The sequence below is a fragment of the Chionomys nivalis genome, chromosome 15, assembly GCF_950005125.1.
Source record: "Chionomys nivalis chromosome 15, mChiNiv1.1, whole genome shotgun sequence".
NCBI lineage: Eukaryota > Metazoa > Chordata > Mammalia > Rodentia > Cricetidae > Chionomys > Chionomys nivalis.
This window is the reverse complement of record NC_080100.1, coordinates 60672851-60961208: the sequence shown is the minus strand read 5'-3', so window position 1 is coordinate 60961208 and position 288358 is coordinate 60672851. Positions and strand designations below refer to the sequence as shown.

The 288358-nt window shown below is 38.3% G+C and overlaps 2 protein-coding genes and 1 long non-coding RNA gene across 14 annotated transcripts; 1 reads left to right on the top strand and 2 right to left on the bottom strand.

The window, feature by feature from the left end:
- Positions 1–49626: 49626 nt before the first annotated feature.
- Positions 49627–112139, bottom strand: LOC130887532 (uncharacterized). Its single transcript, XR_009058376.1, has 6 exons — positions 112035–112139; positions 59312–59383; positions 57532–57581; positions 54521–54676; positions 53257–53384; positions 49627–49893 (listed from the first exon to the last, which is right to left on the bottom strand). It is a non-coding gene; the product is annotated as an uncharacterized LOC130887532 (long non-coding RNA).
- Positions 112140–112721: 582 nt separating this feature from the next.
- Positions 112722–282818, top strand: Mef2c (myocyte enhancer factor 2C). 12 transcript variants are annotated; one of them, XM_057790162.1, is made up of 12 exons: positions 112722–112922; positions 129239–129334; positions 187843–188038; positions 205126–205329; positions 240070–240213; positions 240274–240411; positions 248046–248232; positions 250364–250411; positions 267730–267902; positions 270248–270377; positions 270955–271090; positions 278020–282818. In XM_057790162.1, exons 3-12 carry the CDS (start codon positions 187985–187987, stop codon positions 278339–278341), a joined length of 1536 nt encoding a protein of 511 aa, XP_057646145.1. In that variant the 5' UTR covers positions 112722–112922; positions 129239–129334; positions 187843–187984; the 3' UTR covers positions 278342–282818. The 12 variants fall into 12 exon arrangements, with proteins under 12 accessions (XP_057646145.1, XP_057646141.1, XP_057646144.1 ...); XM_057790153.1 differs by lacking the exon at positions 240274–240411 and adding an exon at positions 269335–269358 and having other exon boundaries at positions 112726–112922; positions 187846–188038; XM_057790151.1 differs by lacking the exon at positions 240274–240411 and adding an exon at positions 269335–269358 and having other exon boundaries at positions 112726–112922.
- On the bottom strand, positions 132781–156665 carry LOC130887213 (uncharacterized). Its single transcript, XM_057789514.1, has 4 exons — positions 156546–156665; positions 155117–155237; positions 133613–134029; positions 132781–133052 (listed from the first exon to the last, which is right to left on the bottom strand). The coding sequence occupies exons 1-4, from the start codon at positions 156663–156665 to the stop codon at positions 132898–132900; spliced, it is 813 nt and encodes a 270-aa protein (XP_057645497.1). The 3' UTR covers positions 132781–132897.
- Positions 282819–288358: the final 5540 nt, after the last annotated feature.

Here is a 288358-nt window from a genome sequence, read left to right as displayed (position 1 = left end):
TATACGGTAGCCAGGAGCTAGATAATTTATCATAAAAGGAATCTCACTTACACTCTAATCCCTGTTCTCTTAACATTGCAGCCAACTCTATTCACAATTGCCAGTTTTCCAAGCTTTGATTTACTGACTAGTGATGCTTTATATTTTACAGTCAAAACAAAACTTATAAACACAATAAATACTAATATCTGTGTCCATTTGCTTCAAAGTACTTGCCAAATAATTTGCTCTTCTAAATTGTTTTCTCTAGACAAACATAATTTTCAAAGATTTCCTAGGACTTTTCATTCCTACTACAAATGGAAATAAAAACAATAGCAACATTGTTTATTAACCACCCTAAGTATTTGTTGAGAAGAAACCGACTTACCCCCGAAGAACCAGCAGCTGTGTAATCAGCTATGAATGGGGAGGGTAAATACATCTCTAAATCGTGAGATAAAGCAGAAAATATCTCAAAGAAATCTTTTAAAGGGAAAAATTTCAACTGTGTCTTAGCAGTTGGTATCCTACTGTTCTTCCTGTCTTAAAGCTGGGAAAAACTAGAACACACCTTGGATAAGGCAGCATCTAGGGCTGAGCATCTGTGGCTATCACTGCACTATACTCTATCATCCATTCCTTTCCAGCGAAAGTGAGGCCTTCAATACTGTCCTCTCTAAGAAGCTGCACTTGACCACTTTCATCCTTCCCAAATGACTGTGATGCTTGTATTCTTCTCCCTACTTCAAATCCACACACAACTGGGTTGAAATCGCATGGTTACCATTCATATCCAGATTGACTGGGAACTCTGCGACAGAAAAGGCCTCCCTATTGCCAGCCGAGTCCAGCATATGATGGTGTTCCACTTTCCAAGGCTGTTAATGGAATAACAAAATCATCCTGGAGGGAAGTTTGACCCAGCAATACATTTGCTTGTGGGAAAGGATGGAGAACTAGTATTATTTTAAACCACAGAAAATTAATTCACAAGTCAAGAATTGTTCAGTTTCTATCTTACCGCCAACTTTATAAATACTTTTAAACATTATGTTCATTTTAGGTTTTTCACAAGTTAAAATGAACATTTTGGAGCCAAATACAGATAAATAAATAGAGTTAAGATAAAATTTCAGATGAAAAGCTCAGAGAGACAAGACTATTTAGCCCAAAGCAGATATGTAAACTATTACATGAATTGTGATCTCTTAGGACATGCCAAATTGCTGCTCATTCCTTGGAGATACAGACCCATGGGCCATTGTCAAATTGTACGGCCCCGGAAGTAACAGCTTCCTTACCTAGCATTCACAAAATGTGGGAGTCTGTCTACAGGTCCACTAAGCAGACCATTTTTCAAGAGATTAGGGCTTTAGTTCTGCCTTCCAGGCAACCAGCTTTTTAGAGATGATCAAATTATAGCATTGTGGTCAAGCTGATTTTATCATCAACTTTTCTCAAATAACAAATGCATTTCTCTGAAGGCGCAAGTCATAAACAATCCCACACCAGTTTGGAATTGTGATTAATAGGGTGGTATTTATTTAAAGGGGAATAAACTTACAGATCACCGTCCCAGACAACAGCCCTCTGCGCACGCAATTAGGAAGAAGTCTAGTGCTGGAACCGGAGCAGGAAGTAAAGAGAGCGAGGAGGGAAGTAGCCGCTTTTTTTTAAAGGGAAAGAGACCACGCCCCAATGGGCTAGTATCTCGGCAGCTATTGGTTGGAGGAGCGGAAGGACCTCCCGCAACATTTCTCTTTCACCCAAAGTTTCTTACCTGAAATACACTGTCTTTTTTTTTTTTTTTTTTTGATAGAAAGATACTTTTCTGGTTAAAAAAAGAAAGAAAGAAAAAGAAAAGGTAAGAAACAAAATTGTTCCTTTCCCCCTTCAGATTGTCCTTATGATGACAGAAAGACTAAGTCCCCAACAGCTAATACCAGAAGTCACACTCTTGACTGTCAAATGCATCCTCAGCATGCCCAGAATGACTAGCAGGAAGATGTACAGGAGGATGTGATATTTCTCGGACACTTTCTCTATTGATCTTAATGCCGTAAAGTACAGGGGTACAAGCAGAGGATGCTTCCAGCAAAGTCTACCAAAGATGCCAGCCCAGCAGGGTTGTACTGGCCCCTCACCCCTAGAAGCAGATGGAATGAACAACGCTGAGCTCTGAACCAGAGATAAAGTTTGAGAATGCTGTCCCTGTGACTCCTAATTTTAGCTAAAAATAGCAGAGGTAGGTATTTGACACCTAGGCTTCACCTGGGAGGCTTTCGCTAATCATTCATAGCCCCCGGAGTGCCTTTTTTCCAAATAGAATTGGTCACTGACATGTGCATGTACTCTTAATAGCAAAATAAAAATATTCCCTGCCTGAAGCGTTATAATAAAGTTGTCTTTTTGCATTTGATTGTCTCAGAGCATTTAATCAATTGACATAATGCCTGGGATAGCTCAAAAGGGGCCACCTTATATTGCAACATATAATTGCAATAGTCAATAACTTAATAATGGTATTTTAATATCACCTTTACTTATTTTGTACAGATTTTTCTATTTAATTATTTTTTTGTGTTGCATGCTCAGTGAAGATTCAAGGATAAAAGTCTAGGTACTTAAAGCTTGTGTCAATTAAAAAAATCTAGCCCTACAGATAATATTAAAGTTGAAAAATTGAACTAAATAAAAAAAAAAAACTGTACTTCCACTTCAGAGTTTCCTACCACAACCTACTTTCAGGTATCTAAGATCTTTCATGAAACTCTCATCTAAGTTTAAATTTAAATGACAAGTTGAAGTATGCTTATTATAATCGGAAACAGACACATACTCAAAACTCAAAGTCTATTGGCTCCCTTTCCTTTTCTAACTCAGGAAACAATCTATTATCAGTTGTTTTCAAATCTATGAAAACATCGATCAAAATTTAACCATATAGAGTATTTTGTCTTTTCCAGTTATAAAGCATAGGTTGACCTCCACATGAAAGAAATCATATGTGATGTATGTGGATGTGTGTTCAGATGGCCATTTGGAGAGGAGGAAGTAGACATGCATATGCAATTAAAGTTATTAAACTGACACAAATAGTTACTAGCTCCACCCAGAAATAAAATCAACCTTGTTTGGCTCCTTGGCTCTCCAGTCTGGGTCTAGGCAGGGTCTTGCTTCCCTGTCTTTATCTTTGCAGTTAACAGCAGGAGGCTGACGGCCCTATCTCAGTTTTGACAGCAGCCAGCCTTTTACTGACAGTGTAAGGGTTGTCTCAGGCAGACAACGGGAAGGAGATAACTGTTAAAAGAGCTTAATTCCAAACATGGAAATGAATTAGCTAAACTGCTTTGACAATGATTTTCCCAGATAACAAACAGTATGAAGAGAGGCATTCCATAGTATAAAGGTTTATGTAGCAAGTTCATTCACTTAACCTCTCTTTCATACGTTGTGACTGATGGACTATTTTTTAAAAATACTGTCTTCATCTTATTGTGAATTGGTTGTATTTCAAATATGTGAGAACATACCAGACAGGATTCCTCCACCCAAGCACCACAAACTATTATTATAAATAAGGGCTGACTTGGAGAATATGCATTCCACACTACTTTTCCCACTAAGTTATGAACTATGTGAACACGTGCATTCACATGAAAATTCTTTGCTGAACGTAAGTACACTCACAAGGCCACCGCTTCTTTCTCATTTATGTAGGCAGAGAATCTATTTAAGCAAGACCTAAATTCTATGTACCGTTCAGGGTGTATCTGAATGGCACACCCTCTCTACAGAAAGTGGGCCACTCAACCAGGCATCCTAGTATTTTGACACAGTCCCTGACAAGTAGAAGGTTCCATGCTACAGGATACACTTCTTTTGAAAATGCCATCCAAGGTATAAATTGATTTTCTGTCTGTCTCACATGCAGCTGCTACTCTGAACTACATTTCTATCCTATTAGAAGTGCCCCATTCCACTGTCACATAGACACAGATAAAATGATGGAATTGACATATGTGTAGAATGTTAAGTCTCAGTGGTTCATTCATTTATTCAACGACTTTGCACAAATCACTATTCTAGAATATGGGAATGCTAGTGAAGAGGATGACAAAGATTCCACTCTTCCTGAATTAATTGCTAGTAGAAAAAGATAATAAACAAATAATAAGAATGAGGATTTTAGAGAGTGTATTTTGAAAATAATGAAATGAAGCAATAGAAAATGATATTAACAGACTTTTTGGCTTGAACAGCCAATGAAAATTTTTCCGATGCTATATTTTATTAAATCATATGTAATAAACCTGAGAGAAAATATCCACAATTTAGAGAAAAGACCCCAGTTCTTTTCTTCTCCTTCTTTTTTAATATTTAAGCAAGTACCCAAAAGTCTTCTGCTTTTTAAGGTGGAATTGGTAACCTATTGGGACATTTTCAGTATCTGTTAAAAGGTTCACACTGGCTCAACTTGATAACCTTTTCCATTATGATATTTATATCATGACTACACCCTACTACATCCACCTTTCTAAATATGAAGACTCTAAATCAATGGCTTTCAGCTCTCTGCATAGAAGTCACCAAAAATTCCTTGCAGAAAATATCCCTATAATTTCAGTTCACTCTGGAGTTGAGAGGAGAAAGTGGGCATTGCCATTTCCTCAAGTTATTTGAATGTTAACGTTGAGGAATTGTTCTACAAGTGGAGAAAAGGTTAATTATGAGGAAAGTCTTGCAGGCTCAATTCATGGCCAGCTAGAGAGAGGGCAAGAGGGCAGAGACTGTTCCTAAGTTGTAAAGAGCAATTGTTTCTAGATGGTCCCCTCTCTTATATAAAGTGACCTGTATAAACAAAGACAAAGAAGAGAAACAAGCAAACGGTAAACTCAAAGATGATTGATTCTTAATAATTAAGCAAAAAGATATGTGTATCAGGAGTTAGAAATTCTACAGTATTAATATCAAGCAGATGCAGATTGAAAGTGATATGCAGGTTTGTAATGTTCATGGTGACCTCTCTTTTTCAAGTTATACAGTAGAAATCACACTCTCTTGGAGTTAGATACTACCCTACTGACTTCAGGAGATATTAAATGGCACAGCTCCACCCCCACATGAAATTAGGCAAAGCTGATGGAGGAGGGTGTCTGAGGTTAGAATCACTGTCTTGCCCAAGTTTTTACTTGCACTGTCCATAACTAATGTCTTTAACTTTCTACCTGTGCTGCACTAAATTTCAGACAATAAAATGTGTTCAGGCTGTTCTAAGTCTTGCACTGAACTACATGGTGACCGGTATTTGGAAGGACAAAGACTAAATTAAAACTTGAGTCAGGTACACATCAGTAAACAAAATACCTGCAAGTGAGCGTCTTCACTCCAGGGCTTTCTCATTGTCTGGTACCAAGCTCCCATTTATTTCTCTAAACTCAATTCTATCTAATTTTCAAGGTCTTATTCTTTCTCTTTTATCCACTCCACTAACCTTGTAGGGTATGAAATTTTGCTATCAAAGACACATGCTATTTTTCTAATTGCTTTATATTTCATGTGACTGAAGTTTTAGGCCCCTGAGAAAAAGTACTTAACAGCCTATCTTCTGCTATCCCCTAGTAAGCTCCTAGTAATTAGGCTAGGGTTTGAAGCACACACATACTTGGAAAATAAGCAATAAATGGAACTGATTTCCAAAATATCTTCGTGCTGAGAGGTATAGGATTAGAGTTTTATTTAAATCATGGGTTCCCCAATAGAAGCAGAAGAAAAACCTGAAGCCTCAGCAGCCATAACTGGACTTCTAAAGATGAGCACAGAAAGATAACTATTGCATAATCTTTATTAGATGTGAAACCTAAGAAGTAAAATTCATAAAATCAGAAGATAGACTAGTAGTTGTCAGGCAATTAAAAACTGCTATGAGAAGGAGAATCGGTTTTCTCTAGGAATGAGTGTGTGTGTGTGTGTGTGTGTGTGTGTGTGTGTGTGTGTGTTTTGCAGACTGGTGTGGTCCGCCTACTACAATATTGGCTGTTTCCCAATAGAAAAGCCAAGAATCTGGTGTTATTCAGTCCACCGGGCTGAATGGCTCAGGTGGTTTCAATATACCATGGAATCCTGAAAAAGTAAATTCTAACCAGCAAAAGAGTGCCTCAGCATCAGGATAGATGAACTTGCCAGCAAGAGAAAGGACAAGCAAGCCAAAAAGCAAGTTTCCTTCTTCCATGTCCTTTTATGAAGGCTGCCAGCAGAAGGTGTTGCTCAGATTAGGGTAAGTCTTCTAAACTAAAGTGATTCAATCAAGAAAAATCCCACACAGGTGTGCCCACATGCCTGGGTTTTAGTTGATACCAGATGTTTTCAAGTGGGCAATCATGATTAAGATAATACATAGACACATATATACATATGTATTATATACTTGTATTATATACAAATATGTACATTAGTCATGTATGAAATATTTAAATAAAATTTTAAATTAAAAAATAAAACAAAATTAATTTTTAAAAAAAAGAGATGAAGGAGAAGGTCTGGATTTCAGTTTCTTCTAGAATCAACTTCTGGTGACATAACCACAGCTCACTAGATCTAAACTCCTCAAACTCCAACTGCCTCATAATTTTACCACAGGTCGGGAAACACAACTTCAAGTCAGCACGCACTTTAGGAGAACATTTCAAATCCAAATTCTTGGACTTGCTGATACTTTCTCTTTGTGACAACCTAAGGAAGTCAGTAAAGAAAAAGTTGATCAACACTGATTTGATTCTCAACACTTATAAACAAATAGCCATGAAAGACAGGGACAGAAGAGAAACTGATATGAGAGAAGAAAGCTTCAAGCGCCGCTGCTCTATGGGACTGCAGCACACTTCACTGAGCCACCACACTGGGCGCTTTGCGTCTAGCACAGTGGACGAGAGGTCAACACTGCATTCAGTTTTCAGCACCAAGAACCTAACAAATGAATGAATAAGACGACACTCAAGGACAGCTCTGCCATGCACAGCAGTCCCTCCGAGAGCCAGCCCATGAGCTTCTCCTGCTTGTCATGTCAAGGCAGCTTCAAAATTATGGAACCTTCCCATCCTTGCTGCATAGGCCTGCTGGCATTGGTTCAGCTATTTGGAACCCAGGCCGTTCCCTTTCAAGCCGGACCTCCTCTGTTCAGTCTCCAGTTCATACCTCCAAACAGGCTGCTACCCTTCTGCTACACATTTCTCCCAACCAATTACGACGATCTTAAATGACACATTTTTCCATGAAGCCTTTTCAAACTCTTCAAACTGTTAAATTTCCACATTTAGTTTTCCATTTTATTTCATTATTCCTTTCCTCCAGCAACTGTAGATCTACCTAGATGTTTTGTTTCTTCTGCTTGTTATCAACTAGGAGGTTTCAGCTCTTTTCCTTACATGGCCTTCAGTCATTTTCCTACAGTGGATATTTGTTATTTAAAGGCTGGTTTCATCAATAGAGACATGGTTGCTAATGTTTACACACTGCACATTTTTGTCTTGATTCAGACAAGACACTCTTAATGAAAAGGAGGAGCATCAAGAGTCAGAGATCAATGAACCTACATGCATTATGGCAATCATATATTTCTGTTTAACTCATCTCTCGTAGTAGGTTTTGTTTGCAAAGCTAATAAACATAAGCAACAGAGCATTAAAATGGGAGACATGGGTCATTCTCCTTCATCGAGTTCAAACTCACGTGTAAAGTATGTACAGTTCTGCAAAAGTGGCCAACAGCCCGGATCTCATGGAATCTAGATTGAAACATGTCAATGCTGTTAGTCACAGTATTGCCTACTTCTGACAGTGCCTTCTAACTGTGATAATAAACTCTCGACTGCTGGGAGAACATGTGTCACATGTTCTGGGAATCATGTAGATACATGTTAAACTCTGCTTCAATACCTGCACCTTAGTTTTTTCATTTGATGTCCCTCTCCCCCTGTTAGCCCTAGACCCACAGTAACTGATCACCCTTTGTGTTCACGGAGGCCATGGTCTTCAGATAGTGAGCCCTCTGGGGTTCCTGGTTTATGGAAGTCCTCAATAGGGTTCCTTTCTGTTTGACTATGAAACCCTGGCTCAGAATTTCTTCTCAACTTCCCACCTTAAACGAGCACTGGTACCACTGTGTTAAAAACATCTTCGTTATTTATTCTTTGTTTATCAGTGCCTAAGATTTGTCACATAGTGTACACTATGAATTAGCCAATTGAACTAGTCAGTTGTGGGTTTGTGATAAAAAAAAAAAAAGAAGATGAAGAAAAAAAAATCCAGGCTAGAGAGTACTAGGGACTGAGGGCCAGGGACATACATACTCATTTTTAAATTTTGTAAGGGACTTTTAGTGACTAAGAAAACTTTTTGAGTAAGTATCCATGAAACACAAAGCTGGTTTTGGTGTCAAATCCCTCTCTCCTAAAAGCAAGAACAAACTAATTCAAGCTCTGCCTGAGAAGGCATAATGGAGCCTCCGGCCTGTCTTTTTCTTAAATTTGCAGTCATCTATCAGAGAAAACTATTAAACAGATTAATAAGTGTTATAGCCCTCTAGTAAAAATCGTGTTACAGAAAATAAATTTTTATCATTAATATACTAGTATCACTCACCTTCTAAAACCTGGTTCAGAACAATTCCCCCTTAGATATTTCGGTACTGAAATGTGAAAACATATCATTTCTAACACCAATAAACTCAAGCAGAAATATAATGGTTTTTTAATTTTCCTTTCCCATTTTTCCTTTTGGATTATAGATTATGGAATATTTTATGCAGCAGTTGGTGACAAAATATATTTCTTATTAATGTGTAATATTTGCTACATTAATAATTTTATGTCATTAATTATTGATGCAAACTTAATTGTGCCCCATGTCCTTTTTCCTTGCAGCTCAATAAAAACTATATATTTCTTTAATTAGGCTTCACTTGAAAACTGGAAAACAATATAGAAGTGGCGTTTGCTAGTTCACCTATATAGAGCCCAGAAAGAAATGAAATTAGTGTCTTGAATGTGATTTAGCAAGGAAGCATTGAGACGTTCAGTTCAGTTCACAAACTGTGGCATTTTCAAAATTAACCTCACCCAGAGGCCAGGAACATGAAGACCACCAAAACCCAGTACTGTGGTAGGAGAAGCTTTTCTCCCTCCTGATCTGCAGAGATATTCCATTGATCTCAACAGAGACAGAAGGAGAAAACTGGAGTTAGCTACAAGGCTAGAACAGCAGCTTCTCTCTTTACACTCTGTTTCACTAGACAAGCAACTCAGCCTTTCCTGCTTGATTTCAATATGCTGTTGTGTTCCACTGAAAATCTCTGGGAATGTTGTAGGCACTTTTTGTCTGTTTCTAAATGTTCTGCTACAGAAAATGGTGTATTTGAAAGAAAATAGCATCTGTTAAGCATCTAGCCCAGGTTAAATGATGTGTTTCTAATCATTTTTTCTCCCTATTTTAAGATGTCAAGATGATGAAAAAAAAACACACTGGGCTTGAGAGATGAAGAACCCTCTGAGCTCCATCTTTGATTTTCTACCATTGACAGAGAAAATAACAACAACAACAACAAAAGGCTTTCCCAATACAAAAATAGCAGGGCAGAACAAACATCAATGCGTACAGTGTCAGGCCAGTCCCAGGTCTGTGTTAAAGATGTGTGCCACACCCACACGACCTTCCCACCCAACCATGCTGCCACCTAAGAACATCAACTTTATAAGACAGATCTCAAATGAATAAACAAGATGGAAAAGTTGGGTTTGTGTGAATTTTGTTCTTTTTAAATGGTTGTTTTAAATTTTCTTAAAACAGTACAAAGCAAAACTACAGTTGTAAATGACCTGTACTATTAGTCTGATATTTCTGTAGCGAATATAAACATAACTAAAATACATAGTTCTATTTTACCGCATTTCAACCATGCAACAACTTCTGTTAGATCTATTTTAAAAGTACCATGGATTTAATCTGAAAGGGTGAAAGTTCTTAAACATGATTTCCTTTAGGAAAAGTTTCTGAGCACAGTTTTTTTTTTTGCTTTCTAAAAATTATTCTTAAAGTTATATATATTCTTAGAATATTGAAAATGGAGACCAAAAAAGTAAAATAAATCACCATAACACCATAATAAGAACAATCACTATAAATAGTTATACATTTCCATCCAGGATTTAGTGTTTTATTTGTATCTTGTGATATTTAAATCATACAATAGACACAATTCTCCATAAGTCACTACATATGACTTGCTGTTAAATATGTTTAAATGGCTATATGCCATGTCACTGAAATTTTGTACTAGTTTACTAAATCAATGTGATTTAAGTTTTGTACTTGAAAGTAAATCTAAATGTTACAAAACACATTTTTTGCATAAAAACTTTATCTGTTAAATTTTAGCTATAGACTTTAAAAATATAATGTGCTGCTATTTATCCACATATCCAAGTCATGGCTATCAAATATCAAGTCACTTTTTGTCAAGAAAATGTTACATATTGGCACTGTAGACTATCAATCTCCCCAGGTGTTAATGTATCCTTTCAATGAAGTTCACGTTTGTAGCTTTTACATTATCATATGAAAAGAGTCAAAAGTCTTTTCAATGCTAATTGTAAAAACTTGATATCCACTCAGTTGATTCTTCACTTACTAGATTTTTATTCCTGATTAGTTTTTTATGAACGTGATAGATCTTATTTTGGAGGAAATGGTCTGTGAGCGATAAGGCATGCATGAGAGTTGGTCCCATACATGAGAGTTAGTCCCATACAATCCAATGCAAGTTTTGGTTCACAGAGATGTTCTGTGCAATGATTTCTCTTCTCAAGACTGTCGTAATTTAATAGAAAGATCCAAGACAACTACACCATCTCTATCTGTGATGAAAATAAGGATACAAACAAAAAAAAGAACATTAGATGAAATTTATAACACTGATTATCAAAACCGTGGTACATACTGAGAAATTCTTATGTTATTTCATACACATAAAAATCGGATAAGATGAAGGAAACCTTGGAGGAAAGACAGGAATTCACTTGCCTTCTGGATAAATAACAGATGAAGCACTATAGTCCAGTGTCACACATACACTTGAAATTGTGTGTATATGTGTACACATGCATGCATGCATAACAGAATAAGAACATTTTGTCTAATATTTTCCCTATTAGCTTCACATAAAGCCTTATTTTTACAACTTTTCAGCTGCTACTTTTAACTTTGCTGATTCTCTATTGTGTACTTGTTATTCAAAATCCTTACCTGGAGCTCTCCAAAGAAGTTGCCTGCCAGTGCGCCACAAAAGGATTGTCCCATCTCCACTCCCCCAGTGCTGGGATCACAAGCATGCTCCAGACCCACTTTTTTAAAAGACTAGCTGTGAAAAACACAATCACTTTACCAACTGAGGCTCCCTAGACTGTTTTTTTCTTTGACTTTACAACTTCTCTGTCCAAAGGCAAACAATGATCGTTGCAGATTTTAATGCCAAGAGCTAAGTATCTTGCAACAATTTACTATCTAACAATTGCCTTTCTCTGGGGTTCGAACCCAAGTTAGTCTGTCCCAGGTATATAGGCAGACATTTTTGTCATACCAGCCAGCTCCCAAATAACCACACAAAAAATTTATTATTCATTATAAATGTTTGGTCAATAGCTTACGTTTATTAACTAGCTCTTACATTTTAAATTAACCTGTTTCTATTTCTTCACTTGCTGCCATGTGGCTCCTGGCTTGTTACCTCATTTTGAACTGTGCTGCTTCCTTTGTGTCCAGACTGTGGCTGGCAACTCCTGAGACTCTACCTTTCTTCCCAACACTTTTCTAGTCCAGGTTTTCCACCCAGTCTCTTCCTGTCCAGCTATAGGTCACTCAGCACTTTTTCAGATAGCAATCCATATTTACAGTGTACAAAGCTTATTCCACAGTACCCAGCTCTTACCTTGAGTTCTAACAAGGGCTACAAAGCACATTCCCTATTCTAGGAGTCCCTTTTAACTCACTAGTTAACAGGAGAGTCTAATTCCTGTGGTTTCATAAGGAGACCCTTAGAAGCATATTCAGCTTCCAAAAATTATCATCTAGGCCTTATCTTGTGGTCCTTACCATACACATTCTCATCACACAGCAGTTTGCTTTTTCCAGGCAATCGGTCTATCAAGAGAATTATTCCTATTGCTTCCAATATCTCTACATCTGTTGGGAGCCCACCCGACTAGGGTGGATTCATTCACATTTACCTCCCTCTCCATCACATCAGTGTGAGGCAATTAGAGACTTGCAAAGTGCAACACACATTACAATAGTTTCCATCATCATACTCACTGTTCCTATCCACATCATAGAGAGGTGATGGTACACAGAGGATGGGAATCTTGCAGCTCTCCCAGGATCCTGCCTACCGTAGTTGCTTTCCTCAGGCTTCCACTAAGATATTGGGTTCCTCTGAAAACAAGAGACTGAATAGACTCCCTTTCCTAACTGACTTTCAATTTCTACAAATGCTTTGACCTCTTGGTGCTGTCTTACATATGATCTGATTGGTCCGGTGTTATCTACATGCAATGCCTGGCAGAGTTTTAAAGTGTCGGTGTAGGGGCCATTTTCCTGTCACTTGATAAGTATAATAAATACTTGTCACAAATGAAACTTGCACAAAAGCCGACTGTGTGATGTCAATAACAGGCAGAGTTTTTGTAGCAGTAATGTAAGTTGATTTTTGAAATCTTAAATTTATTGTTAGTACATGCTATTCAGAGGGTCTTAACTCTTGGTATATATAGAAAACTCAAACTTCAAAGCATTTTAGAAAAATGACGGGCATCTGAAAGTCCTACTTTTTATTCCAGTGAAAATACCTTTTACCAAGAAGTCAAAATTTCCCACAAACTGTAAAAGGACTAAAGAAAATAAAGGCAATGAAAGTGTTATTATTCTCAGTAAGACACCCATAAGCCTGTTGATTTAGGAAAATCTTTGAGCCTTTACCCTCGCAGTTGCAAGGAAGGTTCAGTTCTCACAGTGCAAAGAAAAGCTCTGAAGAGTTGTCTGGGGCTTCTTCTCAGTTTGTTTCCTTCTCTGCCATGGAACTTATTTCATATGACATTTTTATACTCTTCCTAAGGATATAACAAATATTTAGGTCTGGAGAAGAAAACCACCCATAAGAATTCAAATTTAATTTTATCTTCAGAAAAACATCCCAATCAATAAAATCAGTGATTTCCTAGGTCCTTTTTAAAAATGAATAAAAACTAAAACTAGCTAGTTTTGCTGTCTCATTGGCTGCTTGAATGCTGATGAGTGAGGTGCTGACAATTTAGAGAGCAGTTGCTTACTTTATGTCTTACAAATTATAGTACAATATTTTGTGATATAGAGAAGAACCGCTGAACAACAACACTATTTTCCTCTTTACAGTAGCAGTAGCTAGGGCACTATTCTCCTCTTTAGAGTAACAGTTAAAACAATCAGCTCACTTGATGCACGGGAGCCATTTCTCCAAGCACTTCCTCTTCAATAAACCTTCAATCAGATAAATGATGAGTTTATTTTTAAGAGAAAATTTTCACACTTCCAAAACTATCACTGATGAACCTCTTGTTTATAATTTAGAAATTGTTTGTGTAACTGGTCAGTTGAAAATTGACTAGCTTATGCTTTTGTATCACATTGATTTACTAAATCAATTACATCAAATAACAGTATTTCACCCTGCTTTCTTTTCTGCGCAGTGTGCTGTTTGAAACCTATAGAGAAATGTTTTTGTAGATATGACTTGCAACACTGAGAGCCTACAAGGTTATAAAAATTATAATTTAACCTGAATTCTTGATGAGGAAACCAATCCTTCTTCTACATGCTTGTTGTGCCACAGACATGCCCAAATATCTGAGTGTCTTATGAATAACTTTATCTTTTGGTTAAAGGGAATAAATAGACTTTTCCAGTAGTATCTTCGATCCACAGAAAAACAAACCTGTGATGGGAAGCAAAGTTGTCAGTTAGGAACTTCAACAACCTTTTACTTCATTCGCTTTTGCCCATTGGCTATCACTTCCAAAATGTCAGAGCATGAGAGCAAAGCTAGGGTAAGGTGCTTGGGGAAGAACAGTACTTTAATTTTGCATACTTTCCACTTTATTCAAACTCATGTAGATGCCACAGTTCAACTCTATAATTACAATATGAACATTCAAATCTTCCCAGCATTTGTTCCCACCAGATAATTTATGAAATATTAATTTCTCTAATTAATTTTTGCCTCTTGTCTCACCTGCTTCTCAATAGTTTTCAACACAGTTGTTTCTAGAAGCTTCATTTCTTGGGCCCTAAAGAAAGAAGGTAGGTGTTTAGACAAAACACCAGGAGCCCAGAATTTGTAACCCTGGAAATGGGGCAGTTTTTCAGTATTTTCTCCATCAGTTTTCAGAAGGCTGGATTATTCAACTGCATTTAATCAGAGGGACTGAAAATAATAAAGTCAACAAAGGAGTGCTGGGAGCTTTCTGTAAGACAGTCCTGCCATTTGCTTCTCAGAGTGTCCCAGAATGCAAAGGTAAGTGCTACCACAAAAGCTTCCTGAAAAATCCAGGACTTCCAAATCATCGTTTAAATACAACAGCTCCCATCTGGAGTGATTTATCCAAATTTCCCTGATATTCATGATACCCATTTTCACAATTATGGATCCTAGATCAGTCAACAACTCTTGAACAAGGCCTATTTTTAATGTGTATTATCCTTTTTCTTTTTAGAGTATTGTTTAATCAGTGGTGAGTCTCAGGCAAGAAACCTTTCGGTAATAAAATATATAATGTGGCCCACTGACAAATATAAGACCCTACAATAGCACAATAAACTAATTTTGAAGTTGATCCTTAATATTGGTTCATATACCTTCAAGGTCTTCTTTACTATAACACTTTGATGAATGAGAATAAACAGGAAAAAATTGTACTGTTGTAGCATAAATTCTAATTGGTCTTAATAATACAAGCCCAGAGTCGGATATTACAGAATGAAAGCTGAAGTATCAGAGAAACAGTGCAGCCAGCCACTAGAAAGCCTCTATTAATGCTCAGAAGGGTCGATCCTATCCTCAGACTGTCTCCTCAGACTTTGTCCTCTGACTGCAGTGGTGATCCTCAGACTGCAGCTGTCTCCACCAAACCTCAGACTGAACTGAGTTCCTGTCTCCTGTCTTGTTGTTCCCTCTCTTCCCAGCCATATTATTCCTGTCTCCACCTCAGTAGTGCTGGATTAAAGGCATGGGAACCCAAGTGCTAGGATCACCTTTGTGTGAGCTCTGTTTCTCTTCTAGAAAGACTCAGTATTGTGTAGTCCAGGATGGCCTTGAACTAACAGAGATCCCTCTGTCTCCTAAGTCCTGGAATTAAAGGTGTGTGCCACCACTCCCTGGCCTCTAATGGCTTAGCTCTGCACTCTGATCTTTAGGCAAGCTTTATTTGTTAAAAGAAAAACAAAATATCACTGCATACTGTGTTAGTGAGCTTAGCTATTGGACATTAGGCCCTATGACTGAGAGCATGCAGGATGCTTCTCTAGGTTAAATTTGATATCTCTAAGTGGGAGAGATTTTATTTGTTATTTATAATAACACTTGCATGTGTTTGTACATGTGCATACATATATACAGTTTCCAAGTAATTCAAAGTGCTTTAGAAACCTTAAGATCATATTTACAATATGACAACCAATGTTTTTACTAAGTATGAATTATTACATGTGATAAAATGGTGATGGGAGAAGAAACCTTTTCCACTGGAAGGCTGGGTGTGACCCTCTTTGCCTCATTATCAGGGAGCTTCCAAGCTCAACTTCTTTCCCAACATGAATAAGTCAAATGGTTCTAACTAGGGCTGAATTTGAGTATGTTGGCACGACAGGAAACTTCAAGATTTTCTAGAACATCTGACTCATTGTATAGCCAGGGAGAATGAAATCCAAAAAAGGGAATCATATTCCTTGCCCAAGTTACACATTAATTAGTGACAAAATTCTGAGTCATCCCAGTTCTTCTTTTGTCCAGTGTAACATTCCTTTCATAAGACAGAAGACTGGCCATTTCCTAAAATATAAATAAAATACTGCAGTTCTAAGAATGCTTACTAGAACCTAAACAATGAATCTTTGAGAAATCAGGACTCAATTCTATTACAATATTTTTGCTTGTTCTTGGTGGTTCTCTTATCACCAAGTATATATATATATATATATATATATATATATATATATATATATATATATTACAAACTTTCCACAACAAATCTGAGAGTATGTGCATTAAATATTCAAATTTTAAATAGTCAAGGAACATGGTTTTGATTTTATGTGTTTGCTCTGAGACAGTGTCTTCCTATGTCTTCCAGGCTGGCCTGGTATTCAAGACAATCCTCCTGCTATGGCATCTTGCCATTGTAATTACAAGCATATACCACATGCTCAGACTTGAAGGTGGTCTTTATAAATTAGAATTTAATCTCAGATTTATAATCAGAAATATCCAGATCATTTCATTTCATTCCCCAATTTTGGAGAGGAGAAAGAGTCTCTAAGATGGTAAAATGACCCATTCAATGCCAATTATCACGTGGTAAAGACTGGAGCACGGATATTTCCTGTTTACTGCTATTTCGTGACATTAGGAGTATCATCGTAAATTATATCTAGGCAATAGAAAAGTGAAGTTACTTAGGACAGTGTGCCTATGAGAGGCCCTTGAAATAAGATAATGGCATTAGTGAGATCTGTCGTCAAAGGCATCAATTTCTTCATCTACACCCCTTTCATTGTCCTCCATTTTGGCTCTATCAAAGTATACTATTAGGAAAGACTAATTTTGCAATTTTTACTTAATTATCATCTTCTGTAGCATACTATTTGCTTATATTAGTATCAGTTCCATCAGTTTAGATGCGAAACTGTGAAGGCTGCTTCTGGATTGAATTACATGGTCACACCTGCATCGTTCAAAGACTCAAGGCCACACTGAGAAGTACTTTTCTTAAAACACTTCAAATTGAGGGATATGTGGAGGTATGCAGGAAATAGAATTTGCATCATGCATGTAGTCTCATATTAATTTAGTCAAACATCTGTGAGGACTTGGATTGAATACCCATTATTGCAAAGAATAGTAAATAGGTAGAGAGGTAAATAGATAGATGGATGGATGCAGAGATAGAGATAGATAGATAGATAGATAGATAGATAGATAGATAGATAGATAGATCCTAAATGGATGGATAGATAGATGATAGATAGATAGATAGATAGATAGATAGATAGATAGATAGATAGATAGATAGATAGATAGACAGACAGACAACATAGGGACAAAGAGGAGAGAAGTGGAAAGAAGGTAGAAGGTGAGATCATGGAGTGATCCCAGTACAATGGAATTATAAGGGAGCCATTGCACAGGCCCTACTGTGAAGGACCTGATGACTTAAGTTAGCCATTGTTACATCCTATTTCTTCAGAATACACCGTATATGCCTGCAGTGTGTGGTGTCAGTCTCAACTGCTTGACCAGTGAAACAGCTGGTGGTGCTTGCCCTCAGATATCTGTGGTCAGTTTCAGTCAGTTATTGTTACTAATTTATATCAAAATTTCATTCTTAGAAAACATAAGCACTTACTCATTAGGAGAAAGAGTTGTACTTCAAGACTTTTAAGGTGGGAATATATTACACTTAGAGAGAAAATATATTTCAAAAGAAAATCTTCAAAAGTTGATAATACATTTCACTTTTAACATCTTCAGTAATTTGTTTTTGTTGTTTTGTTTCGTTGTTTGAGACAGTCTTGCTGTGCAGCTCTGACTAACCTATACCTCTCTATATATACCAAACTGGCATTGAACTCACGATCTACATGCTTCTCCTTCCCAAGTGCTGGCACTGAAGGCATGTGACAGTATACCCAGTTTCAGTAACTTATTTTAGTAAAAGCTTCCTATCAATGTCACATGGGAAATTTATTTAGTATCCAAAAAAATAGAATTGTAGTATTTCTTTTTCAGTAAATTTAGAAAGATTCTGCTGCAGCTCCAAATGAAAATATTTGACTACAACTTAGTTTCCCTTTCATTCTATATCATAACACCTATGAGCCAAAAAAAAATCCTTATTTTCTTAATTATTTCAAACCTCACAAAGCAGACAGATTAAGATTGGAAGTACTTCATAGCAACCCCACACCAGTTTTCTTCAGGAGTGGGCTACCCAGGCACTGTCTGTTGTTGTACTCTTTTAAATATGCCAGCCGAGGTAGAAGAACCTAAGCCTCGTGTTAAAATCCACATCTGCTTATGCTAGAATGAAAACCCATCTGAGAAGCAATGAAGCACGTGGAGAGGGTCTAATTAAATCCCCATGCCATTTCCTTTAAAACTGTCAAATTGAAATTGTAATCGTGTATTCATTCACCCCCAATGGTGTAGTGGTAATTTTAGAAGTGGGAATATTTAAGCAATGAGACCCAACAGTGTGTATTTTGCTTGGATATCAACATTGGTGAATATTTCTTGGGTATTCAGCCAGTAGTCTGGAAAGAAACCTCTCCTAAATAGCAAACCACAAAACCTTTTCCAAGTATACACCCACACTAATAAAAAACACAGAATTCTGTGTAGAGAATAAGAATTCAAAGTAAATGTATTTATTAAGCAATAACAAAATAAACCTAAACTAATAAAAATATAGCAAGGGTTTGGCACATTAAGTTAAAGTGGCAATACATACAACAAATCAAAACTCAAACTGAAGATTTCCAGCATTGCAGTCATACTAGCACATCAAAATCTTATTCTGTCTGCTGTCCTTTGTCATCTAATTTTGTTCTTGCTCTCAACTAAATAGCTCTCAACTAAAACCTGAGTACATATAGGAGGAGTATTGCTGTGTTCACTGATATTGTACCTTTTGCCTTATTTAGAGGGTGACAAACGCTTAAAAATTGGAATATGAATTGAAATAGTAGTATCTCCTTTACATTAACAAAAACTCATAATACTCAGACATGTAATTGTCTTAAGCTCTCTTAAATAACAAGTAATAGACAACAGCCATCAAATGATGCATGAATTCACTGGCTGTATTTAGTCACACCCTAACTTTAGAGACAAGCAATGTTCTAGTTTTTAAGAGAAACTCTTTATCTTCTTACTTCTGAGATACAGTATAGCTTACATAACCTAAAGCCAAAGGCAAAATATACTCCTGCTGAAATTGGAAAGCATCTCCCCTTACTACACTTTTTAACCGAAGGACTGAATAGAATCAAGACTATAAGGACAGCGTGGTGGCATTCCAAGCACTTATGTGTAAAAATGTCATGCTTTTATTTGCCTCCTGTCACTTTAAACAGTCCTACCCCACCCTCTTCTATAGGAATAGGAGTCTGTCTGTTCTACAGATATGGCCCAGGCAGAAAAGGTTATTGCATTTGAGCATCAACAGAGAACAATACACACAGGGAGCAGGCTTTGAGCCACTGCCCGCCCATCTCTATGCGGTGCCCACTCCACACAAGTGCCTCTCAACAAGCTCTCCTCGGGCAAACTAGGCCATCCTTCAAGGTCACCATGTGAAAATGCAGCGACAACAAAGACAACTTAGGGAAGTTCCATTGTCCTGTATATCCAGGGTGACCTTCAGGGGAGAATCGAGAAAAGTAAAGTTGACAATGAAAAAAGTAAAACTAAATATCACTTCTCTGTAAAGTTGTATAGAAAATGGAGTAGACTAAGGGTTCATACAAACCAAGGGAGTAACTAGACAACATGAGGGTACATTTCCCAGATTCATCTCTGCTTTGTTTACCTCTGTTCCTCTTTGGTGGTTGGGGATAGGAGTTGGGATGTGGGCAATCAGGAGAATGAAAGCAGTCCAGCAGTTCACTACTTTCACTAAATTAATGTTTCCTCTCTCATCCCTCGTGATACATGAAGACCAGTCATACCAGGAGAGGAAAGACACGATAGTGAGTCACACATTACATTCCGTACCCTACTCTCTAGCAACATCCCCATAAAGAGTGGCAGAATTTAAATACAGGATAATGAAATGTGAAACTCATGAATCATCAGTAAGAACTGAAAACCACTGAAATACTAGGAGACTCCATAAACTGCATCTCTCCACAATAAATAATCAGACTCCAACACAGGAAAACACATATACAAAGTTATAAGAAAGTTCCAATGTTAAACTCTGGTGAAAGGTAAAAAGATGAAGAAAGCGTAAATATTATGGGATGTTTTAAGCTAAGGTCAAATTATAAAGAATTAGTCTCTGGGTACCTATGTGCCCTGATTCTATTTTCTTCTTCTATTTAGTGAAGCAATTGTTTTAATAGGCACATACTCCCATTCTCCCAGGTCAATTGATAAATTTCTAAAATCTTGCAAAAACTTGTACAAACTTGTACGTTTTTGTCCATGCTCATTGAAATAACTGCAGAATTATCCAGTATTTATTAGTGATGCCAAACACATGAACCAAAATTAAAATAATGATTATCTTACAGCTTTATTTCCAAAAGATATCTGAATTTCACAGATGTGAAAGTGTTATCCCTCAAACAAGCACCAACTTAGTGTGTGCTTTTATTTTTATTTTCTGTTTTGTAGTGTTATGCTCTAAGCCAAGGGCTGCTAGACATGTGCTTGCTGCTGAACAACCAACCCTCCCATGTTAATTTTTTAAAGACCCCCCTAAGAAGATTATGGGATCATCTTCTGTTTTTATCATTGTTTAACATATTTTTTCATTTTTGCATATAATATCCTAACACCTACAGTAAAAGAGGTGTGTCTTCATTAAAATAAATGAGTTGGTTACCCCCAAACTGAAGAGGCAGCGACTTTATAACACTCAGATGATTCATTCTTGCATATATATACTGAACTAGGACATTTGTAAGGATGAAGTATTATTACCAGCCTAAAATGGGTACTTCTGCTATAATATAAGCAAGTCAATATTGGAAAATATCTATTTCATTGGTCTTTGTCCAGATAAGAGAAATATAAAAGATACACTGTTCTAGGTATTTCAGATAACACCTTACTTATCTTGATAGAAGAATGAAGCAAAAACTTGTTAAAAATGGCCACTGTTTCAATTAGGGATGTGGTATCCTGAGATACTTGTTATTTGCTTCCTTTCCTTTCTATTTGTGGAAAAATCCCTTTCTAATCCTATTGGTGTTCATATAGCGAAATAAAATGATGGCTTTCTCATCAGCACTGTGACAGGTAGAACAATGGCTTAAATAAGGGCTAATGATCCAAACTATCCTAGTTTACACATTGCTGAGAAATGTATGTAAGGTGTTCTGTTCACTGTGGGTTTTGTCATACCTGTGGTACCTCTACCACAGGCATGCTGAGATCTCAAAGGTGGGCTAATATGAAAAACAGTGTCTGTTGGAATCAGGTAAAACAAGGCTAGAAAATTAGCCTAACAGTAGATTTATCCTCCATGGAATTCAAATGGTATGTTTAAGAGGGAGCTGTGATAGCTGCTTCATTCTGTGCTGCTGTTTATTTGCAAGAGGGACAGAGCTGTTTGAGGGAGCCCAGGCTCAGTAGCAGGCAGGACTGGCAGAGGAACTGGAGGTGAGCCTCCACCAGCAGTGGTCTGGGGTTTGCGATGGAAAGAACACACTACAGTGAGAGACAGCTACAGTTCGGCTTCTTCACACACGAACCTGTCCATGTGCATAACAGTTTCAGGATGCAAAACGCTAGTGCTAAATCCCTGTTCTGATGTAGAGGTGTCTCACATTTCTCTTCCAGTTTTAGTTCCTACAGGCTTTAACCTGCACAGACATGTGCCTACAAAGCACAGGTTTGCAATAACTAATGTGAGATAAAGCTAAAGAACTCAAAACCTACCTCTCAGTGTTATTTATCCCATGCATGAACATACACAAATATACAACTACAGTCATGTACTTTTTATTAATCCACTACCAATGATTTTTCTCCAATTTAGGCTTTTTATTGATAGAAATTTAATGCTATCAAGTCTTAAAATATGACAAATCAGCAATACAGTGGTTTATGCCTATAATTCCAGCACTTTGGAGCATGAGGCAGAAAAAAAATCTGCAATCCAAGTCCAGCTTGGTCTACACAGTTAGTTCCAAGTCCCTATGAGCTGTAAGTGGGACACTTTCTCAAAATCATGGCAAATAATAGCTCATACTAAAACAATATGAATTTTATTATTTCTGATCTTTGGCATTAAGTATACTATCTTAAATGCATTAAATGAATAATCTCACTGAAAGGATTGATGAACTTTTATCATAGATTGTGAAAGTTAGTGAGAAAATAGAATTATGGAATAACGCAAGAGAATATACATATTTTCAAATCTGACTTCTCTAATTTTAAGCTCTTTAGCTCTTGATTTAGGAAATGCAAACTCTGAACTTCTCCAGTGGTAATGTTTCTTAAACATGAATATAGAAAGAATTGTGTATATTTCCCATTGTTTCATCTACTCGGGAAACAGATGGAAGGAACAATGATGCTGACTGTCAGAGGACTGAGGGATATACAGTGTGCATGACATCTGTGTCCCTGAGGACTCTGACACAAATTCACTTTCATGTACTTGTGCTCCCTATTTCTTTAAATGCTTTCTGCTTAAAACAAAAGTATGTACCAGATTTCAAGAAAAAGAAAAAAACATAAGTCCTTGCTCTCAGAAGGAACAGCAGTTTAGGGGCTAGCCTCCAAGCAGGAAAGCATGCAAACAAGCATGCTTTCTTAACTGCCTAATTTTTCAAAAATTATATATAAGTATTTCATAAACCTTCCAAAAATATAAGTCTTCATTATTATTAAAGAGTTAACAAAGTGAAAAATAGCAGGATTTGAAAGTCAACAGATAAAAGAAAAAGATCAGCATTCTTAAGTTCCAATCGTTGACATAAAATGTTTAAGGTATTAATCCTCCGGAAAACTATTTGGATACCAGAAGGATGTCCTAGAATCTTACACGCACTGACACAAAGGCTACACATGAGACGGGAGTGCCACTGCCCACTCCACCAGCTGCCTTGCCACCTTTGCCCTTTTGTGTAATTGCGTTTATTTCAAAACATACAGATACTTCCACGACTCTCATTTAGTATTCATATTAGTGCTTTTCTAATTGGTGAAAGAAAATACCAGACAAGGAATGGCTTAGGAGAGGAATGGTTTGCTTTGTCTGACAGTTCCAGGAAACATCCTTTCATGGTGAGAAAACTGTGGTATCAGGACCTTGAGTCAAATGGGAACATTGCTGCCACAGTCAGGAAGCAAGTGGTGCATTCTGATACATAGCTTATTTTCTCCTTTGATTTCAGTCCAGAATACAAAGTCTTTGATACCACCCAAAGTGAAGACAGTCTCACTACCTCAACTAAAATTGTCCACGGGTCTCTCCCAGGCACACACAGGGACATTCCTCATAGACATACACAAAGGTTTGTGTGCTGGATTCTAGACCTGTCAAGAATACATGATATATTAGATATTACCATGTCTGATTAAATGATAATCAAATTACAAAGTTTGCTACCCCCAAGTAAAAAGCTGTGTTGAAAGAATGTAAGAGTTTCTGACATACTAAAATTTGGTACGAGAGTATGAGAACAGAATTATTAATGATACATTAAAATTATCACATCTCAAGGGTAGGAGAGATACAATCACTTTTTTCATTTTATCTTTTGTATGAGATAACAATAGTCAAATGTTACTCTGTAACCTGAGACCTGAAATATTTCAAATCCTTACAATGGTAATGAACATTTCTTGAAGGGTCTATGCCAGACCCACTTGTAAACATATGCTGTCCGCAGCAACTAAGAAAAAAACAGTCTCAAGGAATTAAAGAAAGATTGCTGCCAACACTTGCTTCTCCCTGGTGTCATCTTAAAAATCACAGATTCAGACCTTTAACTGATGTGTCCTGATGTACTTAAAGAAACTAAAAATATTTAAAAATCCACTGCCATGTGAATTAAGCGAAGCACACTTATTTGATAAGTTATTGTGGTGGTTTGAAAGAAAATGACCCCAAAGGGAGTGATGCTTTAGGTGTGGCTCTTTTGGAGGAAATGTGTCACAGTGGGGGTGGGCTTTGAGGCCTCTTCTGACAGTCAGTCAACTTCCTGTTGCCTGAAAGATGTAGGGCACTCAGCTCTTCCTCCAGCACTGAATCTCCCTGCTTGCCGCCATGCTCCCCGCCATGAGGATAAACGGACTGAACCTCTGAAACTCTGAGTGCCTCCTCAATTAAAAACTTTATTTTATAAGAATTGTCATGGTCATGATGTCTCTTCACAGCAATTAAAAGCCCTACGTGAGCCGGGCGGTGGTGGCGCACGCCTTTAATCCCAGCACTCGGGAGGCAGAGGTAGGCGGATCTCTGTGAGTTCGAGACCAGCCTGGTCTACAAGAGCTAGTTCCAGGACAGGCTCCAAAGCCACAGAGAAACCCTGTCTCGAGAAACCAAAAAAAAAAAAAAAAAAAAAAAAAAAAAAAAAAAAAAAAAAAAAAAAAAAAAAGCCCTACCTGAGATAGATATATACACACATTTAATTATCTTAACTTGCTTGGAGAATTGAAATTAAAATCTTCATCTCTTACAGTAGATTTTCCTCCTAAAAATGGAGACTCTAGGCTGATAAGATGGCTCAGTAGATGAAGGACAATACCAGAAAGAACAACTGCAGATATTTTCCTCAAGATTATTACATAAAAATACATTTTCTGTTTTAACATTGATATGAGCATAAGATTTAGAGATTTTTTTTGTTTTTGTTTTTGTTTTTCGAGACAGGGTTTCTCTGTAGCTTTGGAGCCTGTCCTGGAACTAGCTCTTGTAGACCAGGCTGGTCTCGAACTCACAGAGATCCGCCTGCCTCTGCCTCCCGAGTGCTGGGATTAAAGGCGTGCGCCACCATCGCCCGGCTTTAAAGAGATTTTTTAAAGTTAGCATTGAAAAAGATTTTAAAAAATAAAGTTAGCATAGAACTTCAGACCCACTCAACAAGAAAATCAAGCTTGGTACTAGAAACTTGGGGATCTGGTAGTCAAATCCCCAGGACTAGTGAAGTCCTTGGAGGAAAACTCACAACCAGCTCTTTACTAAACCAACATAATCCCCAACGATACTCTAAGTATGTGTCCTTATTCCCAAAGATAAGCTGAACAAATCAACAGGCATTCCAAACTGAAAGGGAGGCGGTCCGCGAGGAACTATGGGCCTCTAAGGAGTGCTGAGAGTGGGAGAAGCAGCTTTCCTCCGGGAAGAGCACACCAACTGGGTATCCAACACTAAACATCAGTCCGAAAACAAGTAACATACAGGCTGAGAAGGTTGTACGTATGGATTTAGAAATACATATGTATGAACATATATATGTGTGTGTGTGTGTATGTGTGTGTGTATAACAACAGTTAATAAAAAAGAAGTCATGAATTTGAAAAAGAGGAAGTAGGGTATATGGGAGGGTTCAGAGAAAAGAAAGGGAGGGTACATAATACAATTATATTATAATCTCAAAATATTAAAAAAAACTTTTTAAGTATTTTATTGTTTGTATTGAGCTATGTATTTTCTCTGCTCCCCTCTCTTCCTCCTCCCTCTCCTTCTACCCTCTCCCAAGGTCCCCATGCTCACAATTTACTCAAGAGATCTTGTCTTTTTCTACTTCCCATGTAGATTAGATCCATGTGAGTCTTTCTTAGTGTCCTCGTTGTTGTCTAGGTTCTCTGGGATTGTGACTGTAGGCTTATTTTTCTTTGCATTATGTCTGAAAGCCACTTATGAGAGAGTACATGTGATATTTGTCTTTCTTGATCTGGGTTACCTCACTCAATATGATGTTTTTTAATTCCATCCATTTGCCCACAAATTTCAAGATGTCATTATTTTTTTCTGCTGCGTAGTACTCCATTGTGTAAATGTACTACATTTTCTTAATCCATTTTTCGGCGCGGGGGGGGCATTTAGTTGTTTCTATGTCTGGCTATGACAAACAATGCTGCTATGAACATAGCTGAGCACATGTCCTTCTGGTATGATTTAGCATCCTTTGGGTATATACCCAAAAGTGGTGTGGCTGGGTCTTAAGGAAAGTTGTTTTCTAATTATCTGAGAAATCACCATACTGTCATCCAAAGGAGCTCTACTAGTTTGCACTCCCACCAGCAATGAAGGAGTGTTCCCTTTACCCTTAAGCATATGTTGTCTCATATACGGAATACACACACACACACACGCACACGCACACACACACACACACACACATATCCCAGTGTCCTAGACATTGTGACATTCTTTAAGAAAAGTTTCTATGATAATCACCGCAGCAGGAAAACAGACCTAGCCCGGGCAACTTAATGAACATAATGGTAGCCTGTCACAAAATCAAAAGATAAAAAGGTTAAAGCAAACTGGGGGTGTGGATCACTTACCTTACATACATAAGACCTTAGGTTCTATCTCCACTACTATGAATGAAAATAAAAAGCTTTATTTTCACAAAATTTTAGTTGTTTATATATACTAAAAGCACCCTATTTCAAATGTACTGACTAAACATATGTAATGTATCAGAACAAGTATCCAGATCGTGACAAGCTCTATTCCTGATACATCAGTGTCATTTTCAAATGTAAATTAAGTACCAGTTAAAATCAAATCAGTAGAGTATAATTTATTAAGCTTTTGCTGCATTAATGCAGCTTCCAAAGGTGACTTCCTATCAGTGAGTTGGTTAGTCCCTAGAAGAATCTGACTCATTATATTCAGTTAAGACTGCTTCAAAACTTAAACACCAAAAGCTAATGCTGACCTCATGGGAGATTGAGACCTCCTGAATTTAATTATATTTGAAATCTACAGAAATCAAAGTAACTCATTCCCCATTGGTGCTAATGCAGGTAACTGTATTAAAAGTTATATGGCCTTTAACTCTCCTGGTTTGCAAACATGCATATGGCAGAATCATACGGAGAGTTTATTTTGCTCTGGGATTCTTGTCCCATTATGACACTATCCAATATGTTATGGCAATTGTAATACCTTGTAGACCGGTGGAAAATACATCTAAAAATAACTGTAGCATTTCTGAGCCAAAGCAGAGGTAATTGATGTTTCCTAGAAAAATGATCCCACCTGGCTTTGTAGAAGATCTGTGTGAGCGTTTCAGTGCCGGTGGACCCCGAGCAGAGCTCTGTCCTCGGTATCATGGCAATTCTCTGAAGCCCCAAAGCAAAGTTCATACAGTTTCTGTAGAATGCTCCGCTTGAAACTCAGATTACACTATTTAAGTGGCCTGTGGAGTTCTCTATTAAAGGCTCCCTGCTGCTCAGGCATTTTCCCCATTATAATGCATTGCTGTAGATACAACATTGTGGATGCTCTGTCATTTATCTAATGCAGCTCAAAAGGTTTCCATCACTGTGGAAGCTTCTAAATTATGTCATTACAAACATCCTTACTACTGAAAGGCTGCTTGTTTAGCAAAGACATTATGTGGCATATCAGCACTAAAGTACTTGTTCTGTATTTCAAGTTCATCCATAATATAGGTGCTGAACAGAGAAGCATTAGATATTTTACAAATATAAGCAGTTTTGTCAGCAAGTTCGTTTGTGAATGCACATTTGTAAGCTTAAGTGCACTGCCATGCTCCAGCTTACACCCTTCTGAAGGCAGATCTTTAAATATTAGTGAAGAGGGGGTCTCATTACTCAGCTTCTCCATTTCCCTTACCCGAAATTGGCGATCAGCCACTAGGATGTTTGTCCCTGTATGTGACCTGTAACGAAGGCATTTGAAGCAATTCAAGCAAGGCAAATTTCAGAAGAGACTAAAGCGTACGTCCTATGCTTACATTGCTTGAAGATTTTTTTTTTCCAGCTCTCCTCTGAAAACAGGGTTATGGCATGTGCTGAAGCTGAAGATGGCTTGAGAGAAAGTTGCTTCCCAGGCGGTTTCCTCTCCTTCGTCATAGCTGAGCGCCCCTACCTACTGTTCTTTGAAAAGTGTATTCATTGCTAGGGCTTTAGAACAAGAGAGGCCTGGGTTCAGAACTGGCCTCAACGTTGTGTCTTATAAGCTCTTCGATAAACTGTCTGACAAAAACTGCTCATCAGTTTTCCCGTGTCTATGGCATATTAATCTTTGTGGTTTAAGATGATAGCTTTTTGAACTAGAGAATGCATATGTTTTAGCCATATTCTGCAAGGAAGGAAATCAACACTCAATAAACTTGGGATATTGGTGCTATCTTAAACAGAACTATAACAGAATCATAGACTCCATGACCTCTGGCTTCTGACTGCCAGCTAGCTATTTCTATTCCAATATTCAGGATTGTCAGCATGCTTTGTTTTTGTTGAGAATTCTAACCTTACTAATATAAAGAGTTATTTTCATTTTTAACCCAAACATATCTTTATTTAATCCAGGCATGTGAAGAGGAAAAATATGTCAAACAGTTCATCAGGTCAAATATACCTGACATTTGTTATTTTGAAACTTTGTCCCTAGTTCTCCCAAATTGTTTCTACTTTTCTCCAATTCTTCTTACATTTTATTTCTGAGCTGAAGAGATGTGCCTCCGGTTCATCTCTAGGATTGCAGGAGTACCTTGGAGTAAGTACAGGATGATGAATGCCCTCCGTAAGTACAACCCTTGGGTCCTCTAATGTAGTCTAGGAAATGTTGTGAATGACATATACTTACCACATTTTTCTCTGTAAATAATTTGATGATCTAAAAATTATAGAACTTACAGTGAAATATATGTCTACGAATTATTTATAAAATTTTAAATGCCGATTGTATTCACTTCAATCATAATATGTCATAAGGTCCCAAATAGACTAAGGTCCCAAAAAGCCAGTGTATAAGTTATGTTTCTCTCTTCACTCACACATCTCAATAGAAACAAAATACAGAAATCAGTCAAGTACTGTGGTGGTTCTAATTACTCATTAATATTTAGAAAAAGCACCAAGAATATTAACACTTAATAGATATTTGTTATATGAATAAATGGATGCTTCCTTTGACTAAACTACATCTCTTCACTTTCCTGTATTCTTACACCCTGTCTTCCATCTACACAGTGACTATTAGTATGAATTCCCATCTAACGCCAATGAAGCCACTTTTATTTTTTTTTTTGAAGGTTTTTTTTTCCCATTCAAAAATTTACACTTCCTCTCCTCCTCCCACTCCCCTCCCGCTCCCCCACTCACTTCCTCCCTCTCCCCCCTCCTTAAGAAAGGGCAGGGAACCCTGCCCTGTAGGAAGTCCAAGGCCCTCCCCACTACATCAAGGCCTAGGAAGCTTTGCATCCAAATAGACTAGGGTCCCAAAAGGCCAGTACATGCAGTAGAAACAAGTCCCAGTGCCATTATCAATGGCTTCTCAGTCAGCCCCCATTGTCAGCCACATTCAGAGAGTCCAGTTTGATCACATCCTTCATCAGTCCCTGTCTAGCTAGATTTGGTGAGCTCCCATTAGAAGAGGCATACTGTCTCACTAGGTGGACCAACCCCTCACGATCCAGACTTCCTTATTCATCTTCTCCTTCCTTCTGCTCTTCAACTGAACCTTGGGAGCTCAGTCCGTTGATGAAGCCACTTTTATACTATATTGTTCTTTCTCAACTGAATTATAAGAGTCATGCCTAGTGAAGGCACTATTTTCCCCCTCTAATGCCTGTACCATTTGTCATATCCTCAAATTATTCCTGTTGCCATACAATAGTGCTTTAATATCTATCAATATTAAAAAAAAACTTGATCCCATCGATTCCTCCAACTTAATCTCCATTTCTCTAGCTTCTCCTTTTTCAACAAAAAAGAAATTTTTTTATAAAATGCATTTTGATTGCTTTCCTTTCCCCAACTTGTCACAGATTCCCCCATTTCTGTAGCAACCCAACTTTATGTTTTTTTTATCTCTTGTGTCTCTTTTTTTCCTAACTTAATTTTTTGATTTTTTGTGGATTTCACATCATGCATCTTGATCTCAATCATCCTTCTGTCCATTCCCATCTGCCCTCTGCCCTTTCAACCATTGCCCAAGACAAAAGGAAATAAGAATTAAAAGAAAAGTAAAAACACAAATTTCTCATCGGGGAAGTTATAGAATGCCATGCAAGTCACACAGTACATGCTTCCTATACATCTTTATTGGTAAATGTTCATTGAAATGAGGTTTTGTCTGGTTTAAAGCATCTGCTTTCTGCTACACAATCAATACTTGGCCCTCACTGGGACTCCTCTTGGATATTCAGTTGGTGTCCTGTGTTATAAAGATCCTGAAACTTTGAATCTATAGCATCAACTCCTTCACATGTTCCAACAGCTCATAGATGAGGTGGATGTTGGGGTGGGCCAATGCATACCCAGGACCTGGGCCTGGGTGGTAGCTGGGTTAGTCAGCCTGATAGCTCTCCCTTATCCTCAACACCAAGGTGAGCTCTCCAGCAATTCTCAGGATTGTTCACCATATACAGCAAGAAGCAAAGGGCAGGCCAGTTCTCCTGCTTTCAGAAGGCCTGATCACCCACACCTCCACCAGGACTGTTGGGCCAAAATCAGGGCCTGTACCTCGAGGCCTATAGGACAGAACTATCCTGGCTCGAGTACCTCGAGGCCTGTAGGACAGAAAAAAGCCTGGCTCGAGGTTGACTGAGAATAAAACACAGAAACTAGGTAGACGCCCTCCAGCCAGAGGGTTTGGCTGCCTCTCATTGGACGGAGGGACCCCCACATCACACCATGTCACTTAAGCTATATAAGCTGACGCTCACAGTAATAAACTGAGTTCCGGCATGACTTGATTCCCTATCTCATCTGATTGTCCTGCCTCATGGGGCTGTGGAATGGGCGGATAGCGCACTCACCTTTCCCTGGGGAATAAGAAGGCCTAGCAACTGACTAGGTGAATACAGAGGCTCAAGAAGCTTGGCAATCGGAGGCTCAAAGAAGCCAACACAGGGTCAGCTCTACTAGGTTGCAAAGAGAGGTGCTGTGGCCACTCTGCCATTTCGCTCTCTTTTTGAAAGACAAACAAATGAAGTTTTAAAAAGAAAGAAAACAGGCCGGGCGGTGGTGGCGCACGCCTTTAATCCCAGCACTTGGGAGGCAGAGGCAGGCGCATCTCTGTGAGTTCGAGACCAGCCTGGTCTACAGAGCTAGTTCCAGGACAGGCTCCAAAACCACAGAGAAACCCTGTCTCGAAAAACAAAACAAAACAAAACAAAAAAAAGAAAGAAAACAAAGAACATACACATACATACCTCACAAAAATAGAAATAAAAATATGCAAAAGACAAATACAATAAAAAAGAAGAAATCAAAAGTCTACAAAATAGCATTAAGTTCATTTTGTGTTGGCTAAATATTTCCCAAATACATGCAGCAAAACTCATGCTACTTAATAAATTGAATGAAAGAAATTAATGATGTGATCACAGTCTGAAATCATTCATTCCGGTGTTAAAACAGCACACTTCCTTCCTTTTGTCTTCCATCTTTCCTTTTTTCTTTCTGTCTCATGAAGATTTTCTAAAGTACAAAGTCAACCAAAAATCACCAGACTCTCTACCACGCAACAATAAATGAAAAAAGTATTCTATTTTTGGAAATAATAAAAAAAAAAAAAACCCTGCAGTTTTCATGGAAACAAAAAAGAAAAAAAAAAAAGATCCAGCTCAGAGTTCCAGCAATCCGTTATTTTATATGGCCACCCTGGAATTATTATTTTTTCCAGGTTCTTTTTGTTTCATTAGAGCATATTTCCTTCTTAAAACATAAGTTTCATTTAAGATGAACTTAATTATTATTTAAAGGACTGTTCAAACGCCATTTCAGATTGCACCTGTTTCCTCCCTTCCAAGGATCCCGCTTAGATGTGAGCTGACACAATTGTGGATGTTCATTCGCTAATGGGTATTTTCTGCACTCTGTTGTAGTTTTTTACATGGTAAGAAACAGAGACTTCATGCAGATGTACTCAGTTACCACTTGAGACCCATATTTTACCTTCTCTCATTTGCTTTTCAAATTGATTATAATTTTATTATTTCATACCAAACTAATTTTTTGCCTTAAATACAAGTTTTTCTCACCAACTTGTACTCTGAAATATGTGAGCTCTAATAAAAACAGAGTGCATTTGACCTACCAGGTTATTACCTGGATTTGGTTCTAGATGAAGGCTTTCTTTTTGGCTTGTCCATAGTTCACACCTCATTGGATAGGCATCTTACCTTCTTTTGTAAAGGAAGGATGAAGAAAGGGAGGGAGGGATGGGGAAGGGAGAAAGAAAGAAGGAAAGAAGGAGGGAGGAAAGGCCTTTTCGTACAATTTTTAATTTATTAATTAAATTATTTCAATTATTTTACATTTTTTAATTTATTAATTAAATTATTTCAATTATTTTACATCCCAATAACAGCTTTCCTCCCCCCTCCTCCCCTTTTCTTCTTTCACTTCCCTTCTGCCCTCTTCCCAATCCACCCTTCCTCCACCTCTGTTTAGAAAAGTGCAGGTCTTCCATTGGTGCCAACAAATCATGGCATAACAAGTTGAGGTAGGACTAAGCTCCTCTCCTTGTATTAAGTTTGGGCAAGGCAATCCAGCACTAGGAACAAATTTGCAAAAGCTAGTCAAAGCATTAGAACAGGTCCCGCTTCCACTCCCAGGAGTCTCAGAAGTAGACCAAGACAGACAGCCACCAGGCATATACTGTGGGCCTAGGTTGGTCCCATGAAGTCTCCCTAGCCTTTGGCCCAAGTCTGTGACCTTGCATGAACAGGCCAGTGCTTCTGTGGGTTCCCTTGTAATGACTTGGAGTCCCCGGCTCATAAAATCCTTCCTCCCTTTCCTCAATGGGATTCCCCCAGCTCAGCCCAGTGCTAGGCTGTGAATCTCTATTTCTGTTTTCATCAGTTACTGGACAAACGCTCTCCAATGACAATTGGACTAGTTATCAATCTGAGTACAAGAGATAGCCAGTTCAGGTTGCCTATTAACTATTGCTAGGAGTCTTAGCTGGGGTCACCCTTGTAGATTCCTTGGCGTTTCCCTTTCATCAGGTTACTACCTGACCCTGAAAGTCCCCCCATCGTGAAATCTCTTTCATTACTCCCCTCTCCATCCTCCCCTCAACCTGATCCCTCACCTGCCCCCAGCCTCCCAGGAGTTCTCGTCTGTTTCCTCTTCTCAGGAAAACCCATGCATCACCCTTGAACCTTCCTTGTTACATATCCTCACTGGGGCTGTGGATTGTAGCTTGATTATTCTTTTCTTTACAGCTAATATCCATTTATGAGTGAGTACATATCCTGTTTGTCTTCCTGGGTCTGGGTTACCTCTCTCAGGAATATTATTTTCTAACTCCTTCCACTGGCCTTCAAATTTCCTGATGTCATTGTTTTTAGCAGCTGTGTAATATTCCATTCTGTTTTCTTTATCTATTCTTCAGTGAGGGGGGGCATCTAGGTTGTGTGCAGGTTCCAAATATATTTTATTTACTGTTAGTTTTAACAATGGAAGATATATTTGGTTTTTGTTAAATTTCACTTTACAATTAATTTAAAGAATTATTGAAATTTTAGAATTTAGAAAATTTACCATTGCATAAAGGTTGAAAAATTTTTAAAAAGCCAAGAGTATTTCAAAGAAATATTCACCCAACTTAGATATTGACAAGACATTTACAAATACAGAAAATTTGTGAAAATGTACACTGTACTGTACTAAGACTACTCAAATGGAAAAGATATTATTTGCATTAGTTGCAATATGAGTAAAAACTAGAGTACTCATAACCTATACTGAAAAACCTAAGGGAAGATCATTATGCTTCTGGAAAAAGACAAGGTAGGCAAGAACTCCACACTAAACTTATAACTGACTTAGCCAATTTTGTGTTTCAAAACGAATTGAACTAACATTGGGACACTTTAAAGCAAAATATAAAGAAAGACAGAATTGAGAAATCTTCATGTAGATGAGGTAATTTTTCAAAACATTTATTGTCGTAATATTTTATTTGTATTTTAATACATAAAGCTGACCTGAAGATCAGAGAGTAAAACAGCCCCACTGGTCAGCCTTACAGACCAGGCAGTGGTGATACACACCTTTAACCCCAGTAGCCACCTATTTTGTCATAGAAATGGGACGGTAGTGGTGTGCACTTGAATCCCAGTCATAAAGATGAATGTAAGATGGGAGGAGACAGCTCTTAGTCTCATTCTGAAGATTCCTGAAGGCAGGATCACCATATCAGACTGAGGTAGAAGTGAGAGACAGTGGCTGGCTGTTTTGCTTTTCTGACCTTCAGGTTGAACTCCAATATCTGTCTCTGAGTTTTTATTAATTGTGTTATAATTTATAGTGATTGGAGATACTCTAAATTATTATTATTTGAAGGACAGTTCAAATGTCATTTCAAACCACACCAGTTTCCTTTTCCAGGGCAATAGTTAGAACTAATGCTAAGGGGGCTGTTCTTCTAAAACTGTCTTTTCTTTCACAACCCACAACTTTATGTCTCTAAGCAGTTCTGACTTGTTTATTATCTCAGGCTCTCCTGGAACTCTCTTTGTAGACCATACTGGCCTCAAACACACAGAGATCCGCCTACCTTTGCCTCTCGAGTACTGGGATTAAAGGTGTATGTCACCATGCCTAACTGACCCTTGATTTTTAATGAGTGAAATTATCCTGTATTCAAAAATGGAACATTTAGATGATGTTGTCATCTCCCTCAACTTTAAGAGAGACTTTAAAAGCATTTCTCATGAGGTTTGATTATTATTCTATAATGTATGGAAGAGAGATGAGCAAAGGACTTCGTCCATCCTCGAACATATCTGTCAAAGTCTTCTTCTTGGGAGCTTTCCTCCCATTGACAATCCAACAGAAGCCTATGTGTTCATAGACCTAATGGGAACCTATTACAAAGGGCCTGGCTCTAGGGTTCTTCGTAAATGACTTTTTTATCTGCTTCAGGGGATGGTTACACGAGCACTAAGACAATAAAGACTGTGCTGAAGAAGCTGAAGAACCCCACTACAACAAACCCTCAGAAGGGAGAATGGTGGCTCTGATGAGAGAATATCAAATGGAGGTCCAGAAGTGACCCATTTGTCTGATCTATGCACACAAGCCAGCACATGTCACAAGCCCACCTTCCCCTCTTTCTGCTCTCCTTCTTCACCAAAGGTTACTGGAACATTCTGGGGAGATGACTCAGCCAGATTGTTGTAGTCAAATTTTTCTGTGGGCCACCGGCTCACAAAACCGACACAAGGACTTGTTACTAATAATGAAAGCTTGGCCTTTGGCTTTAGCTTGTTTTTAACTAGCTCTTATAACTTGAAATATAGCCTCTGTAGGCAGAGGCTGCTTGTTCATTTCCCAGCCTCCCAGATCCAAATAATGACACAGAAAGTATATTAACTATAACACTGCTTGGCCTATTAGACTTCTTATTAACTAACGCTTACATCTTTAAATAATCCATAATTCTTGTTTGTGTTAGCCATGTAGTTTGGTACCTTCTGTCAGTGAAGCATTCTCATTTTGCTTCCTTTGCATCTTGGTGACAACTACAGACTGAGATTTTCCTCTTCCCAGAATTCTCCTATTCTTTCTATACTTATAGCCACCCCACCTATACTTCCTGCCTAGCTACTGGCCAATTAGCATTTTATTAAACCAGTACAAGTAACAAAACTTTACAGGGTACAAGACCATTGTCCCACAGCATTAACCCATTTATTATGCTCTATCTTGTGGCAGTACCTCCCTTACATCTTACACCTCATGTTTCTTCTCCTTGTATCCTCGAATCTTCCCTGTGCCTCCTGCTTCCTCCCTCTCCCAGAAGTCCCACCTATACCTCCTGCCTAGCTATTGGCCATTCGGCTTTTTATTATTCTAATCACAGCAATATTATCTTCACACAGTGTACAAACATCCCACAACAGTTGATAAAGTGCCTGCAACACAAGCATCATGACCTGAGTTTATATTCTCAGAATATGTGTAAAAGTTGGCTATGGAAGCATGCATCTGGAGCTCTAACACTAGAGAACAGAGAAAGGAGGATTGCTGGGTCTCCTTAAATAGTCAGACCAGGCGAATCAAAGATCTCTGGGCACAGTGAAAAATGTTGTGCCAAAAGTAAGTAAAAATAAATAAATAAATAAATAAATAAATAAATAAATACTAAGAGAGCAAACAAAACAGACATCTAATGCATCTAATGTCAACCTGGCACCACCACATGCATGTTCATTCAAGCATATTCACATCAATGTGTATTTTCACCACACACACACACAGAGCTGTAGTTTGAGAGGTTCAAGGACATTCTTTTCATCTGCATCAGGACCAACATGAGGCTGATAAATGCTAACTTGGTAACAAATTAGGACTACTGGGTACTGCATGGGCACTAGTCACATTTGATGACTGAAATAGAATTATATAAGTGCTTAGAATATCATCCAAAAAGTGAATACTGGAGAATTCACTTAAAATTTCTACTCAAGATAGACAAAGATCTAATCCACAAGGAGGGCCTGAGTTTATTATGCTCTAGTTTGTCAAAAAAATAGTTGTGTATGATATTTTACACAACAAGAATGGGATGAGGATACACATTTATTTTATAAAATTTTTATTACTGTGGAGGAAACAAAAACTTTTCCTGCACACTTGAGTCAGAGGGAAACACTGGGTCATTTATCTTGAAGATAAAGCCTTGAGTAAACGTTCGTGTTTCATCATCTATGTACATATTATTTACATGAAAATACATGTCAAATAGCATAAAGAAACTTGAACAATAAATATTTTACAGATAAAATAAATAACTGTTTTTGCAGATAGAAAGTGCAAATAATAATGACTGCTTTGACTTACAGAAAATTCAGACCATATATGTGTATGTAAATTTTAAATAACAAATATGTATGTAGCAGCAATTAATGAAAAAAGAGGTTATAAAGTTGAAAAAGAGCAAAGTGAGGTATATAAGAGTATCTGAATGAAGGAAATGGAAAGGAAAATGATGTAATTATAATATTAAAAAGTAAAAAAAAATTATTAAGTAAGAATTTTCAGTCAATCTCCAAAAAGATTACCTGTATCTTTTTATTTCTCATTCAATCATTTTTAAAAGAATGAAGACTTAGATTTTCTCATATTTTTTATTTCCCCTGAATAAGATAAAATAGGAAACACTTAAGTTACTTTTTCTGCAACACCATCCACAAGAACCACAAACGCTGAAACATGAAATACAAAGTGCTTTAAAACACCAGGTGTAAGGTAGCTGGGGCCTGGGTGCGTACGAGGCCTTGATGGTCTACAGTCACACATGCACTGTTTAAATTTTCACCCTGGAGGTGATGAGGAAGAACTTCAGAAATTTTAGGAACTGAGAGTCTTGATCAGATTGATGTTTCAGGAAAATCATTTAGGCTAAAGTTCAAAGGAGTTGGGAGAATCAGGTACTGGGCCGTTGTAGTTAAAGGTGAGATAAAGAACCGTGGAAATGAATCTGCTTGGAAAAGGAAATGGTGGGGTCAGTTTGGGCCAAGTTGAAATCGCTCTGAAAAATTGACAAAAACACACTTCTTACTTAAATGGTTATAAATCTTTTCCTCCTAGGCCTTGGAAAACCCACTACATTTTTTTCTTTAAGTTGCATATTCTCACCGTATGGTCACAGAAATAATAAATAACCAGCAGTAACCTAAGCTATTCCTACCCCCAGATTCTGTGTAGCTTTTCATTATAAACCTACCTAATAGTGCTGGTTCTATGCATGAACTATCCACAGAGTAAAATTTACTTTTAAAATTTCATTTGCTTTTGATTTAGCCTTGAGTGCCAAAAAACGGAAATATACTACTGTAGAATATTTACAAAATATACACATATGTATGTATATACATGCATACAAACACACACACGTGTCATCCTTCATCAGAAAAAGACATTTATTTCAGTAGATGTTGACTAACACAGAAACATGCAATTGATAAGGATGCAGAAACCAAGACACTTCAGAAAGCTCATCTGTATGAGACATCTATACATACCTCACCACCTATGGCTCAGGAATCATGGTGAACAAGGGGGCAGAAAGACTGTACTAGTCATAGCTGGTGATGACTGCAAGGAAACTGGGTTCTGGACACAGCTAGGCAGTTGCACGGTGTGTTCACAGTGGTTGTGATGGAAGCACAAGACCAGCCTGAATTCCAGAAGGGGTGTGAGAATGAAGTCCACCCTTGGCTAAGGAGCAGAGGATTACTGCTGGGAAAGACAGAGTCTAGCTTTTAAAAGTGTGGCTCCTGTTGGGTAGACCACTCTCCAGTGAAGGTCATGCATCCCAGAGAATAGGCAACATAAACTACAATGATGGAATTTTTAAAATTGGACACATACTTTGGTGGGTAGGGAAGAGGATGGAATAGGAGAAATACGTTCAAAATGCATAGTTAAAAATCTCAAACAACTAATAAAAATAAATTTTAGAAAGCAAAGCAATAATTGAGAGGAAAACAAAACTGTTTTAACAAATACTCCAATTGTCTGCTTCCTGGGCAATTTGGCGCAGAAGACACTAAGAAAGCCACGCCTGCCCTTCTCCAGGGCTGTATGTTCATTGGCCAGCATCCCTCAGAGCAAGGTAGGACAAGAGCAACAGGAGCTGATCTGCTATGGTGAGTGCCCTGAGACTCACTATGGTCCATGGTGTTTTTTTGGTCTGCTAATCTTAGGAAAATTCACACATAACTACCGGGTTTCGAAAATGATGTTATGAAGTCCTTTGTCATTCTCTCTTAGAGAAAAAATACTTTTCTATTTTCAGTATACTTATCCTGTTAGTAATATGTCACAGCATTATACTTCATGTTTCTGCAAACTGAAAGGAAGATTCAAGCTATTAACAGAATTGCTTTACTATAACTCAAACAACAAAGTAATGAATATCTTTTCTCTTCACACATTAAAGAAATGTCACATTTAAATGTTGTATATGTATGTACTATGTACATATGTGTGACCATATATGTATAACTATGTAGAGGCCAAAGATCAATGTCAAGTGTTCTCCCCATTTTTGGGGGAGGTGAGGAACAAGGTCTGCCAGTGAATCTGGAGCTCACTAACTCAGTTAGACTACCTAGACAACAAGTCCCTGGGCCCTGGGATCCTTCTGACTCTTCAGCAACACTGTGACTACAGACAGATATTGCCGCTCCTCGCTTTATTATGAGTACTGGATATTTGACAAATATTTGCAAGCTATTTTTCCAACTGTCCAACTTCCCAGCTCCTTCTTTCTCCATTTCAGAAATGAAGACCAGAAGCTTGAAAGATGTCTCAGTGGTTAAAAGCCCTGACTGCTCTTCCAGAGGACCATGGTTCAATTCCTAGCACCTGCATAGTGGCTGAAACTGCCTGCAATTCTAGGCACAGAGATCTGGTGTTCTCTTCTAGTATCTGCAGGCAATGCGTGCACATGGTGCCCAGACATACATTGAGACAGACACTCGCGCATGCATAAAGTAATTATAAATAAAATCTCAAAAATTTAGATGGCTAAAATACACAAATTGATATGAGTGCCAGACATTCCAAATAAGGGACTAAATAACCAAGAAAGCATACTGGGCTTTTATTCAATAATGAAAATCCAAACTTCTTTAATATACTTATTTATTTAAATGGGCATAAAATTGCAGTAAATTTTAAAACTTTAAATGTTTAAAATATGATGAACTCCAAAGCTTGTGATTTCAGAAAAAGGAAATATTTCATTAAGCTTTGATTTATCAAGGAAATTTGAAGTGAGAAAATTTTATAAACCTAACTTCTCAGAATATTAAGAATTAGCTAAGAAAAACAAGCTTTTATTTTCAATGTTTTCTCCATTTTTATATACATTATACTAAAATTAAAAATCATCTTTGGTGACTTTACTTAGTGAACCATAAAAGTGATGAGTTTGCATGTATTGCTTTAGGTTCAAAACCCCCAAATGCAAATGTTCTTTCTGTCCTCATAAAATCCTTCCTATGAAGAAGTCAAGATAGGACAAGGCAAGAAATGGAATTCTTTCTTTAGAATCAAATAAAACAAAACTGGTTTCTTAGTAAAGTTGGGATTTCTGGTCTTTCACACAGCTGTCCTGCTGCTGGATGTCTGGCTGCTGTCAACCACCCACCTGGTGCCCACTCCACCTGCCTAGTCATGGGCATCTCTCTGGTGTTGCTCAAGTCTTGTTTAATATTTCACTGACATCCTGTTATTATGATCTTTGAAGCAAACATTATTACTACTCATATGGTCTATGTGTGGTAGTACAAAAATGATTTAAGCACTAGGTATGTTTTTAAAAAGCAATACATCCACATCATAAAGCCAAAAACATTAGGAGAAAAATGCAAAAATTAAAATTATAAATTTCGGAGAATTTCGCAAGAGCCTCACACCATTTCTGTATTTTGAAAAGAATGTAAGAAACAAAACAAAGACTTGTGCAAATAAACAATAATAAAGGAATAGTAAATCAAAAAAGAACAATGTTTTGAAAGTCTGCTTCATATATAGCTACAGCAGAGACTAGAAGTATAAGTGACACCACATGGTTTCTTAAAACAATTAGGGTTCTTGCTGTAATGGTGATGCATGAACCATCACAGTCAGGGAGACTCTCAGAATGTCTTTGAATGCATCAAGCCTTCAGAGAAACCATTGCCACATTCACTTGTGACAATTTTTAGTCCATCAGTGTTGAGTATCATATAGTACCATTTCCTTGAACAGATTGCCTCACAGCTTGGGGGGGGGGGGGGATTGATTACAACTTACTAGTAGAGTCAATCTGAAATGCAGATAAATTTATTACAGGTCATAACAGCAGGTTTGAGAGTAGAACCTCCTCCTAACCTGTTCTGGGTTTTATTTAGCTACATCATACTAGTTCAAATGTAGTTAGCCAATAAATAGGAAAGGGGCCATCACAGCATTGTAAAGCTAGGCATTGTCTTTTGGGCATGGGCTTTAGCTGTTTTATTTGAAACTCTGAGAAGGATTTGTTTGCTATAAGACTTGTAGCAGAGATGGTTCCTTGCCTCCATGATTTTTTGTTTAGTAGCAGAGATGGTTCCTTGCCTCCATGATTTTTTGTTTAGTCTTTCTGCCTTGCCAGCAGAAACCAATTTAGTATAGAGTTTCAATGTGTTGGACTTAAAACTGTGTTTCTCAGCCTCCTTAAATCGTGATCAGCCAATGACTGTAGTCTACCAATGAAATGTAAGCAGCCACAGTTGGCATAGGGGCATCTAGCATGTACATTGGCCACTTCCTTCTCCTTATTCATTCTGCCTACTTCAGACACGATTTACTCAGAATTCCACCCGTTACTGTGAGCAGAAATAGAGAAGACCCTGAGGCATGGAGTGGCATTTAGTAAATATCATATCAGCCTAGAACATCATGCTTTCCTTGCTTGGTGGATTCTAGTTGCAACCCTTCCTGAAATACTTTGATACTGAAGCAAACAACTAATGATTCATTTAATTTCTCCCACAGTTCAAAAGTAGAACAACAATGTGCAAAGGAGAATTTCTGATTCACCAGTTGTAACATAATTTGAATCGTCGACTCGTGATTGCAAAAAGATTCCAAATTCTGGATGTGACCGTAGAACCAATGCTTTTGCTTGATTTGTAAAAAGTACATGCTTTGGAAATTCCTGTTTGAAAAAAAATCTTTGTAACATCAGTTTCAGTCACTACACAAAGTGGAAATGGTGTAGGACTACACGATTCTGATTATAAGTTAAGTCTGAAAGAAACAATTTATTTTTCTAAGGATAGCATCTATTTTAATAGCAAACACCATAAAATTTTGTTTTCATGTTAATTAAATATATAAATCATATGCAAACCGAGCACTAAGCAAACCTTGATGATCCTCTAGCCCAGGATCTCCTGTTACAATAGGATTGACAAAGAAAAGGCAGGAGGAGTTAAGAGGGTTCAGGATTCCTTCCTAAATTATACAGCTTCACAGAGAAGAGAAGAACAGGCTTTGTAGCATTTGCTTTGCTTCTCCCTTTATAGTTACCTCAAGACTGCCTTGTCTAGGATACATTCCTTCTCCCCATTTAACCTACCAAACCTGAGAGGTATGAGCCAAGACTCAGCTACAGACTCATCCAGAAAACTGCCCTGACTTGGCCTTGCTCTCAGCACTCCCATCCTTGGCACAGTGAGGACCTGCTCTCCTTCCCTGTATCCACACTGTAAGAACCAGCCCCTCACTCCTAAACTAGATGTGATGGCAGTTTGTGATTGTCAAAGGGACTCTAACAAGATTGAACTACAATCCAGAAATGAAGAGTGAATCCACTTTTAGTCTGGAACTTTGAGGCAGAAAGACACACAAGTTCTGGATCTTGAGAAAGGATAACACATCCCTTTAATCCAGATTTTGAAGTGGGAAGACACACCTTCGATTTGTGCTAAACTTTCTTTTTTTTTATTAATTAATTTATTTAATTATTAAAGATTTCTGCCTCTTCCCCGCCACCACCTCCCATTCCCTCCCCCTCCCCCAATCAAGTCTTCCTTCCTCCTCAGCCCAAAGAGCAAGCAGGTTTCTCTGCCCTGTGGGAGGTCCAAGGACCACCCACCTTCATCCAGGTCTATTAAGGTGAGCATCCAAACTACCTGGGCTCCCACAAAGCCATTACGTGCAATAGGATCAAGAACCCATTGCCATTGTTCTTCAGTTCTCAGTAGTCCTCATAGTCCATTATGTTCAGCAAGACCGGTTTTGTCCCATGCTTTTTCAGACCCCGGCCAGCTGGCCTTGGTGAGTTCCCGATAGAACATCCCCATTGCCTCAGTGTGTGGGTGCACCCCTCGCGGTCCTGAGTTCCTTGCTCGTGCTCACTCTCCTTCTGCTCCTCCTTTGGATCGTGAGACTTCAGTCCAGTGCTCCAATGTTGGTCTCTGTCTCTGTCTTCTTTCATCGCCTGATGAAGGTTAATATTCAGGGGGATGCTTATATGTTTTTCTTTGGGTTCACCTTCTTATTTAGCTTCTCTAGAATCACGAATTATAGTCTCAATGTCCTTTATTTATGGCTAGAAACCAAATATGAGTGAGTACATCCCATGTTCCTCTTTTTGGGTCTGGCTTAACTCACTCAGGATAGTGTTTTCAATTTCCGTCCATTTGTATGCAAAATTCAAGAAGTCATTGTTTTTTACTGCTGAGTAGTACTCTAATATGTATATATTCCATACTTTCTTCATCCATTCTTCCATTGAAGGATATCTAGGTTGTTTCCAGGTTCTGGCTATTACAAACAATGCTGCTATGAACATAGTTGAGCATATACTTTTGTTGTATGTTTGGGCATCTCTTGGGTACATTCCCAATAGTGGTATTGCTGGGTCGAGAGGTAGGTTGAACCCGACTTTCCTGAGAAACCGCCACACTGCTTTCCAAAGTGGTTGCACAAGTTTGCATTCCCACCAGCAATGGATGAGAGTGCCCCTTTCTCCACAACCTCTCCAGCAGAGGCTATCATTGGTGTTTTTGATTTTAGCCATTCTGACCGGTGTAAGATGGTATCTTAATGTTGTCTTGATTTGCATTTCCCTGATTGCTAAGGAAGTTGAGCACGATCTTAAGTGTCTTTTGGCCATTTGAACTTCTTCTGTTGAAAAGTCTCTGTTCAGCTCAGTGCCCCATTTTATAATTGGATTGATTAACCTTTTACGGTCTAATTTCTTGAGTTCTTTGTATATTTTGGATATCAGACCTTTGTCAGTTGCGGGGTTGGTGAAGATCTTCTCCCAGTCAGTGGGTTGCCTTTCTGTCTTAGTGACAGTGTCCTTTGCTTTACAGAAGCTTCTCAGTCTCAGGAGGTCCCATTTATTCAATGATGTCCTTAGTGTTTGTGCTGCTGGGGTTATACGTAGGAAGTGTTCTCCTGTGCCCATGTGTTGTAGAGTACTTCCCACTTTCTCTTCTATCAGGTTCAGTGTGTTTGGACTGATATTGAGGTCTTTAATCCATTTGGACTTGAGTTTTGTGCATGGTGATAGATATGGATCTATTTTCATTCTTCTACAGATTGACTTCCAGTTTTGCCAGCACAGTTTGTTGAAGATGCTCTCTTTTTTCCATTGTATACTTTTAGCTCCTTTATCGAAAATCAGGTGTTCATAGGTTTGTGGGCTAAAGTCGGGGTCTTCTATTCTATTCCATTGGTCGACTTCTCTGTTTTTATGCCAGTACCAAGCCGTTTTCAGTACTGTAGCTCTGTAATAGAGTTTGAAGTCAGGGATGGTAATGCCTCCAGACGATCCTTTATTGTATAAGATTGTTTTGGCTATCCTGGGTTTTTTGTTTTTCCATATAAAGTTGATTATTGTCTTCTCCAGATCTGTGAAGAATTTTGATGGGATTTTGATGGGGATTGCGTTGAATCTATAGATTGCTTTTGGTAGAATTGCCATTTTTACTATGTTGATCCTCCCAATCCAAGAGCAAGGGAGGTCCTTCCATTTTCTGGTGTCCTCTTCAATTTCTTTCTTCAAAGACTTAAAGTTCTTGCCAAATAGATCTTTCACTTCCTTGGTCAGAGTTACCCCAAGGTATTTTATGCTTTTTGTGGCTATCGTGAAAGGTGATGCTTCTCTGATTTCCCTCTCTGCTTCCTTATCCTTAGTGTATAGGAAGGCAACTGATTTTTTGGAGTTGATTTTCTAACCTGCCACATTACCAAAGGTGTTTATCAGCTGTAGGAGTTCTTTGGTAGAGTTTTTGGGGTCGCTTATGTATACTATCATATCATCTACAAATAATGAAAGCTTAACTTCGTCCTTTCCAATATGGATCCCCTTGATCCCCTTATGTTGTCTTATTGCTATTGCTAGAACTTCAAGCACTATATTGAAGAGGTATGGAGAGAGTGGACATCCTTGTCGTGTTCCTGATTTTAGTGGGATGGCTTTGAGTTTTTATCCATTTAATTTAATGTTAGCTGTCGGCTTGCTGTAAATAGCTTTTATTATATTTAGGTATGACCCTTGTATCCCTAATCTCTCCAAGACCTTTATCATAAAGGAGTGTTGAATTTTGTCGAATGCTTTTTCAGCATCTAATGAAATGATCATATGGTTTTTTTCTTTCAGTTTATTTATATGGTTGATGACATTGATAGATTTGCGTATGTTGAACCAGCCCTGCATCTCTGGAATGAAGCCTACTTGATCATAATGGATAACTTTTCTAATGTGTTCTTGGATTCGGTTTGCCAGTATTTTATTGAGAATTTTTGTGTCGATGTTCATGAGTGAGATACGCCTGTAATTCTCTTTCTTGGTTGGGTCTTTGTGTGGTTTTGGTATCAGGGTAACTGTAGCTTCATAAAAGGAATTTGGCAATGACTCTTCTGTTTCTATATTGTGAAATACATTAAGAAGTATAGGTATTAGCTCTTCTTGGAAGTTTTGGTAGAATTCTGCATTGAAACCATCTGGTCCTGGGCTTTTTTTGGAAGGGAGATTTTTGATAACTGTTTCTAATTCTTCGCGACTAACAGGTCTATTTAGATCGTTCACCTGGTCTTGGTTTAGGTTTGGTATATGGTACTTATCTAAAAAAGTGTCCATTTCTTTTGCATTTTCCAGTTTTGTGGCATACAGGCTTTTGTAGTAAGATCTAATGATTCTCTGAATTTCCTCTGTGTCTGTGGTTATGTCCCCCTTTTCATTTCTGATCTTATTTATTTGCGTGTTCTCTCCCTGTCGTTTAATTAGTTTGGATAGGGTTTGTCAATCTTGTTGATTTTCTCCAAGAACCAACTTTTTGTTTCATTGATTCTTTGGACTGTTTTCTGTGTTTCTATTTTGTTGATTTCTGCCCTCAGTTTGATTATTTCCAGTCTTCTACTCCTCCTGGGCGCGTCTGCTTCTTTTTTTTCTAGAGCTTTCAGGTGTGCTGTTAAGTCCCCAATGTATGCTTTCTCCGTTTTCTTTAAGTGGGCACTTAGTGCCATGAACTTTCCTCTTAGCACTGCTTTCATCGTGTCCCATAGGTTTGAGTATGTTGTCTCTTTGTTTTCATTAAATTCAAGGAAGACTTTAATTTCTTTCTTAATTTCTTCCTTGACCGAGGTGTGGTTCAGTAGTTCACTGTTCAGTTTCCATGAGTTTGTCAGCTTTCTGGGGGTAGCATTGTTGGTGCCTTCTAACTTTAATCCGTGGTGATCTGATAAGACACAGGTGGACACTGATATTTTTTTGTATCTGTGGAGGTTTCCTTTGTTTCCAAGTATGTGGTCAATTTTTGAGAAGGTTCCATGAGCTGCAGAGAAGAAGGTGTATTCTTTCCTATTTGGGTGGAGTGTTCTATAGATGTCTGTTAAGTCCATTTGATTCATTACCTCCAACAATTCTCTTAATTCTCTATTAGTTTTCTGTCTGATTGACCTGTCCATTGGTGAGAGAGGTGTGTTGAAGTCTCCTACTACTAGTGTGTGTGATTTGATGTCTGCCTTGAGTTTTAGCAATAATTCTTTTACATAAGTGGGTGCTTTTATATTAGGGGCATAGATATTCAGGATTGAGACTTCATCCTGCTGAATCGTTCCTGTTATGAGTATAAAGTGTCCCTGTCGATCTCTTCTGATTGATTTTAGTTTGAAGTCAGTTTTGTTAGAAATTAGTATGGCCACACCTGCTTTTTTCTTAGGACCATTTGCTTGAAAAACCTTTTCCCAACCCTTTACTCTGAGTAGATGCCTGTCTTTGTGGTTGAGATGAGTTTCTTGCAAACAGCAGACTGTTGGATCCTGTTTTCGTATCCAATCTCTTAGCCTGTGCCTTTTTATTGGTGAATTGAGACCATTAATATTAAGTGATATTAATGACCAGTGGTTGTTAACTCCGGTTATTCTTACTGCTTTTGGTAGAAGAGTTTGTGTGTCTCCCTTCTTTGAGTTGTGCTGTTGAAGGGTCGCTAGATGCCTGGGTTATTATAGGCAGTGTTGGCAATGTTGGATTCCTTGGGTTGTGATTTTCCTTCTATTACTTTCTGTAGGGCTGGATTTGTGGCAACGTATTGTTTAAATTTGTTCTTATCCTGGAATGTCTTGTTTTCTCCATTGATAGTGAACGATAGCTTGGCTGGGTATAGTAGTTTGGGTTTGCATCCATGGTCTCTTAGTTTCTGTAGTACCTCTATCCAGGACCTTCTGGCTTTCATGGTTTCCATAGAGAAGTCAGGTGTAAGTCTGATCGGTTTACCTTTATAAGTTACTTGGCCTTTTTCCTTTGCAGCTCTTAATATTCTTTCTTTAATCCATATATTTTGTGTTTTGATTATTATATGGCGAGGGGACTTTTTTTTTTTGATCCAGTCTGTTTGGTGTTCTGTATGCTTCTTGAATATTCAAAGGAATATCTTTCTTTATGTTGGGGAAGTTTTCTTCCATAATTTTGTTAAAAATGTTTTCTGGACCTTTGAGCTGTGCCTCTTCTCCTTCTTCTATCCCTATTATTCTTAGGTTTGGTCTTTTTATTGTGTCCCATATTTCCTGAATGTTTTGTGATGAGAATTTGTTGGTTTTGGTGTTTTCTTTGATCAGTCCGTTTATTTTCTCTATGGTGTCTTCAGAATCTGAGATTCTTTCTTCTATCTCTTGTATTCTATTGATTATGCTTGTTTCTGTAGTCTCTGCTCGTTGACCTATATTTGCCATATCCAGCTGGTCCTCAGTTTGTGTTTTCTTCCTTGCTTCCATTTCAGTTTTCAATTCTTGGACTGTTTCCATTACCTGTTTGATCGTTTTTTCTTGGCTTCCCAGGGTATCATTTACGTATTTACTCATTTCTTCAAACTTTTTGTTATACTTCTCATCCATTTCTATGAGGGCGTTTTTTACATGTTGTTTAAGGGACTCTATTGCTTTCAAAAAGTCAGTTTTTTCTTCTTCTCCGGTGTTAGGGTGTTCAAGACCTTGTGTTGTAAGATCATTGGGTTCTGGTGTTTTCATGTTGTTTTTCAGATTCTTGGGTGAATTCTTGCCTTGGCGTCTGCCCATCTCCTCTTACCGATGCTATCTATTGGGTTTGATTTAATTGTAGCGGGGCAATTTGCTCTCAGTGAGGGCTTCACTGTTTCTTGCCCGCACTATCCTGCATCCAGTGCCTCCGCCGCCCAGGCCTGCCTGCCGGTACCTCCGCCGCCCAGAACTGTCTGTGCGCCAGTGCTTCCGCCGCCTAGGCCTGCCTGCCGGTGCCTCCGCCACCCGGGCCTGCCTGCCGGTGCCACCGCCACCCGGGCCTGACTGCCGGTGCCTCCGCCACCCGGGCCTGCCTGTGCGCCAGTGCTTCCGCCGCCTAGGCCTGCCTGCCGGTGCCTCCGCCACCCGGGCCTGACTGCCGGTGCCTCCGCCACCCGGGCCTGCCTGCACGCCGGTGCCTCCGCCGCCCGGACTTGCCTGCGTGCCGGTGCCTCCGCCGCCCGGGCCTGCCTGCGCGCCGGTACTTCCACCACCTAGGCGTACCTGCTGGTGCCTCCACCACCAGGGCCTGCCTGCCGGTGCCTCCGCCACCCGGAACTGTCTGTGCGCCGGTGCTTCCGCCGCCTAGGCCTGCCTGCCGATGCCTCCGCCACCTGGGCCTGACTGCCGGTGCCTCCGCCACCCGGGCCTGCCTGCGCGCCAGTGCTTCCGCCGCCTAGGCCTGCCTGCCGGTGCCTCCGCCACCCGGGCCTGACTGCCGGTGCCTCCGCCGCCTGGGCCTGCCTGCGCGCCGGTACTTCCACCGCCTAGGCGTGCCTGCTGGTGCCTCCACCACCAGGGCCTGCCTGCCGGTGCCTCCGCCACCCGGAACTGCCTGCGCGCCGGTGCTTCCACCGCCTCTGTCCTAAACTTTCTATTGGAGGCCTATATAAGGATATGGAAGAAGGAGGATTTTGTTATTTGCCTGCTAACCCTCACCTTGCTAGCACATCTCTTCCTTTCCTGGCACTGGAGCCTACTTCTTTGGGATTCCAGCATATACTGAAGACATACTGATACACCCAGCCTTGTGGGACGAAGCAGGTACCACACTCTTGGGCTTTCTGTTCACAGGTAGCCATTGTTGGATGAGTAGAACTAAAACCTGAAAGTCATTCCAATAAATTCCCTTTTAATTTATACATAGAGAGAGTCATTCCATGATTTCTATGACTAGAGAACCCTAATAGTGCAGACAAGGGGAAGGGTCACTGTGCAATGCAAGATCTTAAAAAATATACTTGCCTGACACTTACTGATCAGAACCTACACACCAACAAACCTTGGTACACCATGTACAGAACTTGAGTCTGGGATTTTAGTTAGTTCTCTACTGTATTTTGAACCCTCTTCCTGAAGTCAAATGCGATTAAAGTAATCTCACACTAGCTCAGAATTGAGTATAATGAAGGGGTTCTTTATTTAGGGAAACTCACAGATCACAGCCCTCAGCACAAATGGGGACCAGAAACGGAATCCAACATCCAGGTGTGAGAGTGAAGAAAGAGAACAATCACCCAGGTGCACACTTTTTTGGTATCCAAGGCCATGCCTAACCTGGTCCAACCTCTCAAAGGCCTTGACTCAAGGAGGTTCCCCAACATCCTCCTACTGATTTTGTCAAGCAGATTCTCATAATCTTGGGCCAACTAGATCCAAATGCCATGAAAAGAGTCGTGAACCCTAGAAAAAAATGAATAACCCATTTTAAGGTGCAGTAGAACATTTAAAGGACATGATTTTATCATTTCGAAGGGGACAAAGTTTCAGGTCTAAGGAGCACATAAGGGCAGCTAAGCATGCAGAGTGACCTGGGTCATATCATTCATACAAATCTCTGGTTGCTTAGGATTGATTTCCTGGCACATTGCGCTAGATATGGATTTTGAAATTAATAGGTTAATCTATGATTAAGAAAGGAGGGTATAACAATGGAAACAGCAGTGATGCAACCACGGAAACAAACCATTGTAAGGTTGCCCAGAGCCGAGAGATAGAAACATCAATGTCCCATTGGTATTCTTTAGCATACTAATGTTCTTTTCAAGATCAACTACCATTTGGCAATTTTGGTTTTAGATAATTCTAAATGGAAGATTTCTAATATTTCCCCTACTTCTTCTTCTAAATGACTTCTTTTCCATTCATCATCTTTTAAAGGGTTCTATAAATAGATTTTATGGTAAAATACAGTTTTCTTTGCATAATAACATAAATTTGAGGTCTTATATAAAAGATCCTACAGTGTGAAATATTAGAAAATAACTTAAGGAAATAATTGATACAGTCATTTTAATTTCCACCTTGTTATCTCTGACCTAGTTTTCCTGGAGTTCTTATGGAGCCTGATTCTCTAATTTACAGGAGAATGTTAGATTTAGAATGGATGTAAGACTATGTTGATACCTTCTCTCTTTTGCTAAATTGACAATATTTCTTTAAAAACAAATCAAACTAGCCAAACTCATTGTGGATGTGGTTTTCTTAACAGCAAGTATATATTAAATTAGCTTTAATAAAGAAGAAAAGCAGTTTTTCCTATAATTATGATTTCCTATAGAGTATTTATATCATAGAAGACAGGAGCAAAAGCTGTCTTAAGTTCCACTACACTGCTACTGCACCCAATTGAAGCAAATGAAGCAGAAGTTACTGTGCAGAGCAGAAGCAAGTCTGAGCTCTTTTAGATAGTGCATGAAGGGATTTGTACCCTGATTTTCTCTTTCCTATAGTAAACTTTGATCGCAAACTCTTCCCTAAAGTCCAGTCACTGTGAGTCACTTCAAGTAACCAAGACATGACACAGCATTCATGTGTGATGAAAAGTGTCCCGGTTGCATAGATCCCATTTGTAAGATATAAAGGTCTGAGTGAAAGCAATTATGAATTGTAAAGTGGTTACAATTTACATGTATTCAGAATATTTTCATGGACAATGGTGAGCATAATTTAAAAAATGATGATGGCCAAACCTAAAGACAGAAAACAAGTTTCTACAAGACACTCATATGCAGGGGCATCCTGGCACAATGCACATGTGCCCATGACATAATTCCAGTGCAAAGTCTCTCGGTGGAGCAGTTAGACCAGACCCCTCAGATGACAGCATTGAGTCAGAGATGAAAAACCACTTCTCCAGAGTGAGTAAATATTCATTCTGATCTTCAATGTTACATTCATTTATGAGGTGTCTGCATATACATACCCCAGAGACTTATACATAAAGTAAAATAGCAAAGCCACTTTCGAAGTTAAACACTTAGAAAAATTATTTAGAAATTAAGGCAGACCTTCAGAAAACTGCACCACATGTGCTCACAAAGGCTGTCTTATGAAACACACTGCATGAAATTTCAGTATTCTTCTTTGGTTGCAATTGTTAGATTTCTGGCTTGCCAATTGTCTTTTCTTAACATTGCTGCTAAGAAATTATTCAACATTGTTATTAAATTCACCTCTAGCCTTATATTTCTACTTACCTTGGTCTTCATTCTGACCACGTGGTATCTTTATAAATATGGCAAAATCATTTTTGTTCCTTTTGTGATATAGGATTTCCCTCTATATGTTGTAGTTGCCATTAATGAATAAAGAAAACTGGCTTGGCCTGATGGGGTAGAACAGAGCTAGGTGGGGAAAACTAAACTGAATGCTGGGAGAAGGAAGGCAGAGTCAGAGGAGAAGCCATGTAGCCCCACCAAAGAAGCACAGAACTTTATCTGGTAAACCACAGCCACATGGCGATACACGGATAACTAGAAATGGGTTAAATTAAGATGTAAGAGTTAGCCAATAAGAAGCTAGAGCTAATGGGCCAGGAAGTGATTTAAATTATATAGTTTCTATGTGGTTATTTCAGGACTGGGTGCCAGGCGGCTGGGAAACAAACAAGCAAGCCTCCTTACTACAGTTTTGTTGTATTTCTTGTGTGAAACATTTGACTATGATAGACAAGTTGGTGGAAGAGTAGACTATAGGTATGAAGAAAAAAGACCAAGTCAACCCTGTGCCCTGGACCTGGGAAGATGCACTTACTAGTCTTTACTGTCCACTTGATACTATCAAGAGTTGCTGGGAAGGGGAAATCTAAATTGAGCAATTATTCAGGTCAAATTAGCCTGTGGCCATGTCTGTGGGGAATTGTCTTGATTGCCAGTTGATGTGACAGCCCACTGTGGGTGGTGTCACTTGTGAACTGCTTGATTTGGATTGTTTAATTAGGTGGTTGAGCAAAAACACATTAGAATGCAGCGCTTCTCCATAGTTCCTTTCCAAGCTTCTTACTCTGACTTCCCTCAATAATGAATTGACCTGAGAGTTGAAAGACGAAACAAATTCTTTGCTTCCTAAGTTGTTTGGGTCATTGTGTTTATCACAGTGCCAAAAAGCAAATTAGAACAGGGCACAATGAGATATATCCTAAGATTTTATTAGTTCCTAGCTTTTTAAAAATCTCACTTTGGAAAAAAAAATCACTTTGGATATGTCTGTCCTTAACCTCTCTGAGCCTCAATTTCATCTAAAAGGGGAGAATATAAACATATACATAGCTGAAGAAATGGTCAATCAGACAATGTTAGACTCTTAGTACTATTTCTGTCAATGCATAAATTCTGTGTTGATGTTGTAGGACAAACATAAAAGCATGCATATATGTGTGTATGTATATAATGCAAATATATACACGTGTTCTCCAACAAGCACACACATACACACACACACCTGTTTTCTTTTTATTTTTCTAGTATCGATACCTCATTCAGAAAGTCTCTATTAAAATTTCCAAAGCACTTCTATGTGAGAAGAGTTAGAAAACTCACCTGTTTTTCACAGAAAATGCTACTTTACTTTTTGTCACAATTATCACACGCAAAATACAATGGAAATATATCTAGGAACTGAATCATTTCACAAAGGCAATTTGGGTAATCTATGTATTTAATAGAAGCCCAAGAGGAATTTCTCCCTATGAGTTCCCCAGCCACCCTTGGTGATTTACGTTGCCTGTCTGTTACAATAATCGTCGCCAGGGTACACAGTACTCACCAATGACCTATTGCAGACAGTTAATCAAGAGCAGAGAGACCAGCTTTCACAGTACAAGTAGTTACTTGTTCTCAACTTTTTAAAGTTCATATTTCAGTCTTACTGTCATTTCTTTCCGCTTGCCGGTGCTTTTATGAAGGGTAAAGCAGAACAGAAAGAAAACCAGAGTCATTAACTGCTTGAAAGTTTAATGCGCTACCAAACCAGAATTAGATGTGATAATGAAATTTCCACTGCTGAAAGCAGACTCTGCTAGCTGATGTATGTAGTGAGAAGGTGGTCTCATAACCAATGAATGAAGAAAATACTTAATTTTTTTTCTATTTCTCATTCAAGTTTTTGTCTACAAAAGACAAACATGAAGTTAAACTTCAGTTAGACTACTTTAAAAAGAATATGTAGTAAAATTTCGTGTTCCTTTTAGAAAAGACATTGCAAATATATAGATGTCAGTCAAATCCCTTTCCATCTAGAGGCATTCTGGAGCAACAGATACGGTTTAACACTTCACATTTGTATGCTTTATTCATTTCTCCGGAGGGAGCATTCCAAAATCACCAGTGTCCCTTCAGCAAGGCCTAACATGGCCCTAAATTCAGCATTCATGGAATATCTAAATAAAATTCTGAATGTTCTAACTACAGATGGTTCCAAAATTTAATGGCTGAATTTACAATTTCCCAGCTTCGCCATGGAAGTTTCTTTTGAGCTTTAGCTCTCTCCTTCAGGCTGTGAGGTATGAAGTATGATACTCCTCGTAAATGCCAGACAGCAGCAGCAAAACTGCCCTCTTAGTCAGCCATGTGCCTATGGGTGCAAAGAGCCTCTACTCTACAAAGCACTGTTGCTAAGTAGGGTAGGATGTTCAGCGGGTTAGTATAGTAAATACATTTTCAACTAATTGTCAACTAACAAAACATACCAACCACTGTATTGGGACAAAATCCCATCTTAAATCAAGGAATATCACTACTTCAACTTCTGTCTCTAGGCTTAATATTTATGGTCAGATGAATCATGCACTCATCTCCAAACACAATACAATCTTGCCTGTCTTTGCATATGTCACTTTCTCACCCTGAAGTTCTGGAGCAGAGCTGCTTCTACTTGCTTCCTGCCTCTAGGTAGCAACTGTGTCTTTCCTCCCACCACTTCCACTCAGGGACCTGTTATAGATCACCATCTGGTGAAATTATATTCATTTTCAATTCAGTTAACCTACCCCTCTCGAGAAAAGTTTCCTTCTTGCCCACCCCAAACTGACCTGATCTCTTTCTCCTCTCCATGCAACAGTCACATTGATTTACATCGTTTATATCGATTCTCTTCATCTGTTGCACATAGTAGGAGTTCATTCATTGTGTGATCAGTGACTTTGGGTGATACTGCAGTTTTATTTACCCCCAGTCTCTTCCTTGTCCTGTGAAGATAAATTTCTTGTCATCAAAGGGAGGGGTGGAAGGTGAATGCGTATTAATCTTTATAACATTTCATTATCTAATAGGCTCATTGCACGTAATGTAGGCTTGATAAATACTTCTTGAATTACATGACTAAACTGGGTCAGTCAGCCTCAGCTAGAAGTACTTCAGTGTTTTAGATTTATCAGGAGCAATGCTAGTGATCCAAAACGCTATTGTCTTTGCTGAATCATAACTGAATTTATACCACACTACATTTTGGAATGTACCACCTTTTGAGTTAAATAAAAACAATAATCTTTTTGTATGTTACATTTTGCATTCTCTTGGCTTCTTTCAGACATAAGGGCATCTCTGTAAGGTGTTGACCTAAATTTCTGCTGACCTAATTTCCTTGTTGCAAAAGGATTTCGGTGCAGCCAGTCCCCACTGCGGAAAGGTTTTGTTCTACATCACTGTCAAATTTCAATGACAAATGGAATGAACTTTGTTAGTCCTTTTGAGATTTCAGAATAGCTCAGGACATTCCCCTTTAATATCTAAGAGGATATCAGTGATTTGTCCGTCTGGCTACAGAGTGTAAAGGGGCCTCCCTAGTTCCCATACACTTACTCTAAGCTGTCCGGCATGTCCCATGGAAGCAGTAGACAATACCTGCAAACATTTTTACTGTGTAGTAGCAGGGAAAGTTGCCAGTGAAATGGAGATGAATACAAGTGGAAAAATGGATGTATTGGGTTCTTGAGTCAGATTTACATGTGTTTTCAGCACTAATGGACTCTGCTTTGGTACTGGTCAAGTGTCTTTTGAAACAAACAGAAAATAACCGCTGTTAGAATCACATATTTGCATTTAGTCTTAAGATGGGATATATTGATTTCAAGGTTGAGAATTTTCACAGATTTCAGTGATATGATGAGAGTGCCTCCAACTCTTTAAACTCTCTAGAGTCCTCTTATTTCTGATCACAAATTACAGCTCAACAATGGTATTCCAGTGTTTCCACTGTAGTCAAGTCTCTTGAAAGACACTGGGCAGTCAGAGATATGATCAGCAGAGTGCAGAGGAGGCCAAAAAAAGAAAAAAACAGCTGTCCCAGCAACTTAGACTAAACTTAAGTTGTAATATAAAATAATTCAAAAAGGGAGAATAAAGCTGGCAAGGAAAAGTAACAGCTAGTCTCAAGAGAGAAAAGATATACTAAAATCAGCTGCAGGTGAGGAGTTATTTTTAATAAGAACAATATTAGACAAAATTAATAAAGAAAAAAATGGTAAAAATCAAAACCCATTGAATATCTTTTTGAAAAGTACCCTGGATATTAAAAAAAAAAAAAAAGTAAAAGACACACCTTTTACTCTTTAGTAATCAGTTTATGTGGGGGAAAAAAAGCCAAATAAGTGTCCTTCATCACCAAGAATCTATTGGGGACAGATACCGATCCAAGTGTTAGCAAAAGTAGTGACTCAAACTGGCAAACCCATTGCCAATGCATTGCTGCACAATGACTAGGTGAAATTATGGTCAGAGGAACTGATAATCTAGAATTGAGTACTTTACAGTAACTAGTGTGCTGATTTAAACCAAAAACAGAGAGGAAGATAGAGTGTAAGACCAGAAGGGGAAAAGGTGGAAGAAGACAGGGCGAAAGGAAGAGGAACATCAGGGGAAGAGGACAGAATATGTGAGAGACAGTGCACCCCATGGCTGGTTCTTCAGCTATGGTGTTGATATGATTATCTACTACAAAGGAGACAGTCCCTACATAGTATTTGCCAGAATCTCTAAAGATGTTTATTATTAAGAGAAATCCACAGGGTTTCCTCACAAAATCAGTGGTCATAGTCATTCCAAACAATTTGTTTGAAAGAAGGAATATTTCTGTGACAGCAGCAAGGGTAACCTCCTATGAAGCAAGATTTGAGAAGCTACTGCCTCCCCCCAAAAGTCTCAGTACACAATAGCCTAGAAGGGTTTACATGCATGCTAGAGATTTTGTTTGTGTCTCTCAAATCTCTTTGTTATCCCCTAATTAAGGAGCCTGTGCAACCTCCATCTTGATTTGTCCAGGAGACAGTAAAACTTTCAAGATCCAAGTCAACTGATAACTGAAAATGTGTATCCAAAGTCCGCGAAGAAGTTGAAAGTCATTTCTTCCGATGAGAACTAGTTTTCCATGATCATCTATTGCAGAAACTATTTGAAGAACAAATAGCCTTTGGCTGCCGGGCTTTATTGACTCAGTGCTGTCACCTGACAGCACCACCAAACACCTGCTGCTCCCGGGTCTCTTGGTCAAACGCAGGAAAAGGAGAGCAACTTCTAAAACCCATTTTTACTTTATCAGGAACAAAGATGACAACTGAAGCAAAAGTCAGGTCAAATCTAGCTTTTCATAAAGTTGGCTGAGCCTGTTTCTGTTCAGGCACACTCCTTGTTGAACCTTCGCTTTCAGAAGCCGCAATAGATTGAACAATCGGGGTGTTCTAAAAAGCCATCATTCCCACAAGGATTTGTGAAGTGCTCAATGTCTAGCATATGGGTGTTCTGAATAAAAGGACGTTGCCAGGAGTTTTGAGATCAGAGATTCACAATTAATTCTGACTGCTTGGATCAATAAAGATTGTTTTCCTTTGAAACAGAGCACCTATAAAGTTATATAATTTGAGGTATAGGAAAATCATTGCTGAACAAGCAAAGAGGGCTTAGCTGCCCACAGAATCCATTTGGTAATAATTTCAGCATGAAAAGTAAGACCATTATTTTGATGGGACAAATGCATTTGAAAGCCATGAAAGATTATATCAGTGAAAAAAATCTATTTGAATAAAATATATTCTCAGCGCAAACTTACTCAGGTGTAGTACTATTCACAGCATAAGTGCAGCTCATGGGCGTTCTTTCCTGAAGGAAAAGCACATGTGAGAACTCAGGTTATTTTGTCTAGCACAGCTGCTACTTGTTCTGCAGAAGCAGGCATGCGGCTGATGACAAGGTAGAATGGAACATGACACCTCCGTTGGCAACCAGCCAAGGATACAGAATGTTTTAGCCGGTCTGTGGCATGTGATCCATTTCTTAATTGTTGATAACATATAATTAGGACAATCTTAGCCGAGTTTAATGAATGCAGTAAGTTAAACTGCAGTGCTTGAGTATACTTGGATAGACGTTGTTAGTCTTGGAGCATGGAACTGCAGAGCAACATTTTATAAACAGTACAAAATGGAATCTTCCCTTTACAAACTATCAGCCTGGAATTATGGCCAACATCCTAACCCGCAGTATAAATTCTGTGCACTGTATAAATGTCAACTGATACTCATGGCCAATGCGCCCAAAATAAATTTTCCCTTTGAAGATTTCAAAGGTAAGATTTATGTGAAGAAATTGGGCACATATTTAAAAATGACAGACTACAGGCTCTGCTAATCAGTTATCAACCTGATTTATTCTGACAGCTTCTCTCTCAGATGATAGAGTTCAGTTTGTGGACTACATTGTTTTGTTGTATTTTGAATGCAATTATTTCCTTGAAAATAATTTATTGATTATTGCGTTTTCATTAAAATTACTTCTGTGAACTTCTTTTCCACACTCATATTACTTAGCATTACTCTGTTCAATGCTGTCATTATAAAGGATACTAACATCTTTATGTAGGCCCTAAGTAAATTCAACTAAAATTTTCACATTTCTTACAGAAGATTAATTTTTTTGAGGGGGAAATCCTATCAATCTATGAAATAACACAAGAAATTTTAAAAACGGAGAAATGCATTTTGCCTTTAATCTAAAAATAATAAAGCAAATGCTTGCTGAAAGGTAAGTCATGTTTGTTCGCAGCACACACACTTTCCCTAATGTTTTTTCTTTTTTGTCTTTAAATTTGTTCTAATGTTAAAAGAATCAATTTTTAGTTTCAGTCATCCCAAAGGAGTTGTCTTGAGTGGAGCTCTTATAGGGAAATTCTAATGAAGAATCAGCTCACAGTACCGTTACTATGGTGCTCACATATCTGAATAAAATTCTAGTGGAAACAAAATTCCAAAGCACTAAATTTAGAGGTATTTCGTTTCCTAGTAAGAGGCGTAAAAATAGCATTACTAGATACAATTTAAATTCCGAGAGGGAGATATTTATTCCTGCATGATGTTCAAATGTGTACATTTTACCAAGCCAGTTTCTTTCCACCGTCCTAGAGACAAATTAGAAATCATGCTACCTAAGTCCAGCCTCGCCTTTGAAGGACAGTGCCTAAGAATGGAGACCTTCATTTTCCCTTTAGTGATGGTTTCATGCAGGAATATTAACGATGAAAGCATGGCTGTTGGAAGCTATACTTTTATGTACTAAGAAAATGTTGCCATAATATGTATTTATGGTTGGGCACTAAGTTGTTTATTCTGTCTCAGAGACAGGGAAAGACAGAGAGCATCATTGATATCCTGATATGGTGATTAGAAATCTCAGTATAAACTCTATTTTTATTAAAAACATTAATATTTAGTATTCACAAATCAACACAATTCTATTTTCCAAAAGTAAGAGTAGTAAAAAGTTTCAGGAATTATTACAAAGTATATTTCTGAAATTAAAATTACTCCCTCACATTGAATATAATTTAAATATACCTCTGTCCACTGTTCAAAATGATGCCCAGTTCCTCACTTCTGGTCTACTTTCCAGAAGCATTGTCTCAGAGTCTGCGGGAAGAAGGAAGTTTTAAAATTCTATTTCAATTTTCACTTCATTTAGTGTTTTCTGTGATTAAGAAAAAAACAGAAAAGTCTACAATAGCTTTTCATATTTTATCACATCTGATTTCTAAGTTTTTAAGCAGAAAGAGAAAATTTTAACTTTCACAAAACATGACTAAAAACTTAATCACCTCTTAATTTTCTATGAATGGGTGATACGATGTAAATACTGAAGGTGGGGACCAAGGAGGCTTGCTGTTTTCTATACATTGCCTTCAAGTTTATAATCCATTCTTGCGTATGTAAAATTCGAGAGCACACTAAAGAGAAAGGTTTGTGAGCATGGTGTGTGACGCTGAGAGCAAGGGGGTGGCTGTTCTCTGTGTCCTACAAACTGTCCTTAGTGGAACAGTTCTGAAAGCAGCCATTGCTCCAGCCTCGAAACCCGAACATGCATTTTTCACTAGCGTGATGACATGTGCCCATGATTTCAGAGACTATTTTAGGGAGTGCGGTCATTATGTGCACTCCTTTTTATCATGAATTTTAGACTTGGGAGAAATGTCGGCTCAAAATTTAAAAAGAACGGCAAGACTTTGTGAGAGCTGGAGATGATACTACAGTGTTCGAGTGAGCGACCCGCTTTAAACCGAGGTCTAACTCAGTACTTCCAATTATCCATTTGCACCATGAACGCAATATTCTTTCACACAGTGAAAATACAGAGTTTTGTCAAATTTTGCATTATTTTCTACACATGTTTCCCATTTTAAAATAGTTTGATTTCATTTCTATTTGAAAAGACCTGTTACAGATTCTGAAATCTAATTGGAAAAGAAATATAAAGGAGAAAATTTCATTTTGCTAACACATAAAACAGGAACACCATAGCATTCATAAAATAAAATTTACTAATCCTTTTTTTTTTCTTTGACAACATACTTAGGTGACATGGTTTTTTTTTTAAAAAAAAATGACATTTTAAACTGTGGAGGAACACTGTGCTATAGACTTCACCTTTGTTCATCATGTATTGACAAAAGAAGTGTTTTATGATTTTGTCTGTAATTATTTTTCCCTTTTTACAGTCTTTATACTAAATATATTCTACTAGTTTGTATTCATTTTTAGTTCACAGCAAACCCTACCTCCACCATTGCTACTTGCTAGACCAAGTGCATTAGAAATGATTCTCATATTAACTTCACCAGGAAATACAGTTCCATCAGCCACACATTAACAGGCTTTGACCTATACAGGAAATGTATTTTGTGGATACTAAGACAATGTATCTCAAAACACCCCCTAAATCACATTTCTTTTAAGGGTGACCCAGAAATCTTACTGCCCCAGATCAGGAAAATATAAGCATTTCACTCAAATGGGAGAGTACACAAATTTGCTAAATGCTTCTAGAATCTGCATGAAAGTATAAAAATTTACCCTGAAAACTTAACTATTTGTCCCTCATTATGAAAGCAGTGTTCCTTCTACCTATGAGCTCCCTAGGGCATGTGATTGTTCTAACATGATGGGAGGGCTACGTACAGAGACAGGGGAGCCTTGCCGCTGTGAGACCGCATCTCGGTTTCCCTTGCACAAGGAGAGTTTCACTCTCCTTTGTTTTTGAGTGAAAAAGGCTCAAATTCAACTTTGACACCTGAATCCAGAAGGAAATTGGCCAGAGCTCAAGAGTACTCATCTAGTAACAGTGGATCTTCTAGACTCCTCTTGGTTTCAATGTGCATAGGTATCAACAAGGAGTTCCCATTTCACCCCACTCTCAAACCCAAGGATAGTCAAGGAGGCAGCAGTGTTGAGACTTGGCAAAGGAAGGGCCTCTGTAGGAAAGACCCAATCTGGGCTTCCTCCAAGAAGTTACAGTGAAATAAAGCAGAGAACGAGCTCTTGTAAACCCAAGTCAAGCCAATTTGCTGGCGAGCAGACCAAGCCAAGATAAGCGGTCCCCACATCATCTGTAGTACCTGCAAGCCCAAGAGACAAGAGACCTCATCATGGAACTGAGAGGATCCGTAAAACCCAGGACCCAATAATGCCAGCTCTTCCCTACCACTCTTAAGGCTGTAAAAGCAGCAGACACTAACTTGAAGGAGAGCCCAGAAGTGGACAGAAGGCTGAAAAATCTGGGAGACGAAGCATGTTTTCCTAAACAGACAGCATTACCTAAAAGGATGGCTTTAATTATTGGATTGGAATGAATTTGAAAATGCACAGGACTCTAAATTTATAAGAGAACCAGAATAGTTATAGACAAAATAATCGAACTGTTTTCCAGGGACATCCAAGTTGTTGTGTTCATGAAATCAATGTTCTGTAACCAACACAATGAATAAAGTTTCTGCAGTGGAAATGCCCGTCTCCCAAGTATATCTTACTCACCTACAACACCACTGCATGGCATTTGGCTACAAATAGGAGGAGCTTTTGTGATTCATCTTCTCTGTATGTGATGACTATGCTAACTAACAGGCCAAATGGTCAACTTTCTTTTTTGCTTTTCCACACATGTATGAAGTAGAATTATAATGTCATACTGTTATTAACACACAAATAGTGGTTTCCTAATGACATTTTATACATATATATTATTGTACTTTTCTCATGTTCATCTCTTCCATTGCCTTTTCTACTCTTTCTTAGGATGGTTGTGTGTGTGTGTGTGTGTTTGTGTGTGTGTGTGTGGTGCTGTGGATGGAACCCAGGATTCTGTATATACCAAGCAAGCACTATATCATCAAGTCACCCCCCAGTCCTAAGAATGTCACAAACATTATTTTTAATTAAAGAAAGACCCTGACATAGGGCAAAGCCTCTAACTTTACACCTGAAAGTGATTCCAATAAGGAAGACTGATCTCATCTTATGTAAAACAATAATCTGATTGCCTGGCATTCTGAGCTCTAAGAAGAAAACTAAGTTTCTGTGGGGTTAACTAAATAGTCGTGGATTACATATCTAACAAACAGCAATGGCAGAGTTCGAACACACTTTCTCCTGTCTCTCATCACTGCTCTAATTAGATTCAATTGATTGACTAACTGAAAGTAATTAATTACAAGCAGCTACAGCCTGTGTCACCAAAGTATGTTCTTCCCTGCAGTACCATGAGACCCATTTTGATATATTATATTGTCCTCATTATCTACTATAAGCAAACAAACAGAGGAAATGATAAAGGGAGAAAGGGGTTACCTAGTACACATGAATTATATGTATTTCTGAGTTAAGATTTTTCTCTAAGAGAAAAGTTTGAGCAGATTGCTTAGGACTTTAGGGGTATAAAAGATCCTTAGTGGCTACCACATATATGCAAAACATGGACAAAATCCATAGCAAACAGGTGTAGGTTGTTCACTACCATTTTGTGACTTTGATGGAAGCTCTGAAAGGTGGAGGAGGGAGAGAACACGAATCAAGCCTCCATTTCTGACGTAAGCTACCTGTACACTTACCACCTGCCACTCAAGAGGCATTGCCACATCTGCTAAGCCAGCTTGTGTTATATTTTCTCTTATTTGCAAGCAAAATATATGAACTGATATATGGGAGCATACAGAAAGCAAGAGCAGGAGCCGTTCACACTCACATGTTTCAGTCGTAGTGCAAAGTCATTGAAATGGTGTTGGTATTTAAATTGTTTAAGGTTAAAAATACATGAGACCTTTTGGATCTCAGAAATACCAAATCCAACCTGCAAGGAGTAGATTCTGAGGTCTCGGTCACACACAATAGCCGATGGCTTTTCAATGGTTGGAGGAGACACCATCACCCACCCTCTTGTCCTGTACATCTTAGTGTGACAGTGGCTAGCCCATCTGCTTTACAAGTGTCAGCACCAGAAAACTGGGTGAAGAAATCAGTCCAGAAGGGAATCTGTAAGTGGAACATGCTCTGAACAGGTCTCCTGTGCTCAAGAGGAAAGGGGGAGTTTTCTACCCACACATTGGACTTTCTGTTTCTGTTTTGTATCCTGTACCCCATCTTAGCCCCCCTTCTCCACTGAAAGGCAATGGGAAAAATAGATTTCACTAAAGCACAAGATAGAAAGGCCTACAGTGCAGTTCTGGAAGACAGCCAGTTCCCCAGCATTGATGTGGTCTCACTTAACTCCTCTGGGGTGGACGCATGTCGAGGCTTAGTGACAGCAAGCTATTGCAGCAGCTGGCATACAGGGAACTGAACTGGAGTCACTGCAAGAAGGGTGGGCAGAAGAAACACTCCAGAAAATGCTGAAGCATGATTTCAAGCAATGCCGCACTGTTTGGGAATGTGGGAAACCACAGGGGTAAACAGACCAAGCTGGCATGCAGCAGGCAACAGAAAGGCAGGACATTTTTAATGTGACCTAACAGAAAAACCAGATCAAAGATCTGGAGGAGTTAGCATGAAACGCCTCTTCTACAATATTGATTTATTCTGTGAACAGCTCTTTGGTGCATACCTACTATGTGTCATATTCTGAAGCTGGAATCCAAAGAAGAAGGTATAATTCTGTCCTTGATGCACACACACACACACAAACCCAATGCCATCAGACACAGATGTCCAAAATATAGATAATTGTACTTTTTTTTCTACATCACAGTGTGTTTATTTGAAGTCCTCATTCACGTAATAGCAGAAATAAGCCCTTCTTTTAGCCTACTTTCCAATAGGTTGCCTATAACTTCCAAGGACTTAAAGTACCAGGGGTCTGGACTAGATGAGTGGAGAAGGAACTCTGGCCTCTACATCAATATCCTGCCAACACTCTGCACCCCTTGTTTACTCATCCCCATGGGTCCTTCTTTGTGGTGAAGTGGGATTCTCCGAGTCCTGTGCTCCCACAGCTGGTATCAGAATCTCACTCTTCTCTCTCTCACCATTCCCGGCATCACTTGGACTCAGGGTTGAGCAGCTGCCAGCATCTGTATTATCTTCTTTTTTGGCCATCTAGCATTTTCTGTACTAATGACATTTTATCAAACCTAGATTGAGGAGGGTAAGATGGAAATACCACTTTATTTTTTCAAATCCATTTTCACACTTCTGGTCTTGAGTTGTCAAAAAGTAGTCATCTATTTCCTGTCATTGTCTTCTTTGTTGCCATGCCTTGAATTGGTCCAGCTTCCTGAATTCAGAGAAAGAGCAGTGGTTATGGGAAACAGAGGCACAAAAATGTCAGTTCACGTCTCCGGAGACCACTTCACTGTGTAAACTGTGTTCATCTTTGCAAAGGGAAGAAAATCTCCTTAAATAGGTATCATAGGTTGAAAGCAGGTAGACGTTCATCAAAATAAGACAGTAAAAGGGGTTCAAAGGTCTGAGAGAGGCTTTGCTATAAAACATTAACTTAGCAGCCTTTCATATCATAAGGTAGCATAAAACAATACAACAGCATAGAATGTCACAGAATGTGAAGGTTCAATGCCATTTATGTAATGATGTGTCCACAGGTAGACAAACTAAATGATGTTCTATTTATATAGATATAAGACGTTTTTATTGAAAGTAGATTCCCCTCTCATGCAATAAATCCTGATCACAATTTCCTCTCCCTCCATCCCTCCCAGCTCTCCTCCCACCTCCCAACTCAATCAGATCTACTCCTCCTCTGTTTCTTCTTCAGAAAATAAGAAGACCCCCAAGAGTGAACGGCCAAGCAGAAAGAAGATATATACAAAGGAACAAGACAAAAGTCCTCATATTGAGGGTGGACAAGGCAAATCAATAGGAGAAGTATTTCAAGATCAGATAAAATGAGTCAAGAGATACACAAGCTCCTACTCTTAAGAAGTCCCACAAAAACACCAAGCTAACAGTCATAAAGTATGTGCAGAGGACCTATTTAAATTCTGTATTATTTCTCTCATGCTTAAAGTTAAGGACACTGAATGATTAAGGAAAACATAGTCCCAAAACAAAAGTCAGGTACAAAATGACAAATACTCTTCTGTTATACTTTAGCAAGCGTCTATTTGAGTACAAACTTCCATTACAACAATTGAGTGATCATTGTGTGTGAAAGGGTCCCCCAGCAACACTTCTCCCAGCTCAGAATTTAAGTTTCAATGTCTCAAAACTGATTTTAAAATCTTTTTGTCAAAGCATGTGGAGTCACAACAGGCAGACAGTGTTTGCCATTCATGAGTGTTAGATTTCTCGCAGCAGTTTGCCTTGCAAGTTCTGCTGCACAGGTGAGGCTTCCTTTGCCCCTTTAACCATTATGTAGTCAGTCTATGTGCACCAGAGAAGAAAATCCCAAAGACACACATCACTCTTCCCAACTTGCATTCAGAATTCTGAAGTTGAGCATGCTCAGTGGATCTGACAGGGATTGCTACTGAGGCCTTGACTCTAAATAAATAGTTTAAAATAAAAAGTTGTATAAATATCAGGCTGTGCCAAGGATGCGGTTTGAGAGGGAGTGCTATAAACACAAAGTAAATTAAAAGGGATCTGCTTTTGTGGGGTAGAGGGCTACTTAGACTGGTTATTATAGAGAAAATTGTGTTGCGTGGTGCGACAGCACGTACCCATGTGGCTAACCTACAACTGGTAGAAGAAACAAATCCCACCCATACCTAGGACTGGTGCCACGGCCAGACCACAATTCCTGTGGGGATGAACTTAATTTGCTGAAAATGAAGGCCAGGCTCTGTTGCAGCTCATTAGCTGGTCACAGACACACTGCAAGAGAAGAAAGTGGAATTTGGTCGATGTTCCAACTTCTACATGTGCTGTGAATAAAACAGACTATTGTTTTTTTGATAAAGAAGTATTGTTTTGAATGTGCAGATTGGCTAAGTGAAGCCAGAAGAATTTTTTGGCCAAATATAGTCTCTTGCTCACTCCTAAAAATCCTAGCTTTCAAATTAGGAGCTGAAGTCATTGAAAAAAAAAAGTTTACATTCCTGCAGCCTGCTGCAGCAAAGCCAAACAAATGTTTGGCTTAAAGTTCACTTACATCGCTTTCATGAGCCTTTTCTTTAGTGTGGAAGTCTGAAAAATACCATTTCTTTTTATCAAGGCATTTAATGTCCCGCACTCATGAGTGAATGAGTGTGTGTGTGTGTGTGTGTCTGTGTGTGTGTGTGCACTTGTACTCATCAACAATATTACAGGGTCAGTGTAGTAGTGTAAACCACGTGGGTCATACTTGAATTTAAAGAAAACCATGACTTTATAGCTTCTGGCATAATTTAGGTCACAGTCACAAACTGTGATTTTTTTTTTTTTAAGCATCATTAACCACTGAATGGACAAGGAGTATGTTATTTTCAAGAAGTTTCTTTGGTGCCAGTTCAGGCAATAAAAACCTATAGATGCGGTCAAACTAGGAGGGTAGTTTAGTACTCAGTTGGTTTTTCGAAACCATAAAAATGACATGATCTTCAACATTGAATTCATCACTAACTGGATAATATGGAATGGGAGCGTCGGTTTGCTCTAGGAAAACATCTTGATGGCCGGTTCCTGTACAGTCCATCAGATTAGTGTTTTATCACTGGTATGTTCTTCTCATGATACCCTTTATAGGTTACCCAAATTTTTCTATATACAAGTCATTTTACTATTCATATTAAACAAACTCTCTGTCAAGAAGCAGAAATAAAATAGCTCAAATCTATTGTTTTATCTTTTATAACTCTTTAAACAGTGACAACATATGCTCAGATCTAAGGAAAGGGCATGAAGGGAGCATTGTGCACATAATTCTCATAGCCTACTCTTTGCTCTCCACGGGTCCTGGGAACAGGTTCCGGTACTTTGTTTGCAGAAGCACTTTGCAATTTTTCCAAATGCAAAGCTTTGAAAGAAAACTAAAGATGTCACATGATCAAACTGTAGAATCACGAGCCACTGAAGCTCTCCTTAGATCAGTTCTAGTTCCTTTCTCACTTTATTTTTGTTAATTGTTTTTATTGAGCTATATATTTTTCTCTGCTCCCCTCGCTTCCTCACCCCTCCCCTTCTACTCTCTTCCATGATCCCCATGCTCACAATTTACTCAAGAGATCTTGTCCTTTTCTACTTCCCATGTAGATTAATCCATGTATGTCTCTCTTAGGGTCCTCATTGTTGTCTAGGTTCTCTAGGATTCTGAACTGTAGGCTGATTTTTCTTTGTTCTATGTCTAAAAGCCAATTATGAGTGAGTACATGTGATATTTGTCTCTCTGGGTCTGGGTTACCTCAATGATGTTTTCTAGATTCACCCATTTGTCCTTAATTTTCCCACTGTGTAGTACTCCGTTGTGTAAGTGTACCACATTTTCCTTATCCACTCTTCAGTCGAGGAATATTTAGGTTGTTTCCAGGTTCTTGCTATGACAGCTAATGCTGCTATGAACATAGATAGTTGAGCACATGTCTTTATGGTATGATTGAGCATCTTCTGGGTATATACCCAAAAGTGGTATTCCTGGGTCTTCAGGTAGGTTGTTTTCTAATTTTCTGAGAAATCACCATACTGATATCCAAAAGAGCTGTACCAGCTTGTACTCCCACCAGCAATGCACGAGTGTTTTTTTTTTTTTTAACCCCACTTCCTCTCCATGGTAAGTTGTCCTCAGTGTTTTTTATCTTTGCCATTCTTACAGGTGTAATATGGAATCTCAGAGTTGTTTTGATTTGCATTTCTCTGATGGCTAAGCATGTTGAGCATTTCCTTAAATGTCTTTCACCCATTTTAGATTCATCTGTTGAGAGTTCTCTGTTTAGGTCTGTACTCCAATTATTTACTGGATTATTTGTTTTCTTGATGACCAATTTCTTGAGTTCTTTGTTTATTTTGGAGATCAGTCCTCTCTCTGATATGGGGTTGGTGAAGATAATTACCCATTCTGTAAGCACTGTTTTGTCTTGTTGATGGAGTCCTTTGCTTTACAGAAGCTTTTCAGTTTTAGGGGCTTCCATTTATTAATTGTTTCTCTCAGTGTCTGTGCTACTGGGGTTATATTTAGGAAGTGATTTCCTGTGTGTGTGTTCAAGTGTACTTCTGACTCTCTCTTCTATGAGGTACAGTGTAGTTGGGTTTATGTTGAGGTCTTTGATCCACTTGGACTTGAATTTTGTGCATGGCAGTAGATATGAATCTATTTTCATTCTACATGTTGATAACCAGTTATGCCAGCACTATTTGTTGAAGATGCTTCCTTTTTTCCATTTTGTATTTTTTACTTCTTTGTCAAAAATCAGGTACTCATAGGTGTGTGGATTAATATCCGGGTCTTCAATTTGGTTCCATTCTACCTCCTGTCTGTTTTTATGTCAATACCAGGCTGTTTCAGTCCTGTCGCTCTGTAATAGAGTTTGATGTCAGGAATTTTGATGCCTCTAGAAGTTCCTTCATTGTACAGGATTGTTTTGGCTATCCTGGATTTTCTGCTTTTCCATATGAAGTTGAGTTTTGTTCTTTCGAAATCTGTGAAGAATTTTGCTGGGATTTTGATGGGCATTGCATTGAATCTGTAAATTGCTTTTGGTAAGATTGTCATTTTTACTATTTTAGTTCTAACTACCCAAGTTCATGAAAGAGCTTCCCATATTCTGTTTTTTTTTTCAATTTTTTTTCTTCAAAGTTCTTTTCATACAGGTCTTCCACTTATTTACTCCAAGATATTTTGTGTTATTTATGGCTATTGTGAAGGGTTATAGTTATCTGATTTCTTTCTCAGCCCATTTATCATCTGTATAAAGAAGGGATATGGACTTTTTAAATTAATCTTGAATCTTGTATCCTGCTACATTACTGAAGGTGTTTATGAGTTATAGAAATTCCTTGGTAGAATTTTGGGAGGTCACTTATGTAAACTATCATATTATCAGCAAATAATGAGAGTTTGACTTCTTTTCTGATTTGTATCCCTTTGATCTCTTTTTGGTATCTTATCGCTCTAGCTATATTGAATAGATATGGAGAGATTGGACAACCTTGTCTTGTTCCTGATTTCAGTGGGATTGCTTAAGTTACTCTTCATTTAGTTTGATGTAGGCTGTTGGCTTGATGTATATTGCCTTTATTATGTTTAGGTATGTTCCTTGTATCCCTGCTCTCTCCAAGACCTTTAAATGAAGGGATGTTGTGTTTTGTAAAAGATTTTTCAGCATCTAATGAAATGATCATATAGCATTTTGTTTTCCAGTTTGTTTATATGGTGGATTACAGTGACAGATTTTTTTTTTTTTTTTTTTTTTTTTTTTTTTTTTTTTTTTTTTTTTTTTTTTTTGGTTTTTCGAGACAGGGTTTCTCTGTGGCTTTGGAGCCTGTCCTGGAACTAGCTCTTGTAGACCAGGCTGGTCTCGAACTCACAGAGATCCGCCTGCCTCTGCCTCCCAAGTGCTGGGATTAAAGGCGTGCGCCACCACCGCCCGGCAGTGACAGATTTTTGTATATTGTATCTTGAGCCATCTCTGCATCTCTGGGATGAAGCCAACTTGATCGTGATGAATGATTTTTCTGATGTGTTCTTGAATTCAATTTGCCAATATTTATTATTTTTGCATCAATGTTCAAGAGTGAGATTGGTCTGTAATCCTCTTAATAGAGGACAGTTGTCATGTGAAAAGTATAAAATGAACCATATATCATAACATTATTTATATAGTAACTTCTATCAATGAAACATCAAAATCCTGATTTTAAGTCTATCTAAAAAGCCTGTAAACTCTCTCTTTAGAAGCTATGCTTTTATGTTTAATTATTTTAATAAAATTTTACCTATATTATGTTATTATTATCATAGTGACTATAATAGCAATGTGTGTTTAATTTTGTGCTTATTGTCTACTTTTCATGTATTGTCCCTTATGTAAATCCTTGCGCAGTTGGTGTTTAAATATATTGCAAACTACCAACAATAATTTTTGTTTATATATTAAAAACCTCGTAGGATTAAGTCTAGAAAGGCCATAGACTGTATGGCATAAAGAAATAAGGAAGGTCATCTTTTAAAGGAATGGCTAAACACAGCTATGAATTCTAAACACAGAACCACTGTTTTAGTGATCTATACTCAGACATGAATTTTCAATATAAGTATTTTGTAGGCCTGTATTTCTTTTTTTTAATTAATTAATTAATTTAATTATTAAAGATTTCTGCCTCTTCCCCGCCACTACCTCCCATTCCCCCCCTCCCCCAATCAAGTCTTCCTCCCTCCTCAGCCCAAAGAGCAAGCAGGTTTCCCTGCCCTGTGGGAGGTCCAAGGACCACCCACCTTCATCCAGGTCTATTAAGGTGAGCATCCAAACTACCTAGGCTCCCACAAAGCCATTACGTGCAATAGGATCAAGAACCCATTGCCATTGTTCTTCAGTTCTCAGTAGTCCTCATTGTCCATTATGTTCAGCGAGACCGGTTTTGTCCCATGCTTTTTCAGACCCCGGCCAGCTGGCCTTGGTGAGTTCCCGATAGAACATCCCCATTGCCTCAGTGTGTGGGTACACCCCTCGCGGTCCTGAGTTCCTTGCTCGTGCTCTCTCTCCTTCTGCTCCTCCTTTGGATCGTGAGACTTCAGTCCAGTGCTCCAATGTTGGTCTCTGTCTCTGTCTTCTTTCATCGCCTGATGAAGGTTAATATTCAGGAGGATGCTTATATGTTTTTCTTTGGGTTCACCTTCTTATTTAGCTTCTCTAGAATCACGAATTATAGTCTCAATGTCCTTTATTTATGGCTAGAAACCAAATATGAGTGAGTACATCCCATGTTCCTCTTTTTGGGTCTGGCTTACCTCACTCAGGATAGTGTTTTCAATTTCCGTCCATTTGTATGCAAAATTCAAGAAGTCATTGTTTTTTACTGCTGAGTAGTACTCTAATATGTATATATTCCATACTTTCTTCATCCATTCTTCCATTGAAGGGCATCTAGGTTGTTTCCAGGTTCTGGCTATTACAAACAATGCTGCTATGAACATAGTTGAGCATATACTTTTGTTGTATGTTAGGGCATCTCTTGGGTATATTCCCGAGAGTGGTATTGCTGGGTCGAGAGGTAGGTTGAACCCGACTTTCCTGAGAAACCGCCACACTGCTTTCCAAAGTGGTTGCACAATGTATTTCATAGGAGATATTTGCAGCCAGGTTCTCTGACCCTGCTTAGTTTCCAAGGGCAGCTGCTACCTGCCAGACCACCTGTGACTACCTAACAAAAGGCTCAGGATGGACTGTTCCTTCTGTTTGTTATTATGTAGGCTGCCTGGGAAGAGGTGTGGATTGCAAGCTGGTGACTGAGTCGCAGGTATGACAGTACCCCAGAAAGAGGTTGATGAGTTTCCAGCTTGGTTTACCTGGGGGAATAAAGAGTGTTTGGATAAACTCGGTGATCTTCAGGAATGAATGAAGCCTGAGATGCCCTTCCAATATTGCTGTATGAACTGTGTCTCATTATTTCTCACACCTCTATATCGATCCAGTTAGGAAAAGGTAGTTTTTATGTTGGGGATTCTAACCCCGGCAGTATTTGTTGGATACATTAACTAATAAAGAGATTTAGTTTAAACAATTCTGCTAGTTCCTAAGATGTGTCTGTTCCTATCTCTACAAAGATAAATTTTAGAAGGTAAATCAACCTTTTCTACAATGATATTTCTGTGGATATCCACTGCTGTCTCATGTCTGTATATCATGACATTACTGTGGATATTCACTGCTGTCTCGTGTCTGTATACCATGACATTACTGTGGATATTCACTGCTGTCTCGTGTCTGTGTACCATGACATTACTGTGGATATCCACTGCTGTCTCATGTCTGTATATGATGGCATTACTGTGGATATCCACTGCCATGTCACATGTCTGTATATGATGGCATTGGGAGTTCAGCCCAGTGTTTTGCTGTGGATCTGTGCATCATTAAACTTTATTTTACAAAGGTCAAATAACTTCCACGTAGACTTGCTATTTTTCATTTTTCCTTTATAACTAAAATACACTTAGCTCCTTCAGGTAACAGTAAACAAAAGTTTATTTCTTCTAGTATAAGTTATTATACACTATTATAGGGGAATCAGAAAAAAACATCAGCCTTACAACAAACTCCCTAAACATTAAATATTACTCAAAGAATGGGAGATTGTTTGGACTACTAAATTATGACAAACAGCTTTTCCTATTGCATCTCAGAATGCTTCTGCCTTTGTTATGGCTTCAACATCTACTTACTGAATGTTAAAATATAAAAATAATAAAAAAATTTCAGTACTATGTATGTTGTCTTATACATTAAATAATCTAAAAGAAGTGCCCACTCACATGCATACATGGTGATCCACCAATAAAAGTAACAGGAATTTGAGTGTGAAGCATTTCAAATAATCTACAGTATGAATCTCTAGTTGCTGTTGACGTCAATTCTAAAAAAAAAAAAAAAAAAAGAAAGAAAAAGGAGAGAGTTGCAATCTTGTCCCAGCCGTTATGAAGACCTGAGCAGGCTCTTGCCCTTGGTACTTTCACCCAGGATAGACAGCCTTTCATAACAGAAACACCCTAAAGGTTTCAAACAAAAAATGCAAAGGTTAAGGAGAAACATATAGATGTGACAGAGAAACATTAGCCCTACGTAGTCCTCAGATGAGGAAATGTACAGGCATCACTTCACTGGCTTCCCGAGCATGCTCACTCCGGTGAAACACTCGTCTTAGTATCCTAAGGAGCAACTCAGAAGGAAGTGTGGTGGAAATTTCCAAAATACATAGAGTCTGTTTGGCCAAAAACAGTGAAGACAGGCTTCTATATTTAATGACAGGGCCTGGGCTGCCGGCCTTCTGTGATCACTGGCTCTGTGTGGTAGACTCTGGTGACTATGGTGGTGTAACTCACCCAGCCAGTGAAGCACTCCTTCCCTTCAGTGCTGTTTATTCTTAGCTTATGCACACAAAGAGGGAAGAAAGTTGTCAACAACACATCCAGTTTATACACTGAAAGCTGCTAGGAGCCGGGGGACTTAAGTGAACCAAGAAGCCCTTATAGCCTGAGAGTCTTCCTTCATTCATTCACTACACAAATATTGACTTGGACCTACTGTGTGCCAGGCATGACAACAGAAGAGGTTAGCTGGGGAAACAAGTAGAAGAAGCCACAGAAGACAGGAAAGAGGGGAGAACACTTTGTTTTGTATTAATTTAACAAGAGTGCTCATTCATATTAAATATGTTCCTTTCTAATTTAACCCATAATAATCTGAGGGACATTATTCAACCTGAAATTCACATAGGCGCTTAAAAATACATGTATATCCGTTCTTTTAAAATATATTTTAAAAGAACATAGAACTCTATAAGCATATCTAAGGCAGAAAATTATGCATAACAAGGCAATACGTTGTTTGTGAAAATAAAGATAAATTACAGATTATAAAGCCATTTCTTTGTTCATTTTACAGTTGGGAATCAAACAGATTAAAGCGAGTATTGTAGAAGCACTGAATTGGTAATAGCTTTGAGATAACTGTTTGGGAGAACTGGAAGGAAATGGAAGACAAGTGTTTTCATCTGGAATTCCGTGAAGTTACAGATCACAGCATTTCTTGCAAAATGAATCCCTGTCCATAGGAGGTGGGATTTAGGAGCTCCGGCCCATGGCAGGGTGTTTTAATATCACTCTGCGAATTGGGACAACAGAAATAGCACTTGATCAGAAAGCGTTTCCAAGTCATGATTTCTCGAAGTCGCCTCACTTATCACTATGTCCGAATATTTTTCTCCAGTCCGTTAAAAAGCAGGTTCTGCCTTTATGCAGCTTTCAAAGATTCCGAAGGTTCACTCCCAATGTCAGACTACAATAAAACTCAGTGTAATGTGAACCACTCTATGATATTGCCTTTCCTTATTGCCTTTCAGTAACACCATTCTAAATGCAATAAAGGAGAAGTCGCTCTGAATGGGACAGAGAGAGAAATAAGGATCGTCCTCTGAGTTGAAAAGTCACAAACTGTAATGGCTTCGAGGAGAATTTCCTATATTGATGCCTGGTTATGCGTGTTTCGACAACTGAGTAGCCTAAAACGCATACAGGATTGCCTATTTCAAGTCATGATGGTTTGTATTCGGCATGCATTCCACAATGGGCAATAAAGCAGTGCCCTAGCCAGCTGCAAGTGCATCGGTGTGAGAGGGCAAACCCCAGGCTGAAATGTGGTTGTAGGAAAGGAGACATAACAGACCTGTAAAAGCGAGACTCCTTTTTGATATGGAGCCTGACTCTCAACAACAGGTCAGAGCTATTCAGGGGGCTGTAAACCTAGGAATGTTCGGAGATGCCAGTTGAGGTCCAAATGATCTCAAGCAGTTTATATGCAATCTTGGCCCCAAACAGCCTGCAGCTCCCTGTGTACACACTCATAGGTAAGTTTTTTGCCTGGAAAACAGGAAGGAATACATGATGCAACCTAGGTTTTTACGGTACCTTTCATGGACTCATGCAGGAGCTTGCAGTGGTAGCACTGGGTTTTTGGATGACGGTAGGAGCATTCTAAACATAAAAGATCTAAACTGTTCTGAGCATTTCGATGGTGACTTTACATATGGTCATCTGTTTATTTTAAGATGAAAAGAAGGACCGCCAGACAATCCAGCCTATAAATACCACTGTCCCTAGTCATTATTTTAAGTGTTTCCTTCACCCACAAAGAAAAAAAGAAAAGAGAAGAGTAAAGGAGCTCTAAGATTTCAAGGGTAATTATATTTTGAAGTAGCATCTAAAGAATATGAATGATTCCTGTTCAGGTCACATCTTGGGTAGTTTTCGTGCCAAATTCCCACTAATGATCCCTTTGCCTAGGACCTAAAATAAACCCCTCTTTCTCCCGAAAGGAAAATAACAAAACTCTCAGTGCTTGCAGGGAAATGATGCCTTGCAACATGAATGAGTCATGCCAGCCACTGCAGCAAAGGATGCCTTCTTTGAAAACATGATGTCTTCCATTGAGGGAACCACCTCCCTGACATCTGATGGAGAGCACAGAGCAGGACTTCATGTCGTGCACGAGACAAGGTCCAAAGAAGTTCTGTTTAATGTAAATGCTTGGATGTAATTCAGTTGCATGTGAAGTTAGACCTATTGATAGACCCATAAGGGAGAAAAATTGTTTGAAACATTTGTAATCTCACTTATGAGTTCCACGAGCTTTTCATTTTTTGTTTTTTTTATTTCATTTGTGCAAAATAGAAAATCTGATTCCTATGACTTATTCAAAGCATATATTCTAAAATACAGTGTTTGAATTCTATGTCGCCTACAGTGGCCTTTAATATTGAGCAGTCACACTGACTGAGCCAACTCTTTAACTGCTTAGCAATTATTCTTTGTTAGAGATTTATTTCATAATGAATTTTCATAAATAAAAATGTTATTGTTTAGAATCTGTCTTATTAGCCGATTTATAGATAATATACCTGCTTAGCACTTTATTTTCTACATTCTGTTGCAGTTGCTAAATTGTTAAGAACTACAAGGTTGAGAATTCTATGATCTCTACAAGCAAAGTACTCAAGTTCAATAGTTAATTTCTTAAACTGAATCTTTCCTATTATAAAAACATAGCAAAAATATCCACTTTTAAATATATACTTTATATCAGTGAAATTTACTGTAATTATAAAATTATTTAGCTATAAATTTTACACTTTACTGAAATTCTAATGTTCTCAATGTTTTTAGCGATTTCACAGTTATTAGAAAAAGAAAGTGACTCTTGCATGAAAGCAAAGGAAGAACATAGAGGTACATATACTGTTATTTAAAATCAAGACTCTGGTCTACTTAGTTCTAGGAAGTATATTTTTGGAAGAATTTAAGAAATGAATATAATCATCTTTAAAATTTTATAAATACAATAGAGGCAAAGGGAAGAGAATTTACATATGATGCCACATGCTGAGACAAATATAATTAAATCTTAAACTCCTGCCGCAATGAGAAAGCAGTGTGCTACATGGTTATCTGGGTGGGATCGACACCTCTGATTGAGGCGACCACACCACCAGCCTCAAAGATAAGCCGTCACTTCAGTACCACCATTCTAATGAGACACAGGAGCCGAAGTCCCAAGACAGTTTCTAAGAAAGAAATGCAGATAGCAGCTGAAGCATTTAGGGCCGAAAGCAGCATGCAAAAACGCTGATGATGAAGTTACCTACTTTTGAGGAATAAAGAAATTAGAAAACTATGCTATCAAATTTAGTATATTTATGTATTTGGTGGCGTCTGACATTACAAGCAAGTGGAAGTCGGAGGGGAACTTGAGGGAACTGACTCTTCATCCTACAGGTCCAGAGAGAGAACTCAGCCTGTCAGGCTTGGAGACTAAGACCTTTATCCATAGAATCATCTTGCAAGTATCAGTGTGTCTTTAAAATTTTTAAGTAACTATTTTAACTGATACACAGTAAAATAAATGTATCGTATTTATTGGTAGCCCTGTGTGATTTGATACATATATGCTTTATATAATGTTTCAGTCAGGTTAGATGTATTTATTTTGTTAAACATTGTTCATCTCTTACCCTGAAAACACACAACACTCTTTCTCCTAGTTCTTTAAGTGAGTGCACAGTGCATTGGAATCTGTGGTCATCCTACCGTATGGCAACATTAGAAACTCTTAATCCCTCTAGGAATCATCTAGAACCCTTTGAACACCCTCATCCTAGTCTCATCTATCTCTCCTCTGCCACACTCTCTGGTACCCACCACTGTGACTTCCATACACACAATATTTTAAATTCAATGGGTGAGTGAGATCATGCCATATTTGTATTCCTGAGCCTGTCTTATCACTTATGTAATAGTTTTTATCCCTACTTCTGTCATTCGGTATGTGACAGAACAGTATTTCACTGTGTATGTGTATAATTGCTGATTTTATTCTTCTGCAAGTTCCTTGTCAGTTTTCTCAGAAACAATTAATGAAGGCTATCCTTTCGCTACTGTGTTCTTGGCATCTTTGTAAGAAATCAGTGGTCTATATGGATTCAGTTTTAGGCTTTCTCTGTTTCCCATTGCTATGTGTGTCTATTTTTATGTCAGGTTTCATGTTTCTTGATTACAGTTTTGTAGTGTTAAGTGAAATCAAGTATAATGCCACTTGCATGTTCATTGTTGTTGTTGTTCAAGATTACTTTGACTGTTAGGGATTTTTTTCTTTGATCTATACAAATTTAAGTTTTTATGTCTCTGAATAATGTCACTGCTATTTTAACAGAGACTGCAATGAATCTGTAGATTAATTTGAGTAATTTAAACATTCTAATAATATTGATTCTTGCAATTCAAGAACACAGAGACAATTGCAAATTTTATTTTAAAGACTTTTTAAATTAGAATGTGTAGGTGGTGAACATGCATACAAGTTCCCATGGAGGTCAAAAGAAGATGTCCAATCTACTGGTTGTGAACGATCCAGCACAGATCCTGGGAACCAAACTTAGATCTCCCACAAGAAAAACGGTCCTTTAACCACTGAGTCACCTTTTTAGCTCTCATTCTACGTTTTAACTTTTTTTTAATTTCTTTCATTTGTGTATAATATTTCTCATTCTAGACAACTTTCACCTTGCGCTTCTCAGATGATGCATTTAGTTTGTTAACATTTTGTTGAAGGCTTTTGCTTCTATGTTCATCAGTGATATTGCCAATGATTCCCTTTCCTGCTACACCTTTGCTTTGATATTAGGATTTTGTAAATATCATAGAATGCATTAGATACCTTTGTCTCTTTTTAATCTGGATTACAGGGATTGAAATTCTAGTTAGAAGAATATGGGCATGATAGCACAAGGAAGGAGGGTAATGATTTCACCTTTGATCCTACATCGCAATTTCTGCGTCAGCATCAGCTTTACTGTGAGACCCTATCTCAAAAAAATAACAAAAACTCTACAAGAAAACAATTGAGCAATAATGTTAGGTATGATCAGAGTAACATAGACTCTAGACTGAATTATTTTCAGCTACACTGCATATAAGTTAGAACAAAAATCCATTCTGATTGACAAGTAGAGAGCTATCTCTAAGCCTATAACAGTCCCAGGCACCATCCCTCCGTAATCCCTTCAAATGCTCCTTTCCCAACCTTGTGCTTTCCTCAAACATTTGCCCAAGTTAGTGCTGCTAAATTCCTAAGTGACCTGTGGATCTCAGGGACCATTTTCTGTGCATTGCCTTGTCTTCTCGGGTGTTCAGCAAAATGTGACCGTTACATTCTTCCATGCCTTTCATCTTCTATCCCCTCAGCTTAAAGACCTCACCTCCCTTCAGTTAGTCGTTGTTGCTGTGTGCTGTGTGACCACAGGATTCAAAATCTTTGTTCTCACCCCTCCTGAACGACTGTAATTCCTTTGTGTATAATATTCCATGTCTTTAAATCCACTGCTTTTATGCATTTGATTTTTCTGAGTTAGTTTTTGGTTTTGTTGCTGTCAAACATTTTTAGAGGTGAAGATTTCAAGTTTTTCAAATGGTTTAAGAAGAGTTGGTATCAGTCACACCTTCGACATCGAGTGTAAGACTGCAATAAATCCACATGCTCTGGACTCTGTCTTGATGGGAATGATATTTTTTTCTGATTATAAACAAACTCATTGTTGATCTTTTTATCACTTTAAAATTTAAATTATCTCTACTCAAAAACAAATTAATCATAAAACCGGGTTTTAGACATTCTTGTAATTTTGATAATGAACTTTAGAGCATCAAGTGCTGGCTTTTGAAAATATGTTTTCTACATTTTGCTGCCATTTCTAATCAATACCTTCACACCTTGCTTTATCGAGCCTGCTTGGCCATGTTTAAAGCTGTAACAGTGTAGCATGCTATATCTGAAGCAGATGCTTCCATGTGTTGTGCAGCCATTTCTTCCAATGTAAACAATTTCTTCATGGGGGAAGTAAAGAAGCTCATACGAATCAAAACACAAATAATGCTACAAGTCTGATGGAGCAAGTTACAAGGTTATAGGATACCCCCCTCCAAGGTTGCAAAAGTAGTAAAAGATGATCAAGGAAATGAGCCTTTCTGAACCTGCCTTCAGCTTTCCAGGGAGCATTGGGGGATACCCGTCTTATAAACCATCACTTTTGCTAGGCTGAGCTTTTCATGGCTTAACTGCCCTTGAGTCATCTATGTTCCTCCTGTCTGTAACCCCTCACCTCTGCTCCTGTAAGTAACCCTAGGAAATTCATTGGATCATTACATTAGACTTAGTGGAGTAATTTCCTTAGTCATCAATATCCCTACATGAAATGAGTAGACATTTGCTTGTGCCTTCGCATGAAGTCACAGAGCACAATTGCTACCTCAACAAACACAGACAGAACTAATGATGATTTGTGGAAGAGTGGTTGTAAGTCCCAGGCAACGGATGCTAAGACAAGGAACCGAGGCTGATCAGCATGAAATGGCAATATTTGTGTGGTGACCTTTCCCTATGTCTGCTTGATGCATGATCCTTATAATGGATAAGGTGACATATCACCATCACCAACTACTGACAGTAGTTGGTCTTCAGTGAAATCCAAGTTATCCAGCGTCTTCTACTTTGCATGGGGTGACATACCTCTTAGGCAAATACGGTTCACCATAACATACAGAAATGTCTACAAAACCACAGAAGAACTAGAGAATTTGTTGCAGTCTCTTAAGAAAGTGCATATGTGACAGGACTGTACGCAGGGCTTGGCATCAGCTACATACCTTTGTTGAGGTCAATGAGAGAGGCAACTGAGGCTTGACCATTTCTCCAGAAATAACGGACCCATTTATGGAAGAATGACAAAGACAAGAAGAAACCATGAAGGTACTGTCTACTGTCTTAGCCCCTGATTTCACAGGAACAGTCAGGAAAGATGAGGATGAGATGGAGGTGGAGTCTTGCTTTCTTACTGTTGACAGGATGTAAGGAAAGAATGCAAATTACAGCTACACTAGTAGGTCCTTCCTAGGATACAAAAATCTGGAACCCACGGGAAAGGGGAAAGAAGGAGATAGACATGATAGACAGGTCCAGCCTCAGTGCAGAATAAAGGAGATTCTGTGACTCGTCATGTAGATAGGAGCCTTAGTAATGGCTAAGAATACAAAAACTGATAACAGTGAGTAGATAATCTGTATCCAAAGTGCTTGAATTGAGGACATGTTTTAAACAGGTAATGAAAAGACATCTCACAGACCAGCTTGTGATGTGGTCTGGGACCTGGGAGTCTTTGAGATCAGTCTGGGTTCTGTGAAAGAAGAGATACTAATCACAAAACTGCTCCTCCTTTCTTGAGATAAAAATCTATAATACAAGAAAAACCAGTCTCTGATGTACTGTCTCACATGAGCCACTAAGGATGCATAATCCTCACCAGCTGAGTTTCCCATGAATATCAGGGACAAGAAGACAACAGAGAAGGAGAGGCTTTACTGGAGAGACTGAGCATGAGAGATGGTATGAAATCCCCAGTTTGCTGGAGTAGATATCCTATTCTATTTGGATGCACGCCTTCCTAAGCCTGGATGGAAGGGGGAGGGCTTTGGACTTCCCACAGGGCAGGGTACCCTGTCCTCTCTTAGGACTGGAGGGGGAGGAGGAGGGTGAGTGGGGGAGAAGGAGGGAAGTGGGAGGAAGGAAGGAAGTGGAAATTTTGATTCTTATTATTTATAAAGTAATAAAAAAATCTATCTTCACAAGAGACTAAGAGGTTGATGGAACAGGAACCATGAGAAGGGTGTCATGTCTTAGTGACTTTAATAAACCTCTGGTAAGCATGATCTATGTGAAATAGGAGAGGCTCTGTCACACCTGAATAACTCTGAATGGCATACAATGTTGTATGTTCATAAAGGGCAAAAAACATCCAGAGAGGATGAGAAAATGACAGAACAGAAAATGGGATCTGTCCGAGTCACTGCAAAGCAATGTGGCAAGACTTGTGTTGAACTAAAGGTCCTAGGGGAAGTCATCTGCTATGCTAATAAGTTTCTAGAAGACTCTAGAAGTGTCTGAACAATGGTCATGGAAAACATGAATGATAAACAGTACAGGTGAAGAAGCTTCAGCTTCATCTGAGAGCACAGTCATTCCCTCGAGGATGTGCTCTCCATTTCTCTCCTGCAAGAAGCTGTATTTGAGGTAGAAGTTGTACACATTGACTAAAGGCCTGTAAGTAGTCAAAAATGACTTCCAGAAAGACAAGAGCTATAGTGTTGACCAGAGCCTGTCAGAACTATCAATGGCTACAATATGCTAGAACAGGTTCTTCCTCCCCTGAGGCCAACCCAGGCCAAGCAACACAAGCTCCATCAACCTGAGAGCAGCAGCAACCCAGGCTAACGCTGGATGATTTCCCCAAAAAATGAACATGGATTATGAAAGACTACCTATTACAACATCTCCCATCCATGTTGACATCCCCAGCATTACTCTTGATGAGACAGTTCAAACAAATTATAGGATCTTTTCATGCTGTATTGGACCTTGTTATTTCCTCTTGGAGTATCCCTTCGGCCATCCAAGACAAACAGATACTTGCTGGCAGAGGACAGTAGTGAACTTCAACAGATCCTACCACTCTCTGTCAAAAGGTTTCTTTATACAATGTTGTCTGTTGAGTGTTTTAGAGCATATGGAAGAACAATTAGGTTTAAAGGAAGGCACTCTGTGCATATGAACCATGAGGTGGTTGGTTGAAAATCCCAATAGCAGAGGTGAGCTCTCCCAGTATGACTTGTTAAACAGTGAGAACACTGAGGTCTCCCAATAATCAGGCTACTGTCATTGCTGTTTGTAGCATGCCTGGAGTAGACAGTAAAGTCTCTTTTGCTGAAGAAACAATGTTCTTTGGTTACAGAACATGGAGAAATTAAAGTGGGCCTGCATTGGAAGCTTCCTCCCTACTTTTGTGATGACAGACATTACCATGAAGGCTGCTAAAGGATTATTTCCTCCACCAGTCCCGCTCATATATGGAACTGTGTGTATTATGATGCAAACACGATGGGCAAAATGTGTTCACAGTCGCACCATGGGTGCTATAGGTGCATCCAGCTACTTTTTTTAGCTGACTTTAGAACAAACTACACAGGAGTTAACTCATATCTAATACTATGAGCCAGGACAAAAATCAGTGACTTGGATACACCCCAGTGGACCGGCCACCTATGTTATTTTGTCAAATGGGATTGTATGGTGTGACCATCACATTATCTTCTAAAAATTTTTTATGACCATGCATTTCTCTGTTGTTAGTCTTGGCCAGTCTTAAAAGCATACTTCTTTTTTCAAAGGGTAGTATTATCACAGAGATTCATACAATGGCCACACTCGCAATAAAAAGTGGCTATTGCTGTGGCATAGTGGTTCAATGCTTAGATACTCAGTCACAGAAGGAAGAAAATAATTAAACTTCTGTACCACCCCCTTCAAGGATCCAAAAAATTTTCAGGATACCCAAAGAATATAAGAGTAGGAGGAAAAGGTGGGATGTTATGCAATTATTCCCCTCAAATTAAAGTCTTCCTGGAGGGAGACTCATAAGACTCAGGAAGTACTAGAAACCTACAAGGCTCAGGGAACTCACTATACTTTTAGGGTTCAGAAAATTGCAAGATTTGCTGCATCCTTCTCTAAGCCTATGAACACAATGAACATTAACTGGGAAGAAAGATATTCCCTCGCCAGCTAAGCTTCCTGCAACTTGTACAGGGATCCTCAGGATTGAGGTTCTGTTGGTCATCACCATGTTGAGGCAAATTTCCCAGTGACAAAACTGCCTTAGAGTCACCTAGCTCTTAAAAACAAATTTTGGCCTGTAACCAGGACCCAACCAGAGTGAATAGATGTGTGTTCACACCTCCTCAAGAAAGTCATACTGCATCATTGAAAACGTAAGGCACCTAAAACCCTAAACAGCAGCTATAAGAATGTCAGATAGTTCACAAATAATGAAAGTAATATTTAGCTGCCACAGAGTTTCAAATGTGGTACTCTAGCCAGGATTCTTGTGACAGCCCTGTCAGAGGAAATGACTAGATGGTCAAGATGGCCATTGGAACTAAAAAGAACAACAGAGTTCCATTAGGATGGATCAGTCTTTAATTGCCTACATCATAGAGTTGTTAAATGATAATAAATAATACTTAGAGAAAGGCACCATTACTTTCCAAAGCAACATTCACGATGCAACTTTCTGGGAAAGGGAGACGAGAAGGTGGGAAGTGTGCCTTCCCCAATGAACATACGCATTTTACTAATTAAGCAGTATGCTGTGATTTTATCTAAGCAACAAGGAATGTCCATAAAAGTACCTAAACCATACTGTAAGAGCTTGATCTAAAGCAAAAACATGGATTAGAATAGTAAACTACCACTAAATGGGAGTAGTAATAATAGTGTTTTAAAATCTGTAGTCATCAAAACTATACCACACCAGCTAAAGCCTCCGGAATCATTCTCACCGGGGTGGCAGAACCGATATGGAAGCATGCATTTCACACTGAAGGCTTCTGCTTGTGAAAGATTATGACAATCCAAGACAAATCATGGAAGTCACAACACAGCGTTTCTTAAAGGGAAAGTCATTTGTCAGATGGGGAAAGTTTGTCCATGTTATTCATAAAAATTGTGTAACTTCTGTGACAGTTTTGGATACTCTCCTAAACTTCTAAAGCTATTGATATTGTGGAGATTCCACAGAGCAGGTATGATTGGTACTTACCTCAAAGGTACAGTTAAATTAGCTAGAACCAAATTTAAAAATACCACAAACAAGTTAATCCTCACTTAAAATAATGTTTTTTTTCTAGAATTCTAGAATCATTAACTATTTTCTTATTTTTATTTAATTTTCTACAAGTCTTGTAACTACAAATTTAAGCAATTTTTGATCTTCAGGTAATAAGTAAATAAATAACTTTTTGTTGTAACTATATGTAAAACAAAAAAAAGGAGTTGAGCATGCACCCAAGGAAGAAGGGTCTACTTACCATTATTGACACTATGCGCTTTCACCGTCTACATTTCATGGTAGTTTGGGTTCTTTCTTGGCTTCCACATACGGTCTCAATGTTTGAGACAGTGGCTAGTTGCCATGTGAGGGTTCAATATTTCCTAACGTATTCTTCATTTCCCCTTCCATCTTCAGTTTTTAAATAAAACGGTGATATGTGGTATTTTACTTCTTTGTGAGTTGTGATACACTTGAATTAGCCCTCCTTTATGAAGTGTGATGTACTAAGCAATGATGATGACTCCCAAACTGAACTTCACATGAAAGCAAACACACTATGTAAAGTAAATGAAGCTTGGAAGGACTCTTGAATGTCAATGATATAAATGGAAAGTATTTTGATTACAAACATATTCCTTAGCATACCTAGCAGGAGAGTCGGCTGAAAATGAGACTCTTGCTAACAAGCCAAACCTAGGTCAGACTTATTACAAATAGACTCATCTCCTTCAGCAAATATTTATGTCGTATCTATCAGAAGCCAGATACATACAAAGTCCAAGGAATCCGAAATGACTAAGATAGACTCTCTATATGGTCTCTTGATCCTGGTTGGGAAACAAACTTATTCTCAAGTACTATATCGTGTGATAGCATGTACATAAATACACAGAATCAGAACGACTTTATTTGACTTCTGGGGGCTATCTTAGAAGATGCCAGCTGGATGTCTATGGGTAAGAGTAAGTACTTGTTACTGGGGGACATAACCCTGAAATGCTTTCCTGTCACAGAACATTCCAGCTATGAGCAAAGTATGGCTAATATCTGATAATTCATCATTGCTGGGTTCTGAAAGTGTCAAAGAGTATGAAATATATAGTGTGTAAAACAAAGTATGAAGCAAAGAGATAGTGTGTAAAGTTTGTGTCACGTAAAGAAACTAGACCACATCTTTTAGGGACATCATGCTATTGTGAATTATTCCTGGCAACCTGGTAGAAATATTAAAATATACAAATTTTAGGGGTTTAAAGCTATTTATTATCCTCACTTCTCTTCCAAGTGCTTATATAGTAACATCTCGAGAAACATAGAGTGGCAATGAACCTGAAATCAAAGGGGGATTGGGTACTGTAGATAGCTATGTCCATGTATTCATATGGGGACATAATCAGTATTAGTCCCAAACCTGACCAGCATTTTGCAAAACACACAAACAACATAAAAACCAGACAACTAGTGAAATAGTTCTTGATTCTCTAAAAATATTAACTAAAAAGAATTTCATTTTCTCATCTCAGAACAAAAAGAACGCTTTCACGTAAGAATTTACATTGTACTGATAACATCCCCTTTGTCTCATGAAAGTCTTAGTATTGTGAGAAACTCCAAAAGCAGATGAGAAGACTTTATACCATCTAGTAAATCTATTCACTAACAAAGTGGAGTATTCTGGCAATGAAGGATATGGCACAATGAGAAACACTATTTTTTGAACTATTTCCAAGGTAATATTTTTGATATTCAAAAATCTCCATGAAGGACACCTGAAGTATCCTTATTTCTAAATAGTAACTGTGTTAGGGAATGAATTCAAAATGTTTATTGAAGAATTTAGTTGTTATGAGCATACACTGAGAGACAGGAATTTCTTTAAAATTAAATATATAAATAATGGTTTGTTTTTCTTACACTTTTGTGTATCAGTGACGTACATCATGAAACAAAGACTGGAGATACTGAGAGAGGGTCTGGGCTTCAGGCTAACTTTGCATTCAGTAACTGAAAACAAAGCCAATATCAAGAAAAAAATTAAGGCCAAAGTTCATAAATTTTTGTATTATCAAAAATCACCTTATGCTCAATATTTTTCCAGTACAAAAGTCTTGTCTATGTGGCCTTAATGACATGTCACAAAATGAAAATTTAAAGAAGTTACTGAAATAAAATTAGTAGCAAAAATTAGAGATCAGCTGTGTTTTTCCTGCCTGTGGATTGTACTACCAATGTACATTTTGCTTTTCAAGTTTACTTTAAGTCTTTCTTTTTAGAAGCTATTCATTTTTAAAAACCAGTTGCTTAATCAGAAGACCTGAACACTACATGTGAAATCTCTCCTTTCTTCTTGACTAATATAGAAAAATAAAAAAGCTAGCTGTTGCGAATATTCCACAAGGATTTTTGCTTCCTAAAGGGATGGTTGACAGTGGGAACAGACAGGTGCTAAAGGTTATCACAATTATGTTGACTCTCACTTTATTTCCATTAGCTTCTTTTTGTTATCTTACCAATTATGCATTGTTACCTTGACCCATTTTTAGATGTCTCAATGGATCTGAAAGGCGGTAATTTGGGACCTAAAATTTGAGCTTTCAATTGCTATATTTTTAGTACAACCATAAGGTGTGCACAGGAAATTGCGAATATGGATTAGACAACACAGAGCTGTTCTGTGAGAGCACGAAATAATTCCATTCACAACTCCTTTCATTCTGATGATTCCAAGGCTAATGTCTTTAAATAATTGCTTGCTCACAGCCATTGGATTAATTTTTCATGAGTGGGTTTTCAAACTGTGTCCCTCTCCTAGGTATTAGAGTGAAAATATTTAAAATTAGGTATGCTGACTTGACAGTATAAATGTGCACTTTTATTATAATTCACAGTAACAAAGGCTTCAGACATTGTACATGGTATTCTAATTCCTATGAGAAATATTTGAAATTCAGGAATCATGAACTATGCCTGAGTTCTTGGAAACTATGTGTCTGCTTTGGAGGCTGTTGGCTCCGGTGAATGGAAAAAAGTGCCACGAGAATTTCAACCAACATGAAGCAACTGTTCTCAAGAATGTGGCTTAAGATTTTCAAAGACAAGCCAGACAGTTAATGCATGCAGCTGTACTAGAAGGTGACCAAGAGTGAGAAGGGATGCATCAAATTACAAATGCTTTACCATGAGGCAGGTTCAGCTTCTTGGGAGTAACTTGACTTCTTTATTTTTATCTGAACAGTGCTCATATTTCAAAAGAAACACAGTAGAATACAGACAGAGAATAAATTTTCTAAATAAGCAGTGGCAAATAAAATGGTAGACACGCCACTGTCCAAATTCAAAGAAATTAGAGATTATCAAAGTTACCTTGACAACAAGAAATACCTAAACCCTGCATGTTCTTTTGAAGATAGCACATATGACAATTTTAAATCACACTAAAATTCAACTATAAAATTCTTCCAGAATAAATTAGCTTCCAAAAATCAAACATTTTCAGAGAGCCTATAAAAAAAGATAAGTGTGAAATGTAGGCCTTCTGTGGAATCACCAAGATCTCTTAGCTCTTTATTCTTCTTTCTAAAAAGTTTCTCTTGTGAAATATAATTTAGAGAGTGAGCAGGAAATAAATTTAGGGTGGGCCAAAAAGTATGAGACCCAGAGCTCCGGCGACAACTTCAAAAATATAGTTGTTCAGCTTCAACCTATCTCCTCTTGGTGAGCAGATTTCGTCCTTTTCATAAGGAAGTGAGTTTTGACTAATAGCATTGTGAATTACTTACACAAATTAAATATGCTGCTTCTATAGGAAACTTTAGGTCAGCAGCAGATGTTGGTGAATTCCTACAGAAATGCATGCCCAGAGAATGTGTTTTTTTTTTTTTTAAATGGCAGAAATCTGCTAGCTATTCCTGCCTTATCTACAACAGCTGAGCAATCTCTCAGTGCCGTGCGGAGACGGGAAACTTGGCTCAGATAGAGCGTGGACAAGCTTGCCTTAATCACATTGCTCTTTTACATGTGCAGAAGGACATCAACATTGACAGTACAGAGGAAAGCAGCCATTTGCTGAAAACAACTGTCAACGTTGTCAAGATTTTGGAAGCTCTTATGATGTGATTTGTATGACAAATCTTGTGGCATTTTGTTTGTCTGCAACAGTAGTGAATTTCCATGTATCTGGGAAGGAAGGGAGTCTGTTCAGAAGTGGAGTGGCTTCCTTTCACAGGCTGCACTGAAGGGAAACAGTTATTAATTTCAAACTGACACATTTCAACCAGAACTAGAATTTTTTTTCAAGCGAAAATTCATTTCATACACCACACAAGTGTGTGCCCCCACCTTTTGGCTCAGAGCTTGAAAAATTACACTCATCTTTCAATTTTCCTTTGCTTTTTAAATTTCAAAGCCGTTACTGTAGAAATATTAATATTTCTCGAGATGAATCTGTAGTAGTACTGAGTAGGGTTCTTGGTGGTAGTAGCGGGTTCAATCATTTCCTCAAGAATCAGCTTGCATTTCCAGAAAGTTGGCTTTAGAAAGCTATTCCTAAGCTACTGCACATGGGCAATGTTATTGAGCATGTTTCTTTCAAAGGGAAACACAGATATTCTTGACCATGGCTTTTTCATTGTGTCCTTACTTCCAGCAGATGTTGGGTACTTCTCTCACACAGCTGTTCTTTAATGTGTTCTGCCCTAAGTCCTCAGCCAAGGTCTTCCCTTTATGGGTGGAGTCATCCTGGACATGTTTGCATTGTGGACCACAAATACTCCCCCTCTGTGCTTATGACAAAGTGTCTTTGCATGCTTGACACTAGACAGGAACTCAACTAAGAAAATCTCAGGTTCTCATCCACACTAACTGTAGTTCAAATGAGAAGACTTCCGCCTTCATGCTTCTCCCATGCATATCTAGTGAGAGAACTCTGGCTATGGACTTCAATCCTCAGTTCCATATAACACATAGAACCACCTTTGTAAAAACTATTATTAGTATTTGGTGGGGATTTGATGTTTTATTAATGGAATTGGGCATGAGAAATAAAATTGATATAGACCCTTACGACGGAAGTTCAAACACTTTGCTTCAAACTTTGTAGTACCCAGATCTCCCTTTGTTCTTTTTATGCATTTGTTTTCTGGGAAATAATGACTGACATGCTCAGTGTAGTTACAGAAATAAAATGCAAACTCTAAATGCAAAACACGAAAGTCATTTTAATTTTCCTGTTAACCATGTTAAGAAGCAAATGCAAGCAGATGAAATTAATTTCAGCAAAGTATTTTATTTAAACCAACATATCCATAATGTAATTAGTATTAAAATTTAGTAATGACATGTTTTGCATCCCTTTTTATTTACATTTTATCTTTGAAAACTGGTGTAGTTTTCACACTGACAGCACATCTCAAATATGACTAGGAACATTTCCAGCACTCAATAGCCCAGTGTGGACCGAGACTGAACATTAGAGTACTAGGAATCATAACTCCAAGACACTTTGTCTACATGGAAGACTTGTTTTCCCTAATACAAGCATTTAAACGGTTTCTGTCCCTTTGGAACTGCAGCTTGTATCACATGGAAAAACACATTTAGAATTTGTTTGAAGCAGGATGTTCTCTGAAGTTTAAACTTTTTGTTCCTAGTTCCCCTTCTCCAAAATTCCTATACTTTCCATGTGTCTTAAAAGATGAAAGTCGTCAAAGATTGTTAGAACTATGTATAGCAAAGCATGATGTATTTAATGACTTAAAAAAACTATTGTAAAGTCAGATGGTTGATGCCCATTTTTAACCCCAGTACTCCGGAGGCAGAGGCAGATGGATCTCTGAGTTCAAGGCTGGCCTGCTCAGTGAGTTCGGACTAAGCCAGGGCTGCACAGAGAAACCCTTTAAAAAAGCTGTGGAGTGCTTACAGTCTTTTCTTTTTCTGCATGGTAATTTACCTTCATAAATTCTACGCAGGATATCAACAGCTTGCCTTTTCTTTGCTAGTCTGTTTCTGAAGAAACTCAGTTTCTGTAGTTGATTAGCACAAGACTAATGTATACTTGTGTTTAAAAGATACATAGAAATGAAAAAGCAAGCTCTCTGTACCATGATTTAAACATTTGGCTTATTTATAAAAATAGCCAAAGCTGGTAACACATGTATGTGGTCTAACTTTCAGAAGGTATATTTCCAGCACAATTTTAAATGTGCTCATGGGGGTAGGTGGATCTCAACTGGAAAATAATCTTGTGAACACAACTGCCTAAGCCTCTTTTCATCCCCAATTTTTCCTAAAATGAATTTTTTGCTAATACTTTCAGCAAATTACTTACTAATGGGTAGAAAATTCTAACTCTACGGGCATGTTTCTTCAAACTGGAAATCCTCTTTTCCATAGAATGATTTTTACTGCCTTATTTTCTTTTTGATTTTTCTTAGCCGCCCCTTTTCTTTCCATCTTGTCCTTGCTCTTGCCCCCTCCACCTCTTAACCAAAGAAGCTTTCAACCTAAGCTGATCTGCCTACTCCTTCCATCTGCCTGCCTTTTCTCCCATATTCTCCTTGTAGTCACTGTATGGCTGTCAGTGATTGTGGCAAAACAACTCTTCTATATACCTGAAACTTACACAATTTACACTTTACATATAATTAATACTGACATAATTTAAAAGAAATGATAAAATGCATGCAAAATACATTGCCATAAAGTATCTCGCAAATTAATCCAACCGAATCTAGATGTGCCCAAATCACTATCTTCGCAAAACAGCAATCTATTTGAAAAGAATCCAAAATGTCATGGGGTTTTTTAAATGCTTTTGAATACAATCTTAATCACCATTTCCAGTGGTGTGTCTACATCCCAGCTGCAGAGCAGCTGATTAGAACATCAATACCAATTGATTTTCTAACTCGCACTTGCAATGTCTATTGTATCTCATTGCTCGCTGTACACTATTGGTATTTAGCCAAAGCTAAGAGCAAAAGAGACTTTGTGTACAGAACATATGAGTGCCTGAGAGTTTCCTCATTCCCATGAGAACATAGGAATCAGGTACTCAATGTCAGATTAAATGGTTTCTTACGCTTAATGTGTTTGGTGGCCACAGTCTCAAATAATTCTCATGTCCAGAGCCAGGGTTACTCAGCTGTATAATAACTTCTAAAGTCTCTCCTTCAGAAGGGGTGCAGGATTCATGGCTTTAATTTTGCCTCTGGTAATGTGAATGTATACTCCGTATATGACTGAGCAAGCATTCATCCTCAGCTCCCACTCTAATGAAATTCTAATTGTTTCGAAAGTTTAGGAAGGATAAAATGGTTAATCTCCATGATGACAAAAGGAAGCCAGGAAAATAAAGTGACACACTTGAATGAACTGTGAGGAAATAAAGTGCACAACATGCGATAATGCCATGACTCCGTGTTATTGCGCATTTCTGGGCTGAAAAGATACGGCTTGATGGGTAATTTGTCATGCTGTGCAATAGAGAACAACAGTAAAGAGACTTCAGACAGAAGAAAATTACACAAATAGTAGGGTGGAAAGGTATAATTGAAGATGGCAAAAGATTGAAAGAAAGACATTTAAAATTACTGTACTGACCTACTAAATGCACTTGGGCGTGGAATCCTGGCCTCACAAGAAGAGGCATTAAATGACTGCGGGCTGTGACACCACTGCGGAGTAATGCCAATCTCCTGAGTTTACCGAGAAGAAAAACACCACGCACAGCCTGATGGAGCAGCCTCAACCTGCTTTCTTAAAGAGAGCTGCCTGGGATTCTGGTGAACTATGCTAGGGAAAGGGTCCTAAACAAGCCTGCTTGTTTCTTTAAATTACAAGTACAGCCTAGTATTTTGAGAATTTAACTAACTCCTTAATCTTTCTTAAGTCAATCAATTTCCACCCTATAGAACTGTAAGAACAGTGTAGTGATATTTTTAACAATAAGTCCATGCAAAGAAAATTTCTTCTCACATCAGTTTAAGATTCATTAAAGGCTGAAGGACTCTAGGGAGAAATATAATATTGTGCCTCTACTGGATAGGTTTATGTCAACTTGATACAAGCTAGACTTATCTGAAAAGAAAAAACCCCAATTGTGAAAATGCCTCCATAAAATCTGGTTGTAGGGCATTTTCTTAATTAATGATTGATGGGAAAGGGCCCATGGTAGGAAGTACCATCCCTGGGTTGGCAGTCCTGGGTTCTATAAGAAAGCAGACTGAGCAAACCATGGGGGGCAAGCCAGTAAGCAGCACTTCTACATGACCTCTGCATCAGCTCCTGGCTCAAGATTCCTGTTGAATTCTTGTTCTGGCTTCCTTCAATGGTGGAGTACAATCCAGTAGTGTGAGCCAAATAAACCCTTTTCTCCTAAACTTCCTTTTTGGTCATGGTGCTTCATTGCAGCATTTGAAACCCTAAGACAATGTCAAACAAATTCAACACAGGCCTAAGTAGCAGCCCCACCTCTCTGTGTACTTATTAATCATGCATGAATCCAGAAGGTTCCTAAACTTCACAAAGCTCAAGTCCCCTTTTTGATAAATAGAGACCAGATACTTTCTTAAGATTTGTTCACAGCCCAGCTGTTCACCTACAAGTAACGGACTCTCTGAAGTGCTTCTCCATGTACTGATGGAGGTGGGTCTTGTATTAATCTGTTGTTTTTATTGGTTAATTAATAAATAAACTGCCTAGGCCCATTTGATAGGCCAACCCTTAGGTGGGTGGAGTAAACAGAACGGAATGCTGGGAGAAAGAAGCCGAGTCAGGAGTCGCCATGATTTTTTCACTCCAGACAGACGCAGGTTAAGATCTTTCCTGGTAAGCCAGCTCATGGTGCTACACAGAATATTAGAAATGGGTTAGATCAATATGTAAGAGCTAGCCAATAAGAGGCTGGAACTAATGGGCTAGGCAGTGTTTAAAAGAATACAGTTTCCATGTAATTATTTTGGGTAAAGCCATTGGGTGCCAGGGACGCAGCCCTGCCGCTCTTATTACAACAATGCACGGTATTTCCTTCTTTACAGGACTTTGAAAACGGGACACATCTCAAATGAGCATGCTTCACACTGGTTCAAATCACCAATCTACCTTGTTCCCGTAAATTGAATGTGTGTGTGTGTGTGTGTGTGTGTGTGCTTGCATGCACACACACCTTCTGGCTATCTCTATATTTCACTAGAACCACAAAATTCCTTGACTTTCAAATTATTGTGAAGATCTTTCCACTCCTTGCCAAACAAAAAAAAAAAAAAAAAACAAAGCAAAACAACAAAACCTGAATCATCCTCACAAGTTAAAAGCTAGCTATGATCACAACAAAGAACTTGTTACACTAATAGGACATCTTAAAAATACTTATTATTGTGTGAATGATATGTGTATGTATATTTATGTATATGTAGATACTATGACATGTGTCAAAAGAAAACTTTTGAGCATCAGTTATCTCCTTCAGCTGTAGACCATGAAAGCATTATATTATCACAGTTGCTGAATAAATGCTTCTACATGATAAACCTTCTTGCCAGTCCAGAATACAACTTCTTAGAAAAAGGGAACTGCCAGGTAGTAATGGTGGTGCCTTTAATCCCAGCACTCAGAAGGCAGACACAGGCAGATTTCTGTGAGTTTGAGGTCAACCTGGTCTATAAGAGCTAGTTCCAGGACAGATTCCAAAGCTACAGAGAAACCCTCTCTGGGAAACAAGAAAGAAAGAAAGAAAGAAAGAAAGAAAGAAAGAAAGAAAGAAAGAAAGAAAGAAAGAAAGAAAGACAGGAAAGAAGGAAGGAAGGAAGGAAGAAAAAGAAAAAGAAGAAAGAAAGAAAGAAAGAAAGAAAGAAAGAAAGAAAGAAAGAAAGAAAGAAAGAAAGAAAGAAAGACAGGAAAGAAGGAAGGAAGGAAGGAAGAAAAAGAAAAAGAAGAAAGAAAGAAAGAAAGAAAGAAAGAAAGAAAGAAAGAAAGAAAGAAAGAAAGAAAGAAAGAAACTGCAGGGCTAGAGAGAATGCTCAATGATTAAGAGCACTGGCTCGTCCCCTAAAGGACACAGGTTCATTTCCCAGCACCCACATGGAAGCTCACAAATGTCTGTAACTCCAAGATCTTACACCTCACACAGACATACATATAGTCAAAACACCAATGCACATAAAATAAAAATAAATAAATTTTTAAAAAGGAAATCAAGGGGGGAACTGCTTCCCTTGGTGATGACAATGCATTGAAATTGAAATGGCATCATCGTTTGCAATTCTTATTAGTAGCACAATGTCTGCATTATCCCATAATTTCTCCTAAAGAAGTAAAAAGCAAAAGGTTATCTTTGTGATGTTGAATAAATCACTCAAAAATATCTTTCAGTAGAAAGTGTTTCAGTCTTACTACAGGTAGTGTTTTATTTATTTGTTTACTTATTTATTTATTTATTTTTTGGTTTTTTGAGACAGGGTTTCTCTGTGGTTTTGGAGCCTGTCCTGGAACTACCTCTTGTAGACCAGGCTGGTCTCGAACTCACAGAGATCCGCCTGCCTCTGCCTCCCAAGTGCTGGGATTAAAGGCGTGCACCACCACCGCCCGGCTACAGGTAGTGTTTTAAAAGAGTCATAAGAAATAGTTATAAAAAAAGATTTTCTTTTTTATTTAAAAAAAAAGAAAACAAATTATCTTTTTTCATTTTACACACCAATCCCAATTCCCACTCCCTTCTCTCCTCCCATTCCCTCCATCCCCCACATCCACTCCTCAGAAAGTGTAAGCCACATTGCTTTGGGGAAGGTACAAAACCTGCCCTACTGTAGCTAGGCTGAGCAAGGTATCCATCCAAAGAAAATAGGTTCTAAAAAAGCCAGTACAAGCAGTAGGAACAAATCCTGGTGGTGCTGCCAGTAGCCCAGGAGGCTTCCACAACCATACAACTATCACCCACATTCATAGGGCACAGTTTGGTCCTCTGCTGGTTTTTTCCCTGTCGAGCTGGAGCTGGTGAGATCCCATTATCTCAGGCAGACTGTGTCAGTGGGTGTCCCCATCATGGTCTTGACCTCTTTGGTCATATTCTCACTCCTCCCACTCTTCAACTGGACGTTGGGAGCTCAGCCCAGTGCTCCACTGCATGTCTCTGCATCTGTTTCCATCCGTTGCTAGGTGAAGGTTACATGGTCACATTAAAAATGGGGCACAGAATGAAACAGAGAACTCTCAACAGAAGAATCTCAAATGATCGAAAGACACTTAAGGAAATGTTCAACATCCCTAGACATCAGGGAACTGCAAATCAAAATGATTCTGAGAGACCATCTTACACCAATAAGAATGGCTAAGATCAAAAACACCAATGACAGCTTATGCTGGAGAAGATGAGGAGTAAGGGGAACACTCCTTCATTGCTGGTGGGAGTGCAAACTTGTTCAACCACTCTGGAAATCAGTATAGTGGTTTCTCAGAAAATTGGGACTCAACTTACCTCAGGACCCAGCAGTACCACTGTTGGGCATATACCCAAAGAATGTTCAATCATACTACATAGACATTTGTTTAACTATGTTCACAGCCACATTATTTGTAATAGCCAGAACCTCAAAACAACCTCAATCAAAGAATGGAGAAAGAAATTGTGATACATTTATACAATGGAGGACTATTCAGTGGTAAAAACACAATGAGAGCATGAAATTTGCATGCAAATGGATGGAACATCAAAAAAAAAAAATCCTGAGTGAGATAACCCAGACCCAGAAAGATGAACATGGTATGCACTCACTCGTAAGTGGATACTAGCTGTAAAACAAATGATAACAAGCCCCTTGTCCACAACCCTAGAGAACCCTAAGAAAAACATATATAGATCCACCTGAGAAGGCAACATAGACAAGATCTCCTGACAAAATTGTGAGCATGGGGGTGAGGGAGAAGGTAGAATGGAAGTAGAAAAGAAATGGAGAAGGCCATAGGGGAGGAGAACTTGAGGGAACAGGATGGTTGAGATGAAGGAAGGACAGAGAGGGAGAGCAAGGAAAGAGATATTTTGATTGAGGGAGCCATTATGGGGTTAGCAAGAAACCTGATACTAGAGAGATCCCCAGGAATCCACAAGGATAACCTCAGATAAGACCCTAGGCAATAGTAGAGAGGGTGCCCGATGAGATGATTTTTAACATGAAACTGAATTTTACAACTTCATCAAAGTTGGATATGCTAAAAATGAAATCTTACTAAAACCATTATGTTTAGATACTACTACAAAGACTACATTAAATTAAGAGATATCAGCTTTGTAATGGCAAATAAATTCTAAAAATGTTTAGAAACAACACAAGGCAGATTCTTAGAAACATCTGCACAGGTGTTAGAGAGTTTTCAAGGCACACTGGACAACTGTTTTGTACCAGGAAGGATCTCAAAGTCACAGAACTGGAGATTAAATTGCATCTTAAGATAGCAATATATTTTCTCACATTATTATATTCCTTCTCTAAGTAAATGTTTCAAATTCCCAATATTCTTCAAATGTCATATCTGCAACATTGACAGTAGTGAATATTGGGTACTATATACGATGTTCTCCAAAAATGTATCTTAATTATTTCTTTTCTTTTATTACTAATATTGGTAAAAAAAAAACTACTGGCTATTCAATTAAAATTTTCAAAGATCATTCATCCCAAAGAGATATTAGAATGTAGCATTAATTGAAGCTTTCTGAGTATGATATTGATCCTCTAAAGAACATGGACAGCAAAGATTAAGTCCTTCCCAACACATACAAACATAGTCATCTAATAAGTAGAATTATTGGTGATATTCAGTGTCTCTTCATGCTCTGGGGATTGTATAGTACATGAAAACCCGTAATTATTCTTGAAAAATTATATTCAAAATAGTTGATCAGATCTGAGTCAAAAACTCTGATATGAAAGTTAAAGATCCCCTAAGACTGTTTCATTGACCTCCTTTTAATGACTATTTATAAGAAGTATAATCAGAATCGCAGACTTAAATTCATTCCTTTAAACCAGGCCTAAATATGGATAACTATTAAAATAATCAATCACTCATGCACTTATAAATTTGATTAACTTATATTAACTATCTAATTATGTTCCAAAATAAAAGAGAATTAAAGAGACATGGGCTCTCACAGGGTCTGCTGGAGACTGATGTGAAATAGAATTAAAAAGAATCAAGAGAGATGAGAGTGGAGATGTCAAAGTGCAGAGAAGAATGCAAATAGAGAAAGGATCTGTTATGTCTCCAAGGGGAGATGGGTAAGCTGTGACCTGGAAATGAGTCAGGCAGGGCTTTTATGCAAGTGCGCTCTTGTTCCATGTTTCTGAGCAAGACACTCACTCCCTACAAGAATTTTCTTTTCCTCCCTGCACTACTACCAAACTCATAAATGCATGCAAGATCCATCTCCTATCTCCTGCAGTATCTTGTTCTCTTGGGCTACTAAAGCCCTCAAAGATTTTATGAAGCTTCTGGGAAAGTACTCTGCCTCTTCAAGGAAATCTTGAGACATGCCCCTTTCACTCAAGAGATACTTCCCTTCTAACCATCAATGAAGTTGAGCCACAAGAACAAGCAACGGGAGGAAAACTAAGCCACACTTCAACCTTGGCTTCTCTCTTACCTGTACTCTCAATGGAGTGAGCTAGCAGACTTCCTTCTAGCCAGAACCATCTGACCTTGTGTTTTTTGCTACTTGTAGATGAGAACACAGTGACTATTAAAATATTATTCATAGAAACACTGTGTCTTTTTTTCTACCACTCCAACACACTATATAGCACACAATAGTTAAAAATGTTTCATGAATAAATGAACAACACAATTCAAAAAAATATTTAGCAACAAAAGCATCAACTTTATACCTGTGCAAAACTGAAAGTGAATTCAGTTTTAATCAAGAATTTTGGAAGGTATTTAAAAACAGTATTTACAAAGTGTGTGTGTGTGTTTACAAATTTTCATGCATAAGCTCTATAAAGTTGATCAGTAGGGTAGGATTTAAGACCATATACTCTGCATCTTACATGTAACATTATTTGAGACATTTATTTCTGTTTTCTCAACATTGAGCATCAATTGCAGATAAAGTAGACATCTGTGGGTCTAATAGCCTGATTCCTCTGTACACCAGGGCAACTCCAGATATTGTCATCCATGCCCAGACCAACAGCATGCCATCACCCTGCTTTTATATAATTTTCCTAGAAACAAATACACCAGTAATTGTAGACTGTTTCTGTCAAGGCACATTTGTACCTCTGAAGAGCCCTGGCTACAGAGCTTATCAATGACTTAGAATTTAAGATGATGTTTTGCATCCCACTTGTAATGGAGTAACACCTCAATTACAGTAAGCATCTATATTTAAAAATGCTTCTACTTCCAAAGTTCATCAGTATGTGTTACAAATAATACATGGTTTATCACAAAGTTGAAAAAAAAACCTGGATTCTTTATCCTCTACCTTAAACACAGAATAAAACTAAACTCTGTAAACAAATAAAAAATGTGTCTCTCTATGAATGTTCCCATTTCAAGCAATTGTAAGCTGTTTTGATTACCTGGTTTTGTAAATAAGGTTTTCCAGAATCACCTTTATTACCAAACAGAAATGCATTCCATTGCATACCTCAACAGAGTTGCTTGTGCGTCCTTAATACCTTTCCAAGTGGTTGTACAGAGTCAGCACCCTATACATTACAAAAGAACGGATGTATGCACTATGAGCTTCTTATAATAGAATGAACCTTCATAATCAGACCATTTCTTAATTTTGCTTACATTTTATGCAGCTTCATTAATACTACATTGTCAGACAAAGACAAAGGTGAACACGAGACATGAGACCTGAGTAAAGAAAAAAAATAATAGGAAAAAAACCAATGTAGTCATCCAAGGATCAAGTGCTGAACTTGTGAAAAAAAATTAAACAAAACAGCTCCCATTTTATTAAATAATTGTGTTCGTGAAGGGATGTCTGAAGTGCTCTGCGGGGCTAATTAGGACAGATCAATGTACACTTACCTCTCCTGAAGGCTGAAAGGTGTGTAGTGACTATGTATCATTAAAAATTTACTTGACCATGGGCATCAAATGTCCATGAGAGAATGACCCTGGCAAGGCACTCTAAGCTTCCATTTGACTCATGTCATCCTCAATGCATCAAAACTGCCACAACATCATTACTCTCACACAGCAGCTGATGTGCTATCTATATTTGAGAGGGTGGTATCAATTAGCTATATTATCTATGAAACCATACTTGCAATTACTACCACTTCACAATTTATCATTAACACATTTGGCAGATTTTTTTTACAAAGTAACATTTATTTAAAGGTTAATCAAAATTCTTAGAACAGCATTTATTATAATGTGATTTTTGATAATTGACTAAATCAGAGGCTCTTAAAAACACCTTTGCCTCAGTCCTGCTCAGTATACACCACATTGGCATTTGGGGAGAAGAAATACATATTAGGAATGTTCCTTTCAGACCTCGTCATGGAAGATCATATATTAATGTAATCAGGTGATACATTTACATGCTCATTAGTAATCCATCATTAGTCCAAATGCTCACTATTAGGAATAAACATACAACGACTTATTCAGAATACCCAGAAATAGTATTTCTTATTTAAACATTCAGAAGAAGCTGACTGAAATAAGTGCACACCTTGAATTTGAACTTTCAAGGCATATCACTAAAGTCAATCAGTTATGTCAGCACATTCTACAGTAATAATCTCAATTATAAAACTCCTGCCCCCCAACGCAGGAAATGGGTGTATCTTCAATATTTAAATCGTTCTAAATCACTGTAGCTGCAAAAATTCCTGACGAATCGTGTATTTAAATTGTATGCTTTAATACAGAGAATGCCACTAAAGCACATTAGTTATGCTTTATGCTGTTTAATCTTATGTCAAAATCTGTTCTAGCATGCTAAGGTAATATAACTACAATTAATCAATCAAGGAAATAAATAAAATATTTCAAATGTCAAATAACATAACTTCTACAAAACAGGAAACTACTACCTACACATTTACTCTAAATAAACTTACTGGTCATCATTATAAAAGAAAAGCAACTTAAGAATTAATTGTTACTAAGTCTTTTCCCATTAAATAAGATTATGACTATTTTTCATTGGTCTTCATGTGTTTGGATGGGCCTTTCTAACTTGGGAGTCACACTTCTTTTTTTAGCCTGTGCCCAATACCATGACTTAATTCTCAGACATGCTCAGTGTGTTGAATGAGGAAAGTCAAATAATTCAAACATCCATGTGCAACTAGACTCCTTGTGATGGATTTTAGCATCAATGACACAAGTCACACATTTATGGTAAACTAACTAAACATGCTTTCTTGGTATTAAACAAAATGGTAGCACTATCAATTCTAGAGTCAATTGAGACTAAGCAATACGTATTTATAGATATGTTTTCATGTGTTCCTCCAGAAGATTACAATTTTTTCACGTTTTTACAGTTTGTTAGATAAAGTTTGGGATTGAAATCAGAGAGTCTGATATTAAGTCTTCTCAGAACTAGTGAATTTTGCATACAAATGGACGGAAATTGAAAACACTATCCTGAGTGAGGTAAGCCAGACTCAAAAAGAGGAACATGGGATGTACTCACTCATATTTGGTTTCTAGCCATAAATAAAGGACATTGAGACTATAATTCGTGACTCTAGAGAAGCTAAATAAGAAGGTGAACCCAAAGAAAAACATATAAGCATCCCCCTGAATATTAACCTTCATCAGGCGATGAAAGAAGACAGAGACAGAGACCAACATTGGAGCACTGGACTGAAGTCTCACGATCCAAAGGAGGAGCAGAAGGAGAGTGAGCACGAGCAAGGAACTCAGGACGGCGAGGGGTGCACCCACACACTGAGGCAATGGGGATGATCTATCGGGAACTCACCAAGGCCAGCTGGCCAGGGACTGAAAAAGCATGGGACAAAACCGGTCTCGCTGAACATAATGGACAATGAGGACTACTGAGAACTGAAGAACAATGGCAATGGGTTCTTGATCATATTGCACGTAATGGCTTTGTGGGGGCCCAGGTAGTTTGGATGCTCACCTTAATAGACCTGGATGGAGGTGGGTGGTCCTTGGACCTCCCACAGGGCAGAGAAACCTGCTTGCTCTTTGGGCTGAGGAGGAAGGAAGACTTGATTGGGGGAGGGGGAGGGAATGGGAGGTGGTGGCGGGGAAGAGGCAGAAATCTTTAATAATTAAATTAATTAATCAATAAAAAAAATCAGCAAGAAAAAAAAAAGAAAACTGAAAAAAAAAAAAGACTTCATAAACACCAACTGGATATCACATACTGTGTTGGCATTTTAAAAAAAATGACAATAGAAAAACACATGTTCTTGATTTCCAGATCTAAACTAGAGGCAAAGACAGAGCCATCTTGATTTAATGAACATTGCTGACTATAGTCTACTCCAATCCCTCTGAAAGGCAAGTATGGCCAGGAGGTACTGGCCCTCAGCAAGGACCTAAAAGTAACAAGTGCTTGTAGTCAAGCAGCCAGTCATGACTATCATGAAAGCTCCCAAATCTCTTCCATTGGAACCTCAAGGGGAAAGTTGCCAAGGTCATGAGGAATCTCACAGATAATATATATCGGTGCATTTACTAGTGGTGAGGGTTCAAAAGTTTCTGGAATAAGTTGCTTGTTTTCTGGAAAATGATTATTTGTTTTCATCAAATTACCTTTGAGTATAAAAAAATGTAAATTAATGGCCACCAGTATAAGGAATAAGGAAAACAGTTGCTCTTATAGCTCCTGGTAGCAATAATAGTTAAAGATTGTCATCACTGAAAGTATCCTGAGGATGTTACAGCAAACGGAATTGCCTACTCCCCTCCCCACCATCTGCCATACCGTCCAAGACCACCCCACCCTGCCATACAGTCAGCCTAGACCACCTGTGTCTACTGAACATTGAAAATGTCACTAGTTCTGCTACAAATGTAAAATACAAGAAAGGGCTTCAAATTCTCACTGAAATACTTGTGAAAATGTTAACAAATTTATTTTACCTTTTAATCTAATAATATTTTCATATATTGGATGGAAAACACATTAAATTATTTTACCCATGTCTTTTTGCATTACACTGCAGATATTAGAATTTTTTTAATTAGAGTTGTGGCTCACATTGTATTTCTATTAAACAATGATAACCTGAAGGCACTATTAAGGAGAATAATATTTTAGTATATCCTTGTAGAAAGTAATGATAATATTCAGAAAGAATGTTGATGTTTTAATATGACTCTGTGATAAACAATTTTATGTTTATGATGCTCCAAAGTCAGGAAAAGCCGAAACACAGCTCTTGGGCAACTGGGCTCTGTTAGCACACACCGGTAGGTCTATAAGGGGTATCACTGCCTACGTCACCTTTCCTCTGACTGGCATAAATTGTCATCCTAAAGTTCAGACAATTCAGCTCACCTCAACTGCTAGGCTTTGTGGAGGGTCTTGGCTTCCTGATTCCATTTTATCTTATTTTCATCACTTGATTTGTCTCTCTGTTTTCATAGTTCTATTGTTTAAATTGTAAAGCTAAAGGGATTGGCGAACTATAAGTTAGTGAGTGAAAAGATTAGTTAGACTTTTCCATGATTCAACTACTGAGTCATTCTGTAGACCATGCTGGCCTTGAACTCAAAGAGATTTGCCCACTTCCAAGTGCTGGAATTAAAGATGTGCACCACCAACCCCTGGCTAGAACTGTGTTTTAATGGATGTTACTTCATAAAGTACAAATTAATAAAATTTTAAAAGATAAACTTGTGTACAATAGGTCATCATGTTAAAAAATAAAAAAAAGTCTCCAGTTCCTATTAAATCTTAAATATTTTAACAACCTTTTAAAACTTCTTCCAGATCCTTCCAGCTCATCAGAGGCCTCCTCCATCTGAATAGTGAACTAAGTAGCAACTTCACAATGCAGATTTAAATCATTTTGAATTGGTTACTAAACTGATGAGAGTGAAGCTCAGAGGCAAAAACATCTATGCATGTGTTATAATCTCCTATCTGGGAGATTCGTGCCAGGCTAAATGCTCGAAAAAGATCTCCCCAGTCAGCTGACCAACCACACAGTAGAACAGGCTCACACACCATTCATTCTCAACCCACAGTAGCTGTAACGTGGAGAAGGGAGGATGAGTTCCAAAAGAAAATAAATTTTAACGTTGTCAGCCTGCACATTACAAGCACAAGTATACATGGTTTTGTGAAACCTAGAAAGAGCCTAATAAAACTCAGAGGCAACAAAGTGAGTTGTTACGGTGTGACAAGAGCATGAATTCATATTGCTCTTTTCCATTGCTTGCCACTAACACCAACAAAACCCAAATCAAGATCTCCTACAACGGTCAGAAATAATATGATTTGTATTGAGTTCCTGAAAAGAAAAGAAAAACTTATAACTAAGGAAAACTCAAAATATGTGACATTCTGTCCTCCAATTAAATTCAGCTGCAGTACAAATGACAACGTTATGTCCAAACCCATGGCATGTATGTGTTCATCTCTGTGCACAAAGGCCATTGCTAAGCAGGAGAGAGCAAAGCTTTGGCTGGTTCATACTAGGGGTAGAATAGGACCTAAATGAGCAAGACTTCTGTGTGTAACCCCTGACTCACTGATATGTGAAACTGGACTGGATCTTTGTACTTGCATTTGATCGTGTCGTGAGAACACAAGCTTCCAGTTAGCTTTCCATGCACTTTCTTATGACTCCATGTGCCTTGGGAGGCTGAAGTATTCTGGGCACGTAGAATTAGGGCTTGTGTTGGGAAAGTAGAGTTAGTGTAGTCAATGTATTCTGGTGCTGAGACTACAGCTCTCTTGGTTAGAAGCACAGCCTAGTGGGAAATTTGAAGTGACAAAAGTGCTTATATACTTGGAAATTGTGTGTGTGTGTGTGTGTGTGCGTATGCATGTGTGTGTGCTCCTGTGTGTGGGGGGGTATGTGCACGTGTGCATATGTGCATGCATGTGTGTGCACCTGCGTGTGTGCACCTGCATGTGTGTGCACCTGCGTGTGTGCGTCTGTGTGTGTGCACGCACATGTGCATGTGTGTATGCATGTGTGTGTGAGTGTGTGTGTGCGTGAGTGCATGCATGTGTGTGTATATCTGTGTGTGCTTGTGTGTCAGTTCGTGGAAAAGAGGCCACGAATTTAAAAAAGAGCAAGAAGGGGTAAATGGGAGGGTTTGGAGAAAGTAAAGGGAAGGGAGGAGTGATGTGATTATATTATAATCTGCAAAATAAACAACTTTATAATTAAAAAGAGCAGAGGTAGAATCTTTCTACATGGAGATAGGATATTTGTTCAAACTTGGGTATGTGCTATTTCCTGGAGGTTCCTGTATGGGAAGCTTTATCTCTAGTGTGATAATTTTGAAAGAACTTTAAAAATATAGGCCTGGGACACTCTAAGATCACAGGGACTACAACATTCTGTGTGGATTAATATGGTTTGTTACGGAGCATCTGAGGTCAGTTATCAGTTAATACCCAAGAGAGCCTTGCTATGAAAGAGTGAGCCAATTTCTTACTGCTTTCTGGCCTCCTGCCTCCATACATGCACTTCTTCATGTAATGGTTTTATTTCTACCTCTTTGTCCCATTGCCAAGATGCCAGACGCTCACTGTCGTAATCCTTTGCCCACCAAAATCATGCCCCAGATAAGCATCATTATAAGGTCTGTAGCAGTAGGTATTTTGTTATTGCTACACAAAACAAAGACAGTAGTCTTTACACGTATTCTATCCACTACTTCTTAGCTATTATTGGGGGGCATCATGATTGTCAGTGCAGTTCTATCTGTCAAAAATTATAATTTTTGATAGATGATTATTCCATACAATTAAAATTTTTAGAACACAAAACAAATGTGTACCTTAGTCTGGGTTCCCAAAATTAGTATCTTGCAAATATTCAGATCAGAACTTGAAACTGGTTTAAACCAATAAGCAAACTCAGCCTTCTCCAATTGTACATCCTCCTATTTGTACTGGCGTATATATGCGGAGCTCTGTGTAATTTGATCACATGCCTAGTTCCGAGCAACAGCTGGCCTAATCCAAACACTTAAATGAATCATTACTTCAAATTTCCTAACTCTATCTACCACTAATTCTACCCCATTACCTCCCTTCTTCCAAATGACCACTAGTGTCCTCCATCCCTATAAGTATGTTACTCCACAGCCATTGTACTACATTAAAACATGTTAGCTTGAATACATATTAAGTTGAAGTAATACTGTGAATTTTTGATGTATTTATATCAATGATTAATAAGAAGGGTTAGAGGTGTGGCTCAGGGGTACTAAGCTTGACAGACATTTGTGAGGACCCAGGTTTCATCTGAACATTGCAAAGATAAAGCTGTAAAAGCACATGAATTCCAGCTATTTCCTTTAAATACACCTAAACTAAGTTTCATGCCAACTGCAAAAGGCTCCCCATCACTTCAAAAATATCATTTTCAGGGGCCATTTCCATGACAAATAATTACAACTTCGTGGATTGTTAACTGATTATGGGTTTGGTAAGAGGGAATGTTCAACGTAACCATGTCAAATTTTATCATTTGGAGTATCACAGGAGCTTTCAAAAACGTTTTCCTTCAAAGACACGAGAAAACTCAGACAAAACCAAAGATGACTCAACTGTAACATCTACCCCCAATGGACTGACTGTCCAGAAGGACATTTTGAGACACTGGCCACCATCATAGGACATCGAGAGTAGTTCATTATACACAGAACGGGTTTTTAAAAGGTGGGGGAACAAAATAAATATTCACTTTTTTCTAGAAATTAAATCTTCAAGAAAAGCCTTTTTATCTTCCTGGAAAAATTCCTTCTAATAAACTAAGTAGAAACAGAAAGAATTATATCAGTATTTTGCAAACCTTATGGGATATGTGTATAGAAGTAGTGAATATTAACATCTGACATCACAAAGTCATATGAGATGTATGTATGAAAATGTCATGATTAAAATCAATTTGTATAATTAATAAGTGCTAATAGAAATTACAAAAAAGGAATCCATATCTTTCCTACTCTGCCCCAATTTAATATGATCAAGTTTTCAGCATATTAATTACCACTGAAAGATACAGCAGAAAACAAGGAGCTTCTTCAACAACTTCACAGAAATACATCAGCATGAAATACTCAACAGCATCAAACAATGCTCTTTTCTCAGCAAATAAAAAAAGTAAATATATACCTATAGACTAAAGTAAAACAGGCAAACCAGCCAATCATATGATATAGACCGTATTTGAGTTCTGTTTTAAAAGGTAGAGAAATATTTTTTAAAAAATCATAGCAAAAATAAATGTGAAACACAGTGTAACATATTTGAGAATAACAAAGACACAATGGCTTTTTAGATATAACCAACTTTTTAGATATGGTTAATTTTATAGTTAGAAGGTATTAATCATTAAAAGGTTGCCTACCAAATTATTAACAGATGAAAATATCTTATATTTGAGATCAGCTTCCAAACAGCTTACGGTGACTATGGACTACTAAACAGAGAATAATGAAACAAAATGTGAGCTGGTAGTTGATGAAGATAGATGATGTATCTTACTCAAGGTCGCTACGCCAATCCCTCTAATTGGTAGTGTTCTTGGGATTGTTGTAGCAAAAGGCTAAAGTTATTTCTGTGTAAATCAATACATGATAAATTGAGAAGGCCTTTGAAGAATCAGAAGTCATAAGTGCATACTTTTCTGAATGAACCAGTTCTTTCAGACATTTTTATATAAAATTTTACTAAATATTGAATATGGATTCCCTTAAAAGAAGCCACTCTTTCTCCACACAGAACGACTGGTGGGTAAGATTAGGCCTTCTTGTGAGAAAACAGATTAATTAGAAAAGTAGGTGGGGCCAATAAAAGACACAGACATGTAAAAAGATAATTTTAAAAACTGTGTCTACAAATATGGTTGCGAGGTGTCTTTATTTTCTATAAGGCCTGATTTATGAGAAATCTAATAGAGAATATGCATGCTATTAAACAGTGTCCTTGAAATATTATTTGTATAATTCAATTTTCCATTCTTTTTTTTCTTTTAACATTTATTATAAGTATTTTCATTAACTTTTATTCATTTTGCTCTTGTTTGCAATAGAACAATCACTAATATATATGGGAATAAAATAATCACTAATATTTATGGGAATAAAATGATTTCTCTTAAAATATCATAGTCTCTGCAGAAAAATCCTTTCTTCTTGAGAATATAATATACTATAACCCCCTTGCTTTTCTCCCTCCAAACTGTCCCATGTGTACTTATTAGCTCACTTTAAGTTCATGATCGTTTTCATTAATTGCTGTTATATGCATATATATATATAAGCTAAACATATGTATTTCTAAATATAATCATTAAGTTTTATAATATATCTTTAATGTTTGTTTTTAGAACTGACCCCTAGGTACTAGATAACCATTCAGTCTACTCTTCCCTGAGAAAGACTATTTCTTTCACTCTCAGTGTTCCTTAGTTGCCTATAGTTCTTAGTGTAGGGTTTTGACATCATGGTGTTTTCCCCCACTCTATTTACTTCATCATGTGTAATATTGAAATATGTGTTCAGCACATGCTGAGGTAAACGTGTTGGTGAGACTTTATGGGTGTAGATTCTGACATTAGAAAACTGTGTTCTCATAGTAAGCTACCTGATCCCCTGCCTCATACAATCTTTCTAGTTCCTCTTCCACAATACTCCCCAAAGCCTAGGTGTAGGGATTGTACTGTAGATATTAGCTGTGACTGAGTTCAACAGTTTTACAATTTGATTTTTTCTAGTTTGCTCTAGTGGTCTCTATGTATGGCAAAAATAAGGTTTTTGATGAGAAGTGGGAGATATATGTATCTGTAGATAAAAAGACAAATGTTTAGAATATAGTGAGGGATTATGATTATCTTGTTTTAGTAAAGTAGTGGTTTGTAGGTTTTTCTTCATTATCCAAGACTTAATCAGCTCTGCTTAGTTTCAAGTTAAATAAGCTACTTACCACTAAACCACATCCCTAAGTACCATTGGACTTTTCTTCTTTGTTATATTAATGCAATTTCTCTTAGTTTACCTTATAAGAAATTTAACTCACTATTGAATCAAATACCAATATGTCATCAGCTTGAATTAAAATTCTGCTGCTAAATACAAAATAAATTTCAGGTATGATGCTGAAACCACGAGTTAGCATTGACCTTAATTTCTTCTACATGAAGAATGTATTTCTTGGTATCAGAAGCATCATTCAGGCTTTCAAAGTAGTGAATCAACCAAGAGCATTCCCCAATCATCATAATTATGAACCACTTGACTAGAATGACATGATAATTCCAAGGGTACATTAGTATACCTTGGTTGAAACCAACAAATCTCTAGTTAAACTCAAGGCCTACTCAATAAGAGGAAATTTATGTTTGGTACTTGAAAGCTACGAAACTAAGCAGAGTCAATTTTCCATTCTTGATAGTTTTTTGGTATTACCCTCACTTTCAACTCACACATTTTAGTTTGAGTATTGAGCTAGGGAGAAAGATCTTTGGAAATATTCACAAATGTTTTGGGGTAGGGGAAGTGACTTAATGAATAGAATGCTTGTGCAGCAAAAATGAGGTCCAAAGTTTGGATCCCTGGAACGTACTTAAATGTCAGGATGCAAGGCAGCCCCACTGTCATCTAGAGGCAGAAATAAGACTCCTGGCACACTGTTGACCCAGACTTGTCATAACTGACCATCTTCATTTGCCAATTGTCCAGCCTCAGGAAGTGAAGTGGAAAAAGTCAAGGAAGACAAAGTCAAGGCTTTGGATCCCCACAAACATGCGCACATATCATATATTGTATTACTTACAATATCATATTGTATATCATATAATATCATATATTGTATCACTTTCACTATATGCCCAAAAGGCCATGGAGATTTAAACCTTGATGCATGGTTTGAGAGCAGAATCAGCTATGGAGGAGCTAGGCGGTCAGTATCTTTGTAGACTGGTTACATATATCAAATTCTTTGTACGGGATGTATTGCAGAAATTGTAACTGAACTTCTCCAAATATTTATCACCGTAGCTAGAACGTTTATTAGAGTATCTTTCTGGTATAATAGTGTTCATAACGGTCACTTTAAAATCTGCTACCCAGGCTTAAAAGGATTATTACAATGCCTTTCCATCAACAATATTAAAAACATTCATCTGTGGTAAATGTTATAAAGAAGTTTCACTGTAGTGCTGATCTAAATGCTTAAGTAAATGGAAGAAATAGTGTTATACGACAGACTACCAAAGATTTAAAATCTTTGCAAAGGGGTATTTCTTTAATCAATCACCTGATAATATTTCTTAAAGTTCAATTAAATAAATTTCAGAGTACATTTCTCTGTTACTCATTAATGGTTTTTCTTATGGTTTCTGGTAGTTGGCAATGCATTTCATGTGACATGAACTAGAACTGTACTGTCCAATATGATAGCTGCTAGTCATGTGGACTCTGCAATTGCAATAAAATACATGCAAAATTTGCTTCCTCTGTTCCATAGCCAGAAGTCACCGATGGTCACAGTATTAAAAGTGAAGATACAAAGGATTTGAAGCATTGCTGAAATTTCTATTGAACAGCATTAGTTCACATTAGCGAGATCACTGCCGATGGACAGAAACTGTGAAATGTGGGCTATCTTTCTCTAAGTCTCCTTGACATTAATATAGAAGTCTAGGAACACATACGTTAAAACTGCATGCATACCATCTTAATGTCAGGGCCTTTTCTCTTCTCTGTCTGTGAATGAATCTCAAAACATTCCTTCTTTTCTAGAAAATGAAACATTCCCTCTCCTCAGCCAGTCTTCAATGGTTTGTTCACCACAATGATCTAGGCTAACTTTTTCTGCCTCACACTTTATACAAGCTTATTCTGCAGCTAGAATTTCTGTTTCAGACATCAACACTTCTGACCTCAGACTTTGCACTTGTGAATTTTTTTTCACTAGAACAAAAAACTAACATCAAAGTTATTTCATAGGTTCAAAATTCTTTAGGTTTCTTCAAAATTCCAGCAACTTCATTATGCTAACATAACTGTTTTCGTTTCTTAATTCAGAAAGGTGAATTTTGTTACATTTAAAAAGATAAAAATATAAAAATGTATAAAGAGTATATTTTGATATAATTTCATGATAAACTGAACACCACCATGAAAATAGTGTGGAAAACTCAACCGTAAGAGCTAAAATGGGTGCATTTAAATGGAACTCCTGAAAGCCTTGAATAAAAAATAGCATATCTGTATTTGAAGAATTACATACAGTCGATCTATAAGATAACAGATTCTATAATTACATTTTATTTTAAATTCTAAGTATTTTCATGAAAATTGTAATGTATAATATTATATATAATTATATATACATAAATATAACTAAAATATCAGAGTATAGTTGTATAGTTATGTCATATTAAAAACAATATTATTTTAAAAACAGATAGTACTCGTTTTAATTTTGGTGGCTATTTTAAATATAGATACCCACAATTTTTAAGAGACTGAAACCCATACAAAGAAATGGTTAGTAGAAGTTTCATCTTCTTTTCAGGTATTTTAGTAATGACTCTTTCTCCAGACTAACAATGTGCTTATTATTGGGGAAATAAATTTCCCCATTAGATTTCACAGCCCTTAAGAAATTAGCACACTACATTATCGACAGACATATTTGCAAAGAAAGAGAGGACGGTGGGGGCACTGGAGGAAAAGGAAGGAGAGAGGCAAGGAGGAGGGAACGAGGGAGGGACGGTAGAGAAGGGAAATAGAGACATACTAACTTTTCAACATTTCTCCAAATAGGTAGCTGTTTCTTAGAAATTGAGCTTACTTTCAAGATTCTTTGGTGGAGTTAAATACATAACCTCATTTTGTTCACTTGCTCATTTCTCAACCAAGACTGAAGCCAAATAAACAGCATTCACCAGCAAAACACTGCTGCAAACTTTCTTCATTTTGAAAATTTAAGAATGTTTCACTCCACTTTGGTAACTGCTCCTGACACAAGGCCTTTGAAACATGGCTTAACAAACGCTAACGGGTCATGGAGAAGTTGGCAATGCAGCTCATTAAGATTCTGAGGAGCTGTGTTGTACGTCAGAATGAGAACTGATGGAGAGGTTGGGGCTAAACACATAATTTTATGAAATATGAGGAAACATAAGGGGTTTGTTATGACGCACAGAACAATCAAGGACCTGTTTCTTTTTAGCAAGCTCCTAAAAAGTCCTACCCGTATAATTATTAAATAAAAACACTCACTTATTCAGTACTCAGCTAGCTTTTAAACTCTGAATAAGAGAAGTACACAGTGAGAGAGGTACTTAGATGGTTTCCTTGGATACTGGATGATGCCATTCAGGTCTATGTTTTATCTGAAAGTGGTGCCCTGCAGAGAAATGAGGCTTGTTGAGTGGCTGTTTATACATAGTAAGTAAATAGGAACCTTGTTTATTTTACAAAGCATTTTTTATTTTGACCCAGATTTTTTTTTTATCATCACACCCAAGCCTTGTAAACAGCAATAAGGGTAAAACAGATACTTTGCCCAACTCCCGTTAAGGGCACTAAATAAATCATGATTGTCAAAGTGGAAGCTCCGAAGGGTTTGTCCAAACATGCTCCTCCTTAGCGTGCTTCCTACAGCTGGACTGTTATGTTTGTGCCAAATAAATCTGTGAGCACTGCCTGTCTTTTCCTTACAGCGGGATTTACTCTAAGCCCTGAGACAGAAATGAGTCTAGAAATTTACCTTCCAACAAACGATAAATGTCCTTACCTTAACTAATCAGGAAAGAACTGCAGCCATAGTGAACTTCACACATGAAGGGTGTCTATAGGCATGAGTTTCCATTCGAAGTGGTATGGTGACATCCTTGGTTCTCAGTCCTTTAACTGCCATGACCATTTATCTAGCTTGACTCCAAGTCTCCTGGGGCCGCTTGCTTTCTAACTCGGGAGGGTGACTAATCCTGCCTATGTGATAAGTTCGAACCTTCTAATATTTCTTTGGACTGAAGAGAGAAAATGACCTGTGGTAAAGAACGGCAACTATAGTGCTTAGCACAGCTTAATAACCTGAAGTGAAGTAAGCGTGTGCTATGTTTCCATTAAAACCTTTCCAGCCACAATTAATTGAACAAAACCTTGTCTTGTTCCAAGATTATTCTTGGAAATGTAATTTTAAAGCCTGTGTGAAATGAGGAAAGTTAATTTTTTGTATACCATATGAAAGCAATTTCATTTTTTAGGAATGATTTTGGATAGACTTCCGATTGGATATTTTCCACTGGAACTAACAGTGTAGAAGGTTGCGGTGGGGGAGCGCAGTTCTGTGTTCTTTTGCCAGCACTGACAAAGGTCTGGTTGTCAATGATACCTTTACAGCTAAATTTACCCCAGAGTGACATGAACAGGTGCACTTGGGCCTGCCAGACACTTGTGCAGAGGGATCACGCATCTCACCGCTTGACGATCAAGGGGGCAAAGCCTCCGTCTTCATAGAAAAGGAGAGGAGGCAAACACAGCCCAAACTGGGGGGTTTCTCTTCAAAGCCAGCTGGTCTGGCTTTATTCTACAGGAATTTTTTTACCTGCCAGAGTTTGGACAACAAAGCCCTCAGCAGGTGCTGAAGGGCACAACTTCCTGGGGAAGCAGAACGGCACTGGTGAGTTTTGATTGCCAAAATATAATTTTTTTAATCTCTAAAAGTTGGTTCTGTTATCTTAGAGGAGACACTGCTAAGGTACCTGTGTTCACAAAGCTGATGAGAGCTGTGCAGTCAGACCCAACTACCTGACTGTAGGTTTGCTTGGTGCACATAAACAGCTTTTAACATTTGATGATTTTTGAAATTATAAAATGATAATTTGTAAAAGAATAATTTATAGTTTCAATATTTCTCTCTGATTACTATTCTGAATGTGTGAAGACAGCGAGTACATCACACATGCTACGTGAGGCTACACCATAAGCAATTTAGTTTCGCTTTAATCTACTTCTCATAATCTTCTTTGAATAAAATGTAAGTTTTCAAAAAATTTTCCATAATCAAATTGTGAAATGGTACATGTTCTTCTCAAAAACTCCCATGTGTTATTATTTAAATGTGTGCATATCATAGGAATATGATTGGAATATAGAGCTAGTTTTATTTAATATGCAGTAAAATCAACTAAGTGAACAGAAAAATTAATAATTAAAAGGAACAACATTTTTCATTATTTTAGAAGGCTTTTTATAAGAATAAAATCTTTAGGATCAAGAGAATAATAAAGAGAGTTTTACATCATTTATTTCCAAAATTAGAACATTTATATATTTTGGTATTTTTTTATTTTGTGAATTCAAAAGTTGGGTAAAAATATTTTTTCAGAACAGGATTTTAATTAATGCAAAAGAAGGAAAAATGAGACCACATGTTAGGACATATTTTTAAAAAGTGATTCTATTTCAAGGACTCATTCTTTTAACTATGCTTCACAGCATTTCTCTACAAATTGTTGTATTATAGCAAATTGAAAACATTTATTTAAGCAAGGAAGGAGCTCAAAGCTAGGGACTATACATAGCAAACATATGAAACCATTTTAATAAGTAAATTCCATATTCACAAGCAACATGGGCTAATGAATGTAAAAGACACAACAGCATACATTGATCAAGAATGCTATAAATTATTATGCATTAAAATCAATTTTCTGGGCTGTGGGGGGTAGGATTGGTACTTAAGAAGAGAAAAGCTTCTACAAATATAAATTACTAAGACTATGAAGTAAATGTTTTATTCTGATGGTGCCACAAATAATTTCCAATCTACATGTTTAATACATATTTGTAAAGTGGGAAAAATATAAAATCTGGCTTTTGTTAATGATTATCTTATCTAAAACATTTTTAAATCAAATGTGGTTTGGACATGATATAAACTTATAAATACGTTTTAAACAGGCATGGTTTCCCTTTAAAAATATGAAAAATAGTTTTAAATTACCAAAAAAAATGGTCTATATAACCAAAAAAACCAAATACTTAAAAAAAATAGACTCACCTAAAAACATTTCTTGAATACATATTTTTTTAGAAATTAAAACCCAAGTTTACTTTAATTATCAAGTATTGCATATGGATTGTTCTTCTGGTTATCGCAGCATATTTTTATTTAGGTGGACAGTGTTTTGTGAGCTGCTGCCACAGGGGCTTTGTCATAGTTTGTTGCTGATTCTGACACAGGACTCACCAAATCCATTAAATTTTTAAAAATCTTCCCAGCCTCTTAAAGGAGACATGTGAAAAGAGGTCATTTTCCTGGTTTGTTAAATGCTATGTCCTTAAAGAACCAAAGCACTTGATTTTGAAGGTGGAAACTATTACAACTCATAAACCACGTAGGTCTGCTTCAGAATTACACTTAATAAGTTTTCGTGTGCATTGCAATTGGATAAATTTACCCCATTGGCATTAACAAACACTCAAACAGGAATAAAGAAACAAAAACTTCTTGCCAAACTACTGTTTATGACTTTCTATGGGTAGTTCAAGCTATTTGAAAAAAAAAAATGTTAGATAGAGTCTGACTATCCAAAAATCTAAAACTTATCATTTCCATTGTGTCAGGAATTCAAGCTTTGAAAATTCCATGTTTTCTTTGAATTATCAGGAGCCATACATCCCTATTACCATGCAGTGATATGTGTGTCCTTCCTAACAAATCTTCAACACTAGGTCACAAAAAAAAAAAAAAAAAAAAAAAAAAAAAAAACTTGCTAACTGTTTTCATCTATCTGAATCAGTTCCTTTAGCAAACCTTAGCGACAAATTTTGGATTAAAATGGCAGTGACATAGGGCAGTGACACATACCTGCCCTATGCAGGGATTCCTTGAAATACATCTTCATAGTGTAAAGGTAATTCTTTCAGTGGTGGAAAATTCATCATTCACCTGTTTGAGTGGCTACTCAAAAGGCTTTTAGTTCATTTTCTGTATTTATGAGAAAGATACTGATTCTTCCAGTAATTAACAATAATTAGTAAACTGCATGGTGACCGACCATCTATTTAAGTAAGAGTTTACTTGTAAGTATTTAAAGAAACAAAAAATATGTTGGCAGCTTTATACGTATCTCCTCATTGACCAGACAACTGACCTACAGCTGTCATTTGTCCGTGGGCCAGATGTAACTCAATAAAGATAAAAATGGCATATTACTCATCCCTGTTGATAATACCTGGTGCCAGGAAGTTTGCAAATCCGAATACCTGGACTACAGACAGGACAAATAAAAGAGGATCACCCCTCTGCCTAGCAGTCTGCTTCCATCACAGGTTTATTTTCAATTCCTTCTTACTTTCCTAATTTCTCTTCATGTCTATACATGTTTCACGTGTGGAGAGAGTTCATTTCCTTCAAGGAACTTTCAGAGGTGTGTACACACCAATCGAAACACTAAGCACTCAGGCAATGCAATCCCTCTATCAAAGATAGGTGTCTCTCTTTAAATCACATTCCTTTTGAGCTCAAGAAGTTCATAAAAGTCACAAAAGGAAGACTTTGAAGCTCCAATTTCTCATTTTAAAGAAATTCCATAAAATAATAGAATTGAAACTAACTCAGTCTCAGTGTGAGTAAACGAACACAAATTTGGACTTGTCTCTCAGTTCCATGTTCAGTTTTCTCTGACTTCAAAAATGTGGACAATCAAATTACCAAACAAAAAGAATCACATGGGAAAGTTGCGTGAGTATAGCTACTTTCTAAGCCTTTTTCAGTAAGTAGAAATATCTATACAGGAATGTGTGTGTATATATATATATATATATATATATATATATATATATATATATATATATCCAAAGTATAGTACAATATGCTGTAAAAGCATTAAGAACATTAACGCATTGAAACATGCCCATTTTGAGCTCTTTTAGGATCTTTTCATCATTCAAATGGATTCGCAAACTAGAAATACCAATGTATTTGAAATAACAGAATTTTTAAAAGCACAATCATAGGCTTTAGAAAATTAATATAGAAATCAAAAGTTTAGTCTGGTCTTTCTGAAAGACTGGAGAAGAATTAAAAATACTAAATATACCATAATATAAGCATATGTATAGTACACAATGCAGTATACTAAAAAACTGACTCAACAGTTAACTAACATGTGTGTGTGAGTGCTAATTAACAAACCATAGTGTAGATCAATGGCTTCATCATCGCAATCTCCGAGGTCATACTATTCAATAACATCTTATTAATGTAAGTATTTGACATCAAGTTAAATAGTATCGATTATATCAACTACTATTGATATATTTGTTGATAATCCCGTACAAGAAACTGGCCCAATCAAGATTTAAAAATCTAAATTTTCAAACAAATATTCATTTTCTGCCCTCTAGAAAGGAAATCATTTAAGTTAAACAATACTTTCTGATTTTAAGGAATGTATCTTATCCTTGAACTGTAAACCAGTATTCACAGGTAGGAAGTGGAGCTTTGACATATAGACAGACAAATTACAAAAACAAAATTGGGGTGAAATGTAAAATATAGATATAAGATATGGATAAAAATGGTGGCTACTATTTCTCTTCAAAGGATTGTTTTAGAGTAATCAATAGTTCTGTGACAAATGGTGCCATTTAAACTAAATTTTATATCTTTATAAATTATATATATATATATAAATTTTTAAATGTTATTTGCTTGTTTTATTACGTTAATCAACAGATCATTTGACAATATGCAATAACAGCATACAAATCAATTGCAAAAAAAATTATTCTGCAAACATCCATTTGAAGCTACTGTTGAAAACCGGGGTATCGAAAGAAAATACACAAAATTGCATCTTTTATCTCAAAGCAGTTTTTACGGAAGTGAATTGTCCCTTGTCTGCTTCGAAAGGATAACAAGTATTTCTCTCTAGAGCCTGATGAATATGGTTCAAAGAACACCAGGACGGAAGTGCAAGATCAGAGTCCTCGACTCTGTTTCACTGCTATGTACTTTTGTGACTGAAAAGAAGTCACTTAATCTCTGTGACACAACTAAATGGATTAGGGCTTTAGGGTTAGTTACACACAAACCCCAAGGAAAGAACTTACAGCTAACCAGGAGAGTATTCTCTAGGCTTCACGGGAGGTGTCCCAAAAGGACTATGGGCCATTGTGGAAATCTTAGCTACAGTGGCATGTCCTGTCTTCTCCATGTAAGTACTCCTAATAAAGGAAATCCCAGACCAGCATTGAGCTGCGACGTTAAAGGGCAAAATGAAATCATTCTGCAGAGCATATTACTGAGTAAAGCACCTACGAGGGTGCCCTTTTTACATAACGTGACAGTTCACATCCTCAACATCACATTACTACATGGAGCTCTGAACTTCAGTGTGTATGCTCACAGCTAAATTGGATGGAAATCCAATGGATATTTAATATTTTCAGTTTCATGAAATAGAAGGAACAATTTAAATTAAAAAATATTTATGATACATAAATGCCGTAAGTGAACATATGCTTGTTTTGTAAGACAAAAACAAAGAAAAAGATATTGCAGCAAGAAACAGGGGCATCAAAGAAGTCCCATTCTGAAGTACTAAAGATGTCTGAACTTATGAGAAACTAATGGCACAGTTAGATATGGAGGGAGGTTGGAGAGATTAATGGCAGCCATACGTATGGAGGAAGATTGATGACCCACCTGTTGCAGAAGTTGGTGATGTTCTGAAGGTCTTTTGTGGTTTCTGGACAGGCAGAGTTAATTACTTAGTCATAAGAGAGTCTGAAAGTCGTTTTACTGAGAGACCCTGTGTACTAAAGTCACTGGAAACAAGTGTTCATCTTATTTTTAGGAAAAAAGAAACTGACAGTAGCCAACACCTGTGTGCTGCTCATGAGTAATGTTAAATATCCCTAAATTAGATGCCCACTTCACATTTTTTGAGGGCCCCGTTTTCCATTCAAGAAAAGATTAGGGTTTTCATTCGGTTATACTAAAAAATAGAGTGAACCCTAAATAAATTGGATCTCCATTTGATACCAAGAGGTCAGCCTTGAAAACATGCATACAAGTCACATCATACAGATGTGGGACAGGTGATATTTAGAAAGGTGATGTGTGTGTGTGCACGCATATGTGCACGTGTGTGTGTTCATGTGTGCATGCTGCACATGTGTGTGTACATATGCATGCAACAATAATTAAAGAAAAAGAGGCTATGAATTTGAGAAAGGGATCCATGGGAAGGCTGGTGGGAGAAAAAGAAGAGGGGAAATGAAGTGATTATGTTTCAGAAAATAGCAACTAGATACTTAGATCCACACATTTGTAAATACATAGGTCCACACATTTGTAGATACATAGGTCCACACATTTGTAGATACATAGATCCACACATTTGTAGATACATAGGTCCACACATTTGTAGATACATAGATAGAAAGAAAGAAAATGAGGTTCCTGTGCTGCTTCATTGGCTTCTTGGTGAGCAGTTTACAGCAAGCATTGTATGTGTAGGATGTCTTTTTACTTGTTTACAGTTTGAACCAAACTGGGTGTTTTGAGGCAGGCTCTTGCTAAGCAGTCCTGACTGGCCTCAAACTCCAAGTAATACTCTTGGCTCAGCCTTCCAAATGCTTGGATTATAGGCAAATCCCATCATACCTGATTTTTTGAGGAGACTTTTAAAATGAAGATTCCTGAACTAGACACAACAGTTCCCAGGTACAAACCCAGCACCCTGGAGGCTGAGACAGACCTCTGTCAGTGTACGAGGGCACTCTGCTCTACAGCAAGTTCCAGCCCAGCCAGGGCTACACAATGAGACTCTGTCTCAAGTTTTGTGCTTTTAAAAGGGAAGGGAGGAAGGAAGGAAGGAAAGAAGGAAGGAAGGAAGGAAGGAAGGAAGGAAGGAAGGAAGGAAGGAAGGAAGGAAGGAAGGAAGGAAGGAAGGAAGGAAGGAAGGAAGATTAAGTAAATTCTAAAAGGCAGTTTCCTGAGAGAGTGGACTCATGGACTATGATTGGTTCAGATAGTCAAATTTCAACCCTTGCTGATTCTGAGGCCCTTGAACAAAACTGTCATCTGAGCTGGTCATTATCCTCTTAACCTTCTCTAATGCAATGTTAGTTCTCATGTTCCAAAGCAGCAAGAAAATCATGCATGGTGATCCCATGTACTTAGAGGCCAACAGGAACAAATGGCTATAGCTACAAACATAACTTTTGTTTTTTAATCATTGTCTAATAAGTTAAGCATATAGTGCTTAAGTAGTTGACTCACCTTTTTTATTTGAATTGGCAAATGATAACTGTCCCCCAAGTTAGCAAAGCCTTGGTCTTACTCACGATCCTAAATAATACAGAATTAAGTATGACCAAGTGACTTCTGCTGATTCTTCAAGAAAGTTCTTTTGGGAAAATAGGGTAGACAGTGATTACTCTAAGTATACATCCACTAACCATAAGCATATTCAGTTAATCATTGCTGATCTGGAGAAACTACAGGCTTAATTTTCCTCTGGGTGAGCTGTTTTATAGCCCTAGGCTACACAGACCCGACTCTCACAGCTATGGGAAATTGAGTTAGGAGTGGATGGATGGTGAATATAAATCTTTCGCAGACAATAGTTTCACAAGCATGGTTTTTGTTCATTGCGAATCATCAGTATAGTTATGAATAACAAAAATAATCATATAATTTATATGATTTATGTGTAAAATTTTTATTTATAACTTTTAAGCTCTTTGTAATGGCAATTTATTCTGTGGTGATTTTTGAAATAATGAAAAAAATTGCTAGTAGTAGTATCCCACAGTTCTAAAAGAAACATCTGATTTTACACAGAAAAAAAAATGATTAGCTGTTAACATGAGAACAACTTTATTGTATAGACAACTGAAAAGGGATCTGCAACAGAAAATGAAGGATGGAGTAAGAAGGATCAAAGGGAGGAAGTGGGAGAGGGTGGAAAGAGAAGAAAAGGTAGAAAATATGGAAATTATCAGTTGACCATCTATTGCTAAAGACATCAAAAGGAACAAGAAAGTTGCAAAAAGTTTCTCATGTAGTACTCAGAAACTTTTTCTTCAAACATCCCCTTGCTTTTCTGAAATTCTTCAGAAAGATGAGTATTGCTATTGCTACAAAACCCATTCATATGACATAGCTCTCTGTAGTTACAGGTGTGTGAGCATACAAGGTTGCAAAGTATATGTTCTTGCTTCCTCTTCTGATATAGAAAGATATTTGTAATTTTTATAGAGGAGATAGGGAAAAGGTAGCACAAACTTTGTCCTCTGATCCCAAAATACTCCCAAACACCATGTTCTTCATTCAAGAAGAAATACATACTATCTTATAGAGGATTCTTAAAATCCCTCCAAGACATTACTGAGCAAATTATAATTTTACTTCTGGTAGCTTTTAATATATAGGAATGCACATGAAGTAAGCTGAATGATAACATAGACGCTAAGGCACAAGAGGCACGAATATTTGTTCAATTGGTGTCAAACTCATACGCCAAGATAAAATGAGGCCAAAGCAACAGGTAGGGGAATTTGCAGAATATGGGGGGAAACCCTTGAATTTTCAAAGAACTGACAAAGAACTCATCTTCCAACCCAACATTTTCAGAAGCAATAAAATTTCTTCAAGTCAGAGCCAGCCTTCCCATGCACTTTCCCTTACTTCTGTGTGTACAATTAAGTGGCTGGCAGTGGGTGGAACTTGAGGCATACAGAAAGCTTGCCCTAAAAACACCTCTAGAAACACAGCAGGAAACTTATGGACTCTGCTAGAGACTCGTTTACATTAAAAAGGAAAAAAAAATAACGAAACATTTTTTTTTCCTCTTAAAAGTTTAAAAATATTCACTTAAAGAGGTAGTACACATCGAGGGGATGTCGTGGATAAGGCGGGGAAGCAGCAGACTCTCATAAAAGGCAATCTGTGAGAATTCTGGGGCTTAAGGGGATGCTGCAGGATGAAAGGACCTTGTAAGTCACATCAGTAGAAGGCCGAGAGGAAATAGAGGCACTCATGGAGGAGCTGTTATTGATTTTCAAATTGCTGCTGGTGAGCCAAGGTGAAAGAAGGGCAAGTGGAAGGTAGATGAAGGGAAGGACGTTAGGGGAAGACAAGTCTCAGTGGCACCGCAAAGCTGCCTGCACACAGGTGAGATCCCTGACTCCTAGAGAGACCAAAGCATAGACTGATGAACAGTCACTCATCCTATGTACTTAGGCTCAGACTCATAAGTTTAAATGTTAATAAACAATAAGCAATTTACAAGATTTCTGAGATAACCAAAGTATATAATCATGGATCCTTACTCTAGACAAATACCATCACTTCCAAATATCTAATAAAATCCAGTATGAATACAAATGAAAACTCTCTGTGAAAATTAATTCCTCCAGAACACTGACAAATATACTCCAGAAAGTATAAAGTATCTTGGTATAATACATGTTAATTTTCCTCAACATAGTAGCATAGATATGATTTACTTTACATATTTAATTATAAAATAACTTTTTTGAAGTATGAAATGAGAGAAAAGAATACCTGCTTTAAAATACCATTAAGTAACTGATAGCAATGTGCTTTTCAGGGACTTGTGGAACAGGATCGTTTGAAACAAATAAAAAAGTGTGTACTTTGCTGAGGATTTCCTATAGGCTAGGCAGAAGTATAACTTCATATCCTTCTCTCAGCTAACTGACTGTTGGGGGTCCTGCCCTCTTTTCGGGACCCTGTGATCTAATCCACAGTCTTACCTTTCTCTGCCTTTGGCACACGTCCTATAATATGCAATCATTAACCAGCAGCACCGACCTGTAAACACTTTCAGACTTTGCCGGTGCCCCACATCAAAGCTTTGTCCCCAAAGGCTGTGCATTTCTATCAGGAATGTGCATGAAGCTATAATTTTCTAACTGTAGTTAATGTCTGTTTATTGTCCAAATATCAAATATTTCAGGTTTAATAATCAAATCTTAGTTTCCACCTTGTTTACTACCTATGGTTTGGATTTACTACTTTTTGATTTTTATTTCTGTGTTTGTTTACTTTTACATCCCAACCGTAGTTTCCCTTCCTACCTCTCTTCCTAGTCCCCCCCCCGACACACCTCCCTTCTTCCTCCCCCATCCACTCCTCCTCTGTTTCTCTTCAGAAAAGGGTAGGCTTCCCGTGGATATCAACTCGTCATGTCATATCAAGTCACAGTAAATCTAGGCACATGGTCTCCTATCAAGGCTGGGTGAGGAAATAAGGTAGGAGGAAAGGGTCGCAATCTCAGGTAACAGAGACAGAGATAGCCCCTGTTCTCACTGATAGAATCCCCACACACATCTGTAACATATGTGCCTAGGTCATGGCCCTGCAGGCTCCCTGGTTGTCAGTTCAGTTTCTGTGAGCCCCAGTGAGCCCGGGTTATTTGATTCTGTGGGTTTTCTTTGGATTTACCTTTAACAAAAAATGTCCAGACTTAACAATAAAGACTCCCCAACACCGAGATGCTTCTTAGAATTACTAAGCAAATATCCAAGGCAACATCTAATAGCATCGAGCAAAAACATCTGTGAGGGGCCAGTGCCCTGGCATAACCTCTGTGAAGTAGGTAACCGGCAAGTAAACATAATTTACTGAAATTTATTCCAGTTGTATGATTTTATCACTCCCTGCTGAGTCCAACTATAAAGGTGTATCAAAGCTAAGAACAGAGTTTTGGGAATGAATTAAGTCTGATGTTGTGTCCTTTGATGTTTGTGGGCTATCTGGACAGACAAAGTCATCTGAGCTTTCGTTTTTAATATCTATAAAATGGAGATAATAACAAAAGCCCTTTAAGAAGCTGTTGCTTGGATAAAAGGAATAATGTTCATAAAATAATTACTACAAATTTAAAATTAGCAAGTGACCATGAAATATGAAATACTTTGAACATGCTTATTTGTATATATATTCTAAGAATGCTGATATTTTGCATATATCACAAGTATTACACTTAGGTTATAAATACAATTGATTTTAAAAAGTAAAACATAAATTTAGCAAAGTAATAAGCAATCACGTTCATTTGTTTGGGTCTTTGGCTCAATGACTAATCCAACAAGCAGACTACTTTTAACCACTGGTTTAAGTTTTATTTTCTTTATTTTGTTTCTATTTTAGTTTTCATTATCACCCTATTCTAAATAATTTAGAAAATTTTCACCCCACACAAGGTGAATTTTCTTTCTTTTTGGAAAGTAAGAATATTAGCATAATTATAGATGTACTTATTTTAAATCTTTATAGAATTATCATATATTGAAAACATATTTTTGTATATTTCTTTCCATCTTAACAAATAATTTTAATCTGCTTAACTTAAATTTTTAGACTATAAATAAAGTATTTTAAAATAATGTAAGCTTTCCTTTAAATAGAACAACAATGATTGGAAATTACTTAGAAAGACAGAGTACACTATATTTTATCACCACCATTCCCACCTCTCTAGATCCTTTGTGTGATCTTAAGAAGTAATGTTACGATGAACACCACATACAAAGTCTTTAAGTTCCTGAGCTTGTTTATCTATATAAATATTGTCCATTCCAGACTTTACCAAAAGTCCAAAGTGAGTATGGCTTCTGTTTTTTCATGTTCCATTGCCCCATCATGCAGTAGTAACATCTACCACACATGCAACAGAACACTGACTCTAGGTCCCTCTTGAACAGAATGCTCGATCAAACATTCCATGAGTTCCCCTTTCCCAGGAGGCCTGAGCCCAGCCCAGTTGCCATAGATGGCCATCGGACATTTGGAATGACATCAGGAGACAATCTGAGCAGGCACTGCCCTAAAGAATTCTGCGAGCAGGAGACTGGGGATATCAATGTCTTCTTGGCCGACAACTGCATTCCAAAGGTCAGCTGAGGTGACGAGAGGATGGACTTGGAGTGTCCAGTGCCTTTTCAGCAGCCAGGCAGCGACTAAGCAGAAAGCAGTCCACATGAGGGCTAAAAGTAGCCTAGAGACCACACACCTGTGAAAAAGTCAACGTGACCCAGTAAAACAGAATTTTATGTCTAAAGAGATTTCCACTTCTTCAGAGGTAAAATTCAAGACCTGTTCTTATCCTGAATCAATCCTCTTGTCTCTGATGACCTACTTCTTTCTCTATGACAGCCACAGTGGGGGTGAATAGGGAATTTAGTCCTGCGGAAGAAGGAATTGTTCACACTGAATTGCACAATTTGTTTCTCATTCCTGGTGCTTATTGCATGGAGGATTCTCATTTCTAGCAGCAATATATGGAGAATATCACATTAAACTCAAAATTTATGTATAAGCAAGCTCAAAATGTGATCAATTCCCCTATGGTACTGGCAGTTGGCTTGGGGCTATACTCTCCTCGGGATCTCACCATCTATAGGGAGGCTGAGGCCTTCTGCTTCTTCTACAAAAAACTGAGATATTTCTTGTAGGGCCTTGGATTTCGAGTAGCATGAGAAGAATTCTTTCAAACATGAGCAAATGGTAAATAGACAAGAGAAACAGATGATGACTCGACTGCGGATCAATCCAACATTCAAAAGAATTATTATTGTAAAATTAGTTCCCATTTGTGAATATGCTGATGCAAACAAAAAAAAAACCACTTTTATTAAGGGTTAATTACCATTAGTGGGCAGGATTAATATCAAAACTAATCTCAACTAACAGTAAAAAATGTAGAGAGCAAGTGCAGCAGAATAAGTCATCTCACAACTTACCCAAGCACCAAGTGATGCTCAGCCTAAAATGCCGTAGCACCTGCTGCTCATTTTCTCACCCTACGTAGCAATACTTGTGATTTCATTCTGTTTATGGCATTAACATTTCTGAGCAAATCCTATCTTGTGAAATCAGTGAATTCAATTTCTTATCAAATTTGAGGAAGATTATACTTTGTTAGCAAGTCTCACCTCAGATAACATCTTTTTCTTGGACTTTAATATTCCTTCTTATCTCTTATTCTAAAAGTATAATGCTAGTTCTTCATAAGTTTTAAGTACAAGTAGGCAGAGTGTTAAATCCCAATTGCTCTCTTTGAAAAAGCATCATGTGCTTGTTTGATAATATCAGTAATATGGTTTAAGTTTGGGAGACAATATTATTCCTCATGCAGCTCATTCTGTATTAAATGGAATTTTCTAAGGGATGAATGCTCAGAAGCATTCTCTCTTGTAAAAGGATAATTCTGCTTAAAATCTGTCAAGACACCTTTGTGTATAGTCAGTTTGCCGGGCCAAGCCAGACACGGTGTACTAGCCAGTAGCAAGATTCCTGGGCTCTATCAGAGACTTAAGCGTCTTTCTAAATTTACAGATATGGATCACTTGGTTAGCCTCTCTGTTGTTGACTTGCCCTTCCTTACTGAGAAACAACAAAACGACGTATGCGTTAGGTGTTTCCCAGAATCTTTCTCAACATAAAAGACATTAAAATTCAGACTTGAGCCGGGTGGTGGTGGCGCACACCTTTAATCCCAGCACTTGGGAGGCAGAGGCAGGCGGACCTCTGTGAGTTCGAGACCAGCCTGGTCTACAAGAGCTAGTTCCAGGACAGGCTCCAAAACCACAGAGAAACCCTGTCTCAAAAAACAAAAAACAACAACAAAAAAAAAATCAGACTTGAAAACTATTTTTGCACAACTATGTAATAGAAATGCAGAATGTCTTAAAATCTGGCTAGTATCAAACACAAAATATTTTGTTTTGTTTGTTTGTTTTTGAGACAGGATTTCTCTGTGTGGCCCTAGCTGTTCTGGAACTCCCTCCGTAAACCAGGTTGGCCTCGAGCTCAGAGATTTGCCTGTCTCTGCCTCCCAGGTGCGGGGATTAAATGCATGCACTACCACCGTCCAGCAAACGGAACGTTTTTAAAGCCTGTAGTCTAGTCAAAAACTTTACTGCAGTACTCTCAGCATGACTCCGTGTAGTAGTGGTGAACATAAATATATCCCTACCTCAAAGTTTCCAGTGAGCATGTGGGCCTATCAAGCAGTTAAAATGTGGATAATGTTGAGTTTTCATTAACTTGAAAAGCCACACGTGTCTAGCAGCTACCCTATTCAGAGCAGTCCTCGAGAAGGGGACACACACGTTTACACTTTAGAGGTATACAGACAGTGAGCTACGAAGTTTTTGATGTGCTCTTCCTACCACACTTACAGCACCCTAGACAGACAAAGAACATCACCAGAATCTCCATTTCCCAACGGTTGTTTTGACAGAACATCCCAACACCGATTCCAAGTGGTAACACATGAAAGTTGTGCAAGGAAAAGGAAGTTTTCTTGTTTGCGTTTACTGTTCATTTTCTTTAGCATCCCACTTCTCTCTCTACTTAGTGAGCTTTACTATGCCAAGAAACGGGTAGCTTAACCACTGAAGTTAGTGGTTGGCTTTTAGTTTTTGTTTTGTTTTGTTATACTTTTGTAGATCCTGAGTGCTTAGGGTTTAAATCCAATTCTGGACCCTGATCCTTTCTTATTGGTCTATTAGATTTGTTAAAAAAAAAAAAAAAAAAAAAAAAAAAATCCGGTACGCTATAGGACAGGGAGGTTGGACCTGCCCAAAGCCCCTATTTCTCTCCCAGGATTGCAAAATGCTTGATGTGCATCGAGTAACCAGAAACGCCGACCTTGTGCCAGCACTTTGTGCTCTTTGTGGGTGGTGGGCTCCTTTTGCTGAGCCCCGGTGACTGTGGAGATCGGACAGAGCTCATCTCCAGCTCCTTGGAAGAAATATTCTTGGGATACTAAAATTCAGACCAGCAGAGAAACTCCACCAGCGCCGCCACCGCACGTTTCCAAAGCACACCCACTGTCTTGGCGCCCTCCTCCATTCCTCGGAGCCCATCAAACCCCATCTTTATCAGCAAGCCACCGGTCTCTTTCCTCCTAGCCGAGACAACTCCTCTCAGCCGAACGCAGACCGGCACACCCCTTCCTGTCCAGGGCACAGACAGCACGCCCAACCCCCTGTGCAGCCAGGCCCAGCAGGTCCCTCGGAGGGCCCGGCCTCCTACGCCCAGTCCGTGGCGCACTCACGTGGCACACTCGAGCACCCCCACCCCCACCATCACACACACACACACACACACACACACACACACACACACACACACACTAGCAGCCTGGCTGCTCTGGAAACTCGCGGGGCAAAGAGTCCCCACCCCCTCAGCTCCATCGGCCACGAGAAAAGTGGGTGGGAGGAAGTAGCGACCGGCGGGGAAAGAGCGGATAGGAGCGAAAGCCAAGTCGGAGGGGAGGACCAAGCGGTAACTGGGTGGTGTTGCGGCTGTTGCGCCTCTCCAGTCCGCCCAGCCAGCGAGTCCGTTTTCAATACAAATCAGCCAGAGGGATTGCTGCTCCCTGCAATCAATAACTCAGCCGAGTGAGCTGCTGAAACCAGAGGCGTCCCTGTCTGCTCTTTAAGGGGCCCTGCGGCAGACTGAATCCCAGCCCTCTGCTTCCCAAACAAAGAACTGGGTACCAAAATGCCGGGCGAAATTTTTAACCCCAAACTTTCACTGCATCCTCTATTAAGGATCTCGTAAAATCAAAGAGCACAGACCTAGTGAAAACTCTAGAAGAAACGGTTAAAAGGGGAAGTGTGTATACCCACTCCTTAAATTTCAGGTCTCTTGTGATATTTCAAGAAATGGAGTAGAACCAGTGTTTCAATAAGCATCTAACAATGGCGAGAGTAAACGTAAAGTCCCATTAAATTTAGCTCTCTCTGTGGATTCTTTCGGATGAGCCACATACTTAGAAGCAAATTACCTAGCAAGCCTTATTTGGACTTACTGATAGAAGAAATGTATCTCACTTTGTAGAGAGAGTTCGGGTGTTTGTTTGTCTGCGTATCTTTCAGATTTTGTTTCATGAAGTGTAGAGTGGCGAGGTCCTGGGAGATATGTGTATCATGAACCCCACTTAATATACATTACAGTCGAACAGAGCTGAGAGAGAGCGACTAGCCAGAGAACTTGGCACTGTCTGAGAACCGGAACGAGTTGAGATTTAGGCATAGTGGGCCTGGGTTTGAAGGCCGCAAATTCAATGAGCACAGCCCTCAAACAAATCCTGGCCGAATTCTTCATTTCTCTGGCTGACTCCGACATGATATGATCAAAATAAACCATGTGATGGCAACCCAGAAGAATAGTTTTCTAAATGACTCCTCACTGTACGCTCAGATACATGGGAAAAGGCCCTTGTGATCTGCTTTGTCATAGTTGGTCCTTTGGGGGGACTGCTCCTGTTCTGAAGCCAAGGAAAGAATCATTGGTATACCACAGTCATGGAAAGCTAGTCTGAGACAGAGTACCATATAGCTAAACATAGCTTGGAAGAATAAGGTATTGTTGCTGTAGAATTCATGCACAGACCTGAACCCACATCAGTAATCTCAAAGCATTTGACATGGCCCTTGAAGCAACACCTAGAATGAGCCTTTTCACCAACTTAGATGTTATTACAAGTATCTCCCAGTTTGACAGATTTTGTTATCATGAGAAATGGTGGGTTTTTATTTTACTTTTGTTCTTGTGATTCTTCATCAGATATAAAATCAAAGGTACAGACATGAAGATAAATATAGGCTCACTGTCTATGAGAAGAGGCATATAACAAACCCTTGTCTGATAAACCAGATCCTACGTGACCCTCAGTGCACATACTGTATGGTCTGCTTGGGTAAAGCTGTCCTAAAGAATTTGTAAAATTTAGAAGTTTGCCATCATTTTATTTTAAAAAATTATGGGCAGTATCACAGTGGATCATTTAAATTCTTTTCTAGCAAATTATTTGAGTTTAAAATAATAAGTTTCATTACTTTAGAAGTTTTTAAACCATACCTACTACCTGAATCTACTTTAATGTCAGCTTTAAAGAAAATGACTTTTTTTTTCTATACTTATACGTTTTTAAGGTGCCAAAAAAGAGTTGAAAACTGTGAAGTAACCTCTAAGGAGATGAAGCGGAGCATGGACGGCAAATGGCTGTGGCAGTAAAGAAGGTGTAGGTGGTGAGTGGTCACGTTTATCTTTTACCACAAACTTTTCATAAAAGTAAAAGCACCAGTTTCTGAATGTTAAAGTATTTAAAATATTGGCACACGTGGCAGTGATGCAGTTGACCAGTCTTGTCCTCAGAGTATCAGCATGCTGCCTAAGGCATGTCAGCATCCGAGGCCCACCGTTGCAAGTCTCTAGTACAACTAGTCTGTCTCCTGGCAGTTACACACACCATCATAGGACAACTACAAAGAGGTTAAAATATGTTTTGTGTTGTAGAATTTAAATCTTACCATGCTTCTCTGATTTTTCTAAACTTTCATGTTCAATTATATTTGTGTTGAAAGTATTCTGGCTGAAGAACAAATACTGTACACTTGAATAATCTTAAGGGGTAGATTAATCTATATCCTTTCTTCATCTCAGGGTAGGTTGCTGTGGCAACCGCCCCAGCTCACTTTAAAATAATTTTTTAAAGCTCACTTCAAGAGCTACACCCAGCGTGGGCCAGGCTTAAAAGCAGGCAGACCCAGTGCACAGGGCTCTCGTAGAGTGAGTGCTGCTTTAATGTAGGGAAGCAGAAGAAAAGAGGGTGGAGTAAGATGGCACAAACCAGGAATAGGAATGTTAGCTTTTTCTAGAGCTGAAACAATCGCCATGCTCTATGTAACTTTAGTTGTTTAAATGTATTGTTAAATAAGTCCTTGGAGAGGTAGCTAATGTGTATTTATATTTAATATAAAGCACTTATAATAATTAATGTGAGAAATATTGATGATTATACACACACACAGAGAGAGAGAGAGAGAGAGAGAGAGAGGGTTTAACAGCACACCAATCCCAGTCATCATGTCACTGTTTTTTCTTAAAGGAAAGTTGCCTTTTATTAACTAGACAAATCCCTATATTCATCCTGATATAAATGACATAATATATATAATATAATTTTTTTTTGTTTTTCAAGCACAGAACTAAATTGGAGAGCACGTATAACCACACAAACAGAAGTCTAGAAAAGATTTATCTTTTAGTAAGACAGTTTTTGTATTTTCTTGTTGGATATCAAACCATAAGCAAAGACCTGGTGCGTGCTGGGAATGTTAGTGTCCTGCCACTGAGACACAGCACCGACACAAATTTTGAAATTGGATTAAAAGAATTCTGAGTCTCCCAGTACCTAGACCAACCTACTTCCTATACAAGAAAATATTCTGATCCTCCCCAAATCCCATTAGGGAACAGGAAACTCCAGTTTGAGTAAATTTATGTAAATAAATAAGGCAAGCCGGGCGATGGTGGCGCACGCCTTTAATCCCAGCACTCGGGAGGCAGAGGCAGGCGGATCTCTGTGAGTTCGAGACCAGCCTGGTCTACAGAGCTAGTTCCAGGACAGGCTCCAAAGCCACAGAGAAACCCTGTCTCGAAAAACCAATATATATATATATATATATATATATATATATATATATATATATAGAGCAAGTCTGAGGTGATTTAAAGACAAATACACTCTGGATCAACCACCTCATGGATTACCACTAACTGATTTTAAAGCTCAGGTAACCATCTACTGCTTATTTTCATGCAACTTCTTCCCTTCCCCTTGAGTTACACAGGCTTCTGGGAAGGTACCTAATGCTAGTATTAACATAGGTCACACATAATTAAGAAGCTAAATATACTGAGAGGGGAAATCTTATATTCCAGCCCTAAAGTTTGAAACCTTCCAGCCCTAAAGTTTCAAATCATCCTCGCTTCAGCTTAGCGTTTTTTGAGTGTTTACCCTATTGTTGATAAATATGAATTTGTTATAATATTTATTATTAAATAACTCTTTGACATGTAAAAGGGTCAAATAAAAGTTTCATTTTGAAGGAAAATAAATCTAAAACTGAAATAGACTGTGATAAGTAGAAATATCCTCTATAATGAACTATAATAGCATAATTGAAATTCATGTATTGAGTGTATCTACTTTGTTCTGTAACATAGGCCATTTCAGTTCATTACATTAATTTAAAGTACTACAGCAGTACATTCCCATGGTCCTTCATATGGTTTGTTCAGTGAGGATCTCTGGAAACCTCAGAAATGATCTAAATTTTCATTTACATCACCCTGTCTAGATCCGCCTCAGGATTGAGCATCCTTAAACATCAGAGGCTGTACCTTTAAAGAGGCTTTGCCATACTCATGATAGTCACACACTTGCTATATGAATGGCAAGCACAGTAGAGTATAGGTACTAATTTGCAAAAACAACAAACAAAAAGCCACTATGTTCCACTTTGTGACAGTTTGTCATGCTTTCCTGGGATAAAAGTAACTCTACTAATTAATAGTCACACTGTAAGGAGCCATACACTTGAAGATAGTTCAGATGTAGCTTAACTTTCAAGTGTAGCCTTTGGGGGTGTCTAGATGTTGAAGCCCACTCTTATAGAGAAGCCAGGGGCTTCAAACAGCCTGCACAGTGAGATGGGAGGCCTTTTGAGCCCACATTGTCCTCCTGCAGTTAAAACAGTCCTCAGCAGGCCTGCAGAAGAACTTACCAGGAAATGCAGCCTCCTAGGGTTAAACACACAGTGTTGAAAGGACGGTTTTTTGAGAGGAGGGTTTTTGGTTGTTCCTTTTTGTTTTGTTTTGTGAGGTTTTTTTTTTTTTTTTAGAAAATACCTTTAGTTAGCTAGCTATTTCACCGTGCTACCGTTGTATATCTTGTATTTTCTGTGTTATGGTCCTCTGTGAGCTTTCTCTTCCTCCAGTCAAAATATTAAAAAAAATTAATTTGTTTTGAATGTTTAAAAAATCGACCCTACCCCGGCATGCAATCTTGTCTTGTTTGTTTGTTTGCTTTGGTGTGTGTGTGTGTGTGTGTGTGGTACCAGTTGGTACATTTCATCTTTAGTTTTTTGAGTGTAGTGTAGTTGACTAGGGTAGGGACGAACCCAATTCCTTCTTTCCTAAGTATCAGTTGTTTGTTAACCTATGTTTTCGCTATGGAAAAATATCGAGCAGTCTTAACCCTTAACATAAGTATTCTTATCAGTCTCTGTTGCTACTTCCTGTGCAGCTGAAACTCTTCAGGATAAGTGAAGTCATCCGCTATCAGCCAGGGTAGCCTAATGCGTTTGGGAAGTTGGTTTGGTTTACATGTTAATGACCTGGATAAAGTCCAGTTAGGTGTGGAGGAGACGCTTGAGGGAAGTAGAGGGGGTTGTCCGAGGAATCTGTCCCCCTCGGTAAATATGTTCAGACTGATTCGAAAGTTCATGGCCTTGCGATAAAGTCGAGATTTTAAATACTTGTAATTATTTTATTACTAATATCGGAGAATCCTTTCGGCTCACTTTCTAGCCTACCTCTCGAGGTCTCAAGACCAAAAGCTTTGTACAGTCTGGGAGGGCAGGAAGCGCACACTGGGATCGAGACTAGCAGACATCCTGGATCGTGGCTTTTACGCGTGAGTAACCGAGGCGCGCGCGGACCGGAGCAAGAATGAAGTGGCTACCGCGAATCCAAAGCGGGGAGGGGGGAGTCACTAGAGCAGCTCTTAGGGTCGCGCTCCTATTGGTCAGAGGGAAGATCCCGACTTCAGAAGGACTTTCCTGCTGGCTGGCTCGCAGTCTCCCGGGGGAGCAAGCGCGCGGCGGTCGAGCGTCCCCTCCAAGCGTCCTCCGCAGCGTCGGGGACAGAGGCAGGGAGCCGCCGCTCCCCGTGTTGTCTTCCCTTTCATGCAATAAAGAATTGTCATTAGGTTTGCGTATGGCATGTGCCATTACCCCACCGTAAAACTAAAATTAGCAAAATGTCAGGAATGGAAAGATTGATTCACCAAGATGCAATTATCATTTAAAAGTGCTTGATTGAGGTACTGATGTTCAGTGATTTATTCTGCATACCATATACATAATTAAAGTAGTGTAGTGGAGTAATTTATCAATCTAGTTGAGACTGGAGGGGTGAGGAGGGAGCTGCAGTATGTTTGTTTTATTAAAATGCTGCGAGGTCTAGTCCCGCCCCCCTTTTGCAAGAGTGAAACTGATGATTTCCCCAGCTCGCGAGGAGAGGCAACGGTTTGGGCTCGTAGGGATAGAGAAACGGAAAGGAAAAGGCAGCGCAGGCAGAGGCAAGAATAAAATGAAATGGGGGGGGGGGGTGCGCACTGGCGCGTACGTGCTGCTTAGAACCCCAGCCCGTGTGCTCGGTGTTGCTTGCCACCCCCGCGTCCCCTCCCAGTATCCTTACATCCCCCCCACACTCCCTACCCCCCCCGCCCGCTCTTTTACGCGACGTTTCTAAGCCTGTGTGCTGCTCTCCTTTTTCCATTCGTCTTCTGTCACTTCCTTCCTGGATGCAGTTTTCTGGACGAGTCTGGCTACTTTTAATCCCACCGGCCACAGAGAGCCACTTTCTCCTCCTCCTCCTTCTTCGCTTCCTCCACCTTCCTCCTCCTCTTTCTCCTCCTTCTCTTCCAGCGGCTTCAGTGCGCGCGCGAATGCGCGATCCCGTGCGCGCCTCCCCCTCGCCCCCCCCTCCGCGCGCATACACGCACACTTCGTCTCCAGCTCTCTGCTCGCTCGGCTCGCAGTCACAGACACTTGAGCACACGCGTACACCCAGACATCTTCGGGCTGCTATTGGATTGACTTTGAAGGTTCTGTGTGGGTCGCCGTGCCTGCAGCTTTGAATCAGGTGGAGAAGCACTGCAAGGCTGGATGAAGTAAAGATTATCGTTATTTTTTTTCTCTTTCTCTCTTCCTCTTTTAAGAAAGGAAAATATTCCAAGGACTAATCTGGTCGAGTCTTCCTTCATGTAAGTACCTCTGACATTTCTCGAAAAGAATAGAAATAGCCTGGGCATTGTCTCTGAAATCTGCACCAGCCTCCTCCAGGCAGTGGGTCTATCCCAACTCTGTTTTGGAAGGCTTAAGTTGAGGCTTGTTGTGCATTCTTTTCTTTAGATTCTATGATTTCCTTGTGTGGCTGAAAGTAACTTTTTAGATAGTAGTATCTGTTTGTCATCCGTTATTGAAATCACATCTGACTCGTTCCTGTCAAATCAGTTTGTTTAAAGTTTCATGAAGTTAGTTCACGTCATTAGTATGCTCGATAGGATGGAGAACGTGGAGCCTGGTGGATTTTAGAATTTCACAGACTGTTCTGTGACCTTGAAGTAGATGTCTTAAAATTTAGCAGTTAGTTCTCTGTGGAAAGATATTCCTGTGAGTTGCCCCCAAGATTGATTTTCCCTGAGTTGGGATTCTGAGCCACTAGTTCTCGGGATGGCTTTAAGCTCCAGCAGGGCTGCCTGCCAGAGGCCACCTTTGTGCATCCTCTTGCCTCACCAAAGTGCTGGCTTGAGAAAGCTTAATTGGTGGGGACCAGAAGCAGTGCCCTGGCCATGGTAGTCTATGCATTTCACAGTTCGTGTTTGGATTTCAGCATGTGCACTGTTGTTTAGATCAAGGGAAATACTAAGCTATTTAAAAACAAACAGGACTAAGTCCCTTAGCTTGCCTTCTGTTTGGACTTCGGATGAAAGTTACCAAACTAAGTGACAAAGTTAGCCATAAAGGAAGTCTACGGAGATGGGCACATTGTTTATTGTATGATTATGTATTATGCAAGTGTTTGAGTTCAATGCTAATGTTGTTTCCTCTCCAGAGTAAGGCCACTAATTCTTAAGGGAAATTTCCTACCTGAACCATTTTGTACTATTCTAGATGCTACAGTCATTCTTTGCGGAAAGCCTTTCCCTCACATTTTTGAAACGGATGTCCTATAAAAAATACTTTGTATGTTAATGCTGATCCTGTAAGTAGAATCAGGCTCTCTGCCGGTTCTGTAACTGGTCCTCGGTGGAGAATTCATTGCTTTGACACAAAGTGTGTTTTACTATTGTTAATCTGATAGTGACTCTAACAGTAACTGTTTAAGGAAATACTTGATGACTGCACACGTTTTCTATGCGCTGTAAAGAAAACTCTAGTTGCGGTTCCATGCCAGTCCAAAAGAGTGAACAGGCTCTCTGTCGGTGGCACCTTGCAATGAAATTGTGGTTACAAAGTAAAGATATTTATGTGGGGATTAATAATTCCCCTCCCTGGAGACTTGCTAGGACATGAAATGTGGCCACCTGTGAGCCAAGCTTAACCTTGTAGTTATACCAATTTTAGCCTTAAGTGGCTCAGCAATTTTCAATTTACAGCTAAACTATCTCATTTAATTTTTAAAATAATGTCAGTTTGGACTAGTTTTAAAAAGCAGTTCAGTATGGATCAGTATGGCACAAGTGGAGTTTTGTGCCCCTATTGATTCAATTATAGAAAATACAGGCAACAAACCTCATTATCGTCCTCTAGTATAAGGATGGGATTAATCATTAAGTTTAGAAGTAGTCCCAAAGCAAGTGCATGCTAGGTAAAATGAGATGTCCCTATGTCCTATCTTAGGAAAAAATTCCTTAAGTCAAGGAGTTTTCTACTACTTGAAGAATAAGATGTTTAATCATGAATCAGATTCCAATCTTGATTCTAAAAGTATTCATCAAAACATACTTTACACATAATTTTTTTGTTTAAAATTTGATTTCCCAGTCAAGTAAAAGGGCCAATAGCTGGAAGTTATCTTTGCTTCATGCTGTGTTGAACTTTATTTTTTTAAAAATTGCTGTTCTTATTAATATGATTTACACAGCTTTGGAATGTGTTGCGCAGTTTTCATATGCCTTATTAAATACAGTATTTTACTTCATTCATTAATTACGCTATTTACATCTTGGTTGTGGTGCATGTGAATGTATCAGAGGATAATGCTAAGGTATGCCATTTATTTCATCTCAATGTTTTTTGATATTTGTTGATGTAACAAATGGCCATATCATAATAAGAAACAACTTTAAAGTTAATCATGGGCCTTAACTTTCCGGGGCACAGACACTAAATAACCAGAGGAAACCACTCACAAAGACTTGTTGTAACTTGTCTCATTTTTTCTTTATAAACAGGCTTATTTTACAAAATTTTGGGGAATTTATTCATCCCTATAAGAAAGTAACTAATGATTCCTGAAAATTGATTCCTGAAAAACAGTATATTCTATAGATTTCAAATACCTTTTCAGTTTTCTCCTTGGCCTTCACCTTACTCAATGAATAAGCTGAATGGCATACAATTATGTATTTCTAATAAATTATTCATTGTATATAAATTTCTTTAATAGAGAACTATTCTATATCACTCTTTGGTAAAGGTTAGCATTATCTTTTAAAACTTTCTTTTGTTTATTTCTGTGTATTTTGTGGTTTTTATTTCCCAACTTTATGCAATATATTTTAGCCTATGAAATCTCAGAGAGTGATAGAAATGGGGAAACAGCTTTACAGTAATAACTGTACTACATAACAAAAAATAGTTATTAAGCAGAGAACCAAGGTTTTCACGGCATGATTCAAAGCAACGTGGAGAAATTTAACGTGCAGTTAAGGTTCGCAAAGTGGACTGCAAAAGGATTACTAATTAATTTTTAACTTTTTAAATAGCTTCTTTTAAGAAAATGCTTCTCTAATGAATGTCTAGCTTAGAACAGCATTCTTTTACACACGTAGACTAATGGTTTGAACCAAATGAGAGGCTTTCGTTTCTGTCTCTGATGCTTAGCCAGTATGCTACATGGAGAAGAAGAGCTGACTCTGACCTCATTCTCAGTACTATACCTAGATCCCATGGACTCATTCAGGGAAGCTTAACTCTTTGCTGAGATCTGTTACCTTCGAGAAATCCAATCAGATTACAGAGGCGAGTTACAAAACCGAAGCATCAACAGGGTCCACCTTACAAAAGGCAGATTACACAGTTCACGTGCTATTCTTATAGGGCAGAGATAAAAGCCGATTGCTGAGGAACGGCGAGACCCTCTGATTCCAGAGGATTGCTAGATAAGTATGCCACAGCCCTGTTGCTTCGTCGTTATAAAGAGCAATTCCAACAGTGGAAAATTCGGTTTTTAAGTAATAGGCTTTCAATAGTGCAGGAAAAGAAAGTACGTTCCTTTGCGTGCTTTCTTGTTGCTTAAATTTTAATTTCCATCAATTCTCTATGAACAGGCATCAAGTAGTCTTGGTTGTGTGAAGGTTACCATAAAGCTTAAATGCATTAGGCTATTTCAGAAGAATTGTGTAGAATGTAAAGCAGAATTGGCTAGAAACAAAACACCCTCATGGTACTGAACAATTGATCAGAAAATGCATAATTGTCAATATCCAATATGTTTGCTGTTCGGTTGCCAAGTATAATCTTAATCAAAATGAATAGTTATGTAGTTATGAACCAATACATCCAAAATGTTTCTCTATGGGTGTTTATTGGTGAAATAATTTATATGTTATAAATGTCTATTTTATAAATGTTATATAAACATCATTCTTTATGACAAAATATAATGGTTTGAGACTTTGTTAGCATATAATTTTGTTTTACCTGTAGCATCTTTAGAACTCAAACTTCATACACATCCAACACTTCAGTAATTTCTTCTTTCTTCTAAAATTGAAGTCCTTTTACCCTTCTGATGCCTCCTAGTGTTTCACACAATAAAACACTAATGAGTCATCTATAAGTGTAAACATTGTGTTTTCATTGCCTACATATTCCGTGATACATAAAATTAATATTTATGTGTTTAATTTTCTGTGCATTACTATAATAAGATCGGATGCTGTAGTGAATGAGATGTTTCATCTCTGGACTTGTGACACATATTGGTTTACTTTGACTTTAACAACATTCTGCTAAGTGTAATAAGTTTATGCCTTCAGTTACAAGTCATGAAACCTTTCCTTATATTCACTATTATTGCACATGAAAAAAATAGTAGGCCTCCCATTTTGTGGACGTGAAAATTATATAGCTGAGTTCATCATCAAAAAGCCGATAAAAGGATGGTAAAAGAATTCATCATTTCATTTAAGCAAAAACTCCCTCAAGAGATCCCAACTTTTGTGAGCTCCATGTATTCACATGTGAATTTTTATGTGAATGCTGCATCGGAAAGATTTTTAAAAATAAGAGTAAAGATTAGTACACAAACTTCCACAAATGTGGAGTATTGTTTCTCTTAAAACAGCAATAGGAAAACCTGATCAGGGAATAAATGGCTCTGTGTGATGGAAGGGAGGCTAATTTGGACATAATTTCTCATGGCTCACAAAGTGCTTTCATGAGATAGACAGTAGTGGACATCAACTTCAGAGCAAGTTTTCCATCCTTAGAATCAGAGCAAAGACTAGCAATATTCTTGCATAACTGTGACTTCTGGCAACTCTGATTCTACCTAAGACAACTGTATTTGAATTTTTGATTTTTTTTTCCTTTAATACGGTTAAGAAAGGGGACATTCCCCTTATAGTTCTAAATTCAAGTTCAAAAGCTTGTAGCATCTGTGGGCCTGCTCCTTAGCTGTCACAGTGCGTGTGTACACACCATATTCACTAATACTGTTTGGAGAACCAAAGTGTAAATGCTAGATCTGAGTTTAGTTAATTCTGTTACACACACACACACACACACGAGAGAGAGAGAGAGAGAGAGAGAGAGAGAGAGAGAGAGAGAGAGAGAGAGAGAGAGAGAGAGAAGGAGGAGGTGGGAAAGGGAGGGGGAGTTCTGCTTTAAAAATACACAGAATATTAGCAAATTTTGCTTATGGATTATTTTGTTTTAGTTAGTGATACAGTGTTATTACAATTCTTTGCTTGTTGGAAAATGTTCAAAGAATGTAAGGGGGTGTGCTCCTTTCATTTAGGGAAGCAAACATCTAGGAAGGGGTGGGCCTTTCCCACAGGAGCCGTATTGCTTCCCCTGGAGAATTGAAGTGAACATGCGGTATGTAAGAGAATGGCGCGTGAGAAATGGAATGATTTGTTCTAGTTAGTGAGCAAAGGAAACCATCAAGATTCTTCTCCCCTGAAAACCAGCTCCTGTTGCTGGTTTAATGTCCAGTGCTTCAGCGTAGAGGACCATGAAACAACAAAACTGACATTTCCAGTGTTCATGCTCACAACTCTGAAGTATACTTAGATAATTTTGACAATTATCATATTGTGTGCAGTACGAAGACATAAAGATAAAGGGTGCTGAGACAGATATTCCCAAGCCCCACTGGGAGAGTATACAGATAGCACCAGTGTGTCCATATTCTTTTTGTCTGTTAAGAAACATAATGTTCATGACAAATAATACCGTAGTAAAATGTAAGAATATTGAAAGATAATATGACATAATATTATTTTACACTTACTTGCTCTCACTGCGCAAAAAGGGCCCATTCATACTGAGGAAGGAATTTATGCTCCCTGATATATAAGTCTACAGTTTAGATTAATTGGCAAAACAAGTGACATTTGCTGTCACTGTTATATATCTGCTATACATTGCTGTTTTATTCCAGAAATCCAATCTCAGGCTTTATTTTATTTTTAAAATACAACCATTGTAAACAAAATTCAGAGTACACATGAATATATTTTTTGAGGCCATTGTACAGGAAATCAGCGATATAACAAGTAATAAATGCAATAAACTTATTTTAAAGAAAATCTGTAGGAATCAGTACTCTTTAATAATGTACACATTTGAGAGACTTTATTAATTCTTAATGCAGAAAATTTGAAATGAATGAAGCAGTGGTGTTCATCCTGCCTACTGAATGACAGTGCGAGTCTCCAGTGATGATTTAAATAAAGTCCCTTTAACTTGTTTTAGTGACTGAAGGAAGCGACCTTTGAAGCAGTCCCTAGTGGGAGCCTTCTTTCCCCAGATTGCATCCTGAGCATCACGGATTGTCTTCCTGCATCCTGTGATAGATAACATACATACGAAGACGTTGCACTTTGTTTTAGGATATTGTGGGCTTCTAGCATGTTGAATTTTAAGTGTTAGGCATGACCCTTTGTTAGAGGATGTGAAGTGCTTAAAAGAAACAAGTCTAAAACTACATTTAAAAAAAAAATCTGTAGCATTTTCAGCAAGTTAAAATGGTAACAATAGAAAGCATCCATTCCCCAAACCCTAAATGTTGGTACCTTTGCCTTAAACATGCTTAGTTTTTATGAAATTAGACAATATATTTGTTAATATAAGTAACTAGGAGAAAATAAGGAAATTTTCCTGGTAGGTAATAAACTTGACTTCCATTTCTTATCTCCTAATTAATTGTTGACCTTGTGTAAGGTATATAACAAACTATTTCTATTCTAGAAAGCAGATGTTATTTTTTAATGCAACAAGACGGATTGGGATCTCTTAATAATAATTTTAAAGGTGTGGTTATTTAGCTGAAATATTCAGTGGAACATTTTATTTTTAGAAATCATGGTCACACAAGGAAGGCTTTATAGGACCGACTACCTAATTGCAGTCAAAGATCTCTTTAATGAATGAACACACACAGAAGAACACATATTTTAAGAATATAATGGCCCTATATTTCTTTAAATTGCCACACTTTTTATATCAGAACAAAACATACGTGTCTAAGCAGATGTTTTAAGTTATATCCATCGTGTAGGTGAGTCTGTAAATGTACAGTTTGACTTAAATGCCTTTGTGGGAAGGTAGTTTGAGGAGTTTAAAAAGGAAAAAAAATGGAAGCCTCCAGTTACTATAGTTTCAGCTCTTTCTTTTTTAAAAACAGTAATTACACTCAGGATAAAGAAAGGGAAATAAACTCTCTTTTAATTCTTTTTAACATCCACACAGTTCCTGAGGTAGAGCTGGTATATTTTTGTTCTTGTGTGTGCAGGGCAGGTACTGGCAACCAGGCTAAAAATTGAAAAGTTTCTGGCTGCAGACCAGATACAGTGCACAGCACCACACCATACGCTCCCCTCCTCTGTCTCAGAGTGATTTCAGTCCTAAGTCATGTCCTTTTCCTCCAGCATAGGCTGACGGCAGAGGGCCTCCTTCCTGAGCAGTGGCTCTGGGAAAGGACACGCGCAAGGTTTCCCTTCTTCAACTTGCAAACTCTGCCTCTTAAAATCACTACAATGTGAACTGCAATGTGGATTCAGTATGTTTCCTTTTTGTTCGCATATAGCAGTTTAGAATGCATAAAACAATAAGTGTGCGTTAGAAAATGGGACTGCTTCCTTACTCCCTGCTTATGTAGTGTTTGCAGGCCTGATCAGATACCTGTGGGAGTTTTTGTTGTTGTACAAGAAAAAATATGTTTCTTTTCAGTGAAGCTTATGCCTGAGATTACTGACAGGCCAGATCATTTTGTGATTCAAACTAACATCAAAGACTTTATTTCTGCTCATGTCAGGAAATAGCAATGCTCTACCACAATATGAGATGTTGCTGTGATTTTTATTGATAACCATTAACATTTTTAATAATGATTAGATCAAAATACAGAGTACAAGAGGGAACATATGTGTAGGTAATTTTACTAATATCATGTTAAGTAAGTTGATTTCTAAATATCTGTGTTTCTGATCCTTACCCTTGAAACTGGTCTGAAAACTCTATTTCTCTTTGGCACATAAAGTAACAAATGTTTAAAAGTAGCTTTTAATTGCTAGTTACACTTTGAACACTTACCAATGGGTTTCTTTTCTTTAAATCCTATTAAAAATAATTTCTAGCTGCCAGAGTAGTGAATTCTCACTTGTGAGAGGTGGGGTCTGATTATTGCCAGCACACCTTTCTAAAACAAGCCTTCACCTTTGGAAATATTAAATGGGACCCTTCAGGAAAAAGTGGTGCCACATAATAGATATTTGTTCCACTTTTATTTTTAAACTAAATTATTGCTTTCACAATGTTCTAACAGGGTATAAATCTTAATTTAGTCAGTAACAAACTAAACCAATTATTAATTTTCTAAATAACATTGACTGACCATTCCAATAAAGAACTATAACTTTATGTTCCTTTAAAAATAGATAAATCGGATTATTTTCATTTTAGTTAAATATCAAGATCAACTGTTTTTCTGTCAATATCAATACATACACGTTTTAAACAAAGTGTTAAAAGATTTATGTAATACATCTTTTCAGAAAACCAAGAAGAATCTGATGAGAATATCTGTGGGCCAAGCCCTCTAACAAAAGAGAAAAAAGGTTGAACTTTGATGCATATATTATAACTATAAACAGGAGTAAAAATGATATTTATTGTGTTAAGAATTAGACATCCCATTGAAAATTGTGTGAACCTTTCACTTTGATTTAAGTTAAAATATAATAGGAGATTTCTTTGTTTTCTTAGGATAGTCCAAAATGGTATGAAAGTTTAAATCACCTCCCCTGATACACATTGTCTACCCACTGTCAAGTTTCCAGTATGGAGATTTTAAAGTATACTATCTTGCAAACTATTCTTGATTTCAACACCTTAACCTCTTTAGAGTTGCTTCTATCAGGTAGTCTGGTCAACCATTTTAGAGATTTTAAGCTATATTAACCAAGAACTTCTTCAAGGTGCCTGATTTCCATCCGTATTTGAGGAGACTTCCTAAGCCGGTGGTCTTTTTGTAAAGGTTTCTGTGATCAAGGACACAAAATCTACATTGTAATCCTCTTCCCTTCTTTGTTAACTGTTTAAGTTAACAAAGGAAATTAGTTAACACCTGAAACAATTCTACAGTTCTTTCATTTGTTACAATTCTTACATTTGCTAAATTGAAATGTATAAATCCAGATCTAATTCCATCTGTATTATTCTCCTTCACTAAGCGAAAGTAGCAAGCCTGGCTGTTTGAAATAGCCAAAGTGTGCAGGATTTGACTTACCGGATTTATTGGAAGCCCGATAAGCTTGTATAGGTTAGTGGTTAAGGAAATCATTACCTACATTTTTCTCTCACACTTGTACTTTTCTCTCTTTTTATGAACTAAGAACAATTTCCATAGAGATGTGCATAGATTTCCAAGGGCCTGCCTAAGTTTCTCAGTTCCTAGGGCTGGTTGCTTGTGGCTCATTGATCCAAACAGACCGACAATGTCTCTTGATCTGGCCAGAGTGAGAGAGAGCACTGGGAGCCATCTACTTCTTTTATCTAATAACTTAAACAGTCTTAAGAATTCCTCGCTTAACCCTTTTTTCCCTTTTTTAAATATTTATTATTTTTTGGACCCTGTCTGATCATCCTTATCGGAAAAATCAATCTTTTGGTATTGTGGAAGCCCGTGCACTTTGAACTTGCTTTGACTACCCATGTGTGACTGTAAAATAGATTCAGGTGTTAATTTATTTCCTTACACTTGAAGCACTGGTGTGGTTCATACACTGGTGTGGTTCAACACAGGACAATATTATGTTACAAAAGAGTTCCGTGTACTGAGTTTGAAAAAGTAAGGACTATAAGATAGTATCTCTGTCAGAAACTACTGTGGTTTTAAAGTCAGTGGACAGCATGTTCACAACAACAATGAACACTTTCTTGAGCTCTCAGAAGAGGCTACATTTATGTATAAGCTAAAACAATTTAACTGCTTCTGTGAGACTCTATGAAGCCTTTGGTCAGAGCTCAGGTGTGTGTGCATGTGTGCACACATGTGTTTATGAAGTAGAGAGTGGAGGTGAACGAGAGCAGATTAATCAGAGGCACGAAGCATGAGAGGAATGATGATGAATCCAAAAGAAAGAGAAAATCATTTAAGCAAACACAAAGCGTTTAAAGAACCTATTGCAATGCTTATTTGCTGTTCCGTAATTACACACATGCGCCATTACATACATTGTGTGCCTATAAAGTGTGGAGCATGATGATGTAGAGCAACAGCCCCAACTGGGTTCAAAATCTGTCTGGCAGTTCACTGGCTGTAGTTTAAAGCGGTTATCTAACCTCCAGAAAACCCCAGGTCAGCATCTGTAAAATGGGAGCGATTACACACAGCTCATGAAGGGTCTTTGAAGGCCCTGTGCATAGAAACATTATGCAAACATATAATGAATGCCCAGTAATTTTTAAATTGCTGCAGTATGACTCTATTTTAACAATTTTATATCTGACTAATGAGGATCTCTCAGAAATGTTTGAATGAATAGGTTTTGTTGTTGTTGTTGTTGTTTGCTTTTTACTTTTTTTTTCCACCAACATCTTTAGATCATTGAGTTACTGTCAGGTCAAATGTTTTGTCTGAACTCTATGTTGGGTCAACTTTAATGACTACTAAATAAAATATACCTCTTCCTCCAGGAAAACCAGAATCTTCACAGATCAGATATTATTTTCAGAACGTAAAATGGGACCACAGGAATAAAAGTAACTTCATCCTTGACTGATATAGGGCATTTATTGCAAGTTTTGACTTTAGATAGATTATTGTTTAACAGTACTGGTTTCGATAGGATTTCAATCCAGAAAAAGTGGCTGATGCACAGAGTTGAAGGTGCTCTAAGAATTTTGTAGTTTTCCGTTTGTTTAAGCCAGCACTTGCCTTTAGGACTCTATCAGCATTTGTTTACCTTGCTTTATAATTTGGCTGTGTGTGGTAATAGAATTCTTTACGAAGAATAAACGAGTAGTATTGAAGTCATCTTTATGTTCTTTCCCAAGCATGCTTACAGATAGTATTTATCATATAGAACCTGGTGAATAAATGTTTACTCATAAAGATGAAATGTACTTTTATTTGACTGGTTAAAGATAAGTAAATACATTTCTACTATTATTATTTCCTTGAGTGACTATTAATTCTTAATACAGTTTACCTACTTTAAGACAATTAACAAATGAACTTAATTTAGGTATTTTGACTCATGTGAGAAGAAATATAAAGCACAGAAAATGCAGAATTTTACCAAGGACTTTAGCATTTGACATATAAAAGTCACATTTAGGAAATTTTGATAAATCTCCGAATATTTCTGGTGCAAGAAACTGCTTGCCCTCTTTTGTTGTTTTAGTATTCACTTATTTTCTCAAAAACATCGTATTTTGATAGTAGGTACTGTTGACAAAGCCTTCCCAGTATATATAGCCAAAGGAGTTACGTCTGCTTGAAACAGTTCTCCCGCTTTTGAATAATGACCCTCTGGTGTGCACCTTGCATTTCAGCTTTCTTTCCTAACCTTGTTTTAATGCCTGGATAAAAGAGTGCTCAGCGCAAGGAAGACTTGCAGAGTGGACTTCCCTGTGGTAAAACAGCATGGACAGCTCCCAACACTGCAATCAAGGACGCTTCTAAAAGCTTTAATTTAAAAATAATAATAATAATAATAAGTCTGCATGAAGATGATGGAGCCCTCTAAGGCATATGGGCTTAGAGAATTATTCCCATCTGCAACCCCCTCCCCCTGCTTAGTAGCCCTTTCCAGGGTTATGATTACTGGAAAATGGCTGTTAATCACCAGGATTTTTTTTTGACTGCAGCTGCTTCAGTCAGACTCCTAATCTATTAAACAACTTTGTCTCCAGTTTAAAATTTGCATTGTATACTGTATAGAATAAATTTTCATTGTAATCAGAGCATCCAAGAGAACTTCCAGATATGATTTATTGCTAGCGATGCGTTTGTTTGTGTGTATGGAGTTCTCTTCTGCCATTGAGCCAACTGTTCAAACAATACTGGGGTTGATCAGCGTAAGATGGAATATTACAGCACCACTTACAATAGTCACATTTACTGAATATTTGAGTGCAGGCATCCTTGGCACTTGACAGTATAATACGCACACAATTTAAAAACTTAACTCAGATATTAAAATTTTCACTTGAACCTGAAAGGCTTTTTGAAGTTCAATGTTCCTATAACAAACCACTATGTGTCTTTCGTAACCCTTGTGCTTATTACATTTAACATAATTTTAATAAGTAATCCAATGCCAGAGTCAATATTTAGTACTACGAAAGGACGAAATGGCACTAATTTATAAAGGATCCTTTTTAAAGCACATTTGTACATGTAAAATTGACAGGCTACAAGAAGTGGTTGGACGATGTTCATCATGTTGGAAAGAATGTTTCAATTAAAGTTGAGCACTTTCTCTTCCAGGTCTTTTTTTCTCCATTTTTTATTTGCTGTGCCAAGGTATCCATGTGCGTTTCTCCACTGTCATCTGGCTGGCTCCCAGCAGATGCACACAATCTGTCCCCCTGTCACACACAGGGCTCGCTTTATGAGAAGAATGTGTCAGAACATGCCACTAGAGTCACTTTTGCAGGGTTTTTTAAAGAGTAACTGAGAATATATGCATTGCCCTAGTTTTATTGTACTCATCCAGTAAGATTTCTAAGAAACTTTTAGACTAGACTAAAGGCTTTCTTCCAGACATTTTTTTAAACAAATATTTACTTTCTATTAAAAAGAAAATCTTAGAAGTCCACAAATATCTTTAATGATTAAATGTAAGAGGAGATATTAATAGGAATGTTTCAAATAAACCAAAGATGATTTTGGCAAAATTATCAAATTTCCAATTATGTTATTTCCTGCATAACTAAATACAAATCTACTCACATACTAGACTTGGGTCTACAATTCTAATAAGTAATAGGTTTGTTTAAATTATTCTTTGATAGAATAATAAAGAGACAGTAATAAATACCAACTGTTTAATCTAACAGATAACATCATTAAATTAATCTCAAGTAGTTAAACTATCAGATAAATTCCCAACTTTAGAGAGACTCATCTTGCAAAGACCATTGTGATATTTTGTTTTATCTACGCTCACATTTTAAATATATAATAAGCAATCTTTTTCTGAGTACAACTCTTGTTCATTAAGGATTTTTACCTTCATCCTTTATAAAAGAATTTCAGATTTATGTAGTCTTTATCAAAAATAATTTCTCTACTTTCATATAAATTCTTAAAACTTGAGTAATGGGCATTGTGTACATTCCTAAATTAATGAACTTAATTATATAAAAGGGTTTTAAGTGTATATGCTACATATACATTCATATGCAAATAATTTCTAGACATATTTACATTTTTAAAGAGTTTGCAATACTAAGTATATTTCATAATTAAACACTCAATGTAGCTTGAATGCTAACTTTAAGTTATTAAAATAATATCTGACTTGAGTAACAACTCTAATCTGAGGGAAATCAAACTTTAAAATTTACATGACCTAAAAGTACAGATTAAAACTGTATAAAGGAATGATAATATAGATATGTGTTGATAAAATACATATTTAGAAAAGCTAGCTCTAGGTCTCTTGCACAGGAAATTTTAGAAAGTACACTTCAGGTATACTGTGTCAGAAGTCTTGTATATCACAAAACTGACTCCATTCCATGGATAACTCATGCAGTATAAACTACAATGTTTTAAAACAGTTTTGCACATTTTAACAAGAAAATAACTTACAGTTGGAACTCATGGCACTGCTGGTGCAGCATATAAATTAATTGCTAAATTATCTCTGTAGAATTAAACTACACAACTGTTACGTTTTCTCAATTCTTAAAGTAAAAGGAATCCTAGTATAACATTTTTAAAATGATGATGTGTACAAGTCTATCCTAAATTGATTGTATAATGTTTTTGGTGAGCAAGCACATATATTTGAGGTGAATCATAAAAGCTGGGCACAGTGACACATGCATGCTATTCAGAGGTGAGGCAAAGGATCTCAATTTCAAGGTCACCCTGGGCTACAGAGCAAGACCCTGTCACGTGAGTCATTTGTTTTTCCCTTCTAACATTTTAATTTATCCATAGTTGTACATATCACTTAATCTCTAATTAATTTGTGGGTGCTTGCATTTGGGGGATTTTGGTGGCCCTGATATTTGTGTTGGCACAGAGAGGTGAGAATCACAGGAAGCTAATGAGACTACTTGCACTGAGTCCTACCGTCTTTCTCCACACCTGTTGACAATGGGATGGAGACCTGAGGGTAGACTAGCCTGACGACCTACTGCTGGTGTTGAGGAAGGGGTTGTGTGGATGCAGGCTAACTACAATCTTTCATCTTGATTCAGTCTGAAAAACAAAATTATTTCAAGACCAAACTCCATGTGCAAATTTAGTCATCCCGAATTGTTAATCCTAAAATCTTCTACACGTCACTCACTGCATAGAAACAATCTTAAATGTCATTAAGGAGAAAAAGTTTACTCCTTTTAACATGATTCACAGAAGTTGAATACTCACAAATAGGTTTTGCCTTGTGAAATACTGCATTTTCCAAAAGAGATAAGCCTTTCTTTGAAAAATTAATGCCTTCCTTATAAAGCAGTAATCCGATTTCTAATCTTACTTGATTTTTAAAAACTAAAGCAAATATACTTTCCAATGTAAATTTCTTTCTGGTTACTGGGGAGATGAGCTTTGGAAGCATTTCATCTTAAAAACACTTAGAGTTTTGTGAGTTGCTTCAAGTTCCAACAAGGATGAGTCCTCAACCTTTTAAAAAGATGTGAAGATGGTCATTCCAATGGGGATAGGGATACCTTTCTTTGTGGTTAGGATGTGATACTTTATTTGCATTTGCTTAGTCATGTGTCTTTTTAGAGCAAAGATAGATCATTTTATGAAACTGTCCCCAAAATATGTATTATTCATAGAGTAAGAAAGTTATCAAAGTCTCTCCCATTGCATACATGCATCAAAGAATCTTGCTGCACAGATAATGGTGCACTGGACAGCAGTGACCAGAAGGCTTTCCACTCAGCTCTCTTTCAAGAACGCAAGACAGTTGCATTTTTTTTCCATCTGCACTGACATATGTTGCCCAGTTGGTTTTCAATACTTGTTGGCTTGGTCGTATGAAGTAGGACTGATCTATAAATATAACTGATACTTTCAACTGTGACTTAGGAATTCTGCCTCTACTTTTCTCCACTGTCCCTACCCAACATATCTCTAATAACTCGCGTAACATTCAGGATATGTGTCAACAGTTTGCATTGTTAATTTATGAGAACCATGTATTGCAGTTGTTGTTGGTAGTAAATATAGTCGCTGACAATTTTGGAGACCTTACTCTTAGGAACTGTAATAGGATCTTAAAATGTTGTAAATTTATTTGCTTATTTATTCCTCAAAACTTAATACATTCTACTATATTGTACATTTATCATATTCAGGTGAAGAAATGGGGACGAAACCACTTTAAGTAACTTACCTAAAATTACCCAGTAAGGGCAACGCATGAACCTCCACCCCACATGTTCTCCAGAGTCTATTCTCTTCCACACTGAGCTAAGTAAGACCCTACACACACCATATCTGTTAGGTAACAAGGAAGGACTCAACTATTCCTTCTGAATTTTCCATGCGTGGTTAGGGAAAAGTATTTGGTAATTCGAGAATAACATAATACATATGTTTGTGTTCTTTCTGAACAGAAGAGAGAAAAGCATTAGTTGGATGTATCATTCTTTATTGTTAATCTAAAGGGAGAAAATTACTAAATATTTGATAGGCCTCTTTTTGCAAGTAGTATCGTATTACTGTTTGTAATGTGCACTTTCCGGTCATAGTGTGAAGCTAACTAAGGTGTGAGCAAGCAGCTTTTCATCATTGTCTGCTGATTTCTATTTTGTTTTTTATCCATTGAGCTGTTTCCCTTTTAACCTTCACTTGTAGGAATTACTGTAATCTATATAGCTTTTATTTAGGGATTTAAGTTAATAGACAAAGTTTTACTGGATTTTAAATGAACTTCAGCGATCATTTAGTTAATTTAATTAGTGTGGTACATATTCTGGAAAGTTCAAGTTCAAGCATACCTTCTAAGTTTTTCTTTGTAGTTCAAAATCCTGAAACCAGTGTTAGATTTGAGACAAAGTGATGGCTTAAGATAGGCGCTGCTATATATAAAAGCTAATGCATATACTTTATTCATCAAATGTGGCTTTTTATTTTAAAAGAAGTATTTCTGGGCTCAATAAAGGAGCTTTAAAAATGGAAAAGGAGCCTGTTTAGATTTTGTTTTGTTTTTCATTGTGAGGGAACAGTATTAATTTTCTTTCCTCTCACAGAGTTTCTTTGCAAAGTATTGTCATAATTTTGAATGGAAGCGAGGACAGAGCCTGGTAGAGGTCAAGTGGCACTCAGATATCTTGAAAATACCAAATGTATGAGCTTGGGACTCATAATTAATAGCTACCATACTTTTAATGCCATGTATTGCCTGCCAGATTCCCACATCCCCCATTAGCAACTACATTTGATTCTCCTTTGTTTCTGTACTGAAGAGAAAGGAGTGCTTGTTTGGATTACCATGAAAACACCAAATAACCTAGGTCCTTTGTATTTTAGGATGCTTTGATTAGAAATGTCTTTTGGCTATTGTGTATTATTTGGGATTAACTTGCTACAGGAATAAATAGCCTCCTCCATCACTCTGGTGCCTGCTGACAAGAGGAACTGGGCCTTCTGTGTGGTACTGCCTCTCTGGTCAGCACTCACTCTTCACAACAAAACCACCAAGGCATGTAGTTGCCTCTGTTTCCTAACACAATTTGGGGTATATGATTTGACTTCATCTTTTTTAGAACTTTCCAACTATAATAGACACTCTTAAGATGCCATGGAGCATCAAATCTATTTTTATACTGTATTTGAATTTTAAATATATAGAAAATAGGTATTTATCATAAATGTCTTACATTATTTGAAGCTTGAGAAGATAGCCATGATGTTGGAAAAGTTTATAAAAGATATTTGTGTTATTAGTAATACTTCCAGAAGCCGACTGAGATATGCATTAATACTGCCCTTTTAAAAGTGTTTTCATAACGTTTAACCATTCAGGGAATAAAACCAACAATTCCTCACAAACAGAGTCATTTAAAATATCTGTGACAGAGTTAACCTCGGATGTATGTTAAGTAACAAAGGCAGAACATTGAGTTTTCCTTGTATAGTTCATTTAAGTAATAGGGTTTCAACCTTGACTAGATGAGAAGCTTTTAAAACATGTGATACTCAGATCCCACCTCCAGATTTGGATTAAGCTGAGCTGCCATCTGGGCATTGTGGGTTTGGAAAGCTGCTTGGGTGCTTTTCATGTAAAGACTGGCTTAAGAATTCCTAGTTAAAGGATAAATGTGGATTTTAAGCATAGGCATGCAACGCTTTCCATTCTGAGATTTACATAAAAAAAAATAAACATGGTCATTTGGGCTCTGCCCTTAAAATTGAATTCTTCAGCACTTGCTCATAAATGCCAACTTTGAACATCTTGGTCAGTCTGTGCATTCAGAGGTTAGTGGGGTATTAGAGATACAGATGCGGCCGATGACAACTCTGCCCCTGAGAAAGTCAATCTCATACGCAAATGAAAATGCCAAGTGAAGTTATAAATTTGATGTGCTCAACACTGTAGTGCAGGTTACATGAAAAGTGAAGTCAGTGCTGATGTGATGAAGTATTCAACGCTTTCTCTGAGGGTAGTCTTCTGTAGAGAAAGAGACACCTAATGTGGGATTTAAAAGATGAAACCAAGCCCTGGCGGTATCCTGGAAGAGGGAGTGTGGGCAGCTAGTGCCCCCTGAGAAAGCAAAGGATTTCTCGTGGTTTTCATGGCAGGCCATATTCTCAATTATGCTTTTCCATTTTGGAAAACTGCTCGGGCCTTGCCTAGGACTTTGGTTTCATTTGAAATTTCAGGGAACTAATGAAACTGTGAAGAAGGACCAGAAGTAGGCCAAGCTAGGTTAATCCCCTTTCCATTCTCTGGTATGCCACAAAACCTCCCTGTTGGGATCTGCAGCTAACTTGGAGGACTGGCTCCTCGCCTCCCACTCATGCCCTATTTCCTAGACACAGCTGAAAGGAAGGATGCCGAGCCTGGTCCTCCTCTGCAATCCCTGCGTCGTCAAAGGATATAGAACAGGTTATGAATAAGAGAGAGGAGCACCAACAGAGAGATGCCCCAAGGATTCTTTATAGAAAGAAACGCAACTTTTATCTCATACAAAAGTAATTTAAAAAAAAAAAAGCTTCAGCCAACATTTTCCTTTTTCTTTCCTGTTCTAAAGAAATAAATAAAGGATATCTTATCTTTGGGGAAAGGAATCTTGTGTAATTTAAAAGAAAGCTATTGAAAATATGCTGATGGAAGGGAGCATCTCCTTTTTTAAAGTTAATTCAATTTCTTAATGCTAGATATTCTTTTTAACTTTTTGAGATTTTAGTATAGCTTTTTATTTCCCCCTTTCCTTTTCTCCCTCTGAAACCTCTCATGTACATGTTCTTGCTATCTTTCAAATTCTTGGCCTCTTTTTTTTTTCACTATTGAGATGTATTACATATTATATTACTATTAGTCGGCTCCCTATTCCTAGATATATAAATACACTGTGCTCACTCTGTGCACTTTGGCATTGGATAATCAGTTGGTGTGCTCCTCCCTAGGGAAGATCTTTTCTCTTGCTCTCAGCATTCCTTAGTTGCCTCAGGTCCTCTGCAGAGGGTTGAGGCCTTGCGAGCTTCCCCCTTCAATGTTAGCGTGTCTATGATGTCATCCTTGTTCAGAACAGGTTTGTGCAGGGATAATGAGGAGACTTCATGGGTGGGAATAAATCTTTAACAGCAAACTATGGCTTTAAAAGATACATCGAATCTGATGAACTGGACTTGCTTAATACATATTACCAAATATAAAAAAGTATGTAAGCACACACATGTAAACATACAAACATGATCATGTTGTGTAGGTCAAATGAAAAGATTTCACAACAAGTTTACACCGAAATGTTTTATTGTGTTACAATATTACCACAAAACAGACCTGTTTGGAGTTAAGACGGGCTGGTTGCCATATACAGTGGAGCAAAATCCCAGCTTTTGGTTCCACCTACCACAAAATATCGCCACCACACACAAGATACAAGATACCCATTATATAAATCCAGTTATGACTGGGAGAGAAGTGAGGAGTTCAGTAGCACCCCCTGATGGCTGCATTTCTCCGAGACTGTAGTAGAGAATTAAACTACTTTTAAAAGACTGAGAACATGTTATGTCTTTTTTGGAGAACATAAAAGGTAGTGAATTTGATCTCAGGTAGATGATACATTAATATCATATATGTAATCAGGAAGTCATCTCCTTGAACAAATTAAGTATACAGCCTGAAATCAAATTACTGTATTATTAGCGATTTACAAATTGGTAAATATCCTAAGATAAGATTTATTTTTTAATATTGTTGGAAATCCCCCAAAGATTCAATATGATCCAACTGAAAACAATTCATTCTGAAGCGACTGACAGGTCCTGTGGCTGGCTGTGCAGCAAGGGGCATACTCATTAGGACTCTACGGAGAAAGTCAGGGCTTTCCATCCTTGTCACTTACAAGTCCATTCAGAATCCGTGACACTGTCCAGGTCGACTGTATCTCACATCACATACATAAGCTGAAAAACTCTTCCAGGTGCATCAGCTCACAAATGAATAGACTAATGACTTTCGCCGTTCTGGGGAGATACTGCAAAACCATGCCAGCCATCAGCTGCTGTCTTCCTAAGCAAGGTAATACTAAAGATTTCAGAGCCAACTTCATGTCTGGCTACCTGGGAAAGCTCTTACGAATCTTCAGATCCAGGGCTGGAGAGATAGCTCAGCTGTTAAGGGCACTGGCTAATCTTCCAGAATACCCAGGTTTGATTCCCAGCACCTGCATGGCAGTTACATGGCTGTAACTCAAGTTCAGTGGATCCCATTCTCTCATATAGACGTTCCTGAAGGCTAAACATCAATGCGCATTAAAAGAAAAAAGCACTCTCAGGAACTACAATTCTAAATGCATTGATCTCAGATAAGTCTATGAATCAGTATTTTTTTTAAAGTGACAAATTAGAATACAAAGGCAGAGTTAAGTACTTTGTTAATAGATCTTTCAAGATCTCTAAAATGTTGAAGCATCAGAAAAAAAAAATGTTGAAGCATCTTTGAACCATAAAATGAAATACGTTTAGGACAGTAGTATTACTTCCCTTTAACTGCAGAATTTGGAAGAAAATAAAATGACTTCTTAATTTATAACAGGAGAATTAGCCATTCCATAGAATTTTCCCTTCCCAAGTTTATGAGACCAGCTGCACCATTCTAGATTCTAAATTATTGGCATTTCTGAAGATGAAGTAACAGGGGAAGTGATGAACTTTATAAATAGACTGCCTAAAATATTTGCCATGAGGGGTCAAGATGTAGGCGAAGCTGGAAAAAGACTTTAGCTTGGGGATTAGCCAGAGGCCAACAGTTGTTAAATTCTCTAAATTTCCTTAAGAAAGAGAATAAGAATCCCTTTAAAAACATTTTTTTTCTCTCTCTCCATTGTATAGTCAGTGAAACTGATAAGCGGGGTGGGGGTGGGGTAAAAAAGACTATACCTTTAGAGCCAAAATTTGATCATCCAGACCACAGCAGATTGGAAAGTCCACTTCCATTGTAGTCGTGCAGGGTTGCCCTGGATCATCTTGATGTCACGCACATGGTGAGACTCACATCTCCAGATCATGGCTGCTGGCTCTGTTGTGCAGACCTGTTCTGCTGTCTGCATCTAACTGTCCAGCCTAGCTGCACAGACATAGCCCGGGGCTGTGTCTGGAAGGTATGCTGTAGACCAAGTCATGTGAAAAATACAAACAAAACATCCTGTGTTTTGGCAGTTTCTAAAAACAAAACAACAAAGCACATTTCACTTTGCGTTCTGATGCTGGAGTCACGTTAAAGGATCTGGGGAACAGATCTTGTAGCACAATGACGAACAGGCAGTGTTGTTTTCTAGAGCAAGGCTAGGAAAAACCCATCTCCTCTCCCCGACGGAAGAAACAGAGACACCTAGGGACTCATAGTTCAGTCATGTACTCACCTGCCATGTGATCGGATGGGGTGCTTCTTTCTCCAGCTATAAGAATAGGGAAGACAGTCAGGAGGCTGGAGGCTCTCCATTCAGCCCGCAGGAACTTCACAGCATCAGAATGTTGGGTCCACTGTAAAAGGCAAGGTTTCTCATTTTTGTAAAAGAAACTATTTCCCTGTTTTCTACCTACAGAACACATTTCACTGTTATTTTTTGTCATCGTTATAATTTTCCAGTGGCCATAGTGCATTTCTGTTACATAAAGGAAATTCTTATTTTTTCCTACTTGCAGAAGGAATTTAACAAAATGTTAAGACCTATATGGTTTTTTAAAAAACTTTATCATAACATTGCCTTTCAGAACATTATTATTGGACTTATTCCTAAAGAAACAAATTCCTTTATAGCTAAGGGCCTTGTTTATAAATACCCATTAGCTAACATATCTGCGGCATATCTCTCAAGAGAACATCTCTCCGATGTGAATGACTGATTATCAGTGAAGTTTCCATTATTGGCTTTTCATGAAATAAGGTGTCTGTGGTTGCATAACATTCTACCTGCTGCTTGCTGGGACTGAAGAGAGTAAGCAGCAGCTTTGCGAGAGAGAAAACTGAAGTTGCCATTACTTAGCACAGGATGTACGAACAGTGTTATCCTCTGGTTTTCTTATATGCCAGTTCTAAATTCTTGAAAATCAGAAATTTAAAAGCCTGTTCTGTACTGAATAAGGACCCAGGAGTACATATTAAAGCAAGCTCTTAGGATTCTTTGTGTGACTTACGTTGTCATTTGAATGTCAATAGTGTGTAGTATGGACTGGACTGGACCACTGTGTACCAAGCAATGTAGTCACAGCATTGTGTCATACAATGTTTTACAATTAATGTTGTATATGTGGAATTTATTTTTCTTGGAGACAACTTTTAAATGGATGATATGATTTTACATGTGCACCCTAGAAACCTCATGTACACCTCAAATAAAAGCTCAAAACACAATAGGGGGCCGTACTAGTTCATTAATATAAATAGCTGAATGTATTGTTCAGATTTGCTTTTGTTGATGCTTTCAGTCAGAGATCTGTGACACAAGTGAGTGGCTGGAAAGAGGACAGTCTCTAGATTTTCAAAGTACACTGTGTGGACCCCAAACTCAGAGAGCTCCTCTTCCTTTGGAGCACCCATCTCTTAATATCACATTCTCACCAGAGCGTTCTGCCTGGTGCGCAGGTAGTGCCTACTGGAGTCTGACAATGGCTGCTAAGGGATTCGAGTCCTCTTGGTTGGTAATGCTTTTTGTGTTTCTTCGAGCAGACGTACAGTGGTCGTTACTCTAAATGTTTACTAGTTATCCTTAGTTGACTTGTCAGACACATGGTGAAAAGAAAGGGGACCAGCGATGGGATGAGCATGTGCCTGAGAAGGGTGGAACTTACCTGCTCTCGGGTAACTTCAGCATCCTTCTCTGCCGTAGTCTGCTGCCTTATCTGTGCCAAGTAATTTCCTGACCCAGTCCTCCAAAATGTCCCAGGTAGATTTTGAGATTCATTGCCCATTGGCCACAATTTTAAACTCTGCCATGCACATGGTAGATACACAATAAATGAGCGAGCAAATAAATTGCAATCCCCTCTTTCTAAGCTCTGTGGATTTTTATTCGTACTGGTCTCCAGAACTCTTTAGGAAGGTGATGTGGCTGCATGGGCATATCACTGTGAAATGAACTGAAGGAGAGAAAAACAGGCTTAAGAGGAACTTTGATTTAGAAATGCTGGCAGGGGGTTAGAAAGTGATTTGTGTATGGATGGAGTGATTTGCTTAAGTAGAACAGTGGATGGAGGACTGAGATCATGACTCTTGCCAGAACCGATATGTGTATGTTAAGTTGACTTGAATTAGGTGCTCATGTGTTGGATTTTATTATCAGGAAATGTCTCCATTTGCTGAAATTGAGCAAATAGGAAAACAGCATTTTGTTGAATAGGTTATGAGTCTAAAAGCAGCACTTCATGAGTTTAACCAAAACGCTCTTATTAGTGTTTGATTAACTTATTTTTAATGAATCTTTAGACTTTTTTCTTTGCACTATATTGCTTCAACCATTTGAAGATGCTCTCAACCACTTCACAGGAATCTGAAAGAAAGGAATAAAAATACATATGATGGGAGGCGTATTCTTATTTACTGGGTTTTAAGTTACTCATCACCCTAAAATATTTTATTCTTTTGTATTGAAAAATCATCCATGAACAGCTAATAGAAAAACCAAAAATTATTAAAAAGAAATATATAATTTTTATAACTGCTGCCACTTCCTTAATAATGGCGATGCTGTTTATCTGAAACATGAAGTAATTTCTGAAGGAAATAAAATATTTTCCAATTACTAAATGTGAAGACTGAAAATATTTTAAATTCTTTTAAAGCCTTCTATATTGTATTTTCAAACATCAGTTAAAAATGGATCCTAAGTCTGAGGAAGGGTTTGTTCGAAGGGTTTGTTTGACTTTGTGTGGTCTTCAGGGTTCCTCAGCAATGACAAGGCCAGGCCACAGTTCTCTCCAGGAGCCTCCCACCCTTCTCAGTTCCTTCCTGCTCCTTGAGCCACTTGGGGGAGTGGTTCATAAGCTATTCTAGAATGCCTCAGTCCGTTCACATGGATACTAAAATTAGAATCAATCTCAGTTTTCTATAGCACAAAAGCAAAACCCTGAAGACAGTTGTGATTCATTATGCACCCTTTTCATATCACAGTAGAAATAATGTCAAGTTCTGTAGCTTCAGTAACCATGATACTTAAGGATTGCGTGAAATGGTCTATATACCGTAGCACTATAAAAGGAAAAGGCAGTTTAATGAACATTGTTCTTAACCCCTATTGTATTGCCAGCTCTTTCATCTTGGGGATTACACCTTATTCATCTTTGTTTTCTCTCCCATCTAAATGAGCCTGTTATACATAATAGTTGTTCTGTAATTGTTGAGTTAAGTTGAAGCAAATGAATGAAGGATAATAACTGTCCTAATTCAAACGAGAGAGGCCTGGAAGAGCAATTGAAATCCTTCTGTTATGAGCTTTTTCCCCGTGGAGTTGGATTTCCCACATCTAACTTTAGTAAGATTTTGTGTACACCTATTATATGGTGCTTATTGACGTATAACTAGTATTAAAATTAGTATTTAAAGTGCCTTTATCAGCTCTTTGGAGTACAGAAGTTGGGTTATATTCATTTTCCTATTCAGGTTATACAAACTGGTAGGTTAATAATCTCTCCACTAATATACTATCTTTTGCACCAGCTCTAAACACCTGGCAGGCTGAACAATTTTTATCGCAACTGCTCTGCGAACTTGTAGCAATGAAGACCATGGCATACCCTTAAAAATCGCTCATAGACTACAACAAAATGTGGTTTTTTTCTGATTACAAAAAGCTGCTAAATCACTTGTAATCACATGGTAGATATTGCTTCTACACGTGTCTTGAATAGTGATTTTGCATTTTTTTCCTCAGAATTTCTTCTGCTTAAAAACATGACTCTTGTTTATGTTGCTAGTAAAAGTCATGAGATTATAGATGATAGATAGATAGATAGATAGATAGATAGATAGATAGATAGATAGATTCATTTGAAAACATGGTCTATGTTATTCCCCCCCCCCCCCGGGGAGCTTAAACTTTGTCAAATCTTTTAATGTAAGTTGCTTTTTATGTTTTGTGTTGATTATCAAAATTAAGGAATTCCAGTACAAAGAAGGAGGGCTTGTGTCTCTTGACGACCCTTTGTAAATCATGCCCTCTGTGTATTCCACTGTTAGCATCCGCAGATGGTGAGAAGAAAGCTCAAAATGATAATTAAATCTTGAAGTCTTACTCTTCACTAGAAATCTTCATGGCACATTTGTTTTAATGATGTTGTTCCATAAAATTATCATCACTTGTAATTTTCATAAATTTCATTTATTTAGGCAGTTTCCAGTTACCTGCTCTCATTTATATACTAACTTACTACTGTTTTGAAAGTGTTGCATTGTGTATCTAGTATTATGTAACTAACAAAATATTTCTTCTTATTAGTTCTGATGGGAGATAAGTTAGTTACCACATCAATGAAAGTGAGTTCAGTAAGTGTCTCTTGTTCACCAGGAACAAGTCCAGCTCAGAAACATTATCAGTAGATACTGCTGTCAGCTACTTGAGAACAGCGTACACACTCTTATTATCACTTGGGAAATTCAATGATTAGATTAAAGTCTTTGTTTAAAATTTTTTTCTTGTTGTATAGTATACTTATTTCAGATAATGGATAACAGCCAAAATCCAGTGTTCAAATAAGCTGAACATTCCCTCAAACTATCTTGTGCAGAAAAAGACGTTAAAGCAGGATAGTACTTTCTTTAACCAACCTGTTCATGTTCTACATCTCAACTTCCATCTCTGCTACTGATACTTTTAGACCTGTGTTTTTCTGGTATTTTTTAATAGAAGTAGATTTAAAATTATTATTCTGTATAGAAAAGAATAAGGTATAAGGGCAAAGGACATGAGTTTTAACTGTTAACCAGTACTGAACATACACTTTGGTATACAGATATAAAATTGCTTTAGTCATAATTTTATATCTAAGATGATAACAATGTAAGCTATTTTTATCTTTAATATTTTAATGCTCAGAATGTAGAACATTCCATATATATTAATGCCCATATTTCACTTTCAGTGATTTAATTCCTACTTGTTATTATGGAATGTTACAACTTAAACTGTAAATGTATTTGGATAACTTGCTTTTATTAAAAATACTTAAAGCATTTATGGATTGTGTCTGATTATATTGATTGCATTATAAAGCTTCAATTAATAATCATCTCAGTACATTTGGGTGTAATGAATACTTTAGTCTATTTGAGATACTTAAAATAGATTTTATAATATCAAGTACTTGTGGAAAATATTATATTCTATTCACATAAATGTAAATATCTCAAATTATTTTAATGTATGAAATATAAAAGTTTATGTTTCTAAATATTGATGTTTTATGCTTTAAAGTTGTCAACTTTAAATGGAAATGTTTTTAAAAATAATGGCTCATAGAAATGCTTCATACTTTTAAACAATAATGATTAACAGGTAGAGTTCACAAATAGAAAATTTCAACCAATTCTGGAGATAGATGCTTACACCAAGAAAATTCACTGAATCTGTAAAATCCAGCATAGGCTGTTCCACAGAGTGAAGTTATGGGAGTACCGAATGAAGCTGATGAACATCAGTAGAAGATAAAACAAAGCCATGGCATGTCATAGCAAAGAGAGGGGGGGGGAGGGAGGGAAGGAGGGAGGGAGGGAGGGAGGGAGGGAGGGAGGGAGGGAGGGAGGGAGGGAGGGAGAAGAAACACATTCTTTCTGGACAAATTTTTAGATACAAGTTTTTCCTTGTACATACAAGATCTTTGCTTGTATGTGCGAAGGCTGTTCCATCACTAAGCTTTCCAATACTTTTTGTTTTTGAGATTCTGTTCATTTTATTTTATGTGTGTAGGTGTAGGCATTTTGTCTGTGTTTGTATCTATGGACTGCATGCATTCAGTGCACTCAGGGCCCAGAAGAGGTATCAGATACTCCGAAACTGGAGTTACAGTTGAGAGCTTCTGTGTGGGTACCTGCCTCAGCCAGGGTCCTCCGGAAGAGCCACCAGTGCTCTCGACAGCCGAGCTACATCTCAGCACCTTTCCCACATCCTTGTCTTTTTCTGCAGGTGCGTTCATAATCAGCCAATAGTTTTTCATTAAGATGTTGGAATTTTTTATCATGACAAGAGCAGTAGGCACTGGAATAAATCATTAGTTTCCAACTCTAGAGATTCATGCTTCCCATGACCAAGAAGAGAAATTCTCTTTGCCAGAGTTGCCTGATTGAACGTGATGGTGTATAACAAGGTCTTTCAGGGATTAAATGGGTCCATATGCACACTGAGCCCCTCACTGTGTACAAGGACGGCTAAACTTGCTATCCTTTAACAGTCAGAAACTGGAAACATCTCAAAATTATCAGAATAATCCTATATTATCTTAAGAACCCAAAGCATTAAAGGCAGTTTTGTGCTTTTATTTTTTTTTTGTGAGCAAGAAATATTTTTTTATTAATTAATTTATTTAATTATTAAAGATTTCTGCCTCTTCACCGCCAACACCTCCCATTCCCTCCCCCTCCCCCAATCAAGTCTTCCTTCCTCCTCAGCCCAAAGAGCAAGCAGGTTTCTCTGTCCTGTGGGAGGTCCAAGGACCACCCACCTCCATCCAGGTCTATTAAGGTGAGCATCCAAACTACCTGGGCTCCCACAAAGCCATTACGTGCAATAGGATCAAGAACCCATTGCCATTGTTCTTCAGTTCTCAGTAGTCCTCATTGTCCATTATGTTCAGCGAGACCGGTTTTGTCCCATGCTTTTTCAGTCCCCGGCCAGCTGGCCTTGGTGAGTTCCCGATAGATCATCCCCATTGCCTCAGTGTGTGGGTGCACCCCTCGCAGTCCTGAGTTCCTTGCTCGTGCTCACTCTCCTTCTGTTCCTCCTTTGGATCGTGAGACTTCAGTCCAGTGCTCCAATGTTGGTCTCTGTCTCTGTCTTCTTTCATCGCCTGATGAAGGTTAATATTCAGGGGGATGCTTATATGTTTTTCTTTGGGTTCACCTTCTTATTTAGCTTCTCTAGAATCACGAATTATAGTCTCAATGTCCTTTATTGATGGCTAGAAACCAAATATGAGTGAGTACATCCCATGTTCCTCTTTTTGGGTCTGGCTTACCTCACTCAGGATAGTGTTTTCAATTTCCGTCCATTTGTATGCAAAATTCAAGAAGTCATTGTTTTTTACTGCTGAGTAGTACTCTAATATGTATATATTCCATACTTTCTTCATCCATTCTTCCATTGAAGGACATCTAGGTTGTTTCCAGGTTCTGGCTATTACAAACAATGCTGCTATGAACATAGTTGAGCATGAGAAGATCTTCACCAACCCCGCAACTGACAAAGGTCTGATATCCAAAATATACAAAGAACTCAAGAAATTAGACCGTAAAAGGTTAATCAATCCAATTATAAAATGGGGCACTGAGCTGAACAGAGACTTTTCAACAGAAGAAGTTCAAATGGCCAAAAGACACTTAAGATCGTGCTCAACTTCCTTAGCAATCAGGGAAATGCAAATCAAGACTACATTAAGATACCATCTTACACCAGTCAGAATGGCTAAAATCAAAAACACCAATGATAGCCTCTGCTGGAGAGGTTGTGGAGAAAGGGGCACTCTCATCCATTGCTGGTGGGAATGCAAACTTGTGCAACCACTTTGGAAAGCAGTGTGGCGGTTTCTCAGGAAAGTCGGGTTCAACCTACCTCTCGACCCAGCAATACCACTATTGGGAATATACCCAAGAGATGCCCAAACATACAACAAAAGTATATGCTCAACTATGTGCTTTTATTTTATATTTCCAAAGATTTAAAAAGTACTTATAGTGGATTCAAATGATTTCAATTAAAATCATTAAAGATGGTACTAGGAAATAGATTTATTTATTTCTGGCATTTTCTGAGTTTTGAAATGTTGATTAATAGTGAGCAATTATTTTAAGTCGTATTTATTTTTATTTTATGCATATGGATGTTTCGGTTACATGTATGTCTTTGTAGTACATGATGCCTGTTATCTGTGGAGGCCAGAAGAGGGGGTTGGATCGTTTAAATCTGAAGTTATGAGTGGTTGTGAAAGCATCATGTGGGTACTGAGGACTGAACCTCGGTCCTCTTGAAGAACAAGTGATCATAACTGCTGAGCCATCTCTCTAGCACCAATAGTAAGAAATTTCTTGAAGGAAATTGTAATTTGTCTCCCTGAAGCATTATACAAAACTTGAAAGGGAGGGGAAGGTATCGAAGCTTACTGACACAAAGTTAAACATTTAGGCATTTATGAAGTAATATGAGTATATTTATTTTTATAGACTGGGCCTTGGAAAACATTTTGTATTAGTCTATCTAATAACCATCTTAGAACATTTACTATGGGTATATGATCCCATGATATAAGTATTTTTACCAAACAATTCTTTTTTTAATTTTATTGATTTTTATTGAGCTCTACATTTTTCTCTGTTCCCCTCCCTGCCTCTCCCCTCCCCTCCTACCCTCTCCCAAGGTCCTCATGCTCCCAATTTATTTTGGAGATCTTGTCTTTTTCTTATGTAGATTAGAATCATGTATGTCTCTCTTAGGGTCCTCATTGTTGTCTAGGTTCTCTGGGATTGTGATTTGTAGGCTGGTTTTCTTTGCTTTATGCTTATGCTTAAAAACCACTTATGAGTGAGTACATGTGATAATTGTCTTTCTGGGTCTGGGTTACCTCACTCAAAATAATGTTTTCTAGCTTCATTCATTTACCTGCAAAATTCAAGATGTCATTATTTTTTTCTGCTGTACTCCTTTGTGTAAAGGTACCACATTTTCCTTATCCATTCTTTGGTTGAGGGGCATTTAGGTTGTTTCCAGATTCTGGCTATGACAAACAATGCTTCTATGAACATAGTTGAGCACATGTCCTTGTGGCACGATTGATAAATATATATATATATATATATATATATATATATATATATATATATATATTTCCAAAAGTGGTATTACTGGATCTTGAGGAGGGTTGTTACAGTCTTTGCTGGGCACACTCAGTATTTTCAATATGATACAGGGAGTGGCAAAGTCCATGGGTGGTGTCTTGGTGAATGTGAACCTTAAGCTTTAGATCAAACATGCGGGCTTATGAATACATTTTATGTTTGAATTACTTGATTTTGAAATAAGCAGTTTGAAAACCCTTTATGTTTATCATGATCACCTTAATAAAAAGTACTTTATGGCACTGGATAATTTTTGTCAGTTAAGGAAGTGTAACACTCCCTCATAGCTCACATAGAACTCTATATAACTGGTCCATTGACGTGGAGATTCTCTTAGGAAAGTCTTTCTCACATATATTGACACGGTGAACAGGATTTTCATACCAAGTAATGTCAGTTTCGTTTGCTCCCCTCATCAGTGTATGAAGGATGTATTTTCAGTATCTGAAAGCATATGTGCCCTCATTCTAAATGACAGTCTGACAGTAGCAGGTGTCCTTACTATGAAGGAAGACGGAGCTGGCTTTTCCTTTACAAGGTACTCTGCATTCACTTAAGGTTGCTCTGCATTCCACAGCGTAAGAGCTGCTGCATAAGTAGAAAGCTACACTCATTCTGCTAAATATGTGGTGATGACTTTGCTTTGTAGTGAGATAGATTTGGTACTCTCTGGAGGGCAAAGAAGGGAGTCATGAGATTGTGGCCTGCCTGAGCAACATTTCTTTATCCTGCCTTTAAAAGCAGAAGTTTGGCCTCCAAACACAGGTCATTAGCTTTAAATCAGACAGATCATGTCAACCACCTCTTTGAAAATGTCTTATTAATGGCAAATTATTCTGTCTTTGTAAAAGTTTTGATAATAAAGGAATAAAAATCTTACATAAAGTATCCAGAGTTGACTTCAGTTGCCTCACTCTCTGACTCATACAAATCAATAGCTTTAACTTTATAAAATGGGATTTATTTGTACAATTAGTTCTTAACCGTATATATTGTGTCTGCAATTTATTTGAATCAAATTTTTGTAATTTAGACAACCTTTGTTTATATTGAAACCAGATTTGAGAAACTCTTTTGGAGTGCTTGTGTGAGCTAACATTATCAAAACAAAGTATAAGTGTGGCTGACGAACAGAGCGGAAGTAGTGATCTGAAGCGAGGTACGGATGCCACCTGATCATGTCTTCTAACTAACTAGATTTCTCCAGAGCCTGCTCAAGTTCTAACTAGAGGTCCTAAGATTCTTTTTGAAACACATTTGTTTTAGAAATGAGCTGCCAGATGAGAAAAAGAAAAACGGTAACAGAGGAAGTTGGCATGGAGAATTGTTGCTGCACTCAGCGCTTTTGATCTTTTTCTAAATATAGCTTTAAAATGCTGTCCAGGTCAGCTGATGTCAGCCTTTCACAATGGCGTCCCTTCCCAGTCATTTCAGCCACAGTTTTAATGAATGTGTGTGGTACCAAGCAGCTGTATTCCAATAGCAAATCAGGAGTTAAAGTTGCCAGTTCTCCAAATATTTTTAACATAGTGCTAATCTCAAGCCAGGACTATGCTGGTATTTTAGGGCCAGGGCAGTGAATTTTTAATAGGGATATCTCTTACTATCATGTCTTATTATAACGTACTAGAATATCATTTATTCTTTGATGGAGTGATTTATTCCATTCAAATATAAGCCCTGAAAAGGAGATGTGTTCATCTATTTTCCCTCTAAGAACATAAATATGTCTGTTATACTCTAGTCAGTAAATGAATTCAGAAGCCAATATGCCTGCATGCTCGAATTTCTTCTGTAAATGATGAATAATATTGATAAATGAAAATTACAAATCTGCAATAGAGCCTAACTATTGAATACTGAATCATTCTGTTACTAACTCCATGTTGCAATGACATTTTCTAGATTTAAAAAAAGAGTCACTCCCATATTTTAAAAATATTTTGTGTCTTTGCAGCAATGTAAGCAAATATGAATTTGAGGAAAAGTTCACAATGCAGCCACGTATAATTCCCCTTAGGAATCAAAATGCCTTTTTCAAAAATAGTTCAATCTTTAAAATGCAGTATTTAAGATTTTCTTTCCTGCCAGACTACATACAGTCCACATGCTTGTTACAATCAAAATAGAAGAGCAATGGAAAGGAATTCTTCCATCCACATTTTTAAAAAACACTTTCATTCACCTTGATTGTCAGTAGGGTCATTATGCAGAAAAGACAGGAAGGCAGCTCTAACTCACGTGACTGACACACACCAAACGTGGCCATTAATACAAGTTGGCAGTGACCTTGGAGGCAGCACAAGCAGTCTCCTTGCAGGAATAAACTGTATTTTGAACAATATTTCTCGCACGTTGGGGTCTTCTTAGAACTTTACTGATTAATTTTCTTTAGTTCCAACGCAAACATTTATAAAGTTATCCCCATACTGATTTTCTTCTCTCCTTGTTGCCTTGTCTGACAGCTTCCTGGAGTACACTACTGCTCTCGTTTTTCTATCTTGTGGGGAAGTGTCATTTGTATTTGGTGACACTTTCCAAAGAGTAGAGTTATAGATCTACAACCAAATATTTTTATGCCCTTCATAATCAAAATTCCAAAGATTAGAGAGCATACATGGGAAAGACATAGACAAATAATTTAATATAATAAAACAATTACTGTTAAAAGGTTAACGTTTACTTGATAAAAATTCTTAATGCCATGTAGTGATGAGGCAAGCAGGCCTGCTTTTCGTCCCTCCCAGCTCCTGCACGGCTAGCTTTACACCCGAAATAACAACACACAAACTGTATTCATTTAAACACTGCTTGGCCCATTTGCTCTAGCCTCTTACTAGCTAACTCACACATCTTGATTAACCCATTTCTATTAATGTGTGTAGCACCACGAGGTGGTGGCTTACCAGGAAAGATTCTAGTCTACATCCATCTCGAGTCGAAGAATCATGGCGTCTGCCTCACTTCCCTTCTTCCCAGCATTCTGTTCTGTCTACTCCACCTACCCATGTTCTGACCTATCAGGCCAAGCAGTTTCATTATTAATTAACCAATGAAAGCAACAGATAGATAGAAGACCCACCTACATCAGCACCAAGGGCTGGAAAGATGGTTCGGTCAGTGAAGTTCTTGCTTCCCAAGCTTGACAACCTGAGTTTGAGCCACAGGCCACATGGAGACTAACTCAGGCTTGTAATCCCAACACTGGGAAGCACAGGTAGGCAGAGCCTGGAGCCTGCTGATCAGCCAGACTAGTTTAATGGGGGGGGGGGCAGTCCATCTCTCAAAAGTGTGTGTGTGGTGGGGTATTTTTCTGAGCATAATGCATGCATGTACACTCACACACATCTTGATTGTTTATCACTCCAGGATTTAAGTTATGTAAAATATGTTTTCTCAAACTTTTGAGATGTTTGCAGTAAAATGTCTAAATATATTTTCTGTTTCAGATGAATATATCACATAGGCCTAGAATTGTGATGCACAAAAGACTCGGACAATAATGTCGTCTTTTTAAATATACCACAAACTCAAGTTAGTAATAGGTCAGTGCTGAAAGACCTGCATCATAAATGATGGTTTAAGTAAAAAGATTGAGCAACTTATGATTTCTTACTGTTGTTTGTACGTCCTATTTCTATACAGGAAATGATCAGTGACTATAAAGGGGGAATTGTCCCACTAGTGTGGTTCCATTTAAAATCTACTCCTTCCCGACTCATGGGGGTTGTTTAGTATTTTGAGCCAGCTGTTGACAATAACATTTACAGGTGCCACTACATTGGAGAATAAGATAATTGTTCATTCCAAATTTTGGCATGCTTTCAAAATTAATCAATTGGTACAATTAAAGCAGAGTCACTGGTCACTGACATATTTTCATATTTCATGTATCAGAGTGATGCTTGCAATTAGTGGGTCATTTCAGGTGCACCATGTGAATTATTTTAACAGAATACCCTCGAGAATTATTTATTAAGAGAGAGACAGAAGTGGATCAACTCAGCTTCTTACAGCTCTTGTTTAAATTTCTCTGTGAAGATAGGCTGAACAGTCTTACTATGCTTCAATTGCTATGACACATGCTGAATAGAAGGTTGGAGATATTTTATCCCTGGATATGAATTGCAAGTAAATGATGATGGCTATATAGCTTTTAACTATAACCCTATGGCTAGAGTGATGGTGCATGACTGTAATCCCAGGAGACTAAAGCAAGAGAAGGCCAGCTTGGTTTGCACACTGATTTTGAGGCTAGCCTGAACTACAAGGCATGACCCTGCCTTTAAATGGATGCCTGAAAGGAGACACCACTCCCTATACCACTTTAAAACCATGTACCACAGGAAAAAAGAGTTGACTTGAATAGGCTGTATTGTGTTCAGGAATTCCATTTAAACCATAGAAAAAGCTGAATTTGCTTGGATATTTTGGTATGTTCTGTTTAAAATACAAATAAAACAGGAGCTGAATCCAATTTCAAAACCATGTTTAAAAAGAAACCTAAAACTAAATAGAAAACCCCCCTGATCTACTGAGAACCAAGCTTTGAGTTTTCCTCTCAGACAGAAGCACAGATTACAGGTTCACTTGAATTTGATATCCGTCACTTTTAACTGACTGAGACCTTTGACACGTAGGTTTTAAGTACAACATCAGAATACACATCCTGACTTGGAGCAGCATACCAGAAAAAAGAACCATGAACTCATTAGGCTTCCTCACCTCAGGAGCTAGATTTTAGTATCTGGGGTGAAAAGTCGGACAGGTTGTATATTGTCTCCATGCTTCTTGTTCTCCAACAGAAAATGCTAAATAGTATGAAGTGGTCATACGAATTTACCCAGATATCATATCTAATTATAATAATAGAAAGTGTCCTGGGGATATCATCATTCAATGTGAATACTACAGCAAGGATGAAGAAGAATTGTTTCAGAGAAATAAATTATCAAGCACAAATTAGGACAAAAATGGCCAAATCCTATTCTTCTTTCCTGCCTGTGTTTTTAATCTGAACTTGGATTTCTTAACATAACAGTCTAGTGCAGAAAATCGTGGCTATTTGGCAACAGATCATAAATCATGATATCTTTACTTAGAAACCTGTATATTACCTAGTTAATATCTTGCAACTTGTAATAAAGAGATTGAGTGCTAGAAAAACATTAAATTCTCAAACTGAATTTTGGAATTAAGGAATCACAACTTTAGTATAATTGAGTACCAGATTTCTGTCTAATAGATAATTGATTTTCTTGCAATGTGTCAATAGAATTCAAGAAATAGAACTTGCTTTCTTTTTTAGCTTAATTCTAAAACATAGGGTTTCACTGAGGGGAGAAGGTTATTAAAGTTAAATAGTATATACATTTGCAGTTTCTGTTTAGGTGTGTGACCAGAGAATAAACTTAGAGGCTTAGGAAATGGCAAAGGGCTAATCAAACAAGAAATTCAAATGAGAATCCTTTTTCTTATTGTAAAGATACACACACACACACACACACACACACACACACACGGAAAACACACTGGAGATCTTTTGCAAAATAAAGGGTCCAAATTTTAATAAGCTGAGATCAGTGTTTTAACACCACATAAATTGGGAGCTTGTGAAATACTGGTATATGCTCTATCTCCATCATGCCCTCTCCTAGGTAGGGCAAGTGAAGGACATCATTTGCTTTGAACATTGACCACAGTGAGCATCATCATGTGTACAGTCCAGTCCAGATGCCTCACTTTCAGAATTCTACACACCAGTAATTTCAATACTTCTGGAAAAAGAATCTCTAATAATGCAGGAACTTTTTTCACTTATTTTCATGCTATTCTCTTCAAAAATTCAAGGCATTTTGTCCCATAATTCCATGCAGTTCACACAATTATACTGTGCCATGATGCAGCCATAGTATGAGGTCATTTCACTGTCTTAAGGTGAAAAGAAAGTCAAGTAAACTTGACTTATTGGATTCAATGGAGATTGTAACTTGGAATATCACCATTTTCTAAAACGATTACTATTATTTAGACTCCCATACACAATATGAAAATTTTATCTAGACACATGACATTCTGATAAACACCTAGCTCCACAGATATTTTCTGTTTTATCTCACTGTTTCATCCTCCTGAGAGTTTTTCCAACACATTTAATAAAAACTAAAATTCTGACAAAGAAATCATCACTGTATTTCCCACTTCTTTATTTACTGTAATTTCACAGCTTATTCTGTATTCATAAATTCTCAAAAAGGATTTTTCTCATTGTGTATCTTTTACCTTATTTTTATGTGATTGATGTCTGAAATTGCACTCAATTGCAATCCACTATCTTTTATTATATGATAGTCATTGATCACTAGCTCTCATCTGAATATAATAGAAATATTTAAATATTATTGTCACAGATCATTCAGTTACACAACATCAGGAAACATAAAGTCACATAGTCCTTCTTCCTGTATTTCTCTCTCTCTCTCTCTCTCTCTCTCTCTCTCTCTCTCTCTCTCTCTCTCTTTCCCTCTCTCTTCCTGTCTCCCTCTCAATGAAGCTGAGACAAATAGTTTTCATTAATAAGTTTTTCATCAAATCTGATGATTAGCCAAGGTTTCCCAATATTCTAGGTTCCGAGTCCAGGCACAATTAGAGCTGTGAAGACCCGGGCTACAAAAAAGATGCACTTTAAGAGAACAGACTTTGGGATTTCAGTGTTTTATGGGATGCCCTTAGAGAACTTAGTGTGGAGAGTGAAGAATGCCAAAGAGGCTAGAGGAAACTATAGATTAGATCAGAATTTACAAAGAAAGGAGCTGATGGGTTTCTGGGGTTGGAACTGAATTGCGAGAAAGGGAAAGAATTAACATGCGGGAGGTGCATATTCTAAGACATAGTAAAGGCTTGAATTCAGGTAAAAACAGGAAAATGGAGATATTTTTTATAAATGTATTTAGTTTTACCCAGAGCACCAACAACGCAAAGTGTTTTCCTCTTTATCATGGAAGGGAAATAAGCACAGGTAGTACAAGAACTGTGAATTCCGTGAGAGCATAAACCTCTGCCTGTTCAATTTTTCATGCATCACACAGAACAATCCCTGGAACATAATTACTCTAAATATATCACTGAATTAAGAAATGAGTAAAGTGTTGCTTTGATTTTTTTTTAACCTTTATTCCTCAGTAACACGAACTTGTGTTCGTGGTGACATAAAATCTAATGTGCGACCAGTGTTCAGAAGCACGTGGCACTAAGAAATGAAGAGCTCGTGGGCACCTTAGGTTAAGGTTATCTAGTTGCTGAAATTTTTGCTATTACTGCTATTGCAAGTCTACAAGCTACCGGCTAAAGAAGTTTAGTAGTTAACTATCATAGCATATCATATCTTTTTTTTCAATAAAATAAAAGATGACCCAGTCAGTAGCTCTCTTCTTTCTAAAACTAAATCCAGTTTGTGATTTCCATCCTAAGAACTCAGAGCATGAGCACAAAATGAATACAGAATCAGATGATAATAATAATTGCTAGGTGGAAAGATTTTCTTTATTAACAATAAAGTATAGATATAATCTCAGTTTTTCAAGATTTTGTTCTGGATGACAACCTCATTCATCAGCGGTGAAAAGACCTCCCAACCATCCAAATTTTAGTGGGAGTTACAGAAATAGTGAAATCAGTACTTTAAGGGATAACTTTAAATGGCTAAAGAATCCTATGCAATTAGAATGTCTTGAAAGAGGGAATGGAGAAGTGGGCTGAAAACAAGCCTGGCAAGGGTAACGAGGCAAAATTAAAATAGGTGAGATAATCAATAGTGCCTAAGTGAGTCGGGGGAGTGTTTTGAGGCAGTGCCTTGCTGTGTAGCCTCAGCTGGCCTGAGACTTCAGGCCTCCACCCCCTGACATGCTGGAATTACAGGCATGCACCACCACACCCAGCCTGAACATCTTTCTTTTATGACTATGTATATTTTTGGATTCTCAAACTAAAGGCAAGTACACAATTTAAAAGGAAGAACTTTGACAACAGGAAAAAGAAAGTGAAGTAAGGAGAGGATTAAGAGAATAGTGGAATTTATTCCAGTCTTCAAGTGTAGGAAAGAAGGACATGTCTGCCAAATAGTGCTCTCTGTGCAGGGGGATAGAAAAGAGGAACGAAGGCAAAGTATTCTTTGAGGGATTAACTGAGGGGAAGAATTTCCTGGGTCAGAGCTGTGAAATATCAAAATAGTTTGCTGAGGAAGGTTGTGTTGCTCCTTTTCCGGAAGGTCTTAAAAATAGGAGAGGTAGAATCTTAGTGAAATAATTGCTGTATGGCATCATCTGAAGGCGGGGAAGATGATCTGACTGAGTCCGGCAGCAGTCAGTTTTAATACCCAGTTGTGTATGTCTCTCACCTTGGCTAGGAAACACAAATATATAATTGTATTTCCACTATGAAGAAAGGACACCCTTCCGTAATTCTTTTTCTTGCTAGGCAAATTTTTCTTTTTTGTAAAGATCCATTTTAAGAAAAGAGAAAATCTAGAGCCTCTCTTCAAATTCTCCCTGGTAATTTAGGGAATATTGTTATCAACTAATTTTACAAAGGAATTGATAAGTGTTACAATATTTGTTGTTTCTCTAGTTTATGACAAAAAAAGAAAAACCCTTTATATAATCTTGAATTTTAGAATCCTCAAGGATGTAGACAATTAGCGATTATGTCAACTAGTTACTTAATGATAATGTACATTTTCCTCATGTCTAAGGTAATTAACACTTGTCAGTGTTTCCCCTTCTGAAACACTTCTGTTACTTAGATGTCCCCATAGGCCAGGGCGCTGATGTAAAATTATTACAGGGTTTCTTTCACTTTGAAAGGCAATGTCTGCCAGCTGGACCTAGAAATATAAAGATATCTTGTTTACTGAAAGTTCTCCTAAATCACACGGAATAAAGAGCAACCATTTTGATCTTTCAGTTGACAACTACATTAAGTTTAGCCTTGGATGTAATATACCAGCATCACCTATAGAGTTTTCCAATGGCCTTGACACATCGTTACCTTTAATTTTTACAATAACATGTGTAAATATACAAATAAAAAGTAGTCCTATTACCTCCCTGTGAAAATAGCGAAAAGACTGACACATGCTGAAAATATAAAGACAAGACTACATAATATCCTATATGAAGCAAACTTGTAACTCACCAAAGTGTGATTTTACAATAATTTAAGATCATAGTGCCAAATATACCAACTGTTGTCTATTAATTTTTTTAATTACTACATTTTTTATCGAAAAAAAAATTACGCCTCCTCCCAGCCTCCCATTCCCGCCCCCCCTGCCTCCCACTCCTCTTCCCCTCCCCCCACTCTTTTCCTCCTCCCTCTCCAGTCCTAAGAGTAGTCAGGGTTCCTTGCACTGTGGAAAGTCCAAGGTCTTCCCCCCTCCATCCAGGTCTAGGAAGGTGAGCATCCAAACTGGCTAGGCTCCCACAAAGCCAGAACATGAAGTAGGATCAAAACCCAGTGCCATTGTCCTTGGCTTCATCATCCTTCATTGTCCGCCGTGTTCAGAGAGTCCAGTTTTATCCCATGCTTTTTCAGTCCCAGTCCAGCTGACCTTGGTGAGCTCCCAATAGATCAGTCCCTCTGTCTCAGTGGGTGGGCGCACCCCTCACGGTCCTGACTTCCTTGCTCATGTTCTCCCTCCTTCTGCTCCTCATTGGGACCTTGGGAGCTCATTCTGGTGCTCCAATGTGGGTCTCTGTCTCTATCTTCATCCATCGCCAGATGAAGGTTCGCTGAGTAGTACTCTAATGTGTATATATTCCACACTTTCTTCATCCATTCTTCCATTGAAGGACATCTAGGTTGCTTCCAGGTTCTGGCTATTACAAATAATGCTTCTATGAACATAGTTGAACAAATGTTTTTTTATAACAAATTGTGTATCATAAAGCTGAGAGCTGTAAAATTACATCTAAAATAACGTTACTGTAAATATGCTAGAAATACCTAACTAGATTCAGAGTTCTCAAACCCATAGAATTGAAGAAATGGACGAATGTATAAATTCTGAGGTAGTAACTCCAATGCAAAGAGGACTATTTTAGCAGTGATTGGAAGAGATAAAGACAAAGGAAACACAGAGACAGCTGAGGGAAAAGCAAGATAAGCATTAAGGGGTCAGGCATCAGGCAGAGAAATGTGTGAGTTGATTAAATCAGATGTGGTTTAGAATCCACTCAAGGCCCTCTATAAGAGAACCAGATACCTGCTCAAGCCTCGGAGACATGATGTCTCTCATAATCCTTGGAATTCTCGTCATCATCAGAAGTTCCTCAGCTGTTGCCTACTTACTAAAACTTTAAAATGTGATTAGTTGCCTCAAGTGCAGGCTACGACCTTGGTCTGAACTACCTTTGATACTTGCGACAGAAGTGAACAAACATTTAGTAGGAAAAAAAATAAAGTAAGAAAATAGAGATTTGTCCAGAAATTAAACCTTACTGGCAATCTATTGTTTTCTACCCTTTTAAGAGGTCATCCCAGCCTCATGTCTTACACTGTTTTTGAATTTGTGCCATTTGGGAACTTGAAAGGCATCTTAGAAATTGAGCTTGTTGTCTTGTGTGCCTGTAGAAAATGATACTTGAAGTTGCCGCCTGCCTAAGAGGCGTGTCGCTAGTAGGTAGTAGAAGCCTAGTGAGCGCTACATAGCCTTTCCTTCCCCAAAAACTACAGCTTTGTGTTCAGTTCGTCAGGGTTTAGAGACTAATTACAATCTTTGATTGCTCAATATCCGTTTATACATTGATTTAAATAATCAACTATTTCCTGTATGTATCTCAAAATGTGCTTTTTTAAAAAAACCTAGAAGAATGATTCTCCATTCTTTTTGCATTTCTTCATTATGATGAAGACTCCTATGCTGGCCTCCAGCTCAGTATCATTTTTCAGTGTGAGCTACTCACCTTCAGAGGGAGGAAGCTTGCCTTTATGTAGAGACAGTGTTACCAGAAGCTCACCCAAACTAAATGCTCCGTATTCTGAGATTCAAGACAGAGAAATTAGGCAGGGCATAGAGCTACTGGACAGTTGTCTTAGGAGTTCATTTTAAGAAGAGTGTGTAAATTTGTTGAGATCTCTAGGGAGAGTCATGTACTTGCCTATACCTATGAGTATTTTCTTCTAAATTCCAAATTAGAGAGCATCATCAGGCTGAAATAACAGCTCAATTTAGTAATTTCTGATCTCTACTAACAGATTTTTTTCTTCATGGGAAGTACTGTAATACTTTCCAGTTACTGTTATCTGCCAAGGATGGCTTGAGCTATCCTTGAAAACAGCCTGGGACAGAATGTGTAGACATGCAGAGATAAGGAGCCTCCTGCCAGGCCTTGGACTCCAGGGGCTGTCTCCTCTCAGTTCTGGCCCAGGCGCCCTTCCTTCCCAGTGTGCTTGCACTATCCCTGCCTGCGTATTATACAGGAAGCATTTTACTTGTCTGAGGACACCTCTATTCCTAGCTCTTTGACAGTTTCACTCGCCGCATCCCCTCAGTTCTAAACATGTGGAAAAGGAGATAACAAAAGGTGTTGAAATGAAAACCTGGAGCAGGAGTGATTCAAGTCAGAGGCAAAAATGCCTGTTTTGTACACATTCGTGAGTCGGTTTTGAGCGCACTGTAAATGTATAGCAAAGGTCATTTTAGTAGACAGGGAGGAGAAGAGAAAACGCAGTATAAATAGTGGGTAGCATTAAGCATAAAGTTAAATGTTTTAAGTTTTTTGCTATAAAAAAAACATTATTTTATGATGGGGGAGAAAAAAATACAGTTTTTGTCACTTAAGAACTTCTCTAAGTTTGTGATTCTTCTTAGGCCCTTGACCTTACAATGAGTGTTAATTTAGCTCTATGGCAAGGTGTATAACTTTGGTTGAAACTCATTATGTTCTTGAGATATATAAGTGGTCTTTAATAAAGCATCAAGTTTGTGCAACTACCTCCAAAAATTGAGGTGGGGGGCAGTAAAGTCACACTACAAATGAAAAATTTGTATTCATCTGCTACAATAATGTAGTTCTTTCTTGCGCATCTCTGTGTCACTGTTCTTTTATGAAAGGGAATCAATTTCCCTTCAATCTAACTCCATACTTACCAAGTTAGTCATAATCCTTCAATTTGTTTTTTTTCCTTCCCATTAAAATGCTTTGATTTAAAAAGTAGTGGAAATTCAATTTGTCTTTTCATTTGTAGATGGAAATTAATCTGTTTGGCTTTAGGCTATATAACATCTCTCATTAGAGGGGCGACCCAAAGCTACATGAATATTTTCAGTGCAGGAGACTCTAGGATTTTAAGATATTACTGAGAACTTAATCAAAACTCTGCTGATTGCATCCATGGTAGGTCTTCTGAAAGAAAAATGAATCAACTCAGCAAATGACTAAGTTATACTGGTAATTTTTAAGCCTGTTTACTCACAAAGGAAACAATTTTATTCAGGGCTGTGATATGCCTTTGTAGAAACCTGGAGCATATTGTCATACTGTTCATGGTGCTATCCATACTTACCACTGGAAAATAACCGGATGTTCCCAGGAACGGTTTCAACCAGTTGGCAGTGTTCTCGTAAAACAACTGCATACTGAGGAAAAAGAAGTGTCTTTGAAGTCATTGATATCAATTTAGGGTCCATGACTTCACAGTTTTCTTGTTGCTTTAAAGTAGTATATTAATTTTATTAAAATTAATTTTATAAGTGAGTATGGCTCTATTTTATGTGATAAAATGAATAAATTATTGTTTCCACCATTTAGATGAGATACCAAAGTTCAGGAGACTAATTTGATAGAATTTGCAACACCTGTGACAGGAAAGGACGGGTGTGCTCCTCGTCACATACACCTCACTCCAAGTGGTTTACATCTTCCTGTGTCTTCTAAAGTAACAGCATCCTAGTAGCCTCTGCAGCAACTCACCCCAGCCTACTGTACTGTGTGGTACTGTACTGTATTAATACTTCCTCCATAGGAGCTCTCTACCAAAGTCATCATGATTGTTGGGTTTGTGCATTGATGCTTGCCCCAGTAGATGTAAGTATAAGCCTCATGGAGCCCATATGCTCTTTGCTGCATTCCCAGTGATATTCCAGACATTGAGCTATCATGATTCATGCCTATTGGTCTCAGTTGACAGGGCCCACAGGTATGGGTCCATTCTATCTTGACTAAGGTCAGAGAGCTGGACCTTAGTTTGTTCCTTCAAGGTTATTGTCTGTTTCTACCTCAAAAGAAGGTCCTACCTTGATTTAGGTCACAGAGTTCTGCTCGCTCAAGGTTATTGTCAACAGGTGTGGCTAATATCCAGACCTGGTATTTCAGGTATTAAGAAGTAGATCTGTTTCTACCTCAAACAGGAGTCTAAGGACCCAACTAAATTCCTACTCCCTTTGGGAGATAACAATGGATTTCACCAAGGGAGTGGTTTGCCTACAGAATGTTTTGGTCTAGGGTGTGAACATTACTTGTCTTGTTCTGGCAACAGAATGTTTAACTAAGACTGTAGCCTGCAGTCAGTCCTTCTGTTAATCTGCTTATTTCCTTGTGTCATGTTAATGCAGTTTGTATCTTACTCTTACCTTTGTGTTTGGGGTATTTTAAGCAAATGGAAATTAAACATGGATGATTTCAGTATTCACTGGAACACTCTGCGGATAATATCCTGTGTTTCACTGGCGTCTTCATTCTCTTTACTTGTTTTTCTAGTCCCCATGCCCTTACTCTGGCAAGCAGTATCCTTGTCAAAGCTGGTCTCCAACAGTCTGTGACTAACAACCAGACATTTGCATGTATTCTTAAGCACTATGATTTTGACCCATCTATCCCATGCATAATAACAATTAAACTAGAATTTAACTTTTTCATGCGGTCCAAGCTAAAAGTCTAGTTTACAATGTGCTATCAGAATGCACCAAATGTGTTATGGCAGTCAGCCTTCTCCAGATCTCTGGCTGAGGGCTGGAACTGCATCTTCCTGTAAGGTTTCTACTGCCTGCTGCACCTTAATCTCACTCCTAAAGTCTGCTGGCGCCCTTGCGGACCGCCAAACCTGACAAAAGCTCTGAAGTGTTAAATGTGTGTGTTACACAGCCCTGTCATGTTCTGCAGTGCCGAGAGTCTGGTCGTCCTGGAGCTTTGCACAGATAAAGGAAGGATACAGCTCTGTGAGGAATGCAGTAACTACAAAGTACATCCTGAAGGCCATTGAGCTCACAATGAAGGTCTGTGTTTTAAAATAGCTCTATAACAAAGTAACTACAGAGTTTTGGCAAGAGCTCCAACTATTTATAGAACTGAGTAAGGCGTGGTAAATACTGCCACGGTACCCAGCTCTCCCTCGCCATAACCCCAAACTTAGAAGAAGTACTGTAATTATATTTCTCTACTTTGAAAAAAAATCATAGTAGCCATTATCAGTTTAACCATACGGAAGCTTGGGCTGAGATTTCTTTTTTAAATGCATAGTTTTGATTTTCAACAGCTGCACTGGGTCTTTAATCATATATTATCTTTATGAAGCCTTTTTCTAACATATGTTAATTGGCTGTTTTCTGTGACAAATTATGAGCTCTTACTTTGATGAGGTTCAATTGCAATCATGTTGGAGTCGAGTACGTCAAGTTCCCACCCCTGCTGGCTCCTCAAACCACTACAAACATCCGCGCGTCACTGCCTTGCTGAGTAATGGCAGGATTAGGGCTGGCTGATTTTGCTACAGATTTTTTTTTTCCACAGGATATTTTCAGCTTCTTTGTACTAAATCTGTTGCAGGGTTTGCCCTTTTTAGCAGACACATGCTCTAAAATTAACATCAAATCTTATTGGAGATTACTGTAATAGAGTGAGGAATATTTCATAGTACTGCACCCCAGAGTCTGTTTTGCTTCACTGAAATTTCAGAACATTTATTACACTTTTTAAGTCAGACAGTTGTAAATGTGACTGGTATTTTCTACATCATCAGCATTTTGTAACAGACATTTTGGATGTTCCTCTTTTGAGGAAACTAAGTTATATAAGGGACAATGAGGTAGCTATTTGGCTGTTTATGAAGAAATTGTACTTATGTGCTCTTCTCGGTGTTGATAACTATACTGGAATGTTGAAAACTGTGTTGTTCGTTAGCTTTCTTTTTTCTTCAGCATTATTTCTATCGGTCAAGTAATAAAAACGACATGTTCATCAAGGTTAATGTCCTATAAGATGTATAACAGCCATTCCAGTTCTCTGTCCTACTGTCGATGTTTAATGTACGATTCAGATGGGCAGAACTGTTCTGATCCATCTGCTCTGAGAACTGTGACAGATAGCTTATCAAATACCAACAGATGATCAGTGATAGCTATAATTAGAACAGATACAAAAATGCAGTGCCTTTGTCTTGAAATTAGTCAAGGTAATTGATTAAGGTCTTCAGTGCCTGCATCAAACATCAGTGGTATTGGGATTAATTTAACTGTTTCTGCCTCAATGTCTCGCATAAAGAGCTCTCGAGAAACTGCAGTTCTCCAAACCCAAAGCCAGAGGTCGATTTCCATATTAGCCATATAGGAGTTTAGATAAGATGAGCCAGATGTTAACAGAGCCAGATGTGAGTAGGCACTGCTCTCCTCTCCTTGGGAGGCTGTTTTTAATCAGCTATTTCCCTGGGGTAATGCACAGCCAATGAGCTCTAAATCCTGAGGCTACCTGCGTTCACAGGAAGGACTGGGAACATCATTACAGGGCTTACAACTGAGCATATGTGAAAAAATTAGAGCAGAAATTAAGGGTAAGAAAGGTTAACTTCGTAAATGTTACTTCGCTATTGCTTAAAAAAAAAGGACAGAAATAAAAAAGATAATTTTTAATGTTTAAAAATAGAGAGTCAGCCCCTACTTCCAAATACAGATACAAATAAAAAACTACTATTGGTTAATGTTAGCCAGACCTGGATAAAGGTGTGTGTTACTTTGAGACTGTGCATGGGGAATCATCTTCAGCACAAGTAAATAATTTCAAAGTGTCGCTGCGGTCCGTGCTATCTATCACATCTAGAGAGGTTGGCTTCGCGAGCCCTGTGTAGTCCTGCAGTGGGACTGTGAAGTCAATCTACACACTCTATCTTGAGCCAGCTTACACAAGGAAATTTAGTTCCACTTGATAAGACACATACTTAATTGGCTTTAAGAAAATAAACCAAGGTAAAGAACAATGTGTAAATGAAACAGAGAGTTTGGCACTTGGCTGTAAGGAAGCCCGCGAGCCATGTGGCTTAATTGGGGCCAGTTGGGATCATTTAATGATTGCTGTCAAAAGATCAGATGTAATAGAAGACCACAGTGGGGTAGAGTTAAACAAATTGTCATCAGGCGTTTCAGATGAACAAAACCTTAATTAGGTTGATTAGGATGCTGTAAAGGACATGAAATGACAGAGAAAAATTGATGAATCGCTGAATTCCATATTGAGCCATATATAATATTGTCACAAGTATCATCTGTATTTTAAGGGACCTTTATGGCAGTTTGAAAACCACACATATTCACCTGTAAATTTTAATAATTATCTAGAGTTTAATTACAAATTAAAAAATAGGAGACATTCAGTTTAAATACCGGATGATTTATTAAGTATTTTTTTTACTTAAAATTCAAGATGAATGTCAGCTGGAGAGTAATATATCTTCCCTTTGTAAAGGCATCTTTAAGAGTTGAATTGCTGGAGAAAGTAATAGCAGTAGCAAATTATTTTTCAAGGACACAATTTTGATTATTTAATGTAATATGTGGCTAAGGAGTGGACCACGATCTTCACTTAGACTGTCATGTTTCATTCATGTTACAATTACTGGTTTTTGACTGGCAAGATTACTCAGGTATCTTAAAACACACTCACTGTTTTATCTGTTTTTAAAAGACTGACTTGTGTTCTTCCACATACTGTGCATGTGTCTATACACACACACACACACACACACTAATAAATCTGAAAAATGTGCTCAACACAGACAAGCTTCCAAGAGGAAAACATTTATAGCATATTTCCATTTTAATCATTAAATACAATACACTAAAGATTGAGAAAAATAACATTTTTTCCTAAGAGAACATAAGATGCTTTGGAATTTGATTTTTACCCTAATAAAATGGAAATGTATGTTAGCAACATGTAGCACCTCAGGCGGAACTGGCTTTGGAGATGGACAACTTAGTTTCACTGCTGGTGGAGAACGTTGCTTCTCTTGTTTTGTTCAGTAACACCAGCAAAGCCATCCAGCTGCACGTGCTGGGTAGCGCTGGAGCAGAGACCCCAGTGTGTGATGCTGCATGGTAGCTCACACAGCTCTACCTTCCTGCAAAACCTTGCCAGAGCCCTAAGTGGCTTTCGGAGCTTAGAGAAACAAAGACATGGTAGAAGCCTGCTGCGTTAATTACATAATCTGTCTGATATGGAAATACTAAAAGCTGTCACGTCGTTGAAGAGTATGAGGTTTTTGACATATTTAGACCATTCGGAATTTATTTTGGCTTGGAGAATGCAGGATGCCATTTTAACTACAGTAGGGGAAAATGTCCAAGGAAGAATATGGCATGGATAATTGTGACAGGGAAGCTGTGTTTCCTTATGTTTGTTAAATTGTTTGTAACGCTGTGCAGTTGTCTGGAGGTATGTTGCTCCTAAATTCTGGCGTTGTGTAAATATGCTGATTTGCATAAGGGCGAACAGTAGGTTAGGCCCCTGTATTAAATTAATTGCAGGGGTTTTCAAGGCGAGCTCCGTTTTAGCCTTATTATATTTCTGACATACATTTCATCTCCTTTCGTCCTTGGGGATAGATACTGAAGTAGGACTAGAAGCTCTCACGTGGAGTCTCCAGCAGTTGTGGTCACTGGGAAATTGATGTATTTCCCTAGTTAGTTCTACATTTGCAGCCTGATCCAGGGTGATCCCTAAAAGAAAGTCTCAGGTCTACATGACACTGTATGTTTATTTTCCTTCATTGAACACTTGCTGTTAGCAATGTAAATGGGAAGTGAGGTCTCCATGCTGTGTGTATGGAGATGACATCGCAACTAACCTTAATCCAAACATGAACATGAAAACCAACTTACAAGAGTGTAGGGGATCCACGCTCCTGGCACCACTACACACCCTACACTTTTATAGTGTTGTATTTAATGGGGCTAGAACCATTTGAAAATAAAAACGTGTTTTCCCAGTTTGAGGTAGGACATGAAAACTCTTAAGTGCAGGATTTGATTATCATGCTGCAGTTACCTGGTATCTAAGTCCCCCCAGTTTCTTAATTCACAGATTAATTCAGCTTTCACTTCTGTGAAATATATTCTTATTCTATCTATGAGATACTGTACAGCATGATGAAGGTTACTAAGGTTTAACCAGGGTTGCCAGTTTTTTTTCTATATATGCAAAATAAGAGAAAAAGTTCTCAGTACTAGTTATTAAAAATAGCTAGTAAATACCTCAGATGAGAGGTGCAGGCGTTGATAAAGAGAGTTCAGTTAAGCAAGTGGTAATGATTAGTTCCTACTGTTTACCTGATGCTAAGATAGAGCCTGGGACTACAAAATTAACATTTGATTCCTCCCTCCTTCCTCTAATGGCAAAGGAGAGTGACTTGGTGCTTTGAGAATTTATCCAAAGGAAACACTTAGGAAGCTGGAACTGAGACCTGAGACAGAAGAAGAGTTGAGTACACATGGAAGGGAGGGAACATTCCAGACAGAAGGAATTGCAAATACCCTGTGGTAGGAAGGACAGAGAAGTAAGAACTTGTTTTGTTTTAAGCCAACTGTATTTGCTATTTATATGGGTAATACTGACAGTGACTCTTAAAGACGATTCAGAATTTATCATATTGATACTAAATTCTATCAGTTGAGAAATGAATGTCTGGCACAGTGGTGTTTATCTAGAGAAAAAAAAAAACAGCCGTTCTATACTCTCAGGAAGATGTGCTTCAGCTATGTGGCTTTAAAATTACCTGCACTCTGTTCTTTAAAATGTATGGGGAACTTAGAGAAAAATAGAGTAATTTTCAGGACCAAAGAAATACTTCTCATCACACAGTCAAGCATTGCTAAGAATAATAATTGGGTTATTTCATTTGAAGCTCTTAAGGGAAAATAGGTACGTTCTGCTAGTTCTTTTTAACCAAAGTATAATTGCGCGCCTCATATGTCTTTCAAACAAATCATAAAGTAGAAAGTTTAATGTATCTAAACGCAAGGAAAGAGCAAAGCTTCCCACTTGAAATGGTAGTGGATCACTGAATCACTTGAGTCAGTAACAAACACAGGCTCACAGAGACAAGGCATGCATTACTCTCTCCTCTTGCTGTACATGGGCCTTTCGTTGACTTAACAATGCTATTTCTTGTATAACACAGCATGCCTAATTTACAGCCTTAAGTTTTACAAAACAAGGTCTTCAGATGGTGAGGCAAATGTGAGTCAGTGGAAATGGTACTTGCCAATCTGAATAAAAGAAATCCAGAATTCTTTCCTTGCAGATTGACCTTGCATATTCTAATGTTTTAGCCTTGTCCATAGGCTGTTTTGGTTAAGTGAGTGCACTGTACTTATTGGAACAAAAATACATGCTTTGCAATGGTAATTTTAGCAGCAGAGAATTAATTTCTTCCCACAACTTTTAATGTGGCATGGGAGTCTCACTCTACGATCAAAACACGTAACTGAAGGTTATGTTTAATTTCTAAATCAAAGTGTTGTGGGAAGGTGATTGAAATTTGATGATGACTCAGACCCAGTTGCTATGTGGTTTTCTTCCTACAGAAACTTTAGGGTAGACTGCCATTTCTATGTAAGAAAGAGCCAAGCAGTGATGAGATTAAAATAGTTTCACCATAGACTGAAAGTTTGTGTTAATTTCTTTGATTGCTAATTGGATCTTTTTTAAGGTACCCTGAGAGTCTCAGTAACACGAATTCTTTTCTTACTCCCTGATCTTTCTTTTTAGGTGTGGGACTAAGTAAATTATCAATGCATATTACCAATGAACATTCTTTACTGCCATCCTGATTCATTTAGTTCCCAAAAGTCGTAATTCTTGTGTTTTGTTTCTTTCCTTGTGTAGAAATCTTCATTTGCTTCAAAGTGTAAATTCAAAGTCTGTGGTGTCATTTACTAAAGACGGGGTAGATGGCACTGGGTGTGTATCTGCTTTCCCCATGGCGACTTAGTCTATTTATTTTCTCATATTGATTTCTTAAGGCAATCACAACGAAACATTGACCTAGAACTGGAATGCCTTTTTCTCAGGTGTTGGAAAGACAGAAATTAGACACCTTGTACCTCTGCTCTGCCTTTCCCTTGCTGTCCTTTATCTGAGCCACCCCAAAGCCCGAATGTGGGGTGTGCTGCATACCAGCCTGCTCTGCTCAGAGAAGGAAGTGGAGAGTTTTGGTTCCCATTTTACACTTGAGGAGCAGTTTAGGGAAGGAAGCACCTTTGCACCTTTTATTGTTTGCGGTCGCTGACATCACATCCTTCCCTGCCCAGTCTGTGCGTGTTTCCTGCCATTCTGTCAAGATTCTTCTGTTACTGGGAGGGATTTGCTTAAGGGAAGGAGGGAGGAAGGGAAGAGGGCAAGACAGAGTGGGAGAAGGAAGAAGGGGGAGGTGCATGTCAATCAAGCCGGCTTGTTTGAAAATGAGGGGGCCTGCAAGAGAAGTACTCTCTGCGAGGGTCTCAAAGCACTCTGCCTTCATCTGTCTGCTTATGGCAGTCTCGAAGTGAGAAGAAGCCTGCCGAACCGAAGTTCCCCTTTTTAGTAAGCAGATGGATTTTACCTTTTTATTTAAGCTGGCAAAAGAGGAAAAAGTGCAACCTGTAACTCCATAAAGTGTTCTTTTTCTTTCCTTCTTGTTCAAAGTTTTGACTGTTTCTCCGTAACTGTCATTTTCCAAGAGCGGTTCCTTCATGTGAAAACTGTAGCGTCCAGAATAAGCCTGAGATTGATTATACATAGTGAAAGTTCTTACTGTGACCGAAATGCCGCTATATGTATTTAAATTATTAATATTCTTTTTTCACATTTCTGTGAGACAACCAAACAGGTTACTGTGGTAATAATCATCTTTTTTTTCTCTAGCCCTCCTGAAAATTAATACTAGAAACAACCATGCAGTACGTTTTTATGTAAAAATCAGGCTAATAAATAGTTATACTAAAAAAATAAAAGTTAAAAAATTTGTGTGCAGGTGCTGACCTTCCTAGTTCTTTGAATTTTAACTGATAGCCTTGAAATGTGGAGATGTCTTCCACAAATTGCCACAGCATTGCTGTCTTGCTGTTCTGCATGTGGACTTTATACAGTGCTGCATTTTATGAATGCTCAGAAAGCAACACTGCAGTTAGTAAGTTGAATATTGCCCTTGACAGCAAACAAAATAAAAGTTAAATTAGCTTTAAATTTCCATCTTTCTCCATACCAGGCATATTTCAACAAGGAGCCTATTTTCAGTGGCATGTTCCCCAATCATTTCATGTATGTGTGTAAGCATGCACATGTAAGCATGTTGGTACATTTATAGATGTATTTCTAAACGAATATTCCCCGTTGTGTTTTAAGAATAAAAGCAAACAAACCAACATGTCACTTGGCTCCTTCTAAACAGTGTCTTCCAAGTTGAAAAATGCTGGGTGGTGATGTGGAGGGGTGGTTTTTGCATTTGGTGGTCAGAACACAGTCTGGCTCTAAGGAGAAGTCTTTGTCAGGGGTGTCTCCCCACAGGCTTGGTTATAAGTGTTTTGAATCAAGGTCTGTAGCTGCTGACCTCCTCTCCCCCATGCCTCTGCACTCTAATCTGTTTGCCCTGACCTTCCACCTAACGTGAGTAAGCGCTTAGGCAGGCACAGCCCAGTAAGCCGATAGCAACACTGGCCTCTGCTAAGAGAAGGGAAGGGGGATGTGCCCATAGGGCTTTAACTGGGGTTCATGGATAGTTTTTTTCTGTGGTGGAGAAAGCCTGATTGTCTCTTTGGGGTCTTGCACATGCATGGGAAATACTATTCTGGACTGCTGCCTTCTTCTTGGGTAAGACAATAGGGAATGCAGAAAAGGTTCCCAGCTGTGTGATCTTTAGGGCCATTTCTAGGACTAAATGGGTAGACTGTTCAGCGCTGTTGAAAGTCTGATGTATTGTGCTCTGTAGGTTCTTCGTGAATGTGATCTTGGTGTCTTACAGCAGTGTCTTTAGGTTGGGAGCGATTCATACAGTCGATATGTGTTTATATGAAGTTCAAAACTTTAGAACTGTGGTAACGTTGAAAACTGTGGCTGGAGTCATCATCTTTGATAAGCACAGGCTGATCCTGGTGCTGCTCCCATGTGTATGCCAAGAGGCTGAAGTGAGCTGCCGTTCAGTACAAAGACACTGGGCAAAGGAGAGTGGATAGTCTCAGTGATTAAGCAGAGCTTAATCCAGCAGAACTAATTATATCGTAATAGCCTCCGCAATTAGATAATTACCTAAACTTATATTTTTAAAAAAATGTACTTAAGGTGACGAAGAATAAAGAAATTTAAAGGCAGCTAAGGATCAGACCAAGTATCTAACAGCCTTTTCTGTCCCAAGGACCTTGAACTCGAGCCAAATAATCTATTAAGTAGCCAGGACAGTGGTTTAGCGTTACATAATACGTGTGGGAATTTTTCAGGTCCGCTGTCACAGACTAACTAGCGTCAACAGAGAAGTTCCGAGCAGTGTGTAAAGTAGTTGTAGCCACTGACATGAGAGGAGACAAAATAACTGAAGCCGCTGCTTGCAAATGAAGCAAGCATTGTGGGATGCTCCCTGGTCAACTTCCATTTCAGAGCAATTCACTTTCATTATGTGCAAATATTTTTAGACGTCATTTTAAACAGAGTAAAATATAGACTTTTAATATTCTGTGCTCTTTGGGTTTGCCATGTAATTGATAATCATTATTTTAATTTTAATTCATGACCTAGAGCTCTCTGGTATATAATATCAAGCTTCTGTAATTTTTGTCTGACTCCCTAAGGAGATATGATATGTCTCTTTTAAACATTTAAATTTAGAGGGCGGATGGTCTATTATTAAAAAGTATATAGTTACAAATGAGATAATAATGTTAATTTTTGCACCACTTATCTCTTATCAGTAACCATCATTTTTGAGTATTGTTTTAATGGACAGTGTAAAGGTTTCCCAGAGGAAATGCTCTCACTGCTAAGCGATGCTTGAACATAAGATGAAACATCCCATATTACTTTTCCTGTGTTCTCTGCAGTGATCTTCGTAAAATAAGATTAAAGGATTTAGTTTTAAATTAGTTGACATTTACATATATCAGAGAGCACTTTCATAATTGTCCATCCTATTTGCATAACTAGGGACGTTATCACCTCTGCTGTCAAAACACGAGATTGTTTTCCATTCAGAAATGAATTAGATGCCCTACTTAGCATACACAGGTATATAAAGGTTCATTAACTCTCTGATTTAGGTAATTTTTCATAACAGAGGGGTGAAAATTGTCACCTAATTTCATTAAAAATATTAAGAAGCTCTTTACAAAAAATACAGTTCTTTTCAAGTGTTAGGTTTTAAAACACAGTTTTCATCATTTAAATGACTTCTTAAATTACTTATGAGATTGTTTTAATTATAAAAGCAATCCACCCCTGTGTATATGCTCCTGTGTGTGATGTACCATGTGCTTTGAACAAATAGTTATTTTCATTTGTTTTATTGTTATGCTTCAGTGCAGCCTATTTCCTTGCTGAAGTTGGAAGACCATGTTAGTTCTTAGGACACGGACTTGCTGTGGAACTGTTTAGTGGCTTATGTGGAACTACTGTTTAGCAGCTTGTGTGGAACTACTGTTTAGTGGCCTGCGTGGAACTACTGTTGAGTAGCCTGCGTGGAACTACTGTTCAGTGGCTTGCGTGGAACTACTGTTCAATGGCTTGCGTGGAACTACTGTTTACTGGCTTTCATTTTTTTCAGCAGGAACGAATGCAAGGATTTGGGAACTGAGCTGTGCACGTGCTGAAGAAGGAAACGTGTTTGAAGGAAACAGGAAAGAGAAAGAAAAGGAAGGAAAAAATACATAATTTCAGGGACGAGAGAGAGAAGAAACACGGGGACTATGGGGAGAAAAAAGATTCAGATCACGAGGATTATGGATGAGCGTAACAGACAGGTGAGTGAGAGGTGGCCCTTTGTGTCCTTTCCTAGTGTTCAAGGTACTAGAAACATCTTGAACTTATCAACATCCATCAACAGAAGCTCTGTGAGCTCAAAGAATCCAGTTTAAGTGTTGAGATTTTCATGTCTTGCCAACAGAAGAGAAAAGAAAAATCACATTAAACCATTAGAAGTATCTTTTAAAGATTTGTGATTGTTCACTTTGCACTGCCTCAAGATGTAAATGAAAGTTGTATTTGTATGACAAGAACAGCTTTATAAGTGTAGAATTGCAATACTGAACACGTCATCAAACAAAGATATTCTTACATTCATGGGAACTAGTCCTCATTCGCTTTACAGTTTGTAGTATTGCCTAAATATCCTCTCCGCAAAGTGACTTGCTTTCTATTCATCACAAAGGAGAGACTGAGGTCAACTTCTAACATTTCCAGATGCTTCTAACAACAAAGAAAACACCCACAGGAGATATTAACTGCGCAAAGCATATAGACAAGAACATCCTGTTAACTCATATTTTCTCTAAATTCCGAATTTTATAAACATGGTACTCTTGGTTTTTTTCTACAACTCCAGTGATAATGTCTGTAAGACACAGACTGTTCTGAAGACTTCCTATATGTGCTTCATGAGTGCCTGCAGTCTGACTTTTCCCTTATGCTGGAAAGAGGGCTTGGGCTTTGGGAGGGTAGGCAGCCAGTTTGGACACAACACTTTGTTGAATATCAGGTGACAGTCCTTGAGAGGAATTATAGTTGTCCTGGGCCCCCACGGTGGCATTCACACAATGAACCTATTCCTTGGTCTTAAGAGAGGAGAGATCCGTCCCCCAACACACACACCCCACTCCGCTGCTGCCCATTTATGACCCGGAATAGGTTCAACAGGCTCCCGAATAATGACTCACCTTCTGTTAGGTCCCTGTTACCTCTTGTAACACGAGAGTAAATTCAGTTTTAAAACACAATATTGCACACACTTACAGATTATAATGAATAGAAATTATTTTTTTATTATGTCATCTGTATAGATGACCTCTTTATAAAAAGCCAGTGGGCTGCCAAGAACTAGGAAGATTTTTCTATTTTTTTTAAAATTATACTTTTTCCTAAACTAGAATGTCTTCTAAGGTTCACAGGACTTGAATCGCTTTGAACTTAATATTGAGTTAAATGATGAAAAATATAAAATTCACGAAGGAATCTATCAGTGTTTTCATACAGATTGTCTATTGTTGTAGGCTAAGACAAAAAGCAATATCCATGTTAGAATTAAACCCCAATTTTGTATTTGTTTATAGCTTGAAGCTGAAATTAAAGCTGCAGTATTGAACATCTCATACCATTAACGGTGGGGGCCTTGTCATTTGGACCACAATCTGTTTTGGTTAGAGGAAAAAAAAAGCCATGAATTAATATTTGTAGTTTATTAAGAATATGACCTATTTTCTAGCTTCGTGAGCTTCATTCTATCTTCTTTTTACTTACAAAGAAGAACAACTGTGGGGTTGACTTGTGTGGGCTTTTACTATTCTTCCTAAGGGGAAAAAAAAAAACATCCATAGAGATACAAGAATTATCACATTCTATTCCTGAGAGAACAAGTTTAAATATTTCCATAGAGTTGTACTGATCTATACTTGTAGATACTCTTACCTATAATAGAAGTCATAATATTTTTAGGAAGGGAAAAAGTATTTAAATTCAGCTTAGTTTGATTTTTTTTTTAGAAAGTATTACGGATTGATTTTATTCTGTAGGATTCGGAGTCAACGTATCATTTTCCTCAATCTGTGTGTACAACAGACCTTTTAATCGAACACTGTTGAAGTAAATTAATAAAAATGACATCACTGTGTTCTAAGCTATGTTTCGGTGGTTGTTTAAGATGACTATTGACGGCGTTAAAGAGCTGTCATTCATGGTAATGTTGGTCCTGCTCATCTCTCATTTTCTGTGAGAGTGGTCAAAAGAGCCACTTGGAAAAGGGCATAAAGTATGTAGGTCACTTCTGATAATGAAAACCAGCAAATGTGCGGAGGGACCCCTAACCTGTGCTCCCTTTAAATTGTGTGTTCACATGTTGAAAAGAAAAATGTCAGCAGCTTTGCTCTTTCTGAAGCTGCCCCACTGAGGTGGCCTGGTAGGACCTCACACGGAGGCTCACTGCTGTTTCTTCTTGAAAGCAGTGAGCACTGTTCTTTCTGCCTTTGCGTTTGTGTATTTGACCATGTACAGAATAGTGCGAGCTTCTGCAGGAAAAGAAATGCTAACCCAAAGTGAGCCCTGAAATACCACAGAACTTATTAGTACACTGTGCTTCAGAAAGATGAAGCTGTCTTAAGACAGAGGCCATTTACATTGAGTTCTGCCTTTCCTGTCTCTTTTACAAGTAGACAATGACTAAATCTCCAAACCCAACTTAGAAACATAAAACAGTGTAAAAGGCTAGAAATTGAAAGAGGACAAAAATTCAAAATCTTAGCCGGGCGGTGGTGGTGCACGCCTTTAATGACAGCACTTGGGAGGCAGAGGCAGGCGGATCTCTGTGAGTTCGAGACCAGCCTGGTCTACAAGAGCTAGTTCCAGGACAGGCTCCGAAACCACAGAGAAACCCTGTCTCGAAAAACCAAAAAAAAAAATCAAAATCTTTTTGTACTTTACATTTTTCAGTTTCCAATTTTATAAAGTCAATTTCTTAACTTTCATCAAGTTTCTCAAGTTAATACGTGCAACAAACTCATGAATTGCCAATTTATCTTACAGATACATTCAGACAGCTTGATGAAAGTCATTACCAATTAGTTTCCAAGGATGACATGTAAATTATTCCGTTTAATCCTTAGTAATCCTATTTTATAGCTGGATGTTATTTATTTATTTATTAAGTCAACAAGTTTTATTGCAGTGTACCCTTCCCAAAAGAAAATATTCACTTAAGAATAGCAGTCTCATCTAGGGATGGGCAACGTGTTCTGTAAACATCCAGGCCGCAAATACTACCTGGTTGTTTGTGTTATGAGCCTATGCCATCTCTGATTCAGCCTTGGAGCTCTTCTTTGGTGCTTTGAGTGTAGACATAGACAATATCTAAATGGATATGTGTCTAGATTCAGTAAGAAAATGTCACTGACAAAGCAAAGGCAGGCTAGATTTGTTGAGGGGGCCGTAGTTTGTAGACTTGTGGTAGACTGAAATGGACATGAACTATGGAAATATAGAACACACATGTCACTTATGGGCTAAGAATGAACTCAGCAGAGTATTATGAAAGAGCAGTTTGGGTACTTTATTTACCGCTCAGCCTCGGAATATGGCTTCTCCAAGCAGGTGCAAATATGGGAGCTACATCATTCTAGAAAGACCAGAATTTCTAAGGCTTGAGATACGAAAAGGCATGGCTGAGGATTCAGAACACAGCTAGCAGGCCTGAGCCTGGCGTGTGACTAGAATCATGAGGGGCTCCACACTGTGGGACATCCTGAACAGCTTAGAGAATCCTCTTCAGTTCAGGATAACTGGCCAAGATTCTACAGTAAAGAGCAGAAAATGCGCAAGATCCAGTCTCACATTCCTCATATTCAAAACAAAACATACATCTTTCAATGATGTCAGGAAACTAAATATCTATCATAACTAAATGATTAAAAGAGCAAGACTTTACTTCATGTCTTTTTCTAGTCATATCATATTGCATCCTATAACATATAATAGACAGGAGTCTAACTTTCAGCGATATACAAACCTGTTTCTAGTCTCAGCCTTACACTTAGTAATATTACTTTCCAGTTCCAGTAGCTTAATAGATTTTATAGTATATTACACACACTAAAATAAGATAACTCCCTGGCAGATTATGCAGTGTCTCTGAACTTAATGAGTAGAGCAAGGATTAACTAATGGTAGCCAGCATGTCCTGGTGCTAAGATATGAAGCGATGTATCTGAGCAGCCTGGTACGCAAAGTGATCAATAAATGCACACGTTTGCTCCTCCCATTATGACTCATGTCCTCTAAGCCACTGTTTCTTACAGCCATCATGATTCCCATCTAAACAGCTCCTGTGCTGTGTAACATCTGAAAGAAAAGTTGCTAGGTGTCACTCCAAGGGAGCTCCACCATAAAAGAATGTCAGGAGGGGAGTGGAGGAGAGTAAAGCAAGAACACTGAGAGCGCTAGCCAGCCATCCAGAGCAATGTGGCTGCAGACAGTATGGTCTGTGGGCGGGGAAGGAAGAGCACACAAGCCACGCACAATTCAGGTCTTATGACTGGGGTGGGTGGAAGTCAGTTCCTAAACCCTGTGTGTGTGGTAACACAATTTTCAAGTGTGTACTGCTGGCTGAATAGTTTTTAAAACACTTTTCACCATTTTTATCACTTCTGCCTTCAAGCTTATGGTAACCTCGTTTTCAGTCTCTCCCTCTTCGTTTTTCCTCTTTTGAACCTTTGATTCTCACTGATTAGGCAGCCATATAGTCTTGATCTTTTTCATATGTTGCATATTTTGAATTTAGTGCTTGAAACAATTGGAATTTTTATTAGTTTTTATATGACTCACTTTAACAAACAAAATATAATTAGAAATCTGCCCCATTAGGAAGAACAATGTAGAGAAATGCTGAATGCTAAGTAAGCCTAAACCTATTTGCTCATATTTTTGTACTGAATTTTTTAGATTTCCTACTTTGAAAGGGTTAAAATAAATAAATTCCAATATTTTTGTGCAACTTGTTATTAAAAGACATCTAAATACATGAATAACTGCAAGAAGGAAGTATTTGCACATAGCACATCTAGGGCCTAAAATAGTAAGTTTGTGTATATATACATATATACACAATATATATATATTTAAATGCCTCAAGTTTCATTTGCTTCCTTTAGATCTGGTGCTTTGTTTTTTGCCATCAAAGAACATTCCACATAATTATCAGTACAATAACTTGAATCCATATTAAAGACAGCCAGTATCATTCCCTTTAATAAGAAAGAAGAATCCTTTTACAAAGTAAAATGACTCAAGGTTCTTAAGTTTTCTAGCATCCCTTTTTATTGGGCTTCTAGCTGTTTCTTTCCTGACCCATCTACATGCGGTGAGTTGGGGAAGGCCTGCAGAAGTGTACTCAGTGTGGATACTGCCTCTGGTCATGTGTACAAAATGACGTGTTTTTTTTTTCTTTTTCCAGCTAAATTTGGTATATTTTGCACTGAACTGAACAATAAAAATTATGACAATTCCCTTGGGTGATAAAAAAAGGAAAGAAGGAAGAAAACAAAACAAAACAAAAAGATAAAACCTGCCTTTAACTACTTTCTGTTTTTAAAAATTTAGCTCAAGTTTCACAGGAACTTTTAGTGTGACTTCACGTTGAGATGGTATTCAGAATATGAGCAAAAAAACCAAAAAGGGCTGGCTACAATTCTAAATTTGGAATTTATATCTATTTATCTAAATAAAGCTTATTGAAATTGTGATAGATTCACTCTTCAAATGTAGAGAACCACATAGTTGAGAAATGTAAATTGATTGCTTTCACAAAGGTTCTTAAGTCTGTCTTGGAGAGTAGAGGTGACAGTCCCTTGGAAAGGCATTTCCTCCCATGTCACCAGAAACCAGCGTTTTCATCCTTGCCAGTGCTAGCTGAGACTCTGCAGCTGAGATCCTCTTCTTCAATGAGGACTCCTCACCCTGCTCGGAGCTTGTGAATAGGAGGGCCAATGAAAAGAAAATCTTGATTTTTTTTTTTTTGTCTCAGGCCAAGTAAGTTTGTATATGCCTCATAAGAATGATTATTTTCCTTTTTTCCTTAATAAAATATTTTAGCAGATCATAATCTTCCCTGAACTTGTATAAAAATTATGCTGAGGTCACTCTGTGTAAATGAAATGAGGGCACATCATGACTGTGGTAAGAAAGGTATTGATCAGATCCAAGTTTAGGCCACACTGAGGCAGACGGGAAATATCTATGGGATAGTTCCCCTATGCATCCTTATTCTTTCGCTAGTTAATCTCAGAATAATGAAGGAAACAAATCTTTTATTAGATTGTCCCAACTGTTGTCCATACTTTCTTAAATTTTGTAGAAAATCCAAGAAAGGCTAAATTCTCAAATGGAAAATGTTCTCCATGTGAGAAATAAGTGCTTTCTCTACGTGCTAGGGTTGTTCATTGTCTCATTTCTAGTTTCTGTATCTGACATCATTTCTCTTCAGAGGGAAACATCTTAAAAGTTGTAAGACTAATTTAGTGCACCTCAGATATTCCAAGGTTTTTGTAGAAAGTGGCAATGAGTGGCCTGTTGGTCTCTGCGAACACGTGCTCACACCGTTTCTTTTTCAAGTCACCTCGTGCTTAGCGCATGCACACACCAAATGCGACGTAGTTTTACTGAGAAACCCACACTAGGAAAACGGACATTGAAAATAGACCCCATAAACTAAGGAAGCTCTTCTGAACTGTAAATTATAAAGAAACATTGGTAAACATTTTAAAAGCCATGTCCTTTGCAGACAAAACTCAGTTTAGCTGCATAATTTATTCATTTAAAATGCAATTCTTTCAGCCTTTTGGTAAGAGCATTATTCCAAAGTTTATAACCCATTGTACTTTTTGAAAAATATTTATAAGCTCTTGGTTTTTTTTTTCAAAAGTAATGGCTACAGCAAAAAATAAAATAAATAACAAAATTAAACGGAAGATTAAAAATTCGCATTTGTAGTGTGTATTTGTGTTGCTCTTGAAATATGTTAGACCATCTAATGGGAATAAGAGAAACCAATTTAGATGTTTGGAAATTCGACTTTTAATTTTAATTTGGAACAGTTTAGCATAAGAAATCACTAACATTTAAATAACATTTCAACAAATGTACGTGTTTGGAAACTACAGCTGAGGCAGCCTCCTGCCTTCTGTGTTGCAGGGATTGGTTTGGAAGGCCCTCAGGGAGAAAATATTGGACTTGGGAGGTAAAACTGAAGCCATTGTGGGAAGGAAGAAGTTACTCTCTTCCTGTTATGACAGGAAAGCATAGACAAATGTGCTTCCTGAGTTTGCTCAGCAGGGAATGAAGGAGTCTGTGACCTTTAACTTACGCACATTTTGGCTCTGTTGAACTAGTAAACATGCTTTTGTGCCCCTTCCCCCAATATTAATCTGGATTATTTGATTCTTCTCCACTTCAAATTATGTCTCTTCGAAAGACGAAGGGCAGCGCAGTAGCCTGTAACTGCTGCTGCAGGGGTACTTACTAAAGGTCAGCTCTTTAAGGAATGTTCAGACCTGGACAGCACATGTCTAAAGTACTGAATGATAGTATTCTTTTCTACAGTGTAGAGCATTGCTATACCTTGCAATTGGCCACTCTTTTAAGCCCTGACAAATTGAATGATTGATACTGCCTTCCCTTTCCTTACATAAACAAATGTATCAGAAGTCCACAAAAACAACTTTTAAAGCCTACGGTCTTCAATGGGCACTTGGTTATTTGTGATATAATCTCCTATTTATTATCCACCCACAAAATACCAATGCAAAAGTTTTAAATTTTTATCTTGAGATAGTAGGTGTTGACTTAGGATAAGGGGCTGGTAGAGTCCTCTATTCTGTACACTGAGCCCTGTATTTTAATTGGTTTATTGTGTTGGGGAGGTTAGGGACCACTGCTAAAAATCCTGTGGAAATCTTGGTGTCTTTCACTGAAACAGGCTCAGTTTGCTGGAGGCTAAGGAGGACAATGGTCTCCTTTGCAACAGAACACACTGCTGTCTCATCATCGCAAGTGGTGCTGGAGGGTTGGAAGCACATGGTAGCAGTCTGCTTAAAAGAAGCCCTCGCTGCTCTTTAAAGAGCCTTTCATTAGGATGGCAGGCCCCGGCATTGTATAAAGGAGCGCTTGTCTAGAGCACAAGTCTGCGATGGCATTACTTCCTCCCACTGAGAGTAATCATCAGGCCTAGAGCTCGGAGCCCTTCTAATGACAGACTGAATTAAACAAAATAAAACTAAAGAGGAATACTCAGAACAGTTGTGCCATTACTTACTGACAGGAGCAAGGGAGGGCAAAATGGAGCATTTAGAAGGCTGTTTTCCTTTTTTCAATTAGAGATTGTCGTTACAGACGCTCGACTCCATCCCTGACCCGTTAAACACATGGGAAGACCCAGTGGCTCATGGATTATTACAGCGCACATTGTCTCTATGAACTGCTCCTCTTGTCACTCATCACTCATTCATCTCCCTCAACTTAGGAAAGTGGAGACTATCTTGGTACAGACGAGGGATGAAATGGGTGAGGTCTGCAATATTTCCATATAAAGAAGTTATATTAATAATTTGGAATATGGGAAAATGGAAAAACATTAAAAATAGAGTAAATCGGGTATTTCCTAATGTATTCCAAAATAAACAACAATTACTTTATTACTTTATGAGTTAAAAATCTGATTGTGGGATTGAGTTGTGCAGTAGTAGAATGCTTACCCATTTACAGAAAGCTCTGGTTTTGACGCAAGCACTGGGGGAAAAAAGGCAGGAAGGAAGGGAGGAAAGAAAGAAGGAAGGAAGAACAGAAGGAAGATAGGAAGGGAGGGAGGGAAGGGAGGAGGGAGGGAGGAAGGAAGGAAAAAAGAATGGAAGAAAGGAAGGGAAGAAGGAAAGAAAGAATGGAAGGGAGAAAAAAAATTTGGGAGAGGGAAGGAATGGAGGAGGGTGGGTGGGAAGGAGGGTGGATGGGTTAAGATTGACGTCATTCATTGAATAAAAAATAGTTTCATCAGGATTAGGCTTCAAGTACTGTGATTTCAGAATCTGTACAACGTTAGTGTTGCATCCCTTTGAGATAGTCTTAAATTCAAGGTTTGGGCCTCCAAAATTCTTTGGTGTGTGGTAGTTATTGTTTGCAAAGTTCTGTCTCTTTCATTCCTTCAGAACTTCTTCCAGTAAGGTACAAGGATTCCCTTTGTTAACACAGAGCTGAGTTCTTCGGAGATGTCTCAGAATGTGAAGGGATGAGGGACAAGTGCATGGAAGGCAAAGATCACACGGTACGCTTTCCAAGGTACCATCTACCAAGCTCATTTCCCTGCCAAGGGGAAAACACACAGACCAGTCCTCTGCTTTTAAAACTTGATATTTAAACTGCCTGTGTGGCAATGTCTATGTGGAAACCAGAGTTCCATTACTTTTATTTTAGCTGTGAGCAGAGATATATTTGCTGCCAGCCAAAGTACTTCCCATTTTGGGAAACTGAAACATCTATAAATATAGAAATAGTATGTGCCTACTCATGCTTGTATGTGGTTCTCACCAGCTTTCGTGGGAACAGCTTGAGTGTCTAAGAGCAGCCATGGCTACAGAACCACTGGTTCTCAATTTAATATTGATAGCATTATTTTATTTATTTTAACTTAGGAAGCTACCTTTATATGCTTATGCTCTTCGTAAGAGATCTGTTCTCTGGAGAGTGTCTGATGATCATTAAAGACGATGAAAATTGTGCATTTACACACTCAGTTGACACTCGGCTGAGTCTAGGCTACGAGGAGCTCCTGCCTAGAATAGGGAAAGCATGATGAGAAACACACACTGTGTATGGAAAGGCATCATTGCTAGCTCATCTGGGGACTAGGTGTATCGTTTTACATAAGGCCACTGTATGTACAGTATCCACCCGAGAAAGGGAGGTAATAAGCTGCCTACTACAGCCTACTGGAGACACTATTAAATGTTGTCAAACAGTCTTTGACCATTTTTTTAAAAAAAATTCAGCAATGCCAATGTTCTTGTCTAAAACAATTACATGTTATAGACTATATGACGCCATTCGGGTTTTCTATTTGGCTCAGTTTCAGGGAATGTATATTTTCACTGTAAGTTAGAATGACAAGAGCATAGAACTATGTGAACGTGTCCCCTGTTGGTGGTAAGCTTACTTTTCATTTACTCCGAGTGTATATGAGAATTTATTTTAAAAACTCCATCTTATAAAGAATACATGAACAGTTCCTCCATGCATCTAGCCATTCATCCAATAAATATTAGTTATTATTTTTGTACTTTAAATTACAATGATGAATGGAAGATGTCTCCATCTATCAAGGAAAACATGAACAGTTGAGACACTCTAAACATAAGTGAATAGAGGTAGCAAAAGTGGATGGATCCTAATCACAAAATCCCAATGACGTATTACTTCTTGGTTTATGGAAGTTATAAGTGATGATTATGATGAACTGATAAGTTTAAGTTTCTAAAGCATAAGGGCTACAGAGGGTGAAACTACAGTAGAGGGTACTTGTTTTGAACATTATTACAAATCACTCATATTATTCTCTACACAAAAGTTGACACCTCCTAGGCATAGGGTGTGAAGATGTGAAATTTGCAGAAGGGTTATAGACCAGGTTCTTGGTCAGCCTGGAAACACACTGTTTGGACATCAACATCAAGCTGTACTAGAACAAGATCAAGAATGAGGGCATTAAGTTGAGCGCCACTCCTCTCTCTCATTACTGCACATTCTCTTGAGTGGGTGATATCCAACAGTACTTTCCTTCCTAGAACAAGACAAGATGCACCTGCTTTATCATCTGGGCATGGAACTTCTGGCCTGGGAAAATGTTCAGCATTTGGCTTCTGGCATTCTGAAATATCTGTAGCAAAAATCTTCAATGGCTTTTCCTCCAGAATTAGTTGCAGACCCTCACATCAACCTTTTCCTTATTCTATCAATGGCCTGATTTTTGTCAACATCTGCTAGAGCATAACTTATAGCACATGATATAGTCACCAAAGACTACTCTAACAGGTCAGTAAAGATAATTTATTCCCACTGTGGGAAGCTATAAACTTAGATCTTTTCCCAAAACCCATCTATCATGTTTCTCAAAGCGATCATTTAAAAAAAAAAATCTATGAATGAAAATTTCAGAATCACCTGTTTGATTCAGTTTATTTGTAACTCAACTTCTTAAAGTCTGTAGAAGCTCTGCCACATATAAAGTTAGCTCTGCTTTCTGCATCTATGTTACATGCAGATCTAATAATCACGCCTTCCATTTTCACCTAAAGCCTTATTAAACATGGTTCCTAGGATAAGAAAGTGACTGGATTCCACAACTCTTTTCTAGTGACTCCTTCACGCTTAGTGTTTGTTATTTAATTAATCTTTTCAGTATAATTCTTCAGCTAGACAGCAGTTCTCAAATGCACAAATACATATTTATTAAAAGTCAGAACTCATCAGAATGTGCAGTTAATGTTTGCTTGACAAAACCCTAGATCCTCCTCTGCATGAGTGGATAGGAGGAAATAAATATTTCTGTGTATGTGTGTATGCATGTATGTGTGTGCCATGCTTATGCATGGAAAGGCTCTAAGTCTGTTTTCTGTGTCTTCCTTAGTCATCCCCACCTCATTTATTACCAAGTCTCCCACTGAACCTGTAGCTCACTGATTTATTAGGCTCTCTGGCCAGTAAACTCACTGATTGGTTAGGCTCTCTGGCCAGTAAGCTCACTGATTGGTTAGGCTCTCTGGCCAGTAAGCTCACTGATTGGTTAGGCTCTCTGGCCAGTAAGCTCACTGATTGGTTAGGCTCTCTGGCCAGTAAGCTCACTGATTGGTTAGGCTCTCTGGCCAGTAAGCTCACTGATTGGTTAGGCTCTCTGGCCAGTAAGCTCACTGATTGATTAGGCTCTCTGGCCAGTAAGCTCACTGATTAGTAGGCTCTCTGGCCAGTAAGCTCACTGATTAGTAGGCTCTCTGGCCAGTAAGCTCCAGTAACCCACCTGACTCTACACCCCTATCCTTGGCCACAAATGAGTACCACATCTGCCTTTATGTGGGTGCTGGGAACCCACACTTGGGTCCTTATATTTGCACAGTGGGCAGTTTATGGACTTACTCATCTTTCCCCATCTTTCAGTCCTTTTTTTTCTGTGTCTACGAACATAAATATAAACATCTGTCTTCACACATTTTTTACCCTTCATGATGCATCATCAAGGCACAGAGTCAAAAACACTTTTCATTGAACTTTTCTTGAAGTATGGAGAATCTATACATATGTATTCTGTTATGGGAATTCTCTGCTTTCCATAATATAAATTTCAAAATGGAAAAAAATAGTCATAATTGCCTTCTCTCAAGATTCGTGACAGTAACTTGTTAGAATATTTACATATTTATAAGTCCAGAATCATCTTATCTCTAAGAGGTTAAATTGCCAAAAGCCAAGTAAAGGAAGTATCTACTTTTCACGGAAAATTATACTGAGGCAGTCAACAGTATTTAAAATAGGGTATTTCTATTCTGTAATCTACTATTCAGCAACCACACACTGTAGCCACAAGTTAGTTGTGCGGAGGCAGCTCAGGGTCTTGGGAGCTGAAAAGCCAGCAAGAAGGACAAACCCATAAGCAATCAGCTCTATGGTGTTAGAATGCTCTGGAAAACAAAGACTCGTACACATTATTGGAGGAACCAGTACATGACTGTACACACTTGCAACACAAAAATTGGAAGGTTGGAATAAGAAGGGTCAGTGCCAACACGAAGAGACCATTCCTCATCAATCAACTGATAAATCATATAACACTGGAAAACTCAACTGAGGAAAGAAAGATTTTTTTATCTGAATATGGCATTGAAAGCAGCTTAGACATGATGATTTCCGCTAAACGTTGCAGTGTTTATGGCCATAAGCAATGGGAGATGTCACAGCCCCGCTAGCAGTTTTAACCAGTTACAACGTGAGAAATAATTTCAGGAGAGTAAACCTTATTTTGCAATTATCTCAATTGGTTTAATATCTGTCAGTTTGCTTTTCCACTCTAGAGAAATCTGGCCTGAAAACAAAAGCTAAAGGGAAACAACTAGATAATAATGCCACTCCAAATCATCAGGCATGAGAAGAAATAGATTTTTTTTTGTTCAAATGATGTATGTTGTTCTTAAGGAAAAAAATTCCCTTAAACATTGAAGCATTTGGTGATTTTCCTCCTCCAGCCATAGAAATAGCATGAACTAAAGGAATACCGTTTTTATGTAATAGAAATTATAACGTCAGCACAAATATATGACATGGAGAAGACTAACGAATATTCAATAGTTATTGTACCTCCTAAATTGGTACAATTGTAGAAAAGTCTTCAGCAAAAACTGTCTCTGACAAAATTTTCAAAAATTCTTTACAAGTGGATTATATAAAGTGGCAATATATATTGTAGTATATATATATATATACTGCAATATATATTACTTCTTTATTTCAAATTTCAATTTCAAATTCTCATTTTCCCTTAATAAAGTTGACTTAAAATATGTGATATCTATACATATGCTAGGACTTAAAGCTTAGGGTTACTATAAAATCTAGTGTTGAAATATCTTCATAAATCATGATCTTTGAATGTGGGGCTATTGAAAGATTCAATGGGAAAATAAAATTGCCAAAGCTAGTGTAGTTCTTCTTGTCATGCAAATGTATTTATTAAATCTCCTTAATTCTGAAAACTAGATGTTGAATGACAGTGCCCACTTAGATAATATTGTCTTTATTCTTCCCGATGCATCCCGAATGACGGAAACACTTGGAACAGAGCATCTTTTCTTAACTGCTGTAAAATCAGCATTCTGTATCACCTAAGGTCAAAATATGCTATTGAAATAGAAATATGGACTTGTCCCCATTACAAACTATTGTCAGGTTATGAAAAATGTAATCATTACAATGCATTATTATATTTAAGTATAAAAGCTCTGAATTGCAATCTTTGTCATTGAGTGGCATATTTTAAATGAAGAGTAATATCTCAGATCTCTTTGGAAAGCTTAATGCTTAAAAACAATTTTATCTAGCTATGAACAATGGGAAAAGGCATTATAAAATACATTTTGAGTATGCATGAAGAATATGAACATAATACAGAATTAAATTTAGAGCAACTAAGAGTAGATTTTGAAGATGTTTTCTTAACTACTTTAATACAGTCATTATTTCAAATTGCACTTTCAATGAAAAGAAGCTGCATGCACTAACTTTTTTTGACAGGTATTATTAAATTAGTATGCATTATCCAGCACCTATTTTGCTACACAAACGTTGAGAAGCATCTGAGAGTAAACACAAATAGTGGTTTTAATGATATTTCTGTCCTAAATATACTATGGTGATGATTTTTATAATATGCCAAATTCTGAGATTTGAGTACAACAGAAACCATACCGTGTTGAGACATTTTACCTACACTGTGTGATCATGAAGTCTGATTAAAAGTGGTTCCATATATGTGAAACTGTTTTATATCATGCTTCTGTATTTCATACGTTTTAGCCCATTTCACTGAATAAAACACAAATATGGAGTTAAATCCATGCCTAAAATTGCATCTCAAATAAATGTTAAAATATATTTTAATAGATCACTATAATGAATGATTATACTTACTTATCAATTTCAGTAGAAAAGTCTCCTGCCCATCCTAATGTCAATCATAACTCATCCAAATGAACCAGGATAGAATTTCCTTAAGTAATATAATAATCATGCTGGGCGGTGGTGGTGCATGCCTTTAATGCCAGCACTCAGGAGGCAGAGCAGACAGATTTCTGTGAGTTCAAGGTTAGCCTGGTCTACAAGAGCTAATTCCAAGACAGGCTCCAAAACTACAGAGAAACCTTGTCTTGAAAAAACAACAACAAAAACAAAAACATAATATAATAATCAGATATGAAAATAGAATGCTAGGTTATTCTATAAGATGCACATTAGAAAGATGATAAGCAAAGAAATAGATGGTAAGGCATTGATAGTTACTGTGGAGCAAACTTGCCCAAGTTAAAATGTAGGTAGCATCAAAGTAGAGATTGGCTTCCTTGTGTGGACTGTGTTAAAGTGCTTTGTATTCCAAATAGTTAGCCAGCACAGATAGCACAGCATGGTCCTGAGTTCTTCAGGAAGGACAACATTCTCAACCAGCTTCAGTCTAGAGGCTCTTCACTGCACCAAGACACGGATTTTCTCCGTGGTAGGGACTCTGTGCTTAGGAGGCGATGAGAAATTTGGAAGAAAGAGATACTAGAGAGAATGCTGAAGCTGGGCTTTGCAGGTTGCGATAGTCCAGGGATGCTTTGACACATCCAAACTGATGAATGTGCATTGGTAATCTGGAGACAAAGAGAAAAAGAAAGGGATTAGAACCTAGATTTGGGAGTTGAGAACAAATGGAAATCAAAAGTGAGCTGACTTGTGCAAGACCCGTTGCATTAAGAAAAAAAAAAGCCAAATTAACTGTCAGAGACTCCCAAAGTATGACCTTGAAAAGCCTACTTCCAAAAAATTATATCTACTTGTCAAATAAATAAGAAAACAAGCACATGGCACTGTCGGACATAGAACTGGAAGCAACACATTGCTTAAAGTTTCCTCGGTCCCACAAAGCCAGTACGTGCAGTAGGATCAAAAACCCATTGCCATTGTTCTTGAGTTCTCAGTAGTCCTCATTGTCCATTATGTTCAGCAAGTCCGGTTTTATCCCCTGCTTTTTCAGACCCAGGCCAGCTGGCCTTGGTGAGTTCTCAATAGAACATCCCCATTGTCTCAGTGTGTGGGTGCACCCCTCGCGGTCCTGAGTTCCTTGCTCGTGCTCTGTCTCCTGCTCTTGATTTGGACCTTGAGATTTCAGTCTGGTGCTCCAATGTGGGTCTTTGTCTCTGTCTCCTTTCATCGCCTAAATGTTTTTCTTTGGGTTCACCTTCTTTAGGCTTTGTGGGAGCCTAGGCAGTTTGGATGCTCACCTTACTAGACCTGGATGGAGGTGGGTGGTCCTTGGACTTCCCACAGGGCAGGGAACCCGGATTACTCTTAGGGATGATGAGGGAGGGGGACTTGATGGGGGAGGGGGAGGGAAATGGGAGGTGGTGGCGGGGAGAAGGCAGAAAACTTTAATTAATTAATTAATTAATTAATTAAAAAAAAAGAAAAAATTTCCTCGGTCTTTGATACTCTACCCTGCCTACTTTCAAATCAAACTGTGCGACTTTTCCTGGGAGTCTTTTCTGGAAATGATATGTTATATAGTTGCTTGGAAACACTGGCCCATATATGGGTTTATGATATATGATGTTCATGCCTTCGGGTGGGTTAGTCAGCAGGACAAGCTGAAGTTTAAAGAACACTAAAATGTCAGAGTGAAATACATGCTTTCACATCTGATGGGATTGGCAAGTAAATAAACAGGAGATGTTGGAGACAGTTCCTGAGAGAAAGGAGGGTTGGGAGAGGTTCTGCAGAATGGGATGAACTGAGGAGGCAGTGATTTTAAACGGGGACACATCAGCAGGGCAGGAGCCGGGAGGTGACGTAATAAGAACGTGAGTGACGGGGCCGTCTGGGAAAAAGGCAGGCGTTAACTTGACAAATATTTGTAGGGAAGGAATTATGGATTTGTTCATAGATCAGACTAGAAGAAAACAAGGTCAAAGGCAAAGTTACCGACCTGAGAGAAAAAAATAGGAAGTAGAAGAAGGAATGACACTGAAATTCTGTGTACTTCCCAGGCACAGCTAAGGTTCTGGAGAGTGAGGGTTCTGCCTAGAAGTTACACCAACAAGCCTCCAGGTGTTCTCAATTAGGTGGCACAAGACCAAACAATTTTATGTGTGTGTTGTTTTCACATAAATCTAAAACGCCAAGTGTATAATGTCATGCACAGTCTTCAAATGGTTAAAAAACAAATCAACTTCTAGATTTATAATTGGGAAAATTGTTAAGCATGCTGAAGTTACAATCTTAAGATATTCAAAGAAACACAATTGTTTCTCCCATCATCTTCATTTCAACACCCTGAGCAAAATCTTGTATCTACGGTTTACTGTTCTCCCACTAGCTAGAAATCACACCTTTTTGAATTCTAGGCAGAAATCACTTTTAGATTATTTGCTTTGTCTTGGAACATGTTAGCGCCCAAGGTTCTGGCGATTCTACACCATTGTTTTAAAAAAGAAAAAGAAACTGGTGTTAAAACATACTGCACACACGCATAAGTGTTTTGCCTTTAAAAAATACTTTCTTCTTCCAGGTGACATTTACAAAGAGGAAATTTGGATTGATGAAGAAGGCTTACGAGCTGAGCGTGCTGTGTGACTGTGAGATCGCGCTGATCATCTTCAACAGCACCAACAAGCTGTTCCAGTACGCCAGCACCGACATGGACAAGGTGCTGCTCAAATACACAGAGTACAATGAGCCGCACGAGAGCCGGACGAACTCAGACATCGTGGAGGTGAGCATGCAAGCCGTGAGCCTACGATTCTGCAGAATCGTGGTGTGGGCCTGGCCCAGGATCTTTTTTTTCTATGTTTCTGCTCCCATACAGAGTCCCGGGACTTTTACCCCAGCTATGACCGCATCACCCTGATTAACTCCTCCCAAAATGAAAGTTAAAGTGGCAACATGATGAGCCATTAGGATCTAGAAATCAAGATCCAGGGTCAAATCAGTGGGCTGCTCGTTTCATGAGTGGGCAATGTTTTCCACTGGTGTATCTGAACACCAGAGTTGGGAACTGTGATCAGATGATATGTCATCTAAATGGTAAACTCTTACATACTAACAATTTACTTTAAGTATGTAATCGTTTCCCTACAGAATCAAAGTATTTTTTCAAGTGAATGCGTTCCAACCGTATAATCTTTCCACACTTCACTTCTTTCTAACTCACTCTTTTAAAGGCTATCTCACTGAGAAAGTAAAAAACAACTATTAGCAAAAGGTTCTTTTTCACTGGATCTGGTGGCCCTGGGGAGACAGAGGCAGGTGGATGTCTGTGAGTTAGAAGCCAGCCTGGTCAACAAAGCAAGTTCCAGGACTACCAGGATTTTTACACAGAGAAACCCTGTCTCTAATCCCCTCAAAATGATATCATTATAGCACTGAAAACTGTAAATATTTCTTTGCTTTTATTTGAAGTTTTCAAAAGCATTGAATTTATTGGTTTTATTTTCACTTGGTAAATTGACCCGATATGACCAAACACAATTTCAGTGGAAAAAGTTCAGTGACACTTACGTTTGGTATGTGGTGAAGATACTCTGTCCTTGTCGCTTTTCATTGACTAGTGATTTGAGCCATACATTTTCCTGAATCCTCAGATTTAAGATTGGTACTGAAATTTTTCTCCCTTTAGAAGATTTTTTTTAACTTTTATTTTATGTGCATTGGTGTGGAGGTGTCAGATCCCCTGCAACTGGATCTTCAGACAGTTGTGAGCTGCCATGTGGGTGCTGGGAATTGAACCCGGGTCCTCTGGAAGAACAGTCAGTGCTCTTAACCACTAAGCCATCTCTCCAGCCCCTAGAAGAGTTCTTTTTATACCTACATATAAACTGAAAAATGAAAACCAAACATAAAAGAATTGGTTAGTTGTGAAGCTCCAAGGGCTTCTGTGTATGTGAACTTCACACACAAAAGCCTGTCTCATACTACAACTATAACATGATATATTCCAAGATAGCAAAGAGAGTTAAAATATGTCATTGGACTTGATGTCCTTGGACTAGACAGCTCTTCATATCATGTGGAGCAATAGAACTTTACTGGATAGACGAGAAAAATATGTTCACTTTTAAATTCTGCTTTTGTGAGTTTATAATCTAGAAGATTCATATGCTGAGTTTTGCGGAGGAGTGTGCTGCATGACTTGGGTGACTTGCAGTTTGGCACCCCATATGATATTTTCATAGTGCTGTATGGAGGGACATCTGAGAGTTAGATTTCTATAAAGGCTGTCATATGAACACTGGGTCAAGAGTCTGAGATTTGCAGGATCACGCTATGTGGCAAGTAGGCTCTTTCTCCCGCTGAAGGTTTCTCATCTCAAAAAAAAAGGGGGGGGGCTGAAGATTGCAATTCAATGGTAGAGCGTCTCTGGGTCTCATTTCCAGTGCTACAGAAATAGTTTGAAAGTCCTTTGCAACAATATAATTTCTGAAAGAATCATTGAAGACCGTAGTAAAGCTCTCATTTCATGGCCTTGTATGAGATATAAGCAGATTAAAGCTCTGGATTTCTCTAAACTTCTAACTCTCCAGAAAAATCAAGAGTCCGAGGCTCAGTATTTTGGGTGAATACAACATATAAATCTAACACATTATAAGCATGTCCTGATGGGTTATCTCAGTAACATTCATTCTTCATGAATTGACCTTCCTGTATTTTAGAAATGGCAGGTGGGGGAGAGGATTTTAAGGCAGAGTCTCTAACTGATAAAGTTTTATATCACTATCACATATACCACTTTTCACAACATAGAGCCTGGAAATCAGAGCACTTGAGATAAGAGGTTCAAGTGGAAAGTGTGTATAATATGTCCCCTCAAATAATTAGGCATGCCAGGTTTCAAACCTTTGTAGTAGCGCATCACTTAGTGCAGTCGGAAGAAGTCACGTTTAGAACAGGTCTTGCAGACGAAGACTCTGCAGTCAGAAGTCACGCTTAGAACAGGTCTAACACAAAGTTTACAGTGAAGATAGCTTACTATTCCTGGGTGAAATTTTGAATCCTATTTATTTTAATTTAATGGAATACATTTAACTGGGTAAGTCTAATGAGGAGCATAATATGTTCCATGAAGGGTCATTAGTTTTGCATTTCCCATTTGGACCATTGCCTCTCGCCCTTAACCCTCTACAAACAGTTTACTCCCAAGCAGGAAAGGTTGGGGAGAGAGAGAGAGAATAGGACGGTGTCTAACATGGAAACAGAAGTGCAGATTCCTGGGCCACGCTCGAGCAGGGTTAGAGGGTCACAGGAAAGTGTGCAGTGTGTGGGTGTTGAAAAGAGATTTCTCCTTTTAGCGAAAAGCTCTGTGTAATTACCATGTCTTTGCTTGATAATTAGCACCACTGTTACAATGGCGCAGAGACACACAAAGGCTTAGCAGATAGACTGAGATAGTTTTTCCCCCATTGTATCATAATGCAGCTTGAATATCTGTTTAGATACACTGTATAAATATGCCAGATTTGGTAAATGTGTTAAAAATTGTAATCCATTGTTTAAAAAGGAAACAAAAACAGCTATTGTATTTAAAATACTTCCTTTGAAGAAAGTCCATTTTATTTGGCTCTGTAATAGAAAACTAAATATTTGCCCAAGTGCTGGCTTATGAGGCTCTGAAGTTCAGGTAGTATGAAGAACTGCCCATCATCACTGGTCCCCTGATGGAAGAAACTCTGGAAGTTAATCTTGGGCTGCATTCCTGAAGAAGTATTTGTTAAATACCCGAGAATGACCTGAAGAATACAGATCCTAAAGGACTAGTGCCCAGCAAGGTGATGCCTGCATTCTGAACAGAATCAGGCAGGCGTTCTTGTTAAAGATGGAAAACCTATACACAGAAACCAGCTTGGGAACAATTAGAAGGCAAAGGAGCAATGCCCCAGAAATACCACATAAACTGCTGAAAGGAAAGTGTGTACTCGCAGTTCAACAGCACTACATGACAGCACATGCATCCTGCAGGAATATTGCAAGTGGTCCTTGGACTAATGGTAACTGCCATACCCATTTCAGGACTACTAAACATAACATGAAGCCCAAGTGTGAGTGTCGTTAGCCCCTGTATTCAGCCCAAAAAGGGCCTCCTATCATTCTGCTCTTCTGTGGAAGGGTCATCCAGTCTGGGTCAAATGCCCAACTATTATGTGTAAAGAGGAGAAAAATGCAAGGTCCTTCACTGCTCCCTTGGAAATACAGAAATGAATACAACACCTATTAGATAAGAAGCCCTAGTATCACAGCTATGCCAGTAGAAGATATTGGCTTTTATTTTTAGTTGCAAGACTGATCAATGAGTCTCCCCTTCTCTCTCTCTCTCTCTCTCTCTATCTCTATCTCTCTCTCTCTCTCTCTCTCTGTGTGTGTGTGTATGTGAGAGTGAGAGACAGACAGACAGACAGACAGACAGACAGACAGAGACAGAGAGAGATGGAAGTAGGGGGAGAACTTAGCTAAAGGTTTATTTTCTGTCACCTGAGTCCTGCTTGGCTTTAAAGACGTTGTTGCATTAAAGTCTTTCTTTGCCCACTAAGTGCAGTAATGGCTAAGGCCTAAATTAGGACTTGCAAGGCCTTAAAATAGCTTTTAACCTTTGCTGCCTCACAGTACTGCTGGAAGGTTATACCCGGTCTTTAACTGCTCTTGCAGAGTTGGCTAGATATTGCTGAGTTCAATTTCTGTTGAAGAACAATTGCAGGAAAAGGTAGAACTGAACCTCTACAGATCAGTATTACAGAATTGGAAGTTGGGTGCAAGATATGAAAACTACCTGTTTACTTGACCCTCTAATATAGCCAAACCAATATAATTCATAATTACAGAATATAGATCTATTAGCTTCCATGTACCCTAAGCTTATATTACACATGAGCACTTAGCAGAAAGTGCACTCACCGACTTGTTTAGTAGTTTCTGGATTACCATTCCTTCAATCATTCACCCAGCAAAGATTTGCTGAATTCCTGCTGTGTACCACATGCCAGGGAATGCCTGAAGTGCAAATATAACCAAGGCAACTCAAGAACTCTTTGTTCTTAAAGTGGCTCACAAAGCCATGTGGCCCTGCCATTGCCCTTCTGCCTTTGCTTGTCACCCAGCTGACCTTGTCCTGATGCGTTGCGTCCCGTGCTTCAGACACATAACACATATTTCCCCCACACAACCTCTCTATATTCTTATTTGCTTCTTCATCATGGTTTTGTGCTAGGTCTTTGACTTTTACTTATCCTTACATTAAGTAAAATCCCAAATTGTGAGCCATTAGAGGTTACCCTTGTATTAAGTGCTTTCCTCATAGCCTAGTCATCTTGTGCTCTGTCTTCCACCTCCACCTCAGAGAGCTATTGGGATGATTACCTACTTAATGCTTACACACTAGATTTGAAACTTGTTGAGGGACAGGGACTCAGCATCAGCACCAGCGTTCATAAGGTTTGAAGAGCTCAGAATGGGCCAGGCGGTGGTGGCGCACACCTTTAATCCCAGCACTTGTGAGGCAGAGGCAGGAGGATCTCTGTGAGTTCGAGGCCAGCCTGGTCTACAAAGGGAGTTCCAGGACAGGCTCCAAAGCTACAGAGAAACCCTGTCTCGAAAAACAAAAACAAAAAAAAAAACAAAACAAAAAAAACAAAAAAACAAAACAAAAAAAAGAGCTCAGAATGCATTTAACGGAATAAGCAAACAGGAAATAAACACACATGACCCAGTCATTGCCAGAGAATAATATTACTCACTTAAATTATAAAAACAATATTTTCATATCCCAGTGAAATGGTTTAAGACAGAGACAATTAATCTCAATTAGTCACAAATGCAGGGAACAACTGACCATAGAGTACCAAGCCCCAACTGATAACATCTACAACAAAACCAACCTCTTAGGGGACATCACAGAAGACGAAGATGGTTGGAGTCAGAAGACCAAGACATCTGCTATGATCTTGTGTCCTCTATATGTGACAGGGAAGCTGACCCCATGAAATCACAATACTACAGTTGCTTAAATAAGACCCGAAGAGTGTCAGTGATTGACATGTCAAAAGGAATGGGGGAAATCGCACAAAGCCCACCCCATAGGTGAAGAGCAATCCACAATTAATGACTTTTGAAAGAGGGAGAATCAGTCTTCCTGAAGAATGAGCCCTCAAGTGTGTTATTTAATATGAAATGGTCAGCTCTAAAAATGTATACATACAGGCAACAAGAGATAAGCTTAGTAGGCTGTATTTCTGTGTTTATTCATACAGGTGTGTATGTGTATATAACAATAATTGAAGAAAAAGATGCCATAAATTTTATAAGGGGAGTGACATATAAGGGAGGAAAAGAATAATATAAATGCAGTACTCAAATATTTCTAAGTCTTTAAAAAAAACCACTATCTATCTCCTTCACCCACTTTGTCAACCACTAGCCACATGGGGCTCTTCACGTTAAGTGAAACAAAGCTCACTGAATTTTATGATTCATTTCCTCAACAGCAGTAGCCACATCTCTGTGCTCTGTGGCCACATGTGGGCCAGTGGCTACTGCATTGAGCAGGAAAGATCCTGACCCATTGGTTATCACAAAAGGTCAGTGAGACCACACTGGTCTGTAGTGAAATATAAAGACGGACTCTTTTAACTTGCTGTACCCTCAAACTAACACCAAGATGGATTCTTCAATTCTTCATAATCTTATTCTTCAACATGAAGCGTGAGGGGTGAGTTTCATGAGTGCAAGTGATGTAGAGTTCCAGCACTATAGTTTTAGAATGCAGAGTGCAAATGTTCTTCTACAAAAGACACTGGTCTGTAGCGCAGTACTTGGTAAAACTAGACATACATCTTACCTCAGGCCAGTAACCACAGTCAATCAGTAACCTCACTGATTAGTCTGATTAGGAAATACCCGAGAGTGGTCTAGACTGTAGGGGAGCGCCAACCATGTGGTTGGGGTTGTGGTGTGGGGTTATTCTTTAGCTTTAGCTTGAAGATGGTTAATGGGGAGGTGGGAGATCTTTTATGTTACCATTTTAAATTTGCTTCAAGCAACATTGGACTACTGCTTAACTTTGTACTTAGCAATTTCCATCGAATAAGTCCTCTTTATGAATAAATACAAAGAACTATTCTTTATTTACATTACAAATATTTCCTAGATTTATGACAAAACATATTTGAAATAGTTCATGTAGCTAATGATTCAAGAAACCTCTGCTGGAGTGTGGAAAATCAAGTGTAGACTTGTTTTCAATAGATTACTTGAATTAACAAAATATTAGCATATCCCATAAATATTTAAACCTTCTATGTTGAACTTTCCAAGGACACAGAGATAAACTGAATTTTTTAAGAATTTTTATTGTATTTTAATTTGTGTTTGTGTATCTCCAAAGACTTTACTAAGACCTGGTAATTATATTTGTGTTTGTCCTACCTAATAAGAGAGACTACAATTTCAGATGGACTCTCATTTCTCATAAGTATACTACAATGGTTTCTGTTTGTTTGTTTGGCTGGTTGGTTGGTTGGCTGGTTAGTTGGTTAGTTGGTCGGTTGGCTGGTTGGTTGGTTTTTCAAGACAGGGTTTCTCTATGTATCCCTGGCTCTCCTAGAACTCAATCCGTAGACCAGGCTGGCTTTAAACTGGCAGAGATCCTCCGTCTCTTCCTCCTGAGTGGGATTAAAGATGTACGCCACCACCACATGGCTGACTACAATGATTTTTATCTGAAAAGCCACTTCTTTTCAAAAACATTGCTTTTGTTTCATTTGCATATGTTTTATGAACATACAAATCTGCTTTGCATCTCATTTATTAAGAAAATAATTTTTGAACAGAAGTGTGCATGTTAGATTGTTTCACTTCTGTGCATGAGGCAGCAAGACTGGGTTTCCTCTGCTCTCTTACTTCACAGCTATGGTGGCTTCACAGCCTCAGTACTGGCAGCCATCAGAGAATCAAGAATAGTCAGAGCAGAAAGCGTGGTGCATTTGAATGCACATCCTTTGCCAAGACGAACTTCATCAGTATTAGTCTGTACCATTTTGTCATTAAGACTCTTTCAACTGAACTTCCTTGAACTGTGGCAAAGCAAAGCCCTCATATCTTTTTTTCTCTTAATATCTAGAATCAAGGTGGGTGGACACTTAGCCTAGATCAGGATCATCCATTTTTGGTGATACTCACACAGTTTATAGCATGTAGGATCTGATAGCTGTGACCTCTTTGAATTAAGGAGAGTGTGCTAGCTGTTGGTAACAGGCAAATAATGCTGCATTGCTTTATAAATTATAAAAGCGTCAAATAAAATTTAAAAGAGGTGGAACAAATTTGTTACCCAATCAAAAGTGAAGTATTTGGAATAATTCTCTTTCTGACTAAAATCAGGATAAAAGACAATAGCTCCTCTCATAACAGAAAAGTTTGTTATTCTAATATATGGATTATGTTACTGGACAGTTTTGGTGTTTTGTCTTGTTTTAATTTGTTTTTTAGAATTACAACTAGTTTTCCTCTGCCTGAGGGCTATGACAATAGCACACAGTAGGAGTTCTCTGTACATCAACTCTTGATGATCATCGTAGTATAATTGAAATTTATGAAGACTTTCTGTTTATATTTGATCTGCTCTAATAATAAAGTGACTTCTTCGAGTGAGCTAGAGAAGGTAAAAGTTGTTGTTCCATCAGAGAACCAAATGTGGGCTGGGAAGATGACCCACTCAGCAGAATGTTTTGTTGTCCAAGAACGCGAACCTGAGTTGGATTTCTAGTACCCACTTAAATCCCCACCTTGGAGAGGATCCCTGGAGCTTCCTCACGAACAAACCCAAATCTCATTGTAAAACCTTGTTCCCAAAACAAGCTGAATCTTGGGAAACAGCAGTTAAATTTTATTTGTATCCTTCACATGTACATTGTACATATGTGCCCCTACACACAGACATGCCCTCATTGACAAAACATACACCCACATAGATGCATACTAAAACTTAAAAGATATAGGAGACCTGGGAGAAATACTGTTTCTAGTTCTGGCAAGAAAAACAAAATGGTCTCTAGGCCCAAGTCCACTGATTACTAGAGAAGAATAAATTTCAGGGACTTCATCTGGCTTTAGCAAGAAGGAACAATGGTTCGATTTGCCTCTGGCTCAGGCTTGCATAGCTGGCAGCGTCTTTCAAAAATGTTGGTTTCAGTGTTTGGAATGGGTCTGCATGTGACATTGGACTGTGTATTTTTAACATGCTTCCCGCTGATGCTGATCTTTGTGAACACTGGCTTCTGAACGTTAACTGTGAGTCATTTCTTCTTTGTAGTTTCAGTGGTCAAGGTCATGCTATACCAAAGAATCTCAGCAGAGTGTCAGGAATATTTCTTTAAACTGATAGTCAACAAAACTAATTCTTCAAGCAAGAGAGTTGGCTTTTCTAGGCAGTGCCCTTGTAGACGCCCATTATGCCTCAGCAGAAAAACCACACTTAGGGCAAGCAGAATATTTAGGCATTGCACTATGTCCCCTTCCTCACTGAGCAGTCATTTGGTAGTGGCTTCTTAGGGCAGATGAAAAGGTTTCTTGGTCTAAGTCCAAAGTAGGTGGGGAAATGTAAAGTGACTGGTTGGGGTGTTTCAGGAGGGCAGGTTACATCTCTCCATCTCTCCCACTGCTTTCATGGTCCTCATGGTTGTAAGAATCCTGAGGACAGTCTGGAAAAGATAATGAAACCCAATCATTAAAAGAACTGTAGTTTTCCCAAAGAATCAATAAACATCATGTTAAAAAAGAACTGTAATTACATTGGTGGCACATGCATACACAACAGAGGGATGGGCAGCCTATGCTATCAAAAACAGTAGATCTTACCAGTAGCTTCCTATTTGCCACATTTTTCAGTTACACCTCACTGGTGTTCCCAGCGTGTTTCATGTTACCCTGAAATTCAGCCACTTCAGAGGGACTGAAGAAGGAAAAGAAACTTTCTGTCAATTATCTCTAAAGGTCATAGAGTTAATGACTAACTGGGAGGTTAATTAGATTCTGAAAGCCTCTTCATATCAATTAAATCTCTTATCTTTATGTTTTAGTAAATAGACTCAGTGACTACTTGGGGCTACTGCCCTAAGGGAGGAAGCATTATAAACAGTAACTATAAGTGAGTGTTTGTTTATTCTCATAAAAAATTACTACCAAAGACTAGCTATATGAGTTAATAATGGTAACTCCTCAATTTCTGAATTATGTGCCAGATTTGTCAAAACAATGTGCAAATCTCCCCTATTTGGAAACAAATGCCATGCCTATAATAGCAAGAAGACCATTTCATGGAGAGGAAAACTGAGGTTTTAGTGACCCTAGGAATAGCTACTAACTGAAAACCAATCCGTGTTATTCTTTTAGTTTCTGAAACACAATGTTTCTCAAACTTGTTATATGTGGTTTTTGTTTGTTTTTTGTTTGTTAGTTTGTGTGTGTGTGTATGTGTATTGATGATGATGATGAAAGAATCCAAACCCAGAATCTTGGTCTTTCTGGTAAAGTACCCTCCTACTGGAGGAGGATGGGCCTGGAGAGATAGATGGCTCAGTGGCAAAGAGCACTGCCTGCTCTTCCAAAGGTTCTGAGTTCAATTCCCAGCAACAACATGGTGGCTCACCATTATCTGTAATGAGATCTGGCGCCAACTAGAGGAAGAGACCTGGTCAGTCGTCATCAACTTAAGATCATGAAACCCAATATGGACAAGTTCAACCAAGTTGCCATGTACGAGCTACCCATGCATGCTTCCGCATTACCAAGGCAAAAATATATTCATTTTCACTCTTCACTTGAGTTGTATCCTCTGTTCTAATGTATACACTTTTAAATAAATTCTGCATTTAGCATCTATGATATGATGATAAATGGAGTCATTTCTGTCATTAATGTGAATTGTTCTAGATAGAACCAGATTTTAGATAAGCTGAAATAGGTCAGCAATGAGTACTAACTAAATGAAGCCACTAACCTTATATACTTATATACATTGACATTAAATGAAAGCTCAGATCTTCTATCTCATTGTCTGGATGTATTTCCAAGTACTCGAGAATCAAATGTAATTAGTGACCTCATACATAGCCATGCATCATCAAGACTGCCTATGGACAGTAGGAAATGTACTAGTGAGCTAGCACTTGTCCATTGAGATAGCTAGGATTATGGTGACAGGACACAAAGACACCAGTGGCTGCTTCTCCTTAACTATGGTTGCTCTGAGTTTGTGTCATGTAAAGAAACAGAAGCTGGATGGTCACTTTTTAATTCTGGAGCATTTTAAAAAATTTCATCTTTTGATTTTAATTTTCAGAAGTAGAAATTCTAAAGCCCAACAAATTGGGATTAAAGATAAAAGTTTAAAACTAATTTCAAGGAGATATAGTTCAGTGTTAGACTATATGTCTACCATGGATGAGGTGATGAGGTAGTGGATTTGATCCCCGGCACCTAAAAAATGCTGTTAGAGTAAGCTAACACACTCATTGTCTGACTGGAGACAAATAACGTAACCTCTAGGCTGCAGGCACCTCCCTTGAGTTAGTATTCTTCCCACTGTGTTCTCCCTGTGCCTGTCATTTCGATTGTGGGTTGTAAAAAATATCAGAGCACATTGTAAACTGTTCAGTTATAAAACTTGGTTGTTCTTTGAGAGTCAAGGAGAAAGTTTGGGGAATAAAAAAAAAAAACCAATAACAAACAACTAGTTCTTAGCTTGGAGAAACAATATTTTATACTAATAATTCAACATCTAACATAAAGAGCTATTTCATAAAAATCAGACATTTAAACAGAACTCAACGTATTTATTTTCTGCAAGTATTTAAAAATAAATTTGCAAGGCGTGATTGTGACATGTTCGCTGTCTCACCCCAGAACTGATAGCCTAGTTGAACAAAACACATACAAGTGCTTGCTGTTTCACTCAGCAGATAATGGCGAAGCTGAAGTCTACTTGCCAAGCATTTGTGACTACGGTGAAGCCCAGTGACCTGAACTGTAGGGAAGCATAGGGTGGGCTAGCTGAGGGCAAAGAAATTACTACTGTGTGTTAGAGTGGATATTATTAAAAGTTTATGCTTTTTAAAAGTGAATGGTAAAGGTTTTTGTTTTTTAATTGTGTGTTTCTGGAGAGGTGATGTGTGCGTGTGATGAATTCCCTGGAACTGGAGTTACAGGACGTTCTGAGCCACCAGATGTGGCTGCTGGAAACCAAACATGAGTCCCCGCAAAGCAGTGTATGCTCTTAACTGCTGGTTGAGCTGTCTTTCCAGCCCCTCGCAGTAGATTTTAGATGAAAGTGTAACCTTGAATGATAGGTAGAATGATAAGTTGATGTGCTGAACAAGGCTGTAAGTCATTTATTCCCATTTAAAGTAAAAGTGCGACTAATAATTTACAGACATTAGATACATGCTTAACTATTAAGTGAATACATAAATGCAATGACATAGAGGCATAAAATGGATTTGTACACCACGTTTATCTATGGTATGGATATGTAAGGGTCTGATTTCCCATTTTGGTTAGTAATTTAAATATGGAATTTCTCTGTAAACAGGTGGTTACCATTTTAGGAAAGTATCATAGAGTACATTAGCAAACTGCAGTGTGTATCTGTCTGAAGTCGGATTAAGAAGTTCAGCTTTATCCCACACCCTTGTTTTAACTTGACAGAGGAGCCCCCACCCCTAATTTTAAAATAGGATGCTTTGGCCGAGGGGCTGGAAAATTGTTACATACTTGTGTAGCATTCCTATAACTTAATCGCTTCTCAACTTTTTCTCTTAGTTTAATCATTGGAGAATGTTCTTTGTTTCTATAGTCACTGCTCCACATAGTAACAGCTTGTTGTATTATGGTCTGTTAGCCAGAGGGTAGGTTTATTTTTAAAACCCTGAACTCTGAATTTCTCTTTATTTTCCCGGATTGAAAGCAGCTGAAATGCCTAGAGTTGCAGGTTGAAGACTGCTTCACAATATGTGGGGTGAGGCTCCGTTCCCTCCTCCGTGTGTGTGTGTGTGTGTGTGTGTGTGTGTGTGTTTAAATTTTTTTCCCTAACAAATGTCTTCTAACTGGCAGTTGTCTAAAAATAGAAAACTGCTTAACTAAAAATAGCCTGGCTCTCTGTCGTGCCAAAGAAAATGGAGAGGAATAGGCGTGGACTAGAAGGCTGAGTAATCCAGCTCTGTTCATTCAGAGGAACCTTTGGGAACACAGGCCATGCTAAAGTGCCCTCCAGAAACCACAGGCCGGCTCTCTCTTCGGACTCCGAGGTGCCAGTAAACAGTTTAGCCCGGGGATACTTTTTTTCCCCTTCATAGATTGTAAACATTTTCTGAAAGACAAGGCTTTGTTTCACAGAACCTGACAAGCTGCCAGAAGTAACTTTTTAAGGTCTTAAAAAATTCATAATTGTAAGTTTTTTAAAAAGAAAAAAAGATTCCTAAAGGAAAATTTGTAAAATAATGTGCATCATGTAATAATTAACAGGAAACTCTGTTATAATAAAAAACCCTACTTACGGCTTGCAATTAAACTCCAAACTTGAAAAGTTTCACGGAAAGCAATTGCTTCTGTGACTCACTGAAGCTGGAGAGCTGCTCACGCACTTTGCTTTAGTCCCTTAGTGTAGGACACTCTTGAAGGACCATATCCCCTGACACAGCCTATTTAATCACTTTCTTAGCTTCACCCAAGCAGATTTCTTTTTCTTTTCATTTTTAAAATGGAATAGAACCACCTAAAAAAAAAAATAACATCTTTAGAAGATGGCTTTCTGCCTTAAGTGAACGGCATTCTGAGTAAGCCGTTTTTTAAAACAAATATACAGACTGTTTTTGCTATGGCGGTGCCTACACACACACACACACACACACACACACACACACAGCATTTTCTTTTGCTTAAGTAATCTGAATAACCAGGGCAAACATAGCAACAGGGTGTGGAAATGTCAGCACAGGTCAGGGGTGCTGTAGCTCCGAGCATTGTTGTTTTCCGATCCTGTAATGCTGCTAAGACTCCTGAGACACAGGACGCTAACTGATGGGACGAGGATTAAATCACTGCTAGAAGAATCAGGGTCCTTGTATCTGTGTACATCGACTCTTCTGGTCTCCTTCCGTCTTGTAGAGCATTTTGTCGCTTTGCATGTTGGCCCCCTACCGCTCTTTGTAATGGATGCAGACCACAAGTGATTCCTTTATGCAGCACACAGGGTGTAATTGTGTCTGTGTGGTGTATTAGTAATTACCAAGCTGAATTCCCATATTGTATCTTTACTGCAGGCATGGAAAAATAGGACATACAATCTTGCACTGCCATTTTCAACCTAGATAGTGAGCCACTCAGAGCTGTATCCTAGGGACAAAGGCTTTTCCACATATACTTTAAAACAAAATTGTCATTGTTAGTCATTGTGCTAAGCAGGGCAAATTCAACTTTGGCAGTGATTATCTTTGACATTATAGTATTCATTTTTTTCATTATTCGACAAAGTCTTTGCAATGTGGAAAACATTGTCTTTTTAATTGTTGACATAAAAGATTTAATATTGCTAGATACTATAATGATATTAGCTACATTCACTACACTAGAGTGCCTGAGCTTCTACGCACAGTAGCTTATGTGACATTCATAGACATCATAAAATATAATTGTGTTAGCTGCATTCTGCCCTTAAACAGTAGTATTTTCATATATAATTTATCAATCTTGACTCAAGCATTGTTAAACCAGAAAGAGCTGACAACAATTTTTTTGTTACAGTAAACAGATTTGAATTAATTATTAATTTCTTTGCTATAAAATTTGCATCCATCCTTTATGTATTATGTAGGTGTTATCGATTTGACTGCCTCCTAATCTGTAGGGACTTGAAACAACTTTAGGATTATATCTATGACAGAAGTTAAAGTAAAACAAGCAGGTTGGTTTACACAACAGAAATTTCACTTTTGTGTGCAAATACATATAAAGACAATAGAGTACTGTTAACAACAGTAATAAATAAAGCAATATGACCATTTTTATTAGGGATAATCATTAAATTGGATTTATTTTGTGGATTATTAATGTATTTGGGATTTCAATTATATTTTACTATCCAATCTAAAAATGACATTTTGGTGTATATGTTTAAATTTTTACTTTTGACTGTAGATATTTTTATTTAAGCAGTAATTATTAGACTCAGAGCAAGCTCAGAAATCAGCAACACAAGGAGAGACACATTTGTGCAGCCTAGTCCGTGACTCCACAAAACCATCTCGCTAATACTGAAAATATACACCGGAATCAATGGACAAACACTAGAGAAAGGGCTGTGGAATATTGGGAGGGCAGCATAGTGTGCGTGAGAGCACAAGTTCTGAAACCAGCCTGCGTTCTTAGCTTTTCTCTGCAGTTGTATGTCCCTGAGAAGACTGGTAATGTCCTGTGTCACAAAGTCATTGTTTGCAAATGGGATTCATAATGATAATTCACGCATGACTATTGTGATGTTTGGAAGTATGAGCATTTTTGTGTGTTTTTTTTTTAATTAATTTATTTATTTATTTTTTATGTGTACAACATTCTGCTTCCCACACACCAGAAGAGGGCGCCAGATCTCATTACAGATGGTTGTAAGCCATCATGTGGTTGCTGGGAATTGAACTCAGGACCTCTGGAAGAGCAGTCAGTGCTCTTAACCTCTGAGCCATCTCTCCAGCCCAAGTATGAGCATTTTTAATACTTGGAACAGGTGTCTGGCTCATACTAAAGTTTATAATAGAGAGGACAATAATGTCGATGATATATGTGATAAACCAGTACCTAGTAGGAAGCAGAATATTCAGACCTAAAAATGTCATGGATTTTAATTGTAGGCCTAAGAAAAGTAGAGTTCAGAAAGGAGCTATGAGCTGATGAGGAAGTTGTAAGGAAGACTTTTCAAAAGATGGGTGGCCCAGTGCATCATGGGAAGGGAGAAGTCAGACAAAGGATTAGTGTGCAGTGCTTGCAGTGTTCACATAGAGGAAGAGACCTGAAGATGGTTGTAAGGGAGAGCATTCAGATACAAGGAGCACTAAGTGTTTCATGTGGAGTTAGAGGTGATGAAAACAGGTATGGAAAAGACACTGTGGACTCAGACAAGAGAATAACATAAAGAAAACTTAAGGAAGGTTTTACTAAAATTAACTATCTCAAAAATAGAAACGGTAGAATTATTTTTAAAAAGTGCTTAACTGCCGGGCGGTGGTGGCGCACGCCTTTAATCCCAGCACTCAGGAGGCAGAGGCAGGCAGATCTCTGTGAGTTCGAGACCAGCCTGGTCTACAAGAGCTAGTTCCAGGACAGGCTCAAAAAAAAAAAAAAAAAAAAAAAAAACACAGAGAAACCCTGTCTCAAAAAACCAAAAAAAAAAAAAAAAGTGCTTAACTAGTTTAATCTGTGTAAATAATATGTGTAGGCATGTTAGAAAATCTAAAACCTTTTCCTGTATGTGTATACTACAAGCTGTTTCAGTCACCCTGTAAATATCTATGATTATATATAATACATTTAATGCACATGACTTCAATTTACAATGATAATGTACAATGCATTTCTCTGAAGTCTATTTATCACATTTAGTAGAGAAAAATTATAGAGACTACATGTCATATATTTTTAAGTTCTTTAAGCATTAAATTGGAGATACTGGAATTTCCTAGGAAAGGATGTGCACTTTTAATGACTACACAAACAGATCCGGACTCCATGCATACTGTCAGAAATGAGAAGCCTGAAGCTTTCTGTATTATGGGAAGTCTGCAGTCTGAAAGCCCAGCGTTCTCACTGCTACACTGGATGGTGTAAGATGAGAGGCGAGTCACACAAACCGTGCTTCTATACTTGCATAAACTGTGACCTTGGCATGTTTCAAAAGCTCCACTGATATTCTGCTTTCTAACTCGTAACCTCATATTGGTCTTTCTGTGTCATTAGCAAGTGATATACATGGTCATTAGCATATGCAGGTGCATGATCTTCAGACACGCTGTTCCATTCCTTTTGCTGCTCCTCTCTAGTCATGTCAACTTCGGCAATTTTTAAAATCCCTCTCTCTCTCTCTCTCTCTCTCTCTCTCTCTCTCGCACGTACACACACACACACACACGCACTGAAATCTACAGTGTATTTTGTTTTTATATCCTAAAGTTGTCCTCTTGTAAACGAATGTAGTTCAGTAGTAGCCTAACCACCCTACTGTGTTCAAGGACCTGAGCCGAATTCTCGGCATAGGAAATGAAGTCATTTTGAGAAGTACTATAGATGGATAAATGTTACGTAATAAAATCCCTCAGGCAGACAGTTTACTGACATTTAAACTAGGATAATACATACAAAAGAAAAGCTAATTCTGTTAAAGACCATCAAAATAATGTTGGAAAAGAAGTAAGTAGAACTCTCTCAAATGGAATACCTAAACCAGTTTCTGTTAGGAAAGTTTGTTAAAGTTACCGTCCAAGCCCTGCTTTGCCTTTTTAATTATGTGCATCCAAGGAAGAGGACAGTCATACTGGAGTGAGAGAAAGGGGGTGGAAGGCAAAAAGACTGAGCTTTAAAAGACTGAAAGTAATTGGCAAAGCCGAGACATAGTACCCCTCCTATGCTGTCGATTCCTTTTTGATTCAAAAATAATTAATCTCATTCAAATCCTATCCAGACAATGGTGCTTAGTGTAGTGATCCTGATAGTGATAAAAATACATGTGTACCTGATTGCTTCTGGTGAAACTTTCAAGTATCTCTATGCCAGCTCCCTCCATATTTTGACGGAAGTATGATACATGCTGCTGGAAATGAACCAAGCATGTGCTAATGTATTCTACATTTGGCTCAGTTCCAGGACAGCAGGTGTCTTAAATATTCCAGTCACACACTCACAATATATATTACCACTAGAGGAAAAGTAGTTTTTCTAAATCACTGATGTTAGTTCTGAACCACACCTATCTTGTGCCATACGGACAGCATAGATAGACGGCGGTGGGGGAAGGGCCTTTCTCTGATTGGAGCTGCAGCAAACAAGCAGTTCTGGTCTACACTTGACCACTGCCTCCCAGATCCAGGCACTGGTTATTCAATCATCAGAAAACAAATTCTTGAAACCCAAAGAAACGGTTCAACACTTTCCATAACCGAGTTCCTGCAAATAGGAAAAATTCTCCTTATATTAGAGAAAACAGTAGTAAATTGTCTGATAATAAATCGGTAAATTGTGATTAGGGGAAGAAATCTGTGTGTCATTAGAATCCACCATTCAGTTTGCAAACAACCTAACATGAAACAACCTGACTTTCCTGGGGTTCTAATTACTAAATTGAACTATTTCCTTTCAGATGAAAAAAGGGCAATAATAGCTATATGGAGATACGCCGGGTGATGGTGGTGCATGCCTTTAATCCCAGCACTCTGGGGGCATAGGAAATACATCTACAGAGAAATTATTTAGGAGATTATTAAGTTTTATCTTCCTGCTGCATTCATACATGTGCACCTAAACGCCCGTGCACACACACACACACATACACACACACAGGCACACAGACACACACACAGGCACACAGAGACACACAGACACACACACATACAAACACAGAGAGACATACACACAGACACACACACAGACACACACACACACATACACACACACAGGCATACAGACACACACACACACATAGACACACAGACACACACACAGCTTCTGTTGCATTCATAAATGGATGAAACCTGCAGCTCTAAGCAATTGAACTCAGTTACACAGCTTCCATTTCACTAAGCACTAGTTTCTGCGTCAGATCAACAAACTTGCATTGATCTTTGTCTAACCCTTTGGCTTCAGCAATAAAATGAGGCAAGGCTGGAGAAAGGTTTCTGACTGCCCCCAGCCACCTGCCGTAACCTCATGCTGCCTTTCAGTATAGACAGGATCTCTTTGATGATTAGTCAATAATGCGCATTACCTCATGGAAACGGGCTTTGAACCCTGTTCTACTTCCTCTTTTAATGGTGCTGTTTCCCCTCATCTTTCAGCAGTGATCTTTAAAAAGAAGTGAGATGCTATTCAAAGCAACGGTGATGGCAGGCTGAGGCATTTCGAAACCGTTAAGTGGTTAATATTATTTATCCACCAGAAAAGTGCTGTTAAACCCGTGCAGAACTCCAAGCAAGCTCACTGTAAACTCCTTTAACTATTATACAGCACGGCTTCCTTTCAGTTTTCACAAAATCCGGTTTCCCGTCGGAGAGGCTCGAGTATTCCTTGCTGTGGAAACCTCCAGAGAGAAGAGGGGAGCTCACAACTGTGAGACAGTCGGTGACTGTGGGTGGCATTTCTCTGCTGAGTCAGGTCCCCAGGCTTTACCAACAGTGCAGATTCTCTGACAAGATGCAAAAGCCCAAGTCTGTCTGTGCTTCTTGAAGCTCTTCTGTAATTTTCCCCTTTCCCTTGCAACTTCGGGAAATTTTGATGTAAGATCGTGTTTTTTTGTTTTTTTTTCCTCTCTATCTCTTAACTGTTAAAAGAAAAGTGAGAAGTTTCCCACCAAATTCCTTTACTTTTCCTATCACCCGGCCTAGAAGGAAAAGCAGTATTATCTGCATTTGTGTGAGAATGAGGAAAAGGAACAGCTTATGTCACTGTGACTAGGAAATGAACTGTTAGGATGCGTGCGAGATTTCTCCAAGACACACAGCATTGCACAGAGATAACAATTGTTTGTTCATAAAAGTATACAATTTTCTCTTCTTTCCACCAATTCTCTCAAACCTAGAAAAAGGGCAAATTTAAAATCACCTGTCCAGGCAAACTGAAGCAGAGAACTAAGCAGTTGGATTAATCAGTTCAGTATACTTTCTCCCCAAATAAATCATTAAAACCTGTTTTTCTTGACAACCGAGACTTGGGGTTCTTCCTAGGAGTGTCATAATCATTACCGTAGACCTGTGCTTGGATGTACCCAGAAGTTCAGCCTGTGTCATAAAACAGAATCCCTCCAGCCTTAGGAGCTGAGAGAAGTGCAACCGTCTTTCTTTCCCTTCCTTTCTCACTTCATTTTAATGAGAACTATGTTACAGAGACGCAATAGAAGAGGCTGTCATATATTCACTGGTCATGGTAGTATTGACAGGAAATATCCTACATATGAGTACTTTTCAGAAAATAAATTTCATTATAGATATTTCCCTCTGTGGAAAAAATTATCAGACAAATTGGTCAAAAGGTATATACACAGAAAAATTCACATTTTTTGTGGGTTTGGTGGAAGGATTCAACCTAGGTCCTTGCACGTCTTAGAGGTACACTCTACCTTTGACCTCCATTCCCAGCCCCTAGGTAATCTTTCTTATCAGACAAGCTTGCATAAATAGCAGATTTCTAAAATTTAATAATAATAACCACTCAATTCTAGTGCAGCTCCCATGTAGTTCCTAAGCTTGATTATGTGCTAACCAATCCAAACTTTGAGGGATTTCCTAAACCAAACTGTGCCTATTTATTGGCATCCATGGCATAGCAATCATAATAGATGTGTGGATGTAGATTTTAAAAAAATCCATTCAAGGTTTAGTCTTGACACAGATACGTGCTCCAAAAATGATATGTTTTATTGATAATATTTGGATAAAATATTAAGAAAATTAATACTTTGATAGTGAAGGAAGACTGGTTTTATTTCCTCTTTATGCCATAGAAGCAGATATAGTTTTATAATTACCTGGTAAAGTATGTGGAAGAAATGACTGTGCAAATGAAAATTTCTAGATTCACCAATAAACTTACAAAAATCACTAAAATTTCATAAGTTATGAAAATTGTAATGTGCATCTTAAAAATCAGACTGCAGAGTATTTCCATGGACAATGCCTAAGATTCCCGAAGCCATCGTGTCTAAAACAGACAAAGCCTGCAGGGACAGAAACCTGATTCTCAGAGACTTGTCAGAGAAGGGCCTGGCCTACTAGGGCCAGAGAACAGAGTGCTCCGTGGGGCTCCGTGGGGCTCCGTGGGACTCTGTGGGGCTCTGTGGGGCTCCGTGGGGCTCCGTGGGGCTCTGTGGGGCTCTGTGGAGCTCCATGGGGCTCATAGCCCCCCTTGCTTGCTCTGAGTTAGACAACAGATGCAAGTGAAGGTCAGGACGAGCGGCACTGGATGCCTTTGTGACAGAGCTGTGGTAGATTGTACAGTGCAAAGCCAACCCCACATAAGCCAGATGACAGATTAATAGCATTTAGTGGCCTTGCTTGTGTTGCATTCCCTGTTTCTCAAAACTTCTCCCTCGGCACGGTCGTCGTTCTTTTCTCTTCTCCACCTCAGTATCTGTCTACTGTGTATCAACCGTCATCTTCTCTGTAATCTCCATTGTTGCTATTCCACTTCTTCAGCGTTGTCTCTCTGTACCTTTCTCCTATAAATTCCCCAGCATTCTTTCTAAATTTTGTAGCATTGTTTTAAGATGAAGGTAACTGAATGGAAACTTAGTTTTACTGTCTGTGTAAAAGTATGAATTATGGAAGTACAACTTTGTGAACTGTGATTTGTCTAAAATTTTGTAACCTTTGGAGTGATATAGATAGATAGATAGATAGATAGATAGATAGATAGATAGATAGATAGATAGATAGATAGATGATAGATAAATAGATAGATTAATCTTTAGCTAAAGTAAATAAATTGAAATAAATTTTATTTCAATTATTAACTAATTAATTTGAAAATAAAAAGTTACAAAAATTTAAAATTTAAACGTGTTCATTAGTTAATTTCAGTCATTAGTCTATTTAGGTCTTGTTCAGGATATATTAGTAATACCACCAGGCTTTGTAAAACACCTTTTAATAAAATGTGTTTCTATTTGTAAGTATTTCATCTAAAAGAGAAGATTCCAGTTTCTACAAGAAATGCATTAGATGTTTTCAGAGTCTTTTGTTCTATAATTATATCATATTTATTCTAATCCTTATACTCAATTTATAATTGTCTGTACTAATAAAACCTGGCTCTCTACATTAATACTATTAAAATAACAGGAACTAGAGAATGAATCTTAGAGACGGGAGCCACCAAATAACAAATGAGCTAGCCAACCTCAGGGCGAGTCCCTGTGGGAAGCTGCGCTGAGGGTTCTTAGTCAGAAATGCTGCTGGCACTTTTGATGCTGGCCCTAGAAGCACTGCACAGCTATTTAACTCATACCAGATGGAAGTCATTGTGTTGTTATGAAGGCAAGTAGTGACCTTTATTAATGAACTCTTAAAATCTGCATTAATTCATAAAAATTTCAGGGACCAAGTCTTTCCCAGGTACTAGGAATACGTAGTGAAAAGGTGTAGTTGTGCCCTCGGGAAGCTGGGTTTGGAATGTAAACTGAGGCAGGAGTTTGGTGGCAGTCTGGATGGAAAAGCCACGGTAGGGTCACAGGGAGAAGGTGGAGGCAGCAAGGGTGACAGTGCTGATGTGCTTAGTAAGCACAGCTCATGCTCTAAGAGGGAGGCTGAGACTAAGCCTCTGTCTGGGGGATTTGGAGAATATTTATTTTTAAGCACCTTTTATTTACTTGATGCCCCTTGATCACTAAATAATAGAACCCTATAATGCATCCTCCTACTAGACACCTACTCGAGACCACTGATCATAAAATCCAGCACTTATTCTTGATCCACATAATAGATTTGTGGTAATGAGATAAAGCCATAGGGTGCAGGCTTGACTCTAAGTTTCCTGCTAGTTCAGATCCTGTGGTTTACAATGTGCTTGGAGAGACACGCGGTAGAAGCCAGTCTAACTTATGCAGAAAAGAAAGAAGGGGCGTTCTATCTCTCCTGCTTGCTTTTCAGAGGCCTGGTGTGGAAATCCCTGTTGCCTAATACGGGAGTGGATAAATGGAGTTCTGTTCATTCACCGACTAACAACAACTCTAGAAACCTAGGTCACTATTTCCAGTTCAATACTCTGAGCCTAAATCTATGAATGACCTTTTCCTCAGATCTGAGTTCTAACTAGCCTCTCCAGGTCTGTTTGTTTGTTTGTTTGTTTGATCACTAAGAAATATTGCTGTGCTTTCCTGCTCATAGACAAGTCTGCTGGAGTCCAACATGCTCTATCTGTCTACCTGATTAACTGACCGGGCTAACCAACCAGCAGCGACTGTTACAAAAAGTTAGAGAGTGCATTAGGCAATAAGATGAGAAAGCTAATGTTATATTAACAAAGTCCTAGGAGATGTCTTATGTTGAAAATAATGATGATAGCGATGATGGTGGTGGTAATGGTGGTGATAAGGCTGCAGATTGAGTCTGCTGACTTTTGACACATAGCATGACCTCCTCTGAAAGGAAAATTCTTTGTTGTATTGAGGAACAATGCTAGGCTTCTAGCCACCAGCTTCTTCTTAGCTTGTCTGAGACTCCTCGCTGTATGTTGTCAGGCTGTCGTTAGCAGTTTTCTTCTGTAGAACGCCTGTCCAGAAGAGTTAGCTGATCTCTTGCAACATTCTACTGTCAGATCCTCAGCTAATTGCCAAGAACAGACAGCCCTCTAGAGACTTCCTGTCTGCATTAATCTTACAATCTAAAAACAACACAAAAAATAAGTAAGAGCAATAATAGAGATAGCATACAGATATGAAATAAATGTTAATTATATAACTGTAGAGATACATAAAAAATATTAACTATTTTTCCAGGGCCCCTCTAAAGCTAATCAAGCTCTATCCCTTGACGTCTGTTAACTCCAGGCTACTCTGTTCTTCCTTTCTCCTTTCTAAATTTTAAATTTGGCATTAGAATAGATAGGAGATCCTGGAGTTATGAGGTGGCCATTGCTAGACGTAAAAGGAATAAGTAGCCTGCGTTCAAATCTAATAAGTTTCTCTGTGTGTTTTCAGGTCGTATCGTAATTTACTTTAAATAAGTACCATTGTTACTGAAGCCTTAGAACCCACTATTCTTTCACTAGCAACACTATTTGTTGAATGATATCCATGTACTGGACACAATCACATTGCACAGATACTGTGACTTGTTCTCACACATGTTGACTTCCTTCCTTGGGTATCCATAGAAACTAGCTCACAGGCTATCCTGACACCATCCTTGTGATACTACCTATTCCTCAGACCTTAGTTCCTTTCTAACATGTCAGTAAAAAGGGTGGGGAGCACTGCTAGTCTGTGCTTAGAGTTGTTAATACTAGTCTCAGGGATGCTATATTTCAGACTCAGAATTAGGACGTAGAGAGTTTTCAGGCTGTACTCGCTGGAGAGGTGGTGCATAAGAGGCCGTTTTCCACCTTTGCCATCAAATCACTGCAGAATAACCAAACAGAAAACAAAATTCAGTAGAGACTGGATTGTGACCAGTGGATGGCAATGGGCTGGTTTATGAAGTGGAGGTGATCAAGTGGTAGGAGGAAGAGGGTGAAGACACCATAAGTGAAGTCTGTCTTCAGAATCTAGAGTTGGCCTTAGACTCCTTCGTGTCTGCCAGTTAAGAACTCAAGAAATGGGAAAGAACTTGGGGAATAAGTCATTTCTGTCTCAGTTACTGGCTCATGTTGGGCCTGTAACTGGAGACATGAAAACTATATTTTGGATGAAGGGCAAAGAGAGAAATTTCCCATTGGTAGGGAAAATGTGCCAAGGTCAAGCCCATTAGGGCTCTTAATTCTCTTTAGTCTTCTGAGGGCCCAGTGGAAGAGCATTTTTGGCAAGGATATAAGGGAGCTTCTAAATTTTGGGAGTCTCTGATTGCTTTAGAAATAAAGTTTTATATGTCTCCTTCTGATGTAGTAACAAGTGAATCCAATCCATTGCTAGCCTCAAATCTTTGTTGTTGTTGCTTCATAAAAAAATAAAAATAAAAAAACCTGTGTATCCTCTACCTTTTGAAAAGCCAGTGGTAGAGTAGAGATCTAACCAAAGGAGAGTTTCCTATATACATCAAGGGCAGCACTTTGTTCCTGGGGATACCTAAAATAAGGACACAAAGATACCTGTTGCAATACTTTGGTTCTTCAAAAATATTTTTGTTCTCCTTGTAATTCCAGGTAGCAGTAGCCCCCAAAATCTCAGGAGCAAGAAAGATACAAGCACTAGAGGGAGTACTTCTGAGATGGCTATGGTCTCCCAAGCAGAGAGGGAAAGCAAGGACATCCCAGACAGGGATGAATAGCACAGGTCAAGACTGTCTGATAACTTGCTACAGACTTGGGAAATTACAGGAAGACTTCCCCTTGGTCAAAGCTCGGTACTCTGGAAGAGAAGGGGGAAAAGGCCAGAAAAGCAGGTGGAGAGTCTGCTCTACAAGCTTGTGTGTGACATGACTGTTGGCAGCCAACATGGTTAGTAAAGAGAACAATGATGCAATTAGATTTTCGCTTATATTTGACCCTGCCAGATGCATAATGGAAGCTGGTGTGGAAAGTGGGCTCAGAAACCCCACAGACTGAGAACATGAGGCAGAAGAGCAAGGTGGAGGACAGCTGGGAGGAGGGGATGAAAATGAGGATGATTTCTGGGCTTCTGGCTACAATAAGTTACAATATTTTCTGACAGAGGGCTAGAATAAGGGGTAAACTGGAATCAAGGAAAAAATGAGAATAGAAATAAACAGAGATCCTTCTAACCCCTGTAGAAATTGGGGCACGTCGTGATGGTGACAGTAGGAGACAGTCCACTCTCCTTTCAAATGATGTCATGCGTTGACCATGCTTACAAATGAAAGACTAGACAAGAAACTACACGGAAACAAAAGTCACAGTGCGTCCTTACTGTGATTACTGAAGCGAGCATATGCAGCGACTTCTGTTAATAGGTTTATAAGAGACGACACACTGAGGAATTGCTTTTAAAGCTCCAGTGCCTCTGGGTTCAGACTTTCCCCTGTAACAGATTTGCGGCGGAAGTGCCACAGTCGAGAAGATTCAGATATGGAGTCACATTCACGTTTCATGCGCTCACAAAACCTGCTTCCTGATCTTTGTTAATTTATTCCTTTCCTCTCTTTCTCAGTGTTGTTGAATTCATGCTGGCTTGCTTTTTTTTTTCCTTCCCTTTTTGAGAAATCATCAACATCAGCTATTTTTCAGATTCATCTTGAATTTGACTGACTTTATTAACATATCAGGCCCACATCATACTTGCTGTTTAATATTCAGCTTTAGGTTGATCCTCGAGTCAGGATATCAGGGAGTGTTTCATGGCTGAAGTGTGTCAGACTTCCCAGTTCAATACTATTCTACACCAAGCCCATGATGCCTGGACACCAGAAGACCCACGAGGACTCTAAGCTGCTCTCCTGTCCTAAGGAAGTCTGGATCATCTTATTGGCTCTGGAATCACTCCCCCAGGTTAAGGTTCTTCTCCTGAGCCTAGAAGAGTGGGATGGTGGAGAACAGCTCCCAACACTTCTAGGGAAGCAGAGGCGAGCTGTGCCCAGGACTGCAGAAGCATGCTAACTGAGCATGTGTGCATTCACGCATTCACAGACCTTCTCCCATGCTCTTTCCTATGATCTGTTTGTTTAGCTTTGTTTACGATTTACATTCTGCTTAAAATGCCTCTCCCTTTTCCCCTTTTCTACAATGAATTTCATTTTCCCTTTCCTTCTGCCTTGAGAGAGATTAGCTCCTCATAACTTCTTCCTCAGTCTTTGAGGCATCGTCACCTCTCCTGAGGTTTAGATGTCAATCAAACCACTAATTTTTAAGCAATGGGATAAAGGATGAAATGCCTGAGTTGCAAGAAACTATAAATTATGAACAATTTTGTATTGTTTTCTGCCTTAAAAACTATACACTTCAAAAATAGTAAATTTGTAATGATTACTTTAAAATAATGAGATGCTGAGTGTTAAAAATAATATGAAACAGTAAATAAAAGAGTAAAAATAGGGAAATTCCCATAAAGAAACCATTGCACTGAGGCTGATTTTCTTCCTCCTGTCACTTGGATGTTCTTTTCTGCTCTGTTTTTTTTTTTTTTTTTTTTTCCATTTAAGTCTGTCCTTTATGCTCCAAACATCTAATAAGCTCTTGCCACGTCCCAGGTTCCATGCTACGTCCTGGCATTCCAGCATGACAAGTAAACAGCCCTGTGCTATAAGAAGCTCCCAAGAGCAGCAAGAAACATGTAGTAATTTGAACCATATAGTCAGAAAACCGATTCACATCTGGAGGACCAGAGGCAACACCAAGACAGAGTAGCAGTTGGCAAGTGTACATTCAGTGGTCTGGATCTCACTGCTGCCTCCGCCTCACAGCCAGGCAGCTTCAGTCCAGTTGGGAAAGCTCAGCAAGCGTTACCACGGAAGAGGAAATGTGTGTCCTTTTCATCTCCACAGCATTTGCTGAGTTGAGCACCTAAAGGGTGTCAGACTGTTGCATGCAGAATTCCAAAGAAAATACGGGGAAAGCTTTTGTTAAGGGCCTCGTAATGCACCCAAGGGGGCAGACACATAAGTGATGAATAACGGGTGACTGAGGCTATAACAGAAACTGTGTGAAGTCGGTGTGATGCGAGCAGTTCAAAGCTGACACGGTGGCATGTCAGCTCACTTCGGAGGAGGACTAGTGACTGTTTGACTTACTCCTAGGGCCCAGCTGGAGGAGCAGCTCTGCCATGCTTGTACATTATGATTCTTTACCTGCTGGGAGGCAGTAGGCGAGCCACAAGACCCTGGGCTCATGCCCACTGCACTCCAAGTGACTTCAGGAGTTGTCATATCTAAATGCTTGCATGAAATGTCATATCTAAATCCTTTCTGTGACCATTAGAAAGCATGTGATGATATTTGATAAATTAAAAACCATTCAAATCCTTAAATATTATCTTCTACATTACTACAAAACAATTTACTGGAAAAATACTTCAACTACACTATTTTTTAAGCTTTACTGTATTTATTTTTTAATTGTATATATTAGGAGACAGGAGAGAAAAGCATTTGAGTGTATGTTTTAGCAGAGGCCAGTGGCTCAGATCCTGGGGATCTAGAGTTACAGAAGGTTGTAAGTCACCCAACTCTGGTGCTGAGAACCAAACCCAGGCCCTATGGAAAAGCTGTACACACTCCTGCCTTCTGAGTCATCTCTCTAGTCCCTCTAATGCTACCTTTTAAGGAAAGTTTGGTCCTTTAATTTGTCTAAGTTCAGCTCCCAGAGAGCCAACACCCTCTTCTGACTCCATGGACACTGTGTCCCCATACTCAGACCCACACACAGAAATATAGCTGTCAACATAATCAAAAATAAAATCCACAATGCTCTCCTTTTATTATAAAAATAAGCTGCTTTTTATTGTTTTTCTTTATTTTTGAGATTGTAATGCATCATTTCCATCTTTCCTTTCCTCCTTCTAAGCCCCTCCTTGTTCTTCCAAAGTCATCACTGCTTATCTATGTATATAAATGTACTGTGCTTTTCTAAATATAAGTTCTTTGGTCTGTGTACTGTTGCTTGTATGTGTGCTTTCAGAGCTGACCATTTGGTATTGGATGACCACTTGGTGAGCTCTTCTTTGTGGAAGGCTCTTCCTCCCTCTCCCGGTCTTCAGCTGCCTGTGTTTCTTAGTGTAGCATTGAGGCTCCATGGACATTTACCCACCCACTCTGACAGGTCTCTTGTTTGTGCCCTTATCAGCTCATGTTGGTGAGACTTTATAGGTATAACTTCTGACTTTTCTAGGAGTCACAATTGCCTAGAAAATTCCCTGATCCTCTGGCCCTTATCATCTTCAGGTCCCATTTTCTCAAATGTTTCCTGAGACTTAGGTGAAGGAGTTGTTTTGTAAATTATTCAGTGGTACTGAACACCACAACTCTGCATTTTTATTAAGAGAGATATCTTTAATGAGGGGCGGTAGCTGCATTACCTGTAGGTATAAGGGTAAGATTTAGAATGGAGTAAGGAATTATGCTATCTAGCAAAGTGTTGTTAGTAGATTCTTTACCAAGGTCACTAACCCCTGGAATTTAGGTTTCTATTACCAGGTATGACTTCCCTGCTATTAAGCGGACCTTAAGAGACAGTTTTGGTTGCCACAAACATGTAAGTGCCTCTTATTGCACCTTTATTCACGTCTTACCATGATGGTCTCTGTCATGGTTTGTGGACGTTGCAGCTGTAGAGGACCAGAGTGCTTCCTCCCTTGGCAGCTTGCTCAGTATTTTCTGAAACCACAGAAGTTAAATCCTAGAAAACAGGCTTTCAGGTTAGGTCTGCCTTGAATTACCCGAGTGCTTTGTTCTAAGTGTGTGCTGTCTTCAGTAATAGCCGCTTGCTTTCAGTCTATGGGAGGCAACCAAGGGCTACATCAGTAGTCTATAGTGGACAACCTTGACCAACCTTATGAAAGGAAGTTTTTCACATATGGTACTGGGGTTTTTGTTAGCCCATGACTCTTATGAGAAGCATTGTCAGCCCAAGTGGCATAACTTCCTTTGAGGTGTGTGTGTGTGTGTGTGTGTAAAAATAATCAAAGAAAAAAAGCTATAAATTCAAGAAGGGTACATGGGAAGGGTGGGAGGAAGAGCACAAGAGGAAGGTAAAAAGGGGAAAGTGTAACTCTGTTTTATTAAAAATTTACTTAAAAATTAAAATAACAGAAAAAATAAAATCTTAAAACAAAACAAACAAAAAACACTGTAATTGGTAGTTCCCTGCACATGCACACACACACACACACACACACACACACACATCTTTCATCAGTAGAAGAAAAGATACGTTTAGAATTAATATTAATCTAGAGATAAACAGTGTGATAGTTTTATATTTTCAACTTTTTCAGATTTTCATCACAAATAATTTGTTATGATTTAATTTTTTATGTATATGGTTCACTCATCTGATTAAGACTGAAGTGCTGATTGTACTAAATTCACAGTATATTGACGTGCCTTTTATTCCTGGAGTAAGAACAAAAGAGAATTGTGGAATACATAAATGTGACACAGACAATGCTTACAGTTTTGATTATTAAAACTTGTAGGGAAATTTCTTGGCACTTAGTCATCCCCTGCCCAAGAGCTCTGTTAGAAATCATAACATAATTATATGTTGTATATTAGTGTCCCCATTTAGACATTGTTACTTTGACTTTATAGACCTCACTCCAGGTTTCAAGGAGCATCTTAGGGTGGCCCCTCCCAGACGGCAACATGTCCTGAGCCTGGAGTCCCTTCACCCAGCCTTCATTTCATTTACAACTACATGACTTCCTGTACGTAAGCCTGCTGAGCTTGTCCTCACCAGGCCCAGAAGACTTAAAATCAGAAGAAAGAATGCTGCCTTTCCTAAGTCAATGGATTTTCTTCCTTGGTTTTTGTGTGAACGCAATATCCATGCAACTAACAGTAATATTGCCTGCATGTGTTCTTGATGCATGAACACCATAAAGTCGGGGAAGCATTATGGAAGTAAGCGTGATTACTTGGATTTTAACAAAGGTTAATGAGAGTAATTTGGGGGTTTTCACAAAAGAGTTTTAAATTTCAGCTGTATAGTTAGGCGCAGATAAAAATTAGAAGACAATGCAAACGTACGTTATTCAGAACTGAAACTGCAGACAGAGAGGAAATTGGCTGGTTTGAGCTCTTACTATGAGATAGTAGTTATTTGAAAGAAATGTTGAATCCTACTTAAATAGCCTTAAGATGAGATCTATAGCTTCATAGAATTGAAAAGGGCCAATAATTTAGGGGCCTCTTTTGTACTAAAAAGAGATGGTTTTTTAAAAGAAAACTAAGAATTTAAAACAATGGGTAGCTGAAAAGGAAAAATCAGTTTAAATCATTGCATAGGGAAAAGATTGTCACGTTGAAAACATAATGCATAAGACAAGAAATAAGGCTCCATGTGGTTTTCTTTTTCATTTATATTCCTTTCAGTAATGAAATAGAATCTGTTACCCTACATCTATTTCATTAGAATTTTTGAAGCACCTGTCAGCTATCATCGGTTTATACATATTTCAGGTTTTCCTGGTGAACACATGCAATGATGCAGGTCCATATGTCCACATATCTGGGCGTAGAGATACCACATAATTGTTGGATTACCTGCCTGGACTTCTCCCATGTATTGTTTGGGGATGTCACCTTCTGTCAGTCTAATTACTTCTCTAGGAGCGGCTGCTCTCTGCTCACTGTATGACAATCACGACTTTGTGAATACACCCCAGAAGCCTCTGCAGTCAATTGATCTAGCCCAAAAGTGTCACTCTTTTGTGGCAAGCTGGCTTCGGTATACAGATTCCCTCCCTGAAAACTTGCAGAGTTCTCTCAGGGGTAGGGGGGCAGAGTCTTTTTAGATGTAGTAAGGAGTTGGAGTTGGTGGTTTGGGTAGATACCTTGCCTTCTCTTGGCACACAGGAAAAGATTTCTTCATGATATCATCTGAGGAACACCGTTTTGCATACAAGTCCTGTCTATGACTTCTATCTCTGTTAAAGAATGGCTGTCGGAATGCCTACGTTACCTGGCCAGAGACACTTATAAAAAGATCAGAGACACTCTCGAGGCCAACAGCAGAGAGTTTGATTTTGCTGGAAAAGTCCTATAGGAATACGCTTTGAATCCATTTAGTAAGCCCTTTCGTTCATATTGACTATTCATTACTGTGAATAGACAGACTTGGCTGGGGCTAACAGTAGCTCCTTTGTCATCATTAAACAGCTGTAGATTTTAATATAATAAAGATAAAACCGTTCCTCTAGTTCTGCATTCACACTATGGTATTCAAGTTTGTGCCACCACTTCCATTTTCCAAGCTTTATAATTCCACCATAATCATTTGTTCTTGGCAGAAATATATTATGCAAGCACTCAGCTGAGGATAATATTTTTGAACAATTTTTCCAGTGCTCTGGTTATGTGATTGTGGGCATTTAGAGCTCGATATTAATTTACTCTCAGATTTTGTGTTTCTATGTCTCAGAAAGCTCTTTTTTTGAAGATCACACAATTTAGCTTAAATCATTACTTCCATACCAGTCATGTTTATTGCAAGATAATGTTATCAGACACAAGAAGAATTTATTGAGAGAAAATCAGCTTCTGGTTTCCCCCTGTTCATTGCATTTCCATGCTGCCAACTTTGTCTGCCTTAGTAATTCACATCATGCTTCAGGTACAAAGTGACGAGGGATTCTTTTGGTTCCTTAATCCATAAATCAAGTGTTTGGTTGATCATCAGATGCTTCAGCTCTTGACTAAAAGTTGATAGCATAGCTTAGTTGGTAGGGATCTTGCCTCCCAAGGAAAAAGATCTGGGTTTTATCCACAACACAATATAGACCAAAAATGATAACACATGCTTGTAATCCTAGCATAGAGGCAGAAGAATCGGAAGTCCAAGGTCATTTCAGCTACAGAGCAAGTTCCATGTCAGCCTGGACTACATAAAACCTCGTCTGAAAAAAAATTGATGTCTAGGGATTGTTGCCATCCTTAAATTTTTTCCCCAAACATAATTCATTAAATTTTTAACCTAATATTTATGAGTGTTGAGTGAACTTGAGTCAAACAGAGAAGGTTGTGTTTCTCATTTCTTAAGAGCAAAAAACTTCAAAAGGGAGAAGTCAGTCACTCCTCTTTGTCCCCAAGCAGTGACCAAAACTTTAGCTGCTATGGTTGGCAGTACTAGTTTGAGATCTGTCCTAATGTTTCCTAAGTTCTTCATGAAGCACTTGTGAGACAGAATGAGTTAATATTTGTAGAGGTATTTCGATAAAATATAAGCAATGTTTGAATTTTTATAAACCACAGTATCTACCCACCCAAAGCTTTGGGAGAATATTTAGCACACATGTATGTGCCAGATGGATTGTAATGACAGTTGATAGGCCTCTTCTAACCCTTGCGTTCTGTTGTCAGAAATCTGCATATCAAAACAACGATATTTTTTAGAATAAGATTTATTGTGTAAAACACACATTGAAAAAATCTACTGTCTATTAAGACTCTAAATTAACATCACATGAGGCTTTAAGCTAAAGGTTTTCATAAGAATATCTTAACATGCCTAATACAATATAAATAAGTAGCTTTTGAAAGCTACTAGATATTTTCTTGGTCTTATCTACTTTTATCCATAACAAGTGAATTATTTTTTAAAACTGTGAATGTGAGTTGTTGTGTATGTTCTATGTGTTTTGTGTGTCTGATGTTAAATGCTTATAAGTGTGGGTCTGTGAAGGTGTACATGTGGGTATGGATGCATGTGTGTGCATGAGCACATAAAAGCCACAGGTTGATATCCAATCTCTTTTCTGGGCAACACCCCACCTTTAATATTGGAAGCATGGCCTCTCATTGAAGCTGAAGCTCACTTTTTCAAGATAGATTAGCTGACCATTTTACTCCAGGGATCTGCCTTCTCCACCCTCTGTCCCAGGGTGAGGAGTTGTGGGTACACACCATCAAGCCCAGCTCTTTTGCATTCATTTGGCTTAGAACTTTGTCCTCCTGCTTATGTGGCAATGAGATATTTCTCCAATCCTGTAAGTGAATTATAAAAAACAACAACAACAACAACAACAACAACAACACACACACACACACACACACACACAGAATGTAATGCAGGACACTCTGTTTCCTTAAGAGCTCAAGAATCCGTAGAGGTCAAAGCAAAAACACACGATAATTCATACCAGAAGTAGAGTGTTTGTTTGGTTAATATAATACTAACAAAAGAGTTTTAAATGTAAGAAGTTAGTAAATGAATTATCATCCCCGTGTTTTATGATATTCTTTCTAGTGTTATTGTGGGAATTCTTGATGAGTTCTTGTTCTAGACCAAAATCTATGGTTATAAACTCATGAGAGGGGGGCAGGTGGCCCCACCAATTAAAAATTCCCCAAGATTAAAATGTATATTTTACCATCTTATGTCAAAATATTCATTTTAATATTCAACCATCTTACCACATAATAAACTGTAACCATATGTTTGTTATATTATACCACTATAACATTAATAAATATTTACAGATCTGCATTATATCCTAGATGTATGAGACATGATAGCTATCAGTTTCTTTTTAAGTACAAGCCTTCAATGCCTCAAGAATTAATTTTAAGTAACATTGTTGAACACTGATAAAAATCAATGCATTTGAATTTTTAAGCTGGACATTCCCTTGGAAAATGCCATCATTTATTTTCCCCAAATACATTAATTAGAGATGGATTGTTATCTTGGTTTTCAGACCTTTGACTGGGTTCATTCAGTTTTTGCTTTTTTTATATCTGAGTTCTTTATTTAACACAGATCAGCACTGCAGAACTTCCCATTAGTGAGAGACAGATAACTGTGCATCTCTTTGTAACCAAGCCTTGTATTACCAAGAAAAATAAGAAATAGCATGTGTAATACTCGTGTAATTATTAACATGTCAGGGTATATGATTAATCAAAAGTTTTGTGATCTTCAAAGCCACAATATTATTTCTGTCCACTGGATTGTACATAGTTTCATGGAAAACCATGTTTTTTAAAAAGAATAAAATTCAGAACTCCTGACTCATACTTTTCCAAATGGTTATGCTGTTTTATTAGTATTTATTCCTTAGTGACAGCTGAAACTAGAGCAGACGACATCAGGAGACAGGAGGCTGGCACTAAGCCACTAGCTTCACTCTCACGTGTCAGAAGACTCTCCGGCTGATCCCTAGTCAGCTGAAACCAGACATCTTTGTTGTTTGATAACTAGACTTGGTTGCCTATATAATCTTGTCTTCCTTACTCAGCCCAGGATAATGAAGTCCTAAGTTGCTCAGCCATCCCAATGTTGCTTCTAGCTCCTGTTTGGGAAGATAATTTCTCAATATTAGGAATTTCAATACAGAATCTCACACTTACACAGAACTCTAACAAGCAAAAATAATTCTTCCAAATGAGCTTCTTCCTTGTAAGTGCTTCATGATTAGCTGGCTTCCCTTATGCCCTTTTGCTGTCGAGTGCCAGGGGTGGAAAGGAAAAATAATGTCAACCACAATGCTAAATCCAGAAATAGTGTTTGCAACCTTTCTCCTTTTTTTCATCTCAAAATCTGAATTCACTGTGCAACATCCTGACTGCTTATGTTTCTGTGGGAAAAGATTATTGTAGTGCATTGCACTTCGCACATTGTGTTGTAATTGTTTTTCATTATATATTTCTGTCTTAACTCCATATCAAGAGATTTCACCTTCTTTGTTCATTGAATTTAGCAGCAAATAAGAAGGTTTCTTGTTCCTTTTTTATACTATTAATGAACACCCTTTTGAAATGATTCAATCTCTCCTTGTGATTTCTTTTCATAAATATAGTATAACATATATAATAATGCTAGACAGATTGACTTTATATAATATCCCTAAATGTCTCTTAACAGCCTTTGTCGAGGTTTGAACTTTCCATATTATGTATTTCAGACTTTGAGAAAGAAGGGCCTTAATGGCTGTGACAGCCCAGATCCCGATGCGGACGATTCAGTAGGTCACAGCCCTGAGTCTGAGGACAAGTACAGGAAAATTAACGAAGATATTGATCTAATGATCAGCAGGCAAAGATTGTGTGTAAGTACTCAAAGCACCCTTCATTTTTGTTTACTCTTGATATTTCTCTGAACCTGGCAGGCATTGAACAAGAAGGAAAACAAAGGCTGTGAAAGCCCTGATCCTGAGTCCTCTTATGCACTCACCCCACGCACTGAAGAAAAATACAAAAAAATTAATGAAGAATTTGATAATATGATCAAGAGTCATAAAATTCCTGTAAGTACCAAAGGTAGATGGCTGATCTGCTGGTAACCGCTACAGTAACATACCTTAACCCTCTCGGTGATGGCTTGCTCTAAGAAGCATCGCAAAGTCAGACAGATAAAATGGCCATCTCATCCCACAGGCAATGCGTTTAGAAAGCAACCCCTATGGGATACTGAAATTACATTATCTCAAAGAGTTGCCATGGAGAAGTTCACTCCGAGGTAGAAGAGTTCACAGGAGAAAGAGAGAAATCTATGTGACATGCCCTGAATTTACACAGCCTTTGCAACATGCAAGAAGTTCTCACACAGATCACAGTACAGGAAAACAACACAAGAATTGCCTTCCACACAAGTTTTGTATGCAGAGACCAGATACATGAGTGGAACTCTTTCCATCATGTACAGAGAGTCCTGACCTTAGTAAAGGCTGGTTTCTGAATGACACATCAGCCCCTCCCCATGCACATGAAATCCAACAACAGCACTGAAGGGCTAAAGCTAATGAGCTGCAGGAGGCAGAGTGCATGAAACCTAACGGTAAGACTTCAACGTCTGTGTGATTTTAAAGCTTTTGTTAGAATGATTCTGCTTTGCCCACACCAGCGTTTTCCATGCTTTAACTTTTGGCTAAATTTTGTCTTAACCGATTCAGAAATTTTCTAACAATCAATGCCTTGCCAGATAGTTAAGAAAAATAGCTGTGCATGTATAATTTTGTTTGTTCAGATGTATAGGGAAAAATGACTATTGTTAGATTTGGTTATCAATCAAGCACTATGAATTCTGTAGCATAAAAGGATTATACTCAAGGCTCTCACGGTATGACTAATGTTAGTACCTGAATCTAATTTGTATACAAGCTTCTCAGTACATAATTAATTTTTTTTCAGAAAAGTATATTTCTGATAAGTTAGCAAAGCAGCTCAAACCTGAGTATTAAAAACCGATCTGCAGTGAAAATGGGCTTTATTGATTAAACATACAGATATTTGAGGTGAAAAACTGTAAACATATCCAGACTATACTCACAAACTAACTAATGCATTGCCATAGTCAGCACAGACACAGCCTTTGCTGGTTTAAATGAACCCTTTAAAATGTATTTGCAAAATTGTACTTAGAAGAAACTCTGTCTTCATGACGCCTTACATTTCCTTTTACTAAATGAAATATAATCAGCAATGCAGCTGTTTTTTAAGCTTTAAGTATGAGATTATAATGTAATTACATCATTTCCCCTGTCCCTTTCCTTCCTCAAAAGCCTCCCATATGACCTCCTAGTCTTAAAGGTCTTGCTACCTCCCAGCACTCTACACATGTTCACAGTGTTTTACCCATCAAAGAAATCCATATATGCTTGATAAGTGTATGCAAAATTCTCAAATGATAAAATGTCCATCCAAATTTATTTTACCCGGAAAAGTGAAATAAGCAGCTTCTTTGGGTCAACATCCAGTTCTTCGAGCCTGAGTTTCTTTGGCTATGTATAGAAAAGACTAGTTTAATGCTCTGTGCACAAAGGTTTAAATGTAGGACTATAGGCAGTGCCTTCAGTACTGAGGTCAAAAGAATCATCTGCACAGATCAGAAAAAGACAAATACCTTCCAGACTGCTGATAATTTTCAGCAAAGCTAAACCTAAATATGGAGAAAAATGAACCTCCAAAGTTTTAGAGGGAGGGTATTGATGGATCAGTTTCCCCACATTTAAAGGGAAAGAAGATGCAATACCTAGATTCCCCAAGATCTTTCACCCTGTCATGTGAAAAGCCCCAAAATCAAGATACATAACTTGTTAATAGGTACAAGAATGTGTTGCAGAAGGTACAAAAACACATGAGAGTCTATGGGCAGAGCACTGAAGAGAAGCCACAGGCCTCTAGCTGGGCCATGGAGTCTTCATGTCTTACTGAGTGGCTCAGCCTCTACGATGAAAAGCCCAGTTTTCACACATTACTCTCAGTTGCTGGAAGTCCATACTGTTGAACATTTTCACAGCTGCTAAAACATCTACAGCAAGGCAAGGACACTCTGCCCTTTGTGTGTAGAGTGTCTTGGATTCTTAAAAACATTACAAGACTGTTTCCCTATTACAAAGAACCAGTGGGTAGCATTTCCCTTTTAAAACAGAAAATTTAATACTGAAGTCACCTGTTGGAGTAATATAATTTATGCCCATATCCCTCAATTACACAAAATAATTCATGGGTGATTTAGAATCTTGTCGACCAGCATTTCCTCCCGCTGGGTTTGCTACAGCTCATGCTGGGAGTCACGACAAGCAAAACAGCTCCAGTAGAGGACCGGGGATTAGCAAAATGGCTGAAAGAATGAGAGGTAGAAGCAAACTTGTTTTAGAGGGAATGAGAAGAGAGAAAATGGAAAGAAATATCCATATTTTCTTCTAAATGATGTACTGTGATGAAAGAGACTTGATGTTGTACCTAGAATCAGCAACAGAATTAATGTGAAAATCAGTTAAAATGATATATACGCAAAGTAAAAATACTTAAAAAAAGGAAAAGGTTGAACACATAGGTCTGATGGGGACAGCATGGTAAAGTTCAAGAAAGAGGAAGAGGATGGAAAACTAACAGAGACGATGAAGTCATAGCAGGGTGTGAAGTGAATAGAGAGAAGTTAGGTGGGGTGACTGCGTATCACCCGTACTTAATTGAATCCAGGGCAAGTGAGGGCGGATGCTCAGACAGTGATGAAAGTCTGCACACTGAGGATATACAGGAAATGAACAGGTGTATGCTGTACCTACTAGGAAGTCATGAAAAAATTGGGATATGGGTAGTTGGTAGTCATTGGTCATTAGACTTGTACTACATTATTTTCTCTACTAGGAGATCTGAAGCTTGGTAATAATAATTCAGTTAGTAGCAAAGCAACAACAAAACAGAGGATTCAGTTCAGCTGTTCATATGAATAAAAGAAGGCCCATTAACTAAAAGAAATATCTTACCAAAGATTACTATTTGATTTTTATCAGAATTTTTTGGGTGGAGTTTTTGAGGAGATTAAGAGTTCAGATGCCCTTTTTTCCTGGGATATCACACATGAAGAGCCCTGTCTACTCTTCAGAGACAGTAGCCTCAAGCTAAGCAGCCACCCTCTCTGCATCACTTAGGACAAGGACAACCTGCTTGCTGTCACTCTTAAGTCCTTCACATTCTTAAAGCAGCAGCTCAGCTCCCTCTTCTTCAAGTTTCTAAGTAAAAAGACAGTCCTATCCACAGCACTTTTATCGCCCAAATTCCACTTTCCAGAACTGAGTATTCTGAACTTTTAGAGGCTGCCATGATATAATTACCTTTAGGGGACTTCTGCTTTTGAGCCCACAAGTTTTAATATAAATCTCTTAAAGGTTCCTAATTTTGAAAATCAAGAAGGAAAAGAATAAGGCAAATTTCTTCAAAACATTTGGGTTACATTACCCTCTACGTTACTTCCCAAATATTCAGAAATGCTCATTATCTTTATCTGTGCAATCATCTCTTCACACGGATAAGGAAATCAGGGCCAAGGAGTACCAAATGGCTCCCTGGTTAATTGGCAACTCATTATCCAACTGGGCTGCAGCTGAGATGTCTTTGGAAAAGGCTAATCTTGATTTGCTAAGACATCATATCAGTGTGGTCATGTTAAGCTTATAATCTACTTTCAAATTACTGTTGATAGTTCCTGACATGACTTGAAGCAATGAAACAAACAACAGAGTGTACCAGTGATGTTGGTGTCTATTGTGAGTTCAAAGCTGTTTAGGTATGCTCTGATACTGGAATATGTCCGACTTCCACTTAGCCAATCCTAAATGGTTGTATAGTGATCCTCTCTTCAAGTTGTTATGGTTCAGTGTGCTAGAAACTCAGTGATTCTTCAGGGTGATGCTTAGAAGGGAAAGGAGTTTGGTGACTTTCACTGAACTGGTTGGTAAGATACCTCAGTTCATTGCCTAATTATTACCTACCTCCTGTATTGTGAATGTACCTATAATATCTTAGGGGAAGAAAGATAAACTTGGCCCTCTAATGAGTCAAAGTCAATATTCTATTCAATATGAGGAGAGGCTGAGCTGTGTAGTGATGCTTAGGGACCTAGTGAAAGTGGAATATTTATAAGTAGGAACGATAAGCACATATTAAAAGATTTGAAATCAATAGCGGTTTTTAAAGTATGGACTTTTGAGTAATATGGAAGTCTTTAAATTCATTTTCCCAAGGCTTTGGTTGTATAAGTTTATTAATCATGTGGCCCATGGAAGGTAGTTTACTAATACCCAACGTGTTTAAATAATATGATCTCTGACTATAAAATTTCATTTGCTCCAAAATACTAATCTGTACTGCATAGTGATCTAGGATCAAAACCAGAATCATCTCTAGTTCAATGGCATTGGGCCATTTTCGCAATCTTACTGTTTTGAAAAAGAAAGACATTATGTACAATGAAGGAATAATGACAGGGTTAAATTGCATCAAGTATGGAAATTACACACCCTAGTGCCTATCAACAGAACATATGTAGGAACTGGTAATCTTATGCTTTTAATATTAATACAGTATATTTAAAAATCTCCTTTGGGGAGAAATATTCAAACATATAACAAGAAGAGTACATTTTGAATTGTTTAGAGTAACAGACCTTCAGTACTTTGATGAACTGGACCATTTCTAACCAACATCGAAATCTTTTTAATTGTAAGAGATGAGAAAGACATCTAAGATGGGTGTAAGGAGTAAGCAAGATGACAGATGAAATAGAATAGTTAAGGGGGACTTCCTAGAGACGGCAGTTCTTTGAGAAGAAATTTATATGTGATACTTGGATTAATCGTATTATTTGGTCAAGAATGAGAAATTTGGGCAAGGGTGTGCTGACAAGCATGAGATAGTGGAGGTTGGTAAATACCAAAACTTGGAGGATATCTAGACCTTTTGAGGAAGTGGAACTTTTACTTGAAGTAGAATGGGCACTCTAGTGGGGGCGAGCAGAGGGATGCTGGGGGCGAGCAGAGGGATGCTGGGGGCGAGCAGAGGGATGCTGGGAGCGAGTAGAGGAATGTTGGGAGCAAGCAGAGGAATGTTGGGAGTGTGCAGAGGGATTCTGGGGGTGAGTAGGGAGATGCTGGGGGTTAGCAGAGGGATGCTGGAGTTGAGCAGAGGGATGCTGGGGGAGAGTAGGGGAATGTTGGGAGTGAGCAGAGGGATGTTGGGGGCTAGCAGAGGGATGCTGGGGGCGAGCAGGGGGGATGCCAGGGTCGAGCAGAGGGATGCCGGAGGTGAGCAGAGGATGTTGGGGGCGAACAGGGGGATGCTGGGGCGAGCAGAGGGATACTGGGGGCGAGCAGAGGGATTCCGGGGCGAGCAGGGGGATGCTGGGGATGAGCAGAGGGGTTCTGGGGATGAGCAAAGGAATGCTGGGGGCAAGCAGGGGGATGCCGGGGGTGAGCAGGGGGATGCTGGGGACGAGCAGAGAGATGCTGACATATAAGGTGTGCTTTAAAGGGTCAGAATCCTGATGGTTTTGTGTTAAAAGTAAAAAGCAGGAAGATGAGGCCCAGCACTGTTAGATATGTCAAGAAGCAACTGCAGGAATCGCCATAGTGGTGCTGGGAATGAGGGAGTTCGCACATCCACCCAAAATTCCAAATTGTGCTCACCCCAGATCGGTAGAACTAATATCATGATCTAAGGTCAAAGCCAGAAACAAGTGCCAAACTCAAGAGTATAGCTGAAGATAGATAGACAGAATTAAAGGAAGCATGATAGAGAACTGAGGTATGTTAGGATTTGGAACCTACAAGCTGTTACCTGCAGGCCTAATGCAAGTGGAGCAAGAAATCACGACAGCAGGGCAAGAGAGCCACTCAAACGTATGTCATCCTATGGACGAAAGCAGCCTTGCAATACAGCTGCGGCTTAGCGAGAAGGATGCTGCTTCAAAACATGCACTGGCCTCTCTACTCCACTCTGGGCTGTTGCTGCTGCCACTGCCTACACCAGTGGCCAGAAAGTCTGGTTGACTTATCTGGAGCCCAGGGCAGAGAGAAAAAGACTCAATGGTCATGGCTGCTTAGCACTATTATTGTACTGTCTTCACAGGTGACTTCTATTTTCATTTGGCATGTCAGGAAAGGGATATGTTTACCACTCTACAGACATTTATGCCCTACAAGTACATTAATATTTTTTCTTGCTTAACAGGACTTTGGATATTTGGGTATATGTCCATGCTTTGATATGTTATCATGCATTATATTCCATTGTCATAGAGTTTATCCAAAAGTCATTTTCTTTTAGCTTGTATACAACCCACAAATGACCTAAAACACAGATGTATTACGATGTCACTTGAGCATTTTTATTTCACTTAAAAACAGTAAAAAAAAAAAATTCATTTGAAAGAAAGTTGTGAAACCTTTGCTTTTATCAGTATTTGTATGACTACAAGAGCATAAACATAAACAGAGAACTCACTATAGGTGTCAACAACATAAGCAGATGCCGGCCAGCCAGTGAAGCAGTCACAGATAGTTGATGTTAACTCTAAAGAAAAAAAAAACTAGTAAAACTTAAAGCAATAACAGCAAACCAGCTGAGCCAGGAATAAACATGCGTGCAAACTTGGACAACTTCTTACTGATAACCTCAGAGGGCTTGTATGTATCCTTGTGTGTATACACACACGAGCAATAGTTCATTCTAAATGCTGTGTGCCTCGGTACCAGGAGTCCTCTGGCATGTATTTGAACAGTATTTTCATTTGTAATGCTGACAAAAGGAGAAAGACAAGAGTGTTTACAACTACGATGAGTTCCTGCAAGCAGAAACAGAAACAGAATTTTGCTTAAATTGCCAAAATAATAGCAAAAAATCAATAATTGGAACCTGGATCACTCTAATTAGACAACCGCACAGCTTCAGCTCCCTAAATATTTGCCAACTCTCTCATTTGAGATATAGATCTTGCCATGTGGCAAGGGTAGTACCTATACAGGAAAATGTGAAACTTTCCATATTTTCTGAGCTATCCCTTTAAAATGAGAGCTAATGAATGATACACAGTTTTCTGAAACCTGTACCTTAAAATGCCTATTATTTTTTGAGTGCTATTAAAAGGCAGACTTTTAAAAATAATAATTAAACTATATATGCTATTCACAGGCCTGAAGATGATTTTATATCATTAAACTTCTGCATAAATATGCTTCAGCAAGCAATTAAATCAAAGGATCTGGTTTGCATTTTAATCCCCCTTTTTCTCTGGGAAGTTATCACAGTCATGTACCTTTGATCTTACAGTCATTTCTGGCACCAGATTCAGATATCACAAATGAATAATTATTGCTTCATAGAATGGAATTCAAAGACAATGGAGTCTAATGAAATGGGGCTTTGTTTCGCACAGAAGTGAAACGTTTTCTAAGAGTCGCAAGGAAAGAGTTCTAAGCACGGTGCAGAAATCCATTTATGATTGTACATCCTGAGATCCCTTCTTGATGGTAATCTACACATTGCACAGTTTGGAATCTGACATTTTTCTTGGAGAAATTAATGTTGTCTGCTACTTGAATGCCCTGTCAGTACCTTTCCATCGTACTTACTCGGCTTTTCCCTTGTTTCTGCTCCACAGGCTGTTCCACCTCCCAACTTTGAAATGCCGGTTTCCATCCCAGTGTCGAGCCATAACAGTTTGGTATACAGCAACCCGGTCAGCTCGCTGGGAAACCCCAACCTTCTGCCACTGGCCCACCCTTCTCTGCAGAGGAATAGTATGTCTCCTGGTGTAACACATAGACCTCCAAGTGCAGGTAACACAGGTATGGCCTTCACAGGACATAATGTAACAAGTTGTTGGAAGGGCCCTCTTCTAGCCAGAGCTTTCTCACCTAGGCGGTGCACTTTGGTCTCCCATTTAGATCCTTTCATGACTTATCAGCCACCTTGTACCAGACTCGCTTTGTGGCACAGTCTAAGCTCTTCGGAGTCTCTTTCAAAATATTTCGTAACCCATATTTCATTTTTTTGGACTGTCAAATATCTCCTCCAGTGGCTATATTTTAACCACATACTTTCTCAAACAGAGTGTCAAATATCTAGTCTGCAGACTTTTGTTTCTTCTCTCATCTGCATAAAGTATCATCTTCTCTCTTCTGCCTACGGAAAAGTCACCTCTTATGTGAAACCATTCTCTGCCCATATATGTAATTGTCTGGATCAAGTGTTTTTTGAGACAACTTATCCCAGAATGAATATAAGGTAGGAAAGAACTGTGTGGTCCACTGGCACGACTTGTGAGGGGTGTGAAATAAGAACTCAGCTGAGTCAGAAATTCCATCAAGAGCACATCACGTACTCAGGGACACTCACCACAGATGTGCCTCAGTGTTATAAAAGATCTTCAATTCACAATGTCCTAGAGACATGAAATTACTGCTCAGGGAAAAAAAAGAGCCATTCTTAGTATGTGAATCAGGCTAAATATGTTATGATATACTGTATTGAATATGTCCTTTTCTCCATGGACTTGACGCATCTTGAAAGGAAGAAAATGCCCATTTGATTTCCCAAGCTCACAGCGGGAGCCAAGTCAGTGTGTACTGATATAACTAAGCCATTCCTTCATAGTTCCAGAAGCAGCATCAAAAATAATTGTATTTCTAATCTCGTGCAACAGTGTATTGTGTACTTCTATTCTGGTTTTAAGGAAGCACTCCACAGGGTACTTTCAATAACTAAGGCACATTTAGCTATGCTTAGGTGAGCTTATTTATGGAAGAACTTTTCTTCAAGAAGATTTCATAAATCATGAGCCAGGGAAGTATGTACGAAAGACTTCACTGTGCTATTCTCTCTTTTAGAATATGGTTGAAATATTATATAAATTTTAATAGCCATATAAATTCCTTTCAGATCATATTTAGATGTATTTGAATGACCTATTTGATAACTCATATTCATTTATTACTTCAAATTTGACACTGTCTTCAAAATTATATTTGGTGGGAAATAAAAACAATTTTCTAAAATATAGTAAACATCTTTCCTGATTCTGAAACTTGGAACCAAGTAATAACAATAAAGTACCACTAAGAAGCAACTAAGAAATCTCAATAAAATGTTATTGTCACTATTTTTTTAGGTCTTGCATTTTAAAATTTTTAAAATAATCATTATATTCAGTCTTACTGAAAGTCCACAACTGTCATTAAGAAACATAGTCATTTATTTATTTGCTAATTTTGATGGAGGCATACAAGTGTCACTGCCCATCTGTGGCCATAGGATGAGAGCATGCAGGAATTCGTTCTCTTCCGTTGTGTGGGTCCAGGAGATGGAACACAGGCCACCATGCTTGGTGAAGGAACTACCATACCTGCTGAACCATCTTGCCAGCCCAAGGTTTTTTATTGTCTCTTAAATTAACAACAAATTAGCATGTTTTTAAACCTGTGTCAAAGAAAGCTTATTTATCATGTCATTAAGTAAAATTCAACTAGAAATATTAGTAAACTTCTGAGAAAATAAAATTTCTAGTCAATAAATATTGCACTAAATTAGTTTTATAAAATATATTTAGAAACTAGACATCAGACAGATGAATATCAAGGCAGAGAGTGGAAATAAAGTGGGGTTTTCTTTCTATTTACTGTAAAGTACCTCTTTAGGAGAAAACTAGACTTGAAAATAATAATGCAGAGACTATTCACAGACAACAGTTTTCTAATGTAATCATTCCTAGAGAAAAAAGTCTGCGAAATGTCAGTGAGTGAATGTATTTTTAACATTTGAGCACAGCATGTCACAATAAAACAAATGTCAGCCCTCCAACATAGGTAGAACTATTTAAGATTGTCTCTCAGGAGAGGAATGGCTGAGTATTGAAGGCACTGTGCTTGGTTCCATTGCCCCTTAGCCTTTCTCCTTTTCATCTTCCTCTTTACTCCATAGGTGGTCTGATGGGTGGAGACCTCACATCCGGTGCAGGCACCAGCGCAGGTAAGCACAGACACCAGTTCTGGAGCAAGCACATGGCATTGGCCACAGTCTGTGGGTGGTTTCCAGGCAATGCTAAAGTTCCTTCTGAAGGAGGAGTGGTTGAACACTATACAAAGGAACTATGGACTAACTGCAGTCTTCGTTGGTACAATTTAGCCAAGGCAAAGCAGTCATCAACCTGAACTGTAGTGTTCTTTGTTAATGAAGACAATGTACTTATATCATTTCTGCAGTTAGAGAAGACTAAGAAAAAAATAAAATAATTTCATCTGATCTGCAGACAATTGTAGATGCTGATCCAATCACCTCAGTCCCTGATACCACTCTTAGACATCAATAGACTATGTTGCCATGGAAAACCTTTAAATATATTTCACCTCTTAAGATATCCTCAACAGTGACTAGTTGTCTCATAATCACATTTATTCAGGTTCCCAAATTAATTTATAATATTGGGATTATGAAGATATTGCTTTACTTTTCAATAAAGATAAATAATATAGCACAGAACTTTAAAGTGCCAACTCTAGTTTACTATCAGTGTAAAGAGTAGCCTTGGTAATTTCTACAGCTGGAACATGCTATCAATTTAAAATAGGAGGCAGGCATGAATGACACAAGGTTATATTTGAAGTGTCAAAAAAATCAAGTTTTAGTGAAATATGCATGGACAGCCTAATTAAAACAGTTTGCTCAGGTCAAATATAATAGCCTGCTAATTATAAGAAAGAAGATAAGGAAAATTGGCAAACAAAAACATTTTTATACATACATCCATTGGAGGTGGTGTCTCTTCTGGGTACTGGGTTTTTATTACTTCAGTGAGTGATGCAGAAATACCAGCACTACATGGAGAGTAGATAGAAAGGGGGGATGACTGTAGCTCCCTACCTTAAAACTTTCAAAGGTTAGGTGGGGCCAAACTAGTAAGTAGATTCAGTAGTATTTTTTTTAGAAAATGAATTTGTCATACTTGGTTTTTTTTTTTTTTTCTGCCGAAAATACTTTGCAATTAGTAACATCAAAATTCAAGAACCAGAAAAAGTCCAGACAGGTGTTTCCTAGATCGAAGTCCTAGCACACACTGGTTAGAGTCAGTGGTGGGGCTGATAGAATAGTCACAAGGACCAAGTCATAACCTAAGAAAAGGAGTATAGATGTTATGACTTAGCCAGTACTTTACTACACCACCTTGATTACTATTAAAGAAACAGTCAGTCATAGAAGTAAATATTAAGAAAAATGCATTTTTGTTTTTGTTTTGTAAATGTGTGTGGGGGGGGATCCTTGGGTTACTAAACTTTGATGCAAATGGTCTCTTGCCACTATTTAATAGCAGTGATGCTTTAGAATCCAATGTTGAAAATAAGAAGTGTTTGATTATTCAGTTCTGCTGTTATTGTTAGTTGCCTGACAGTCTGCTAAATTTAATCATTCTCCAAGAATAAAGGAGATATTCAGTTTTCTAAATATAAAAGGTTGCCATATACAGAGTATAGAACCATTACAAAAAAAATCTTAGGAGTTAAACCAACTCATCCTACTACCTCAGAACGTATGCCACAGGCACATGACACTGTTTATCTAGAAATAGAAGACATTAGGCTGGCAATACGGCGCAGTGGGCAAGTGTTTGTCAGGCTGGGGACTCAGCTCAGAGAGTAAATGCTTGCCATTGGTTCCTGGCAGTCTGAGCATCGAGGCTCTGTGATCATGTTGTGTTCCTGTGGAGGATCTGAAGCAGACAGAGGGCAGCATCCTAACGCTTCTGGACCAACTAGCCCAGCACACACAGCAAATAGCAGAAAACCCTGCTTCAAACATGTGGAAGGCACAGCCCAGTTCTCCGGGTTGTTCCCCCCATATTGAGTGTGGCACTGACCCCTGCCTAAGCTTCCATACATATATACATTACACTAACACAGAGATGGAAAGAGAAAGAACAAAAGGAAAAATTATGATTGCACCTTATTACTAAATATAATTTCCATGTATGTCAGAGTCACACATTTATAATTTTTATAATTTCTACACTATTGTATTAAAGTTTCTTAGTCTTAATTTTAAATAGAGAAGCAGCCCTTTCTGACCCTGGTCCCAAGGAACACCTGTTGCAGATGCCATTTAGTCTTGAGCACAGCCATGTACTGCTTGTAAGCTCACTCACCTTAGCCTTCTTTTTCATGCCAGCTGGTATCACATGTCAAGGCTGAATATATCTGTGCTGATGTCAGAGTCACATAGCACCAAGGGGAAGCAAGGCCAGCCAGAAAGTCTCTGCATTCTCAATGAGGAAAACTAAAGCAAACTTACCAAAAGATATCTTCCAAATAGTTAACATTGTCATTTGAAACTCAAGGTCTCAGAACCTTTAACGCCAAATGCCAAGATTGCACCCAAATTAAATAGTTGAAGCCTTTGTTCTTTGCTTTTCAAAATCAAACTAGTTACACACACCAAACAAATAAACAAACAAAAAGAGACAGCAAAAACATAGTTTTACTAGGCGAGGCAGTAACATTTATTGTGACTTACTGTGTGACTTAAAAAATACAACCAAATAGAAAAGCATTCTCATTCTCTTTCTCAGTTCAGCTTGGTTTCCCACCTAGTGCAAGAACTATCATGTGGTCATCTGGTGAGCACTTAGTCCTACTGACTCTGTCTCCACGGTACTTCCTAGGCTAAGCTCTCTCCCTCCACAGCTTTCCTAGCAGCTTGAATCAGACTCAGGGCTTTTCCCCAGACTGTTTCCAGAACTTCCTTGCCCATCTTTCTGTTCCACATCACATTCTCTGATAGTCTCCGTGTGGCTGCTCAGTCTTTCTCCAAGCCTCACACTAATTACATGTCATCATTTACATAAAACTCAGTAATAAGTCCAAAGCTCTTTCACAATTAACCACGAGCCTCTTATCTGTGGCTGATCCTATGCTCCAGGCTTTCACTCTTCCTGCCATTGCCCTCAAAAGCATCCTGTGCTCCAACTTTAGTAATAAGAAACACTCGAATAGCTTACAATACGCATCTTCTACAAAATAAAAAAGGCAACTCAACCAACCTTATAGCTGCCTTTGAAAGTAAATGCTCCCATTGTGCCATCTATACATATGGGTAAACTGAGGCATGGAGAAGCTATTTAATGAACTAAAGTAGAACCCAAGAAGTCTGTCTCCAGAGTCCGTGTTTCTAACTGTCTCGCTCTACTGTCCCTTTCAGGGAGTGTCTAGCCTTCCTCTCCTCCTGCCTGTAGATTCCTAGTCCTTTCTCTCCCCAGTTTTCTGCTCTGGAGCAGTCTGTCTTTGTTCAGAATCCAGTTCAGCCATTTAGAGTCCTGCACCTTCCCTCTGTGCTCTCAGGGCAGCCTGCACGGCCATTAAATGTCCCTTTGCACAATGATTACAGTCTCTGGGCACATCTCTTCTGGACACTGCCATTTGGAGCAAACCAGACATAGTTTGTGTCTCAGCTCAATACATAAAAGTTAGCACACAGCAGACGTTCAGTAAGTGTTTGTTCTCTGAATAAAACACCCATCTCTGAGATATGAGGCTTTTAATAGTAATAATAAAGCTTTAATAAACTAGAAAGTGAGAATATTTAAAAACTGTAATTTTAAATACAAAAACCCTTGTTCTGCACTTTTCAAAGAAAATGTATTCATTTCAGACCGTATAGAGTGAATGTCTAGTTGATAAAAATGGTTGAGTACTGTCGATTGATAAAGCAGGGGTTTACTACATTCTTTAATACAGTTTATAAAAAACTAAACTGCTGATATATAGCAGAAAGTGAAAATGAGAACTGGTGTCTCATACCATCACAAATCCCTGCTTAAAACAATGAACCCCTTATCATCACTTAGATTGAAATAATTACCAAGAGGAAGGCAAGTTGTACCGAAGAAGTGATGAAATGGGCTTGGGCACTTGCTATGGGGATATATACAGCAAGTCGTTCGAATGCATTAGTAACGGTGACAGTTCTAGCCAGTTCTCATCCACGACTCATTCCTTTCCTCTCAACAACCAAAATGAGACGTCACTGCTTTTAAAATTACATTTTGTCATGTCTCTGTACATTAAAGCTTTTAACATCTTAATCTACATGGTTATTGATGATTGTAAGATCAAGTTCAATTTAGTTTTGTTGTAATCATTACATCTAATGGAAATAACCATCAGCACAGCAGTACCTTGTGCTGCTGGATCAGGCACTATCTAAAGAATAGCTTCTGGGTTTTTTTGTTGTGGTTGTTGTTGTTAATATACTTACCTTTACAGAGCAGAAGGCACACTTATTTACTGATTCATGGTTAAGATTTAATCACAGTAAGGGGGAGAACTTTAGAAATCATTTTGAAAAATTAAGGAAATTTGACAATCTGCATAGCTATTTGAGTATAAGACATATTTGAGAGGAAGATTTATGCATATTGGTTAATAATTTTAATTGGCATTCATTGTAAATTACATATCATTTTATATAAAAAGAAACTAACAGCTGTTTCTTTATTTTGATTGTCAATTGTTTACTATTTTATGCATTTGGTTGTTAAGCATTGCCACTTCTGGAATGCTTAATTTACATCAGCTAAATAGGTGGAGCTGTGTGGTTCGCTCTGTATTACCAAGGATGCACACAAAGGGCAAATAAGAGGACCTGCTTTCCAGGCGTGGACATACCTTGCCAGACCTTCACTCATGACTCAGCACCTTCAACTGAGTCCTTGCTCCAGCTAAGATACAGTTAGCATCACAATCCATTTGCAGGAAATGTTTTGTGATCACTGTGATCACATCATCACCAAACTCTATACTTTTTTAAAATTCAGGTAGCAGTGAAAAGAAAAACAAACCATACTACCGGAGGGAACCAAGTCAGAAGAGGCAAGGAATGCACTGCTTAAATGCTTGTACATTTCTTATTCAATAATTTTAAAAAATTGGTGAAGTGACTAAAGTTTCAATTTATGAAGATGACTTAGTAAGTCTGCATTTTGCTTTTAAAAGGTTCAAATTGCAGCATTCCAGAAAGAAAATACGACCAGTTGATTGCTTTCAAGAAAGAAAACTAATTTTAGTAGAAAAATAAAATTTGCATGTCACTTTGTTTTGAGGGTTGAGGTGGATGGATGTACTGCAGACCCCAGCCAGATTTTTATGTTAAAATTATTATTAAGTAAGATATGAGGACAACTATGCTAATTCTTGGGTCTGGCTATGAAAGTATAATTCTTTTTTAAAAAAAATATTTATTTATTTATTTATTTGTTTATTATGTATACAATAGTCTGTCTGCATGTATGTCTGCAGGCCAGAAGAGGGCACCACATCTCATTACAGATGGTTGTGAGCCCCCATGTGGTTGCCGGGAATTGAACTCAGGACCTTTGGAAGAGCAGATAATGCTCTTAACCACTGTGCCAACTCTCCAGCCCCAATTCTATTAGTCTAGTATTGTTCAGAAGAAAGAAAGAAAGAAAGAAAGAAAGAAAGAAAGAAAGAAAGAAAGAAAGAAAGAAAGAAAATCTAATTCATTTTCAGTTTTACCTTAGAAGTTCCCAAAGCATAATAAAGATCCTGTAGCCTTGTTTTATTATTTTCTAGGAAACCAAACAACAGTGAGATATATATATATATATATATATATATATATATATATATATATATATATATTTGGTTTTTCGAGACAGGGTTTCTCTGTGGTTTTTGGAGCCTGTCCTGGAACTAGCTCTTGAAGACCAGGCTGGTCTCGAACTCACAGAGATCCGCCTGCCTCTGTCTCCCAAGTGCTGGGATTAAAGGCGTGCGCCACCACCGCCCGGCAGTGATATTTTTAACTTAAACCAAGGTTACCAGGATTTATTAAGGGGGAAAAAGTTAGTCTTTTAATTGGGTCTTGTAGAGCACATGGTACACAATCACCATTACGAAAAGCAGTTTTCCTTGTACAAAATCTGGCAGATTACAGACAAGGCAGAGCCCCACCCCACTTCTCTAGAGGATGACGCTAGTCTGGGGAAGGCAGCTCTAAAGTAAGCCTTAAGCCGACATGCCACAAGCTAGACCCACCTTGAGCGCCTGGGCTCTGCCTTAACTCCTAAGGACTTTGATTTCCAGAGAGAAAAAAGGAAAATCTCAGGGCTTAACTTCCTGGAGCAGTGATTCTCAACCTTTCTAACTCTGCAGCCTTTAACTACAGTTCTTCATGTTGTGATGACCCCCAACCATAAAATTATATTTGTTCCTACTTCATAACTGTAATGTTGCTACTGTTGTGGATTATAATGTAAATATCTGACATGTAGATGGTCTTTGGCAACTCCTATGAAAGGGTTGTTTGATGCCCAGAAGGGTTGCAGCCCACAGGTTGAGAACCGCTGTCCTAAAGAGTCTTCAAGCAACTGGTGGAGCCTTTCTTTAATCACTAGTTCTGATTTCTCAAATTATGTTTGTTTATTTGTTTGTGATGGTTTTACTGTTGCCCATGCAAGTCTAGAACTTATGCACTCAAGTGTTTGCCACTGCTGGTCTTTCTGAGTAGCTGGGGTTACTGGTGTGGATCTCCCACTGCACTCGGCTTTCTTGTTTTTTGAGTAGCTGGGGCTACAGGCGTGGATCTCCCACTGCGCTCGGATTTCACACTTCTTTAGTCACTGCACAGCAATCATGTGTAGTAAAGTCATGTGAAAATTTCTATCTTCATTCATATCCTATAAATTTGCTATAAGAATGGGGACTGCTAATAAAACTTGGGAATTTTTAATTTTAAGTGTAAACAGTTAATATGTCTCCCCCGACACACACAGCATCAATTTTACTCAAAATCTGAGACCCCATTTGACCTAAGGGCCTTTTTAGTTTCCTGCTGCGCCTACTACCCCCTTCCCCTGTTCTCTTGAACATCTGATTTTGACATCATCATAAGATTTTTAAACTCTTCCCTCTCCGTAGCCTGTCTTTAGTTTTTTTTTTTAAAAAAATAATTTTTTAATGATTTATTTAACTTCATTTTATGTGCATTGATGTGAAGGTATCAGATCTTGTGGAATTGCATTTTCAGACAGTTGTGATCTGCCATGTGGGTGCTGGGAATTGAACCCGGGTTCTCTGGAAGAGTAGTCAGTGTTCTTAAAGGCTGAGCCATGTCTCCAGCCCCTGTCTTTAGTATCTGTAAATTTTACTGCAATTTTTTATTTACTGTGTGCATTAGAGGTATGCCATGGCACTTGTCTGAGTGTCAGAGGACATCCTGAAACCGTTGAGTCTCTTCTTCCCTAATGTTGTTCCCAGGGACTGAACTTAGGTGGGCAAGCTTAGCAGCAGGCACCTTTATCCACCATACCATCTCACCAGCCCCGTCCCTTAAGATTTTATTTGTAGATAGCACAGGGAAAAAAATGGATGACCATGAGGAACATGAAGTTACACATAAACAAACAGCAGTTGCTGAAGGAGGGATGGTGTTTGAAGGACCTCCCTTGAGTCAACTGCTTACCTCCCGTGAACCTTCCCGTTTGAGACTGTGGGGCTTCTGGCCAAGAACGTGCTTTTCTATTTTTAGATAATTTTTGCCAATAACTTAAATTTTGGAATTAGACTTACATAATATATTTCCATTGAATTCCAATTCAATAAGTGTGTGATCGCATCAGTTCCTGTTTGGAAGACAGTAGTTATTTTAAAGACTAAGGACTGGGGATACAAATAACATGTTGAGCAGCAGTTTCAGTTGTATACAGAAGTGTCCGTGAGCACTAAGGATTCACAAGCTTTATTTATTACAGCACCGCTTCGATTGTTTGAACTCAGTACAGAAGTGTTTGACTGTCTTCCCCAACACCATGTCCTTCCTTTACAGTTTCTCATCCACATCATGGCCAAAGAACAGATTCTGGTTTTTCTGAACTAGAAGAAGGAGAACCTGGACTAGCACAGCTATTACAGCAATAGAAGCAAATCTGTCAATGCCTAATTTACATATTCAAACAGGATAGTACTAATTTACATAGCAAACATGAAACAACAATTTCATGTTAGACTAGAATTAAGTCTAGTGAAAACAATAAAGTCATAGAGCAAAGTTTTTGCCTTTGGAATTACTTGCTTTGACAAAATATGCCATTGGCACACATTGAAAATAATGACATAACCCAGAAAATATCTGATACACAAGCTCCTTTAGAGTCGCCATTCTTGTCTTTAAAAGGTGTGAAGTTTTGTTGTACAGGATTGGTGTAGGAATCGCATGACAGAGTCGGCACAGATCACCTAGCACAGTTGCACACTAGAGAGTAAGTGCTTGTTAATGAATGATGGTTTTTCTTAGTGTTGCAGTTATTATATCTTTGGTTTTCTAACCAAGAAAAAAGTGTGGCTTGATTCTATTAACTAACTGCACTCCACAGCCCTAGCGCCTTGGTAGTCCTCGCAGACATCGGATCTGGGCTGCCCTTCAGGCTGTGAGGGAGGCAAGTGTGTTCATAAATCTGAGGCAGCATGTGAGCACAGCAAGCGCCGGCCTCATGTGAGCACAGCAAGCGCCGCGCCACGCATCTTACTTTGAACATTATGAACTTCGTATGTGTTCAAAGCCGTTGTGTAAATGTTAAAACCACAAGTCATTATTCCTTCTCTTCTGTCACGTTCTCCCTAATTTATACTGTCTCAATATTTTTGTTTAGAAAAATGACTGAAAGAATGAGCGATTGTGTCAATAATGAAGACACCCCCTCATTTTTATCAAAGAGACAGCCCCAAAAATCTCAAGAAGTGAACAATTAAATGAGTCATAAATCTATTATTCACGGTTAAGTGGAGTTTTTTTTTTAAGATAGTAAGGTTTGATGCCATTTTTATGGTGCCATTAAAAGCTATCCTTTAAGTAAGTCAGTACCCAAAGCATGCAGACATTCTAAGAGCCTAATGTGTGTGGAAAAATCGGATTGTCCTCGTTCTTCCTTCCTTGTGAATGAGGACTTTTTCAGAGATGGGGGAGAGCACAAGGCACGCTATATTTCAAACATCTGGTCTTTGTAGCGATGTAGTGGAGGCCTTTCTTTGGATGTGTATCAAAGCTCTCCCATTTGCTGCCCGGGTGATTGCAGAAGCCCTCCTTAGCTTCAGTTTCCTCATTGATGAAACACTGGGTGGCAAAGTGTGGCTCACGTGATGATGAGGACAAAGGGGAGAGTAAAGGCTGCTTCAACATGGACGCCCTTGCCTTGGGGAAGCTGCTTCCTCTGCTTCTGCTTCACAGTGGAGTGAACAGCACATGCTCTCTGAAAGCCAGTAACTGCTTGACTCATAAGACATACATTTACAGGTGTGTAGCACACAGTCACACACTAGGGACAAGGCTCAGTCAATAATGTTTGTCACCCACTCATGAGTAGCTGAGGCAGCTTCCCCAGAAACTATGTAAAGGTCAGGCTTCGTAGTGTATGCCTGTAACCCCAGTGTTTGTTTGGAAGACAGAGACAGGAGGATCGCTGGACATTCCTGGCGACCTACAGGTTCAAATAGAAACAAGGACAGAAACCGGAAGGCGACCGCTGCCCTCTCCACACACACATACACCCGAAAACAAGCAACAGTTGGCGAATATCAAAATCAAGCCGACTAGATGTGAAACCATTGAGGCTCTGCCTATCTGTGGATGCAATGAAGCAGAGACAAGTCTGTTAGGAATATCCACTGCCCCCAAAGGGGTACATCCCAGACTAGTCTCCTAACATTACAGAGGGAACAAGGCCTCACTGGGGTTTCCTCACAGTCTAGGGTTATGCGTGATTATACATTCACTGAGATGCCCCGGATTCTGAGAATAGGAATCTGTAATCTGGAGTCTCTAGTAGGACAAGAACCAGAGATCTGATTTAATCCATCTACAGTAGGCATGCTGAAAATGTCATCATTGCCAGACTTCTGACCAAAATGTCACATGGTTGCCTCTTCTCTTAGAGCCATCCATTAAAAAAAAAAAAAAAAAAAAAAAAAAAACCTTATTTTGATTTACAACAGCTGAAAAGCACATTTTTTTCAAATTCTTAACTGTGTTTCAGGCATGCGATGCAGGGTTATATAAGACTGCAATCTAGGAAGTCAGAACATATCTAGAAAGATGTATGCAGGTTTGAGACACAAAATAATACCTTTGCTTAAAGAGCTAACTTGCAGTCTTAAGACTCTTTGAAAGTCAAATGTAAAATTAGTTGATGAGGGTGACAGTGTTTACATAAATATGGCAGCTCCTATTTAACAAGGCAATGTATGGAAAGTATTTTCAAAATGGTTCTAATAAAAGAAAAAATTAAGGAGCTATGGGCATAGCTCAGTGGAAAAGCATGTGCTTAGCATCTGGAAGGTCTTGGGTTCAATCATCAGCATAAAAAAATTAAAATTACAAGAAGTCTAAGTGGGAAAAACACTTAGCTGAAGTAAAAGCAACGAATCAATACATGAAATGTTTAGCTGGGTTTTCATCTTAATGTTTTCCTGTGGCAATGTGCCCCAAACTGTTCCAGATCAGATGACACTAACAAATCTCCACACAAAGCAATTCTCATACACCTCTAAGTTAGAAATTATTTTCCGAACAACTAATAGATAACATAAAATACTAGAAACTCTTCTGTTGTGTTAAAAAGGCTCTCATAGAAGCTTGTCTTTTTAATTGATGGTAAACAAGTAAATAACTTTACTCTTGATTTAAATTTTACAAAATCCTATCTTAAAGTATGTCTAATCGCTTACCCCAAATAGTGCACCACTGTGGCTGCTCCAGCTCCTCATGCATCTAAACCCATCATATCCTCATCATCAGAAACACTGTCCGGGAGGCGAATAATATGCTTGACACATCATCATTTTGTACCTTCTTATATAAACTGTCATCCAAACTAGTCTTAATATACCTAATTTTGCTTGCCTTATTTTGATTTTGCCTAATTTTAGTTGACTTAATTTTAATTAATTTAGTTTTGCTTAATTTAGTTTGAGGTGCTAATAATTGGACCCACGGCTTCTCCAGTCCCAGGCGAGAGGTCTATAACTAGGCCACACTGCCCAGCGTCATTCTTGCTATTTGTGATGCCCAGTAATGTGATCTTCAGATTTCCACATCACCTTTAGCTCGGGAGAAGCTGGGAGTTGCCTGCTTTTACTCTCACAGTTTTCTGCCTTCACACTCTTTGATTTTGGGATGAGACAGCGTGTGAAGGCCTTTCGAATCTAGAACATAGTTTTCAGAGAATAATGCAGCATACGCTTAGGACCTGGACATGCTGATTGAGTTCACATTATGTCTCTACAAGTGATGGCTTTTTTGATGTGAAGCAAGTTACTAGGCCTTTCTGTTATTTTCCTGTTATCATGCAACATAATGAGATACTTTTAGTATCTTACAGGGTTATTTTTGTGAGGACTAAAGGTCTTTTCTGTCCATGTTCAATATCAGCTACCTGGCACTGCTGAGGAGGATGAGGGGTGGAGGCGGAGATAATGTGCACTCTAGGTGTCCCCTGATTGGCAGATAATGATCCAAGGTATGTGCTGTTGTTTTATGCTGAGAAGGCAACAGCTCTACCCAGTGAAGGAACTTTGGTAAATGCACCGTTAGAAGCTAAGTTAACCTGCTTTGGCCTCCTTTATGCCCACCTCCTGACTGCCAGTAGAATCTCTACTGTGTCATCTAGACCTCATTTAGAATGTTCTGTGTGGTGAACGCACCTTTACTAGCTTCCATTGTAGCAGCCCAAGTATTTGTTTCCTAACAAAACAGGTTAACAGTGCTAACCACTCAAGAGCTTCCCTTTGTGTTAGCTAATTCTACTTGTCCAAATACTGAACACTACATATTATAAACAGCCAGTATTTTACCTTCATGGAACACTTTCATTCCCAAATAGTCAGGGTTTATTAAAACTCACTGTTTTGTACTCCTTGTCTCTGAAAAGTCTTTCTTAACCTTCAGACAAAACCTTAGTGAACACTTCCCCCCATTTTTTTTAAATTAAATTTCACTTAAGTACATTTTTGAGAGTTACATTAACAGACCCCCTGACAATAAACATTTGTCAGCATGAGAGTATTGGAGTTTTGTTTCACTGGGGGATATGTTCATCTATTTGATCCTCTCACGAGTAGTACATTGTTATGTGCTGTAAAATGATTGACAGGTAAGAAAAGCTAAAAAGTGGGTTCAGTTAACTCCTATAAACAAATTTAATAGATGGGCAGCTACATGGTTTCTGAGCTGATACAATTTATTTCATTGGTATACTTGGCCTTCAGAATATAATGTTGATCTGAATATGAGAGCTTTGTAGGTGGTATAAAGAGGGGAGACTCTTGGTGTTTAAATTTAAAGTTATCCCTTCCATTTTCAGTCATCACCTCGTGTTTCCCAGTAACTCATCTCTTCATGCCATTTCTGACTAATTCCTAGTCCTCTGGCTTACTCTGTTCCTTTAATGTGTGAAGCACGTACGAGCGAGCAGTCATGGAGTGTTACTGCCTCTAGTTGCAGTGACAATTTCGAGAAGAGTCAGCTCAGTATGGGCAGAAGTCATCTGAAAGGCATGATGAAAGAGTTACCACTGTAGCTGATTCTTAAAAGACAAATTAAAATTAAAGAGAAGAATGAACACAGCCAGTTACTGAACTAACAGAGCAAGGACTCAGGCATATTCAGAGCTTGTGAGCCTTCTGTGGCCGTTGGGATTAGGTTAGACAGTGGGGGGTGAACTCTACACAGTCCTGGGAGACAGGCAGGGCACGGACCCAACTGTGTTAAACAGTATATGGGAAAAAAGAATGGGACAGAAAGGGCAGCTCCGAATGATGCCCCCGGGTGTGCTAGCCAACATCACACATTTACACAGAAGTTTGCATACAGCCCAAACCTTTCTGAAGCTCAATTTAGGACATGGAGAGGAATCCTTCAGCTAGAGGGTAAAAGAATACGTGGAGGATTTTGAAGACTAAGTCAAATGGGAATTGAAGCCTGTATGAGAATGATGGCAATAAACAAATGCATACAGGCATTTTTTTTTTTTTGATAAAATTGGAAACGATTTGGTGTCTTGTATAAAATAAAGGTAGAGGGACCAAAAGCTCAAAGTTGACAATTTGGAAGATAAGACTGTCTTACAATAATTAGCCCCAGATCCTACGATGGATTTCAGCTTTGTGCTTAATGTTATGTGCTTTTATTTATAAATGAAAGATTAAAGAAAAAACAAATGAGAGACTCGTAATACCTAAATGTCCAAATAAAAGAAAGTTGTGGAGCTGTGGACTCCAAGAGTGCATGCTCAGTTGGGCTCTGTGCACACGGCCAAGTGCCTGCCTCGTAACTGTCCAGCTAGGAGTGTGCCCCCTGAATTTACAACTTCCTAAAATAGGAGCGAGTAAAAAGAAAGGAAGTAGAAAACGCAGAACAATGTTTTTAAGTTAACTGTGGAGAAAACTTAACACCGTATTTCAAATCTTGATTTATTTATATACTTGCAGCAATGGAGGGAGATCTGTTATTCTTAACTTAAGTTACATCATGAAAACTTAAATTGTTTTATAAGAAACAATATTTTCATCAAATGAAACTATAAAAACTTCACTGGACTCTAAAGTTGGTCTGTACCTCATTTTCCTATAATCTATAATCAGGAAATCCATTTGCCATACTTTATAATTTTTGTCCTTTTAAGTGGTCAGAAGAATGTGACATCTGCATACAGTCCCGTCTAAATTGATAATCGTTCGAGCAGAGTATAATTTTAAAACATAGCATCAAGAAAGTTGAATCTGTATATTAGAAGGTTGTTGAGAGGTGGTGTTTCCCACCTCCTGGGCCCCTGAATTTAAATGTGACCATGCTCTCTGGTGAATTTCTCTTAAGGTGGGACAGCAGCTTCCACACAGGCTAAAGCATTCTGAGTGAGGAGGAGGCTGTGGTTGCCCAGCCAACTTAAATGCAGGCTCTTCCTAGCCATAAACCACACACATGTATTCATCATTGATTTCCAAATGATAGGTTTCAGTATCACTGGTCTAGGGTCCACAGTCTCACATTCCTGAATCTATATTACGCCAAAAGAATAACAATTTGGTGGCTGGAAACAGAAATGGTTATTATACAGCTCCAAAATGCTAGCTGGCACAATATGCTAAAAATAGCAGAAATTCACTCATAAAAAATAGAATTTATTTGTTCATAAAAATAACTTTATGCCCTAAAAATATAAATGTAAAAAATGTCATCATAGCTGAAAATATTTTGCATTCCGTGTGTAAACACCTTAAAGAATATGTAACTAATCTTCTAAAGTGGTGTAATTTCCAAATAACAGGAGATATTTCAAGAGAGAGACATAGAGCACTTTTTAATTCAGTGTTTGACTTCTGAGGTGTTTACTGAGTGAAGACCCATGGATGTGTGTTCCCTTCTTCCTTCCCCACTGCTGCCTCAAGTTGCTGTTTTAAAATGCGGGCAGAGAGACGTAGGTTTTTTTGGAATGTCTCTGAGTTCACCATAGGAAATGTTTCTGAAGAGACTTTTTGGGGCCTCTGTGAAGCCGTTCCATTTTCTCACACAGCCCCGTGTTTGTTGTATCTCAGGACAGCACATTTCACGAGGCGGTTTTACTTCCTTTTAGCAGAATTACTCCTCCATGCAAACCAGCATCACCTTCTACCCAGGCAGAGTTTTAGTTTCTTCTCATCTGTTCAGGCTTCGTTGCACTGCTTAACTGACAGTTCTTCTTCTTCTTTTGAAATTACTAGGCTAATTTTCCATTTGCTTGTTTATTTAAAGCAGATCTCACTCAGGGTTAGCATGTACGTGACACATGTAACTCAGTGTTTCTGTCTCAGCTTCAGTGAATGGGAATGAATGCTGAAATGACTTGGTTTTCACATTTTCTTTTCATCTAGGAGATTGTACAGTGCAGTCTAAAGGCCTATGCAGAATAATCCAGGAGACTGTTCAGTTCCATCTAAGGCCCTATACAGAATAATGATCCAGGAGACACATTAAATACAAAATTTCTCAGAGTATCCTCACTTATGCATCTTTTTTCTTAGGGATATAATTTGTTTATTTTTCTCCTAGTGAGAAAAGGTAAATGTATTATTTCATATAAGAACTTTTACTACCAAATGCTGTCCAAATTAACCATAACAGATATTGTCTTTTGACATTTTTAGCCAGCTATAATTTAGTAACTTTTCTTGATGTTTTATTATAGAAGATTAATCTATATTCAAAGTCAGTGCAAATTTCTTAAGGAACTACTTGGTAGTTGACAAATGTGCTGGGGGTGTTTCATTTGTTTTATTTTAGTTTTGCCTCAAGTAATTTGTTAATTTTTATCCATAATCCAATTGCAAGATTTAATCTTGAAGTTTTCATATATTCAGCCTATTCATTTATTCATGAAACAAAACAGGTAAATGAACTGGATATCAAGAACAAATGTGTTTTGGATCATATGTTCCAACTAGATTTTTTTCCAAAAAGTGTTGCCAGGGGAATAATTTGAAAAGAAAGGAGCCAATATGGGGTGGAAGGGACAAGAGACAGTGAATATATCAAGGTATATTGTATAGATGTTTGAGCATGTCAAATGAAACTATTACTTTGTACAATTAATATTCACTTAGTAAAAGTTCTCGTAAGAGTCTTCTTGACATAGTCCTGTCTTCCCCTTTCCAACGCCTTGTCTCTCCCAGAATCCATTGCAGTAGTGTCAAGAAAGATCCACACACCAGGGCTTTCCCAAGTCCAGGCTTTCCAGTGCCTGGACTCTGACCACTCAGGGGCCAGTTCTATCTCTGTCCTCAAACTCTGGGTGGTCTCCATTTCTACCACATTAACAGAGTTTGAGATTACCACAGACCAACTTCCAGATCCTCCATGGAGCACTCCCTTTTCATTGGCTCCTTTGTAAGCAGATTCCTCTGAGTTTTCCTAAGGATGGTAAAATCCTTTCTCAGCCCTCCCCCTACCCAGTCACGCAAAGACATGGACTTAACTCCTTCTTCTCTTTTGTTGAAAAGCAAATTAGTTTCTGAATCTACATTACACAAAAACAAAAAACAAAACAAAAAAAAAGTTGACTAAAGTATAATCTATATTATTCTCCAGGCATCTTGCCCTAGGTAGTCTTGTTTGTACACAAGTGTGGATTGCTTTACTACAAAGGAATTTCAGAGCCTTCCAAGGCTGTAGCCTTGTCTTTGCATTCTCACAGAGGAGCACTTGGTCTCCTCCTTTGAAGGGTAATAGATACTTATCTTTTGTGAAGATGACAATAACTGAAGTTTAACTGCCTCCTGAAAGCCACCCCCAGAAAACGACTGGTTTTCTAGAGTGTATTATTGAATCCGGCAGTGGGCTTCTCCTATTCTTCATCAAGAAAGCTGCAGATAGCTGTTTGAGTCAGCTCTTACTTCACTTCAGGCTGCCTTTCCACCCATGTCCTTAGCTGTTTCTATCAGGGATAGTGTACTTTAAATGAGGGAAAAGAAGCTTTGAAATGCCCACTTTGTTAGTCGGAAGCGAAATATCAGGTCCTAAATGAACCCAATGTCTTCACAATTAGTGTCTTTTCCTGTGTCTGGATGACTCAGCACTCAGGCATCATAGCTTCAGTGCCTGAGGACTGTCACTTTTGAAGATTTTCCTGAACAGGAAGCAGTGCGAGGCTTCAGGCTGTGTACTGAACTTGGGGAGAAGGGTAAACCAGATGCAAGAAAGGCTATGGAGAGTTTTCCCTTAGAGCTGAGAGAGAGTGAACAGCAAGATGTGTATGCAGCTTCCCCTCCTCCCGCCTGCCCTAGAAATTACAGCTTGCAGCCTTGTCCCTTCTTCATCGAAGGATACACAGCCACACAGAAGAAAACCCAAACCACCCGAAAGAGTGAGTCACTCCGGCCCCGCCTCCGCCAAACTCGTCAATTAAAGTGCAGGACCAATTCTGTGCTTTTCTTAGATCCTGAACTGGCTGTCTGACTTTCTTCCGGGGGTGGGGGGTGGGAACTTAATAGAAAAAAAAGGCATACGATATGCAGATTCTGATCAAGCTAACAAAGATTCGTTCTCTTCTCACAGAAAAAGTTTTTAATATTCTTTCAGAGCTATATGAAACAATTAACTGGGTTGCTGCCTTTCACGCGGAGGTTAAGTCAGTCAGCCTTTGAGCTCTTGTGTGTTCGTATAGAAGTCTCACAGTTAAACTTTCCCTTTTATTCTCATACAGGCTGTGCTCGATTCTAGATTTCTTCCTGAGTTCTGTCACTGCTTTGTATTAACAGGGAACGGATATGGCAACCCCCGAAACTCACCAGGTCTGCTGGTCTCACCTGGTAACTTGAACAAGAACATTCAAGCCAAATCTCCTCCCCCTATGAATCTAGGGATGAACAACCGTAAACCAGATCTCCGAGTTCTTATTCCACCAGGCAGCAAGAACACGATGCCATCAGTGGTAATGCTCAATTCTGTCCTTAATACATGTTGGTGATAGCTGATCCGGATGTGTTTTGCTGTTTTAGTATTTGTCTACATATTGATGGGACTGTAGTAAGTGATTTTGCATTTTCATGTTCTATATTAAAAGAATCACAATAAACTCTTTTTCAGGCTTATTTTTTTCTGGAATAAGAAAGAACATTCTTCCTAAGACTCTCCATTTATAGTTAGAAAAACAGTTCTACCACCGATCAAATCATATCCCATAGGATGAGTAATTACGAAGTGCTTCATAAAAGTATCTTTACATTGTTGAGCTCTTTATATTCTCAGAATGCTGACAAGGAGAAATACTTTCCCTGATTCCTAAATGAAATTTCTTATATCAATTGGAAATCCCTTTCTTATATATCACTTCTTTAATATCTAATAGACCATATACTTTGCATAGTGTCAGTTCATCTTTGACTATATGTTCCTTATGAAAATTACTAACTCTCAAAAGCAAGCTGTATTAAACCACGAACATTTGAGAGTCGACATTACATTTTATATCAAAAAGATTGTGACATAATTTTAATGGAAAATATAGAATTATAAAATATAGACTTAAACATACATAAAATTCTCATGCTGTATTATTTTTTGTTCATAAGATTCATGCCTAAGATGTAAAGAATATTGTGCTATCAAACTCAAAAACAAAGATGATAGAGAGAGAGAGATTAAATAAAGTGTTCTCCAAATCAGCAGCACTTACCAGTGAGAAATTTATAGCAAAGATTTAGTAGGCAGATTTAAATTATTCTACAAATATTTCTTTCTTTCTGTTCTTTAGAATTCTCTGTTCTGTGGCATGCTTATGAGTAAAATAGTCCTGTGAACCAATTGGTTTATTATTATATTCATTTTGAGTATCTAGGCAAAATCAAATAATATGCGACATTCCCTTTAGAAAAGACTGGGTCTAATAAATAAAACCTCCCACAGTGATGCAGTCGGTGTGGGCCAGGCATGGCAAACAGTAACTCTCAGTAAATTTATTCCACATCCCTTAAAACTGATGCATTCCCATGGATTCTGCAAGTGGCAGGCCGTGTCTCTCTCTGGTTGTCAGGTGTGACACCCTCTTCCCCTAGCAAGTAGGGTTTAAGATACGATCCTTATATTTTTTTTTTTATCAAAATATGGTGGTGAAATAATGACCACGGAGACACTGACGTGTGCTGAAACCCAGCTATAAAAACATACTGCCTTCCCATTCGGAACCAGCACCTTGCTAGGGAAACAAAGGATGCCTTTGTTAAGGGTTGCCTTTGGAATCTGCTGTGTAAAACTGCTTAAATTGTTGTGTCTATCAGGGAGTGCTTCTCCTTTTGCTGAAAAGATAGTCACAGTGATAAATATTTACAGACACTAATTAATAAACTCCTTCCCCATGCTCTCAGTCTGAGGATGTGGACCTGCTGTTGGTAAGTGGTAACAATGTTTCTCTTGGAGGGCATGTTCAGGAAGAAAGAAAAACTACTTTAGTGTAAGGTGCTAGCTGTAATCAAATGGAAAGACCTTAAAACTGACCTCGCTGAATGAGGATAATGATTAGCTTAAGCATCTTGAGTTTTTAGGGTCACTGACAGGTGGAAAAGAATACCTGATTTTTGTGGGTCTTTTCCCATGTCCCCACCTTTTAACTCGAGGCCATATTTTCAGTATTTTAAGACTGAACTTTCTCTAAAATCCAAACACAAAAATTATTTCTTTAGGTATTAAAGCGTAAAATGCTTATTTTTCAAGATTTAAAATACCATTATTCTAAGTAAATGCATCTTTTACCTCCTTGTTCTAAGGAGTTAATTACAGGCATTAGCTACTTTGCCATCTATGCAAGGAAGTTTAGAAGCTGAAGAAAGTGGTCAGAGCACCACCTGCTGGTCAGAATATAGCATGAACCCATATCTGTCAGCTCAGCTGTATATAGAACTTACTGATCATAAAACCCATCATGGTTGATTTTAATTTTTTAATTTGCATTTGAATAAAAACTGAAACAATAGCAGTACAGTATACATATTTCATCAGTTCTCAACATAGTCTGTTTTTACCCATAATAAAGCTATGGTACTTGTTACTAGTTCAGTTGCCTAGGAGATACTGATGTAATGGGTTACTATGGCAACAGCTGGTCTCTTGAAGGATTGTAAATGATAGGGTTGGCAGAGTTCATAGAGACACATGTTAAATGATTAATTTCATGAGCTTTGTACCAACTTATTTCTTTATGTGAAAAACTAATACTGAGACCTAATATTTTTAACTTTTTAAAATTTGCCATCAATAATGTCCTTTTATTTACTTTAAAAGAATCAAAGGATAAATAACTCCCAGTCGGCTCAGTCCTTGGCTACCCCAGTGGTTTCCGTAGCAACACCTACTTTACCAGGACAAGGAATGGGAGGATATCCATCAGCCATTTCAACAACATATGGTACTGGTGAGTAGCATTGCTATGTGCAAATATTACAGTAAACAGTTCTTTAAAAAGCAGATTTTAAAAGTTGTTTTCTTCTACCCTGTAGGAAGCTTATGTGGTGCCCGTGTCCAGAGTGCACTGCACCATTACTTAGGCGCTGCTAAGGCAAAGTGATTGTCTAGACGTCCTCTTTCTTTAAGTCTCTGGAAGTTTTATTCGCCCAAAGTGAACTCAAATGTCAAGGAAACTGAGCTACTATTTCTTTAGTGTCATAGAAAGCTCACTTTATGGAAATTTTTAAATGAAAAAAATTCTAAACCATAAAACATGTGCATACTTTATACTTTAAACAAAGTGAGTATAAATAGCTATAATTGCAGGATCTATTCCTTTTAATCTTTTGTGAAATCCTTACTTGGGTGAATAATATTTTTCTTTCTAAATTAAAATTATCCTTGGTGTTTTGTTTTCTTCTCTTCTCAAATCAAAACCTTTGACCCAAGCATGTTTTAGAAATTGAAACTGTTTAATTTTGTTTACCATTTGACAGTTTCCAAATTAAGTGTTTTCTTGCTGCTACCCTCATTTCTTCCTCTAGAGTACTCTCTGAGTAGCGCCGACCTGTCATCTCTGTCTGGCTTCAACACTGCCAGTGCGCTTCACCTTGGCTCAGTCACTGGCTGGCAACAGCAGCACCTCCATAACATGCCACCATCTGCCCTCAGTCAATTGGGGTAAGCAATATTTATGTCTTTCTATCGTAACCGGAGACTGTGTTTTTAAATGATAAAGGCCTATACTTAACTTTGTGCTTTCATATCCATGAAAGGACATAAAATCTCATTTCTGTGAAAGACACTTTCAGATCACATGTTTCAAGTAGTTTAGGTATTCTGTCATGTGTTTTTTGGTTTTTTTTTCCGTGAATGGGGAGCACTAATAGGTTCAGTCTTTCCTCAATATGCGAGACTCTCTTTCCTTCTAATGTTGCCAGGGATGTAGCTTTGGATTAGATTTCGTTAAGGTTACTTTTTTGAACACTTTAAAAATATTTATAGTTATTACTCTTTACATTTTTGAGCTGAGATTCTCACTCAACACAAACTATGTAATTTCCTCTAATATGAACCTAATACTTACAAAATCAACTGTTGAATTTCTATACCGACTTTAAATATGTATAGTATTCATTCATAGTATAGTTGCCTAGTTTTATCCATTGTATTAAAATATATGTGCAAATACTACTTACACATGCAATACTAATTACTGAATTTGAGTATAAAATAACTTTTGTTGTTCTCTGGTCAAAGTATGTATCTTTCTGCCCCCTTGTGGTAGCTTTGAGATGCATCTTTGTCATGGAATTGCCTTATGTCATTTATCTATGGAGAAACTCGAACTATAAAATGCCCTTAATCTACAATTCACACTCTATCTTATATCAGCTAAATCAGACACCTCACTTTAATTTGAAATAATAATTGCAGAATTCAGTTAATCTTAAAAAACAAATAGGACATACATAACTACTTAAAGATGATTTTAGAAACATCCTATATACCCACCCCTCTTTCAGTTTTCTATTGAGCCATTTTTGTTATGAGATAGGAATATTAGTTAACAAGTTTTGTGTCTGAATGCCTAGGAAAGTCTATTGATTCAAGTGAAAGTCGCTAATTGGTACTATAGCTTCATTGTTCTTGCCTTCTCCTCTCCACTCCCCCACTGAACTTCAGTGGGTACTGATGTAACATAGACCAGAGTTCTAACACACCATTCAATGGGTACTGATGTAACATAGACCAGAGTTCTAACACACCCCTCAATGGGTACTGATGTAACATAGACCAGAGTTCTAACACACCCCTCAGTGGGTATGGATGTAACATAGGTCAGAGTTCTAACACACCCCTCAGTGGGTACTGATGTAACATAGACCAGAGTTCTAACACACCCCTCAGTGGGTACTGATGTAACATAGACCAGAGTTCTAACACACCATTCAATGGGTACTGATGTAACATAGACCAGAGTTCTAACACACCATTCAATGGGTACTGATGTAACATAGATCAGAGTTCTAACACACCATTCAGTGGGTACTGATGTAACATAGACCAGAGTTCTAACACACCATTCAATGGGTACTGATGTAACATAGACCAGAGTTCTAACACACCCCTCAATGGGTACTGATGTAACATAGACCAGAGTTCTAACACACCCCTCAGTGGGTACTGATGTAACATAGACCAGAGTTCTAACACACCATTCAATGGGTACTGATGTAACATAGACCAGAGTTCTAACACACCATTCAATGGGTACTGATGTAACATAGACCAGAGTTCTAACACACCATTCAATGGGTACTGATGTAACATAGACCAGAGTTCTAACACACCCCTCAATGGGTACTGATGTAACATAGATCAGAGTTCTAACACATCCCTCAATGGGTACTGATGCAACATAGGTCAGGGTTCTAACACACCCCTCAGTGGGTACTGATGTAACATAAGTCAGAGTTCTAACACACCGTTCAATGGGTACTGATGTAACATAGATCAGAGTTCTAACACACCATTCAGTGGGTACTGATGTAACATAGACCAGAGTTCTAACACACCATTCAATGGGTACTGATGTAACATACGTCAGGGTTCTAATACACCATTCAAGAGTCCTTTGCTACGGCCCTCCACTGAGAAATCACACTCGTTGGAAATCTAGCCTTCCATGTGCACAATAAAGCAAATTCCCATGACATTAGCTGTGCTTTCTTCAAAGAGCACTGCCATTGAAGATGTATGAAATGTTGGTCAACAATGTTCTTTTTCAGATATTTAAATTTTCTGTCCAGTGCTAATTATGCAAGTAGATTCTAATTGCAATGATTTTTTTCTAGAAATAATCACTAAGTACAGAATACTATCCAGACACTTTTGCACATGTCTGCACAGCATATGGTCTGTGCAGTACTGACCTATTTCTCAATAAGGGGAACTATTCCTTTCTGATTTTTCACAAAAGTCATCCATCATGGCACCAAATTCAAACCCCACACACAAGATATTATTCATGTCAAAAAGCCTTGTAATGATCAGCCAGATGGCTCAGTGGCTAAAGGTGCTTGTCACAAAGCCTCGTTAACAACCTTGACAACCTGGCTTTGATTACTGGGACCCACAGGTGGAAAGAGAACCAAGGTGTACATGCACTTGCATCCACATACACAGAATAAGTAAGTACAGAATACAGTTTGAACCCATGTCATTTCATTTCAATGCCACATTTTTTTTGCTTGTCGATAACACCAGATCATTATTAATTATGAGGGCATACACATATTTGTTACTTTGACCATACACAGAATTGGAAAACCTATTACATGGGAAAACATAATTCTCTACTACGTTTAAGTGAGAAGGGAATTAGTGTTACCCCAAGACTAAAGGAAAACTGAGTTCCAGCAACCAACGGTCCATCCCCCCTTTTCTTTCAAAACTAAGTCTTCTTGTGCATAATTTGAATTTTGTCTATGAGCTACAGTTGCCCTTAATCACTGTGCTTCTACCTCAAACTGGGAGCACAACCAATCATTACAACTTTATAGTCAGCACCACCACCCGCCTCTCTCCTCCTCCTCCATCATCATATACCTTCTCGCTCATCCTGTTTCACAGTAGTTATTCATAAGCTATCTTCAGATAAGCTGACTCACTCTTACACACTGTTTTGTAGAAAACCCCAACTTATAATGTTTATGTAAAATAAGGTATATAATTTGTTAGAGCAGCGACTCTCAACCTGTGGGTCAAAACTCCTTTGCGGGGTCATATATCAGACATCCTGTATATCAGATAGTTATATTATGATTCATAACAGGAGCAAAATTGCAATTATGGAATAACAACAAAAATATTTTATGGTTGGGGGTCACCACATTATGAGGAACTGTAGTAAAGAGTCACAGCGGCAGAACCACTGCCTTAGACAATGTAACAACTGAAAGGACTGATATGTTTTCAAATGAAAGGGACTCACACATTTGTGCTTAGGACTCATTTTTTAGGTAGGTACTGTATTTTAAGCAAAGAACGGAACAGATTTTAGCTGCAACAAAGTGAATCCTAAAATGGCTACTGTAATTCTCTCGCAAAATTGCCAAGTATAATAGAACTCTCCCTATTTGTCCACGAAAGCAAAAATGTCTGCTTTGTTCTTTACAGCATTGTCCGCAAGGCTAGGTTTGAGAAACTGAGTAGTATCTATTTTATATAATGAAGTTAGACAAAAAGCATGCACCAATTTTATGTCGGAAGAGACATTCCTGGTGAGGGGATTCACCATTTTAGAGCCCAACCCTTGACTTTCAGGTGCTCTTTTGATTGCTGTCTAGAAAATGACAGCCTATTTTCCGGAAGTCGGTCCACTCAGTGTCTTTGTTGTGAGAATACTCAATACATACGGAGAGAGGGAGAAAGGGAGATTGAATAGAGATTACTTTTAAAAGTTAGGCTTTATGGCTGTGTGGTTCTAGTCTTAGTCTGGTCTACACAATAAGTCCCTGTCAATCAGGGCTGCATAGTGAAACCCAGTCCCCCCCCCAAAAAAAAAGAAAAAAAAGAAAGAGAAAAAAGCAAAAAAAATGAAAAACTGAGGCTCGGGGGTTGGAGAGATGGTGGTTCGGCAGCTGACAGCGTTTACTGGTCTTGCAGAAGACCCAGGACACCCATGGCAGGTGATTTACAACTACCTGTAAGTCTAGCTCCAGACATATTCAACACCCTCTTCTGGCTTCCCCATACCTGCACACATATGCACAGACTCACACAGAGACATACACACATAAATAAAAACAAATCAATCTTTAAAAACAATTAGGCTCAGCTGAGTCTGATGTGCACACCGATAGTCCCAGCACCTAGGAGACCGAGACAGGAGGACTAGAAGTTTGAGGCCAGCCTCCAATGAGACTGTCTCGTGGAGTGGGGGAAAGGTAAATGTATTAGGTAAACCTAACTTTCTCTAGGTGGTAGAATGAGAGGAACTTACAAAAAACTATCCATATTTTATTTCTGAATGATTTGCATCAAGGGAAGTTTGCTCTGCTTAAAATCGGAACTAGTGCAGAGGACCTCGCAAGGTACCCTACACACCTGGCCCCTGCCCACCCCTCTTCCTCCTTTTTCTCATCCTCTCACACCCGTAGCATCTCACAGCTGTCTATGGCTATATTTTGTTCTCAAGAAAAGACTAGTCTGTATACATTTAAATGAGGTGGACACTGCTTTTTCTTGTTGAGAAAGTACTTCTTTGACAGCAGAGGTTAGCCACTCAATGCTGCATCCTGCACTACAGGGAAATGATGTGGAGATGAAGAGACCATTTATATCTCTTTACTGTAGATTTAGTTCCTCACAATGACACAGATCAGAATAAACTTGTATATATGTTTAGTGGCAAATGAAATCCCACTACCAGATAAATGGTTCTAGTTAAAGAAAAGAATTGCCAAAAGTTGCTTGACCTGCAAGGTGCAGCTAGACATCCACACAGCCATTGATAATGGGAACGGAAGCAAATAAAAGTATAGTTCAGCTTTCAGATGTCATTAGAAAACATCATTTTTCTCATACTTCTCTTAATTTATACACACACACACACACGTATATATATATACTATGTGACCAGCTTACCAATGTTTTTTTAAAAATTTCCCAATCTACAATGTTTAGAGAAAAGCAAGTTAAATGTCAATGAGTGAAGAAAAGTATTTATTGATGTGCTGTGTCATTTCCAGGCTCCTAATTGACATTCATTATTAAGCACTTGTATGATCCACAGCAGAAGCATTTAATTAAATGTTAGTGAAAAGATTTTTCTTACCCAGAGCCAGGAAAGCTCTTTCTTCCAGAAATCAAAAGAGGATTTCCTCGAACATCAAAATGAATCATTAAGTAACTTTGAACCAGTATAAAATAATCCACCATTATGGTGCCTTTGAAATTCAGGTGTTTCCCTGCCCCTATCTCAATATATTCATGATTTAAAATAATTAAATGTCTTAGGAAATTAGAGAACTAAATAAACTAAAATAACAAGTTTCTGGTAAATAGTTGCACAAATAAACAGAGATAAAAGCTGTGTGCACTGGGATTGTCTGAGTGCTCAGACTGCCAAAGAATGAAGGGCTCATTAAAACAGCAAAGAATTCCCTTTATATTGTCCTCCATGTTAGCTCATCTATTAATAAAAGGAAAGTAATTCTTTGCCAGTAGGTGGTGCTTTTGTATAAAACATTACTCAAAGATAAACTCATTCCTGACTAATTTTCTATCTCTGTGCACCCTACTCCTCTACCACATCTCCCAAAAGGCCAGCCCCAAGTTAGTCCAGTTTTCTCTGAATTATACTCATATTGTTTCCCTGCTTAGAAAGACACATGTAGTTCTCCCCCATTAACAAGCCACAAGCTTATACACATGAATAGGTAGGCTTACTTTTGGTTAAATTCGTGTGTCTGTACAGATGATTATTTTCCGTGAGAATCCCTCAGTTAAAGCGACTCCTGTACTTTCTTGACAGTGTTGTTGGGTCAGCTAGGCTCTGGCTGTGGATGTCAATGCAATCAGAATACAGGAACAACAACAAAAACGTCTTAAAGTTGATGCAAGGTGACAACAGTTTGCCCTGCTCAAAGTCACTGATTGCCAAGCTACACTTAAAGGCTTAATGCGTCTCTCTCTCCAGAATATCGTGTCTAAAGTCTCCCAGAACACACTCTTGAAATCAGTGAGGATTAGCAGTATAGTAATAGAATACTCCTTCGTTCTTTGCCACGTCATTTTTCTTAGGAATCACTAGATTCACCAAATAATATGAGTTATAAATAGAGGACTGTGGTCCTAAGTACTCTGTCATCACTACTGCTTAGCCAGAGTATGGCTAGCAGAATCAGGAACCGAAGATAAGGCTTTCACCCCACACAACTACAGAAGATAAAGTTCAGTTATGCATCAGTTTTAGTGAGATGTTTTTAAATGGATATTTAAATTTTCTGCAGACACTGTTCAGTCCTCTTCCCCTCCTTCCCCTCCCAAGCTTTACATCGGTTATGTATATTTTATTACACTTGAAATGTTCTGTTCATTTGAAATTCAAACTGTTCACTTCCCCTTAGTATTGGATCACCTCTACTTGTATGGGCATATGAAATGAAAGGAGAGAAAGTTTAAAATAATTTTCAATGCAGAAATTAGTAAGCCAAGAGAGGCTGGCCCAAATCCAAACACCATTCCCCAAGGTTTAGAAAATGAAAGATTGGAATCGTACAGGGAAAATTCCGTGAACATAGAATGACTTTTGTATCATGTCTTAAACCTTTATGAAAAGGTAATCAATATGGTTTTGGAGTCTCTTGGGACCTATAGATCATTCAGGAGGCCTGGGCCTGTTAACTAGAGAGTTTCCCACCAGGCAGAAGCATTCTCACCCAATCTCACTAGGCAGTGACACCCCCTCGGTGCTGAGCTGCGCTTCTCTCTGGGCGTGCACTAGAGTCTATGCAAGTCGTTACGCTGATATGTTTGTAATGTGAGTTCCTGGGGCCTGCAGGCCTCCTCCATCTGTAACTGGGTTTCCTTTCCTCCTACAGAGCTTGCACTAGCACTCATTTATCTCAGAGTTCAAATCTCTCCCTGCCTTCTACTCAAAGCCTCAACATCAAGTCAGAACCTGTTTCTCCTCCTAGAGACCGTACCACCACTCCTTCGAGATACCCACAACACACGCGCCACGAGGCGGGGAGGTCTCCTGTTGATAGCTTGAGCAGCTGTAGCAGTTCCTACGATGGGAGCGACCGAGAGGATCACCGGAACGAATTCCACTCCCCCATTGGACTCACCAGACCTTCGCCGGACGAAAGGGAAAGTCCCTCAGTCAAGCGCATGCGACTCTCTGAAGGATGGGCAACATGATCACATTATTACTTAATAGTTTTTTTTTTCTTGCAGTGTGTGTGTGTGTGCTATACCTTAATGGGGAAGGGGGGTCGATATGCATTATATGTGCCGTGTGTGGAAAAAAAAAAACCGTCAGGTACTCTGTTTTGTAAAAGTACTTTTAAATTGCCTCAGTGATACAGTATAAAGATAAACAGAAATGCTGAGATAAGCTTAGCACTCGAGTTGTACAACAGAACACTTGTACAAAATAGATTTTAAGGCTAACTTCTCTTCACTGTTGTGCTCCTTTGCAAAATGTATGTTACAATAGATAGTGTCATGTTGCAGGTTCAACGTTATTTACATGTAAATAGACAAAAGGAAACATTTGCCAAAAGCGGCAGATCTTTACTGAAAGAGAGCAGCTGTTATGCAACATATAGAAAAATGTATAGAAGTTTGGACAGACCCGGAAAGGGGTGGCCATTGGTAAATGTTAGGAACATGCCCGGTCACCTAATGTCCCGAGCACGCTCACAAACCTGCAGGCATATCATTGGCGTATGGCACTCATTCAAAAGGATCAGAAACCATTCAAAGAGGACCATACCTACTTTAAAAGAAAAGAAAAGAAAAAAAGCAAAAACAAAAAAATATATAAAATAAAAACAAAAAAGTGTGGCGTTTGAGAGCTAACGTATTTAATTAAATAAATAAATCTGGGTCTGCATCTCTTATTAAATAAAAAATATAAAAATATGTACATTACATTTTGCTTATTTTCATATAAAAGGTAAGAAAGAGTTTGCAAAGCATTTGTGGCTTTTTGTAGTTTACTTAAGCCAAAATGTGTTTTTCCCCTCGATAGCTTCGCTAATATTTTAAACAGTCCTGTAAAAACCCACAGAGGACTTTTTGTATAGAAAGCACTACGCTAAGCCATGAGGAACTCCATGCTTTGCTAACCAAGATAACTGTTTTCTCTTTGTAGAAGTTTTGTTTTTGAAATGTGTATTTCTAATTATATAAAATATTAAGAATCTTTTAAAAATCTGTGAAATTAACATGCTTGTGTATAGCTTTCTAATATATATAATATTATGGTAATGGCAGAAGTTTTGTTTTCTTAATAGCGGGAGGGGGGTATATTTGTGCAGTTGCACACTTGAGTAACTATTTTCTTTCTGATTTCTTTTACTCTGCATACATTTTATAAGTTCAAGGTCAGCTGTCAAAAGGATAACCTGTGGGGTTAGAACATAATACATTGCAACATCCTAAATCATTTTTAAAACGTCAACAAATTATTGGGTCAACTGACATCCATTGTATATACTAATTGGTTTCTTTCAAACTACTTTGTTTTGTTTTGTTTTGCATTTTATCAAAAGCAGGGCCCCTTTCAGATCTCTCCATTTCACCACGCATCTTGGAATTCAGTAAGTTCATATCCTAACTTGCCCATATTCTAAATTTACACAGTTCATGTTCAGCCTTGAATTTGATGTTTCTTAGAAGTATTCCCAGAATAAGAAGCTGTGTGGGGTTACATGTCCTGCAAGTTGGGACCTAGGAATAAGAGACGTGAGGGTTTTTTTGGTTTTTTTGTTTTTGCTTTGTTTTTTTTTTTGTTTTTGTTTTTGTTTTTTTTGTTGTTGTTGTTTTGGTGGATAAGTTACAGATCTCTGTAGAAGAAAAATGTGGAAGAGTGGGTGCTAGAAAGGAGGGTAGCAGTGGAGGGGCAGGTGCTTGTCGTCCACCCTCATGATTTTAACTGACTCATAACAATCTTGTCAGCAGTGTAGGACTGTTGGACAACCTGGTGTGCAGGACCCCCAATGTCACTTCTGCATAAAGCATGTATGTCATCTATTTTTCCTTCAATAAAGAGATTTAATAGCCATTTCAAGAAATCCCATTTAAAAAAAATACTTTCTCTATGACCCTTTTTTATTTTAAATAATTTAATTCTTGTCTAATATTCATGTGTAAGGGATTAATTTTCAGACCCTTTAAAAGTGAGTGCCATAAAGAATCAGTATATAGTGTTGAAGTGATATTTCAGACTAGGAAATGGTTTCCTTCTCTGGAATGGGCAGACGAGTCAGTTCATCTCCAGTCACCGGTACTGACATGAGGAGCCAAGAATACGGTGATCTCAGTCTGCTAGATCATGTGTAGGACGTGTTCATCCAGTTTTTTATTTCTTTTTACCTGCATAGTTACTATGTGTTTCTCACTGTAAAAGGCTGCCGCTGGGTGGCAGAAGCCAAAAGACCTTTAATGAGGCTATATTTTTCTTAACTTGATCTGCAATCCATAATTAGACCACGATGCACCTTTGGTTGTGTCTATATAGGATGCTAGCCTGCCTTGTACTAATGTTTTATATATTAAAAACAAAATAAAGATATCGATCGTTTCATATATATCCCACTACTAAAGGTATCCATGGAACATGAAGACTAGTATTTATGCAGAAGAAAACAGGAAATTAACCCCTACAAATACGGTTATCTATACACCTGTTTGCATGTTCGCGTATGTACACAAACATGCAGTTGAAGTGAAAAAGAAAACCAGTCCATTATTTCACTCTAAACTTGATTCCATCCTGACGATTCATGTTTATAACTTAATATGTATTAAATATGCAAGCATATCACAAATGTTCTCTGTCATTTCAAAATGCATTTGTTTATCAGTATCAATAGAATCTTGCCAGTGGGTGGGAAAGGGTCATATAAAAATATGAAGAAATAGCCATATTAAATTTTTACCTGCCATTTGCCTCCGCAACAAAGCAAACTTGAGTTTCTAATGCTAAAGATAGAATAAGCTAATGCACCAGCAGGGGCATCTGCTATTTATAGCAGCTCTGACAATAGGTTTTTACAAACTCAAGAACAGACTCACTTGAAAACGGACTCCAGTCACCTCCTTCCCACTACTGAATTCAAAGCAGTAGCAGATAGCGAAGGGATAATCTAAGGATTTTTAAAGATAATTTTATGAGAAGCACAATCTTTATTGTGACCGGTAACATTCTCTGAACAGTCACACCTGTCTGTCTTTACCCTCCTGCCTTTCTGTAACTCATCATTTGCTGTATTGGAAAACCAAGTATGGTTTTTAATCACAGAAAGTCCTTTGTGTCCAGGAGTCCGGGACAGAGCTCTGAGGGTCTATTATTTTACATTACCTGGCCTAGAGTAGCATTTTAGACAACATTCATCATGCAAGTAGGAGAACTGTAAGTGGCATTTTACATGGCTGCAAGTATTGTTATACCTAATCCTATTTGAAAAGAATTTTGGTAACAGTGAGCTGAAAACCGGTAGCGGTGTCGCAGCGCATGCGAGCTGCGCACCTGTAGACTGTTCGCACTGACGTGTGGAGGCTGTTTGTTTCAACCTTTTTTAAAATTGTGTTTTTTAGTAAAATGGCTTATTTTTTCCCAAAGGTGGAGTTTAACGTTTTGTAATGATGAATATGAAAATGCCTGTCATCTTTAGATCATTTAAAGGTTAACTAAAGTGAGAATTGCAAAACAAATCCCATACACTTTTTAAAAGCATGTCTGCCCTCTCTCACCTCTGTTTTTTGACATACATACCCTTTATCTTAGAGCTACCATTTGCTCCCTCGATCCCCTTCGCTTGTTTTCTCCCCAGAGAGTAAATGCTTTGTATTTCTTTTTTAAAAAAAAAAAAAAATTTTTTTTTTTTTTGAAGAAGAAGCCACTTGAACCTTAATAAAGGCTGTTGCCTAAGCATGGCACACTTCATCTGATCTCATTTGTGCCATCTGCTCTGGTGTCGTCACTTGTATGGCGGTAATTTCCTGCCACTACAGATCTTTGAAGATTGCTTGACTACTGGTGTTTGTTAGAATGCTCCAGACTACAGATGTAATTAAAGGCTTTTCTCACTATGTTTTAACCAAAGATGTGGAGCAATCCAAGCCACATATCTTCGCCATTAAATTTGTCCATTTTGGTTATTTTCATAATCGGGTATTGCATTTTGCCTTCCCTGTTCATACCTCAAATTGATTCATACCTCAGTTTAATCCAAGGAGGTTGGCTAAGGGATAGATCCTGCTGTGGTTTGCCTGCAGCAGCCGACTCGGAGCAGACAGACCCGGGTCACGGTAGGCATAGGACTTGGATTGCTTCAGATGGTTTGCTGTATCAGTTTCTTTCTTTTTCCTTTTCTGAGGACTTGTTTCCATTCAACGAGAGTAATTACAATGGCTTGTAAATGAGGGCGTACAAGCATTTGCAACAAGTATCCAAATAGAGGCTCACAGCGGCATAAGCTGGACTTTGTCGCCACTAGATGACAAGATGTTATACCGAGTTCAACCACATCTGTGTATCTCAAGGGACTTAAATTCAGCTGTCTGTAGTGAATTAAAGTGGGGAATTTTCAAAAGTTTCTCCTGCTGGAAATAAGGTATAATTTGTATTTTGCAGACAATTCAGTAAAGTTACTGGCTTTCTTAGTGATGAAGTCTCTGTGGTGCGTTCTTTTAATTAATGTTTTGCTGTTCAAATTTATTCCACTTTATTATGGTTTTTTTAAAGCAACTTATCCCCAAGCACAAATGAGCTTTCTCAGTTTTGAGCTCAAAATATATGAAAAGATGGATATGTGTGGGAAGGTGTGAATTGGGTAACAGTTCTTAAGATAAGGGAGTATTCAGTCAGGGTGGGAAGCTGAAGCTTTTTCTGACTGGGGCAACTTCTTTCTCCAAGAAGCTCCAAAGAGATCTTGATTTGTCTGGTGAAAGAATTTCTCAACGTCCTCATGAAAGGCATTACCAGGAAATAAATTATTGTTTTAACTAAAATGTATAGAAAGTATTTTTCAGAAGCCTTACTTTTTTAATCAGAAGAGCTTTTCTAAAAGTTGGAAATATAGGCTTGTATCTAAGTATTTGAGTAAACCAGTGGAATCATACATTCTTTTTTTTTTTTTTTTTTTTTTTTTTTGAGACAGGGTTTCTCTGTGGTTTTGGAGCCTGTCCTGGAACTAGCTCTTGTAGACCAGGCTGGTCTCAAACTCACAGAGATCCGCCTGCCTCTGCCTCCCAAGTGCTGGGATTAAAGGAGAATCATACATTCTTGAAGCTACAAATTATATGCAGTACCATAATCCAATCATAATTCTAATATGAGTGTTCTTAGAAGATCAATATGAGTTCATGTAGCAACTGAAAGAGGGAAAAGGGCTCGCTGCCAAACAATTAGACACTTTGGACTTTTGCATTAACAGTGATTCTTGATCTGAAAAATGAAAGAAAAGTGCCTCATGGACATTCTGCACATGACTTCAAAATGAGCATTGCTCTCTTTAATTGATTTCAGCAAACATTTATTCAGCAATAATCGTCTGTGGCTCTTGTGGTGGCTTCCAGGATGCAGGAAGATGGGGTCCCTGCTTTCAGAAACTAATGGGAGACAGAAAGTGTTTTCAGAGGAGCCTTGGAGAGGAATGCTTTGACCATCTTCAGAGGAAGGCAGAGACAGGCCCAGAGTGTAGAAGCTTTAAAATTTGGCTAGCTAGCAAAGCCTTGCCTTTTCTTTTGAAAGGTGGGCAGGATTAAGAAAGGCTCAGAAAGATCAAGCAGGCTGACTTCATGGCCCATGATCCCGCCCTGTGTTGACAGTAGTGCTCTCTTCTCACCATCTTGGAACATAATGATGTTACCTGTGAGTTTGTGTTCTGTAGGCAAAGTGTAGTGGGACAGTAGACTGTGTGTGTAAACTGCACTTCTCCCTTTAACAGAAGATAGCATTTCCTGCTTCTGTGACAAGGAACCCCACTTTGTCACTTCCCTCTGGGTTCAGCAGCCTGATTCCAGCCCCAGGTAAGGATGTTCCACAAAGGAGCAGTAAATGCAAAAACACTCAGCTGAAAGAGCAGAATACAGATGCACAAGAATTGTAGACCTTTCTATTTCGACTAAGGGAAGCCATGAGTTGAGAGAAAGAGAGAGAGAGAGAGAGAGAGAGAGAGAGAGAGAGAGAGAGAGAGAGAAATAAGAGTGGGAGAATTAGCTAAGGGCTTGATTAGATAATGTCTGGATTTAAGGACTCAATTAACACTGGGTGATAGTGGCACATGCGTTTCATCCCAGCACTTAGGAGGAAGAGAAAGGCAGGTGAATCTTGAGACCAGCCTGATCTACATAGTGAATTCCAATACAGCCAGGGCTACACAGAAAAACCCTGTCTCAAAAAAAAAAAATTAGAATTCAAAAAAAGTTGGATTAATGGTTGGCTCAACATTGCACTAAGAATCATAAAAGTTTACTTACTGAACTTAAATTATTAAGATCCTGATAATCACAAATAGAGGAGCCGTCTCTCTGTGGCACAGTAGTGTTGAACAGGTTGAGTTAGACTTATAGCCATGAGAATATTACAAATCTGAGCTTAACCTCAGGGTATCAGTTAGTGCAAAAGAGAGTTCGGGTTGTTCCTAGCAGAGATAAAGTGAAGCCACACCAGTAAGTAAGCTTCTTGAGGAGAAAGAAGAATAGAGTAGCCTAGAAGAGGAAGTAGCACAGAGGAGACCTGCAGAGATGAAAATCAACAGTGAAGAACTAAAGAACGAGCAGTCAGACAAAATGGAAACCGAAGCTGTCATGGCCAGAGAGGATCCAAGTAATAATACCCACACAGCTACGTCAAGGACTGTACTAGGGTCACTGAGCAGGAGGACAGAAGAGAGCATCTTGCTTGCTGTGAGGAATAACTTAGACTGCCTTTTCTACAAGCAAAAGGGATTAGCTGGCAGGTATTACCAAATTTCAGGCAGCAAATATGAACTAAACTCTAAAGTTTTGGTAACTAAAATAAAAGCTAGCTTGAATGCCAGACATGATCGCACACACATTTAATCCCAGCACTCACAAGACAGAAGCAGGTGGGTCTATGTGAGTTCCATACCAGCCTGGTCTATCTAGCAAATTCCAGGCCAGTATTGCATAGTGAAACCCTGTCTCAAAAGCAAAGAAAAAGAAAGGATAGGTCGAGTGGCTAGCAAAGTCAAGGACCAAAGGTAGGCCTTTAACACAGCAGATGGTGTCTACGCAATGTACAGGACCGAAGACCTAAGAGAGAGGACACAGGAGCCATCTTTACCAATGGCTAGAAACTAGTACTGTGTGCCCCCAAAGCCCAAATGGAATGCAGTTTCTCTATGCCAATGATTTTGGGATACCTTGGTTAAATATCATTACTTGTATTGACCGTGGAAACCTATCTGGCACAGAATATCTGAATCTTCATGTTTTTAAATTTAAAACATCATTTTCCAGTTTCACTTGAATGTTACTCTGGCATTTTCTTATGGTTACCCCTACAGACTGACTTCTAATCAAGGTGCAATGATAAAAGAAGAAAGGCAACTTCCCTTCCTCATTCAGTATCTCCCACGGACTTCTAATTGTCTCTACTTCCTGAAGTAAATATCTTCCCCAAAATGGGGCTACTCTTTAATCTTCCCATTCCAGGCGCTTCTTAGGCACTTTTGATTAAGAAGCAAGGGTTAAGAAAGTATATAAGAAAGTGCTTGAGGTTCATAATTTGGGGCCCTCACGTACAGTTTCTGGGTTTGATGCAGCCTTGATGCCAGGTCAGCATCGCCCCGCCCTTGACTAGCAGACTAGAGAAGAATCCACAGCCCTGATATACCCATTCCTGGTAGATGACTTTTGTTCTTGGCCAAATGGAAATGATGCTAACCGTTATTGCAAATACCAGACTGAAAGTTGGGTAATATTGAGGAGCAGCGGGACAATCCCAAGCTAAACAGAGGGTGACTAGGAGAGCCCTTTCTCAGGCACTACAAAGCCAGTGAGTGGCACAGGGCCATCACCAGATCCCATGTCCAGCCTCTCTTCCACAAAAGGAAATCAAGTCCATCCCTGGAGTTGCAGTGGCAGGGGCAGCCTGGGTAAACAGAAGAGATGCTAGTGGGTAGTAATACTTAAGTTACTTATTCTCTTTACACTGGTTTTCTGTGACTCACGGGGTCCGTCATTGACTCCCATGGCTAACTCTGAAGCTCAAATAATAGGATTTTGGGAGCTAATCACTATAAAGATCAGGAGCTCGACTCTTCTCATGCATCGCTCAATCCCACATGATAGAACACTGGTAAAAGTAGCCTGACTTTTCCTACAGTGACTACAGTCTGCTCTTTTTTATTTCCTTGGGGATACTGCATTTATTCTCCAAAAATCATTCGGTATGCCCCTGCTAAATTGATGTTCAAAACGTAATTCTTCTGGTCACAGAGAAAGTCATGTTGTATAGGTGTCAAAGCTCCCTGTGGATGGTTCTAAATGCATTACACACACAATCATTCCTAGAAGTATTCTGAGTTTCTCTGTTTACGAATAAAATTTCTTCTTCCATATATAAACTACTTTGTTTCTTAAAGTTTGAATGTGTACTAATTTTGTTTAGAGTATAGGGAAGGGGTCCATCTGTAAAGGATTGTTGAAGTAAATTGTGATATAGCTATATGATGGAATAATCTGCGGTTTGGGGCAGGGAGATAAAACCTCTATGGGTTGATATGCAAAATTACCAAAACATCTTACTAGATCTTTTTTTCTTTTCTTTTTTTTTTTTTTTTGTCCTGGAATTTGCCTTGTGGATCAGACTGACCTCAAACTCAGAGATCCTCTCTCTTCTGCCTCTTGAGTGGTGGAATTAAAGTAGTATGCCGCCATGCCTGGCAGGTTTTATTTTTTTTTGCCAACAATGAAACAGCATATAGAGTATGCTGCATTTTAGACAAGAAGGGAAAGAGGAAGCTACTGAATAAAGAAGAAAGAAAGCTACACACACACACACAAAAAAAAAAAAAAACATATAATATTTACGAAAGTGGAAGGGTGGGGTGGGGGAAAGATTGAATGGAGAATAAGATTGATGATGTATACTGTTAAGTATAGCTTTTATATTTTTTAACTACTTATTTTGAGAAAAGACTTCCTATTTGAGTGAGAAAAAAGAAAATCCATCCCCAAATCTAAAAACTACCCAATTCAGTAAAAGCCCTCACACCGGAAAAGGTTTTTATTAATTGCCATGCTTGGAGCAAAGCTCTCGAGTGATAGCTTGTTTGCCTCCTGAAATCTCAGAAGTCTTCAGCTGTCATCTGAGATGGACGGTATCCCGCCCTCAAGACTGGGAGTTTGACTCTTTACTGACTATACTAGCTGGCTCAAGAACCTCTGCTAATCTGTCTCCTGGTTAATGCACAAATGTTCTCTCTGACATTTCCCAATTACCTATCTGCAGTTTTAAAACCTGGACTCAGAACTTATCCTGTGAGGTTAAATTACTCCGAGTACTCAGGAATCTATTCATCCTATCTAGATACATAATATTAAGAATTTAAAGCATAAGGCCTTAGTTATGTTTCTTGGAACTTACAGCTGCCATTTTCATTACCACTGCAACCTGTTCCTGTCGGCAACGAATTCAGCTCTACTAATTGAACATTAAAAACTTGTCATCTTCTCCAACTTCTGTATCTCTATCATTGGCTAAAATAATGGGGAGATGATGTTGCTATCTGACCACTTCATGGTTCACCCTTCACGTTTCCAAAGTTGTGTTTCATTCTTACTCACTGGTCCCATACTCCACATGGTCCATCCTGGATTCTGCACTTTGTGTGTACAAACTTTGATCTTTAAAATACATTAAGGAACTTACTTGACCAAATCAAAAGTAAATAAACAATATATCTGCCTTCCCTTCCCTGAGATCATCAACTGATGATGGCATTTGTTTTGAGTGTGGTCACTAAAAATGACTCATGAAAATGATTTCATCTTCCTAATAGTATGTCCTCTATAGGGTCTACTTTAATATACACAACAAACCTCAGACTTCATCTAATTTAATAAAACCCAGATTTTTCTTTTCTTCAGTAACACATTTTATGAACACGTAAAAGAAGTTGTTACTGTGGAACATAGATTTAAAAGATGAAAGACATGTTTTATTGTGTTTCTGCT

Bases quoted from the DNA above. Each gene is read 5' to 3' on its own strand.
- Mef2c (XM_057790162.1), top strand. From the start codon at position 187,985: ATGGGGAGAAAAAAGATTCAGATCACGAGGATTATGGATGAGCGTAAC. The intron at 188,039-205,125 runs GTGAGTGAGAGG...TTCTTCTTCCAG, and splicing joins TGGATGAGCGTAACAGACAG to GTGACATTTACAAAGAGGAA. The intron at 270,378-270,954 runs GTGAGTAGCATT...TTCTTCCTCTAG, and splicing joins TTCAACAACATATGGTACTG to AGTACTCTCTGAGTAGCGCC.
- LOC130887213 (XM_057789514.1), bottom strand. From the start codon at position 156,665: ATGGGCAATGAATCTCAAAATCTACCTGGGACATTTTGGAGGACTGGG. The intron at 155,238-156,545 runs GTAAGTTCCACC...TGCCTTTTACAG, and splicing joins CTGAAGTTACCCGAGAGCAG to TGGACCCAACATTCTGATGC. The intron at 133,053-133,612 runs GTAAAAGAGCGG...ATTGCATGAAAG, and splicing joins CACAGGCTTAGAAACGTCGC to GGAAGACAACACGGGGAGCG.